The sequence below is a fragment of the Nycticebus coucang genome, chromosome 18 (genome assembly GCF_027406575.1).
Source record: "Nycticebus coucang isolate mNycCou1 chromosome 18, mNycCou1.pri, whole genome shotgun sequence".
In the NCBI taxonomy this organism is placed as follows: Eukaryota; Metazoa; Chordata; class Mammalia; order Primates; family Lorisidae; genus Nycticebus; species Nycticebus coucang.
This window is the reverse complement of record NC_069797.1, coordinates 60,070,026-60,341,697: the sequence shown is the minus strand read 5'-3', so window position 1 is coordinate 60,341,697 and position 271,672 is coordinate 60,070,026. Positions and strand designations below refer to the sequence as shown.

Below are 271,672 nucleotides of genomic sequence, written 5' to 3'. Positions count from 1 at the left end.
AATGGAAAACTGGAATGAGAAGGGTGGGCCCAGGTGCTCAGAAGGGAGCTCTCTGCCTCACTGCTCCAGGCCCTGCTCTGCTGGCCTGGTGAAAAAGTCTTTTCTTTCATCAATCTAGGAGATTAAGGAAACCTATCTTCCTACTCATCTGGCCATCCAGGAGGCCGGCCAGACCCAAACTGATGGCGTAGCACTTTCCATGCCCAACCTCCACAAGAACTCAGACCCTAAAGGAAGATTCCTCAAATAGGGGAACATTTAATCATCTGTTGATTAAATGTCCATTTATTGGTTTGGGGCTATAAATTTTTTTTTGGACAGTCTCTCTGTTGCCCTGTGTAGAGTGCGTGGTATCATAGCTCACAGCAACTCAAAGTCTTGAGCTCAAGCAATCCTCTTGCCTCAGCCTCTCAAGTAGCTAGGACTACAGGTTCCCCCCATAATGCCTGGCTAGTTTTTCTATTTTTAGTAGAGACAGGGTCTCACTCTTTCTCAAGCTGAGCTCAAGAAATCCACACACCTCGGCCTCCTGAAGTGCTAGGATTATAGGCATGAGCCACTGAGCCTAACCTATAAATATTCTTGTTAAGAGTTGTGGAAGCCTGGCATAGTGGCTCCCACCTGTAATCCCCAGTACTGTGGAAGGCAGAGGCCAGGAGTTCAAGACTACCCTGGGCAACATAGTAAGACCCCATCTCTACAAAATAATAATAAAAAAAAAACATTTAGGTATGGTGGTGCGTGCCTATAGTCTCAGCTACTTGGCAGGCTGAGGCAGGAGGATCACTTGAGCCCAGGTCTTTTTGGGCTATGACATGCCACTGTATTCTAGCTTGGGTAACAGGGTAAGACCATGTCTCAGAAAAAAAAAAAAAAGAAAAAGAAAAAAGAGCTATGGAGATCAGTGTTTATTTACCAAGGAAGATGAAAGATTTTGTTCTTTCTTTGCTTCCCAAGTGGAGACTGTAACTGGTGTAGCCAGCATTTGGTTGGGCACACATCCATTTCACAGGGCCAGTGGGCTAGAGGCTTGGTGGACTCTAGGATTGAGAAATAAAATGGCTTTCAGCTTCCTGGGCCCTTGACTGTGCTGTGGATCCACATAGTTTAAAATACTGAGACACTGAGGAGAAGTGGGGAAGGCTCAATTTCTCCTTTTGCTCTGAAAATTCTAAGGTGAGAAGGGAATTAAGTGTGGGTTTCTCCTTATGGTCCTGCAAAATCCCCAAGACCACAACTAAAAAAAAAATGTCTCCAATGACCACTGGGGTCTCTCAGGGTAGCTGGTCCTATCAATCGACCTGGTATAGCCATAGCAACTCCTGCAAGAGGCTCTCCTTCTCCTGGGCCCCTGCAGACTGCTCCTCTAGACTCTGCTCCTCCTGGATCGGCCCCTCCTTCATGGCCTGCAGCTTCTGAAACAAGTCTCTGCAGCTCTGTCTTTCTGCCTGGCTCAGTAGGCTCAGGTTCAGGGTGAAGCGCCCGGTGCTGGCCAGGCTGTTCAGGATCTCCAGCACTGCTGCCCAGTGGGCTGGCCTCACGTGATCGGCCAGTGCCACCAGGAGCTCCCCCAGAAGCCCAAATCCCACATCTGTCTGGAAGAGGTGGCCCAGCTTGGGACCTCCAAGCTGCAGCAGGGCCTGGTAGCGCTCTGGCCCACTCTGCAAGTGTCGCCGCCAATCTCGGTAGAACTCTGCTGAGGTCTCAGGCTCGCAGTGTGTTTCCTCCTGGATCACAAAGGAGAGGAAAAGAGTCCTGAGCTCTTACAGCAGTCTGTGACAGTGAGAGTGAGGGGAGCCTGTAGGTTTTCATCTTAGCTCTGGTACTACTCTCTGAGCACTAGGAAGGCTATGGTACTTGGGGGCCTCATTTTCAGGTGAGGGAAATGGGGATGGGAGAGGGAGGGAGGGCAAGGGCAAGGAATCAGGCCATGATTTGAAATTCTCATTTATGCTGGGATTTTCCTACTAATGAGTGGGGACACAGCTCTGGTCTTTAAGAGTAAGTTAAAGTTTACTCTGGGGGAAGGATTGATTGCCAATCTTAGGAAGAAAGAAGGAGCTAAACATTGAGTGTCAAGAATCTGACAGGCTGGGTCTCTTTTTCAACAGTCACAGATCATTATACTATAAATTATATAACCCAGAAGCAGAGCAATCAGAATAAAAGTCAAAGTACTGATTGAAGGGGACCTGCCTTGCCCACCCTTTTGACTCATTCTGCCCAGCTCAGCTCAGCCTCATCATTTGCTGCTTGCCTTTTTTATCTAGGATTGGAGGCAGAAATCTTTCCTGGTTGGCTCAACAGAGGTATATGTTATGAGAAGACAGGATTGGAGCTTTAGGGCAGAGAATCCTGCTGGGCTAAAGAGGCTGGGCCTCAACTACCTGGGAGATTTCACAGGCCACATCCTGGAAAGTCCTTTCCTGAGTACTGTGGCAGTTCCAGGACACGCTTCTCTTCCCTCCCATCTTGTCTTTCTGCTCCAGTGGCTTCAGATGAGATGCAAGGACAATACCCCTGTGAACAAAGGACAAAGATTAGGGGATGGACTTAACACTGTGTCTGTGGGTGTGAGGCAGCTGGTATTTGCATGACATAGGCTGAACCTGTTGACAAGCTCATACAATAACAGCAATGATAGCTGACCACTTTCAAGTATTTCACATGTGCCAGACACTGCTCAGAATCTTATGTGCAGTAGCTCATATAATTATAACAAGTTACTCTCTTTTACAGATGAGGAATTGGGGCTCAGAGACACTAAAGAATTGCGCAAGATCCCCCAAATAGCCCGGGAGTGATGCCCAGAATGGTTTGATTCCAGATCATTTGCTGTTAACCACTATAGTCTATCAAACAGGAGGGCCTGAAAAAAATGCCAGTGAGCCAACCTGAACTCCTCATAGGAAGCCACCCTCTGTTCCACTGCCCTCAACTTGGCAGCATTCTCCTGTTTGTACTTCTCATCAGCAGCGAGTGCAGCCTGAAGCTCTTTCTCCAGAGCCTTGAAATCGATGGTGTCATTCTTTTCCATGGCCTGGGAAGACAAAAGGAATACACATCAGTGGAGGGTCAAGATCAGAGGAAAGAGGGTCCCTCTGGATTCTTTGCCGGAATGCAAAATGACCCTAAAGCACTCAGGAAAGCATGCCACTTATCTTGGTGTGTGTGTGGGATGTACTTTATAGAGACAGGCTGAATTGCACAGTGAAGACTTAAAAAAGACTTATCACTGAAAATAGAATAAAGTCCAGACATTCAGTTTGGAGCCTTGTCTTAATTTTGTTCTCTTCTTCTAATAATTTTAATTTTTAATTTTTTGAGAGTCTCACTCTTGCCCAGGCTAGAATGCCGTGGCATCAGCCTCGCTCACAGCAACCTCAAACGCCTGGGTTTAAGTGCCTCACCCTCCCAAGTAGCTGAGACTACAGGCCCCTGCCCCAATGCCCAGCTAATTTCTCTATTTTTAGTAGAGACAGGATCTCCCTCTTACTCAAGCTGGTCTCAAACTCCTGAGCTCAAAGAGTCCTCCCTCCTGAACCTCCCAGAGTGCTAGGATTACAGACCCAACCCCCACCAATCCTTTTCATATTGATGCTCCAGCAGAGGAGGCATTTGGATCCCAGAATTCAGCCCCTTTGCTCTTTCACATAGGATAGCTCTATAGCAAGTGATTGCGATAGGACCTCACACAAAAGCAGAACTCTTCAACCTGAAAAAGCTAATTAAAAAAAAAAAAGCAGAACTCTAAGCCGGGTTGGGGGGGGGGAGGAAAGTTTCATCCTTCATTAAATGTCTTTATTGAAGAAGGAAACTTTTTTTTAAAACCAACCAGATGCAAGCAATGACTGTGCAGGAAATCTAATAGAAGTGGCAGAGAAAGGAGCTTAATGGTTTTCACCACTTAAATCACTCTGCCCAGCTCAGGGCTGGAGCACAGGTTCCCAGGTATCTGGGAAATGCCTTTAGTTTTAATGCTGTATGTTTGCAGCCTCTGCGTATCCGAAGCTGATTGACCATTTCTACAGAGAGATTATCCATACAAGTTCAAGTCTTGGTTCTAGCATTTACTTGTGACACCTCTCTGAACCTCAGACTGGTGGTGAGTAGATTTTGTGGCAGAGTCATCATAAACGGTCCTAGAGCAGGGAAGCAGGAGGTGTGCAACCAACCCCATAGCCACTCCACCCCAACGTGGGAAGCTGCACACCAAGAAGGGGGATGAACTGACCAGTAACTCAGGTTCCCTGGCTCCTGACCAGGTCTCAGCCCTCCCCAGTCACTGAGTAACTAGAACTAATCTTCACCCAGACCTCAGCAGCCCCGGCCTTGTTCCCCTGGCTTTCTTTGGGAATCCCGCGATATGCCTGAATAGGAGCGAAAGGTAGCGCAGACCTTACACCGCAGCTGTGGTTGCCTAGCAACTGTTCCAACAGTCTACCCACGTGATCGGCCCGAAGGCCCCCCCCACAGGGTGGTTCCGAGGCGCCTGATCAGATTCATGTGTTCTCAGGCCTCACTCTCTTTGCAGTAGCACAAACTTTGGTTTTGAGACCTACAACTCCACCTCGCCTTTTCCTATTTTCGCGGCCGGCACTCCTTGGATCCTCAGGCAGAGGGCTGTCCTCCGGGGCAGAAACGCGACTTTGTCGTCTGCGGGGTCCTTCCCAGCGCTCTGCGCAGGCGTTGCTGCGGCGTGGGGCGGAAACGCGGTCTCTGGCGGCGGCCTGGGCGCTTCTGGTTGAGCTAACGGGAGGTGAGCTGGCCTGGGTCAACTACAGGGGAAGGTTGCCCCGGGTGAGGTGGGAAATTAAAGAACGTCAGATCTAGAAGGTTTCTGTGTTGTCTGCTACTTTCGCTTTATAGATGGGTACATTGAGGCCTGAAACAGGAAAGATTTACCTGGCCTCCCCCGGGACAGACGCGCACCCTGATTCTGGGGTTCCCTTGTTATTATCCCGCGCAAAATCCCGCTCTGGATCAGGGGTCGTGCCCTAACTGTCCATCTCCTCTCTCTCTCAATCTTCGATCTGTGCCTCTTTTATTCCTTTCTCTGCCAAGCTACCTCTATCTTTGTTATTCCTTTGCAGATCTGCGTTGTAGCAGGAAGCTGCAGTGAAGTTTGGTATCAAGAGTTACTAGTGTTGTGCAACTGTGGGCAAGTCAGCTATCTTGTCCGTGCCTTGTTGGAGTCATTCCTTCATTCATTCATTCATTCATTCAACAAGTATTTATTGAGGGCTTGTTTTATGCCAGGCACTATTCTAAGTGAACAAAACAAAGTTGGGAAAATGAACAGTTAAACAAATGACTAGGTATACGTCAACTAGTGATAAATGTTAAGAATAACAAAACAGGCCGGGGGCTGTGGCTCACGCCTGTAACCCCAGCACTCTGGGAGCCCGAGGCGGGCAGATCGCCTGAGCTCAGGAATTTGAGACCAACCTGAGCAAGAGCGAGACCCCGTCTCTAAAAATAGCCGGACGTTGTGGTGGGTTCCTGTAGTCCCAGCTACTTGGAAGGCTGAGGCAAAAGGATCTCTTGAACCCAAGAGTTTGAGGTTGCTGTGAGCCTTGACGCCACAGCACTCTACCCAGGGTGACCAAGTGAGACTCTGTCTCAAAAGAAAAAAACAAACAGGGAAAGTAGGGGTTGGAGAGTGTGTATGGAGGTGTATGTATGTGTGTATATATATGAATATGTGTATATATATATATATATATGTATATATGAAACATTTTAAAATAGAAACAGCGCAATGTCCCTGAGGCAGAAATGAACTTGGCTTGTTCCTTGAACAGCCTCTATAAAAATTTTTGCAGTTGATGAAAGTCTTAAGAGAATGAAATAAGCACAGATATGATAGCACTTTGGAAATGAAAAGTATCTATACATATGAAAATTCCGTATAATAATTTACATTTAATTTCCAGTCCTTAGAGCGCTCTTATTCTCTATTTTATCTACATTCAGCACCCAGTGGGTGGCATTGAGAGAGGTAGAGGTAGCCTAATATAAAAGATTCTGTTGTGGCTCAAGCGGCTAAGGCACCAGCCACATGAGCTGGGGGGTTCAAATCCAGCCCATCCAGCCTGAGTGGCCAAACAAAAATGACGGCTGCAACCAAAAAAAAAAAAGTAGCTGGGCATTGTGGCGGGCGCCTATAGTCCCAGCTACTTCGGAGGCAGAGGCAGGAGAATCCCCCAGGAGTTGGAGGTTGCTGTGAGCAATGATGCCACGGCACTCTACCCAGGGCCACAGCTTGAGGCTCTATGTATATAAAAAAAAATTATGTTGTGATATTTGAATAGTTTTATATTGAAGTTGCTGTAAGCTATAATGACACAGAACTCTACCCAGGGCATCAGAGTGAGACTGTCTCAAAAAAAAATAGAGAGAGAGAGAATGAGAAATTGAGGATCTAGAAAGGTTTCTGAAGGAGGTGGTGTTTGAGCTGTTTCTTTGACAGAATTTCAATAATTGACTTGGTCCCAGCTACTCGGGAGGCTGAGGCAACAGAATCGCTTAAGCCCAGGAGTTGGAGGTTGCTGTGAGCTGTGTGAGGCCACGACACTCTACCAAGGGCCATAAAGTGAAACTCTGTTTCTAAAAAAAAAAAAAAAAAATTGACTTGGAGAAAAACCCATGAAGTACTACGTAGTTACAGTGGGGAAATGAATAACCTTACAACAGAAAAGCCCTTATCGCTTGAATCAAGTGATCAAAGTTAACATCAGTGGTACAAATTGAAATCATGTGTGCCCTGATAGGAACTGCACTGAGAACACAGCATCACTTCTGTGATATTCCTGCCCAAAATGCATAACCTGAAAATCATCATGAGGAAATACCAGACAGACCCAAATTAAGGGATATCCTACAAAATCACGGGTTTATAAACTTCATCGTCAAGTCATGACAGTCAAGGAAAGACTTTGGAACTGTTCTAGATTGAAAGAGACTAAAGATATGACAACTAAATACAAGCGTGATCCTGGACTGGATCCTTGAGTATGCAGGATATTATTGGAAAAATTTGTGAAACTTAACAGAATGAGGTGGTAGTAATGTATCAACATTAATTTTCTGATTTTGATGGTTATCTAGGAGAATGTCTTTTTTTTTTTTTTTTGAGATAGTTTCACTTTGTCATCCTTTGGTAGAGTGCTGTAGCATCATAGCTCACAGCAACTTCAAACTCTTGATTAAGCGATTCTCTTGCCTCAAGTTCCTAAGTAGCTGGGACTATAGGCACCTGCCACAATGCCCAGTTATTTATTTTATTTTTATTTATTTATTTATTTTTCTTTTTTTGGCCAGGGCCAGGTATGAACCTACCACATGTGGTATATAGGGCCTGCGCCCTACTCCTTTGAGCCACAGGCGCTGCCGTATTTTTTTATTTTTTTGAGATAGCCTCAAGCTGTTGCCCTGGGTAGAGTGCTGTAGCATCACAGCTCACAGCAACCTCCAACTCTTGGGCTTAAGCGATTCTCTTGCCTCAGCCTCCCAAGTATCTGGGACTACAGGAACCCGCCACAGTGCCTGGCTATTTTTTTTGGTTGTAGTTGTCATTGTTGTTTGGCAGTCCAGGGCTGGATTTGAACCCGCCAGCTCTGGTGTATGTGGCTGGCGCCTTAACCACTTGAGCTACAGGCGCCGAGCCCCAGCTATTTTTTTTAGAGATGAGGAGGTCTTGCTCTTGCTCAGGCTGGTCTTGAACTCCTGAGTCTTGGCCTCCCCAGAGTGCTAGGATTACAGGCGTGAGCCACTTGCGCCTAGCCAGCGAGAATGTCTTTGTTTGTAGGAATCACACATGCTGAAGCAGGGGTTGGCAAACTTTATATTAAGGAACAGATAATAAATATTTTAGGCTTTTTAAGCCATATGTTCTCAGTCCTAACTCTTGAACTCTGCTGTTATAGTGTGAAAACAACTAAAGAGAATATAAATGAATGCATGGCTGTGTGAAATGAAACTTTTTTTTATAAACACTGACATTTGAATTCTGTGTAATTAATTTTCATGTATCATGAAATATTTTTCTTTGACTCTTTTCCCATCTATTTAAAAATGTAAAAAGCATTCTTAGCTTGAGGGACATATAAAAACAGCTCTAGAAGAGCCAGATTTGGCCACAGGGCAGAGTTTGCAAATTTCTACACTAAAATGTTACCAGATGTGGCTCAGTGCCCATAGCACAGTGGTTACGACGCCGGCCACATACACCGCGGCTGGTGGGTTTGAACCCAGCCGCGCCTGCTAAGCAACAGTGACAACTGCAACAACAACAACAAAAATAGCCAGGTGTTGTGCCTGTAGTCCCAGCTTCTTGGGAGGCTGAGGCAAGAGAATTCCTTAAGCCTAAGAGTTGGAGGTTGCCGTGAGCTGTGACACAACAGCACTCTACTAAGGGCGACATAGTGAGACTGTCTCAAATATTACCAGGTGATAAGGCATTGTGTTGGTACCTTACTCTCAGATGATTTAAGAAAGGTATTTGTGCTATTCTTGCCACTTTTGGTATTGAATTATGTTAAAATTAGGTTTAGTATTAAAAAACAGTGGCAGGAACAGCATGTGAATGAATAGAGACAGTAATTAGGTAAAGAGAAGAAAGTACTGGGCTTTCTGGGGAGCATTCAGTAGGTTGACATAATTGGAGAGGAGGTAGTGAGGGGATGTATTCAGCCATAAGACTGCAAAGATGGGGCCATGTCATGGAGGCTTGATTACCTAGCCAGAATCTTAACCCCTTTCCTCTCTTTGAATTTTAGCATCATGGATACTGACTTGTATGATGAGTTTGGGAATTACATTGGACCAGAACTTGATTCTGATGAAGATGATGATGAATTGGGCAGAGAGACTAAAGATCTTGATGAGGTAAAACAAATGTATTATTCTTTTCATAGTTGTTTTTTAAAAAATGCAATGAAGGGGTGCCACCTGTGGCTCAAAGGAGTAGGGCGTTGGCCCCATATGCTGGAGGTGGGTTCAAACCCAGCCCCAGCCAAAAACTGCAAAAACCCCCAAATGCAATGAAGTACTGAATCCTCTGTGTTCTCATCATACCCTGTGTACATCTCTAACATTGCCCTTTTCATAACATGATCTAGTGGGTTCTTACACTGCCCCCAAGAAAGATTAGCTACTAAGGTTCCAAAAGGTAATATATAGTTTCATTGAAGAGGTCTTTTATAACGTGATCTCTAGTTCATATGGTAGTAGTTCTTCTTCCATTTGCCAGAAGTATCTTTTGAAATCATGAAAAATTCCAACTTAGAAAAGTTATTCAATGAGTCCAGGTGCAGCTGTGCTGGTGTGTTTCTCACAAGTTACAGTTTTTTGGGCTGGGCACTGTGGCTCATGCCTGTAATCTTAGCACTCTGGGAGGCTGAGAGCAGTGGATCACTTAAGCTTACGAGTTTGAGACCAGCCTGAGCAAGAGTGAGACTCCATGTCTACTAAAAATGAAAAACTAAGGCAAGAGGATCTCTTGAACCCAAGAGTTTGAGGTTGCTGTGAGCTATGACACCATGGCACTCTACCAAGGGTAACGAAGTGAGACTCTGTCTCAAAAAACAAAATACAAACAAAAAAGAAAAACCAAGTTGGAGTTTTTTGGGTTTTTGAGTTTGAGGGATTTGTTTATTTTTGAGATGGAGTCTCATTGTATCACCCTGGGTTGAGTGCCATGGCATCATCATAGTTCACAGCAACCTCAAACTCTTTTCTTTTTCTTTTTTTTTTTTGAGACAGAGCCTCAAGCTGTCACCCTGGGTAGAGTGCCATGCATCACAGCTCACAGCAACCTCCAACTCCTGGGCTCAGCGATTCTCCTGCCTTTGCCTCCCAAGTAGCTGGAACTACAGGCGCCTGCCACAACGCCCTGCTATTTTTTGGTTACACCCATCATTATTGTTTGGCAGGCCCAGGCTGGATTCAAATCCACCAGCTCAGGTGTTTGTGGCTGCACCTTGGCTGCTTGAGCCATCAAGCTCTTTGGCTCAAGAGATCCTCTTACCTCAGCCTCCTGAGTTGCTGGGACTACAAGTGTGTCCCACCACACCTGGCTAGTGTTTTCTGTTTTTATTTATTTATTTTTTGCAGTTGCAGTTTTTGGCCAGGGCCAGGTTTGAACCCACTGCCTCTGGTATATGGAGCTGGCGCCCTACTCCTTTGAGCCACAGGCACCACTTGTATTTTCTGTTTTCAGTAGAGACCAGGTCTTCCTCTTGTTTAGGCTGGTCCTGGACTCCTGAGCTCAAGCAGTCTACCTGCCTCGGCCTCCCAGAGTACTAAGATTACAGGTGTGATGTCTTGGCGCCTGTGGCTCAAGTGGCCAAGGCATCAGCTACATACACCTGAGCTGGTGGGTTTGAATCCAGCCCAGGCCTGCCAAACAACAATGATGGCTGCAACCAAAAAATAGCCAGGTGTTGTGGCAGGTGCCTGTACTACTTGGGAAGCAGAGGCAGGAGAATCGCTTGAGCCCAGGAGTTGGAGGTTGCTATGGCTATGATGCCACGGCACTCTAGCCAGGGCAACAGCTTGAGGCTCTGTCTCAAAAAAAAAAAAAAAAGATTACAGGTGTGAGACACAGAGCTCAGCCATTTTGGGGGGTGGGGGGATTCTTCTGGACACAGAGTCTCACTCTTGTCACCCTGGCTAGAGTGTAGTGTTCCATCATCATAGATCACTGTAATCTCAAACTCCTGGGTTCAAGCTATGCTCCTGCCTCAGACTCCCAAGTGTCTAGGACTATAGGCATGTACCATGGTGCCCAGCTAATTTTTTCTATTTTTAGTAGAGATGGGGATCTTGCCTTTGTTCAAACTGGTCTCAAACTCCTGAGTTCAAGCGATCCTGTAGCTTCAGCCTCCCAGGGTGCTAAGATTACAAGCATGAGCTACCACGCCACCCAGCTAGAAGTTCAAGTTTTTAAAGATGCATAAAAACGTAGGAAGAGTACAGAGTCTGGTGACTCTGTTCAGAAGGGCAGTGGAAAGTGAAGTCCAGAATAATCAGTGGTTTGTAAAAAGGTAGCTTTTATGTTTAGCATTGTTAAGCAAAAGAAGCAGATAGTTCCACTGCTTAGTGGTGGATTAGACTGTGGATTAGTGATGCTTAGTGATGGAGGTGGGACATTCATAGGACAGCTAGAAAGCAGAACAGAAGTCCTGATTGCCATCTATCTTTTCCAACCATTGGTGTGTAAGGCTCTGTTCTTGTTTAATTAATTTGTCATTTCCCATTTATCTCATTCCTATACCTGCCACAATAGTAATCTTTCTAATTTATGTGTGTTTCTTTTTGTTTGTATGAGTTACAAAATGTGTATAGTTGCATTGTGGGGGAATATTTTAAATTTAAGTCAGTAGTGTGTAGTAGTATCCTGTTATCTGCATCATTTTGTTTCTTACTTTTCCCACTCAGCATTGTGGTGAGTGGGGCAGGCTCCATCCCTTTTGCTCTGTGTATATCTAACCTGTGACATCTGGCTGCTACTCAGTTCTCCCTCGTGGCAGCCCTTTCTAAGTGATGACACCCACGTTACCAGTCCCCAGCCTTCTCTTGCCACAGACAATACTGTGATGAACTTTCTGAGATATGTCCCTTGATGCACCAGAAGAAAATTTCTCTGTGTTACATTCCTAAGAGCAGAGTTGCTGATTTTAGGATCACGTATATATGTGTGTATGTCTGTATACACACACACACTCTCTGTGTTTGTACTTAACACTAAGTACTTTCAGACAGCTGAGTGAAAGTTCTGTATCCTCCTAGTCTACGTGAGTTGCATAGATTTACTTTTAAGTGTTTTAATGCATTATATAACAGTAAAGAGATGGATAGGTTTTAATAATGGTGACAAGAAAGAAGGATGTCCATGTCACAGAGGAGGAATACAGTGAGCAAGACCCAGAGGTTGTGTGTTAAGGAGAGTGATTTTTCCTCCAGATCATCCAGTTCCCTAGAGGACAGCTGTGGGTGTAAAGCAGCGGAGATGGGGCCACACATTAGAATGGATTGCGCAGAGATCTGTGAATAAGGGTGATGTGATCAAAACAAAATCCTGGGACCTTAGGGAGCTGGGTGTCCAGGGGAATGCTGGTTATTAACACAACAAGCAGTGATCAGGGATGCTTGTTTAGTTTTATTTTAGACTTATTGAATTTGAGCTACTGTAGGATGCTTAGGAGAGATCATTTCAGGCAGTCAGAAATTATTATGTAAAATTCTGTAATTAGGTTCACAATGTATTCATCAGTATGGGGTGGAGACAACTGGCTTGACAGCTATTTTGGAGCCACCACCAGTAGGATATATGTGACTGCCAAAAGAGCTAATGTAATCTTAGGCCACTTCACTAGAAGTAGGGTGTAGAGATGGTAGGAGGCAGCCAGTCTCACCACTGGAGGGTTCTGTGTTTTTTTTTGTTTTTGTTTTTATTTTTTTCAGTTTTTGGCCGGGGCCAGGTTTGAACCCGCCACCTCCGTTATATGGGGCTGGTGCCCTACTCCTTTGAGCCACAGGTGCTGCCCTGTTCTGTGTTCTTTTTTTTTTTTTTTTTTTTGAGGCAGAGCCTCAAGCTGTCACCCTGGGTAGAGTGCTGTGGCATCACAGCTCACAGCAACCTCCAACTTCTGGGCTCAAGCGATTCTCCTGCCTCTGCCTCCCAAGTAGCTTGGATTACAGGTGCCCACCACAATGCCTGGCTGTTTTTTGTTGCAGCCGTCATTGTTGTTTGGCGGGCCCAGGCTGGATTCAAACCCGCCGGCTCAGATATATGTGGCTGGTGCCTTAGCCGCTTGAGCCACAGGCGCCGAGCCAGTTCTGTGTTCTTTTTAAGGAAGAGGTTGGCATGCTGGAATTTGTGTGAAAGAAAACAAGTGCCCACTACTGCATCTACCCACCTGCCCGCATCTGTACCCATATAAATGCCTTCCCTTCTGTTCTTATGGGTGATTTGTTAATTTTTCTATTTACTAGAAATCAGATCCCATCTCTTCTCACTACTCAAAATCTTTACTGGGCAGTTCCCCCCTCTCTCTCCTGCCTCGTCAGTTTTTCCCTGTCCGCTGGGCTGGATCAACTGCATCAGTGCCCAGCCATGCTGTTATTTTGTCTTTAACCCTTTGTTGACCCCATATCCCCTTTCAGTTACCTCTCTGTTTTCCCCACTTCCCAGTACAGCACATTACAGAACAGTTATTAACATTCACCCTCTCAAAATCCTCTCTTCCTGTTTTCTCTCAAACTCACTTCCATCCTTTTGCCTCTCCACTCCACACAGCCTGCTCTTGTCAACATCACCAGCAACCACTGCCCTGCCAGATCCAAAGGTCAGTTCCCAGCTGTTACCTCACTTGACCTACCTGTGGCATCTGAACCAACTGAGCATTACCCCTTCTTTAAAATACTGTCTTCCTCAGGTTTCGGAGAACTCCCTGCTTTCTACTTCCTGGCCATCCTTTCTTAGTCTTTGCTGCTGTTTCCTCCTCATCTCCCTGCCCTCCAAATGTCAACAGGCCCCAGGGCTCCCTTCCTTATACCTCTTCTCCATCTACTCTCATTCCTCTAATGAGCTCATCGATTCTATCATGAGGACTCTCAGATTAACTATCTTCAACCTGGGCCTTTCTCTCAAACCTCAGGTTTGTATGTCCAATTTCTTACATGACATCTTGCTTGATGTCTAATAAGAAATCTCAAACCGGGCAGCGCCTGTGGCTCAGTCGGTAAGGCGCCGGCCCCATATACCGAGGGTGGCGGGTTCAAACCCGGCCCCGGCTGAACTGCAACCAAAAAATAGCTGGGCGTTGTGGCGGGCGCCTGTAGTCCCAGCTACTCGGGAGGCTGAGGCAAGAGACTCGCTTAAGCCCAGGAGTTGGAGGTTGCTGTGAGCTGTGTGATGCCATGGCACTCTACCGAGGGCCATAAAGTGAGACTCTGTCTCTACAAAAAAAAGAAATCTCAAACCTAACCTAACCACCGAGCTTCTCTTCGCTACCACCTGCTCTTACAGTCTTCCTCGTCTCAGTGAAGACAGTGTCATTCTCCAGTTGCTCAGGTCAGACACCTTGCCTCTTTCTTCTTACACCTTCTTTCAGTTCATTAGAAAATAGAATTTGTGGCTGGACATGGTGGCTCACGCCTGTAATCCTAGCACTTGGGAAGCCGAGGCAGGTGGATTCCCTGAGCTCACGGGTTCGAGACCAGTCTGAGCAAGACTGAGACCTCATCTCTAAAAATAGCTGGGTGTTGTGGGTGCTTCTAGTCCCAGCTACTCAGGAGACTGAGGCAAGAGAATCGCTTGAGCCCAAGAGTTTGAGGTTGCTATGAGCTATGATGTCACGGCATTCTACCAAGGGCAACATAGTGAAACTCTGTCTCAAAAAAAAAAAAAATGAATTTAAGGGTATTATTCTACCTTTGAAATATTTTCTGGAATTCACAGACAGGTATCCTGCATGTAATCCTAGCACTCTGGAAAGCCAAGGCTGGAGGATCCCTTGGGCTTAGGAGTTTGAGACCAATTTGAATGAGTCTTATCTCTACTAAAATGGAAAAATTAGCCAGGCATGGTGGCGGGTACCAGTAGTCCTAGATACTCAGGAGGCTGAGGCAGGAGGATCACTTAAGGCCAAGAGTTTAAGGTCACAGTGAGCTATGTATTCTAGTCCAGGTGAAGATCAACACATTGTTTCCAAAAAAATAAAGTGCCAGGCATGGTGGCTCACACCTATAATCCTAGCACTTTGGGAGGCCAAGGCAGGTGGTGGATTGCCTGAGTCCAGGAGTTCGAGACCAGCCTGAGCAAAAGTTAGACCTATCTCTGTGTTGTGGCAGGCCCCGTAGTCCCAGCTACTTGGGCGGTTGAAGCAAGAGGATCGCTTGAGGTTGCTGTGAACTGTGATGCCACAGCACTCCACCGAGGTCAACAAAATGAGACTCTACCTATGAATAAATAAATAAAGTCAGATTACTTAGCATTATCCAGAAGGTCCTATATCAGGGGTCCTCAAACTGTGGCCCATGGGCCACATGAGGCCGTATGATTGTATTTGTTCCCATTTTGTTTTTTTACTTCAAAATAAGATATGTGCAGTGTGCATAGGAATTTGTTGATAGGTTTTTTTTTAACTATAGTCTGGTCCTCCAACGGTCTGAGGGACAGTGAACTGGCCCCCGTTTAAAAAGTTTGAGGACTCCTGTATATGTTTACCTCCTATGTAATCTCAGCTCACTGTTTCCCCTTCATTTGCTCCGTTTTCACCATGTTGACTTTCGGGCTAATCCTCAAAGTTGCCACATGCTCTTGGCTCTGGATTTAATGTTTTCACCAACTAGAATGCTTTCCCCCAGGTACTGTAGAGCTTTTTCTCTTCCTTCACATTTTTTTCAAATATCATTGCCTCTTTTTTTTTCGTTGCTGCATTACTAACACCTAGAACAGTGCCTGGCACATGTTAAGTGCCATTTTCATGATCCCAGAAAGAAACCTCACACCCATGAACCATTGTCCTCCTACTGCCCCAGCCCTAGGCAGCTATTTTCTGTCTCTTACAGATTTGCCTGTTTTGGACATTTTCTTTTAAATCATATAGTAAGCAGCCTTTTGTGTCCAGCTTCTTTCACTTAGCATCATGTTTTCAAGTTCATCTGTGTTGTAGCATGTGTATACATACAGCATGTGTATGTATTTAATTTGTTTTTATTACCAAATATTCTGTTATATAGATACACCACATTTCATTTATCCATCCAGTTGATCAACATTTGGGTTGTTTCTACTTTGGGGCCATTATGGGTTATGGTGCTAATAACATTAATTCACACATTTTTGTATGGCTGTTTTTGTTTATCTTGGGTATGTACTTAGGAGTGGACTTGCTGTGTCATGCGCAACTCTGACATTTTGAGAAACTGCCAAACTGTTTTCTGAAGAAGCTACAACATTTTCCCATCATCAATGTTCCAATTTCTCTACATCCTCACCAACACACTGTATAATCTTCTCTATCATACAATTATTTTTCAAAATCAGTTCTGTGAATCTAAGTGAAAATTTTAAAAATGTGAGCTTTGTCTCAGTTTCTACTTCTGGCTCCTGGTTTTGCCCTGGGAAAAAGTTGTTTTTTTCCCCCAAAGAGTGTATTGTGATGAGCCACTTGTTTTCCCCAATCTTAATCCACTAGTAACTAGTGGCCCACACCCAGGAAGGGGCAAGGTCGACTCAAGAGAGCTGTCTGTAGCTTCGGCTTATAGTCTTCTGTTTGTAAAGGATCTCACAGGAGCAAAACCTGCCCCACTGGTGTAAAATTAAAAATAAGAAGCTGTCCAGCACATGAAGTCAGTGCTCTTATTCATGTAAGGTTATCTGTCATTGAGCAAGAAAAGCATGTGCCTCTTCCATCCTCCTTTTTTGCTCTTGCTTTCAGATGGATGATGATGATGACGATGATGACATAGGTGATCATGATGATGATCACCCTGGGATGGAGGTGGTGCTGCATGAGGACAAGAAGTACTACCCAACAGCTGAGGAGGTGTACGGTCCTGAGGTGGAGACCATAGTTCAGGAGGAAGACACACAGCCTCTTACAGGTAAGTCAGGATGAGCAGAGTTGTGAGAGGTGAATTGGAAACCTGAAAACTTCATTCATAGCCATCAACAGATCTTAAAAGTTCAGGGAAGCCAGGCACAGTGGTACATACCTATAGTCCCAGCTACTTAAGGAGGCTGGTTGGAGGGATCGCTTGAACCCAGGAGTTTGAGATTACATTGAGCTATGATCAACCCACCACACTCCAGCCTGGGTGACAGAGCGAGATCTTGTCTCTTTAAAAAAAAAAAAAATGCTTACTTGAGCAGCACATATACTAAAATTGGAATGATGCAGAGAAGATTAGCATGGTCCCTGCACAAGGATGACACACAAACTCATGAAGCAGTCTATATTTTTTTAGAACACATTCTTCTTAGTAAAGTATCACAAGAATGGAGAAGCAAGACTCCAATGTGCTCAATTCTAACATGAAGCCAGTAGACGATCTAATACACACCCACACAAGAGAAAAACTCAATTCAAGGGGTGGGGGGGGCAGAAGAATGAGGGAGCAGGAATGAAGGAGTAGGGAGAGGGGAGGAGGGAAGGGGGATGGGGTGCTCCCACTAATGGGCACAAGGTTAAGGTGTATGGCACAACTCTTGGGGGAGGGACACAATTATAAGAGGGACTCTACCTAACAAATGCAAACATTGTAACCCAATTCTTTTTACCCTTAATTAACCTGAAACAATTAAAAAAAAAAAAAAGAAAAAAAACAGTAGTTGGGTGCAGTGGGTCATACCCCTAATCCTAGCATTCTGGGAGGCTGAGGTGGAAGGATTGCTTGAGCTCAGGAGTTCAAGACCAGCCTGAGCAAGAGCAAGACCCCGTCTCTACTAAAAATAGAAAAATTATCTGGGAATTATGGTGGGCACCTGTAGTCCCAGCTACTTGGGAAGCTGAGGCAGGAGGACTGCTTTCTGAACCCAAGAGTTTGAGGTTGCTGTGAGCTAGGCTGATGCCAGCATGGGCAACAAAGTGAGACTGTCTCAAAAAAAAAAAAACCCAAAAAAAGAATTTTAGTGAATGAATTGATCAGTTTTTCTTTACTATTTTCATATACTGTTGCTAGATTATGACTTAATTCTGTTTTGATATTCAGTAAAACTGTCAACTAAGCAAATAAGTTATTTCTTTTTTGTTGTTGTTTGTTTGAGAGACAGTCTCACTATGTCGCCCTTAGTAGAGTGCTGTGGCATCACAGCTCACAGCAACCTCAAACTCCTGAGCTTAAGTGATTGATTCTCTTGCCTCAGCATCCCAGGTAGCTGGGATTATGGGCTCCTGCCACAACGTACGGCTATTTTTTTGTTGTAGTTGCCATTGTTATTTGGCAGGCCCAGGCTGGGTTTGAACCTGCCAGACACAGTGTATATGGCCGGAATGTAACCACTGTGCTATGGGCACCAAGCCAGTTATTTCTTTTTCTGATATCTGTCTAGGTGCATGAGACTTTTAGTAAGTTTTCCCTGTGGTCTGATAGTTTTTTTCTGTCCAAATAATTCTAACCCTTTAGCCAGTTCTTTCATAATGCTTATTGTCTATTTCTTAATGGTTTTCATCGATTTTCTGAAAAGTATTTGCATTTTATAAATGCAAAGAGAGATTTTGAACTGACATTGACCTCAGTCTACATCCATTCTCCCTCCCTTCTTCTCACCCTTTCATGATATGAAGTTTAAACATCTTGGTCCACAATTCAAGATCCTTCACTGTCTTACGCTAAATGTTATTTCCAGTACTTTCTCAATATGACTGTGATCTTTAAGGATAAAATTAATTGACAATATACATCGTACATTGTGAAAGCTCAGTCTAATGGAATAGGGAGGGCTCTGTGTTTTTATGTTTTATACTTACCTACATGTAACTTTTTCTTTTTCTTTCAGAACCCATTATTAAGCCGGTAAAAACCAAGAAATTCACTCTGATGGAGCAAACATTACCTGTCACAGTATATGAAATGGAGTAAGTTATAAAGTTTCTCAGCTTCTCTGCAGAGATAGTGTGGGTTCATCTTTTCGTGGAGGTAGGAGATGGCTTGTAGTTGAGCTAGCCAGTGGACTGTGGCAGCAGAAATCTCTCCAAAATTCTCCTTCATCTTATATGTCTTTTGGGATATTTAGGCTCAGTGTTAACTTTTCTCCTGGTGCTCATCCAGGTCTTAGCTGTTTCCACTTCTTCCAGCTCTTCAAGTTGGTGGTGGAAGCCAGCCTTTGACATAGAGCTGGGTATTATGATTATCAGTGTTGGGTTCACCTGAGACTGTTTGGACTCAGGAGGACAGCTGAGTACTTTCAAGAATGTATCGGCTCTTTATTTTGAAAAGGAGAGTGCAAGCAGGTAGATATATATATATATAGGATTATTTACGCTCTTCCTACTGCAAACTGCTGTTTTTGAAAATATTTTTACTGGCAAAATGCACTTGTGAGGCCTTCACATATTGAAGTGCTTATAACTTGTGATTAGATAACGAAACTTGTTTGTTTCTAAAACATGTTGATCTCTTGTATGTCTAAAAGAGCAGGATTCCTTCTGAAATGTTTGGCTCATCTGCCATCATCCAGACATTTTTGTGTTTTTTTTTTTTTTTTTGAGACAGAGTCTCAAGCTGTCCCCCTGGATAGAGTGCTATGGTATCACAGCTCACAGCAACCTCAAACTCTTGGGCTTAAGCAGTTATCTTGCCTCAGCCTCCCAAGTAGCTACAGGCACCCGCCACAATGCCCGGCTATTTTTTTTTTTTTTTTTTTTTGGTTGTAGTTGTCTTGTCGTTTGGCAGCCCCGGGCTGGATTCGAACCTTCTGGTGTATGTGGCTGGCGCCCTAGCCGCTTGAGCTACAGGCGCCGAGCCCATCCAGACATTTTTGAAACAACTTTTCACTTGGCTGTAGAATTTGCTTCGTATTCCTTTGCATTCTCAATGGTGACTTTTAAAATCTATAGTCTTTGAGAGACGACTTGATTTTTTTTTAATTTCAGATTTATATGAGGGTACAGACAATTAGGTTACATTATTTGCATTTGTTGAGTATAGTCCAAGTTGTAGTTGCACCCCTCACAGGTCTCGATTTTTTTGAAGAGCCTAGTCATCCAAGGGCTACTTACCATAAGTAATGCGGATGATGAGCAAGAAGGACAGTGCTGGTTTTGATCAAGGTAGAAGTCCTCTAGGCTTAGCATCATTAATGAGATGGGGTTTTCTTTTTCTTTTTCTTTTTTTTGAGACAGAGTCTCACTATGTTGCCCTCACAGCAATCTCAAACTCTTAGGCTTAAGCGATTCTCTTGCCTCAACCTCCCAAGCTGGGACTACAGGCACCCACCACAATGCCTGGCTATTTTTTTGTTGTAGTTTTCACTGTAGTTTGGCAGGCCTGGGCTGGATTCGAACCCGCCAGCTCCAGTGTATGTGGCTGGTGCCCTGGCCTCTGAGCTATAGGCTCTGAGCCGAGATGGGGTTTTCTTGAATGCATTGTTCACTGACTCCCAATAGCAATTTTAAGAGAAGCTTCCAATTAGCAGTCAGGCATGATGGCTTCTGTATGTCATCCCAGCACTCTGGGAGGGCAGATAGGTTAAGACCAGCCTGACCAAGAGAGAGACCCCCATCTCTACTAAAAATAGACAAACTAACTGGGCATAGCGATGTACTCCTGTAGTCTCAACTACTCAGGAGGTTAAGGCAAGAAGATTACTTTAGCTCAAGAGTTTGAGGTTGCTGTGAACTATGATGATGCCACAGCACTCTACCCAGGGTGACAGAATAAGACTCTGTCTCAAAAAAAAAAAAAAAAACAACCCTTGGCATCAATGGAATATAAGTATAGCCTGAAGATTTTTTTTTTTAATTGAGACAGAGTCTGAGTTTGTCACCCTGGGTAGAGTGCCGTGGTCATAGCTCACAGCAACCTCAAACTCTTGGACTCAAGCGATTCTCTTGCCTCAGCCTCTCTAGTAGCTGGGACTGTAGGCACCTGCCACAACACCTGCCTGGGCTGAGTTCAAACCCACCAGCCCTGGAGCATGTGGCCAGCACCCTAACCACTTAGCACAGGCACCCAAGCCTGAAGATTTTTTAAGGGATGGTACTTGTGTATATGTGTTAATTCAGGTATTTTGTTTTTCTTTCTTTTTAACTCATTACTTTATTGTTGAAGCCCCCATGACATTGCATTCACAGATCATGTTACCTCATGCATAAGTCTGTTCCATTCCCACAGCCAGCACTCTCTGTAGGTACAGACATGTATGTCTGCCCCTGAGCAGTCTCTAGTTGGTCTAAAAGTTGTTCCTCATTAAAAATACTTGAAACACTTTTGGTCCACTCCCATTTGAAAGCTTTCACCAAAGTCCCTTTTGTCTTTTCTCCTTACAGTTTCTTGGCAGATCTGATGGATAACTCGGAGCTCATCAGAAATGTGACCCTTTGTGGTCATCTCCACCATGGCAAGGTGAGAGAATTTTCAGCTACTTGGAACAGGATTTCTCTTCATGCTTTGAGCCCTGCATCACAGAGGTTTAGGTTTGAGGTCATAAGACTAAACCTCCTGATTTTGGGGTGGGAGGGAGCCTCTGGGCCCATTATGAAACCATGCTGTGAAATTCTAGATTTCCTGAGTGGCGCATGGAGCCTGTCCCTAAAACCTTGTATGCCTGAGCTTTGTGTCTACATCTGGACAGAAGAAGAGAAATTAAGCCTCGCTCTGATTTTTATAAGTTTTCATTTCCTGAGGGATGCTTGTCCAAAAAAGATTTCATCTTTCATTTGAAAATAATCCTGTGGGGGTGGCGCCTATGGCTCAAGGAGTAGGGTGCAGGCCCCATATACCAGGGGTGGTGGGTTCAAACCAGCCCCGGCCAAAACTGCAAAAAAAAAGAAAGAAAGAAAATAATCCTGTGGCTTCATTGTCAATCTATTGGTGTTCCATCATCCTCCTTGCTCTTCTCTTCCTCTCTTTATTCCTAAATTATGTGATGTACTGGGAGCTGGGGGGCAGGTACAGTAAATTTTTCTCTGTGGTTGGCAGGTCTTAACTGTCTCTTCTCTTTCAGACGTGTTTTGTAGATTGTTTAATCGAGCAGACACACCCAGAAATCAGAAAGCGCTATGACCAAGATGTGAGTAAAACTATGCTGAGGGTTCAGGAGGAGCCATTCAGAATGTATACAGATGGCTCGCTCTTTCCCTTTCCTTCACCATTCACACTCTGTTTATGGATAACGACACAGAGTGAAGCTTTATGATTGTAATCTCTGTTAATAGTCTGTAAGAAAAGTAATTTAACTTTCTCAGAAGCATAAAGAATATTAACCTGCAGTATTTTGGGCTGATGTATCCATTTTGGGATCCCTCCTCTGTTGTAATATATCCTGACTTTTATTGTCTATGCTTTCCTGTGAGGGTATTAATAGCCTGCTCTATAAAGATAATATAGTTGTACCTGTTTTCATGGTAAATTCAAATGCCCGTGAATGAGGCCAATAGTGGCTATATGTCCCAGTGCAATAAATGCTCAACCTCTGTCAGATTGACTGTTTAGAAACCTTGGCATGAAGGCCTTTGTGTATCTCCCCTTACTACTCATAAGAATTCAGTGCATTTGATAGGATTTAGCTCTTTACCTATATACTTGGTCTTTACTGACCTTCTCTTCCCCACTCCCACCCCCCCAAAAAAACCTAAACTCCACACATTCAGGAGTGTTTCCAGCTGTGAGGGTACTGGTCTCATTGTCTGGAATTGCTGTGGGGACACCCTGCTGTCTTTAATCTCTTCTCCCCAGCAGAAACCCTTCAGCAGGGAGGTGGTAAGGGAAAATGATTGATGGTTTGTATGTAGAACAGTCTGAATTCAGGTGGTAATGACAGTTAATTTTTTTTCAGCTGTGCTATACTGACATCCTCTTTACAGAGCAAGAGGTAAGTGTGCCTTGAGAAATCAGATCGTTGAGTTTTATAGGGAACGTAGGGGAGCCTTTTATGATAGTGCTTTGGTCCAACCCCTACTTCTCTTTCTCCCTATCCCACATGCCTTATCTCCATGCTGCTTTGAGTCATCCCAGGATTGTAAACTGCAAAGAGATCTAGGTAGGCAAGCTGTAGGGTAGGAGGGGGCCCTCCTGTTCTTGACTGGACTTAATCTGGCCAAATAGGGCAAATAGTAAGAGGAGAGTCCTGCATTCATGCTGTAAGTTACATAGAAACTCAATATGGTTTTTTAAATGACATCATCCTTGAAGTCTGTAAGATGATTCTGTCCATATGATGATCTCTTTCTAAGAACAGCTTCTTTTTGAGAATGGGTTCATATGTCTTTGTGCTTCTCTTTGTCTTTGCCTCTAGAACTTTAGCACTTTGCCTCTGACCCCTATTTTTCCTTTATTTCTTTTTTGAGACAGGATTTAGCTCTGGTGCCTGGACTAGAGAGCAGTGGCATCATCACAGCTCAATGTAGCCTCAAACTCCTGGGCTCAAGGGATCTTCCTGCCTCATCCTCCTGAGTAGCTGGGACCATAGGGGCACACAACCATGCCTGGCTAATTTTACTGTCTTTCTGTAGAGACAGGTCTCGCTATGTTGCTCAAGCTGGTGTCAAACTCCTGGGCTCAAGCAACTCTAGCCTTGGCCTTCCCAAGTGCTAGAATTATACAAGTGTGAGCCACCATACCCCGCCTCTCTTCTTTATTTCTGTCCTTTTTTCCTAAATGACTACATGAAATGCTCAAGTACATAAGTTTGGTTAACAGAAAGAATTTGGAATAGTGCTGGCATGTGATAGGCAATGGGTGAATGTTAGCTATCATTGTTTTGTAATATATTTCTATAATTCTTTGGGGAGTTTTTTTGTTTGTTGTTTTGGTTTTGGTTTTTGTTTTTGTTTGTTTGCTTTTTGTTTTTGAGACAGTCTGACTATGTTGCCCTGGGTAGAGTGCTGTAGCATCACAACTTACAACAACCTCAAACTCTTGGGCTTAAGTGATTTTTTTGCCTCAGCCTCCCGAGTAGCTGGGACTACAGGCACCTACCACAATGCCTGGCTATTTTTTTTTGGTTGCAGTTGTCATTGTTGTTTAGCAGGCCTGAGCTGAGCTTGAACCCACCAGCCTCAGTGTGTGTGGCTGGCGGCCTACTCACTGAGCTACGGGCACTAAGCCTGTCTGGAGTGTTTTTAATATTCATTTTCTATTACAGCTTTTGTAATTTTTTTTTAATTTAAGAAAAACCGTAAAATGTCCCAGATTGTTTCTTTTTACTTTTAAGAAGCTCAGCAGTTACTTCTGTTTCCAATGTATGAGGAGGCTAAGATTTTAGGACTCTAAATAAATTCTCTGTTAAGGTTTAATACCGCTTTGCTTGTTGATTCGTTTTAGTATTTTTACATTTGAACTAACCGCCTCACCACCACCACCATAAATACTGTCTGGCTCCAAGATATTTTATCTTCCAGGTCATGATGGTTGAGACCTAGATAAAAATCACACCCATGGCTTGGCGCCTGTGGCTCAAGCAGCTAAGGCGCCAGCCACATACACCCGAGCTGGCGGGTTTAAATCCAGCCCGAGCCCACCAAACAGCAATGACGGCTGCAACCAAAAAATAGCCAGGCGTTGGGGTGGGCACCTGTAGTCCCAGCTACTTGGGAGGCAGAGGCAGGAGAATCGCTTGAGCCCAGGAGTTGGAGGTTGCTGTGAGCTGTGACGCCACAGCACTCTACCCAGGGGGACAGCTTGAGGCTCTGTCTCAAAAAAAAAAAAAAAAATCACACCCACTGAGAGAGACTCTGGTATAATTTACTAGCAATTGGCAAGCCCTAAAAGCAGAAGGAGCCTCTTATGTAGGAAGAAGTCTTGACCCTTGTCTTGTTGTGCCTTTCAGAGAGGTGTTGGCATCAAAAGCACTCCTGTGACGGTGGTCTTGCCAGATACCAAAGGAAAATCTTACCTCTTCAATATCATGGACACTCCAGGTAGGTAATTCCTTGACTTTTTACTAGTGGAAACTTATCCTATTGGGTATTTGTACTCCCACTTTCCAGAGCAGAACAGAGCAGGACTTCTTTGTTTTACATTTCCCTCACCTTCATTGACATAGTTTTCTTTTTTTTTTCTGAGACAGAGTTTCACTTTGTCACCCTCAGTAGAATGCTGTGGTATCACAGCTCACATCAACCTTCAGCTCTTGGCCTTAGGCGATTATTTTGTCTCTGCCTCCTGAGTAGCTAGGACTACAAGCACCCACCACAGCACCTGGCTATTTTTTTGTTGTAGTTAGCCCGGGGTCGGGTTTGAACCTGCTACCCTCGGAATATGGGCCAGCGCCCTACTCACTGAGCCACAGGTGGCACCTTGTTTTTTTGTTGTTTTTTTTTTTAATTGAGACAGAGTCAAACTGTTGTCCGGGGTAGAGTGCCGTGGCGTCACAGCTCACCGCAACCTCAAACTCTTGGGCTTAAGTGATTCTCTCGCCTCAGCCTCCCAAGTTGCTAGGACTATAGGCACCCGCCACAACACCTGGCTATTTTTTGTTGTTGTTGTAGTTGTCATTGTTTTAGCTGGCCTGGGCCGTGTTCAAACCCCTCAGTCTTGGTGTATGTGGCCGGCGCCCTACCCACTGATAGAGGCACCACTGACACAGTTTTCATTTTTAACTCTCTCCTTTGGTTAATTAGCAAGCACCATGCTCCAGGCCTCCTATTTACTTCTCTCTTTACTTTTCTCTAGAATATTTAAATTTTATAGAATCTTAATTCATTTATTCATTTCTTGCCTGTGCCAGGCTCTGTGCTAGCTGCTGGGCAGATAAAGGTGAGTGAGATCTGGTCCCTGGCCTTGGCACTCTCAGGCTTTTGAAGAAGACTAGTGGACATACAGATTACCATGGGAGTAGCACCTCTTGCCCTGTGGATGACTCTTTCTTTTATGGAGAGGATGTTTGACTGATTGGCCTTCATCACACCCAGTGCCCTGATACCTCTCCACACCTGTCCCCCACCGGCACCTTGCCAGGAGCCATCTCCTTTGAGTGGCACACCATGCTGCGGGCCTGCCCTTGCCCTTTGTTGTGTTCCCAGATTGGCTTACGGGGTTGATTAGATTAAGCTGGTGTGAGAGTATGAGCTCCTTACACCCTTTGGGAGAAGTACTTCTCTGTTTTTTATGTATGGAGGTCTCCTATATAAAAGCATAATGGGTTGTGCTCTGAGGCGCCAAGGTGGGTGGATTGTCTGAGCTCAAGACTTGGAGACCAGACTGATCAAGAGCAAGACTCTGAGACCCCATATTTACTAAAAAAAAAAAAAAACTAGCCGGGCATCATGGCAAGTGCCTATAGTCCCAGCTACTCAGGAGGTTGTGGCAAGAGGATCACCTGAGCCCAAGAGTTTGAGGTTGCTGTGAGCTATGATGCTACAGCACTCTACCCAGGCCACAGAGTGAGACTCTATCTCCAAAAAAAACAAAGGCTCAGTGCCTGTTGCTCAGCAGTTAGGGCACCAGCCACATGCACTGGGACTGGTGGGTTCAAACCCGGCCTGAGCCTGCTAAACAAACAACAACAAAAAAAGCCAGGCGTCATATTAGGTACCCCTACTCCCAGGTACAAGGGAGGCTGAGGCAAGAGAATCACTTAAGCCCAAGAGTTGGAGGTTGCTGTGAGCTGTGGCACTACAGCACACTACCGCAGGTGACATAAGACCCTGTTTCAAAAATAAATAAATAAATAAATAAATAAATAAGAAAGTAATGGGAGAATGTGACTCTAATGAGAGGAGTTTACACGCTGCAGGGAGCTTGGCAGGGGGTAAGGATATTTGGGGGTTCACAAGCTTTCTAATACCCTTCCAGTTACCCTTCAAATCAGTTGTGCCTCTTCCTGTACCAAATGGCAACTTTGCGTCTACTTTTCAGGACACGTGAATTTTTCTGATGAAGTCACAGCTGGCTTACGCATCTCAGATGGAGTGGTCCTTTTCATTGATGCTGCTGAGGGGGTGAGTCAGACTCAGCTGTCTTAGAACCTCTTCCACTGTTAGGTTCCACACACACGTACACACTGCCCAGAGCACGTAGGAGAGCTGAAAGCCAGAGAACATGAAAGTCTATGGGATTAAGACTCAGATTTGCGGGCGGCGCCTGTGGCTCAGTCGGTAGGGCGCCGGCCCCATATACCGAGGGTGGCGGGTTCAAACCCGGCCCCGGCCAAACTGCAACAAAAAAATAGCCGGGCGTTGTGGCGGGCGCCTGTAGTCCCAGCTACTCGGGAGGCTGAGGCAAGAGAATCGCTTAAGCCCAGGAGTTGGAGGTTGCTGTGAGCTGTGTGAGGCCACGGCACTCTACCGAGGGCCATAAAGTGAGACTCTGTCTCTACAAAAAAAAAAAAAGACTCAGATTTGCTCTGAAATTAGGACAGTAAATGAAGTTCAAGTGTATTTTCATTATGGGTTCCCTTGCTCCCTGCCCAGTGAAGCTCAAAATGATGAGACCCATTGTCATTCAGGAAACACAAAGATAAAAATGACAAATGTAAATAAAGGGAAGGAGGAGAGTATATTCATATAAATGGATTTTAAATGTTAATAAGTTTTTCTAAGAGATTGAAGTTAAAAGGGTATCTTTTGTTTCTAAATAGAGAGATTAAGTTGGCTAACTTCATTCATGTTGTCATTGGTGAAATAGCCAGCAGAGGGAGCCAAAATTATTATTATTTTTTTTATTGATGTCATTTTGGAATAATTTTAAAAAGTTACAAGAATAGATAAAGAATTTGCCCTCATTTGCTTTGTAATTCTCTTTCTGTACACATGTGTGTGTTTTCTCCTTGAACTGTTTCGCAATAAGATATTTTAGGGTGATGAAAATGTGTCAAACGGTCTATAAAACCAGTGCATGGTGCCCCATGATCGCATTAATGTACACAGCTATGATTTAATTAAAAAAAAAATCAATGAAAAGGGAAAAAGAGGAAATGATTGAAAAAAAGACTAAAGTATATGAAACACTGTCATAAAAATTATACATAAAATAATAGAAAAAGATTTTTAAAAAATATTTTAGGATGAATTTTTGCTTTTTTTTTTAGAATGCATTTTGTAAAAATGACATTCACTTGTAAGTACAGTTACCAAAAATCAGGAAATTTAACATTAATACAATACTGTTGTAGAGAGTTTTTCTACAGATCTCATTGAGTCTCTTTAATGGTACCAGTAATGTCCTTTATAGAATTTTCTACCTGGAATCCAGAGTAATACATAGAAGTTAGTTTTTCAGTGTGGCGCCTGTGGCTCAGTGAGTAGGGCGCCGGCCCCATATACCAAGGGTGGCGGGTTCAAACCCAGCCCAGGCCAAACTGCAACAAAAAAATAGCCGGGCGTTGTGGCGGGCGCCTATAGTCCCAGCTGCTCAGGAGGCTGAGGCAGGAGAATCACGGAAGCCCAAGAGCTGGAGGTTACTGTGAGTCTTGTGATGTCACAGCACTCTACCAAGGGCGATAAAGTGAGACTCTGTCTCTACAAAAAAAAAACACAGAAGTTAGTTTTCATGGCTCCGTAATATTCTCTTTGAACTGAAGCTATTCTTTAGGCTTTTGTAGTCTTTTATGACATTGGCACTTTTAAAGACTATGGGGTGTTTATTTTGTAGAATGTTTTTCAATTTGGGTTTGTCTAGTATTCCCTCATGATTAGGTTCACGTTATTTTGGGCAGGAATAATACATAACTAAGATTGTGTTCTTAAATCCATCATATCAGGAGATAATATGATGTCACCTTATCCCATAATTGGTGATAGTAACTTTGATTACTTGTTTAATGTGGGCTGGCCAGGTTTCTCCAGTATAAAGTTCCCATTTTCTTTTTCTTTTTTTCTTTTTTAATTTTTTTTGGAAACAGGGTCTCACTTTGTTGCCCAGGCTAGAGTGCTGTGATATATTAGCTCACAGCAACCTCAAACTTCTGAGCTCAAGCTATCCTTTTGCCTCAGCCTCCCAAGTAGCTAGGGCTACAGGCACCCACCACAATCCGCAGTGCTAGTTTTTTATTTTTAGTAGAGATGGGGTCTCACTCAACCTCTGAGCTCAAGTGATAAGCCTCCCAGAGTGTGCTAAAGTCCACAGGCATGAGCCACCACACCAGCCTGCCTTCTTTGCTGTTATCACCACCTTCTGAGCCTTGTGTTTCTCAGGTGATGCTGAATACAGAGCGGCTGATCAAGCACGCGGTGCAGGAGAGGCTAGCAGTCACTGTGTGCATCAACAAGATTGACCGGCTGATCCTGGAGCTGAAGCTACCACCAACCGATGCTTATTACAAGCTGCGCCACATTGTGGATGAGGTCAATGGATTAATAAGGTATAAGACTGGGAATAGATTTCCTGTCTGCAGAGACTCTGGTTTTTATAAATCTTTTTTTTTTTTTTTTTTTTTTTTTGTAGAGACAGAGTCTCACTTTATGGCCCTCGGTAGAGTGCCGTGGCCTCACACAGCTCACAGCAACCTCCAACTCCTGGGCTTAAGCGGTTCTCTTGCCTCAGCCTCCCGAGTAGCTGGGACTACAGGCGCCCGCCACAACGCCCGGCTATTTTTTGGTTGCAGTTTGGCTGGGGCAGGGTCTGAACCCGTCACCCTCGGTATATGGGGCCGGCGCCCTACCGACTGAGCCACAGGCGCCGCCCGTTTTTATAAATCTTAATTTTAACCCTGAAAATCTCTGGGAGTAACTGGTTATTTCTTGGTACCTGTTGATAAGCTGATTGGGCAAAGCTAGAGGAACGTTCTGGGTCACAAAAGGGTTTGACTCCACAGACTTGACCTTATTAACTCAGCATTTTGACTATTGGTGCAGCTTAACACAGCTTTAGTTTAGTATTGTGGTGAATACCCTGGGTTCTAGAATAGGTCTCATTTTCACCACAAACCAACCATGTAAAGTTGTACAGTTACTTAAGCTCAGTTTCTGCTTCTGTTAAAAAAAGGAAGGCTTGGCGTTCGTAGCTCAGTGAGTAGGGTGCCAGCCACGTACACCGAGGCTGGCAGGTTTAAGCCTGGCCCAGGCCTGCTAAACAACAATGACAACTGCAACCAAAAAATAGCCAGATGTTGTGATGGGCACCTGTAGTCCCAGGTACTTGGGAGGCTGAGGCAAGAGAATTGCCTAAGCCCAGGAGTTTGAGGTTGCTATGAGCTGTGACACTACGGCATTCTACCGAGGGCAACATAATCAGACTCTGTCTTAAAAAAAAGGAGGTGGGGAGGCTTGGTGCCTGTGGCTCAAGCGGCTAAGGCACCAGCCACATATACCAGAGCTGGCAGGTTCAAATCCAGTCCGGACCTGCCAAACAACAATGATGGCTGCAACCAAAAAAAAATAGCCGGGCATTGTGTTGGGTGCCTGTAGTCCCAGCTACTTGAGAGGCAAAGGCAGAAGAATTGCTTGAGCCCAGAAGTTGGAGGTTGCTGTGAGCTGTGATGCCACAGCACTCTACCCAGGGTGACAGCTTGAGGCTCTGTCTCAAAGAAAAGGGGGGGGGATTGTAATAGTACTTGCCTAATGAGATGTTAGAATAAATTAAATAGAGATTTGATGTTAACACACTTGGCACAGTACCTACTGAAAGGCAACTGATCACTGAAGAATGTTGCTGTTTTAACAGCTTACTTTTAAAAGTAAGCTGTTAAACCAGTAAGGAAGTAAGGAATTTAGAACTATTTACTGTGTTTCTGTGGATATACCTGCTTCTCAACAAGATATTAGGGCTCATGTTAGTAAGAGTGTGGCTGGGTGCAGTGGCTCATGAATATAATCCTGGCATTCTGGGAGGCTAAGGCAGAGATGATCACCTGAGCTCATGAGTTCGAGACCAGCCTGAGCAAGAGCAAGACCCCCATCTCTACTGAAAAATAGAAAAACTTGGGCGGCGCCTGTGGCTCAAGGAGTAGGGCGCTGGTCCCATATGCTGGAGGTGGCGGGTTCAAACCCAGTCCCAGCCAAAAACCACAAAAAAAAAAAAAAGAAAAACTTGGTGGGTGCTAGGAGTCCCGACTACTTGGGAGGCTGAGGAAAGAGGATCACTTGAGCCTAAGAGTTTGGGGTTGCTGTGAGCTATGATGATGCCACAGCACTCTAGCCTGGGCAACAGAGTGAAACTGTCTCAAAAAAAAAAAAAAAAAAAAAGACACCCTAGAATATAGTATCAAAGTGGCTTTGAGGGTGGCACCTGTAGCTTAGTGGGTAGGGCGCGGACCCCATATACCAAAGGTGGCGGGATCCAATCGGTCCTGGCCAGCTAAAACAGCAGTGGCAACTGTAACAAAAATAGCTGGTGTTGTGGAGGGTAACAAAAATAGCCGGTGTTGTGGTGGGCGGTATTGTGGTGGGCGTCTGTAGTCCCAGCTACTTGGGAGGCTGAAGCAAGAGAATCACTTAAGCCTAAGAGTTGGAGGTTGCTGTGAGCTGTGCGCCACAGCACTCTACTGAGGCGACAAAGTGAGACTCTCTCAAAAAAATAAAAAGTGGCTTTGAAACAAAGGTGCCATAAAATTTTTTTTGGTTTTTGTTTTTTGTTTTTTTTTTTTTTTTTGAGACAGTCTCACTATGTCATCCTCGGTAGAGTGCCATGGTGTCATAGCTTACAGCAACCTCAAACTCCTGAGCTTAAGTGACTCTCTTGCCTCATCCTCCCAAGCAGCTGGACTATAGGCGCCCGCCACATGCCCAGCTATTTTTATGTTGCAGTTGTCATTGTTTTCTAGCAGGCCCGAAACTGCTGGGCTCGAACCCGCCAGCCTCAGTGCATGTGGCCTGCACTGTAACCATTGTGCTATCGGTGCTCAGCCAAAAATTTTTTTTAATTAGCTGGGTATAGTGGCACATGCTTATAGTTTCAGCTATCTGGAAGACTGAGATAGGAGAATTGCTTGAGCCCAGGATTTTGAGACTGCTGTGAGCTATGATCATGCCACTATACTGTAGCCTAGGCAACAGAACGAGACTCTGTCTCTCTCTCTCTTTTTTAAAGGCTTATCTGCAGGCTGAAGGATGTACTGGATGACATCTTGAAGCCCTCATATGGGCCTCATCTTGAGAGGCTGAGGCAGGAGGACTGTTTCACTTGAACTCAGGAATTTGAGACTGCAGTGAGTTATGATCATGTCACTGCACTTTTGCTTGGGCAATAGACCAGACCCAGTCTCTTAAAAAAGAAAAAGCAACATAAACATATTATTTAGAAATCCGGAGGCAAATATTAAGGCAGCTTTTTTTGTTTTGTTTTGTTTTTGAGACAGAGTCTCACTTAGTCACCCTGGGGTTGAGTGCCGTGGCATCATCACTCACAGCAACCTCAAACCCTTGGCCTCAAGCAATTCCCTTGCCTCAGCCTTCCAAGTAGCTGTGACTACAGGAGCTCACCACAATGCCTGACTATATATTTTTTTTGGAAACAGGGTCTCACTTTTGCTGAGCCTGGTCTAGAACTCCTGAGCTCAGGCTATCCACCCACCTCAGGCCTACCAGAGTGCTAGGATTACAGGTGTGAGCCACTGTGCCTGGCATTAATACAGCTTTAAAAGAGTTGAAAGCAGTTCCCTTTGGGAGAGTATAATGTGGGGGTCCAGTGGGATAGAGGACTATTCCTTATAAGCCAATGCTTTTCTTTCTAAATTGAAAAGTTCCATAAAATAATATACCAGTAAGGCTAGGGTTGTGGATTCTCTGATTCTTGTGTACAACTGGTTTTCTTATAAATGTTAGTGACCTAAGGCCATCCATAGCTTCTGGATGGCTTTTTTTTTTATATAGAGGCAGAGTCTCACTTTACCACCCTCAGTAGAGTGCCATGACGTCACACGGCTCATAGCAATCTCCAGCTCTTGGGCTTAGGCGATTCTCTTGACTCAGCCTCCCAAGCAGCTGAGACTACAGGCGCCCGCCACAATGCCCTGCTATTTTTATGGTTGCAGTTTGGCCAGGGCCGGGTTTGAACCCGCTACCCTCAGTATATGGGGTCGGTGCCCTACTCACTGAGCCATAAGCACCGCCCCTGGATGGCTTTTTACAATTTTTTTTGGAGACAGTGTCTCACTGTTGCCCAGAGCGGAGTGTAGTAGTAGCATCATGGCTCACTGCAGCATCAAATTCCTGGACTCAAGCAATCCTTCTGCCTCAGCCTCCTGACTAGGTGGGACTGCAGGCACAGTCTACTATGCCTGGCTTATTTTTTCTATTTTTAGTAGCAAGGAGGCCTCCCTCATGTTCATGCTGGTCTCAGCCTGAGCTCAAGCAGTCTTCTCACTGCCTCATCCTTTCTCAAAGTACCAGGATTATGACATATAGGCATGAACCAGTGCACCCAGCCTTTTTTTTTTTTTTAAGACAGGGTCATGCTCTATTGCCTGGGCTAGAGTGAAGGGGTATCATTATAACTCAAACTCCTACCCTCAAATGATCCTCTTGCTTCAGCCCCCTAAGTAGCTGGGACTGCCGGTGCCCACCACCACACCTGGCTAATTTTTTCTATTTTTAGTAGAGATGCATCTCTCTCTGGGTCAGACTGGTCTCAAAGAATCGTCTCTGTCCTGGCCTCCCAAACCTGCATGGCTGTTTTTTGTTTTTTTTTTTTTTGAGACAGAACCTCAAGCTGTCGCCCTGGCATCACAGCTCACAGCAACTTCCAATTCCTGGGCTCAAGCGATTCTCCTGCCTCTGCCTCCCAACTAGCTGGGACTACAGGTGCCTGCCACAACGCCCAGCTATTATTTGGTTGCAGCCATCATTGTTGTTTTGGTGGGCCCGGGCTGGATTCGAACCTGCCAGCTCAGGTGTATGTGGCTGGCACCTTAGCCACGTGAGCCACAGGCACTGAGCCAGCTTTTAAGATTCAAAGTTTTAACGTGAATTTGTGAAACAAACCAACTAAAACAGAATAAGAACAAAACAGTGAGATGGGAGCAGATTTGCTTTTCTTCTTTTTCCTCTCTTTTTTTCTTTTTAGTGGTGTTCATGTCTGTTTATGTTTGTGAAAAATGAGATTTCTCTCAAATGTATTTCTGTCTTCCCACATTAGATTCATTTCCTGTGTTCCGGGGACTTTGTCTCTATCCTCCAGGTTTCCTCTTATCTGTCTGGTGTGGTTAACTTTTCCAGGATTGTGCAGAATGTTCCCAGCTCTGGGAAGTCAACTTGTTAGTGGTAATTAGGGAACAACTCCATCATGTCACTTTCTTGGACCGTGTTGACAAAACTGAGTGTCTTACGCAAGCCCCTCCAGAGGGCTAGAGAATGGCTATGACACTGAGTCCCCACCCTTCCCCCTTGGCTGTGTGTCAGGGCTGCTGCCCAGCCTGGCACTGTGCTCACCATGGTCTCTGTTTCAGCATGTATTCCACCGATGAGAACCTGATCCTTTCCCCACTCCTGGGCAACGTCTGCTTCTCCAGCTCCCAGTACAGCATCTGCTTCACGCTTGGCTCCTTTGCCAAGATCTACGCCGACACCTTTGGTGAGCACTGGCTGGCGGTCTGTCTCGCCAGCTTCCCCAGAGTCGTGTGTGCCTTTCCGGCTGAATAGCTTGGAAATTGGCTTCAAGTCAGAGTACCCTGCTGCAGGAGCGTTTTATCACCTGTTATTATCACATTCGTGGCTCCTTTTGGCCTGTAGACCCTTTCTTCAGGCTAAGTGGTTTCTTTTTTTTTTTTTTTTTGTAGAGATAGAGTCTCACGTTGTGGCCCTCGGTAGAGTGCCATGGCATTACACAGCTCACAGCAACCTCCAACTCCTGGGCTTAAGTGATTCTCTTGCCTCAGCCTCCCAAGTAGCTGGGACTACAGGCGCCCGCCAGCTATTTTTTTGTTGCAGTTCAGCTGGGGCTGGGTTTGAACCCGCCACCCTCAGTATATGGGGCCGGCACCTTACTCACTGAGCCACAGGCGCCGCCCCTCCATCTCTTTATCTCCCCAGTTATGTCAGATTCCGATAGGAATTAATGTACTGAGAGTCTTGTGTGTGTCAAGGGCTACACTTAGAGGGAGGTCGCTGTTACCCCCATTTTTGGAACTGAATAGACAGGCTCTGTGAGAGGTCTCACAACTGGCAGGCGCTGAAACTCTAGTGTTTCTGTTCTTGCCAGTCAATTGTCCTGCCATACTCTTGGTGTGGCTCCCTTTGCTCTTGTGGAAAAATGGGAATTAAAACTCATTCTTTTTTATACAAAAAGAAGTTGATATGTGCTCATTATAGAAATTAGAAAATACATTAAGGGAGGCGCCTGTGGCTCAGTGAGTAGGGCACCGGCCCCATATGCCAAGGGTGGCGAGTTCAAACCCAGCCCCGGCCAAACTGCAACAGAAAAATAGCCGGGCGTTGTGGCGGGCGCCTGTAGTCCCAGCTGCTCGGGAGGCTGAGGCAAGAGAATCGCGTAAGCCCAAGAGTTAGAGGTTGCTGTGAGCCGTGTGATGCCATGGCACTCTACCCGAGGGTGGTACAGTGAGACTCTGTCTCTACAAAAAAAGAAAAAAAGAAAAGAAATTAGAAAATACATTAAAATCTAGTCAAGAAATAAAAATTTAGGCTCGGCGCCTATAGCTCAGTGGCTGGGGCACCAGCCACATGCCCTGGAGCTGGAGGGTTTGAACTTGGCTCAGGCCTGCCAAACAATAATGATAACAACTACAACTAAAAAATGGCCAGGCATTGTGGCGGGCACCTGTGGTCCCAGCTACTTGGGAGGCTGAGGCAAGAGAATCCCTTGGGCCCAAGAGTTTGAAGTTGCTGTGAGCTGTGAGGCCACAGCACTCTGCCTAGGGTGACATGGTGAGACTCTGTCTCAAAAAAAAAAGGGAAATAAAAGTTTACCCATAGGGCAATGCCTGTGGCTCAAAGGAGTAGGGCACTGGCCCCATATATCGGAGGTGGCAGGTTCAAAGCCGACCCCAGCCAAAAAAAACTGCAAAAAAAAAAATTGGGCAGCGCCTGTAGCTCAGTGAGTAGGGCGCCAGCCCCATATGCTGAGGGTGGCGGGTTCAAACCCAGCCCTGGCCAAACTGCAACCAAAAAATAGCCGGGCGTTGTGGCGAGGCCTGTAGTCCCAGCTGCTCGGGAGGCTGAGGCAAGAGAATCGCATAAGCCCAAGAGTTAGCGGTTGCTGTGAGCCGTGTGACATCATGGCACTCTGCCGAGGGCGGTACAATAAAACTCTGTCTCTACAAAAAAAAAAAAATTTACCCATAACTTCAGTACCATAACCACTGTAAATATATATATATATATTTTTTTTTTTTTTGTAGAGACAGAGTTACACTTTTATGGCCCTCGGTAGAGTGCCGTGGCGTCACACAGCTCACAGCAACCTCCAACTCTGGGCTTAGGCGATTCTCTTGCCTCAGCCTCCCAAGTAGCTGGGACACCAGGCGCCGGCCACAACGCCTGGCTATTTTTTTGTTGCAGTTTGGCCGGGGCTGGGTTTGAACCCGCCACCCTCGGCGTATGGGACCGGCGCCCTACTCACTGAGCCACAGTGATTCCCTCTTTTTCTGTTTATTATATTACATAAATGAGATCATATTACATACTCATATACATATGCACATATACAACTGACCCTTGAATAATGTGGGGATTGGGGCGCTAACTTCCCTTCACAGTTGAAAATCCACATATAACTTTAGTCTGCAGCTACTAATAGCCTATTATTGACAGAAGCCATACTGATAACAGTCAATTAACATATTTTATATGTATCATATATTATATTCTTATAATAAAGTAAGCTACAGAAAAGAAAATGTTGCTAAGAAAATCATAAAGAATGGCTTGGTGTTCATAGCTCAGTGAGTAGGGTGCCTGCTACATACCCCGAGGCTGGTGGGTTCGAGCCCAGCGTGGGCCTGCTAAACAATGACAACTGCAACCAAAAAAATAGCCAGGCGTTGTGGTGGGCGCCTGTAGTCCCAGCTACTTTGGAGGCTGAGGCAAGAAAATCGCTTAAGCCCAAGAGTTTGAGGTTGCTGTGAGCTGTGAAGCCACAGCACTCTACTGAGGGCAACATAATGAGACTGTCTCAAAAAAAAAAAAAAAAGTATTTAACCTTTATCCAATAGGCAACAGTTAAGAGCAGTTTTAAATTGGGGCAGGTGAAATCTGCAAACTAATGAAAGATAGATGAAGGGGAAGATGGCATGCAGGATGGGCCACCTATTCCAGCGTTTTTACCAATACTTAGATATGTCATTGTGAGTATTGGATTAGTGTTACTGTGAGATTGAAAAGAAGAGATGGATTTGAGAGATACATTCTTTCAGTAAGCATTTATCAAACCTTTAAAATGTGCTAGTGCCCCATTCTTTTTTTTTTTTTTTTTTGTAGAGACAGAGTCTCACTTTATGGCCCTTGGTAGAGGGCCGTGGCCTCACACAGCTCACAGCAACCTCCAACTCCTGGGCTTAAGCGATTCTCTTGCCTCAGCCTCCCGAGTAGCTGGGACTACAGGCACCCGCCACAACATCCGGCTATTTTTTTTTGTTGCAGTTTGGCCGGGGCTGGGTTTGAACCCGCCACCCTTGGCATATGGGGCCGGCGCCCTACTCACTGAGCCACAGGCACCGCCTCCCCCATTCTTTTTTTTTTTTTTTTTAATTTGAGACAGAGTCTCACTTTGTTATCCTTAGCAGAGTTCTGTGGTGTCATAGCTCACAGCAACCTCAAACTCTTGGGCTCACATAATTCTCTTGCCTCAGCCTCCCAAGTAGCTGGGAATACAGGTGCCCTCCTCAATGCCTAGCTATTTTTAGAAACGGGGTCTCGCTCTTGCTCAGGCTGGTCTCGAACCCGTGAGCCCCAGCAATCTACCCTCCTTGGCCTCCCCAAGCACTAGGATTACAGGCTTGAACCACTGACCTGGCCTAGAGCCCGATTCTTGTGAGTATTCAAAAAGTTCATTCCCATGATTATAAGTTCAGTGATTAAACTGTGTGGAAAGTGTGGCAATGGAGGGGGTAAAAGGTACAATGGTTCACAAAGAAATTAAAGTTTCAAGAACGAATAATATGGGGAGGAGGGGGAGATTTGGTAATTTTAAAAAGTGAGGAAGAGTAAGATTTTCAGCTTGGATGAAATGCCAGTGGTAGCCTTACAAATAAATGGAGATAGACAAGTCTGAGGATGAATGTATGTTCCCTTTATGCCATCTGAGACGAGACTTCTGGGTAGAAACGTCCAGGAGATAGTTGGTGATGTTAGTTTTCTAGTTAAATGTTCTTGTAGGAGCTCTTGACTTGGAACATGTCATGTTTTAAAATCCTGATCGATTGGTGCAGTCTGACTAGGATTAACAGTTACAGTAAACCTGAGTTCTCCTTCTGGCTCCATCCAGAACAGCCTCGCCAGCTTTGGGCTAGCACTGTCTTTTGTGCCTCAGTGTCTCTGCCTGCCTTGCTAGAAGGAAATGTCTGGCAGGAACATGGTGCTAGAATTCCTCAGCTATGAATGAACCCCTTGTGGCATCTGAAACAGAATTTTGAACAAACGCTTTGCTAGGTAGATTATAATTATGTGGCTTCTCCATAGGTGACATTAATTACCAGGAATTTGCCAAAAGACTCTGGGGTGACATCTACTTCAACCCTAAGACGTAAGTGGACTGTGAGACATGACTTTGGAGGTGTGATCCTTTTTCCCCTAGTAAGCATGAACAAATAGAGAAAGAGTTCCTAAGATTAAAACTTAACTTTTTTCTTACACATAAACTACCATCTTTCCTCCCTAATAGGGCTGACATCGTAAGTTCTAATCGGGTAAGAGGCTGTTTCTCCTGAGGTCCCACAGTGCAGCTCAGGCACACAGGAGAGTCATAACCATGTTTCTTCTCAGGAATCTCTTTGGAAACTTTACAGTCATGCTCACATTCCTCCCCCAGGCTCTTGCTTAGATTCAGAACTGAAATAACAGTCCCTTGGGGTCAGTGACACTGCTTTTTCCTTCCTGAGTCATTCAGAATTCTTTTCCTCTTTAGGCGAAAGTTCACAAAAAAGGCCCCTACCAGCAGCTCTCAAAGAAGCTTTGTGGAGTTTATCTTGGAGCCCCTTTATAAGATCCTTGCTCAGGTGAGTGTCAGGCCACTGGGTTCACATCTGCTGTTCTAAGCACAACATAGAAAAGACTTCCCTCTGCCCCTAAGCTGCTCAGGTTTATATTCCTAAGTACGAGCGAGGTTGGTTACCAATTGTTTATTAAGTAATCATCTTCTAGATCTCGAACACTACACTACTTCAAGTGTTGTTGAAATCTGAGGAAAGGGAGAAGGCACAAAAGACAGAAAGAAAGAAAAGGTATATAACCTAGGGAAAGTTTGGGACAGATATTAACTGTTCAGAATGTAGCACCTTCGAGGCCGGGTGCAGTGGCTCATGCCTATCTAGCACTCTGGGAGGCTGAAGAGGGTGGATTGCTTGAGCTCACGAGTTCGAGACCAGCCTGAGCAAAAGCGAGACCCTGTCTCTACTAAAAATAGAAAAACTGAGGCAAAAGGATTGAGCTAGAGTTGGAGGTTGCTGTGACCTATGATGCCACGGCACTATACCCAGGGCAATAGCTTGAGACTCTTAACAGAAAAAAAAAAAAAAAAAATGTAGCACCTAATCACATCAGTTATGGGAATTTAACTTACAGATAAAATTGTGAAAGTCTTCCAGGTTATTTATATAAATAAAGATGTTTATGTGGCAATGTTTATGAAATAGGAAAAGAAAAAAAATTGGATTAAATTAAATGTTTATCAATCATGTTCATCAATCTGATTAGATCAATTCTAGTACAGCCTATAGAATGAAGTATTTTGCAGCCATGAAAAGAATATGTTTTTTTTTTTCATGACTGTTCTGGTATGTGTGTACTCAATGTGATGTTTGTCAGATTGAAAAGATGTATCAGGAAGTGGTAAGGATATAGTTAAACTTGTGGAATACTGTGAAGAAAAGAATTTAACGTTACGTTTATATGGATTTGTGCTACCTAAAAAACAGGACTAGGACCAAAAGGGTAAGTAAAAATGTTGTCTGGGAATTTTCAGACTTTTCTCCCAAGACAGTAATAAAATATTCAGGTGTTTAATAAGCATTGTGTATAGTGGACACACATACACAAAATATGTGTGGCCATTCCAGCTGGCCATTCCACACAAAACAGCAATAGCAACAAGACAAAGTAATGAGCTGATTTATTAGTGCTGAAAAATACTTAGTATCTCATGGCAGACAGGAATGGATTAATAAAAGTAATTTATGGAACATGCCTCAGTAGAGACCTTGAATCTGCTGAGGATGATTTAGCTTGGCCTTATCCCCACAAGATGGTCTGCTAGGTGACCTTTTTTGGTTCCTTCCAGTGATCGTCCAAATCTGAGAAGTCTAAATACAGAGAAGTGAGGGATTTCCTCAGTGGGGTGAGAGGCTACTTTTCAGCCGCTAGGGGGGGCAGCACTGACAGTGATCAATTTGAGTGCTTGGATTATTGGCTGGTGTGTGGGGATTTAACCAATTCAGCTTCACCCAGGTTTGATTTGAAGAGTAGGTATCAAAGATCCACTGAAACTAAACTGTTGTCCTTGCCAAGATCTCTCTGTAGAAAAGAAACTGGTGCAGGAGCTCTTCAAATTGCCCTTTGCCCTTCCTTTGTCTTCTGTAGCACCACACTGGGGCTGTCTCTGCCCAGCTGAGTGATATCTGGTATCTTCACAGGTTGTGGGTGATGTGGACACCAGCCTCCCAAGGACCCTAGATGAGCTTGGCATCCACCTCACCAAGGAAGAGCTAAAGCTGAATATCCGTCCCCTGCTCAGGCTGGTCTGCAAAAAGTTCTTTGGTGAATTCACAGGTAATAAAAAGCTCACGGCCCCTTAGCACTGCCACCTTCATGTCCTGCCATTTGTGTCACGGCAACTCTTCCATACCCTGCACTGATGATCAGAAAGCTGGGACTCTTAAACAAACTACAGGTTGGAATGTAGAATGCCTGTATTTTTTTCTAGCTTGCTTAGGAAAGCAAGTGGATGGTACCAAAAATGCTATATATTAGGAACTAAAGGAAGGCTGGGTGCAGTGGCTCACATCTGTAATCCTAGCACTCTGGAGGCTGAGGTGGGAGGATCCCTTGAACTCAGAAGTTTGAAACCAGCCTGAACAAGAGCAAGACCCCATCTCTACCAAAAATAAAAAAAATTAGCTGCGCATACGAGTACACACTGTAGTTCTAGCTACTTAGGAGGTGGAGGCATGAGGATTGCTTTCCCCAAGAATTCGAGGTTGCTATTCTAGGCTGATGACACTGTACTCTAGCCTGAGCAACAGAGCAAGACTCTGTTCCCCTCCTCCCCCAAAAAAAGAAAAGGAAAGGAAAAAAAAAACAGGAGCAGTGAAGTGAAGAAGAGGGGGAGGTAGACTCTGAGGTTCTGGCTTACTTGCCAGGAGGCTGTCAGGAAGGTGGATGTTTGGGTCATGTGAAATGTTGGAAAACACTAGGCAAAAACTAGAGAGACTTGGGTGAGTTACACAGAAGGCAGGTGAAATAGTAAAAAGAGCGTTGGAACTGAGTCTTTTTTTTTTTTTTTGCAATTTGGCTGGGGCCAGGTTTGAACCCACCACCCTCAGTATATGGGGCTGGTGCCCTACTCACTGAGCCACAGGCTCCCCCACTTGAGACAGAGTCTTAAGCTGTCGCCATGGGTAGAGTACCGTTGCATCATAGGTCACAGCAACCTCCAACTTTTGGTTCTCAAGCTATCCTCTTGCCTCATTTTTTTGTTTTTTTTTTTTTTAATAGAGACAGGGTCTCACTTTTTGCTCAGGCTGGTCTTGAACTTGCGAGCTCAAGCAATCCACACAACACAGCCTCCCAGAGTGCCAGTATTATAGGCATGAGCCACCACGCCTGGCCTTGGACTCGAGTCTTGAGCCTGTCCTGGCCTTGGCCATGCCATGGGCCAACCCTGGTCTAGCCTACTAATATTTCTGAGACTCATTTCTCATCTATAAAATAAGATCGATAGAAAAGGTGATGGTGGGCGGCGCCTGTGGCTCAGTGAGTAGGGCGCCGGCCCCATATGCCGAGGGTGGTGGGTTCAAGCCCAGCCCCGGCCAAACTGCAATAAAAAATTAGCCGGGCGTTGTGGCGGGCACCTATAGTCCTAGCTGCTCGGGAGGCTGAGGCAGGAGAATCACGTAAGCCCAAGAGCTGGAGGTTGCTGTGAGCTGTGTGACGTCATGGCACTCTACCAAGGGTGGTACAGTGAGACTCTGTCTCTACAAAAAAAAAAAAAGAAAAGGTGATGGCTAAGGATCCTCTCAGCAATCTCTGGTTCTAAGTCTAATGGGTATTTGGTGTCTGAACCTCCAAATTGCGTAGTTTTAATAGCTCATTCTGGCCTTCTCACCATGAGATACCAGTTAAAGGCACACATGCCTATCCCAGTGTGCCAATGCAGGTTTTCTCTTGTATGGCTTATTAATCTATTATGTAAACCAGGTAACTTATTGAATAGAAACGTGGTGTTTCTCAAAGAAGAGTCAACTTGGGGATTGTTGTAAGTAGATCTAGAAAGAAGAGATGGGTTTCTTATTTAGCTCAATGATGAATAGTAAATGCTTATATTCAGTAAAAGTTCCTGGATTAGGCTTGGCGCCTGTAGCTCAAGCGGCTAGGGCACCAGCCACATACACCAAAGCTGGTGGGTTCAAATCCAGCCCAGGCCTGCCAAACAACAATGACAACTACAACCAAAAACCAAAAAATAGCTAGGCGTTGTGGTGAGTGCCTGTAGTCCCAGCTACTTGGGAGGCTGAGACAAAAGAATCACTTAAGCCCAAGAGTTGGAGGTTGCTGTGAGCTGTGACACTATGGTACTCTACCCAGGGCAACAGCTTAAGACTCTGTCAAAAAAAAAAAAAAGTTCACGGATTAATGTATTTTAAACTTTTTGTCAACTAAGTTCCAAGGAATCTTATACCACCGAGACCTGCTTCTTGCTGTTCTCTGAGATCAGTGTGACTCCAAGTCTTTTAGCAGCATATTCCTAGAAAACAGGCTTGTCACTTCTTCCTAGAATCATAATGCTATAGCTTTTAGAGTCCCCTCACTTTTAGCTTTCTGATGATATATCAAGAGTGGATCAGTAACTCAGCTCACTTCTCTCTGTGAGCATAAAGTAATGGCTTTCTCTTCTCTCTCCACAGGCTTTGTGGACATGTGTGTGCAGCATATCCCTTCTCCAAAGGTGGGCGCCAAGCCCAAGATTGAACACACCTACACTGGCGGAGTAGACTCTGACCTTGGCGAGGCCATGAGTGACTGTGACCCTGATGTAAGAAAATGTGACCTGCTGGTTCTGTGACTTTTGTCCACTCCTGTGAAAGGATATTGATTTCTGGTCACAGGAATGATGCCTTCTTCCCATCCACGTGAGCCCCTCCACACAAGTGTGCAGGGGCAGATCTGAATTCAAAGCCTGGTATTGCCACTGTTTAGTGGTATGACCTTGGGAGCATTACTCATGCCCTCTGAATCTCAAGGTCTTGGTCTATAATATGAGGACAATAATATGTGAGTGGAGGTGAGTGGTTGTTATGAGAGTAAAAGAAAGTTGGGGAGGTGTGGTGGCTCACACCTGTAATCCTAGCACTCGAGAAGCCTGAGGCAGGTGGATTGCTTGAAAAAAATAAATAAATAAAAATAAAGAAGATTGAGGAAATGTTATGGTTGTATTTAGCATGTTGCCTGGCAGATAGTAAAGATTCAACAAAGATAGCTAATCTCATCAGTCCTGGCTTTTAAAAACATCTTTCCCAGCCATTTCTGAGGCAATCTGGTTTCTTGTCATAAACATACAGCCAGATGAAAATTATGAGTTACATCTTCAGAGGAAATTTGGAGCAAATAATCTTGTCAGCAGTGCCAATCTGCCATCCTTAACCTCTCTTCCCCAATGTCCTCACCCTCCCAGAAAAAGGAAGAGAATTGTCTTGCCATGTCTATGTCACCTATTAACCCTCCTTAGAGGGAAGAGGTAGAGCATGGTTTAGAAATTTCTCGGGAGATTGCCTTATCTTCCTCTAGCTCTCATAGAGCTCGTATCATTCTGTTAAAGGAGGCAGGGACAGTGGTACTTCCCCAAAGGGTAGATGTGATTGAAGGTGTATTCTGTCCTGCTCTCTAGGGTCCCCTGATGTGCCACACTACCAAGATGTACAGCACAGATGATGGAGTTCAATTTCATGCCTTTGGCCGGGTGCTGAGTGGTACCATCCATGCTGGGCAGCCTGTGAAGGTACTAGGAGAGAACTATACCCTGGAGGATGAGGAAGACTCCCAGATATGCACCGTGGGCCGCCTTTGGATCTCTGTGGCCAGGTACCGCTAATCAGAGCCTGTAGCAACATGCGTTGCCCTCTATCCTGGGTCTCCCCTCAAGGAGCTGGAAGGGGTGGTCCTCCTTGAAGGCATAGTAGCTTCCTGGCCCTGTACAACAGGAGATAAAATGACCTTTCCTTGGCTTGGCACCTTTAGCTCAGCGGCTAGGGCACTGGCCACATACACTGGAGCTGGTGGGTTCAAACCCAGCCCGGGCCTGCCAAACAACAATAACTACAAAAAATAGCTGGGCGTTATGGTGGGTACCTGTAGTCCCAGTTACTTGGGAGGCTAAGGCAAGAGAATCACTCACAGCAACCTCAAACTCTTAGTAAGGTTCTCAACCTGTGGGTCACAACCCCTTTGTAACAATGAAAATACATCGCAACATTAAGAAGGTTGATAACCTTCCTAAGAGTTTGAGGTTGCTGTGAGCTGTGATGCTACAGCACTCTACAGAGGGTGACACAGTGAGACTCTGTCTCAAAAAAAAAAAAAAGACCTTTCCTCTAGTTCTTACTACTCAAGGTTGCTAGGGCCAAAAGGCAGCTACTGTTGTGATAATGCCAAAAACCATGCCTTTGCATTTTAGATAGCTCATGTGAACTTATACTCCACTTTTCATTTCCTAGTCTGTATTCTGTAAGTCATAACATTCATGTTTCTTTCCCCAAGACATTTCCCAATCTCCACTATCTATTCTTTAACTTAGAAGGCCTCACCAAATCCTTTGCAGCATCCCATTCTGCAGAGTCACACTTAACATGGGCCTCCGGGCATTTCAGTAGGCAAGTCAAATTGAGGCAGTCCTGTTCCCTAATGTGGCTTCTCTGCCCCAACGATGGCTCCTTGTCCTTCTTCCACATCCACCCTATTTGCTAAAAGGAAGAAGAATATTGAAGAGCTGGGGGAGTTGAAGTGTTTTCTGTGATGCTTTTGCTCTGCCTAAGTTCCACTGCTGCTTATTGGATGTTGCTGCAGGTACCACATTGAGGTGAACCGTGTTCCTGCTGGCAACTGGGTTCTGATTGAAGGTGTTGATCAACCAATTGTGAAGACAGCGACCATAACTGAACCCCGTGGCAATGAGGAGGTAGTTTTTGAAGAGGCCAACTAGTTTGAGTAGTTAAGCTAACGGGTCACAGGGACACCCATGAGCATCAGAACCCAGAGGACTAATCCAGCCACCACCACCTCCTGGTTCCAGGCCCCAGCCTTCTAGATCTGACCCAGCTGGATCGCTCTGTACTCAGTTCAGATGCTAGGAATTAGGAGGAGTGCCTTTTTTTTTTCTTCTTTATGTTCTTCTGAAATACATGGGAATAAATGGCCCTTTAGGCTGCCCCAACGCAGCATCAGGGGAATACAGTAGTCTGATCCTCATCAGGTTTCTCAGCTCCCCTCGCCCCTCTGCCCTTCTGTGCCTGCTCATGTCAGATGCCTCACTTCTGTGCATTTTGGATCTTAGGCTCAGATTTTCCGGCCCTTGAAGTTCAATACCACATCTGTTATCAAGATTGCTGTGGAGCCAGTCAACCCCTCAGAGCTGCCCAAGATGCTTGATGGCCTGCGCAAGGTCAACAAGAGCTATCCATCCCTGACCACCAAGGTATGCCCATGACTTGAAGAAGCTGCTAGGCTCTCTTTGCCCCTGATAACTGGGCTATGCTGCATGCCACCTCATGACCATAGGGCGTCTCTGATTTGCTGCTTCCAGCAAGCTATATCAATAGCAGTTTCAGCCTCTTGTTAGCCTATGATGGCAGGACAAGACCTGTGTGTGTGTGTGTGTGTTTTCTCAAATACAAGGGCTATCCGGAAAGTATCTAGCAGTTGTTAATACTATTTTTCATATTACATGGTTGGATGTAATATTACATGGTTGGCTTGGCGCCTGGAGCTCAGCAGTTAGGGTTCCGGCCACATACACTGATGCTGGCAGGTTCCAATCCAGCCCAGGCCTGCCAAACAACAGTGACAACTACAACCAAAAAATAGCCAGTCGTTGTGGGTCCCAGCTACTTGGGAGGCTGAAGCAAGAGTATTGCTTAAGCCCAAGAGCTTGAAGTTGCTGTGAGCTGTGACGCCACGGTACTCTACCAAGGGCAACATAGTAAGACTCTGTCTCAAAAAAGAAAAAAAAAATTACATGGTTGGATACTTTCCAGGCAGCCCTCATATGTTTAGCTTTCTTGGAGAGTACACTTTGGATTGATTTTCCAGAAAAGACAGAAGGAGAAGTGAGTTACTCTGATCTTGTATACTCGTAAGCCTGCTAGCATACCTTTCTGAGTAGCTGACCAGGAGGACTGAAGGGCTAGCTCATGTCCATAGACACAGGGTTGGGTTTTCCTCATAAATGGCCGAGATGGGAATTAAATCCTTGACCTCACACCCAGTGGCCCTGTGCTAAGTGGCCCCAGTCTCTTGAGGACTGACTCATAAGTAGATGCTCCCCACAGAACCTTCCTAAAGAAGCTAGAACAGATACTAAGCAGTAGCCGTTTCTCATAGGCCCCTTCTCTTGGGTCCTAACCTTGATTTTGTTTGTATCTGCTCCTGTGTTTCAGGTGGAAGAGTCTGGCGAGCATGTGATCCTGGGTACTGGGGAGCTTTACCTGGACTGTGTGATGCATGATTTGCGGAAGATGTACTCAGAGATAGACATCAAGGTAGAGCAGGACCTGGCCAGGAGCTGGGCGCTCAGCTCTAGACTGATTTTTACATGAAGCCAAGCCTTGATACCCCTGGAAGCTCTAAGGGAGGAGAGGGTACACAAGAGGAAATCTGTTTGTATTAAGCACGATCTGTCACTCTTTGTATGGGAAGGTTTTTGAGAACTGGTTTGTTATATGTTTAAATTCAAAGCTCCCAAGGCAAAATTATTCTTGATCCTTTTTTAGGAAAATAATTGTCCAATTAACTCTACTGTGCCTAATTAGAGCTCAGAGTAGATGGTGTCAAAGAGAGAGTTCAAGGCTGGGCGTGGTGGCTCACTTCTGTTATCTTAGCACTTGGGAAGCTGAGGCAGGAGGATCACTTGATCTCAGGAGTTTCAAGACCCTCCTGAGCAAGAGTGAGACTCTACCTCTACAAAAATATAAAAAGCTGGGCATTGTGGTGGGTGCCTATAGTTCCAACTACTTGGGAGGCTGAGGCAAGAGAATCGCTTGAGCCCAAGAGTTTGAGGTTGCTGTGAGCTGTTTCGCCATGGCACTCTACCGAGGGTAACAAACTGAGATTCTGTTCAAAAAAAAAGGAAAAATAACCTGGCATGGTAGCATGCACCTATTATCCTAGTACTTGGAGACTCAGGCCGGAGGATTGCTGGAACTCAGGAGTTTGGGGTTGTAGTGAGCTATGATGATGCCATCACACTTTAGCTGAGGCAAGACAGAGCAAAACTCTGTCTCAAAAAAAAAAAAAAAAGAGAGAGAGATTGGGGACTGGCTATCCTGGATTCATTGTCATGCCTTGATATAGCCCCTCAGTTAAACCATGCATTGCTTGGCCTCCATCTCATAGTTGAAACATACATTTTCTCCAAAGCCTTGTGGCACTGGGCACAAGAACCTTCAATTCTCTCCTCCTAGACTTTCCTACTGATGTGCCAAGGACTGGTGCTGAATAAAACACTGGGTTTCCCTGGCAGCAGGCCGTGCGTGGTGGCATCAGGGAAGAGCTGCACACCCAAGTGTTATGGGATGAGAATTGAACGAGTGCTCTCCATAGCCGTGGTGCCGGCTCTGTCAGAGCCACAGGAGTTGTTCTAGGAATGGTGGTAGACAGTCCAACATATGTTGAAGGCTACCTTGAAGACTGTAATTAAGGCCTTAATTTGATACCCAACTGACCCTTGGCTCAGGAATATAATTTCTTTACCACACTAAGTTTTCTGAGGCTTTTTTTTTTTTTTTGAGACAGAGTCTCAAGCTGTCTCCCTGGGTAGAGTGCCCATGGTGTCACAGCTCACAGCAACCTCCAACTCTTGGGCTTAAGTGATTCTCTTGTCTCAGCCTCCCAAGTAGCCGGGACTACAGGCGCCCACCACGATGCCCGGCTTTCTTTCTTTTTTTTTTTTTGGTTGTAGTTGTCATCATTGTTTGGCGGGCCCTGGCTGGATTCGAACCCACTAGCTCCTGTGTATGTGGCTGGCGCCCTAGCTGCTTAAGCTACAGGCGTGAGGCTTTTTAGTAACAGTATGGACAGCTCTTTTAACCTGCTGCTGTACTTGTCACTTCTGCTGATTAAGGCAGATGGGGTTTTCACAGAGATAGTATCAAGGGAGCTTCAGAATTCCCTTAGGTAGAAGGTTGTCCTTCCAACAAAATTAGACCTCGCTTCAACAATTTATTTTCTGTTTCCCAGGTGGCTGACCCAGTTGTCACGTTTTGTGAGACGGTGGTGGAAACATCCTCTCTCAAGTGCTTTGCTGAGACACCCAATAAGAAGTAAGCTGGGGGCACAGTGTCCCTGAGGCTGACAGCCTCAAGGACACTCCCCCCGCCCCCAACTAACTCCACCCCAACCACAGCACTGTGGGAAAAGAGACTTCTAGATACAAACTTTACTTTTTTAATGACCGGTTGATTCAAATGAAAGAAGACAGAAGATGACCCCTTTATTTCTGTACCCTGCCCCCGTGGCTTTCCCTGCTGTCACTGGCTCAGCTGTCTACTGTGTTACCCTTTTCTTAGGAATGTCCCTTCTACTAGTACTGTTAACCCTTGTCATTACATTCCATTACATTTCCATTACATTCCATTCTAACTAGGAACAAGATCACCATGATTGCTGAGCCTCTTGAGAAGGGCCTTGCTGAGGACATAGAGAACGAGGTGGTCCAGATCACATGGAACAGGTGAGAACATGGTTCTGATGCCAGGGCTGAAGGGAGGTGGTGATGGCAAGGTTTACCTGCCAGCTGTCTAATACCACACATCCTTTGAGAAGCATCTGTGTCTCCTACTTTGCTCTACTGGGTACAGTGTGGTTAGGATGAGATGACTCTCCTCTAGAAAGGGAGTGTCTGTGGGCTCCAGGAGCCAGCAATCACAGGGCAGTCTTATACCTCCATTTTCCCCTCCTTTCCCCAGGAAGAAGCTGGGAGAGTTCTTCCAGACCAAGTATGACTGGGATCTGCTGGCTGCCCGTTCCATTTGGGCTTTTGGCCCGGATGCCACTGGCCCCAACATCCTGGTGGATGATACTCTGCCCTCTGAGGTATAGTGAAACTGGCAGGAACCATATGGCAGCCTCTTAGCTCTCAAGTGGAAGAAACTGCAAAATGTTCTTTTCCCAAAAGCATTTTTTGCCCTCTGGTTAAGGAGAGTATCCCCTTACAGCTGTTGTATCTTCTCCTTCCTCTAAACTCTTCAGCTATTGCCAGAGTGACTGCTAAGGAGGTCTCATGTTTCTATGCAGGTGGACAAGGCCCTTCTTGGCTCAGTGAAGGACAGCATCGTTCAAGGTTTCCAGTGGGGAACTAGGGAGGGGCCCCTCTGTGATGAGTGTAAGTCCACTGGCCCCTCCCCCAGCCCAGTCCACAAGAGTCTGTACCTGAGAGTGTGAGGTGGGGTTGGCTCACCGTCCTTTGGACCTGGCAGAAGAATCAACTAAGGGGACACTGGGCCATCCCATATCTGTCCTGGGACCTCTGTTTAGTACATTTTGGAAAATTAAGTCATTTCTAGGCTAGCATTTGCTCCTCACTCCTGAGAAGGATTTAGCTTTGTGTTTGGGAAAAGATACCAAGAGGACGATAAGATTGGAATAGTTTATAGACCCTTATTGGAGTTCATGGGAGTAACTGCAATTCCCAGAACTCTGCTACACCAAAAAAATTAAATTACCTGCAGAAGTTGCACATAGTCTTCTAGGAAAGCTCTATATGAGTGTGGTCTGAAACAAACACTAAACATATGTGTAACTTCTGGCCTCTTTCCAGGCCTTACTCGATTAGAAGAGCCACTGCCAGTGTAATTTTGTACTTTAGCTCTTGTGGCTATAAGATAGCTGTGACTCTGCTCTGCCATTGCCCCATGACAAGCCCCAGCACTTTTCCTCAGCTAGCTGCCTTATCTCCTTTGCAGTGATCCGGAACGTCAAGTTTAAGATACTGGATGCAGTGGTTGCCCAGGAGCCCTTGCATCGGGGTGGGGGCCAAATCATTCCCACAGCCAGGAGAGTTGTCTACTCTGCCTTCCTCATGGTAAGAGAGTGGGGCTATAGGGGACTGTCTGCCTCCTCGGACAGGGAGCTGAATGGAAGACCAAGGTCTTGGGGCCTCGAGACTAGTCCCTTGACCTTCCTTTTATGGAGGGTCTCCTCAGCCTTCCCCCAGCTAAGTAGCCCTTTCTTCCTGCTCTGTTGCAGGCCACTCCTCGTCTGATGGAGCCTTACTACTTTGTAGAGGTCCAGGCCCCTGCAGATTGTGTCTCTGCGGTTTATACTGTCCTGGCCAGGCGCAGGTGAGAGCCTCAGGCGTGTTAAAGAGGGTAAAGCTGAAAGAAAAGCAGAGCCTGCAGGAGAGATTGGCCTCCCTACACGCTCCACACTAGAAACTCTGGTTTTCCAGAAGGAAGTAGGAAAGGAATGAGACAATCCCTGGCTTTTAACACAGATTAAAATTTGAGATTTCATCCTGGATGCTCTCCTCAGAGAACTGCTCGGGGAAGTGTTGAGGCAAGTCATTAGTGGGAATGTCTATAAGTTATGTCCCATGACTGTTTACACTCCTGTCACCTGCCCAAGGTGTCTCTTGACTTCATGGGAAATTGTGCTGAGAGTCCGAAGACTTTCCTGTTGTCTATAGGACATTCTTGGTTATTCTTTGTGTGTGTGTGTGTGTGTGTGTAGAGACAGAGTCGCACTTTATGGCCCTGGTTAGAGTGCCGTGGCATCACACAGCTCACAGCAACCTCCAACTCCTGGGTTTAAGTGATTCTCTTGCCTCAGTCTCCCAAGTAACTGGGACTACAGGCGCCCGCCACAACGCCTGGCTATTTTTTTGGTTGCAATTTGGCCGGGGCCAGGTTTGAACCCACCACCCTCCGTATATGGGGCCGGCGCCCTACCGACTGAGCCACAGGCGCCGCCCCGTTATTCTTTCTTTGTTGGTATGTAGTAACTCCAGGCTGGGATGCATTTGAGGCAACAGAAGCCAGATTGCTACTTGGCTTTTAGTCTCTGTATGACTCAGCCTTTGTTTTCTGTCTCAGGGGGCATGTGACTCAGGATGCACCTATCCCAGGCTCCCCTCTCTACACCATCAAAGCTTTCATTCCAGCCATTGACTCTTTTGGCTTTGAGACTGATCTCCGGACTCATACCCAGGGACAAGCCTTTTCCTTGTCTGTCTTCCACCATTGGCAGGTAAGGAAACAGTACAGGCTTGCCAGCCTGGCCCCCAACCTCTAGCAGGCTAATCCCCTTCTGCCCTGCCCACTTCCTAAGCCCTGAGTGAGGGATGCAGCATATTCCTAGAGAAGCAGCCTGCCCCTGGACCTGAGTCCTCTTGCAAATCTGCCTTGGCGATCTGCCTTTCAGATTGTACCTGGTGATCCCCTGGACAAGAGCATTGTCATCCGCCCCTTGGAGCCACAGCCTGCTCCTCACCTGGCCCGGGAATTCATGATCAAGACCCGTCGTAGGAAGGTATGTCCCTCAGGTCCTTTGCCATTCCTCAACCCTAGGGTTCCCAGCAGGGCCTGGAGCTTTTTTTTTTTTGGCAGTTTTTGGCCGGGACTGGGTTTGAACCTGCCACCTCCAGCATATGGGGCCGGCGCCCTACCCCTTTGAGCCACAGGCACCACCCTGGAGCTCTTTTTATTTCTTCCTAAGAGACCCTTTTCCAATGTAGAGATTGTCTCTACACTCTTTGAGCAACCAGACCTGGGCCCAGTCTGGCGGGGGAAGGAAAGCCTTCTCCTCCAATGTGATGATACCCTAGAGGCAGGGCTACTGAAGGAGCGCCACAGAAGCTCCAGCCACCACCAGCCTGCCCCATGAGCACAGTTTTTGGATGCCCTGCCACCCCTCAGCCCAGTCACTACATAGGCCTCACTTTTCATGCACCCCCACTCTCTGTAGGGCCTCAGTGAAGATGTGAGCATCAGTAAGTTCTTCGACGATCCTATGTTGCTGGAGCTCGCCAAACAGGACGTTGTGCTCAATTACCCCATGTGAGCATGAGGACTCCAGGCAACTCCTGCTCCCTACAGTGGGCTACAGTTCTTGAACTTGAAGCTGAGACCTAGTGTGACTTGGCCTTCATGTTGTCAGAGTGTGTCTGGGAGCTGCTGTTGCCGTCGTGAACAAACCATAAATCTCCAGCCCAGACCTCCAGTGATGGAGGAGCATTTGGTCTTCTGAGTCCTTCTGTGGCCTCTGCCTGGCTCCATTCCCAGGGAACAGAGTGGAGCTTGGGCTCAGGCTAAGAGAAAGGGGTGAAACCCCAAGAGGCCCTGTCTTCAGGATTTACGTGGAATTTTATTTTTTACGTTTGACCTTAGCTGTGGTTTGTAAGTGAACAGAACATTCTGACTTCTGCCTTGCTTTGCTCCTTTCATCCCCCTCACCCCATCTAGTCCTGGTGCTTACATTTTGAATATATGTCACTTCCCAAGAGGCTTCACTGCTGCTGCTCCCAGCTGTAGCCTCCTTCCAGCCTAGGTTCCCAGGGAAGCAGCCTGTGGTGGGAGGAATGCTGGGAGTGTTCCCATGACCATCAAGGCCCTTTACCGCCGCAACCCTCCCACTCTGGCTGCTCTGTGGGACCTGAGGTGGCTTGCGCATTGTGGGGTTCTGGGATTAGAGGCCTACCATACCACCTCCTTGGAAGATGTTGCCCTTAAGAATCTCCCTTGCAGACTCGACACCTGTAGCTCAGCATCTAGGGCACCAGCCACATACACCAGAGCTGACAGGTTTGAATCCAGCTTGGGCCTGCCAAACAACAATGACAACTATAACAAATAGTCGGGCGTTGTGGTGGGCGCCTGTAATCCTAGCTACTCAGGAGCTCAGGCAAGAGGATTGCTTGAACCCAGGAGTTTGAGGTTGCTTTGAGTTATTATGCCAGGGCACTCTACCAAGGGTGACAAAGTGAGACTCTGTCTCAAAAAAAATAAAAAATGTCCCTTGCCCTGGAGTTGATGACCAAAGCACTCATTTCCAGCCAATCTCTCCAAGTCTTCTCCCCAGCCACCACCAGTCCCTTACTCCGTTCTCTCCTCATGAAGAAGAGCTGTTGGTTTTCCTAAAAACTACTTTATTAGGAGCATTCCAGGGTCTGATTTAAGGGGATCTGACTGCCCCAGATCCTATAGAAGACCTACTTCTCTCCAGCATCCTGTGCTGTCCTCTTGACATAATCTTTGTACATTGTGTACACAGCACCTGTGTGAAGAAGGAGGAAAAACACCCCTTGGCATTGAAGCCTTCACCCATCTCTGGCTCTCCCAGGTGTCTACCTCCAGCTGTTCCCTGCTCATCTTTCTGCCTCAGGTCCCAACAGCTGCTCCACACATCTGACCACAGAGCCTGTGGAACACCCCATCTTGACAGTTGGCAAAGCATGTTCATATATATTATATATGTGTGAGAAAACTCACAGCAACCTGTGAAGTAGGCCAGCCAGGGGTGGTTATCATCATGTTACACAAGGAAACCGAGGCTTAGTGAGAGGGATTTGTCCACTGTCACACAGCATGTGGCTATCTGCCTTTTGATCCAGAGAGAAGAAAAATTCAGCATATGTTCTGCTACTTGATTTTTCTCACCTCTAGAGCAAACCATCATGAAACACTAGGCACCATCCCCATGGGCCTGGGGCAAGAGATGAAACGGGGAGCCCTAGGGCGGTGCCTGTGGCTCATGGGTAGAGCGCCAGCCCTATATACCGAGGGTGGTAGGTTCAAGCCTGGCCCCAGCCAAATTGCAACAAAAAAATAGCTGGGTGTTGTGGCTGGTGCCTGTAGTCCCAGCTACTTGGGAGGCTGAGGCAAGAGAATTGCCTAAGCCCAAGAGCTGGAGGTTGCTGTGAGCTATGACATTACAGCACTCTACCGAGGACAACAAAACGATACTATGTCTCAAAAGGAAAAAAAAAAGTCTCAGTATAGTGGCTTCCCCAAGGACTTTATGCGGACCCTAGTATGGGGAACAGGGACTTAAGTCTTGGTCATTTTAACTGTCAGGAGTCAAAGCTGGACTTACTTTGCCATATCAGATTTGTCCTCATTCTCCTCTGACCCCACCAAGCTACTCACCTAGCATGATTGCGCCCACAGCACAGGCCTGCGCTGCCACGCGGGTGTGAATCAGATGTATGGACATCTTGGTGGAACCGCGGGCTTTTAGCCGGTAGATCCTGTATGCTGCTACCACCAAGCAGCCTCCTAAACCTATGGTGGGAGAACATGACACCTGGGACTATAGCCACCAGGTACAGTGCTCCCCTGATGAGCGATACCTCACCAGGCAGGCAGGGCACCTGGATCAACAGCTGCTTTCCTGCAGCTTTGTGGGACAGTGCTGAGGAGGGGATCCTTTGAATATTGAGTGGTTTCCCCTCAATGGCATTTTTTAAATGACTGCCTCCCTCCAATGGCACCCCTCCTCCATATACAAATAGCCCATCATTGCAACAGCCCCTCCTCAGCTCTGCTCTAAGCCCTTTCCCAGCTGCTGTTGGTTCCCACATCCTACTTTCCCAGGGTGTGGTGGAAGGAGGCCCTAGAGAACCCCAAATTGGTCCTCTGACCCTTCCTATCCTGGTGCTGGTGTTGGTGCCCCAAGTGTCCCCATATCCCAGGTACTCAGTTGGCCACCATGTCCACCCATCCAAACTCATTGCATTGTAAGGGTTTGTCACCTTGACTATTGGTTCCTTTGTTCAGTGGGTAGGGCCACTTGAGTTCTCTGACCTCTGCTTCATTCTCCTTTGAAAGCACCAGAAGACATGATGTCTCAAAGAGCCCCACCTCCACCCCCGGTTCGATTCTCCACTCACCTATAGGCACCAGTGGAGATTCCCGCGTCTTCCTTAGGAATTTTTCAGACACACTGTCCTCACCCTCAGGTGTCTCCCCCCAGCCTTTGTTAGCAGACATAATCCTGGGCACAAATGTTAATAGCTAAGGCTCCTCTTCTTTCCTCCCAGTCCTAGGAGGCAGCCTGCAATTAAGAACTGCAATTCTCAGTCTAGAGTGGAAGGTGGGGCTGGGGGGGGGGGGGAGGGTTACCTGCTAAGACCCTCCCCTACCATGCCCAACATAGCCTCTACTTGAAAAGATGTCCTTCTCGGGTATCCTATCCTGTCTTGGGGCTGGACCACTAGTACCATTTCTTCATCTCCCTAACATCTGCTTCCTCCCCAGCTTATTTCAACTCCACTGTCTCCTTTCCTTTCTCCATCGGCATCCCTGTGGGTGTAATCCTTGAGCCAAGAAAAACAGCTGGAAAAATCCACAGGAGGGTGAAAGAAACAGTCCTTGAGCCTTGTGGCCTTGAGTCTGTGATGGTTGCACCCGAGGGAGCCAGAACTATCCCAGACAATGTTACAGTACTGGCTACCAAGTTGCCAGAGACAGATTCAAATGATCTGACATGGATTTGTGTATAACTTAGCCTTCATTTTACACATTAATATTAAAGGAACAAATTCTATTTCCTGAGCTGCTCCCCTGTTTCTAGGTCTTCCTCTTTCCAAGTTCTTGACAATTAGCGACCTGCTACCTCCATCCCTGGGCTGGAAACCCCTACCTATCACTCCTCTTCCTAACCCCTGTAAGTGTCTGCTCTGATTATAAACTGGACGGAGTCCCAGATACCTGGGCCTCAGACCAGGGGTTCTGCCGGTGGGATGCCTTCTAAGTCTTAGACAAACACTCCCTGCTTGAGTCAGCTTCTATTCCTACTTGCCCCTCCTCTGTTGGAAGAGCAAGGATGGGTAGCCCCACCAGTTCATAGCATGCTTACCCTACCAGATGGCTAGAAGGTTGAGCAGCTGGGCCAAGGCTCAGCATCTGCTGTTTTGGACCAGCTAAGAGCTGATGATGGAGTTGCCACTATGGGGTCAGAGAAGCAGTGACTTGAGCTTTATGGAGACTTTGAAGTGAGGCATGGAGAGGGGAGGAGATAGGACAGGGCATCAGTCTTAACCCCCCATCTGCTGAGTTCCAGGCCAGATCTCCAGGCTCTGGAAAGTAATGAAAGACCGGATGGGGGGAAGCCCCTAACTAAATTCGGTCTTCCAGTTCCCATGGACATAAGTGGCTGGATCAGACGCAGGCTTGATGTGGAGAATTGAGAAAGAGAAGCAAAGATGGGCAGAGACCCTGGGTTCTCCCTCAAGTTATGCTGCCTTGGTTAAAAACTTTTTATTTTTAGGAGACAGGGTCTCTGTTGCCCAGGCTGTGGTGTAGTGGCCCAATCAGAGTTCATTATGGAGGTCTTGCTAGTCTTTCTTTTTTTTTTTTTTTTTGAGACAGATTCTTACTCTGTTGCCCAGGCTAGAGAGCCATGGCCTCAGCCTAGCTCACAACCTCAAACTCCTGCCTCAGTCTCCCAAATAGCTGGGTCTACAGGCACCTGCCACAATGCCTGATTAGTTTTTCTATTTTTAGTAGAGATGAGATCTCACTCTTGCTCAAGCTGATCTCAAACTCCTGAGCTCAAGCAATCCACCCGCCTCAGCCTCCCAGAGTGCAAGGATTAAACTCTGGTATCCTTACTAATTTTTTTTTTTTTTTTTTTTGTAGAGACAGAGTCTCACTTTATGGCCCTCGGTAGAGTGCTGTGGCCTCACACAGCTCACAGCAACCTCCAACTCCCGGGCTTAAGCGATTCTCTTGCCTCAGCCTCCCGAGTAGCTGGGACTACAGGCGCCCGCCACAACACCTGGCTATTCTTTGGTTGCAGTTTGGCCGGGGCTGGGTTTGAACCCGCCACCCTCGGTATATGGGGCCGGCGCCCTACCGACTGAGCCACAGGCGCCGCCCTAATTTTTTATTTTTAATAGAAACGGAGTTTTACTCTTGCTCAGGCTGGTCTCGAACTCCTGAGCTCAAGTGATCCTCCCACCTTCACCTCCAAAGTAATAGGATTACAGATGTGAGCCACCATGCCCAGCCTGCCCAGGCTAGTCTTAAACTCCTAGCCTCAAGTGATCCTCCCACCTTGGCCTCCCAAAGTGCTGGGTTTACAGGTGAGAGCCACTGTGCCTGGCCCAGATACTCTTTTTTTTTTTTTGGCCAGGGCTGGGTTTGAACCTGCCACCTCTGGCATATGGGGCCAGCACCCTACTCCTTTGAGCCACAGGCCGCCCTGGCCCAGATACTCTCTTTTTTTTTTTTGGCTGGGGCCAGGTTTGAATCTGCCACCTCTGGTATATGGGGCCAGCGCCCTACTCCTTTGAGCCACAGGCACCACCCGGCCCAGATACTCTTAAGAACAATACGGGATATAAATAAAATACCCTAGTTGTAAGAGACAGGCTCCCTGGTCTTGGTCTTTTCTTTCTTTTTTTTTTTTTTGAGACAGAGCCTCAAGCTATCGCCCTGGGTAGAGTGCCATGGCATCACAGCAACCTCAAACTCCTGGGCTCAAGCGATTCTCCTGCCTCTGCCTCCCAAGTAGCTGGGACTACAGGCACCCGCCACAATGCCTGGCTATTTTTTTTGGTTGCAGCCGGGGCTGGATTCGAACCCGCCAGCTCAGGTGTATGTGGCTGGCGCCTTAGCTGCTTGAGCCACAGGTGCTGAGCCCCTGGTCTTGGTCTTGATCCCCTCAAGGATGTTTTCTGGACCAAGCAGATTTATCCAGTAATTTGAAATAAAACTAGACTTTCCTCATGTCTCCAGACTTCTATCTACTGCCCACACAGTGATGCTCACTCAGGTTGCAGGGATGACAATGACCAATATTAGCACTATTCTGTACTCAAGATTTATATTTCAGGGCAGCGCCTGTGGCTCAGTCGGTAAGGCACCGGCCCCATATACAGAGGGTGACAGGTTCAAACCTGGGCCCCGGCCAAACTGCAACCAAAAAATAGCCAGGTGCTGTGGCAGGCGCCTGTAGTCTCAGCTACTCAGGAGGCTGAGGCAAGAGAATCGCTTAAGCCCAGGAGTTGGAGGTTGCTGTGAGCTGTGTGAGGCCACTGCACGCTACCGAGGGCCATAAAGTGAGACCCTGTCTCTACAAAAAGAAAAAAAAGATCAATTAAAAAAAAAAAGATTTATATTTCAGACCTCTCAACTCTTCTATGTGGTACGTAGCAGTTTAATCACAAAGGAACTGAGCTTCAGAGAGGTTAACTGGCTTGCCTAAGGGTACACAGCTACTAAATGGCAGTTTCATGTTCTAAACCCAGGTCTGGCTGGCTTTAAAGTTTGCACTCCTGTCTTCAGTACTCCAGGGAGCCAGCCAAATTTCTTCTCTGAATTAGTAGAAGAAAAAGTACTTGTTAAGCAAATGGAAAAAGATAGGGTGCACTAGTGAGAGTCCCAAGCCATTGTTCCTTCCCTCAGGGACCCGCCCTGTGTATCTGTCCTAGAGGGACTTTTTCAGCCCTGGAAATCTGTCCAGCAGCGGATGTCTCTCTTCTCTCCCCAACACTGACTGCTCCAGGAAGAAACCCAGGGTCACAGCAATTCCCCAGGGCCTTCCCACATCCCCAGCGTCCATGGGAACTCTCCTCCCAGTCTTTCACATGCACCCTCTGTGCTGCCTCTCCAGGTCCCAACAGTGGCCTGAATTCTCAAGAGATGAATTGTATATGCCCTTACTGGTCCAGGCTAAAGATGGGTGGGGGATGAAAATGTCTGGGTAAGACAGCAGGAATCAGGGTTAACTCCAAGTCCTTTGTAGAACAGGGCCCAAGCTATGGAGAGTGACATTCTCTCTACTGAGATTATGCTGATACTCCCATAGCACTGCAGGACAAAACTAAAGAAATAATTGCTATGGTTTACTGAGTACTTTCTATGGGGTAAGCAGTAGGCTAATTGCTTTATGTAAGTTAATACTTACTGTGACGTAGGTAATATTATCCCCATCTCACAGACAAAAAACTGAGGCTCCATTTAATGTCCTGGCCAAGATTAGCAACAGAAAAAAGTCCAGAATTCTAACCATTCCTAAAATCAAAATCTCACTGCTCTGGACTATACTAGGATAAGTTACATAAAATGGAAGGGAAGTCTTAAAATAGAGAAAATACAAAGCAGGGTCAGGCACTGTGGCTCACGCCTGTAATCCTAGCGCTCCGGGAGGCTGAGGTGGGAGGATTGCCTGAGCTCAGGAGTTCAGAAACCAGTCCGAGCAAAAGCAAGACCTCTGTCTCTACTAAAAATAGAAAAACTAGCTGGGTGTCAATGGTGGGTGCCCGTGGTTCCAGCTACTCCAGAGGCGGAGGCAAGAGGAGCTCTTGAGCCCAAGAGTTTGAGGTTGCTGTGAGCTATGATGACACCACCACGACATTCTACCCACAGCAGTGAAATGAGACTCTGTCTCAAAAAAAAAAAGAAAGAAGAAAAAAAACACAAGTGGGGGCTGAGTGCCTGTGGCTCAAGCAGCTAAGGTGCCAGCCACATACACCTGAGCTGGTGAGTTCGAATCCAGCCTGGGCCTGCCAAAACAACGATGGCTGCAACCAAAAAAAAAAATAAATAACCGGGCGTTGTGGCAGACGTCTGAAATCCCAGCTACTTGGGAGGCGGAGGCAGGAGAATTGCTTGAGCCCAGGAGTTTGAGGTTGCTGTGAGCTATGATGCCACAGCACTCTACTCAGGGCAACAGCTTGAGGCTTTGTCTCAAAAAAAAGTGGGTCCATTGGTTCCCACCTGTAATCCCTGCTACTCAGGAGGGTTGCTTGAGCCCAGGAATTCCAGGCTGTAGTGAGCTATGACCAGTGGTCTCACTGCTGCACATCAGCCTGGGTGACAGTGGGACCCTATCACTAAGAAAAAGGAAAGTTTATTTTTCTTAATTTCAGGAACTTCTGAGAACACTGAGGCGAATTGATTGCCTGAGCTCACAGGTTTGAGACCAGCCTGAGCCAGAGCAAGACCCCATCTCTAAAAATAGCCAGGCATTGTGGTGGACACCGTAGTCCCAGCTGCTCCGGAGGCTGAGGCAAGAGAATCACTTGAATCAAAGAGTTTGAGGTTGCTGTGAGCTCTGATGCCAGGACACTCTACCGAGGGCAACAAAATGAGACTCAGATAAAAAAAAAAAATTTGAGAACATACACTAACTAAAACTTCAAGGACCAGATTTTTGTGGCGTTCTGCTTTAGTAAACAGAAAAGATAAAATTAAGATAGCATCATTTTTGTTAATATGCCAAGTCTTTAATAATTGTTTTCTATTTAAACATTTCTGCATTAGTAATTTGTTTAGTAAACCTCCTTTTCTTCCAAATCAGGTCACATCAATAGCAATTATGATTTGGAGGGGTCTAAATTAATGATGCAGACAGACAGTGTAGGTTAGCTGCGGGATCAATTAGCCCATACACCGACCACTCTAAATATTTGGTTATGCCACTCAATCTCTTTGAGTGTATGACGTTGGCTATAAAATAAAGGTAGCAGATATACATAGGATTATTTTAAGGGTTTAATAGGATGACTGTTAGAATTCCCCCTGGATACTTCTGCTCCTCTTCCTCCATAAGGAGCAAATGGCAGGGAATGGGCGGCAGGCCAGGGAAGGAATGGAGAGTCCCTGACAACAGATGGCTGGGCTGCCATATTCTGGGTGGTCCCTTTTTCCTCCCCTCCCTTGATGCCCCCATCCTGTTGGGTTTCCTAACTCTGTGTTGGAGGGGAAGGGATGGGGGCAGAGGAAGCTAAGTCTTGGAAGCTCTCCACACACTCTAAGACTATATATAGCCCAAGAGAGCTGAGTGACCAGGCAGGGGAGGGGAGAGACATGGAGCTTTTGTCTTGAGCTAATGAGAGCTATGAGTGGAAGGGATGAAGAAGAATGAACTAGACAAGGAACAGAGGATGCTTCCAGTTGGGGATGAAATAGGAAAAATCTGGGTTGAAGGGCTTGGGGAATCACCATGGGGAAGAAAACATTAGGCCATATAGCAGTGTCTGGGAGATTTGCCAGGTTAGGAGTGGGGTAACAGGAGCAGAAAGTGGAAGGTTCCACATAATGTGGCTAGGCTGAGGTAACATCCTGAGAGTAAGGTAATATCCCCTCTCCTTTTGAAAACAGGTGGTAGTTTCTTGCCTAATGGTCAAAAAAATAAGTAAAAAATTAAATAAGAACAAGTGATGGGTTCCAAGGACCATATAACATTTGTCCAAGGACAGCCCCAAGAGCCATAGGCCTGGGGGGCCAGGAAAATGTCTTTGATACCAACTAATCTTTCTGGGGAGATTGTTCGTATAGTTAAAAAGATTTTAAGAGAGTGTGAATAATAGTGATTGGAAGGCTGAGTCAGACTGTAGTAATGCTGACATTATAGAAAAATGTCATTTTTTTTTGAGACAAGAGTCTCACTTTGTCACCCTCCCTAGAATGCCATGGTGTCATAGCTCACAACAACCTCCAACTCTTGAGCTTAAGCAATTCTCTTGCCTCAGCCTCCCAAGTAGCTGGGACTACAGGCGCCTACCCCAATGTCTGGCTATTTTTAGAGATGCGGTCTTACGCTCAGTCTGTTCTCGAACTTGTGAGCTCAGGCAATCCACCCACCTTGGCCTCCCAGAGTGCTAGGATTACAGGCGTGAGCCACCTGTCATTTGTTGCTTCAAATGACAGCAGAGTAATGTCATTTGAAGCAACAATTCTGAGAACACCAGTAGGGACCCTGTCTCAGATGACAAAAGATTTAAATCCAGAGATTTAAAATGTTTTGCTAAGGTTCTTTTTTTTTTTGGCCAGGGCTGGGTTTGAACCTGCCACCTCTGGCATATGGGACCGGCGCCCTACTCACTGAGCCACGGGCTCCGCCCTGCTAAGGTTCTTATGTTGTGTGCTTTTGAATACCCAAACTACCCAGCTTCTTCTAAAACACATTAAAGGGAGCCAGGCACTGCACTGGTTTTTACACCTGTAATCTCAACACTTTGAGAGGCTGGCATGGGAGGATCACTTGAGGCCAGGAATTCAGAACTTCTTTTTTTTTTTTTTTTGCAGTTTTTGGCTGGGGCTGGGTTTGAACCCACAACCTCTGGTATATGGGGCTGGTGCCCTACTCCTTTGAGCCACAGGTGCCACCCAGGAATTCAAAACTTCAAGACCACTCTGAGCAACATAGCACCCCACCCCACCCCCCCACACTCTATCTCTAGCAAAATAATACAAAAAATATACCATGGAGGCCAGACACTGTGGCTCATGCCTTGTAACCCTAGTACTCTGCGAGGCCAACATGGGTGGATCACCTGACCTGAGGAAGTTGGAGACCAGCCTGAGCAAGAGCAAGACCCCATCTCTACTAAAAATAGAAAAACTAGCCCGGCATAGGGGTGGGCGCCTGAAGTCCCAGCTACTCGGGAGGCTGAAGCAAGAAGATCACATGAACCCAAGAATTTGAGGTTGCTGTGAGCTATGATGCCATAGCACTCTACCCAGGGTGATAGTGAGACTCTGCCTCAAAAAAACCCAACCCCCCCCCCAAAAAAAAACCAACAACACCATGGAAAGGACTAATGTTTGATTTGTTTGTTCGTTTGTTTGTTTTTTTTTTGTTTTTTTTTTTTTGTGGTTTTTGGCCGGGGCTGGATTTGAACCCGCCACCTCCAGCGTATGGGACCGGCGCCCTACTCCTTGAGCCACAGGCGCCGCCCTGTTTGTTTGTTTTTTGGTAGAGACAGAGTCTCACTGTACTGCCCTCGGGTAGAGTGCCATGACATCACACGGCTCACAGCAACCTCTAACTCTTGGGCTTACGCCATTTTCCTGCCTCAGCCTCCAGAGCAGCTGGGACTACAGGCGCCTGCCACAACGCCCGGCTATTTTTTTGTTGCAGTTTGGCGGGGGCTGGGTTTGAACCCGCTACCCTCGGCATATGGGGCTGGCACCCTACTCACTGAGCCACAGGCGCCGCCCTGTTCGTTTGTTTTGAGACAGAGTCTCACTCTGGTGCCCTAGTAGAGTGTGGTGGCATTCTACCTCACAGCAACCTCAAGCTCTTGGGCTCAAATCTTTTTGCCTCGGTTTTTCTCACCTGAGCTTCCCAGAGTGCTAGGATTATAGGTGTGAGCCATAGCACCCAGCATTTTGATATTTCACTTAATCTTTACAAACACCCCATCAGGTAGATGTCATATTTTACAGATAAGTAAACCAAGGCTCAGAGAGTTTAAGTAACTTACCCAGATTACACAGCAAGTAAATGGCTAAGACTTAAGCTATCCAACCCAGATTGATAACCACTACAAATCACTTTACAATGGAAAATTAGCATATAACATTTCTTTCTTTCTTTTTCTTTTTTTTTTTTTTTTTTTGAGACAGAATCTCAAGCTGTCGCCCTGGGTAGAGTTCTATAGCCTCATAGCTCACAGCAACCTCAAACTTGGGCTCAAGCGATCCTCTTGCCTCAGTTTTTCTATTTTTAGTAGAGATGGGGGTCTCGCTTTTGCTCAGGCTGGTCTCGAACTGCTGAGCTCAAGCAATCCGTGCCTTGGCCTCCCAGAGTGCTAGGATTACATGCGTGAGGCACTGTAATCAACCTAGCATATGACATTTCATCATCTCATTCTCACAACCATCTTAAAAATACAAGTACACATGGCATTTGCTTTCTTCTGGAGGGAAAAATAAAAATAAACAAGAGTGCAAACAGCTGGGCAGAGTATACTTTTGAACCCGGGGTTTCCAGACATTCAAGGACTTCGCACCTCTCACTAATACAGGGTCAGTCCTGGGCCAATACATTGTGTTCTGGGCTTGTTCAGAAGTCATTGCCTGGTGGGTGGTACCAAATCAGGTTTCCTTAACTCTCCCCACCCTCCACCTCTATATCCTGAACATACTATGTCTACCCCTTCCTCTCCTTCAGGGAAATTGACCTTAATTTAAAATCCAGTATTAATACGCACAAAAATGCTAACAGGGCCCTGGGAGATACCTGGTGGGTGGCTGTCTTACTGTTCATTCTATACTACTTGTATTACCTATTTAAACTTTTTTTTTTTTTTTGCAGTCTTTCGCCAGGGCTGGGTTTGAACCCGCCACCTCCAGCATATGGGGCCAGCGCCCTATTCCTTTGAGCCACAGGCACTGCCCCCTATTTAAACATTTTTTTAACAACAAAAATCTACTTCAGCCAACATCCCTGTGGGCAAGGGTGGGGAGAAGCAGTGTAAGGTTTCCTACAGGTGAAGGAAACTGCTAGGGATTAGTGGAGAGGGAGGGCAGTTTGTGCTACCAATACCTCTCTTCCATTAGCAGCAGTCTTCAAGAATTTGTTTAAACAATTCTTCCTTACTATCCAGCCAATGTGGGACAGGCAGGACTCCCTCTTGTTAACAGGGAACATTCTTAAAACTTACCTCTTTGGGCCTCTGTTTCTATCCTCTTCAAATGGAGGGATCTACTCTGAGTTTCCCAGACAAGTGGGGTCTCTGGAAAATGTATAATGGAAATAGTGACACACTGTAGCTTTCAAGCCGACCTTACTATTCCCAAACCACAGATTCCCAGGGCGACTCTCAAGTTCCCAAATGGGGTTTTGATCCTTTCCTGCCTGGGACCCCTGTGAATTCAAAGTGACTGGTTCTCAGATACCTGGCTCCACCATTCCCTGCCAGAGCTGGAAGCAGACCCATTTCCCTGCTGGAAACTTGGGGATCCCCCCCACCTTTCCTCCAGTAGCCTGTGTTTTTTTTTTTTTTGTTCTGGGAATGGTGATCCTTCATTCACTCAGTATATACTTCCTAAATACCTACTACATATGAGGTTATTCTGGGAGTTGGCACCCAGTGTCCCTGCCTTCAGTGAACTTACATTCTATTGGACAACCTGGTTTGTTCCAGATCTTGGTTGAGTGTCTGGACCCGAGTTTCTCTGGCCTAGGTTTCCGCCCTAAATTTTGTCACTAGCTGAGGTGATAGAAGAAAAAAATAGTCACAACGAAGAGAAAATAGCCTTAGGTTATCTTTCTGATTTTTAAATCATTACAGATAGAACTAGAACAACATAGCTTCTTTGGGTCTAATTTTTACTTTTCTTTTCTTTCTTTCTTCTTTTTTTTTTTTGAGGCAGAGTCTTACTCTGTTGCCCAGACTAGAGTGCCGTGGCCATGGCCTCAGCTTAGCTCACAGCAACCTCAAACTTCTGGGTTCAGGTGATTCTTCAGGCTCAGCCTCCTGAATAGGTTGGACCAAAGGAACCCACCACAATGCCAGGCTAATTTTTCTATTTTTAGTAGAGACGGGGGTCTTGTTCCTGCTCAAGCTGGTCTCAAATAAACTCCTGAGCTCAAGGGACCCTCCTTACTGAGCCTCCCAAAGTGCTAGGATTACAGGAGTGAACTCTTACACCTGGCCTAATGGAAATGTTTGTGTGATTCATCTGTCTTATGTGAAATTGCAGATTGTTAATTCTCACTGCTGCATAATGAATGATCTAATGATAACAGACTTAGCAGGGGAACCCAGCAAGGCCTGTGAGTTTAGATTCTCCATGTATTCTCTACATAGCATTTCTTCCACTCAGGCATGGGGAATGGCTCTTCTGGAATGATGTTTTTTTTTTTTTTTTTTTTTTTTTGTAGAGACAAAGTCTCACTTTATGGCCCTCGGTAGAGGGCCACGGCCTCACACAGTTCACAGCAACCTCCAACTCCTGGGCTTAAGCGATTCTCCTGCCTCAGCCTCCCAAGTAGCTGGGACTACAGGCGCCCGCCACAACGCCCAGCTATTTTTTGGTTGCAGTTTGGCCAGGGCCGGGTTTGAACCCGCCACCCTCGGTATATGGGGCCGGCACCTTACCGACTGAGCCACAGGCGCCGCCCTTTTTTGTTGTTTTTTTTTTGAGACAGGAGTCTCACTGTGTCACCCTTGATAGAGTGCTGTGCTGTTATAGCTCACAGCAACCTCAAACTCTTGGACTCAAGCGATTCTCTTGCCTCAGCCTTCTAAGTAGCTGGGACTATAGGCACCCACCACAACGTCCAGCTATTTTTAGAGACGAGGTCTCCCTCTAGCTCTGGCTCAGGCTGATCTCAAACCTGTGAACTCAGGCAATCCACCTACCTCGGCCTCCCAGAGTGTTAGGATTATAGATGTGAGCCATCGTGCTCGGCCACTGGAATGACCGTCTTCAAAAGAGAAGGGAGAAAGAGGAGTGGCTTCTCTACATTTTTTGGCTTTTTTGGCTTACTTTGGAGATGGGGGTTCTAGTTTTTATGACCAGCCTTTGAGAAGAGACATTTTTGCCTCTGTGATTGTAAGGGGAGAGAGACATGGGAAAACTTCTGAGGCCTTCCAGTCTCCTTTACTTTAAAGAACTCATCATGCCAAAGTGCCCTATTTGGGAGTATAGTTTTCTGAGACTTGACAGTAAATATTGCCGAACAGTTATCCCAAGTGATTTTTAGGGCAGCGCCCGTGGCTCAGTGAGTAGGGCACTGGCCCCATATACTGAGGGTGGCGGGTTCAAACCCAGCCCTGGCCGAACTGCAACAACAACAAAAACAAAAAATAGCCGGGCTTTGTGGCCGGCGCCTGTAGTCCTAGCTACTTCGGAGGCTGAAGCAAGAGAATCACCTAAGCCCAGGAAGTGGAGGTTGCAGTGAGCTGTGTGACGCCACAGCACTCTACCGAGGGTGATAAAGTGAGACTCTGTCTCTATCAAAAAAAAAAAAAAGGTACCAAAGTGATTTTTACCAATTTACACTTGTACTCACTAGTAGGCTGTCAGAGAGTTTTCATATTTTAGTCAACACCTACAACGTTGTTGCCTCCTGCATTATTTTAGTTAACATGTTCTTTATTAACATTTCCATGTATTTTCAGGGTCTTCACACTCATTTTAAATACATCTGCAGAGAGGCAAAGTGATGGGGGATGAGGGGCAAGTGAGAAGTACTTAAATATTCAGAGGCCAAGCAGGTAATTAAGGATTCAAGTAGCTGAGTGGCACAGTGCCTGCCTTGGATAAGGAAGTTCCTCAAAAGTCATTGCCTCCTAAAAATAGAGGCTCAAAGTGAGCACATTTTTTTATTTTTTAGAGAGAACCCAGGAATGTGGATTTTATTTGTTTTGACACAGGAGTCTACAGGCGCCTGCCACAACACCTGGCTATTTTATTTTGTTTTGCAGTTTCTGGCCAGGGCTGGGTTTGAACCTGCCACCTCTGGCATATGGGGCTGGCACCCTACTCCTTTGAGCCACAGGCGCCACCCAGGAATGTGGATTTTAAAATGTTGGCAATTAATTTATATTTTTGGAAAACATCATCTGGCCAAACAAAATCTGTCAGTGGGTCTGATGATGCCTAGCCCTCAAGTTTTCAACCTTAGAACTAGCCTTGAGCATTTGGGTGGGAGTGTTTGACCTGCAGCAAGTAACCTCACTTGTTAGAGATTAATTTCCTCTCTGTTTAAAAGGGCTAAAAGTCTATCCATTTGTATCGAGAAGTTCGAATGAGGTAATTCTGGAATACAGGAGCTGTTAAGAAACTATACACAGTAAAGTACTCTTCATCTCTTCAGTAAGCCTTTCTTTGTTACCCAAGGTCTTACTTTACTTGAAGCAGTTGGGGAATTTTCAGTTGTTAGGCAGTTTAAAATACAAGATTACTACGCCTCCAACTTTTTAGAATGTTCCTTGAATCGGATCCTACTGAGATGCAAGGGGTTAAGAGGAAATGGTTTAGGGTCTTGTTAATCCAGTTCAGGACCTGAAAAGTATCTAGAATGCTTCTAAAAGCGACGACTAAAGAAGCCAGGATGACTGACCCACCGAGGGCCCGTGGGATACTAGAGTAACTGTAGAGCATCAGCATCCCGTGTTACACCGAACTAAGGCCTCAGCCCAGCGCACCCAGGACAACTCCAGGGCCAGTGGAGCCGAACCAGGATACCCAGGTAAGTCCTAACGACGCCTTTAGTAGCCCGCTCAAACTGAGGCTCTGCTGGGGAGGAACTTCTGTACCCGGAATCCAGCTGGAGGAATGAATCTCCCGGAGCGCGAAGTCTGCGCCCACCTAGAGTCCGAAGTGCAGACTCCACGCGGATGGGTCTCACCGGGTCCCACCCTCGCCGCGCCTCCGCCGCGTCCGTGAGCCCGCGCGGACCCAAGCGCCCAAAGTTGGCGTTCGCGCCGTCGCCCGCGCGCTCCGGGGCACCCCCTTCCACCCGAGCGCCACGTGCCGCGCGCCCCCCGGCTCCCTGGCCATGGCGGGACGCCCCCGCCCCCACCGCGGCGCGTAGTGCGCAGGCGCCTCCCCGCGGGTCCCGGCGGCGGGAGCGGGAGGAGGCGGTGGTGGCGGCTGCAGCGGCGGGAGCGGCTTCAGCCTCACCCAGACATTGAGGCGAAGGCGACGGCGGTGAAGGAGGTGAAGGAGAGGCGAGTGTGGCGGCGAAGGCGATGGCGACGCGGGGCACATGAGGCGGCGGCCGGCGGGACGGGCCGAGGCCCGGCGGAGGAGGCGGCTCCGGGGGAACCCGCCGCCGGGTGAGGGGCGGCCGCTGGGCCGGGTGAGGAGAAGCGGGCCACGGGCGGGACCCCGGGGTGAGACGGGAGGAGAACTTATAGGGAGCCCGAAGAGGGGCCGAGGAGAGTCAGGGTCCGGGAAGGAGCGCGGCCGGGGCTGGGAGAAGAGGGGCGCCTCCGAGGGGTTCCCGCCGAGTCCGGAGGGGCGTCGCCGTCCGCGTCCTGCCGTGCCCCTAGCGCACCCTCCCTCTTTGTCCCCAGGCGGTTTCCAAATTGGGAGGGAAACGGCGCAGGGGGTGGGCCCGGGCCTAGGAGGCTGCAGCGGGGCCGGGGGCCGGTCAAGGAGCTCGGGGCAGCGTCGGCGTGGACTTGGCGGCGCCCCGGAGGCGCTCCCAACTCCTCCGGGCGGTTAGGGGCGCACAGTGCGCTGGGGCGGCCCCTCGCCGCCCGGCCGCTTCGCGGGCTGGTCTTTGTCTCGGCGACCTCGGCCCCTGCTGTCTCTCCGTGCGGCGTGCGGGTTCGTTTGACTTTTTTTCTGACATCTGCCCTCGGGGAGTCCTTCTTAGAGAAGGTTTAGTTCGAGGGCTGGAAGCGGGAAAGGGGGTCGGAAGGACTGAGCTAGTCACCTCTTGATTAACTCGTTTTCGTTACTTAAAATGACTTTTATTTCACTTCGTGAAACTTTGGAGGACTTTTTCTTTTCTTTTTTTTCCTCGAGTCTCCAGCTTCAAAATTAGAAGTCGCTAACGCTGATTGTGGGCAGTTGTGTGATGGGCGTCTGCATTTGGACCTTTGAGTTGAAAAGATTTACATGAATCTGTGGTTTAGATTTCTTTTCTTTTATTGCAATTGATTGAGATTACTTTTGCGAAGTGGACAAGTTTCGTTTTATCATTTGAAGGCATTCTGTTCATTGAGAACTGGCGGTGGTACAGATTTCCTTGTGCTCACGCTTTATTTTGTTAGCCTCAAGACTGTGAAATGTAGGTAAATCAAATCGAAGTTCCGGATAAGGGTTATCTTGTATGCCTGATAAGTCTAAAATTATTGTATGTGTTCTGTACATGTTCCAGTGAATACGTGTGAAAGCGTTATATAAAAGTCAAAACTGCATACATGAAAAGGACTTTAATTCATTGGTGAGCAAAAAGCAGCGTATCTCAAGTAAATTATCTTCAGACAAAGGGATTAATAATGTCATTTAGGAATAGAGGGTTCAAGGATTATTCAGAATAAGAATACAGACCCTCCCTAAACTTCAAACCTTTAATTCCAGAGACTAAAAATACTGTGAATTGTGTGTGTTTGCTTATTATTTTTTAAACTTAGTATAGAGTTGTATCTTTGAATTACACTTGCTTTGAATTTCTTAAGAGCTATGTAATGGCAGAATTTATGAAACACAAATTGACTCTTCTGGGTAAAAGTTAAAAAGCTCCGGTAAACAAATGTGCCTTAGTTTTCACTGTACCCAGAGTGCTGTTGGCAAAGAGCATTTTGAAGTTAATTCATATAAGTTAAATGAAAGTTCTGTTAATGTTTGTGCTGATTTGTAATGGTTTGATATTATTTACTACTTGTCTTAAACTGTTGTGCATTTTTTCCCACGCATTTCAAACATCCTTTATTTTATTTTATTTTTTTTTGGTTCTTGGCTGGGGCTGGGTTTGAACCCGCCACCTCTGGCATATGGGACCGGTGCCCTACTCCTTAAGCCACAGGCGCCGCCCCAAACATCCTTTCAAAGGTCGGTACTTTTAACTTCTTTTTAGGTTGTGTGACTTCAAAATTGGTTTTCTGTTTGCTCTAAGTGGCTAACATGGTTATCTTTAAAAGGAGCAAAGTACCATTTTCTTAAACAGTTCATGAAGGTAAAATTGAGTTTTAACCTTTAATCAAAAGGAGTGAAGAAATTAGCCAGGCACAGTGGTGGGTGCCTATAGTCCAGTTATGTCTGTAGTCTCAGCTATTTCGGAGGTTGAGGTAGGATTACTTGAGCCAAGGAGTTTGAGATTTCTGTGAGCTAGGCTGACACCATGGCACTCTAGCCTGGGTAACAGAGTGAGACTCTTTCTGAACAAAAAAAAGGAAGGAGGGACTTTAACATAACTCCAACGTAAGAATTTTACTTATAAGTTCTGTTATCCTTGGTAATTAATTTTTCTTTTTATATTTGTATAAATCAGCCAAAGAGAAGGAATGGAATGCAGGGTTCTGTGTCTCATTATCCCCCTACCTGCCAGCTCTAGGCTTGCTTATCGATTTAATAATTGATGTCTTAGAATATAAGATATATAATTAATACTAGAATATCATTCTCCCCCCCTTTTTTTTTAAAGACAGAGTCTCATTCCACTGTCTTGGGTCTACTGTTGCTTCACTACAGTTCACAGCAGTCTCAAACTCTTGGACTCCAGAGATCCTCTTGCTTCAGCCTCCCATAGCTGGGACTACAGTCATGTATCACTACACCTAGCTGGATTTCTGTTTTTAGTAGAGACAGAGTCTCACTTTTTGTTGCTTAGGCTGATCTTGAACTCAAGCAATCATCCAATCACCTGCCTCAGCCTCCCGGAGTGCTAGGATTAGAATATTATTCTCTTAACAAATGTACAGTGTTTGTTATGTTCTTAATTGAGGGCAAAGTGATGAGTTCCAAAAAAAGATTTATTTGAAGTTTGTTCACATTTCAAGATTGATGAAATATGTTCCCTTTGATAGATAAATGCAACTGGGATATAATTACTTATTTCTGAACTCCTGCTTTTCTTGTACTGTAGAAACGTGTGTTTCCTATTCAAAATATTTGATAAAAATTTAGGTAGAGAAAGGGTAGGATTACCTTATTTTTGTAAGACTGTTCCTTTGAGAATGGGTTTGAGACAGTAGGTTTTGGGTGGTAACATTAACTTGAGATTTAGACATAGAAGAGAATTCTGAACTGTTAATATCAGCTACGTGCCAATTTTAAAACATGCTACTACAGCTGATGAGTTTGGCTTGTGTGGAAATAAAGACCTATTAAAATGTATTATTTATTTAAGTCACAGCATTGTTGTTTTCTTTTCTTTTTTTTAGACAGAGTCTCACTTTGTCACCGTTGGTAGAGTGCTGTGGCATCACAGCTCACAGCAACCTCCAGCTCTTGGGCTTAGGCAATTCTCTTGCGTTAGCGTCCCAAGTAGCTGGCAGTATGGGTGCCCGGCTATTTTTTTGTTGCAGTTTGGCGGGGCTGGGTTTGAACCTGCCACACTCGGTATATGGGACCGATGCCCTACTCACTGAGCCACAGGCGCTGCCCAAGCATTGGTTGTTTTCTGAAGCTTTCAGAATGAATGACTGGCTCAGTTCCTGTAGCTCAGCCTTTAGGGGGCGGCCACATACATGTGGGTTTGAACCTGGCCTGGGCCTGCCAAACAATGACAACTACAACAAAAAAATAGGTGGGCATTGTGGCGGACGCCTATAGTCCTAACTCAGGAGGCTGAGGCAATCACTTCAGAATCACTGAAGCCCACAAGCTGCAGGGTAACAAAGTGAGACTCTGTCTCAAAAAAAAGAATGAATGACTAGAGAGTCATTATTGGCTGGCACGTGGTGGTAACATTCTTGAATTTTTGGAAGGACTGCAGTTGGCTGACAGCACTTTGACAATAAAGATTTATATTATCTTCCAGACCTGTGGAATGTGTTGCCAAAAGGTTTTCCTAAAATAAGGATGAGATGATCTTTCTGCAGATAGCATTTTACTTCTGGAGAATAGAAGTGCTTTTGGTTTGAGGAATGAATGAGTGAAGAGCGAATTAGCTCTCCGTTAAATTTGTTCTTTTTTTAAAATTTGTTCTTTGTGGCTGTATTGTAGCACCGACATAGTTTGGACAAAAGTGTTCTGGTGCCTATTCATTTATTCAGTGACTTATTTTTTTTTTCATCAAGCACTTAATGTCTGGCACTGAGCTAGATGCTGAAGATACAAAGATGAACACTTACATGTTTTTTGCTCTCAAAATGCATTTGAACATGCTAAAAAGGCATAGCCATATGGAAGTTATCTAAAATCTTTGAAACATAACGAATCAGTAGGGTTTCAGAGTAACATTTGATGTTTTTCCTCTACAGAAATGAGAGAAACTTCATATACCCCATTCTTTTTTTTTTTTTTTTTTTTCTGCTCAACCAACTTTTATTTTTAATTAGCCAAGTGTATGCTGACCTTTATTGGGACAGAATGGAAGATACCAAAGGAAAAAGACAAGATCCTTACCCTAAAAAAATTAAAATCAACTTGATACACACTGCACAAGATAGTAAGACTTAAAGATATTTACTGGGTAACATTTGAATAGTGCAAGACAGCACAGAACAGAGTAAACCCACACAAGGGGACACCATTAGCAACTATGACAGGGAGTTAAGGAGAGCAAGTCGGGAGTACATCCTGTAAGGTGGAAAAGCACTGGATGTGTTCTCATCCCCCAGATACCAGTGGCTTCTTATGGCCCTTGAGCAATTGAGCTCCACCTCTATAAACTTCAGTTTGCTCAGCGCTAAAACAGAAGGTGAGGATTAGGTGAGGAGACTCTAAGGTCTTCCAATTATAACAAAACACGATTCTAAAAGCAAATGCAAAAAACCAGGGAAGGTGAGGATATTACAGGAAAGAGAAAGTACAAGCACAGAGCCACAGAGGGAGGAAAAAACTAGTTGTGCATGGACAAGGTATAATGTGTGGCAGCACACAAGCCTGTTTAACTATTCTAAAGGTTCTGAGGACAATAACCTTAGAAATTGGTGAAATACAGTGCTAAGCCAGGTAAGGGACCCTAACCTTTAATGGAGAGAGATAAAGCAGTCAGAGCCGAACTTCTCTTCATGCTCCCTATATACCCCATTCTTATCCTTTAATCTCTAAACTATATTTAACTCTCAAATTATTTTTATTTATTTTTTTTATTTTTTGGCTGGGGCCAGGTTTGAACCTGCCACCTCTGGTATATAGGGCTGGCACCCACAGGCGTCGCCCAAATTATTTTTATTTTTGTTTCTTTATTTATTTACTTATTTTTTTGAGACAGTCTCACTCAGTCACCCTGGGTAGAGTGCTCACAGCAACCTCAAACTCTTGGGCTCAAGTGATTCTCTTGAGCCCAAGTAGGTGGGACTATAGGCACGCGCCACAATGCCTGGCTATTTTTAGAGAGGAGGTCTCTCTCTTGCTCAGGCTGGTCTCAAACTTGTGAGGTCAGGCAGACCACCCACCTGGGCCTTCCAGAGTGCTGAGACAGGGGCGTGAACCACCTCGCCTAGCCTCTGTCAAAGAATTTTTTTTTGTGTGTGTGTGACTCTTGAGTGGATTTTATTTTTGTAGGCAAGAATGCAAGCAAAGATGACGCAAATTCATCTTTAAACTGAGGGCTCTCAGTGCCGGGGTGATGTTCGTCCTGACGAGGGCTGAGGCATCCTGAATTTGGAGAAGTCCAGGTTGAGGTCCAAGAAGGTGTATGTGGTATAGTCATGATGCTAGAGGTTCTTATAGGTGGTGGAGTCTGATGGCTCAGGAGGCTCCCAGGCGGGCTTTTTTGGTGGACTCTGCTTCTTGGAATTTGGTGGCAGTCCCTTTTCACACTTCCCTGATTCCATAGAGAGAGGAACTGTAGAAGCAAATCCTCGAAACACCCTTGCTTCCAGGAGCATAGTCTCCTTTACCTTCACCGCCCCAACTCGTCCTTGCCGCAGCAAAAGCAGAGAAGCCATGGTGGCAACAGCCGGATGCACCTAGCCTGTCAAATAATTTTAAAGATTATTTTCTTCCATATCTTTATAGGATTTATCAGTTTTGACTGGATCTATTGTTGCTTAACTAATAACTTGTAATGTTTCTTTTGGGATATTCAGAGTAAATTGGAGTTGGACACTATTTTCAGGGAATTCTCTTTGACTCTTAGACCTAGGATTCTTTTTTTTTTTTTTGAGACAGAATCTATGTTGCCAGCCAGCTGGGGCTGGGTTTGAACCCGCCAGCCTCGTTGTATGTGGCTGGTGCCATAACCACTGTGCTATAGGCACCGAACTGGACCTAGGATTCTTTTTTTTGTTGTTGTTGTTGCAGTTTTTGGCTGGGGCTGGGCTTGAACCTGCCACCTCCAGCATATGGGGCCGGCGCCCTACCCCTTTGAGCCACAGGCACTGCCCTGGACCTGGGATTCTTAATTGCCTGTCCAGAGTAAGTGTTCATTTAGATTCAAAATTTTCTTTCCTGAAATTACCTCTCTTCTCTTGGGTTCTGTTACCTCCTTCCTTTCTTCCCACCAGCATCTTCTACCAGATCTTTAATTTATGTTCTTTCGCAAGTCTTGGGTCTCAGTCTCTTTCTTCCTCTTTTCTCACTCTAATCTTGTCTACTCTGTGGCTTCAGTTACCATATGTATTTTGAATATTGTCGAATTTTTGTCTGTACCCCAGACCCCTTTTTTGATCCTAGCTGGGTTTTTTTTTTTTTTTTTGAGACCAAGTCTCGCTTCGTTGCTTTTACTACACACACATACACACACACACACACACACACACACATATATACATACATACATATTAGATCCTCTGTAAGTTGACCACTCAAGGAACTGTAACAAACTGGTCCCCCAACATATGGGTATGGCCAAGGAACAGGCTTACTGTATTGATATGCACATGTGCGTGTATGAAAATTAGGTCAGGTTCAGCAGCTTGGCTCTTGCCTATAAACCTAGTACTCTGGGAGGCCAAGGTGGGTGGATTGCTTGAGCTCAGGAGTTCATGACCAGCCTAAGGAAGAAAGAGTGAGACCTCCATCTCTACTAAAAATAGAAAAACTAGCTAGGTTTCATGGCAGGTGTCTGTAGTCCTAGCTACTAGGGAGGCTGAGGCAAGAGGATCTCTTGAGTCCAAGAGTTTGAAGTTGCTGTGGTGTATGATGATGCCTCTGCACTCTACCCAGAATGACAGAGTAAGATTCTATCTCAAAAAAAAAAAAAAAAGAAAGAAAGAAAAAGGAAAAAAAGAAAATAGGTCAACTTACAGAGGTGGTCAACTATGGAGATTCTTTTGTGTGTATGTATATTCCTAAGCAATATACTCGCATCTACTCTTCTCATAGCAGAAAATTTCTGTTATTTTCTCTTTAATGCCTTGAATCTTTATTTTTTTTTATTTTTTTTTATTTTTTTGTGGTTTTCGGCCGGGGCTGAGTTTGAACCCACCACCTCCAGCATATGGGACTGGCGCCTTACTCCTTGAGCCACAGGCACCACCCTTTATTTTTTTTTTTTTTCTCAAGAGATGGGTATTGCCATGGCTGGCCTCAAACTCCTAGGCTCAAGTGGTCTTCCAGATAGCTGAGATTACAGGCATGAAGTATGTGCTGCTGTACCTGTCTTTGTATCTTTATTTAACAAGGTATGATCTGGCCCTGCTTACTTCCGCAGTGTCATTTGTTTTCCCATGCTTTCTTATTCTTTCTGATCTAGCCATACTGATCTTTGTGTATTTGTAGTCTCTGAAAATTCAAAGCTCACTCATCCTTCCTTGGCCTCCCAGAGTGCTAGGATTATAGGCACGAGCCTTCTTGTTTGGTGAGGTAGAATATTTTCGTATTATTAAAAGTCATTTATATTTTCCTAGGAACTTTCTCTTCATATTCACTGTTTATTTTTGTTGAGTGTTCTTTTCTTTCTTTTTTTTTTTTAAATATGGACCGCTTCACGAATTTGCGTGTCATCCTTGCGCTCTTTCTTTCTTTTCTTAGACAGTCTCAAGCTGTCATCCTGGGTAGAGTACAATGGTGTCGCAGCTCACAGCAACCTCAAACTCTTGGGCTTAAGCGATTCTCTTGCCTTAACCTCCCAAGTAGCTGGGACTACAAGCGCCCACCACAACACCTGGCTGGTTTTTTTTTTTTTTTTTGGTTGCAGTTGTCGTTGTTTTGGCTGGCCCTGTCATTGTTGTTTTAGCTGGCCCGGGCTAGATACCCGCCAGCCTCTGTATATGTGGCTGGCGCCTTACCTACTGAGCTCCAGGCGCTGCTTGGTCTTAATTCCTTTTTACTGACCTGGCGGCGCTTTAATGTGTTAAAGATCCTTTTGTGAGAAATTAGTCTTTTATTCTAAGAATTGCAAATAACTTTAAAGGATTTAGTATCTTTTGATTTGCTTATGGTGTCTTTTTTGTTGCTATTGTGATTTTTGTTATTGTTGAGATAGGGTTTCACTCTATCACCTGAGTAGAGTATTGTGGAATCATCATAGCTCACAGCAACCTCAGACTCTTGGGTTCAAGTGATCTTCTTCCCTCAGCCTCCGAAGTAGCTGGAACTACAGGCATGCACTGCCATGCCCAGCTAGTTTTTCTGTTATTTATTTATTTATTTATTTGTTTAGGAGACAGAGTCTCACTGTGTCACCTTAGGTAGAATACCATGGTATCACAGCTCACAGCAACCTCCAACTCTTGAGCTTAAGTGATTCTCTTGCCTCAGTCTCCCAAGTAGCTGGGACTACAGGCACCCACCACAATGCCTGACTATCTTTTTATTGTAGTTGTCATCACTGTTTAGCTGGCCCAAGGCGGGATTCAAACCTGCCAGCCTTAGTGCATGTGGCTAGCACTGTAACCACTGTCTTACAAGTGCCAAGCCAATTTATTTATTTATTTTTGAGACAGAATCTCACTTTGTCATCCTTGGTAGAGTGCCATGGCATCATAGCTCACAGCAACCTCAAACTCTTGGGCTCAAGTGATTCTCTTGCCTCAGCCTCCCGAGTACCTAGGACTACAGGTGCCCGCCACAACGCATGGCTATTTTTAGAGACAGGGTCTGGCTGTGGCTCAGGCTGGTCTTGAACCTGTGAGCTGAGACAATCCACCAGCCATGGCCTCCCAAGTTCTGGGATTATAGGCATGAACCACTGCGCCAAGCACCCCCCTCCCCCCTTTTTTTCCATTAGAGATGGGATTTCATTCTTGCTCAGGCTTTTTTATGGTGTTTTTTGATACCCAGAAACTTTTTTTTTTTTCTTGAGACAGAGTCTCAAGCCGTCACCCTGCGTAGATTGCTATGGCATTACAGCTCACAGCAACCTTAAACTCTTGGGCTTGATGATCCTCTTGCTTCAACCTCCCAAGTCGCTGGGACTACAGACACCCACCATAACACCCAGCTATATTTTGGTTGTAGGTGTCATTATAGTTTGGCAGGCCCGGGCTGGATTCGAACCTGCCAGCTCCAGTGTATGTGGCTGGCGCCCTAGCCGCTGAGCTATAGGCGCTGAGCCCAGAAATATTTTTTGTAACTGAATTTGTTATTTCTTTCATTTGACCGCTAGATTTTATGTCATTTTAGAAAGGCTTTCTCTACTCAGATTAAGGAAGAAATTCCCATGTTTTTTTTAACCTTTTTTTTAACTTTTTTTTTTTTTTTGTAGAGACAGAGTCTCACTGTACCGCCCTCGGGTAGAGTGCCGTGGCGTCACACGGCTCACAGCAACCTCTAACTCTTGGGCTTACGCAATTCTCTTGCCTCAGCCTCCCAAGCAGCTGGGACTACAGGCACCCGCCACAACGCCCGGCTATTTTTTGTTGCAGTTTGGCCGGGGCCGGGTTTGAACCTGCCACCCTCGGCATATGGGGCCGGCGCCCTACTCACTGAGCCACAGGCGCCGCCCTTAACTTTTGTTTTTAATTTTGATTTTTTTTTTTTTTTTTAATTTGGCCGGGGCTGGGTTTGAACCCGCCACCTCCGGCATATGGGACCAGCGCCCTACCCGCTGAGCCACAGGCGCCGCCCTGTTTTTAATTTTGAATCTAATTCACCTGAAATTTAAAGATCCAACTTTATTTTATTTAACATTTTATTTTATTTTATTTATTATTTTTTTAGAGGCAGAGTCTCATTTTGTCGTCCTCCGTACAGTGCTGTGGCATCACACAGCTCACAGCAGCCTCCAGCTCCTGGGCTTAGGCGATTCTCTTGCCTCAGCCTTCCGAGTAGCTGGGACTACAGGTGCCTGCCACAACGCCCGGCTATTTTTTGTTGCAGTTTGGCCAGGGCTGGGTTTGAACCTGCCACCCTCGGTATATGGGGCTAGCACCCTACTCACTGAGCCACAAGCGCCCCCTAAGATCCAACTTTATTTTTTCCAGATGGCTACCCATAGTAGTTCAGTATCATTTGTTGACTATTTCATTTTTTCCTTATTGATTTGAAATGCTACCATCATCATACATTAAATTTTCAGATATTTGGATCTTTTGTAATTTTTTTTTTTTTTGGTAGAGACAGGGTCTCACTTTATGGCCCTCGGTAGAGTGCCGTGGCCTCACACAGCTCACAGCAACCTCCAACTCCTGGGCTTAAGCGACTCTCTTGCCTCAGCCTCCCGAGTAGCTGGGACTACAGGCACCCGCCACAATGCCCGGCTATTTTTTGGTTGCAGTTCAGCTGGGGCCGGGCTTGAACCCGTCACCTTTGGCACATGGGGCCGGCGCCCTACCGACTGAGCCACAGGCACCACCCTGTAATTTTTTTCTTAAGAGACAGGGTCTCAGTGAGTTGCAGTTACTCATGCCTGTAATCCTAGTACCCTGAGAGTTGAGGACTGCTTGAGCCTAGGAATCTGAGGTTGCTGTCAGCTAGGCTGAGGCCAAGCCATTCTATCATCCATTCCAGGTGATAGAATGAGACTTTGTCTCAAAAAGAAAAAGAAAAAAGAGAGAGGGAGAGGGGGTGACAGGGTCTCTGTTGCCTAGGCTACAGTGCAGTGAATTTGTTGCCCTCAGTAGAGTGCTCGGAAATCATAGCTCACAGCAACTGCAAACTCTTGGGCTCAAGCAGTTCTCTTGCCTCAGCCTCCGAAGTAGCTGAGACTACAGGTGCCTGCCACAATGCCTGACTTTTTTTTTTTTTTTTGAGACAGAGTCTCAAGATGTCGCCTTGGGTATAGTGCTGTGGCATTATAGCTCACAGCAACCTTTAACTCTTGGGCTTAAGAATTCTCTTGCCTCAGCTTCCCAAGTAGCTAAGACCACAGGTACCTGCCACATCGCCTGGCTGTTTATTGTTGTTGTTGTTGTTGTTGCAGTTGTTGTCGTTTTTTAGCTGGCCCGGGCCTGGTTTGAACCCATCAGCCTGGGTGTATGTGGCTGGCACCCTACCCGCTGAGCTATGGGAACCGCCTCTGGCTATTATTATTATTTTTTGAGACAGAGTCTCACTCCGCCATCCTCGGTAGAGTGCTATGGCGTCACAGCTCACAGCAACTTCTAACTCTTGGGTTTAAGCGATTCTCTTGCCTCAGTCTCCCAAGTAGCTGGGACTACAGGCGCCTGCAACAATGCCTGGATATTTTTTTGTTGTAGTTGTTGTTTAGCAGGCCTGGGCCGGGTTTGAACCCTCCAGCCTTGGTGTACATAGCCGGCGCTCTACCCACTGAGCTCTGGGCGCCACTGCCTGGCTATTTTTTTAGAGACAGGATCTTGCTCTTGCTTAGGCTGGTCTCGAACCCGTGAGCTCAGGCAATTCACCTGCCTTGGCCTCCCAGAGTGCTAGGATTACAGGCGTGAGCCACCACACCTAGCACTAACTAACTTTTCATTTAAATTTTTGCTTATGTATACATAATAGGTGTATGTACACGCATTTATAGGCTACATGTGATGTTTTGGTGTTTTGATATGGCATACTAAATGGATTAGTCAAATCAGGGTAATTGGGATAGCCATCATCTTAGGCATTTATCATTTCTTTGGTTAGGAACATGCCAGTTCCACTCTTTTTTTTTTTTTTTTGCAGTTTTGGCCAGGGCTGGGCTTGAACCCACCACCCCTGAGCCACAGGTGCTGCCCCAGTTTTACTCTTAGTAATTTTAATTCTTTTCTCTTCTTTTTTTTCTTTTTCTTTTTAGAGCCAGAGTCTCACTCTCGCCCTTGGTAGAGTGCCGTGGCATCACAGCTCATAGCAACCTCAAACTCTTGGGCTTAAGCGATTCTCTTGCCTCAGCCTCCCAAGTAGCTGGTACTACAGCCGCTCGCCACAAGGTCTGTCAATTTTTTGTTGCAGTTGTCGTTGTTTAGCTGGCCCAGGCTGGGTTTGAACCTCAGTGTATGTGGCTAACGCTGTAACCACTGTGCTGTGGGTGCTGAGCCTATAAGTGCTTTTTATTTATTTTGCCTAAGAAAACTTTTTTGCCTTCTTGGTTTTAAATGACATGATTATCAACTTAGTGTCTTGAGATAGATAAGAAAATTGAATTAAGAAATCAGTGCTCTGGGGTAGCGCCTGTGGCTCAGTTGGTAAGGCGCCGGCCCCATATACCGAGGGTGGCGGGTTCAAACCCGGCCCTGGCCAAACTGCAACCAAAAAATAGCTGGGTCTTGTGGCGGGCGCCTGTAGTCCCAGCTACTGGGGAGGCTGAGGCAAGAGAATCGCTTAAGCCCAGGAGTTGGAGGTTGCTGTGAGCTGTGTGAGGCCACAGCACTCTACTGAGGGCCATAAAGTGAGACTCTGTCTCTACAAAAAAAAAAAAAAAAGAAATCAGTGCTCTGGCTTGATGCCTGTAGCTCAAGTGGCTAAGGCGCCAGCCACATACACCAGAGCTGGCAGGTTCAAATCCAGCCCAGGCCTGCCAAACAATGACAACTACAACCAAAAAGTAACCGGGCGTTGTGGCAGGTGCTGTAGTCTCAGGTACTTGGGAGGCTGAGGCAAGAGAATTGCTTAAGCCTAGGAGCTGGAGGTTGCTGTGAGCTGTGATGCCATGGCACTCTACCCACGGTAACAGCTTGAAGCTCTGTCTCAAAAAAGAAAAAGGAAGAAATCAGTGCTTTGGCTCGGTGCCCATAGCTTAGCAGTTAGGGCGTTGGCCACATACACGGGGCTGGCATGTTCGAACCCAGCCCAGGCCTGCTAAACAATGACAACTACAACTAAAAAAAAGAAAAAAAGAAAAGAAAAAAAAATAGCAGGGCATTGTGGTGGGTGCCTGTAATCCCAGCTACTTGGGAGGCAGAAGCAAGAGAATCGCTTACGCCCAAGAGTTTGAGGTTGCTGTGAGCTATGATTCTGTGGCACTGTACTGAGGGCAACATAGTGAGACTATGTCTAAAAAAAAAAGTGGCGCTTGTAGCTCAGCAAGTAGGGCTGGCCCTATATACCAAGGGTGGCTGGTTCAAACCCAGCCCTGGCTGAACTGCAAAACAAAACAAAAATAGCCTAGGGTTGTGGCAGGTGCCTGTAGGCCCAGCTACTCAGGAGGCTGAGGCTAAGAGAATTGCCTAAGCCTAAGAGCTGGAGGTTGCTGTGAGCTGTGTGACACCACAGCACTCTATTCAGGGCGATAAAGTGAGACTCTGTCTCTACAAAAAAAGAAAAAAAAAGAAATCAGTGCCCAGAGCTGGGCATGGTGGCTCATGCTTGTGAAAAGCCAAGGCAGGTGGACTGCTAGAGCTCAGAAGTTTAGGAGACCAGCCTGAACAAAAGCAGGACCCTCTCTACTAAAAATAAGAAAACAACTAGCAGGGTATCATGATGGGCTCCTGGAGTTCCAGCTAAGTGGGAGGCTGAGGCCAGAGGATGGCTTGAGCCCAAGAGTTTGAGGTTGCCGTGAGGTATTACGATTCCACAGTAGTACTCTACCCAGGGCGACAGAGTGAGACTGTCTCAAAAAAAATTAAAAAATAGGGGAAATAGGGCTTGGCGCCTATAGTTAAGCGGTTAGGGCTCCAGCCATATACCAGGGCTGGCGGGTTTGAACCCGCCCTGAACCTGGCCTGGGCCTGCCAAACAACAATGACAACTACAACAACAACCAAAAAATAGCCGGATGTTGTGGTAGACGCTTGTAGTCCCAGCTCCTTGGGAGTCTGAGGCAAGAGAATTGCTTAAGCCCAACAGTTTGAAGTTGCTGGGAGCTGTGATGCCACGGCACTCTACTGAGGGCAACATAGTGAGTCTCTCTCTAAATAAATAAATAAAATAAAGTTTAAAAGAATGTTAAATTGGGCAGCACCTGTGGCTCAAAGAAGTAGGGTGCTGGCCCCATGTACCGGAGGTGGCGGGTTCAAACCCGGCCACGGCCAAAAACTGCAAAAAAAGAAAAGGAAAAAGAATGTTAAATTAGTGGCTTTCAGTCATGGGCAATATTTTATCCTAAATGGGCATTTGGCAGTATCTCGAGATATTTTTGGTTGTCACAACTTGTAAAGGCCTGCAAAATACCCTATAATATACAGTCAGCCTCCCCACAACAGATATCCAAAATATTGATAGAGCCAAGATTGGCCCCAGATTAAACTAATTTATGTTGTTAGAAGTCAGGGTGGTAATTTCTCTTAAGGGACATAGTAGTTTGGGTGGCTGATAATATTTTGTTCTTAATTTCCATGCTGGGTACGTGAGTGTGTTACAGTTTGTGAAAATTCATTGAGCAGTCACAATTGTACAACTTTCTGTAGGTGTTTTATACTTGAATTTAAAATTTATCAAGAATTAGATTTCAAGTAAAAAGCCAGGTGGAAGTGTTGTTCTGAAAGATATACCAGTCTCCTAATTCACACAGCTGATAAGATAATAAATAATAGCCCTCTTCAGATGGCGCCTGTGTTCTCCATTTGTCCCAGGTTGTTTCCCTATTTCAGTTACTTGAATAACTTTACTGGTATGTAGACTTTAAAATTCTTTGTAAAACAGCTTTATTGAGGTATAATTCACACACCATGTAGTTTACCATGTAAAGTGCACACCACAATTTTACTGTTTTTAGTATATTCTTTTTTTTTTTTTTATAGAGACAGAGTCTCACTTTATGGCCCTCGGTAGAGTGCCGTGGCCTCACACAGCTCACAGCAACCTCCAACTCCTGGACTTAGGCGATTCTCTTGCCTCAGCCTCCCGAGTAGCTGGGACTACAGGCGCCTGCCACAACGTCCAGCTATTTTTTTTGTGTGTGTGTGTAATTTTTTTTTGGCCAAGGCTGGGTTTGAACCCGCCACCTCCAGCATATGGGACTGACGCCCTACCCCTCGAGCCACAGGCGCCGCCCTGTTTTTGGTATATTCTTATGGTTATGTAGCCATTACCCTAATCTCTCCCCCACCCCCAAAGCAACTTCTATACCCATTACCAGTTACTTCCCATTCCTCCCAATCCTGTACAACTACTAATCTGTTTTCTGTGAGTATGATTATAGACATTTATATTTGTCTGTATAATTGTAAACATTTGAATTTTTGATCTCTGTTCTTGTGAGTGTTTTTTTTTTTTTTTTTGCAGTTTTTGGCCGGGGCTGGGTTTGAACCCACCACTTCCGGTATATGGGGCCTGTGCCCTACTCCTTTAAGCCACAGGCACCACCTGGTTTGTTTGTGTTTTTAAGAGACCGAATTTTACTCTCTCTCCTAGGCTGAAGTGCAGTGGTATGACAATAGATTTCTGTAGCCTTGAACTCCTGGGCGCAGTGATCCTGCTGTGTGAGGCTTCCTAGAAGTTGGCACTATAGGTGCAGACCACTACACGGGACTCATAATCTCTATTCTAAAACAAAATTTGTGTTGACTGTCTAATATTCATTATAGAGGTTACACCATAAATTATATAAAATTCTTATAATGTTCATCATTGCTGGACGTGGTAGCTCATGCCTGTAATCCCAGCACTTTGAAAGGAAGCCAAAGCAGGTGGATTGCCTGAGCTTTCGAGACTAGTCTGAGCCAGAGTGAGACCCCACCTCTAAAAATAGCCAGGCATGGGCGGCGCCTGTGGCTCAGTGAGCAGGGCACCGGCCCCATATACCAAGGGTGGTGGGTTCAAACCCGGCCCCGGCCAAACTGCAACAACAACAACAACAAAAAAAATAGCCAGGGTTGTGGCAGGCGCCTGTAGTCCCAGCTACTCGGGAGGCTGAGGCAGGAGAATCGCCTAAGCCCAGGAGTTGGAGGTTACTGTGAGCTGTGTGATGCCACAGCACTCTACCAAGGGTGATAAAGTGAAACTCTGTCTCTACAAAAAAAAAAAAAAAAAAAAATAGCCAGGTGTTGTGGCAGGCACCTGTAGTCCTAGCTACTTGGGAGGCTGAGGCAAGAGAATCGCTTAAGCCCAAGAGTTAGAGGTTGCTGTGAGCTGTGATGTCACAGCAATCTACTGAGGGCGACAAAATGAGACTCTGTCTTGGGTGGCGCCTGTGGCTTAGTGAGTAGGGCGCCAGCCCCATATACTGAGGGTGGCGGGTTCAAACCCAGCCCTGGCCAAACTGCAACCAAAAAATAGCCGGGCGTTGTTGGCAGGCGCCTGTAGTCCCAGCTGCTCGGGAGGCTAAGGCAAGAGAATAGCGTAAGCCCAAGAGCTAGAGGTTGCTGTGAGTCCTGTGATGTCATGGCACTCTACCGAGGGCGGTAAAGCGATACTCTGTCTCTACAAAAAAAAAAAAAAGAGACTCTGTCTCAAAAAATAAATAAAATAAATGTTCATCATTTATTTAGGGTAAATTACTAAAGATGGAATTATTATTATTATTTTTTTTTTTTGCAGTTTCTGGCCTGGGCTGGGTTTGAACCCACCACCTCCGGCATATGGGACTGGTGCCCTACCCCTTTGAGCCACAGGTGCCGCCCACTAAAGGTGGAATTATTGACAAAAGGATATAAGCATTACAATTCTGGATAAATATTGCTAAGATGTTTTCCAGAAAGGTTGTACCAGACTACACTTACCATCGGTTTACAATGATGTTTAATAGAAATTTTTTATTGTAAACCTGTTCTTGGAAATATCATACATTTATTTTTATTTTGTCTTAGATATGTTCATTTTCTTAGACTGAACAACATTCAAAACCTAAGCTTAGGCTGCTTTGGACAAATATACCAATCTTGTCCTTTTTTATTTTTTATTTTTTTTTGTGGTTTTTGGCCAGGGCTGGGTTTGAACCCACCACCTCCGGCATATGGGACCGGCGCCTTACTCTTTGAGCCACAGGCGCCGCCCAATCTCGTCCTTTTTTTATATGAAGCCAGTTCTACTGATGTAGTGTGAACGGGTGCATTATCACTATCCCAGGTTCCCCATACTTCTCCAGCTGGTTCCTGAAGGTTCTTACATTCAAGTAGAATGGCTTTTTGCCAGTGAAAATTGGTACTTCAACCCACAATAGTGCATTTTATTTTTTCGTTTCTTGGTGGAGCCAAAATTTCAAACTATTCCATGTTGATTCACAACAAATTATATATTGTTTTTCAAATACTGTCTGTAGCCAGGAGCTTTTTTGAAAACAAATTGTTTTCATGTTTGTAATACATAGATTACTGTTTGCTGGTTAGCTGCCATAATGCTTTTGCTTAGAAATTGTCACTAGCTAGTTATTAGACATCTATTATCACTCATGTGGAATTAACTTCCACTTAAAACGTTCCAGTTAAACAAAACTTCATTGTAAACTCTTTAATTGATTCTTTGTCCCTGAAATAAAGCCGTCTTATTTAGGGATATGAGTCACTAGCATAATTCTTAGTGGATTGCTCAGCTCATGATTTGGGATACCCAAATGGTTAATAATTTGAAATCATGATGAGTCAGTATTAAAATTTTTTAGTTTAGTCTAACCACAGATTTTCTGGGATGATAGTTTGGGAAATCCCTTTTTGAATGTTTGACATCTTGGCAGTTGTTAAATTTCTTTGCTGTTACTTTTTTTTCCTGTCCCTAGAATCCTGAATTCCACAGTTTGTTGATTGTTTTATGTATTTTACTCTGCCTGAAAAAGTGTTAATGTTCAAATATTAATGAAAGGGACCTTAGAAATCATCTAATTTGATTTGTCTATTTATTTTACAAATGAAAAAGTGGGAAGAGGGTGGCGCCTGTGGCTCAAAGAAGTAGGCACCAGCCCCATATGCCAGAGGTGGCAGGTTCAAACCCAGCCCTGGCCAAAAACTGTAAAAAAAAAAAAAGAAAAAGTGGGAAGAACTTTTTCCTGAAGTGCCTGGATCACATTCCATGATTATAATCTTGGCTTCTAGTTCAGTGCTTGCTTTCTTTCACTTTCATAAAATTCAAGGTTAAGAATCTTTAATCCGGTGGCGCCTGTAGCTCAAAGGAGTAGGGCGCTGGCCCCATATGCCGGAGGTGGCAGGTAAGCCTAGCGCCAGCCACAAACTGCAAAAAAAAAAAAAAAAACCCACAAAGCATGGGCGGCGCCTGTGGCTCAATGGAGTAGAGCACCAGCCTCATATGCTGGAGATGGCGGGTTCAAACCCAGCCCTGGCCAAAAACTAAAAAAAAAAGAATCTTTAATCCAGGATAGTGCCTGTGGCTCAGTGGATAGGGTGCTGGCCCCATATGCTGAGGGTGGCAGGTTCCAACCCAGCTCCGGCCAAACTGCAACAAAAAATAGCCGGGTGTTGTGTCAGGCGCCTGTAGTCCCAGCTACTCAAGAGGCTGAGGCAAGAGAATCGCCTAAGCCCAGAAGTTGTAGGTTGCTGTGAGCTGTGACACCATGGCACTCCACCGAGGGCGATAAAGTGAGACTGTCTCTAACAAAAAAAAAAAAAAATCTTTAATCCAGAATTTTGTTTTTGTTTAGAAAAGAATTTAAGATTTGAAAATATATTGGGGGGCGGCACCTGTGGCTCAGTCGGTAAGGTGCCGGCCCCATATACCGAGGGTGGAGGGTTCAAACCTGGCCCCGGCCGAACTGCAACAAAAAAATAGCCGGGTGTTGTGGTGGGCACCTGTAGTCCCAGCTACTTGGGAGGCTGAGGCAAGAGAATCGCTTAAGCCCAGGAGTTGGAGGTTGCTGTGAGCTATGTGATGCCATGGCACTCTACCTAGGGCCATAAAGTGAAACTCTGTCTCTACAAAAAAAAAAAAAAAAAAAGAAAATATATTGGGTGGTGCCTGTGGCTCAAAGGGGTAGGGCACCGGCCCCTTATACCAGAGGTGGTGGGTTCAAACCGAACCCTGGCCAAAAACTGCAAAAAAAAAAAAAAGGTTTGAAAATATAGGCTACCTGTTCTGGGTGAGTTTTTCTTTTCTTTTCTTTTTTTTTTTTTTTAAGGAGATTAAAACTTGGATTCATTTTTATTTGGTTGGTGCATTTATAAAATATTTAGAATAGGGCTGCGCCTGTGGCTCAGTCAGTAAGGCGCCGACCCCATATACCAAGGGTGGCGGGTTCAAACCCGTCCCCGGCTGAACTGCAACCAAAAAATAGCTGGGTGTTGTGGCGGGTGCCTGTAGTCCCAGCTACTCAGGAGGCTGAGGTAAGAGAATCGCTTAAGCCCAGGAGTTGGAGGTTGCTGTGAGCTGTGTGATGCCATGGCACTCTACTGAGGGCGATAAAGTGAGACTCTGTCTCCACAAAAAAAAAAAAAAAATTTAGAATAGTACTACTTATTTTAAAATTTTGACTGGGCTCAGGTGTGGTGGCTCATGCCTGTAATACTAGCACTCTGGGAGCCTGAGGTGGGGGAGTCCTTTGAGTTCAGGAGTTTGACACCAGCCTGAGCAAAGTGAGACCCTATCTCTACTAAAAATAGAAAAAATTAGCTGGGTGTTAAGGCAGGTGCCTATAGTCCCAGCTACTTGAGAAGCTGAGGCAAGGAATTCCTTGAACCCAGGAGTTTGAGGTTGTTGTGAGCTAGGTATGGCACTTTACCCAGGGTAACAGTAAGATTCTGTCTATTAAAAAAAAAAAAAGTCTGGGGCTTAGTGGGTCGGGCGCCAGCCCCATATACCTAGGGTGGTGGGTTCAAACCTTGCCCCGCCAAACTGCAACAAAAAAATAGCCGGACGTTCTGGCGGGCGCCTGTGGTCCCAGCTACTCGGGAGGCCAAGGCAAGAGAATCGCCTAAGCCCAAGAGCTGAAGGTTGCTGTGAGCTGTGACGCCATGACACTCTATCAAGGGCGATAAAGTGAGACTCTGTCTACAAAAAAAAAAAAGCCTAGGACATTCAGAAAGAGCTGCATATACAGGGAAAATTAGAAAGTGACCTTGCATGCCTAGGGAAAGGGTGCAGGTTTAGAAAAGATCTCAGAGACTTTCAATAAAGTATACTTCAGGCTGATTTTTGGTAGAGACGTTCTATAACATTTTTTTTTAAGCTCACCAGTAAATAAGAACAATAACAAAACCTCTCGGGTGGCGCCTGTGGCTCAGTGAGCAGGGCGCCGGCCCCATATACCGAGGGTGGGGGGTTCAAACCCGGCCCTGGCCAACCTGCAACAAAAAAATAGCCGGGCATTGTGGCGGGCGCCTGTTGTCCCAGCTGCTCGGGAGGCTGAGGCAGGAGAATCGCCTAGGCCCAGGAGTTGGAGGTTGCTGTGAGCTATGTGATGCCACGGCACTCTACCGAGGGCCATAAAGTGAAACTCTGTCTCTACAAAAACAAAACAAAACAAAACAAAACCTCTCCGCAAACTCTGGGGAAAGGAGAGAATTTGATTTCCAGAGTTTATTAGATTAAAATGTCCAGTTTTTCAGCAACAGCAAAAAAAAAAAAAAATCATAAACTGTACAAAGAAACAGAAACTCAGAACCCCCTCCCCCAAACACATACACAAATAAACCTTAAGAGCTTTTTAAAAAAATGAGCATATTAGAGGGACCTTCCCAAATACATACATGAAAGTGATGTTTTAGATTAATGGTGGTTTTGTGTAAGAGATTGTAATGGAAAAAATGAATCAGATAATTGGAGAGTAAGGTGCTTCCTAGTGGAGTCACTACACTATAAAATATATTTTAAAAACAATTTGTTTTTGGTGAGACAGTCTCAAGCTGTCGCCCTGGGTAGGGTGCTGTGGCATCACAGCTCACAGCAACCTCCAACTCCTAGGCTCAAGCGATTCTCCTGCCTCAGCCTCTCAAGTAGCTGGGATTACAGGCGCCTACCACAACGCCCAGCTATTTTTTGGTTGCAGCTGTCATTGTTGTTTGTGGCAGGCCCAGGCTGGATTCAAACCCGCCAGCTCAGGTGTATGTGGCTGGCACCTTAGCCGCTTGAGTTTGTCTGTTTAGTTTGTCTGTTTTTAGTAGAGACGGGGGTCTTGCTTTTGCTCAGGCTGGTCTTGAGCTCCTGAGCTCAAGCAGTCCATCCACCTCCGCCACCCAGAATGCTAGGGTTACAGGTGTGAGCCACTGTGTCCAGCCAAATATATTTAAACTTTTTTTTTTTTGCAGTTTTTGGCTGGGTCTGGGTTTGAACCTGCCACCTCCGGCATATGGGGCCGGTGCCCCAAATATATTTAAACTTAACAGATGATTGTAGTTAACCTTCCTCTACTCCTTTTTTTTTGTATAGCACATGTAACTACATTAAAGATCTCATGAATATAACTATAGTCTTTAAAAAGTGTTTGTAAATTTACTATAAAGTGATAAGTTGCAAGCTTATTAGTAGGTAAATACTATTGCATGGATGAATTTTAGTCTAAAACTTTTTGGGTTTTTACATTTTTATTATGAATATATCTATAATATCTATTTATATCTACTTAAAAAAAAAATAGGGTCCTGCTCTGCTATCCAGGTGGTGCAATGGCTCACACCAGTAATCCTAGCACTCTGGGAGGCAGAGGCAGGTATATTGCCTGCACTCACAAGTTCAAGACCAGCCTGAGCAAGTGTGAGATCTCGTCTCTAAAAAAAAAAAATAGCTGGGCATTGTCTTGGGCACCTGTAGTCCCAGCTACTTGGGAGGCTGAGATAAGAGAATTGAGGGTGGCGCCTGTGGCTCAGTTGGTAAGGCGCCGGCCCCATATACCGAGGGTGGCGGGTTCAAACCCAGCCCCGGCTGAACTGCAACCAAAAAATAGCCGGGCGTTGTGGCGGGCGCCTGTAGTCCCAGCTACTGGGGAGGCTGAGGCAAGAGAATCGCTTAAGCCCAAGAGCTAGAGGTTGCTGTAAGCTGTGTGATGCCGTGGCACTCTACTGAGGGCCATAAAGTGAGACTGTCTCTACAAAAAAAAAAAAAAAGAGAGAATTGCTTGAACCCAAGAGGTTACTCTGAGTCAGAACACCATGGCACTCTGCCATAGGCGACAAAGCCAGACTCTGTCTCAAAAAAAAAAAAAATAATAATAATAATACAGTAAGAGTTCTCTGCAGCCTCGAACTCCTCAGCTCAGGCAATCTCCCATCTCAGCTCCTCAAGTAGCTCTCACTAAAAGCATGTACCACCTTGCCTGGCTAAATTTTTTAATTGTTTATAGGGGTCGGACAGGGTCTCCTTATGTTGCCTAGGCTGCTCTTAAACTCTTGGCCTCAAGCAGTTCTCTCACCTTGGCCTCACAAAGTTCTGGAATTATGGATGTGAGCTACTATACCCAGCCATAAGTAATTTTTGGGGGGTGGGCTATTATACCCGGCCATAAGTAATTTTTTGGGGGTGGGGCAGTTGCCCCAGGCTGGAGTGCTGTCGTGTCATAGCTCAAAAAACCCTCAAATTCCTGGGCTCTAGGGATCTTGCTGCAGCCTCTCAAGTAGTTGGGACTACAGGCACCTGCCACAATGCCTGGCGATTTTTAGAGATGAGGTCTCACTCTGGCTCAGGCTGGTCTCAAGTTCCTGAGCTCAAGCACTCCTCCTGGTTTTCAGTTTCTCAGAGTGCTAGGATTACAGACGTGAGCCACTAGGCTCCGGCCCATAACTATTTTGTAAGTGTGTAGTTCTGTGGCATTCACATTTTTGTGTAGCCTCTACCAACAATCCAACTTCAGAACTCTTTTATCTTCCATTTTACTTTCTGTCTCTATGAATTTGACTACTCTAGATACATTATATAAGTCAGGGGTCCTCAAACTTTTTTTTTTTTTGTAGAGACAGAGTCTCACTTTACGGCCCTCGGCAGAGTGCCATGGCCTCACACAGCTCACAGCAACCTCCAACTCCTGGGCTTAAGCGATTCTCTTGCCTCAACCTCGCGAGTAGCTGGGACTACAGGCACCCGCCACAACGCCCGGCTATTTTTTGGTTGCAGTTTGGCCGGGGCCGGGTTTGAACCCGTCACCCTCGGTATATGGGGCCGGTGCCTTCCCGACTGAGCCACAGGCGCCGCCCCAAGGTCCTCAAACTTTTTAAACAGGGGGCCAATTCACTGTCCCTCAGACCGTTGGAGGGCCGGACTATGGTTAAAAAAAAAAACAACTATGGGGGTGGCGCCTGTGGCTCAGTCGGTAAGGCGCCGGCCCCATATACCAAGGGTGGCGGGTTCAAACTCGGCCCCAGCCAAACTGCAACCAAAAAATAGCCGGGTGTTGTGGCGGGCACCTGTAGTCCCAGCTACTCGGGAGGCTGAGGCAAGAGAATCGCTTAAGCCCAGGAGTTGGAGGTTGCTTTGAGCTGTGTGAGGCCACAGCACTCTACCAAGGGCCATAAAGTGAGACTCTGTCTCTGCAAAAAAAAAACTATGAACAAATTCCTATGCACACTGTACATATTTTATTTTGAAGTAAAAAAACAAAATGGGAACAAATATAATCACACCGTCGCATGTGGCCCGTGGGCCGTAGTTTGAGGACCCCAATATTTATCCTTTTTGTGACTGGGTTATTTCACTTACCACATTCATTTGTAGCATCAGAATTTCCTTTTCAAGCTGAATAATATTCCAATGTATGTATGTAACACAATTTATTCATTTCTCAATGGACATTTGGGTCGCTTCTAGCTATTGTGAATAGTGCTGTTATGAACATGAGTGTACACAGGTCTGCTGAAGTCCATGCCTTCATTTCTTTTTTTCTTTTTTTAAATAAATATTTATTTATTTATTTGCAGGGTTTTTTGTTTGTTGTTTTTTTTTTTGGCCGGGGCTGGGTTTGAACCTGCCACCTCTGGCGTATTGTGCTGGTGCTCTACTCCTTTGAGCCACAGGCACCTCCCCCATGCCTTCATTTCTTTGTCTTTTTTTTTTTTTTGAGACAGAGTCTCAAGCTGTCGCCCTTGGTAGAGTGCCATGGTATCACAGCTTACAGCAACCTCCAACTCCTGGGTTTAGGTGATTCTCTTGCCTCAGCCTCACGAGTAGCTGGGACTACAGGTGCCCACCACAATGCCCAGCTATTTTTTTGTTGCAGTTTGGCCGGGGCCGGGTTTGAACCCACTACCCTCAGTATATGGGGCCGGCGCCCTACTCACTGAGCCAGAGACGCTGCCCTTCTGTTTTTTTTTTTTTAATATTAGCAATCCAGTTTGGTATAAAATGGTATTTCTTTTCTTTTCCTTTTTTTCTTTTTCTTTTCTTTTTTTTTGAGACAAGATCTTGCTCTGCTACCCAGGCTGGAGTGTAGTGGTATAGTCATAGCTCTTTGTAAGCTGGAACTCCTAGGCTCAGGTGATCCTCCTGCCTCAGTCTCCCAAGTATCTAGTACTACAAGTACCCACCACCATGCCCAGCTACTTTTTAAACGTTTTTTTTTGAGACAGAGTCTTACTTTGTTGCCCTTGGTAGAGTGCCATGTTGTCATACCTCGCAGCAACCTCAAACTCTTGGACTCAAGTGATCCTTCTGCCTCAGCCTCCAGAGTAGCTGGGACCACAGGCACCTGCCACAATGCCTGGCTATTTTTTTTGTAGATGAGGTCTTGCTCTGGCTCAGGCTGGTCTCGAACCATGAGGTCAGGCAATCTACCTGCCTCCGCCTCCCAGAGTGCTAGGATTACAGGCATGAGCCACCATGCCTGGCCTAGTTTTTCTATTTTCAGTAGAGATAGGGTCTCACTTTACTCAGGCTAGTCTTCCAACTTCTGACTTTGAGCATTCCACCTGCCTTGGTCTCCCAAGGGTGCTAGGATTACAGGTGTGAGGCACTGCACCCGGGCAACCTATTCTTATACACAAAAAATTTTTTACAATTCGCACAACTGTTGATTCAACAGCTCTTTTAGGAATTTATATCTGTAATTGGGAATGTGTACAAAGATATAACTATAATAAACTTGTTGTAGACAACTTAAATGTCTAACCATAGAAGATTAGTTAAATTCTGATTTTGTAGGCTGGGAGTAAGAATTGGGAACTGTGACCTGGGAATCCGCATTTTCTTTAGGCACTCTGGATAGTCCCTGATGACAGTGCTCCATGGGCAACATTTGAGGGACATTAATTTACCATTACTTTCATTAATTTCAGGTTCCACAGTGTGCTAAGGTCCTCTGCAAACTGGTCTTTAACTTCTCTGTCCAGCCTTCTCTCCAGCTACTTCCCAAACATCCTCCATCGTGTTCCAGTCCAAGAGACTTCTCGGGCAACTTTTCCCTCACACCATTTTCTCCATCTGCCTGGCTGGCCTTTACTTCTCACCCCAGCTCCGCCTGGTGAAACCATAATCATCCTTCAAAGACCCACTTGCTTTTTGCAGTAAGCCTATACTTTTTAATTCATAGGACTTAGTCCCTTCTTTTCTCTGTATATCTTTGTTTTATACCAGTCCATTCATTGTATTCTTTTTTGTAATACTACTATATTAATAAACATTTTTGTTTTCTACTTCTTGCAAACATATTCAGATCTTAGATTCAATATAGGACATATTTACTGAATGCCTTTTATGTCCTGCATTTAGGTGCTAAGGGCTCACAGAATTAAAAACAAGGACTGTATCCTCAAAAAACTCACTCTAGCAGAAGAAACCACTACCACTAAAATTGATTTAATAGAGTAAGCATTGATTATTAGTGAAATGGAAAAATTATGGGCTTTCTGGGAGAGGAGATTAATTGAGGACATCAAGCAAATCTGAAGTGACCTTTCAGCTAGATAGTAAAGGATAAAAATTTTTACCGGTAGGAAATTGTAGAAAGGCAATTTTAAAATAGAAGAAAAAACTATGAGTAAAGACTCAAATTTGTTAAATCTCTCAGTGAATAGTTATTGAACACCTATGGATGTGCTCATTGTTTAGGTGCCAGGGATGCAAGAAAAAAGTATTTGCTTTTAAACTCTGTTGGGGATAACAGATAATGAATAAATTAAGAGATAAAAGACATATGGCCAGGCATAGGGGCTTACATCTATATTTCCAGAACTTGGGAGATATAGGCAGGAGCATCACTTGAGGCAGGAGTTCAAGACCAGCCTGGGCAATATAGCAAGACCCTGTCTCTATAAAAAATTTTAGAAATTAGCCTAGAATGGTGATGTGGGCTGTATTCCCAGCTACTAGGGAGGCTGAGACAGGAGGATCCCTTGAGCCCAGAAATTGGAGCCTGCAGTGAACTATGATCAGGCCACTGCACTCCAGCCTGGGTAACAGAGTGAGACTCTGTCTCAAAAAAACAAAACAAAAAACAAAAGGAATAGGCTGGGCACAATGGCTTACACCTGTAATCCTAGCACTTTGGGAGGATGAGGTGGGAGAATTGCTTGAGGCTTGGAGTGGGAGATTAGCCTGAGCAAGGTAGAGAGACTCTCAATGAAAAATAGGAAATCCCTATAATCCCAACACTCTGGGAGTCCAAGGCCGGCGGGTTGCCAGAGGTCACTAGTTTGAGACCAGTCTGATATAGAGCGAGACCCCCTTTCTAAAAATAGCTGGGCATTGTGGCGGGCACCTGTAGTCCCAGCTACTTGGGAAGCTGAGGCAAGGGGATTGCTCAAGCCCAAGAGAATGAGGTTGCTGTGAGCTATGATTCCATGGCACTGTACCGGGAGCAAGAAAGTGAGACTGTCTCAAAAAAGAAAAAGAAAAATTTGTCTTGGCACCTGTATCTCTGTGGTCGGGGCATCAGCTGCATATATCGGGGCTACAGGTTCAAACCGGGCTGGGCCTGCTAAACAACAATTACAAGGGCGGCGCCTGTGGCTCAAGGAGTAGGGCGCCGGTCCCATATGCCGGAGGTGGTGGGTTCAAACCCAGCCCCGGCCAAAAAAAAAAAAAAAAAACACAAAAAATAAAAAATACAACTATAACAAAAAGATAGCTACTTGGGAGGCTGAGGCAGGAAAATTGCTTGAGCCCAAGAGTTTGAGGTTGCTGTGAGCTGTGATGCCAAGCACTCTACCTAGGGTGACAAAGTGAGACTCTATCTCAAAACAAAACAAAACAAAATAGAAAAATTAGTCGGGCGTGATGGTGGGTGCTTGCAGTCACAGCTACTTGGGAGGTTGAGGCAGGAGGATTACTCAATCCCAGGCTAGCAGTTTGAGGCTACAATGAGCTATGATAATGCCAGTGCACTCTAGCCAGGTGATGGAGCAAGACCCTGTAAAAGATACAATTCGACAGTGAGATGAAGGAAAAACTCAAAGTGAAGGCAGGGCATAGAGAGTGATAGAGTGGGTGGGTAGTCAGGGAAGGCCTCACCAAGGGAGATAATATAAATGAAGTGGGAGCAAACCGAGAGGATGTCCAGGGGGAAAGGGTTTCAAAATGCTTATGTGAAAATGTGTGATTTTTTAAAAAATTTGAAGTAGAGCAAATTAAGATGATACTTCTTATAAAGTATTAAGAATTGTAAGTTTTTAGGGCGGCGCCTGTGGCTCAAGGAGTAGGGTGCCGGTCCCATATGCCAGAGGTGGCAGGTTCAAACCCAGCCCCGGCCAAAAAAAAAATAATAATTTTAAGTTTTTAAAAATACCAACATATTTTTGGGCGGCACCTGTGGCTCAGTGAGTAGGGTGCCGGCCCCATATACCAAGGGTGGTAGGTTCAAACCTGGCCCCGGGCAAACTGCAACAAAAAAATAGCCGGGCATTGTGGCGAGCGCCTTTAGTCCCAGCTACTCGGGAGGCTGAGGCAAGAGAATCGCCTAAGCCTGAGAACTGGAGGTTGCTGTGAGCTGTGGTGTCACAGTACTCTATTGAGGGCAACAAAGTGAGACTCTATTAAAAAACAAACTAACAAAAAGAACCACCAACAGATTTTAAATGTTCAACAAACTTTTTTCTCTAGGGTAGTGGAATTTTGGAAAAATGCCTTTAGGGTATTTTTTGTTTGTTTTGTTTTGTTTGTTTTGAGGCAGAATCTCACTGTGTTGCCCAGGCTAGAGTGCCATGGTGTCAGCCTAGCTCATAGCAACCTTAAACTCCTAGGTTCAGGCGATCCTCCTGCCTCAGCCTTCTGAGTAGCTCGGATTCAGGCACCCACCACAATACCTGGGTAATTGTTCTATTTTTGGTAGAGACCGGATCTCACTTTTGCTCAGGCTGGTCTTGTGAACTCCTGAGCTCAAGGGGTCCTCCCACCTCACTCTCCCAGAGTGCAAGGATTGCAGGCATGAGCCACTGTGCCTGGCCTTGGATGTCTTTCTGTACAGTAAGAGTATTCCTTATTTTTTATTTTATTTTATTTTATTTTTTTTTGACAGAGTTTCACTATGTCACCCTTGGTAGAGTGCTATGGTTTCATAGCTCACTGCAACCTCAAACTCTTGGGCTTAAGCGATTCTCTTGCCTCAGCCTCCCAAGTAGCTGGGACTACAGGCGCCCACCACAATGCCCAGCTATTTTGTTGTTGTTGTTGTAGTTGTTGTTGTTTAGCAGGCCTGGGCTGGGTTTGAACCTGCCACCTCCCTCACCCCCTCACCACCACCACCCCGCCCCTTGTCTGTGTGGCTGGCGCCCTAACCACTGAGCTATGGGCGCTGAGCCATTATTATTATTTTTGTGTGTGTGTGTGAGCCATTATTTTTGAAAGCCACATGATACTCTATTACAGAGATATGCCATAGTACATTTAATTGTTCTCTTGTCAGTGGGCATTATCATTGTTTCTTTAAAAAAAATGCTTGTACTTAGGTAGATATTTATTGATGCAATTTCCAAAGGTGAGATTACAAAATTAAAGGATAGATGCACCTGTAATTTTGTTAAATATTGGCAAATTGTAATAGAGTTATATCGCTTCTCTCAACAATGTATAAGATTCTTCTTCTATATAGCTTCCCCAATTTTTGGATTTTTGCCAATATGAGAAGAAAAAAATTGTACCTCAGAGTAGGTTTTTAAATATTGAGGCATAATTCACATGCCTTAATATCCACCCTTTAAGTGGATTGCCTGAGCTCAGGAATTCCAGACTAGTGTGAGCAAGAGCCAGACACCATCTCTAAAAGTGGCTGGGCATTTTGGTGGACGCCTGTAGTCCCAGCTACTCAGGAGACTGAGGCAAGAGTATCTCTTGAGCCCAGGAGTTTGAGGTTGCTGTGAGCTGTGACGCCATGGCATTCTACCACGGGCTACAAAGGGTGTGTCTGTCACACACACACACACACATATAAATCCAACCTTTAAAGTGTACAATTCGTTAATTTTTAATATATTTACAAGGTATGTTACTATTACCTCTAATTTCAGAATATTTTCCCTTTATTGTTGTTGTTTTTTTGAGACAGAGTCTCACTCTGTCACCCCAGGTAGAGTGCTGTGGTGTTCCACCTCACAGCAACCTCAAACTCTTGGGCTTAAGCAGTCCCTCTTGCCTCAGCCTCCCAAGTAGCTGGGACTACAGCCTCCCAACTAGCTGGGTCCACCACCACGCCCAGCTAGTTTTTCTATATTTAGTAGAGACAGGGTCTCTTGCTCAGACTGGTCTCAAACCCCTGAGCTCAAGCAATCCAACCTCCTGGGCCTCCCAGAGTGCTAGGATTACAGGCATGAGCCACCACGTCCTTCCAGATTTCAGAGTATTTTCATCACCGTCAAAAGAAACCCCATACCCATTAGTAATCACTCTCCATTCCCTCCAGCTCCTGACAACTGTCCATCTATTTTCTGTCTATATGGATTTGCCTATTCTGGACATTTCATATAAATGAAATCATACAATATGTGAGTATTTTATATCTGGCTTCTTTCACTTACCATTATAGTTTGAAGTTTCATCCATGTTGTACATTATATATTTAAGGGAAATTTGTTTGGGGGGGGGCAATGTCTGTTCATGTCCCTTGACCATACATAACCATTTTGTATTGTTTTGTTGGCTGTTTTTGTAGTTTTCCTTGTAGATTTGTTGGAGCTTTTAATATATTAGGGAGATCAGCTCTTTACCTATAAAGGAGTTATGAAGCCTTCCCCCCCAAGTATTATTTGTTATGGTGTGTTTTTTAAAACCATGGAGACTTCATTTTTTTGTACTCATTTATCAAAATGTTTTTGGGCAGGGGTCTCTTCCATTTCCCAGAATTATGACAAATATCAGCCATGTTTTTTCTATTACTTTTTATGGTTTCTATTTTTATATTTAAATACTTTAATTGGTGGTTATCCAAATGTCTGATGTTAGGTGTGAATTCTCCTTTTATCTTTTTTTGTAGGTGATTATCCTGTTGCCCAAACACCATTAATTAAAAATTCCATCTTTGCTTCCACTGATGTGAGGAGCCACCTTCATTAGTAGCTTTTCTGCAGAGGAGGAACACATCCATTTTAGAGAGAGAATTCTGGTGGAGATGTAGAAGACAGGCTGGAGAAGAGAGAAAGTAGAGCAGGTATTGATTGGTTTATAGCCTTCCAGGACTGTTTTTTCTTGGCATAAATTTTGTTTTCAGAAAATTGGGATAATTCTATAAGTACTCGCATTTACTAATCAGATATTTAATGAGAATCCACTACCATTTGCCAGGCCCTGGGGTTTTGGATAACTGGTGATAAAAAAAACAGAGTCCCTGCCATTAGGTAGCTTACATTCAAGTGGAGGAACTAGGCAATAAAATTACAAAATAAAAAAATTTAGGGTGGTGCCCATAGCTCAGTGGGTAGGGCACCGGCCACATACATTGAGGGTGGAGGGTTCAAGCCTGGCCTGGGCCTGCTAAACAACAATGACAACTGCAACAAAAAAATAGCTAGGTGTTGTGGGTGCCTGTAATCCCAGCTACTTGAGAGGCTGAGGCAAGAGAATCACTTAAGCCCAAGAGTTTGAGATTGCTGTGAGCTGTGATGCTGTGGCACTCTACCAAAGGTGACATAGTGAGACTCTGTCTCAAAAAGTAAATAAATAAAAGAATATATAATTACATACATATATGTAAATGTGTGGATTAAGTGCTATGAAGAAATTTACAACTAAGAAAAAAGGCTGGAGAATCACAGGAGCTGTTAGAAGTTGTCTAGGGGCCAGGCATGGTGGCTCACGCCTGTAATCCTAGCACTCTGGGAAACTGAGGCAGACAGATAGCCTGAGCTCAGGAATTCGAGACCAGCCTGAGAAGAGGGAGACTCCATCTCTACTAAAAATAGAAAAACTAGCTGGGTGTTGTTCCAGGCGTCCATAGTCTTAGCGACTTGGGAGCCTGAGGTAAGAGGATTGTTCAAGCCCAAGAATTTGAGGTTGTTGTGAGCCATGATGCCATGGCACTCTAGCCAAGATGATGGAGTAAGACTCTGTCTCAAAAAAAAAAAAAAAAATTGGAAGGTGACATGTGAGCAAAACTTCAATGAAGTAAGAGAGAGTCCTGTTAGTATCTGTAAAGAGTTACTCTAAGCAGTGAAAATAATAAGGGCAAAGATTCTTTTTTTTTTTTTTGTGGTTTTTGGCCGGGGCTGGGTTTGAACCCACCACCTCTGGCATATGGGACCGGCATCCTACTCCTTGAGCCACAGGCGCCACCCAAGGGGAAAGATTCTAAGGCAAAAGCATAGCATTTTCTTATGATGGGAGGAACAAAGAGGATGTAAGTGTATGTTAATAAAGCAGAATGAGCAAGAGAGAAAAGGAATTGGGTAAGATCAGAAAGTGAACTGATAAAGGACATTGTAAACTGTGGAAAGAAAGATTTTGGATTTTATTCCAAGTGTGATGGGAAGCTACTACTAGAGAGATTTTTTTCTTTATTATTTATTTATTTTTTTTTTAGAGATGGGCTCTCACTGTGTTGCCCAGGCTGGAGTGCAGTGGCTATTCACAGGTGCAGTCCCACTACTGATCAGCATGGGAGCTTTGACCTGCCCCGTTTCCCACCTGGGCCAGTTCACCCCTCCTTAGACAACCGGGTGGCCCCTGGCTCCTGAGAGGTCACCACATTGACGCAAAACTTAGTGCAAACACTCGATCGACATAGCGCATGATAGCCCATAAGTCTTGGACTTAAGCAATCCTCCTGTCTCAGCCTCCTGAGTAGCTGGGACTACAGGCACGTGCCACCGCGCCTGGCTATTAGAGGTTTTTTGAGACAGAATCACACTTTGGCTACCTGGGCAGAGTGCTGTGGCATCATAACTCATAGCAACCTTAAACTCTTGGGCTCAAGCGATTCTCTTGCCTCAGCCTCTGGAGTAGCTGGGACTATAGGTGTTTGCCACAATGCCCAGCTAATTTTTAGAGACTAAGTCTCCCTCTTGCTTGGACTGGTCTTGAACTCTGTGAGCTCCAGTAATCCACCCGCTTCAACTTCACACAGTGGTAGGAGTACAGACTACTAGAGAGTTTTGAGCAGAAGAGAAGAAAATGGTCTAATAACCTACTTCTGATGTGTTTTGTTTTTTTGGGGGGGCAGTCTCATTCTGTTGCTACAGCTAGAGTGCTTGTGGCCTCAGTCTTGCTCACGACAACCTCAAACTCCTGTGTTCAAATGATCCTTCTGCCTCAGCCTCATAAGTGGCTGGAATATTGGTGCCTGCCACAAAGCCAACTATTTTTTTCTATTTTTAGTAGAGATGGGGTCTCACTCTTGCTTAGACTGGTCTCAGGAGAACTCTTGAACTCAAGGGATCCTCCTGTCTCAGCCTCCCAGAGTGCTGGGATTATAGGCATGAGCCACAGCACCTGGCCCTAATGTACCTTGTAAAATCTTTATTCTTGTTGCTTTCGGGAGAGAGCTAGGGCACAGGCTAAGGACCAGTTAGAGCAGCGGTTCTCAACCTGTGGGTCATGACCCCTTTCGGGGTCTCCTGCATATCAGATATTTACATTATGATTTCATAACAGTAGCAAAATTACAGTTACGAAGTAGCAACAAAAATAATTTTATGGTTGGGGTTCACCACAACATGAGGAACTGTATTAAAGGGTCGCGGCATTAAGTAGGTTGAGAACCACTGAGTTAGAGGCTTTGTTTTTACAGTAGTCTTGGTGACAGATGAAAGGGGCTTAAAATCAGTGATAGGCATGGAGGTGGTTCAGTGTTAAATTGTAGATATAGTTTGAAGATAGAACTGATAGTATTTTCTGATAGTTTGGTGGTAGAGAGAGAGAAAAGTAGCAAGATTGACTTTTCTTACTCCACTTTGCACTCTGCCTCTAACCTATCAATAGATAACTACTTACCTGCTTTATATCATCAAAGATTAGTTTGTATTTTCTAGAACGTTACAAAAAATGTATAAATGGAATCATCTGTATGTATTCTTTTTTACTTCTTTCATTCAACCTGGTTATCTTGAGATTCATCCATGCTGAATGTATCAATAGTTTATTCTTTTTTTATTTTATTTTATTTTATTTTATTATTATTATTTTTTTTTGTGGTTTTTGGCCGGGGCTGGGTTTGAACCCGCCACCTCCAGCATATGGGACCGGCGCCCTACTCCTTGAGCCACAGGCGCCGCCCCTTTTTTATTTTATTTTATTATTTTTTGACACAGTCTTACTGTGTCACCATTGGTAGAATGCCGTGGCGTCACAGCTCACAGCAACCTCACACTTTTGGCCTTAAGAGATTCTCTTACCTCAGCCTCCCAGGTAGCTGAGACTACAGGCACCCACCACAACACCCGGCTATTTTTTTGTTGCAGTTGTCATTGTTGTTTAGCAGGCTCTGGCCGGGTTCAAACCCGCTACCCTTGGTGCATGTGGCTGGCACCGTAACTCCTGTGCTACGGGCGCCGAGCCTTTTAATAGTTTATTCTTATTCCTGAGTAGTATTCCATTGTGTGGATTATATAACAGTTTTTTTTTTTCAGGGTTTTGATTTGATTTTTATTTATTTATTTATTTATTTTTAAATGAGACAGTCTTACTTTGTCACCCTTGGTAGAGTGCTGTGGTATCACAGCTTACAGCAACCTCAAACTCTTGGGCTTAAGTGATTGTCTTGCCTCAGCTTCCCGAGTAGCTGGGACTATAGGCACCCACCACAGCGCCCAGCTATTTAGTTTTTTGTTGTTGCAGTTGTTTGGCTGGCCCAGGCCGGGTTTGAACCTCCCACCCTCAGTGTATGTGGCTGGTGCCGTAACCACTGTGCTACGGGCACTGAGTCTATTTAATTTTTTTTTTTTTTAAGTAAATTTATTTCAGGGTAATGTGAGGGTACAAGCAACCAGGTCAAAATATTTGATTTCGTTAGGTAGAGTTTGTCTTGTTATGTCCCACAGCAGTTTGTTCATTTTACATTCATGTACAAGTGTTTTCTATAGAGATAGAGTTTCACATTTGTTTATTTATTTTAGACAGTCTTACTCTGTGACCCTGGACAGAGTGCTGTGGAATGATCACAGCTCACAGCAACCTCAGAGTCTTGGGCTTGAGCAGTTCTTTTGCCTCAGCCTCCTGAGTAGCTGAGACTACAGGTGTGTGCCACTGTGCCTGGCTAGTTTTTCTAGTTTTAGTAGAGACAAAGTCTACTCTTGCTCAGGCTGGTCTCAAACTTTTTTTTTTTTTTTTTTTTTGTAGAGACAGAGTCTTACTTTATGGCCCTCGGTAGAGTGCCGTGGCCTCACACAGCTCACAGCAACCTCCAACTCCTGGGCTTAAGTGATTCTCTTGCCTCAGCCTCCCGAGTAGCTGGGACTACAGGCACCCGCCACAACGCCCGGCTATTTTTTGGTTTTAGTTTGGCCGGGGCTGGGTTTGAACCCGCCACCCTCGGCATATGGGGCCGGCGCCTTACTGACTGAGCCACAGGCGCCGCCTGGTCTCAGACTCTTGAGCGCAAACAATCTACCTGCCTCAGCCTCCCAGATTGCTAGGATTACAGGTGTGAGCCACTGTGCCCGGCCTATAACGTAATTCTTTACTAGTGGTTAAAATCTCAAACTCTAGGCTGGGTGCAGTGGATCACTCCCGTAATCCTAGTACTCTGGGAGGCCAAGGCAGGTAGATTGCCTGAGCTCAACGGGTTCGAGACCAACCTGAGCAAGAGCAAGAGCAAGACCCTGTCTCTAAAAAATAGCCTGGAGTTGTGGCAGGTACCTGTAGTCCCAGTTACTTGGGAGGCTGAGGCCAAGGAATTGCTTGAGCCCCCAAGAGTTGCTATGAGCTATGATGCCATGGCACTCTATGGAGGTGACAAAGTGAGACTCTGTCTCAAAAAAAAAAAAAAAAGAGCCTTAACTCTAGAGCAAGACTGGCTAACTATAAATTCTGGCTTTGCTATTTGATGTCACAAACTAGATCTTGGGCAAATTTTATAAACTTTTGGGCCTCATCTCATCTTTAAAATGAGTCTAATAATAGACTCTACCTCCTGAGATAATTCAAATAATGTGCTTTACGTGTAATCTTCAAAACTTCTGTGAGCTCTGTTTTACAGAAAAATGCCTCAGTTGATATGTTCCTGTTAGGCTATAACTGATAGCCTTGAAATAAAAAGAATTTGGGGACAAAAAAAAAAGAATTTGGGAGGGAATTACATAAGTTATTACCATGTAAATCCCAACTGGTTTTTAAAATTCTTTTTTTTTTTTTTTTTTTTTGCTGTTTTTTTTTGTTTGTTTTATTTTTTGCCGGAGCTGGGTTTGAACTCACCACCTCCGGCATATGGGGCCAGTGCCCTACTCCGTTGAGCCACAGACGCCACCCTGGTTTTTAAAATTCTATATTCCAATGCAAGACAAGGTAGATTTGTTATTTGGGAAATAGAATAAAAATAGCACGTTTGGTTTCTGTCCAATAAATATTATGTAAGCAAACATAATTTTCTTCAGTACATGGGTCTTTTTGTGTGTGTGAATCTTTTGAATTATGGGTTACCATGAATTGCAGCATCCTTTTTATTTTTAAAGTAAAAGACAGTCTGAGGCAAAACAATCGCTTAAGCCCAAGAGTTTGAGGTTGCTGTGAGCTATGACACTACGGCACTCAAGCCCAGGGCGACTGAGTGAGACTCTGTCTCTAAATAAATAAATAAATAAATAAATAAAGTAAAAGCCATTCTATAAAAATAACTTTTTCTCACCTTTTATTTAAGAAATTGACTGGGACTCAGGTAGCTCACACCTATAATCCTAACACTCTAGGAGACAGAGGCGGGAGGATTGCTTGAGCTCAGGAATTCAAGACCAGCCAGAGCAAGTGTGAGACCCTATCTCTAGAAAAAATAGAAAAAAAAAATTAGCCAGGCATTGTGACAGGCGCTCACATTTTCAGCTATTCAGGAGGCTGAGGCAGGAGGACCCCTTGAATCTAGAAGTTTGCAATTGCTGTGAGCTAGGCCAATGCCATAGCACTCTAACCTAGGCAACAAGAGTGAGACTCTATCTCCAAAAAAAGAAAAGAAATTCAGTGTGGTTCTATAAAAATAATAAAATTTGAAGGAAGACAATAGACTGAGACAGTGTTTGCATTAAACGTCAAATGGTTAATATCTGTACTATTACCAAGAATGCATTCTACAGGGGGCAGCGCCTGTGGCTCAGTGGGTAGGACGCCGGCCCCATATGTGGACGGTGGTGGGCTCGAAACCAGCCCCGGCCAAACTGCAAAAAGAAAATAGCTGGGCGTTGTGGCCGGCACCTGTAGTCCCAGCTACTCGGGAGGCTGAGGCAAGAGAATCACCTAAGCCCTGGAGTTGGAGGTTGCTGTGAGCTGTGATGCCACAGCGCTCTACCGAGGGCGATAAAGTGAGACTCTGTCTCTAAAAGAAAAACAAAAAGAGTACATTCTACTATGGGCAAAAGAATGGGAATAGCCCACAAAGGAGGTGGACTTATTGGGGGGAGTGTGTCCTGTTGTATCACCAAATATGCAGATTGGCATAATTTTGAAATACCATTTTGCATTTAGTAAAGGCTAAGTTAACATATAAATTACTTGGGGCTTTGCTAATTAGCAAAAGTCATTGAGGTGTTTGGCTTCCTCTATGTCATTTTCCATTTATAGATAGAGTATAGAAATGATTTTTTTGGGGGCGGTGCCTATGGCTCAATGAGTAGGGCGCCGGCCCCATATACTGAGGGTGGTGGGTTCAAACCCAGCCCCGGCCAAACTGCAACAAAAAGTAAGCCGGGCGTTGTGTCGGGCGCCTGTAGTCCCAGCTACTTGGGAGGCTGAGGTAAGAGAATCGCTTAAACCCAGGAGTTGGAAGTTGCTGTGAGCTGTGACGCCATGGGACTCTACCAAGGGTGACAAAGTGAGACTCTCTCTCTAAAAAAAAAAAAAAAGAAATGATTTTTTTTTTTTTTTTTTTGGAGACAGCCTTAAGCTATTGCCCTGGGTAGAGTGCTGTGGCATCATAGCTTACAGCAACCTCAAACTCCTGGGCTTAAGCAAGTCTCTTGCCTCAGCCTCCCGAGTAGCTGAGACTACAGGCACCCTCCACAACGCCCGGCTATTTTTTTGGTTGTAGTTGTCATTGTTTTGGCAGGCCCAGGCCAGATTTGAACCCGCTAGCACTGGTGTATGTGGCTGGCGCCTTAGCCGCTTGAACTACAGGTGCCACCCTTTTTTTTTTTTTTTTCTTTTAATTTCTTTATGTAAGCCATTCACAGGTGAATTGCACACTCTCACCTCCTACACTGTATCTGTTTTCAGAAGCAGGGAAATCAGCAAAGGAGACTGTGTCCTAAATCTTAGGCACCTGAGAACTGAGGTAAATAATAGAGGAAAAGGAGGTTTAGTGGAACAAGAGCACACTTTGCTTCACAGTGAGACCACACTTGGCAGTGACACATTCTGCTTAGAAATGTTAATTCCAGAACCTGCCATTCAACTCATTCTTTTTTCCTTTTGAAATGATTTTATTTTTTCTCTCTCCAGTGGGATAGTGTACTCTGTAACACTGTAAGCCATTCTCTTAATGTTTTGTTAATGCATGTTAATACATAGCTATGGGGAAATGGGGCTTGCCTAGAGAATGAGTGACCAGTTACAGAAATGACTTAACTACTTCCTCCCCCTCCTTCCGCCTTGGTTTTCTTCCTCTTCCTCCGTCCTCCCCCTTCTCCCTCCCCCCTCCTCTACTCCTCCTCCTCCTTCTCCCCCTATTCCTTGCTCCTCTCCCCTCCTTCTCCCTCTTTCTTTCCCCCTCCTCCTCTTCCTTCCTCCCCCTCCTCTTTCCCCCCTCATCCCCTCTCCTTTCCTGCCTTCTTCCTCCCCCTCCTCCCCCTCCACTCTCTTCCTCCCGTCCTTTTTTATTTTTGAGACAGTCTCTTGCCTGAGTTAGAGTGGAGTGGCATCACCTTAGCTCACTGCAACTTCAAGTTCCTAGGCTCAAGTGATTCTCCTGTCTTAGCCTCCTGATTAGCTGGGACTGCAGGTGCTGCTTGCCAGCACACTGGCTAAAGGACTAACATTTTCAAAACATTTCCCAGACTATACTTTCATTACCCAGGGATTATTTGACATTCCACCTAAAGCAAGAAATGGGCACTTGGAAAGAGAGGAAAAGGACTTGGAAAGAGAAAAGAACCAAAGAAAAATGTACTGTAGATCAAAACAATGGTGATGCTTCCATTCACTTTAAGAAGCCCACGGTTCTTTGTTTTAGAAAGAAAATACCCATTACTCATTTTATGAGGTGCTGGAGTTAAGATAGCAGGCACATTATTTATACAAAAAGAAATGTGAATAATAAATAAGTACAATTTATGTAGGGCAGGACACAGTGGCTCACACCTGTAATCCTAGCACTCTGGGAAGCCAAGGCAGGAGAATCATTTGAGCTCAGGCGTTCCAGACTAGCTAGAGTAAAGCAACACCCCCATCTCTACTAAAAATAGAAAAATTAGCTAAGGGTAGAGGCCGGTACCTGTAATCCCAACTACTTGGGAGGCTGAAGTAGGATTGCTTGAACCCAGGAGTTTGATGTTGCTCTGTGGTGGTAGGCTGAGGCCCTGGCACTCTAGTGACAGAACAAGACTCTGTCTCTCATAATAATAACAACAACAAACAACAACAATTTATATCAAGACAAGTTTGTTTGTACTACTAGATCTCTTTGCAAATTAGAACTTTGTAAATTAATGCCATTTATAGTTGGCACAGGATTTCATATGGACAAAGACCAGAAGTATGGAAAACCAAAACATTTTTAAGTAGCTGCGATTGTGGTTTTTGTGTGTTTGTTTTCATGTTATGTTTTATTATTTCTTTCCCCACTGTAGAATTATATTAAGAGAAAGAAAGTGAATTAATCTATGTATATCTACTATACTGAAGACTGAGTATTCAGATCCCCCACCCCCTCATTGACATTTTGTGGTGAAGAGCATAAACTATAGGGATACCCATTCCAAAGACTTTTCAGGATATAGGTATAGAATGCTATGGCTTTTATGAATGCGCATGGAATACCAACTCTAAGGCAGTGTTTTTCAACCTTTTTTATCTCACAGCACACTTGAATCTATAGTTAAACTTCTACAGTGCACTTAAATTATGTTGATCCAAAACAAAAAGAATATCCTTTGCTTTTACCCGCTTTCGAAAATAATTTAATTAGGCTGGGTGTGGTGGCTTTTAATTTAATAATAAAAATTATTATTATTAATCCTAGTACTCTGGGAGGCCAGGGCAGGTGGATAGCTTGAGCTCACAGGTTTGAGACTAGCCTGAGCAAAAAGTGAGACCTCGTCTCTACTAAAAATAGAAAAATTGAGGCAAGAGGATCATGTAAGCCCAAGAGTTTGAGGTTGCTATGAGCTGTGACATCATGGCACTCTACCCAGGGTGACAGCTTGAGACTCTTGTCTCGAAAAAAAGAAAATTACTGCTTTAATTTACATAAGCTTCAAAGGGGTGATCACCAATTCCTTCCACCAAAAAAAGTTATTGCATGAGATGCTGAATTGTTGAGAAATTCTTTAATAGCAGTAATTTTTTTTTTGGTAGAGACAGTCTTACTTTATCACCCTCAGTAGAGTGCCATGGCATCACACAGCTCACAGCAACCTCCAACTCCTGGCTTAGGCGATTCTCTTGCCTCAACTTCTCGAGTAGCTGGGACTACAGGCGCCCACCACAATGCACAGCTATTTTTTTGTCGCAGTTTGGCCTGGGCCGGGTTTGAACCTGCCACCCTCCGTAGATGGGGCCAGTGCCCTACCCACTGAGCCACAGGCACTGCCCCATAGCAATAATTATTTAAAAGAGCCCCATTAGGCTGGGCATGGTGGCTCCCACCTGTACATTCTGGCACTCTGGGAGGCTGAGACAGGGTGGATTGCTGGAGGTCAGGAGTTCAGAGACCAGCGTGAGCAAGAGCAAGACTCATCCCTAAAAACTAGCCGGGTGTGTGCTCGCTTTGGCAGCACATACACTAAAATTGGAATGATACAGAGAAGATTAGCATGGTCCTTGCGCAAAGATAACACGCAAATTCGTGAAGCGTTCCATGTTTTTTTGAATAAAGAAAATAAGAAGAAGAAGGAAAAAAAAAACTAGTTGGGTGTTGTGGCAGGTGCCTGTAGTTCCTGCTACTTGGGAGGCTGAGACAAGAGGATCATTTGAGGCCAGGAGTTGGAGGTTGCTGTTGAGCTATGATGCCATGCATGGCACTCTACCGAGGGCAATCTAGTGAGACTCTGTCTCAAAAAAAAAAAAAAGGGGGCGGCGCATGTGAATCAAGGAGTAGGGCACCGGCCCCATATACCAGAGGTGGTGGGTTCAAACCCGGCCCCAGCCAAAAACTGAAAAAAAAAAAGGGGGGGGGCGCCTGTGGCTCAGTCGGTAAGGCGCCGGTCCCATATACCAAGGGTGGCGGGTTCAAGCCCGGCCCTTGCTGAACTGCAACCAAAAAATAGCGGGGCGTTGTGGCGGGCGCCTGTAGTCCCAGCTACTCGGGAGGCTGAGGCAAGAGAATCGCTTAAGCCCAGGAGTTGGAGGTTGCTGTGAGCTGTGTCATGCCATGGCACTCTACCGTGGGCCATAAAGTGAGACTCTGTCTCTAGAAAACAAACAAACAAACAAAAAACCTATTTATCTTCGATAAGGATAGAGGTATAGAGGGTGAGTTTTCTGACTAATTAACAATTGTATTTTCATGACTATGGCTTATTGGACCAAGTAGAATTTCAGGGATTGGGGAAAATGCTTAGATGTGGTGTTTGGGGAAAATCTGAGCCTACAGGGAACTCTGTTATGAAGTTTACTTCTTGTTTTGTGGTTTTATAACTTACGTATTTAGTGAGAGCAGGAAAAGGAGAAGTGAGCTTAGTTGGAAAACAGGGCTAGAAATAGAAGTTGTACTTGGTCTTGCGGTGAGATCTTTATATATAAATCTTGATGCCTGCATGCTATGTAGATGCCTACACTTTTTTTTTGCTTCTTCATTAGTCTTTTGGAAATTGTTCCAGTTTTTTTTACCTGTATGTAAAGAAAAAGAAAGCAAAACCTTTTAAATTAAGTTACTATGAATGCATAATGCTCAGGGATTGTTGTGTTAAATTAAATGATAGTAATGAACAGTGTTGCACCTTATGGATGGTTTTTGGCTATTACTATTCAGGGTTGGCAGAACTTGATAATGAGCAATAATTTGTCTTGGAATTTGTTTTGAATTTTACTCCAGTACAGATTGCAGGTGTTCTCTTTCTGTGACTATTTGTGAGCAGTTGAATCTGTAAATCACCTGCTGTGAGCTGGGAGTCCCAGTGGCAGAGAGCCAGCTGTTGGGGTGTTTTAGCTAAACAGCTTGCTCTTAGTTGGCTGTTCAAATCCCAGTGAGAGGGTTTTGGCTACTATAGGGAATAGAGCAAGCAGGGTGAAGATTTTTGCAGAGCTTTTAGTGACCTGCTTGGGGGTTCTTCTGCTTTGGATTTCCACAAATGACTCTTCTTCCTGTCATATTTTCTTAGAATACAATGACTTAAGAATCTTTGGGTCACTGTCAGCTAGTTTCTTCCCTATATACATAATGGGGAGAAGGAAAGATTCGTATTCGAACTCAGGCCTATTTCCATCTCCTTCTGATTGATTCCTTTGGTACATAGAAAACTTTGTTTCTTCCTGAAAATGGCATTTTAGTGATTCATTGTTTTCTGTAGGAGAAAGCTTATGACCTGCTCTTTTCTTTTTTTCTTCCAGAGGGAATCTGGAAAAGTTACAAGCAAAAACATCATTTCTCTAAGAACAGTTTGGGTAACAGAAGTTCTGGATAACAGGTAAAGTATATTTAAATTTCTTTGGTATTGTGACAGATGTCCTCTAATCTGCAGAAATAAAGTGGGACAATTTAAAAAGCTAAGTGTACTTTGTTCCAGGGGCTGTGTTAGAGATTTTGCATATATTATCTCATTTGAGTGGTTTTTACCTGGATCCTGGACATAGATCTAAAAATCCTGGACATAGATCTAAAAATCTCAGAATAAAATTATCCTTGAAAATGCTGTTTTATGGCCAGGATCGGTGACTCATGCCTGTAATCCTAGCACTCTGGGAGGCCGAGGCACATGGATCACTCGAGCTCAGGAGTTTGAGACCAGCCTGAGCAAGAACAAGATCCTCTCTCTACTAAAAACGCAAAACTAGCCACACATTGTGGTGGGTGCCTATAGTCCCAACTGTTTTTGAGGTGGAGGCAAGAGGATTGCTTGAGCCCTGGAGTTTGAGGTTGCTGTGATCTATGATACCACAGTACTCTACCCAGGGCAACAGTGAAACTATAAAAAAATAAAACACTGTTTTATCATCTACCATAAATAAGATGCAGAAATATAATTTATAAATTCTGTTATATAGTAAAAGGCTATGATATTTGTTGCAAGATCATTTACTGTGGGCTTCTAAGTAAAACCAGAATCTGCTATGCTATGCAGCCTGACCAGGGAGTGTCTTCCTAGTTCCTTTCTGTCTTTTGTTTTAGTTCTTAATCATTGCTAGTAGTTTGTAGCTGTAACATCTCCTTAATTCCTTTTAATACTTCGTCTCCTGGTCCACAGTTTTATTTCCTAATAAGCTACCTCTTCACAGTGGAATAAAAACCAAGTGTCCTCTTTATGTTCTCAGTGGTGGTTTTTCTGCAGCTGGACTTGAATGACTACACCTGGGTGTTGTTTCTTTATCTCACAGGGAAAGTTCTGAAGGTCTCACGAAATAATAGTATATGTAAAAAAACCAATATACTACATCTAAGACATATATCTCAATAAATGATAGCTGTAATTTTATTTTTTTAAGAGACAGGGTCATACTCTGTCACCCAGTCTAGAGTGCAGTGATGTGATCATAGTTCACTGCAACCTCAAACTCCTGAGCTCAGCTGTGTGAGGTAATCACGCCTGTAATCCTAGCACTTTGGGAGGCTGAGGTGGGTGGATCATTTGAGCTCAGGAGTTCAAGACCAGTCTGAGCAAAAGAGTGACACCCCATCTCTACTGAAAATGGAAACACTAGTTGAGCGTAGTGGCAGGTACCTGTAGACTCGGCTATTTGGGAGGCTGAGGCAAAGGGATTACTTAAGCCCAAGAGTTTGAGGTTGCTTTGAGATATGACGCATGGCATTCTACCCAGGGCAACATGTGAGACTCTGTCTCAAAAATAAAGAATCTTCCTGAGTACAAGGGATTCTTCTGCCTCAGCCTCCTGAGTACTTAGGACTATAAGTGTCTATAGGTGTATGCTGCCACACCTGGCTGATTTTTTTTTTTTCTTTAAAGGCAGAGCCTCACTTTGATGCCCTGGCCTCATAGGTCACAGCAACCTCAAACTCTTGGGCTCAAGAGATTCTCTTGCTTCAGCCTCCCAAGTAGCTGGGACTATAGGTGCTCACCACAATGCCTGGCTATTTTTAGAGGCGGGGTCTCACTGTAGCTCAGGCTGGTCTCGAATTTCTGAGCTCAAGAAATCCACCCGCCTTGGCCTTCCAAAAGCATTAGGATTATAGATGTGAGCCACCGCGCATGGCATCTGGCTGATTTTTTTTGTTTGTTTGTTTTTTTGAGATAGAGTCTCACTATGTTGCCCTCAGTAGAGTGGCATACAGCTTACAACAACCTCCAACTCTTGGGCTTAAGTGATTCTCTTGCCTCCGCCTCCCAAATACCTGTGCCTACAGGTGCCTGCCATAACCCCTGGCTATTTTTTTATTGCAGTTGTCATTGTTTTTTTTTTTTTTTTTTTGGTTTTTGGTTTTTGGCCGGGGCTAGGTTTGAACCCGCCACCTCTGGCATATGGGACTGGCGCCCTACTCCTTGAGCCACAGGCGCCACCCTTGTCATTGTTTTTTTAGCTGGCCCAGGCTGGGTTCGAACCTGCCACCGTTGGTGTATGTGGCTGGCGCTGTAATCACTGTGCTACGGGCGCCAAGCCCTGGCTGATTAAAAAAAAAATTTTTTTTAAGAGTCAGTGCTGGTAGCTCAGTGAGTAGGGCGCCAGCCACATACACTGAGGTTGGTAGGTTCGAGCCCAGCCTGGGCCTGCTAAACAACAATGACAGTGCAACCAAAAAATAGCTGGGCATTGTGGTAGGCGCCTGTAGTCCCAGCTACTTGGGAGGCTGAGGCAAGAGTATCGCGTAAGCCCAAAAGTTTGAGGTTGTTGTGAGCTGTGACAACACAGCACTCTACCGAGGGTGACATAATGCGACTCTGTCAAAAGAAAAAAAAAAATTAAGAGATGGGATCTTGATATGTTGCCCAGGCTGGTATTGAACTTCTGGCCTCAAGGGATCTTCCCACCTCAGCTTTCCGAAGTGCTGAGATTATAGTTGTGATCAACCACACCTGCCACAATTCTACTTTTTAAACCAGGGAGGATATTAAAGCAAACCAAACTTTCCAGGAGCCTATCGGCCCAAACAAGTGCTCATAGACTGATGTGAATAGTCGTACCTAAGGGTAGGAGAGAGTGAGATGCTACTCAGTCTAACATTTGTCCCAGTATGAGACTTGAAGGGATTTCAGTATGTAAAAAGTAGTTCCTAGAGCTACCACAGATTAAATTGAGATTTTAACATTTGTTGGTTTTCCTTTGGTATTTTTCCACTTTTATCAGGGCAAACCAATTCAGTCACCATGAGTTGGAGCTTCCTGACTCGCCTGCTGGAGGAAATTCACAACCATTCTACATTTGTGGGGAAGATCTGGCTCACTGTTTTGATCGTCTTCCGGATTGTTCTTACAGCTGTAGGAGGAGAGTCCATCTATTATGATGAACAAAGCAAATTTGTGTGCAACACAGAGCAGCCGGGCTGTGAGAATGTCTGCTATGATGCCTTTGCACCCCTCTCCCATGTGCGCTTCTGGGTTTTCCAGATCATCCTGGTGGCCACTCCTTCAGTGATGTACCTGGGCTACGCCATTCATAAGATTGCCAAAATGGAGCACGGTGAAGCAGACAAGAAGGCAGCTCGGAGCAAACCCTATGCAATGCGTTGGAAACAACACCGGGCTCTGGAAGAAACAGAAGAGGACCATGAAGAGGATCCCATGATGTATCCAGAAATGGAATTAGAAAGTGAAAAGGAAAATAAAGAGCAGACCCAACCTAAACCCAAGCATGATGGTAGACGACGGATTCGGGAGGATGGACTCATGAAAATCTATGTGCTGCAGCTGCTCGCAAGGACTGTGTTTGAGGTGGGTTTTCTGATAGGGCAATATTTTCTGTATGGCTTCCAAGTCCACCCATTATATGTGTGCAACAGACGTCCTTGCCCTCATAAGATAGACTGCTTTATTTCCAGACCTACTGAAAAGACCATCTTCCTTCTGATAATGTATGGTGTTACAGGCCTTTGCCTGTTGCTTAACATTTGGGAGATGCTTCATTTAGGGTTTGGGACCATTCGAGACTCACTAAACAGTAAAAGGAGAGAACTTGAAGATCCGGGTGCTTATAATTATCCTTTCACTTGGAATACACCATCTGCTCCTCCTGGCTATAACATTGCTGTCAAGCCAGATCAAATCCAGTACACTGAATTGTCCAATGCTAAGATTGCCTACAAGCAAAACAAAGCCAACATTGCCCAGGAACAACAGTATGGCAGCCATGAGGAGAACCTCCCAGCTGACCTGGAGACTCTGCAGCGGGAGATCAGAATGGCTCAAGAACGCTTGGATCTAGCAATACAGGCCTATAGTCACCAAAACAATCCCCATGGTCCCCGGGGAAAAAAGGCCAAAGTAGGCTCCAAAGCTGGGTCCAACAAAAGCAGCGCTAGTAGCAAATCAGGGGATGGGAAAACCTCTGTTTGGATTTAATCTTGGCTGGGCTTAAAACATGCTTTTCATAGTTTATGGTAAACAACAGCTCACTGAATAATGACTTCCATTGAGTAAACATTTGGCTCTGGTTATCTTCAGGGATGCTCTTGGCTCATGGTCCAAGCTCAGGGGACTCTGAAGGTAGGGCTGGGATGAGGGTGGAAAGAGGGAAAAACACGGTGTTCCTGGGCACAGGTTCTCAGCAATAATACAGTTTCAGAACTTCACATTTGTGTCTTCCAGATCTGGAGAAGAATAGATATATTTAAATCATTCTCGTTGAACAGTTTTTGTATGTAAAGTATTATGGTACTTTTTTTTTAGTATGAGAACTTTTTTGTATTTGTACATTGAACTGCTGTAGTTACTATACTTTTATATTAAAGGAAAGAAGTCCTTATAAGTAATGCCTACTAGGCTAGTGTTATTACTTTTTCCAGCAAATTCTACCCTGGCTTTTGAATTTTAATAGATGCTACACCTAATAAAAGTGCCTTTCATGTCGCAGGAAAGATTTCAGATATGGAAGGAGACTGAGGAGGAAGTATCATTTTTTAGTCTTGGGAAGAAAGTCTAGCCAAAGTAGAAGGAGGTTGAGATCTTTCTTTTACTTGAGTAATCTTTGAATCTCATTTATGTGACCAGAGTTGTAGCCAATCTTTGTAACCTATTCATATTTTCAGAGGAGGTAAATGAGTCACTGCAGGATTCCTTTAAATATCAAGCATTGCCAGTATATGCTTGATAGTGTATATATAATTTAAATTCTTTAAGAAAACTAATAAAGGTATCCCCAATCCAGTAGCAGTGTAGAGAACATGGCTAGAGTTGATGCTAAGCTGTGTCTCTCTGAAAGCAAAGTCGTGCCTGGAAAATGGGCCCTACTGGGATGTTTAGTTGTAACTTGTTTGACTTGACTTAAGCCTCTATCCAGAAACCTCCCTCTCTCTGTGGTTTCTGAAGAAGCTTGTGGTGGATATTTTCTTTGTTACTTACCACTAGGAATGCAAAGGTTTCCTTATAGTCTAAGAATACTCAAAGATACTTGTACTGCAAATGGCTAGAGGCCAAAACCCAAATTCCTTATTTTTTATAATTTACCATGGAGCTTCTGTGATTTACTTCTGTCAGGGTAGGTTTCTTCCTGAAAGGTCATTCAGACCAGGGATTCTGTCTATAAATGATAGACCTAAAGAGAAAGTTCAGTATTTATTCCCTGTAGTCTTATATATTTGTGAATGACAAGCATTAATTTTCATCACACTGATTTTAATTTGCAGTATTTTATTCCCATTTTCAACCTATGTTAGACAGCTTTTGCTCTGTCGTGTTCACATTGTCTTAAGGTTTGTGAGCGTCTAAGTAAGAGTTTGATAAAGATTTAAAGGGGCCTTTGCTCCATCAGGGAGCATTTTGAGTATCTCATTTCTAATAAAAGCTATTACAAGCCATCTCTTTGAAATTCCAAAAGTATTATTTTTTATGTCTTATATTTAAAATGCCAGTTCTCCATGATTTAGAAATATAGTAGAATAGTACCCTTTGAGCAGTTTTTTCTTTTGTTATTTCTCTATTATATTTCTTCTTTCCCTGTCACAAAGAAATTTAGTAGAAATTATAACCTTACCATCTAGCCATTCATTTACTTTTATTTTATTTATTTATTTATTTTTTTAATCTCTAAATTTTAACCTAGAGAAGCTCCTCAGGATCTCTAAACATCTTAAACAAAAAGTAAACTCAGCTGAGACTGAAGGGGAAATTTCAGAAAATGATTATACATGTATATATATATATATATATATTTTTTTTTTTTTTTTTTTTTTTTCTGTAGAGACAGAGTCTCACTGTACCGCCCTCGGGTAGAGTGCCGTGGCGTCACACGGCTCACAGCAACCTCTAACTCCTGGGCTTCCGCGATTCTCTTGCCTCAGCCTCCCTAGTAGCTGGGACTACAGGCGCCCGCCACAACGCCCGGCTATTTTTTTTTGTTGTTGCAGTTTGACCGGGGCTGGGTTTGAACCCGCCACCCTCGGCATGTGGGGCCGGCGCCCTACTCGCTGAGCCACAGGCGCTGCCCTATACATGTATATATTATCATGGATAATTGACACGCACAGTTTCCTTCAAACCAAATGTTTAATGAAGAAATCCATATAATCCTAAGAAAACAGGCAAGATTGTAAATACCTAAGCCTAGCTAGGACAAAGAACTACCAATTTATTCTTATGTTGCTGGAGCTTCAAGCAGGTTTCTTAATTGAAGGGACAGAAAATGCTGATACAAGCATGTACATCCATTCAGAGACTGAAGGAGAATAGTGGCTTCACCAGCAGAAAGGTTGGGGATTTGAGAGTGATGGACAGGGAAGGAATCAAGCAGAAATGCCAGCAAGAACCAGGCAAAGACATTTGGCTCCAGAAGCGTCCACTCAGTTTCTATAGACCGTACCCCTGGTGCTTCATCTTGGCCTATTCTGGTGAGAATGTTATCTTTTGTGTCAGGATAACTCTTCAGCTTCTTAAAGTATGTGGAAAGATACTCTATCACCTCCCCACGTGCATACACTTTTTAAAATCTATTTTTATTCTCTTGCTGAAGTTTTAATTATGACAAGAATTTCCCAACTTTACTGCCTTCTTAGTACATTTCTTTGAGCCTTTGACCTTATGAGTTTTTCAAAGCCATTTTCTCCTAATGACATGTTACGGATTTACATTAAGAAAATGGCACTATTGGCGGCGCCTGTGGCTCAAGGAGTAGGGCACCGGTCCCATATGCCAGAGGTGGTGGGTTCAAACCCAGCCCTGGCCAAAAACCACAAAAAAAAAAAAAAAAAGAAAATGGCACTATCCATGTCTAGCTTGGCTCATTTGTTGGGCATTGAACCTGTAAAAATACTGTTCTGAAATGTGCAGTTATTTGTATTTAAAAGCTCGTCATGTTTTTCCTTTTCTTATGAAAATCATACTGTTTTGAATTGTTATGTAAGACATGCTCTATTGTGACATTTGCTTCTCAAAATAGAAGTTAACTGTTTAGTCCTTCACATGCTAAAATCAGAATATGATTGACATGTTCATGCTCCTTTGCATACTGTTGGATTTATTCAAACATGGTGTGTCCTTTGCTCTCCTTTGTTAAAATCCATTCAGAAGAGATTTGTAAAAGGAACAGGCTTGCTTTCTTAACTCAAATTGGAGGGGAGAATTAGATAAGATTTTCCCCTAAAGAAATGCTTAATGTTCATTTTGTGGCCTTGTCTTTGCTTATGACTCAGTTTTGCCTATTTGTTCATTTCAAAACCACAAATATGTTACATCCTTTGAAGTCAGTTTTCTGGGGATTTTCCTTTAGTAATGTCTATAGAATTATTTACTCTTTAAAAATGAGCTTTACCATCTGAAATGGTTCTCACAGTATAGGGGTCCTACATGTCTTTCTTTTTAGAAGGCTACTTATATCTTTAAAGGAGTAAAAGTCACTTAGTTACCTTAACTCTTGTCACCTCTTCATGGTATGAAATCAGGAAGATCACTTTACTTTTCCAAGTTCCTGGAGTTGCTGAGAGGTGTGTTAGAAAGTAGTTAGAACCTCCGGTAAGAGATGTTAAAAGACCAGCTATTATTATTGGTCACTTGTCTGAGCTTGGAGCTTCAAAAAAAAAAAAAAAAGTTAGGGCGGCGCCTGTGGCTCAAAGGGGTAGGAGGTGGAACCCACCACCTCATATGCTGGAGGTGGTGGGTTCAAACCCAGCCCTGGCCAAAAACCACAAAAAAAAAAAAAAAAAGTTAAACTAGTGGTGGTAGTAAGATGTACTTCAGTGGCTTACCGCAGGCATCAGTGATGGTTTGAAACATGTACTTTAGGCAGTTTATACCAAGAATTGACTTAAATGTTATTTTTAGTAGTCATACATATGATTTACCCATTCAGCTTCTAGTTGTCCATGCTTTATGCTTTCTGTCTCATTTAAGAGACAGTTCACTTCTAAAAATAACACTATAGTTGATAATTTTTTGGCCAGCCAGCTTGCTGTAAGAGGCAAGTATATTATACTTGAACCTACTTCAAGAAATAGCTGTTTATAAATCTAAAAGTCTTTTCCAGCTGTGACGAAAATATCTGAAGTCAAACACGGTTGCTGGTCATTTTGATTGGAAGGTTCTAGAATTAGATTAATTTTATCTTTATAAAATCATGTAATCTCAAAGAGTCACCACCTAAAAGTAATAAAGCCCTTACACCCATACAATGCAGTTTGGAAACAAAATTTTGACTCACCTATGTATTATAAATATGTAATAATTCACAGTCACCATCAAATGTTAGAATCATTACGTTGAATTGCATACTTGTATTCATTCTGGCCACACATCATGGAGAACTTAAAGAATTTTATTTGCTGTTGTCCCTCATGTAATTCTGTTATTTTCTTGTTTTCAATAATGATATTAAGTGTGTTTGGTTTATGCACATTCCACATTAACAATCATACTTTTTAAAGAAGCAATCCATAGTTTTCCAAAAATCCAGGAGTCCAAATAAAGTTCTACTCCAGTGCAAAAATCTCTACAGAAATAAGAGTTCTGCATTTCAGAGTTGGCTTGTTGAACCAGGTGAAGACGTTTGGCTATATGCTTTCAAGATTGAAAATGATTTTCTTTATTGTATTCTTAATTGTGTATTTTTAAAATAAATATAAAGAAGTCACTACCTCAGGCACTTAGTGTTAGGATAAGGTTAGCATATTGATACCGAAAAAGTTAGCTAGGACTTCCAACTTTTTTAGATAATTTAAATGTAAAATTCAACTATTATCTAGCGATCTAATGTAATGTGGTGTGCAGTTTGGATATTGCATGAACGTCTAAGGAATTACCTGTTCTAGTGCCAAAGATCACTCTGATTTTGTTCTGTACAGTTTTTGTAAAACTTTCATGGTAGAGACAGACTCTGTGCTCAGGGCCTTGTCTCTAGGAAGATTTTGTCATTGCCAAACATTTTATCAGTTCCAAATACAGTTTAGAAGATTCATTTGTGGTCTGTGCATCTTTTCCCAAAACTCAAAACCCATTGAAAACTGAACTGCCAGGAAATATTATATTGGGGATTTTACCCTATTCTTCATATAAAATAGTACCCAAGATCTTACTGGTTTACACAGGAAACCTTATATGAAAATCTGTTTTTCATACATTGACCTGAAAGTCTATCTTGGAGGGAATACATGAACAGAGAAATTTCCAACTAAAGATTTTGGCTCAAAAGATGCTGTTTTCCATAACTGGGTTGGAGCTCTTCTGGACTGCTGTAGCTCAATGGATCACTTATTTGTGGGGTCAAAATCTGGGAAGTACAGGTAGCTTGGTGTGGGGGAGGTTGGGGTCTAGGCTTGAAAGCTGAGAACATACCCTTGGTTCTCTTTGGTTCTTGAGGCCTTTCCTGTAGGAGTGCCTTCCTCTGAAAGGCACCCTCCACAACAGCAGAGACAGCATTGTCTCTGGAATGCTTAATCCACTTCCTGAGAAAGGAAGGGTGTGGAGAGGGTGGATGAAAGGGGAGCATTTATTGCAACAATGCCCTCTGTTGCCACGGACTTGGGTGAGATGAGAGTGGTAGGACATGCAGAGTCTACCCTTAGCAGCACAGATTGTACACTGGTCAGCCAGCCATATTTGGTAATAAACTTGTGAGCTATTTCAAAGCTGTTAGAGCGGTTAAATCACTTCAGTTCTGCTAAAGAGTTTTTTGTTTTGTTTTTTGAGATAGGGTCTCCCTCTGTTGCCTGGGCTAGAGTGCAGTGGTATCATCATAGCTCACTGTAACCTCACACTCTCGCGCTCAAGCAGTCCTCCTGCCTCAGCCTCCCAAGTAGCTGGGACTACAGGCACCTACTAAACTACACAACAGCTAATTTTTCTATTTGTAGAGATGGGGGTCTCAAACTCCTGGCCTCAAGCAATGCTCCTGCCTCAGCCTTCCAAAGTGCTAGGATTACTGGATTGAGCTACCACGCCTGGCCTATTTGTTTTGAAAAGATATTCTTTGGCTCAGCGCCTGTAGCACAGCGGTTACGGCACCAGCCACATATAGCAAAGTTGGTGGGTTCAAACCTGGCCAGGCCAGCTAAACAACAATGACAACTGCAACAACAAAAAAAGCTGGGCATTGTGGTGGGCGCCTGTAGTCCCTGCTTCTTGGAAGGCGGAGGCATGAGAATTGCTTAAGCCCAAGAGTTTGAGGTTGCTGTGAGCTGTGATGCCATAGCACTCTACTAAGTGTGACATAGACTGTATCAAAAAAACATATTCTTCGGCAGATTTGTTGTAGTCTGGCAGATTGTTCCAGACTAATACTTGGAAAGGGTACTGTGGCATCACAGTGTTAAAACTTTTCTTAGCTACATAGAATTTAAAAACTTTTTTGAGACAGTCTCACTCCGTCACCTTGGGTAGAGTGATGTGGCATCATAGCTCACAGCAACCTCAAACTCTTGGACTCAAGTGATCCTCTTGCCTCAGCCTCTCGAGTAGCTGGTGCTACAGGCGCCTGCCACAGTGCCTGGCTGTTTTTTTCTTTTTAAGAGATGGGGTCCCACTCTTGCTTAGGCTGGTCTTGAACTCCTGAGCTCAAGTGATCTGCCCACCTCAGCCTCCCAGAGTTAAAAACTATTTTTAAAGTTTTAAGAACTTGTATTACTATGTAGTAAGGGTTTGCCTTTTTTAGATAGGGCACATTGGAAACAGGCTACACAGAGCGCAAAGAATAGAGGTGGAGGGGAAGCTGAAAAGGAATCCCGGTCTGCATGATCCCATAAAGCAGCTGCTAGTGGGACTTTTTTCATGTATAGGTTACAAATATATGCGCTTAAGTAAACACCACTAGAAGATACAGAATAAGTTGCATTGCCCAAATTTCTCTTTAGATGGTTCTTACGTATGTTATAGTTTGAAAACTCACCTTGGTAAACAATTTTTCAAAATGGCCTGAATAAAAGAGAAATGGAAGTTGTTTTGACTTACCTCCTCTGTTAAGAAGGTTTAGACCTGGCATAGTATGTGAGTTTCATCTCATCTGCCAGCTCAGAATGACTGGCGGCTGCTGGGAGGAAGGACTGTAGAGAGGGTCCAGAGGCTCTGGGTTCAGCTGAATAATCTATAAGTGATTAAAGGATGGGGCAGTGGTGCTGGCAAAGAGTATGCTGTCCCTAAATGGATGTTTAAGCATGACTTTTTAAACATCATGAAATAGGGATTCAGGACTTCTGGCTCATGGCTATGACTAGACGTGAGACTAACCATCCCAGCTGGGTGTGGTGGCTCTCACCTGTAATCCCAGCACTCTGTGAGGTTGGGGTGGATTGCTTGAGCTCAGGAATTTGAGATCAGCCTGAACAAAGAGCAAGACCCCGTCTCTACTAAAAATAATAAAACTAGCCCAGCGTGGGGTGGTGCCTGTGGCTCAGTGAGTAGGGCACCAGCCCCATATACCGAGGGTAGCGGGTTCAAACCCAGCCTTGGCCAAACTGCAACCAAAAAATAGCTGGGCGTTGTGGCGGGCGCCTGTAGTCCCAGCTGCTTGGGAGGCTGAGGCAAGAGAATTGCTTAAGCCCAAGAGTTTGAGGTTGCTGTGAGCCGTGTGAAGTCATGGCACTCTACCGAGGGCGGTAAAGTGAGACTGTCTCTACCAAAAAAAAAAAAAAAAAACAAACTAGCCCAGCATGATGGTGAGTACCTGTAGTCCCAGCTACTTAGGAGGCTGAGACAAGAGGATTGCTCAAGAGCAAAAAGTTGAGGTTTCTGTGAGCTACAGCACTCTACCCAGGGCAACAGAGTGAGACTCTGTCTCAAAAAAAAAAGAAAGAAAAGAACCATCTCATCTTGTATGTAAATGAGAGTTGGTGTCCTTATCAAGAAATTAGGAATTACTTAGAAATCTCTCCACCCTACATTTAATGACATTTTTGAGGAAATTAGAAATACAAAGTGACTTACTGGAAAACACCTTAGGGTGCTTGTCACATAGTGACAAGGATTCTTTGTCAGTTGAGTTTCTCTCCTGCTCCCTCAATCCTCAGGAAATGGCACAGCAATTCCTTGCCCTGTCCTTGACACACTATGCCTACTCTAAACTAGATTAGGGAGTTGTGAAAGAAAACCTAAGGAAGCCCACTGTTAGTGCCTGGAGGAGAAAACTGATGACCCCCTCTTCACCCTAGGCCAAAACTCCCACTAGTATCCTTGTCTGCATGGCTCTCCTGAGGCTGTCACAGAGGGACGGGAGGCTGACAGCCTTAAACTCCAGGCAAGGCAGAACCAAGCAACTGTTCATAACCGATTTCAGTGAATGGCCAGTGACCTGAATGGGACCTGATCATGGGGAAAAATGATACAGAACTAGATAGCTTTTTTAAAATTTTATTTTTAGTTTGTGTACTCCTGTGAAAGTGTAATTTTATCTTTGCACTGAGAACATTAAAAAACACTGACAGGGAGCTCCTTTGGCCTGGCCCATTTTTTCTGAAAGCAGTTGCAGCTGTGGCTTCTGCCCAGCAGGCAGAGAGTGATGTTACATCTTGTACCCAGCTGCTGCTGGGAGCAGTCACAGCCTCAGTCAGTCTCCAACTGCAGAGTGATTTGCAGGATTGGGGCGTCTTAAGACATTTTTAACCACAAAAGCCCTAGAGCAGGAAGTACAAGTTGTTGATAGATTGTTCATTTCTCATTTACATTGGAAAATAATCAAAACTTACAAAATATTGACCAAGAAGGATATGCAAGTCAGGTTATAGACCAGTTTGTAATTATGCTGTTGGTTCTAGTGGTCTCCTCTTGGGAGTTTTGACCTAGAAGAGACATTATGTGGAGTGAGGAATTTTGTTTATTTATTGAAACAGTCTCACGCTGTCATCCCTGGGTAGAGTTCCCAGGCATCTATCATAGCTCACAGCAACCTTAAATTCCTGGGCTCAAGTGATCTTCCTGCCTTAGCCTCCCAAGTAGCTGGGACTACAGGTGCCCACCACACCTGGCTAGTTTTTCTGTCTTTAGTAGAGACAGGGTCTCGCTCTTCCTCAGGCTGGTCTCGAACTCCTTGAGCTCAGGCGATCCATCTATCTTAGCCTTTCCCAGAGTGCTAGGATTACAGGTGTAAGTCACCATGCCTGATCATGGGTGACGATTTTTACACTCCTGCAGTGCTTAACATCAAAAAGGGATATATTCTGAGAAACGCGTCATTGGGCACTTCAGTTGTTGTACCTTGTGCTTGCACAAACCTGAATGGTATAGCCCATTGTTCCTAAGTTACAAACCTGTACAGCATGTTCTAGTACTGAATACTGAAGGCAACTGTAAATCAATGGTAAGTATTTGTGCACCTAAACATATCTAAACAGAAAAGATAGCAGCAGAAATGCAGAATGAAAGATAAAAAAGGTACGCCTGTGTAGGGCTCTTAACACAAACAGCTTGCAGAACTGGAAGATTCTGGGCGAAGGCAGGAGTGGTGCGTGTGTGTGAAGGCCCAGGTGTCACAGTACACTACTGCGGATTTTGTAAACACTGTACACTTAGGCGTCACTGTACATATTTAAAATTTTTTTTCTTTAATAATAAATTAACCTCCTAGCACTCTGGAAGGCCGAGGCATGTGGATTGCCTGAGTTCACTGGTTTGAGACCAGCCTGAGGCAGAGTGAGACCGCATCTCTAAAAACTAGCCAGGTGTTGTGTCAGACGCCTATAGTGCTGGTTACTGGGGAAACTGAGGCAAGATAATCACTAAAGCCCAAACATTTGAAGTTGCTGTGAACTATGATGCCACGGCACTCTACCGAGGGCAACAAAATAAGACTCTGTCTCCAAAAAGTAATAATAAAAAATAATATTAATAAATTAACCTGAGCTCAGTAACTTTTTTACTTTATAAACTTAGAAAGCTTTTTTCTATTTTTAAAGAGTCTTTTTTTTTTTTTTTTGTAGAGACAAGAGTCTTACTTTATGGCCCTCGGTACAGTGCCATGGCCTCACACAGCTCACAGCAACCTCCAACTCCTGGGCTTAAGCGATTCTCTTGCCTCAGCCTCCCGAGTAGCTGGGACTACAGGCACCCGCCACAACGCCCGGCTATTTTTTGGTTGCAGTTTGGCCGGGGCCAGGTTTGAACCCTCCACCTCAGCATATGGGGCTGGCACCCTACCGACTGAGCCACAGGCGCCGCCCAAAGATTCTTATTTTTTATTTTTAAACTTTTGTTTAAAACTAAGACACAGGGTAGCGCCTGTGGCTCAGTGAGTAGGGCGCTGGTCCCATATACCAGGGGTGGCAGGCTTGAACCCAGCCCCAGCCTAACTGCAACAAAAAAATAGCCAGGCGTTGTGGCAAGCGCCTGTAGTCCCAGCTACTCGGGAGGCTGAGGCAAGAGAATCACCTAAGCCCAAGAGCTGGAGGTTGCTGTGAGCTGTGACGCCACAGCACTCTACCGAGAGTGACAAAGTGAGACACTGTCTCAAAAAAACTAAGACACAAACACAGCCTACATCCACACAAGGTCAGGATCGTCACTGTCTTCTGCCTCACATCTGGTGCCACTGGAAGGTCTTCAGAGGTTACTGTCTCCTGTGATGATAATGCCTTCTTGTGGAATATGTCCTAGAGGCTGTTTTTACAGTTAACCTTTTTTTTTTTTTTTTTTTTTTTTTTTGAGACAGAGTCTCAAGCTGTTGCCCTGGGTAGAGCGCTATGGTGTCATGGCTCACAGCAACCTCCAAACTCTTGGGCTTAAGCAACTCTCTTGCCTCAGCCTCCCAAGTAGCTGGGACTACAGGCGCCCACCACAACGCCCAGCTATTCTTTGGTTGTAGTTGTCATTGTTGTTTGGTAGGCCAGGCTGGATTTGAACCTGCCAGCTCTGGTGTATGTGGCTGGTGCCATAGCCACTGAGCTACAGGCACTTGAGCTACAGGCCCCGAATAACTTTTTTTTTTATAAGTAAGCATACACTATAACATGATAAAAAGTAGTATAGTGTAGGGTGGCACCTGTGGCTCAAGGAGTAGGGCACCAGCCCCATATACTGGAGATGGCGGGTTCAAACCTGACCCCAGCCAAAAACTGCAAAAAAAAAAGAAAAAAAATAGTGTAGTAAATTCTAGAACATAGTTGCTTATCAAGTCTTATGTACTGTGTATAATTATATGTGCTAGATAGTATACAACTAGCAAAGCAGTAGGGTTACACTAGCACCACAAACAAGTAATGCTTGTGTGCTAAGACATAGTGATAGTGTGCTAGGACATAGTGATAGGAAATGTTTCAGCTCCCTTATGGGCCCACCATCATATCATTGACTGAAATGTGGTTCATGCCTTTAATCCTAGCACTCTGGGGAGGCCCAGGTGGGTGAGTTGCTTGAGCTCAGAAGTTCAAGAACAGCCTGAGCAAGAAAGTGAAACCCCATCTCTACTAAAAATAGAAAATCTAGGTGGGTGTTGTGGCAGGCATCTGTAATCCCAGCTACTTGGGAGGCTGAAACAAGAGGATCCCTTGAGCCCAAGAGTTCGAGGTTGTAAGCTATGATGCCATAGCACTCTACCCAGGGTGATGGAGTGAGACTCTGTCTCAAAAAATAAATAAATAAATGTTTTTTTTTTTATCTGAAATTCAAACTTAACTGGCTGTCCTATATTATTGGCTAAAACTAGCAACCCGACCTTCACTTAACTGAGACATGCATTCTGCCGCCTGATAACAAAGGATTAAAAAAGCTTTAGTCAAATGTTAGAAAACCAATGAGGTAGTTCTCTATAAGAATACCTTAGAGAAGTATTCTAGAGAAGAATACCTGTCGCGAACCTTAGGAACTGTATTAAAGGGTCACGGCATTAGGAAAGTTGAGAACCACTGCCTTAGAGGAAAAGAAAAAAGTCATGCTACCTGCGGAGCCTGTGGCTCAGTCTAGGTAAGGTCCTGGCCCCATATGCCGAGAGTGGTGGGTTCAAACCCGGCCCCGGCTGAACTGCAACAAAAAAATAGCCGGGTGTTGTGGTGGGTGCCTGTAGTCCCAGCTACTCTGGAGGAGTTGGAGGTTGCTGTGAGCTACGCCACGGCACTCTACCAAGGAAAAAAAAAGAAGTCACGCTACCAGTGAGGAATGCCAGTCTTCCCTGTTTATGGCAGTTCTCCTTTGATGGAAAACATGTTTGGTTCTATGATGTTTTATTTATTATTGCTAGAGACAGGGTCTCACTCTCACCCAGACTAGAGTGCAGTGGTGCAATCATGGCTCACCACAGCTTTAAACTCCTGCGCTCAATGAATCATTCTGCCTCAGCCTCCTGAGTAGCAGGGACTACAGGTGCCCATCACAATGCCCAGCTAATTTTTCTATTTTTTAGTAGAGACAGGGTCTCACTCTTGCCCAGGCTGGTGTCAACCTGCTTTTTATTTTTTGTATTTACTTTTTTTTGTTTTTGGAGACAGAGTCTCACTGTATCACTCTCAGTAAAGTGCTGTGGCATCACAGCTCACAGCAACCTCAAACTCTTGGGCTGAAGCGATTCTCTTGCCTCAGCCTCCCGAGTAGCTGGGACTACAGGCATCTGCCACAATGCCCAGCTATTTTTTGGTTGTAGTTGTCATTGTTGTTCAGCAAGCCCGGGCTGGGCTCGAACCTGGCAGCTTCGGTGTTATGTGGGTTGGCGCCCTACTCACTCAGCTACTGGCGCCAATCATATTTACTTTTTTTTGACATAGAGTTTCATTCTGTTGCCCTAGGTAGAGTACCATGGTGTCATCATAGCAACCTCAGGCTCTTGGGCTCAGGTGACCCTCTTGCCTCAGCCTCTCCAGTAGGTGGAACAACACAGCTAGTCGCTCGCCACAACCCCAGGCTAGTTTTATTTTTAGGAAAGATGAGGGTCTTGTTCTTTCTTGCTCAGGCTGGTCTTGAATTTCTGAGCTCAAGCAGTCCACCTCTTAGCCTCCCAGTGTGCTAGTATTATAGGCATGAGCCACCAGGCCCAGCCCTCAACTGCTTTTTAAAAAACTAAATCCAGCAATCCTCAATATATGTGGGTCACTATGAAAGTTTTGAGACAGATTGTATTATTGTCCATATTTTACTTCCAAGAAACACACACACAGTCAATAACGTCCTTTCTGATTCACTCGTACAAGTTTCAACTTGCTTGGCTTATCAGTGTTGCTCAGAATGCCTCACTTATTTTGGTCTGTGCAGATTTTACATGTCCTGATTTTTAAGTATCTCAGAACTTTTATTTTTATTTTATTTTATTTTATTTGCAGTTTTTGGCCAGGGCTGGGTTTGAACCCACCACCTCCGGCATATGGGTCCGGCACCCTACCCCTTTGAGCCACAGGCGCTGCCCTATCTCAGAACTTTTATAATGACCTATGTCTATGTCTGTAAGAATTGAAAGCAACATCTCAAAGAGATATTTACACATCCACATTGATTCCAGCATTATTCACAATAGCCAAGAGGTGGAAGCCAGCCCAAAAGTCCATAGAGGGATAAAGGGATAAAGAAAATGTGTGTGGCTCAGCACCTGTAGCTCAAGTGGCTAAAGCACCAGCCACATACACCAGAGGTGGCATGTTGAAATCCAGCCTGGGCCTGCCAAACAACCATGACAACTACAACCAAAAAATAGCCGAGCATTGTGGTGGGCACCTGTAGTCCCAGCTACTTGGGAGGCTGAGGCAAGAGAATCACCTAAGCCCAAGAGCTGGAGGTTGCTGTGAGCTGTGACTTCATAGCACTCTACAGAGGGCAACAAAGTAAGGCTCTGTCTCTAAAAAAAAAAAAAAAAGAAAAGAAAATGTGATATAGCCATACAATATTATTGAATGAATATTATTCATTCTTAAAGGAAGGAAATCCTGTCACATGCTACAATATGAATGAGCCTTGAGGACATTATGCTGAGTAAATTAAACCAGTCACAAAAAGACAAATGGTGAAAGATTCCACTCATATGAGATATTTAGAATAATCAAAATCATGTAAACAGAAATTAGAACGTTGCTTGCTGGGGCAGAAGGGGTAGAAGGGAATGGAAAGGTGTTTGATGGATTAGGTTTCACTTTTGTAAGATGAAAAAGTTCTAGAGCTCTGTCACACAACAGTGTGAACGTAGTTAACACTATAGAACTGTAAACTTAAGGGTAAATTTTAGATTTTTTTTTACCACAATTAGAAATTTATTTTAATTTAATTTAATTTTATTTTTTGAGACTGAGTTGCACTTGGTCACCCTCAGCAGAGTGCCATGGCATCTTAGGTCACAGCAACCCCAAACTCTTGGGCTCAGGCAATCCTCTTACCTCAGCCTCCCTGGAGCTGGGTCTTCCACTGCAATGCTCAGCTATTTTTAGAGGTGGTGTCTCACTCTTGCTCAGATTGGTTTCAAACTCCTGAGCTCAAGCAATCCACTTGGCTCGGCCTCCCAAAGTGCTAGGATTACATGTGTGAACCACTCTGCCAAGCCACACAATTAGAATTTTTTTTTTTTTGAGACAGAGTCTCACTTTGTTTCCCTCTGTAGAGTACTATGGTGTCACAGCTCACAGCAACCTACTCTTGGGCTTAAGTGATTCTCTTGCCTCAGCCTCCCAAGTAGCAGGGACTACAGGCGCCCGGCTATTTTTTTGTTGTTGTTGCAGCTGTCGTTGTTTAGCCCAGGCCAGGCTTGAACCTGCCACCCTTGGTGCATATGGCTGGCACCATAACCACTGTGCTATGGATGCCGAGCCAGCAATCTAAAACTTTTGGGCTCAAGCGATTCTCTTGCCTCAGCCTCCCAAGTAGCTGGGACTAGATGCCCGCCACAACGCCCAACTATTTTTAGAGATGAGGTCTTGCTCTTGCTCAGGCTGGTCTCGAACTTGTAAACTCAAGCAATCCACGTGGCTTGGCCTCCCAGAGTGCTAGGATTACAGGCATGAGCCACTGCGCCCAGCCTAACAATTAGAAATTTTAAAAAACATAATTCAAAGTAATAATAAAAGAACTTTGATCAATACTAAGGACGTAAGAAAGTAAAATTCCCCCCATAATTTCTAGTATTCCTACTCCTCAGAGGTGACCACTCTTCATTCTACCAGTTTACCCCAGAAATATTTATGCACATATAAGCATATACGTATGTCCATTCTTTGTTTAGCAAACCATTTATTCAACAGAATTACAATTGTTGTCTTTAGTAATAGCAGCATACAGGACCCCAAATCCAAAATTGATGGTACCAAAATAAAAGAACTTACTTTGTCTTGAAAGAGAACACTTAGAAATTGAACAGGGGGGTGGTGGGTAGAGGGAGGGGGATGGGTGGGATCACACCTGTGGTGCATCTTACAGGGGTATTTGCGAAACTTGGTAAATGTAGAATGTAAATGTTTTGGCACAGTAACTGTGATAACGCCGGAAAGGCTATGTTAACCATTGTGATAAAAATGTGTGTCAAATGGTCTATGAAGCGAGTGTATGATGCCCCATGATCATATCAATGTATACAGTTATGATTTAATAAAAAAAAAAGAAAGAAATTGAACAGGGACCTCTAAGGCTAGAGTATGTGATTAATTTTCCATAAAGATCATAACTTTTTCTTTTGGCCGGGGCTGGGTTTGAACCCGCCACCTCTGGCATATGGGACCAGCGCCCTACTCCTTGAGCCACAGGCGCCACCCAAGATCATAACTTTTTCACATTTATAGACTTTAAAATGAAATGTAAGGCAGAATGACAGAGTGAGACTCTGTCTCAAAAAAAAAAAATATATATATATATAAGCAACCTAAAGGCTTTTTACCTTTTTAACATTAAACTTTAATGGGGGCATAATTTAATAAGAGTACCTATTATTTTATTTTATTTTTTTGAAACAGAGTCTCACTTTGTCAACCCTGGTAGAGTGCTTTGGCATCATAGCTCACAGCAATCTCAAACTGTTGGGCTCAAGAATCTAACTCTGCCTCAGCCTTCCAAGTAGCTGGGACTACAGGCACCCACCATAACACCTAGCTATCTTTAGAGATGGAGTCTCACTCTTCCTCAGGCTGGTCTTGAACCTCTGAGCTCAGGGCAGTCCACCTGCTTCAGCCTCCCAGAGTGTTAGGATTACAGGCGTGAGCCACTGTGCCTGGCCTAAGAGTACCTGTTTTTAATATATTTACTTCAAAGACTTTTATGCCTTTTTTTTTTTGAGACAGAATCTTAAGCTGTCACCTTCAGTAGAGTGCTATGGCATCACAGCTCACAGCAACCTCAAACTCTTGGGCTTAAGCAGTTCTCTTGCCTCAACCTCCCAAGTAGCTGGGACTACAGGCTCCTGCCACAATGCCCAGCTATTTTTTGTTTTAGGTTTTTGCTTTTTTTTTTGAGACAGAGTCTCACTATGTTGCCCTTGGTGGAGTGCTGTGGTATCACAGCTCACAGCAACCTTGAACTCTTGGGCTTAAGTGATTCTCTTGCCTCAGCCTCCCAAGAATCTGGGACTACAGGTGCCTGCCACAATGCCCGGCTATTTTTGTTGTTGTTGTGGTTGTTTAGTTGGCCCGGGCAAGGTTCAAACTCACCACCCTTGGTGTACGTGGCTGGCGCCATAACTACTGTGCTAGGGGCACCCAGCCCCGGCTTTTTTTTTATTGCAATTGTCATTGTTGCTTTTAGCAGGCCCAGGCTGGGCTGAAACCTGACAGCCTCAGTGTATGTGGCTGGTGCCCTACTCACTGAGCTATGGGTGCCGAGTCAACTTTTATGCCTTTTTAACTATAAACACCATTGTTTTCTTTTGGGAGATTATTCTCAGTCTTTTTTTTGTTCATTTGTTTTGTTTTTTAGAGACAGAGTCTCACTTTGTCACCCTCGATAGAGTGCTGTGGCATCACAGCTCATAGCAACCTCCAACCCATGGGCTTAGGTGATTCTCCTGCCTCAGCCTCCGGAGTAGCTGGGACTACAGGTGCCCGCCACAACGCCTGGCTATTTTTTTGTTGCAGTTTGGCCGGGGCTGGGTTTGAACCCACCACCCTTGGTATATGGGGCCGGCGCCCTGCTCACTAAGCCCAGGTGTCACCCTATTCTCAGTTTTAATGACTTTTATTTTTTTCTGGTTATGAAGATATTCCATGTTATTTATTTATTTATTTTCTTTCTTTCTTTTTTTTTTTTTATAAAGACAGAGTCTCACTTTATCACCCTTGGTAGAGTGTTGTGGCATCACTGCTCACAGCAACCTCCAACTCCTGGGCTCAGGCGATTCTCCTGCCTCAGCCTACCGAGTAGCTGGGACTACAGGCGCCCGCCACAACGCCCGGCTATTTTTTAGTTGCAGTTTGGCCAGGGCTGTGTTTGAACCCGCCACCCTCGGAATATGGGGCCGGCGCCCTACCCCCTGAGTCACAGGTGCCGCACTATTTTTTATTTTTTGAGACAGAGTCTCATTGTGTCATCCTTGGCAGAGTGCCATGGTGTCACAGCTCACAGCAACTTCAAACTCTTGGGCTTAAGTGATTCTCTGGCCTCAGCCTCCCAGGAGCTGGGACTACAAGTGTCCGCCACAATGCCCGGCTATTTTTTTGTTACTGTTATCATTGTTTTAGCAGCCCCTGGCCGGGTTTGAACCCACCAGCCCCAGTGCATGTGGCCGGTGCCCTAACCACTGAGCTATGGGAGCCGCGCCTCATGCTCCTTATTTAAAAGTTTGGATAATTCAGAAAAGAATAAAGAGAAAACAAATGACATCATTAATTGCCCAGTCTGGCCTGGTGCCCATAGCACAGTGGTTATAGCACTGGCCACATGCACGAGGGTGGTGGGTTGGAACCCGGCCCAGGCCAGCTAAACAACAATGACAACTGCAACAAAAAAATAGCTGGACGTTGTGGCAGGTGCCTTTAGTCCCAGCTACTTAGGAGGCTGAGGCAAGAGAATCATTTAAGCACAAGAGTTTGAGGTTGCTGTGAGCTGTGATGTCATAGCACTCTACCGAGGGCAACATAGTGAGAGACTGTCTCAAAAAATAAAATAATTGCCCATTTGCTCAAAAAATCATTTTTAGGTCTGGTGCAGTGATTCATGCTTGTAATCCCAGCACTTGGGAGGCCAAGGCAGGTGGATTGCCTGAGCTCACAGGTTTGAGACCATCCTGAGCCAGAGCAAGACCTCATTTCTAAAAATAGCTGGGTATTGTGGTAGGTGCCTGTAGTTCTAGCTACTTGGGAGGCTGAGACAAGAGAATCACTTAAGCCCAGGGGTTTGAGGTTGCTGTGAGCTAAGACACCAGGCACTCTACCAAGGGCAACAAAATGAGACTTTGTCTCAAAAAAAAAAAAAAAAAAATCATGGGGCGGCACCTATGGCTCAAAGGAGTAGGGTGCTGGCCCCATATGCCGGAGGTGGTGGGTTCAAACCCAACCCTGGCCAAAAACTGCAAAAAAAAAAAAAAACAAAAAAACAATCTTTTTTAGTATTAGTAGCCTTGCCTTTTGGGGGGGAGGGGTTTAGAGTGTCACTCTGTCGCCCAGTCTAGAGTGTAGTGACACCATCATACCATCATAGTTCACTGAAACCTTCAATTTCTGGCCTCAAACAATCCTGCCTCGGCCTCCTAAGTAGCTGGGTCTCCAGGCACTTACCACCACACCTGGCTAATATTTCTATTTTTGTAGAGACAGAGTTTCACTTTTGCTCAGGTTGGTCACAAACTCCTGGCCTCAAGCACTCCTCCCAACTCAGCCTCCCAATACCACCCATCTCTCTCTTTTTTTTTTTTTTTTGGAGACAGAGTCTTACTCTGTAACCCAGGCTTGTATGCCATGGCATCAGCCTAGCTCACAGCAATCTCAAACTCCTGGGCTCAAGTGATCTTCAGTCTCCCAATTAGCTGAGACAACAGGTGCCTGCCATAATGCCCAGCTAATTTTTCTAATTAGGAGAGATGGGGTCTTGCTCTTGTGCAGGCTGGTCTCGAACTCCTGAGCTCAAGCAATTCTCTCTACTTAGCCTCCCAGAGTGTTAGGCTTATAGGCATGAGCCACCACACCAAGCCAGCCTTGTCTTTTTAAAAGCACACATAGGCAGGAAGGGATTGTGCTCTGGTTCCGCTGAGTAGAACACACTAGATTTTGCTTTTTATTTCTGCTCAACATGCTTTCGAAGGAATAAGGGTAGGTTGGGACATGTCTAGAGGGGAGGGACAGGGTTGGGTTGGGTCCTTGGCCTGTGAGGAGCAGCTAAGGGATCTGAAAGGATTTTTAGCCTGATGAAGAGCAGACTTGCACAGGGGACATAGCAGTCTTATATACATAAAGGAATGTCTTAGGAAGAAGTCACCAGTGGGTAGAAATTGGAGGGAGGCCAAATGTGATTACGATTTAAGTTCTCTGATAAAGAATCCTTGGTTTTTTGAGCAAGTGCACTTCCCAGCATTTTAGAGATTTATACAAAGGCCAAGTGTAGAATACTTAGTTCCCTTTCATCTTCAGATTCTGCAATTAAACAGTATTTTAATCTATCCCCTTTCAACAACATTGATTATTAGGATTTTTGTTTTTTACATTGTCATTCTTTCCCCCTTAAATGCCCAGAAATACTGGGCAAGTGTTTCCGGAGGTAAACACTATAAATCTTTGACATTTATGAAATTCTCAGAAAAGCGAAGAACCCATAAAAGTCCTTGGAGGAGCAGGCCTTTCCAACCTCCGTGCTCTGTTTTTACGTCAGTGTCCTCACCAACAAAAACATGTTAGATGGCTCTGGGGAAGATGCAGAGATATAAAATGAGACCCTTTTGGTGGCTTCATAAGAGTCACAGAAAATAGGACCTTTACAATAAAAGTAACAGTGCCATGCAAGTGTTACAGCCAGGGTAAAGGGTGAGTTCAATGGGCTGCGTCCTTCAAGGCTGGTTTCATCTCTGTGAAGTGGGGACAGTAATAGCCCGCCATGTGCCCACCACATACAGTGATTGTGAGGGCCACCCGAGATGCTGTGTGGGCCCAATCCGCAGTAGGCACTGGACAACTAGGGGCCTGAGTTGTAAGTCTTCTGATGGGGTACCTGGAACTGGGAAGGATGATGTCTCCACTGATAAATCTAGAAAGGCTAAGAGGGAAGCTATTTGGGGAAGAACAACATATCGGTTATTCTTCCTATTGTGCAATCGGAAAGAAATTTCCACAGTGAGCACATGCTGTGGCGTATGTCTCCAGGGAAGTTGTTTTGGTTCCATATCCCAAAGATCACTCAGATTCCAGATTAAACTCCAGGTAAACAGAGCAGTTGTGAGTCTGGATTTTCAGGTCTTTTTTTGTTTCCTCTTTGTTCTATCCCGAAATACAACCATCTAGCCTGCTTTAGTCTTTGGGTGGCACTGATTGTTTGCTCCACAAGCATTTATTCAGCACTGCCAATGTTGCAGGCCCCAGATTCCATCCTGACACTGTAAAAGTGTCATATGGGAAGGAGTAAAAGAGACCCTGTTAAAGGATGGATGGGCCCACCCTCTGACCAAGACCGACATTGCCCAGGGGAGCAGACAGGCTATTAAGATTCTGGGTGCCGGGCGGTGCCTGTGGCTCAAGGAGTAGGGCGCCGGTCCCATATGCCGGAGGTGGCGGGTTGAAACCCAGCCCCGGCCAAACTGCAACAAAAAAAATAGCCGGGCGTTGTGGCAGGCGCCTGTAGTCCCAGCTGCTCGGGAGGCTGAGGCAGGAGAATCGCGTAAGCCCAAGAGTTGGAGGTTGCTGTGAGCTGTGTGATGCCACGGCACTCTACCCGAGGGCGGTACAGTGAGACTCTGTCTCTACAAAAAAAAAAAAAAAAAAGATTCTGGGTGCTGTGAGCTCAGATCCAGGAGGTGGGACAGGAAAGTGCTCCAAGAGCACAGGGCAAAGGCATCACACCCATCCTGGCTTTCTGGAGCATTATATGAAAATTAACTGTGAGACCTAATGGATGAGTAGGAGTCAGATAAAGTGGGGGGAGTCATAAATAAGAGAAGGTTCCGGAGTTAGAACTTTCTAGGAACTGAAGAAATTTCTACACTGGAATCTAGAAGGGAAGATGGACTAGAATGGGCTAGAGAAGCCAGTAGGGAAGAGACAGGTCAGTCAGAGCTCCAAGGGTAGAGAAGGAGGAAGAGGATGAGGAGGATTGTGGCAGCCCAAGATGAGCCCATATGGCCCTGAGCCCGATGGTGGATAAAGCAGGAGGTGGGTTTGGAGTCGGCAGCCCCAGTGTTTGCTCCAAGGACTGGGCAGGGGGTGGGGACTATGGCAGGCCTAAGGTGCAGGGTGGTTTGGGTGGGGTGTTTTGTTTTAACAGACTCCTGTTAAAGGATGGATGGGGCCAGTTGTGGTGGCTCATGCCTGTGCCTGTAATCCTAGCATTCCGGGAGACCGAGGCAGGGAAGGAAAATCCCTTGGGCTCAGTTCAAGATCAGCCTGAGCAAGAGTGAGACCCCTATCTCTACTAAAAATAGAAAAACTAGCTGGGCATTGTGGCAGGTGCCCAAAGTCCCAGCTATTCAGGAGACTGAAGAAGGAGAGTTGCTGGAGCCCAGAAACTTGAGGTTGCTGTGAGCTATTATGATGCCACTGCACTCTAGCCAGGGTGACAGAACGAGACTCTGTCTCAAAAAAAAAAAAAAAAGGATGGAACAGGCTTGGGTTATGGGAAGGAGTAGAAGAGATGGGGGGAGGGTTGGTAAATGGCAGAATAATGCCCATTGGTGGTAGAAGGGTCTTTGGGCCTGGGATCAGACGGGAGAGGTTTACTGGGTGAGATGAGGTGAGTTCTGTAGGGAGAAAGGAAGTGAAATTAAATGGTAGGAAGAAGGAAGGAGCCCTCCTGGGCCCTGCAGGTATGAGGACCACAGCCCAGGTGCCCAGCTGACACTGGGGCTAGTTGTATAATGCCACCCATCTGAGCCATTCTGGAGTCTCTTTCCCTTAAATGCAACCTTACCTCCTGCCACTCCACTCCTCTCCTGCACTTACATATCTTCTACCCAGTGTGACCCTCCGGTTAGAGAAATGACAGGTGCCCCGCAACAACACAGGGTTTCCTGGGACAAGCTTAATATGGTCTGTCCTCAGTGAGACGTGGGGACATATTCCTCATAGTGGCCTCTGAAATGAGAGTGACACCTCACGTTTGGAGGCACCTGGAATCAGGCTTGAGATGGAAGAAGTTGCTGGGATTGGGCTAGACTCTAGCCTTTCCTCGAGCCGCTAGAGGAAAGGCAGATAGCGAGTTTATTTTTAAACCCAAGTGGGCACTACAGCTGCCAGCAAGAAGCAGACGGCTCTGGGAGAAAATGGAGATTGGCAGCCGGTCAGACACTTGTCAGGAAGACTGGAGGCTGCCAAGTGGGCAGGGGTTCAAGTGGCTAAAGGCCAGGACAGAACGTGAGGGTCGGCAGGGGGGTGACAGGGACAGCAGTTAACTCTTCGGAGCCCGATGCCAGTGGGGCTCAAGGACTGAACACAGCAGATGGGCAGGTCTTGACCAGGCTGGGCTGGCCCCTGGAGCGACAGAAGCTAGTGAGGATGGTAACTCTCCTGTCGCCTCACCCCAGGTAGGTCAGGCTTGGTTTCCATCTGTGGTCCAAAGGACCATGTGAGTAGCTTTGTGCAAGAGGAAAGGGCAGACGGGACTCTGTTAGGAGCCCTTGCAGCTCTCCATCCCCTGAAATCCCCTTGCATTCAGGGGTTTTGTCAGCATTCGGAGAGCGGCTGCCAGGGCATGTTTCAGGAGCTATCACCAGGGTTTTAACAGTTCAAGAGGACACAGCAGCAATAGTTTGAGTCATGGTACTCACTGATCGGTGTTTATCTCTCTCCTTTACTCTCAACACCAGAAGGGCTGAGGAACCCAGGCCAGCAAGCATGGAGTTTCTGTTGTGGCTGGAGACTTTCCGGAGTTTTCCTCAGCGCCAAGCCTCCAGGCTGGGGCTGCTTCTTTATCCACTGACATTCTGGAAAAGTTGATAGAAATCATGTTTTACCTACAGCAAGTTTCCAGGGGCCAGAGAACCTTTCAGGGCAAGACAAATCTACGTCTCTCACTCTAGATAAAGTTAAAATTCCCCAAACCTGTCAACATCATCCTGACTCCTCTCTTGCCTTGTAGAAAAGACTAGAGACACAGGTTCCCTCCTGCCTTCAACAAAGCAGCACTGGCTCTGCTCCCTGTCCTTCTGGTTATAGTTGTCTGTTCTGTTCCCTCTTCTGTCCTTGATGTGATTCAAAGCTTCCTGGGTTTAAATATTTCTAGCTAATAGCATCAGTTATACCCTGGCGCGGTGGCTCAGGCCCGTAATCCCAGCACTCTGGGCAGCCGAGGTAAGTGGATTGCCTGAACTCACAGGTTCTAAGAATAGGTGGGCATTGTGGCAGGCGCCTGGAGACCCAGCTACTTGGGAGGCTGAGGAGCCCAAGAGTTTGAGGTCGCTGTGAGTTGTGATGCCACAGCACTCTGCTGAGGGTGACAAAGTGAAACTCTGTCTCAAAAAAAAAAAAAAAGCAACAGTTATAGCCACACATAGCTCTGTGGAGCGCTTGAAATGCAGCTAGTCCACACCAAAGTGTGCTTTATTTTTTTTTTGTTGTTGTTTCTTTTTATTTTTTGAGACAGAGCCTCAAGCTGTTGCCTTGGGTAGAGTGCCATGGTGTCTCAGCTCACAGCAACCTCAAACTCTTGGGCTTAAGCAATTCTCTTGCCTCAGCCTCCCAAGTAGCTGGGACTACAGGCACCCGCCACAATGCCTGGCTATTTTTTGGTTGCAGACATCATTATTGTTTGGTGGGCCCGGGCTGGATTCGAACCTGCCAGCTCAGGTGTATGAGGCTGGTGCCTTAACTGCTTCAGCCACAGGCGCTGAGCCCAAAGTGTGTTTTAAGTGTAAGCTTCAGCCCTGATCCCAAATACTTGGTGTAAAAATAAGGTAACCCTGGTGGCACCTGTGGCTCAAAGGAGTAGGGCGCCAGCCCCATATGCCAGAGGTGGCGGGTTCAAGCCCAGCCCCAGCCAAAAACTGCAAATAAAAAAAAAAAAATAAGGTAACCCTTAGATTATTATTTTATGTTGATTATACGGGAGAATACTTTGAATATATTAGATTTAATGAGATATAACCTAGGGCGGCACCTGTGGCTCAATGGAGTAGGGCGCCAGCTCCATATGCCGGAGGCAGCGAGTTCAAACCCAGTCCTGGCCAAAAACTGCAAAAAAATAAAAAAAAGAAGATATAACCTAGTTCTTCTGTTGTTGTTGTTGTTTGTTTGGTTTTGGGGTTTTTTGAGATAGAGTCTCACTCTGTTGCCCTGGGTAGAGTGCCATGGCACCATAGCTCACAACAAGCTCAAACTCTTAGGCTCGAGTGATCTTCTTGCCTCAGCTTCCTGAGTAGCTGGAACTATGGGCACTTGTCACAATGCCCAGCTAGTTTTTCTATTTTTATTTATTTATTTATTTTTTTAGTTTTTCTACTTTTAGTAGAGACCAGCTCTCACTCTTGCTCAGGCTGGTCCTAAACTCCTGAGCTCAAGCAATCTATCTGTCTCAGCCTCCCAGAGTGCTAGGATTACAGGCGTGAGCCACTGTGCCCACCTGTACCTGTTTTTTTATCTTACTATATTTTATTTTTTGGCAGTTTTTGGCCGGGGCTGGGTTTGAACCCCCCACCTCTAGCATATAGGGCCAATGCTCCACTACGTTGAGCCACAGGCACCATCCAAGTACCTGTTTTTTGTTTTTTGTAGAGACAGAGTCTCACTGTACCGCCTCGGGTAGAGTGCCATGACGTCACACGGCTCACAGCCACCTCTAATTCCTGGGCTTACGCGATTCTCTTGCCTCAGCCTCCCGAGCAGCTGGGACTACAAGCGCCCGCCACAACACCTGGCTATTTTTTTGTTGCAGTTTGGCCTGGGCTGGGTTTGAACCCGCCACCCTCGGCATATGGGGCCGGTGCCCTACTCACTGAGCCACAGGCGCCGCCCAAGTACCTGGTTTTTTAATAGGGCTACTAGAAAGTTTAAAAATATGTGTGTAGCTTTTGTGGCCTGCATTCTACTCCATCAGGTAGTACCAGTCTAGACACTGGGTGGGCCATAATGAACTTCTCATCATTCCTTCAACTCAGCAAGCAGACAGCAGACTGTGAGCACCCACAAGGTGCAGAGGGCTAAGTGACTCCACCTCTCCATCTGGACCACCTTCAACTTGTGAGGGAGAGCACCACAGGGGGCCATACATCAGCCTGACAAACATGATCGGGAATTGAAATCGGTAGTCACGATCCCCCCAGAAATCCTCGCCAGGTGAACTCTGGTTTAAGGAGGGGGAAGTCAGAGGTAGCCTAGAGTGCTGATCTAATCAAAGGATTTTCTACTTTTGAAAAAATAATATACCTGGGAATTCCTTGCAATAGGTGGGTAGCCTCACAGCAGATCTCAAATTCCTGGTTCTACTCTGCACTGTGGGGCGGCGCCTGTGGCTCAAGGGGTAGGGCGGCAGCCCTATATACTAGAGGTGTAGGGTTTAAACCCAGCCCCAGCCAAAAACTGCAAATCCCCCCCCCCCCAAAAAAAACCACTCTGCACTGTTCAGGAGCTATTCTGCTTGCCAGAACTGCCTGCATGGTGTTCCAAAGCCAAATCTAATCCTTCCATTTGTTCTGTTTGGGCCAGATCTGATGCTGGGCTTCAGACCGTGGAGGTTTATCTCCTTCCTGGCCAGTTGGGAGGAGGTGTGCTGGCATCACCAGGCAGGCAAGATAGGGGCAGAGGGCTCGGCCCCTCCCTGGCATCTCCTTGTTCTGCTCATACAGGTACCACCTGGAGCTCTAGGGGCCAGCCTGAGGCTGAGTGCTGTCCAGTGACCCCATGGACCTTTAAGAGCCTCACCTGTGCCCCCTGCGCCTGCCCCTCTGCCATTAATCTCCTTAAAGAGCCAGCTGAAGGCCACATCAGTGTGGGACAGACTGGGAACTGGGGACCGAGAAGGGTTAAGCATCAGGAGGGAGTAGATGAGAGGCAGAAGCAATGGAGAAAGTTAAAAATAGTGTTATTCAGCCCAGAGCAAGGAAGACAAGGGCACGGCTAGACTTCACTTCATGACTGATTGGTTTGAGAATGATTCTTGCTTTTCACCCTGCACTGTGAATGGGAAGAGGCTGACCTTCTGCCAGGAGAGACTGGAGTTAGATGTCACCCCGTGTCCTGAGGGGATGGAGATGTCAGAGTAGGGTGGGGACTGGAAATCGAAGCTGAATATGGCCCTGTGTTGTCTTCTCTTTGCTTGTGAGTCCAGATTGTCCTGGGGGTTCTGACTCTCTGGCGAAGGGGCTGTGAGCCTGGAGCTTCTAGCTGCCAATGCCCCCAGCCCAGCTTGGTGCTGCCATTTCTTGTTCTGATCTGCGGTCCTTTCTTCCTTTCACTTCCCTGCCCCCACCTCCTTCCTTTTCTCTTTCCCTGAACAAGCAGGGGTTCCAGAGCCAGATCGAGCCTCCAATGGTCTTCCCTGCAGGCCCAAGGCATGGTAGAGGGGAATAACAAAGTTTCCTGGCTCAAACTCGGGCCTCCGCTGGGGAAAGGCCAACGTAGGAGAGGAACAGATTCCCAGCTGGCTGCCTGCCCGGTGCACTGGGTCAGGGCAGGATAGTGGTTTTGTCCAGTGTTTTGGAATCTCTTGGAAGGTGAGGAGAGGCTTCTCTGCTTCATCCATAAAAGGGAAGTTGGGTTTCCTGCCTTTGACAAAATGCTTTCCAACTCACATTCTGCTTTGCTGAAGGCAGAGGAGGGGCACAGTTGTCTGTGTTGGGAGAGCCTAGCGGAAGTGCTGGGCCTTCGCCCAGCAGGGCCTGTTTCCTCACTGTGAGTGGAAACGACGCCTCTTCCTCCCAGAGCCGTCCTGGATGCTTCCTTCTTGCTCAGTAGTAATGTTCCCTCCCTCCAGGACAGACGGGACAGGCAGGGGACATGAAACACACTCATCATTCACAAAGAAGACACAAGGCTGGTGTGAGCTCCGTGGAAGCCCCAGAATGTGATCTTTAATTGATGCTCCTGGACCTGCCTCCCTGTCCCCCCAGCCCAGATAACATATGTACAGGATGTGGTGTGGCACCAGGTCCAGGCCCAGGCGATGCAGCCTCCACTCCTCCCCAGGCGCCACCAGGGTGGGCACTTGCCAGGGTGAGGCAGGAGGATGCAGACAGCTGGGAGCCATGGTGGTCTGGTCACACTAAGTCTTATGTCCTTCACACCCCCATCCCCCTGTATGCAGGCACACACAGACACATCCACCTGTGCACAGGTGTCCACTGTGCAGAAATGTGGATTCAAATGCTTGTCCGCAGATGCACTGCCGCCTGTGCGCACACATTTGACACCAAAGGAAGGGTGCCTTAAGGTAGTGCAGCAATAGTGCAAAACCCAGCAGCTGCTCCTCTCAGCTGGTGGGACTGGTCCAGCAGGGCTGGCCCCACTTAGCCCTCACGTGGGCAGTACCAGCTGGAGCTCAAGGAGAGGGCCCACTGCCTAGGTGAGTCTAGCCACCCAGAAGAACCAGTGGGTCCTAGGTCCCAGCCTAACCCTGAGGGTGATGCAGATAAACAGGGAGCCTTTAGCCATTTCCTCCATAACCTCCTCAAAGATGCCCCAGAAACAAAGGGACTCAAAACAGACAGCTCAAAGGCCCCCAGAATGTTCAGAACCCCCTGCCAACTCTGGGCGGGGTATCCCTGGGGACAGGGACTCCATCCATTTGTGGCTTTCATCCACAAAGTAGCTGGTCCCCCATCTTGCTCCTGCCAGCTAGCTTTTAGAGTCAAGGAACCAGAGCTCCCCCATCCCAAGCAAAGGTCGTGAGGGAAGGCCATGGGCAGGACTTTTGGGGGAGGACTGAGGAATTCCGCCTGGCTTGGCCTGTCTCTCAAGCTCAGTCAGCTGCAGCAAGGATGAGAGGACACAATGTGGAAAACATCTGTAAACTTACTACTCAGTCCTAGAACGGGGTTAGGGAGTGGAATGGGTTTGATGGGGCCTTGAGAACTTTTCTAGAAGCCTAGGAGACTGCCCCTTCCTACTTCCTCTTGTACATCCCAGGCAGAGTCCCTAACCCTCCAGGCACTGGGCCACCTCTGGCTTTCCCTACCTGGGAGAGTCCTCCCTGGAAAGATGGCCCAGCCTGGGACTTCTAGGCCACACCAGGGGCACCTAAACCCTGAGTCAGCCCCAGAATCACCCTTCTTAAAAGGGGAAAGGTGCCATTATATTTCAGGGACTATATTTTCTAGACCCCCCCATCCCAAATACATGGGTCCTGGTAAGGACAACAGGACAGATGTTTTGGAATTGAAGACAATCTGGGACGTGTGGTTGCTGTGCCCATAACCTAGGTCTTGGGCACGGCACAGGCAGCTTTGGTTTGAATCAGCACTCCGTACTTCCTCTGGGCTCAGCAGGGCTGGGTGGAAGGGGCATATAGGGATACCCAGCCCCTGCCTGTGTTCAGTGATAGGACTCCAGGTGTGGTCATCCCGGGGTGGGGGCACCCAGGGGATGGCCACATCTCAGCTCCTCTGGCCCTCCTGCAAATGTCAAAACATGCCCATAATTTCCCTGGCCCCAGCACCCCCAAGGTTACATTCATCAGTAAAGATTCAGTTTTAAAAAATGTAGATGTCAGCCCCTTCCCCCAAAGTCCCAGAGAGTTAGGACCCTGGTCCCAGCTGCTTGGTTTTAAGGAGGGGCCATCCCAGGCGTGTCCACTGGTGGCTGCCTGGGGGCATCCCTCCGGGCCCCCCTGAACTTGAACTGTGGCAATTTGTGATGATGGAAGCTACATTCACACAGGGAGAATAAGTGTGCAAGGCCAAAGCCTCATGAGGTGGGTGGGGGACCAGGGAGGAAGTGCCCTCCAGGCTTGGTCCACTCTGGTAGTTTGACGGGCAGGGCTACAGCCCCCACCCAAACCCCTGTGGAGCCAGGAGTTGAAGGGTTTGGACCTGGAAGACATTTGCTTGGTGCCTCCCTCCGTGGCTGGATGGGGGCGGCCTCCTGGATCAGGGCCGAGACGGTGGGTGCCAGGCTTGGAGGGAGGGGGTGGCACTTAAGCCCCTCCGGACCTGGAACGAAGAGGGGGCATCAGGGGAGGACAAGAGATGGGGCCCAGAGGGACAGTCCTCTAACTAGGCCCAGGTTGGTGGGGGGTCAGTGTTGGGCCCTGGAGACAGCAAGTCACAGGCTAGCCAGGGAGGGGATCTGGCAGAAGGTCAGACAGTGGTGACATGGAAGACAAAACAGATGGGACGCAGAAGGAGCCTCCCTTCCCAGGGGATGGGGACTTCAGGGTTACAGCTCCAGGGGCCACCTGGCCAGGGCAGGTAGGCTGTAGGAAGGGTGGCATAGATGGAGCATGGCCTGAGAGGAGGGCAAGTGCTGGCTGAGGGGTGGAGGACTTCCTTCCCAGAGTGAGGTTCCCCAACCCTTGGTCTGAAGGAGGCAGCAGGGCTGGGGGATCAGCCCCCAGCTCCCCATCAACAGATTGCAGGGTGACGAATGAGATGGAGGAGACAAGGACAGCGGGAGGGATGACGTGGCCGGCGTCACACTGCCCCCTGCTGGGTCGGATCGTACCTTCCTCGGCGGATGTTTCTTCAGGAGCCAAAGAGAGGCCAGGCAGAGAGAGAGAGGAAAAGGAGCTGTTTGATTTTCCCCTCTGTTTGGGGGGCCTTCCAACTCCTATAAGACCCCCTACTCCACAGTGGGGCAAGGGTCTCCAGGGCCTAGACAGTAATGACAGGACCAGGAAAAGATATCAAGTACCCCATCTACCAAAAATGGGTCAGGGATTCAAATACAGGCTCTGCCACTAACATACCGTATGACCCTGGGCCTCAGGTTCCTCTTTTGCACATTGAGGGGGTCAGACAAGCTCAAGGACACTAAATTTAGATGCCCACGGAACATCACAGGCTGTGAGGGAACTGGAGGACATATGCCTGTGTTGGGCAATCCCTGCCCAGCTCTACTCTGTGGCCAAGTGGGCCTATGTAGGACCCACTGGGACCCAACTTCTCAATTTTCAAGGGAACCTGGAAATCACAATTGTTAATGTAAAATCTCTTGATTTTTCTTTTTTTGAGACAGAGTCTTAAGCTGTCGTAGAGTGCTGTGGCATCACAGCTGACAGCAACCTCAAATTCTTGGCCTTAAGTGATTCTCTTGCCTCAGCACCTGGCTAATTTTTGGTGTTGTTGCAGTTGTCATTGCTGGTTTTGCTGGCCCAGGCAGGGTTCGAACCCACCAGCCTGGGTATATGTGGCCAGCACCCTACCCACTGAGTTATAGGCACTGCCCAAATCTCCTGATTTTTAAATGTTAATTCAGGACCCTGTGCGTGGTCCTGGGCCTGTGACATGTGAGCGCTGGCTTAGCTAACCTCTCAGGCAGGCCCCTCAGCTCTAGCAGTTAGGGTTTTTGATCCCCTGAGGGCCCAGGAATGGAGGATATATATACGTGTGTGTGTGTGTTTGTGTGTGTGTGTGTTTCTTACTTAAATCCCCAGCCCGTGCCTCCCAGGACGATGGCTGCAACCAGGACAGCCCCAGCGATGGAGCCAATGATGATGTTGGTGCCACTGGGACCTGGGGAGGAGGGCAGGGCTTGGTTGGCAGGGACAGTCATGGAGAATGGGAAAGACAGACCCACCCTGGCCAGCTCCAGCCTCACCCTTATATCTCTCCGTCTCCCCTGTGGGCGGGGACGTGGGCAGGGGGTTGTGGATGCTGCAATCTTTGCCTGTCCAGTCTGGTTGGCAGATGCACTTCCCTTCATTGCTGCAGACCTAGAGGTAGGGCAGTGCCAGCAGCAGTGAGCAGGGGTCTATGCCCTCTCATAAGCCTCTTCTGCTGTCCCTGGCCTCTAGGCACCCACCCCGTGGTAGGAACATATCCGGTGCTCCCCGCTGCCAGGGCAGGTGCTGAAGTTGAAGGCAGAGGCTGGCAGGCAGCGGTGGTCCAGGCACAGCATGTTGGGCCCACAGGCTGTGCCATCCTCCACATAGCTCAGGTCAGAGCCGTCGGCCAGTTGCACATGGCCTCCCCTGCGGAATAGTACAGCCCACCTCAGCCCCAGCCCCTAACTCCCATCATGTCAGCAACATCCCACCCCCAGCCATGGTTCCAGTCAACACCTGCAGTCCAGCTCTTTGCCCTGGTGGTAGAAGGTGACACTGCTGATGTCTCCCCCTAGGTCGCCCAGCCGAGGAGCTCCAGAGATGTTGACACAGAGAAGAAAGCCACAGAGCACGTCCCTGTTGTGGTATGTGGAGACAGTGAGCCCCAAGTCTGACCTCAGATTCAACTACTGAGCTCTAATCTGCCCTCACCCTGCCATCCGATTTGTCACATACTCTCTCACTGGGACTCACAGGCTCCTCCTAGGAGAACCTGCTGCCCCAAAGCTGGTGAGGTCCCATGGGAGCTTTGGCTACTCACTGCTTATTGCACTGGACCCAGCCTGATCCTTTGCGCCCACAGTTTCCACGCTCTGTCCCTTCCACATTGAGCTTCTCATAGCAAAAGCGATCAGCAGCCTCTGTGGGGAGATGGTGCTTGTCACCCTACCAACCCTAGAACCTCAGGCCTGCACTTCCAATATTCTGGTCTGGGTGCTTGAGATCCTAAGGAGCCACAATTTGATGGTGGGGGGGAACCTGTCCCTCCCCAGCCTCTTGATTCTGGGTCCTCCAGAGTCCCCTCCCCCATCCCTAGCCAGACTCACGGTGGCCCCAAAGGGCCTGGCACTGCCGGTCCCTGGTTTTACAGCGGCCTCCATAGCAACGGCCCTGAAAGACCGACAAACAGGAGACAAGAAACAGAGACATTTAGGGGTCAAAGTGGAGACAAGAGACTGCACTGAGCCCAGAGAGGGGAGGCCCTCCAGCCATCATACCTGTTCGTGATCACAGTAGTAACCGTCCAGCTTGTGCAGATTAGGAGGACACTGTGGAGAGAAGGGTATGGTTGAGCTGAGCGGTCCTGGGATTGGGAGCTGAAGCCTGCCTTAGGGAGGTGCCAAATGCCTCCATGTAGGGGTACACATTACAGGGCTCTTCCACATCAGGGACAAGGGCACTCAGATTCCCACACCCAAAGCTGTGCCTGCCTCCCTCAGTTTCCTGCACCTTCCTGGAAGGGCTGGGAGAACTAAATGCCTGGCACATAATAGTTGTTAACTAGTTTTATTATCTGCTTTGATTCCTGGCACATGTCTGGTGCTGCAGTGGGTGCTGGGGATACTAGAACTATGGGGATACTATGAATACTGGCTTAATGATTGAAGGAACAAAGCCAGGGGGCATAAAGAACCCCTTTCTCAGATAAGGAAACTGAGTCCAGTCAGTGGAGACGATGCCAGCTGAGTGGAGGGGCGAGGGGAGTCGTCGCGGAGCAGTGTGAAACCAACAGGGGCAGGGCGCCTGGCCCAGGCCCGCAGGACGGCCCGGCCGGGCGAACCTGGCTCGAGTCCCCAGTGCAGGTCTCTGCGATGTCGCACTCGTTCACGGCCTCTCGGCAGGACACACCCCGTGGCTCATACTAGGGAAGGGATACGTTCCTTGGCTTAGGTAGGATAGATGATTTGGCCTCGAGCTCCCCTGGGATCCCGCGCACTCCAAGGATGGGTCCCTAGGCTAGTGCTCCCTTCTGGGGTCCCCACCACCACCTCTGGGCTGCTTCCTGCTCCTCTCCGCTCCCACCCGATTCCTGAAAGGCCCTCCCAGGTTTACGCCCCACTTGTCATTTCTTGGCAAGCTACCCACCTGCTCCTCATAGCCCCGCCTCCAACATCCCACGTGCACCTCAGCCCCACCCCTACATCCCATTGGCTCGTTCTCATTGTTCCGCCTCCGTGGCTCCTCCTTCCGCCCTAACTCCCGCCCCTTTGCTGCTGGTTTCCAATCTGCGCTCCTTTGTCTGGGCCCCGCCGCCTCCTGGTCTCCCGGAGGGTCCTCCTCACCTTGCAGCGGCGACAACAGAGCCCATCGCTGCACATGGCGTCGTGTGTCAGGGTGCATTTCTTGCAGCAGTTGCCACCCGCGCGGCTGCACTCCTGAAGGATGCAGAAGAAGGGGAGAGAGGCAGGCGAGTCCTTATCCTCCGGTTCCTCCCTCGTGCGCATTTCGCGTCCCGGCTCCGCACCTGGTGCCCACACTAGCGGCTCACCTGCACTGAGCCGCAGTCGCACTCCTCTCCCGCCTCCACGAAGCCATTCCCGCACTCAGGGGGATCCAGGAGCTGGACCGGGGGGGCATGTTGGGAGTCTGGCCAGGACACTGCCCAAGCCCCGCTCCCATGTTCCCCGCCCTGGGCTGGTACCTTGAGGGGTTTGTTGAAGAGGCAGCTCCCGCCGCCCTCCTGCAGAAACTGGTTGTACTCGTCGATGCTGCAGCGCGAAAACTTGCGGGGAAGGTAGAACCTAGGCAGGGACGAGGGGACCGTGCCGCTGGGTCCTCTCCTCTCGCCTTCTCAAGATTGGGGAGGGAGCGCACTGGGGACTTGGTCACCACCGTGAGGAGGCTGAGGGTCTGCCTCGGGACTACAGGAGAATCCTCCCACTTGCCCATCAAGGAATGGGCAGAGGAGGGCGCTAGCGTCTGGAACCTCAGGACTCCGAGAGGGCCGGAAAGCCCAAGAGGGAAGGTGCCTCCAAACGAGTCTTGGGCGGCGCCCAGTGGCGACAGTGAGCATTACAGTCTGACCAGTTTGGGCGTCCCTGCAGGAGAATCTGGGTCTCCCTGGGCTCCTTGAGGCCGCTGGGTCCAGACTGCCATCTAGTGCTTGCTCTAGGACTCCCCTCGCCCAACACCCTTCCCCCAGTTTGTCCCCAAGAACTCACCCAGTGTCCTCCATGATGCAACCCAGCCAAATGTCCGGACACTTGCAGTCCCCTGAAGGGTGAGCCAGGTGGCTATAAGGGAGGGCCAAGGACCACTGCCCCATACTTACACTCTCTTCATTCTAGAGATGCTGGGTGTGGGTCTGGGCTGGTTGTGGGGCCCCACTGGGGTCCCCAAGGATCAATACCTGCCGAACTCCGATGTTTGTTCCACATCATGCCCAGGTTCTGCCCCAGCGTCTGGGCCAGGGTCACTGCCATGGCCCCCATATTGCCATACTGAGAATGAGGAAGAGGGAAGACAAAGGTGTTCACATCCTTCCAACAGGCACTTTGTGCCTCACCAGGCCCTCTCTCTCAGCCCCTGCCCAGCCACTCCCCTTACTGCTCACCTCATTCACACCACCACCCCGAGAGAGTGAGCAGATGCCCCCCACATAGGCTGCTCCACTGCTGGTGCTCTGGAAAGTCCTGCCCCTGGAAAGGAGAGGGTTGTCAGGATAACTTTCTGCCCTTCCTCCCCATGGTGGCTCCCTTGGGCTGAAAGGGGGTTTTGGGGGAACCCCTGATACTACAGTCTTTCCTTGGGGAGTAAGACTCGCCCTGCCCTTTACAGCAGCCTGTATGACCTCAGGCAATCCCTTCCCCCATTTTGAGTTCTTTTGCCCATAAGCCAACAGAGGTTCCTATGAGATAATCTCTAGTTGCAAGGCCCTTTTATTCGATTTTTCCCCCTATTAGGGCACTGGGTCCCTGAGGAAGGGATATTGGGACAGTGTGAAAGGGGAAAGATAGAAGAGGAGGTGAGGAGCAGAAGAGGACCATCGGGGCCAAGGCAAAGGGCATCAGCCTAAGGTGCAGGGGAGGGTGCATGTGACTGGCAGCAGGTAGCAGGTACCTGCTGGTGCAAGGTGAGCCCAGTCCCCAGACTGAGAAGAGCACCTGGCACAGGGCATGGGCTAAGTAACCCCAAGCACTGAAGCAACCAGTAAAAGCTGGCACGGTGTGTGGTGTGGGGGACTTACGAGAAGAGGTGGGTGGCATCACTGGGCTCAGGCAGACCCTCCCGCCGGTAGACCATGAGCCGGGCCAGGGTCTCCAGGAGGTCATCCTGCACCTGGATCTTGTCCCCGTCTGCCCATGTTTCCATGGCAACCAGCACAATGCGGGTGTTGAGCTGCTCCTTGTACATCTGGGCACAGGGGAGAGATGAGGGGACTGGAGGGTGGGAGTGGGTGTGAGGGGACAGGGCTGCAGGAGGGCCTTCCAAGAAGTAGGGGCCAGGGGCTGATAGTGCTCTTACATGTGTGTGGTGGGGTGGGTCACATGAAGGAGAGGGAAGGGAGAGAGGGCTGCTTACCACATCTGCCAGGTTCACTACAGACTTGGCAAAGTTGCTGGTGAGGACCACTGACTGTCGCATCTGCTCAAACTGGGAGCAAGAAGAGTGAGATGAAGATGATGATATTTTTGCGTCCCTTCTCCCAGTGTCCCCCCCAGCCTGGGAACTCACCAGCTGGTGGTCATTGATCACGATCAGCTCCACATACTTGGTCTCACTGTGCACCGTAGGGTGGCCCCTGCGGACCTGGGAGGTGGGTGGGCACTTGGAATCAGTCCCCTCCATGTCTGACCTCATGGTCAAATCAGGGACAGACTCCAGGAAAGATTGGGGAGATCTCAGCTCTATCCAGGAGCAGTGCCAGCCCCCCACTGGCAGAGGGTCCCCTTCATCTCCAGCTCTGGAATGAGGGTAGGCAGCCTCGGTTTGCTATGATGGGGACCTGTGTAGATACCAGTGGGGAGCTCTTCCTAGATGTAGCTCCCAGACACAACAGTCTGAGCCCTCCTTTGCCCCAGCCATGGATGGGGGTGTCCTGCTCTGGACCATGACACAAAGTCTGCGCAGCTCGAGGTCTGTGCGGGCCCGGGCCCCCGTACCTGCCTTTTCCTTCTCAGCTTTGGCCGGTTTGGAGGAGCAGACTGGGCAGGGGCAGTGAAGAGGCAGCCTGTGGGGAGGGGGCAGGTGAGGAGGGCACAGCCTCCCCCCCCCCCCAGTCCCGCTTTCCCTCCCTTACCTGGTTCCCTGCATCCAAGGGGGGCTGGGAGGAGAGGGGTCCGGTAAATGAGGTGGGGAAGGGGTCCCTGCAATGAGGGGGAATTAGTTCTTGGGGGGCCAACCAGGTCTGTTCTGGGCCCAGGTAGGGGGACAGCTCCAGCCCTTCCTCCCGCCCCACCCTAGGGTGACCCAGAACTGGCCAGAGCTCCCATGTCGGATCTGATCTCCCAGATGCTCAGATTCCGGGGTCAAGGCCTGGGGGCGCCCTGAGAGACAGGGGCAAAGGACATTGGAGCCCAATGAGAGGTCACTTGGGGGACAGAGGGGACATTGGAGCTGTGGGCACAGAGAAGGCAACCAGAGCTGGGGTCACTGAGGAGGGCAGTGAGGCTGGGATTACTAAGGGAGGAAGAGGAGAAGTTGGCAGCAGTAGCTGTTGGGACAAGCATGACAAGGCTTTGGAGGGATAGGCAGGGACTGTGCAGGGCTCACCTGGGGGGGTCCCCAAGGCCCAGCCATCTCTTGGGGCTCCACGATGTAAGTCAAGTTCCCATCAGAGAAGACCCCACTGTGGAGAGAGAGGTGTTAGAATAGAGAGAGTGGCTCTCTGCTGTTCCCAGGCCCGTGTGGGAGCATGTCCCTGCTGCCTAGCCCTCCCCATACTCACTGCAGCCCCTGGCAGGTGGAGAGGGCGGCAAAGGAGTGCGGGTTTCCTCGGAGCTTGCCTTGGTAGTAGCAGTGGTCTCCAGCTCCCTGGAGGAGAGAACAGTGAGGAGGGCATGCTCCTGGCCCGGCAGGAGGCAGGAAGACAGCCAGAGCCGCTGAGCTGTCCTTTGGGTAGGTGGCCACAGTTGCAGGGGCACCTGGGGCTCTGGAGCCTGCTTCTACACTGGTGGTGCTCCTAATTTCCTGTGTCACCTGGGCAAATTCCAAGCCCTCTTTGGGCTTCCTTCACCTCACCATAAAGTGAGGACATGGGACTACAGCAGCAGTTCTTAGCCACTTGCTGGGGCTGGTAAAGAGATCACAGACTCCTTGGAGAGTAACAGCTAACACTTAACACCTACTATGTGCCAGGCACTGCTCTGAGCAGTTACCACATACTAGCTCATTTAATTGGATAATTGCTGTGGACTCACTCCTGACACACAGTCTCACATGCTGTCTCCCGGCCACCCCTGAATTAGTGATCTATGGCTGAGAAGTCTGAACAGTTTGTGTCCTCCTGGCTGAGCTCATAGGTCAGAGGGCACCAGCAGTGCCCTCCTTCCCCAACTCTGCTTCCTGCAGAATTACTTGTGCTCCAGTTACTGAACAGGCTGGTGGTGGGGGGTGCTATTTATAGACACTCATTCATCTTCTTTCAGGCTCCAGCCTCTAGGGGCTGGACCCTGGTGTCCCAGGCAGCTGGGAATTCTGGGGTCTTGGTATTGAACAAGAGGGCGCATTTCCTCGACTGCCTCTCCCAGAAGAGTCTTTGGAGGGGGTTGTTCTGGTATAGTGGACATGGAACAATGAGGGTCCTTGTATGCTCTCTCCAAAGCAGGATAGCTGACTGGGAATGAGACTTCCAGGGCGGGCAGGGAGCTCAGGGCCCCACACTATTCAGCCAGACACTCTGACACTCCCAGGTAGGGAGAGATGGGAGGTCTCGAGGGGCCAGGCCCATGCTGAGTAGAACCCCGATCCTGTCTCCACTGTCACCTGTCCCTACATCACTGACCACAGAAACAGCATCTCCATCCCACTTTGCCCCCTTCCAAAGGCACTCACAGTACTGTGTTGTGTTGGCCCCTCCCGGCTGAAGTGACGCTCCACGTATTGTGAGGAGAGCAGGTGACTGAAACCAAATGGGAACGAAAAAGGAGGGGGTCATGGAGGCTAGGTCAGGCTTGGGTCCTGCTCCAGCTCAGAATCCAGGTTCCCCTGGCCTGGCCATCCTCCCCAGCCCTCTTCCCGTACAAGCCATGCTCTGCCCACCCCACCTGCTGCCCTTCTTCCTGGGCTCAAGCCCACACTCACTGGTTCAGCTCCAGGTCCAGGGTGAAGTTTGAGTTGAAGGCTGGGATGACGAAGCTCACCTGGGCCAGATGGACAGGCTGGCATGGAGGAGGGCAGAGTGGGGGGTCAATAGTGGGAGTCAGGGGAACCCCAGAACAGGGAGTGGCCCCAGCGAGGGGATGACCTAGCCCCAGAAGCTTAGGAGACCATTGATTTGGGGGCAAAACACTCTGCACAAGCTCTTCTTCCTCCAGATCCTGCTCTTTCACTGGGTAGCAGGGGCAGGAGGCTCATCCCTGGGCACAGCCCATGCTCTGGGCCAGCTCAGCCTGCCCTTGCCACATCATACCCAGCCACCCTCAGGTAGGATAAAGGGAGGCCTAGAAGTGTTAATGGGAAGGGGACAAGGGTCTGTGGGGTTGCAAATAGGAGCTGGGAAGCACACCCTTACCCTGGCCCCAGCATCAAATGATGTAGGAGGTCCCAGATCTCACAGATAGGACTGGGGCCCTGGAAGCTGGGGTGATGGGCAGCTGCCATCCTGTCAGGAGCAAAGGGCTTGGCTCCTCTACCCCCAAATCCATTGCCCTCTGCCTCACACAAAGCAGCTCATCTTTAATATTTCAATCCCATGGTTAATTTTTAAACATGGAAGTTTTCCTGATAAATTTTTCAGAGGGGCCTGTGCAGTGGGGCTGGGAGGCTCCAGGTCACCATGGCAACGCACCAGGCCTGAGCAGGATGGCTGCCCTCCCAGGCCTGGTGCTCCTGTGGGGGACAGAACTTCAGCATCGAGGGGACCTGCGTCACAACAGCCCTAGGGCTTCCACACCTGGAGGCTCCCGCATCCCATCCCAAAATGGAGTACCTGGCCTCAGACCTCACAAAAGATCTGGAGGCTTGGGAAAGGCAGAGAATGGAGAGCTGGCACCTTCTTCACCCCCCTTGTTTGTATAAGAATACTGACCTCCTGACACCCAGATGAGAGTCACCTCACTCTGCCCTGCAGACAGACTTTTGTTCACTGTCTTGCTTTTGGGGGGTGTGGGGAGGAAGGAAGCTCCATGTCCATGTTACGGAATCCCGAAGCCTGATGATGTCAGGTCAGCTTGCTTACCCACCACTTAATCCTTACTAATCTTTACTGAGCGCTTCTTATGGGCCAGGCACTGGTCTAAACTCTGTGCAAGTATTATCATATTTGATTTTCACAACATCCCTATGGGAGAGATGCTACTGTTATTCCTGCCTGACAGATGGGAAAACTGAGGCACAGGGAAGGCTAACTAAATTGCCCAAGGTCACATAGCTAAAAAGTGGTGAAAATGGGATTCAAACTAGGGAATCTGCCTCCAGGGTCCTCTTACCCCCAAGATGAGGCAAGACGGAAATGGAAATGGGCCCAGTGTCCATGGGAGAGGGGCAAGGTGGGGCAAAGGGTCAGAGCTCAGGCAGGCAGACCTCTAAGGCCCAAGGACACTAACTCACCCCATCCCAGGCTGACCAAGGCTCCCAGATCCATCCTGAGCCCCTACAGCATCGATCAGACTCGAAATAGAAAGTCAAGGACAAGGAGTCACTGCTTCCTTCTCCCTAGCCCTTGGCCTGGACCATCTGTGCCCTCTCCCTACTCTGGGCCCGCATAGCTCTGCTTCCACCTCTACCCCTCCACACCTGGGCCACCCTTGTCCTCCCCTCCCCTCAGGGCCCTTCCTGCTCTGTACACCCCCACCCACAAGGCCCTCTCCCAGCCTGCCCAGACCCCTCACCCTGGCTCAGCTCTCACTGTGTAGCCTCAGGGGTGACCCAGCAACCTCTCTAAGCCTTAGATTTTCCCACTGGAAACCGTAAGATGAGTCCAGATGAGAGGCTGGGAGGTTGGCTGGTGTGGTAAGGACTTGTTCTGGGCCTGGAGGATTCCAGGAGTCTGCTCTGGCACCAACAGACTCTCCTGACTTGGGAATTCAGTGAGTAACCCTCAGGCCTCTTCTCCAAAACCTGGGGAAAACTCAGACTGCTGGAAGAGCACTGTCAGATGCCCTAGGATGCACATTGCAACCCAGCAAGCCCTTAGTAACCTGGTCCCCAGAAGACACAGGCCTCAGGCCTGATAAGACCCTGGGGGGCAGTGCAAAGGCAGCTGCAGGTTTGGGGGGCTTAGAGGAGGCAGAGAGGGGGATGGCCATGGAGCCCTCCAAAAGGTAGTGAGGGAAGGAGAGAGAAGCCACACACTGAGGTACATTGCTTGTCCTGGCCTGAAGGGGAGACACAGCCCTGTCCCTTCTGAGGGAGAAGGGGTCAGACAAAGTTATCTTGGTCCCCAGGACCTCTGCATCCTAGGTACCTGTGGAGGGGCTCCTGCTGGCACAGAGTGCCCAGACCCCCAGCCAAGCTTTAGGCCAATGTTCTGTCAAAGCCGAGCTGCTCTCTTTGCCTGGCCCTGCCCTGCCCTCACCCTATTATCCCTCTGTCCCTCTGTCCTGCCAGTCCTCCAGCCGACCCTGTGCCTGGCACTGGCCTCTTGCTTCCCTGCTCCAGGGCTCCCACATGCTCCAGCTCATTTAATCTCAACCTGGCCGGGCCGTCTGCTCCTCATTTTACAAATGCCATGCTGAAGCTCAGAGAGAGACACCTGGAAGCGACTGGCCCGGGGTCATGGCTGGACACTGGAGAGGAATGGGGCTGAGTCTCACCCTCAGGCTGGAGTTTGTGTTGCCATGGCAGCTATGGCCTCCTGGCGGGGTGACCACCCCTCTAAGGAGGCTCCTCTATCACTAGCTTGGCCAGCCTCCCAGGCACCTGGTTCAGGAAGACCATGCCTCACCCTCTCTGAACCCCATTCAAGCCTGACCAGACACAGGGTGCAAAGAGGAGGCAAAGATTCTGCTGAAGTCTCAGAATCACAAATGCAGATGCCAAGCCTCTGCCCTGCACCTACAGAGTCACAGTCTTGGGAAGAGGAGACTAAAGATCTTTAGGATTCCCAAGTGCCCCATAAAATTCAAGCATGTGGAACATTATTCCCCAGAACCTCTAGGCCCCACTCCTCAAATACTACCCCTGAATCTCTGTTCCTGGACCTCCATCAACCCTTGTCTATGAAGGCTGCACTTGCCAATCCATACAGACCTTTCACCCACCTCTACCTCTGGGCCTTTTAATTGCGCAGGTCTTGACATATATCTTTGATCACTGATTCATCTTTTCATGTAGGTGACCTCTAGTCTCTTGGGACAAGGGCTATGCCTGACTTTTTCTTTGCCCTTGCCATGTTGAATGGGAAAGGCATCACAAGGCCTGAGTAACTCTTTCAGCCTCAGTTTCTCCATTGGTAAAATGGCGTTGTCATAAGGATTAGATAAAAGCCCCCTTTTTTTGAGATAGTGTCTTGCTCACTAGAATGCAGTGGCATCACCATAGCTCACAGCCACCTCAAACTCCTGGGCTTAAGCCATCCTCCTGCCTCAGCCTCACAAGTAGCTGGGGCTACAGGAGCCTACCACCATGTCAGCCTAATTTTTCTATTTTTAGTAGAGACAGGGTCTTGCTCTTGCTCAGGCTGGTCTCTAACTCCTGACCTCAAGCAATCATCCCACCTCAGCCTCCCAGAGTACTAAGATTACAGGTGTGAGCCACTGTGCCAGGCCTCAAAGCCATTTTTAGTGTGTTATTATGAGTGTCAGTAATGATAATAATAAATGAAGAAGTAAATATTCTGGCCAAACTGGGCTTTGAGCAACTGGATAAAAGACCCTCCTGGCTGGGCGCCATGGCTCACACCTATAATCCTAGCATTCTGGGAGGCCAAGGTGGGTGGATTGCCTGAGCTCAGGAGTTCAAGACCAGCCTGAACAAGAATGAGACCCCATCTCTAAAACTAGCTGGATGTTATGGTGGGCGCCTGTAGTCCCAGCTAGATGGGAGGCTGAGGGCAAAAGGATCACTAGAGCCAAAGATTTTGAGGTTGTTGTAAGCTATGACACCAGGGCACTCTACTGAGGGCAACAAGTGAGACTGTCTCAGAAAAAGAAAAAAAAAATCCCTTTGAATCACCTACTATGACAGAGACATGCCAGAAAGGTGGCTTTATGTTCCGGATCTGGGTGGACTAGGGCAGTTTACCTGTGAGATGTCTCACCGGAGGACATCTTTCTGAAATCCCTCGCTTACCATCACCTCATGGGAAGCTGCAGACAGGGAAGGGCCCCACCTAGGAGTATGACCTGGCTAGGAGAAATCCCCCATGCTTGCTGACTCCCCCATGTCCCCCAGAAATGCACAGGTGCTTCACCTATAAACAGGGCAGCGGGATTCCCAATGGGAACAGTTGGACCAATTTCTGATGATGGGATTTGACCTAAATTTCTGAGGACAGAGTCACCTCTTATAGGGTCATCAGTCCCTCTGGGGACAGACTCTAGACAGGTGGTTCCTCTAGGCAGCCAGGAGGGTGTCAGTTGAGACCACACCCACAGGTCCATCTAGCTGAGGAAGATGGGAGACACTGTTCTCCCATGTTGTTCTTCCCCTGAACCCCGCCCTGAGTCTGACAGGTAACTCCCAAATGTCCTGGCTCCTGCTTCTGGCACAGAGCCTTCATGAAGCACCAGGTGCCTCGGGGATGTCGGGGATGTTGAACATCGGCTCCGGCCAGGTCCCAGGCTGGACACCTGACACACATCATCTCCTCGAGTACTTCGAAGCAGCCTGAAAGTGGAGACTATTATTATCCTCACTTTATGAATGAGGAAGGTGGGCTTCAGAAGGCTGCAATGGCCTGCTCAGGTCACACAGTCGGAAGCAGGGCAACAGGACCTATGCTAAGGCTATCCCACCCCAAAGCCACAGAGTGCAGCCTCTCAGACTGAAGTTTAACCTGAGTGAATTCCCCCTCATCCCAGGGCTCAGTGTGTGTCCCCCGCATCCCCGGGAGCTGGCTGGGCCCAGCATAAACCGTAGCCCTGGCTTCCAGCCAACAGCCCCTCCCAGGAACCCCTCTTTCCTGCAATCTCAGGACAAAGCTGTGACTTTGACCTCTTAGACCACAGCATGACCTTGGCTTTAGTGTGGTACAGGGCCCCAGGCATAGCCCCTGTTACCCCACTGTTCCCTGCCCTTCTTGCAAGGGCTGTGAGCTGACCCTTACTCACCTGTCCCCTACCCTCCTGCAACAAGAAAACAAGGCTGCAGCGCATGCCCTTGGGGGTTCTGGGGTAATGTTTCCAGTAAATGCTGGTCTGGGCAGCTCTATAAGAGCTGAGCTCCCCTCCCCCAGCTGGCTCAGATGAGTGTCTGTCTCTGGGGCCTGGGACCCTCTTACCCCAAACCCTGCTCACTTCCCCACATCCTGCCCTCTCCTTGGTTCCCAAGGAGTCTGGGGCCAGCACAGCCAACACAGCAGCTTGGTGTGAGTTAGTAAAAGATGCCCTCTCAGAACATATGCAGCCGCGTTAGCCCGTGGGTTTCATTTAGCTCATTCACCCCTGGCCCAGGTGCCCTAGTACAGTGAACAACCGGCCCAGCTGCACACTGTGGCCGTTTGTCCTCCTGCCTCGCTCCCCTCAGCTGTAGGCTCCCTATGACCATAGGTTTCTGCACTTCTAGAAGCTTCTATACTTCTCTTGCCCTCAAGCTGGAGCTACTTCCAAACTGGACAGATGTGAGGTGCTGAGAGCAGTGGCAAAGAGAAGGCAAAGGGTCCCCTATGTTCCTTTTCACTGGACCCTTGGTCAAGAAGCAAGGAGTGCACTGGTTAGGGGTCCTGCTCTGGGTACCAATCTGGCCTCTGCCACTGAAGTGCTGTGTCACCAGGGTAGTTACTTCACTTCACCTCTCTGTGCCTGTTTCCCCACCTATGAAATGGAAGCCCCACTCTGGGAGGTGTGATGAAGGTTAAATAAATTCATATGTGTAAAGGCAGACATGTGGCTGGCTTATCCAGCACCTAGTAAATTGGACTTTTCTTCCACAACCAGCCCCCACCAAGCCAGAGGAGCTCAGCACACAAAGCCCTTTTCCAGGTGGCAGGTGGGGTGGAGATAGGTTATCACCATCCTGACTCTAGGGATCAGAAAGGTAAAGTGACCAGCCCAAAGCCAGAGCAGGTCAGCACCCGAGGCCCCAACACCCCAGCCCTGCCAAGTGCATGTGACCTTGCACTTGCCACACAGCCCAAGAGTTGCTGCTGATTCAGCTGCTTGACCTGAAGTTCCAAACCTGCAATAACTTTGAGACAAGACCCAAGCAGTGCCCAGCAAGGGTACTTCTGCTAGGACACAGACTCAAGGCTGAGCTGGCTCCACCACCAGCCCCAAGCTTCTAAGACCAGAAGTGCTTGAACTTAGGGAAGAAACACTGAGCAGGAGGTTGAGGGTTCAGTGTCTCCTTTCGTAAGGGGGATGCAATCTGGGTGTGTCTTTTTGTTTCCTTTGGCCTCAGTTGGGGGCGGAGGGTGCTCCCTGGACCCAAATCCAGGAGCACTGGAGGTAGAACAGTGTAGTAGGAAGTGCTCTGGTCTTAGAGAAAACTACTCCCAGCTCCATTGCTTAAGATCCGATTGATTTTAGGAAAGTTATTTAACTTCTGTGAGTCTTAGTTTGCTCATCTGCAAAATGGGGCAGAGAAAAGCTACAGGCCTTACAGAGTTGTGAGAATTAAGTGACATAAATGCACATGAAGCTTAGCAGAGTGACTGGCCCAGAGAAGTCCATACCCTTGGCAGCCCTCTCCTTCACCCCCGAGGCAGATCAGTTTCATTTCAGGGGAAATTGAGGCACAAATAAGGCAGGGCTCTGAGAAAGTGCCTTGGGGAGGCTGCCATGAGGTTCCTGGGAAGTCTCAGCCTCCTGGTAGAGGTGGCCACTGCCCCACAGATCTGCAGAACTCTCCACTCCCAACCCACACCCTCAGACACCACCTTAGGTGTATTTGGACTCAGTCACTCACATGCACACCACATACACACATGCACCACCCACTTACCCAGGAGAACAACATCCAAAGTGACCCCCAACACATCCAGTCCAATCATACCCATCCTGATCTCCCCAGAGTCCAGCACCCTCCACTCTCTCTCTTCTTCTGGGCTGAAGAAGCGACCAGCCTGGCTGGAACACCCCATATTTCGTACCTCCCGGGCCCCCATGCTTTCCCTCATCTCTGACTCCTGACCCTGATGTGGCATCATTCCATCCCCCAGTCTGCACGTCCCCTAAAGCACAAGCCAGAGGCCCAGCAGACAGACAGGTCATAAACTCCTGCCCAGGGCAGCCACGGGGTACAGTTTGCAGGTGGGGAGTAACATCAGGGAAGAAAGCAGACTAAGCACCTGGGGTACCCCATCCCTGGCCCCTGGGACCATCCCCCTACCCACCCAATCCTTTCCAGGGAGCCTGGGCAGACGCTGAAGCCAGCCTCCTCACCCGCCACTGCCCACCAACCCAGGACCATCAGCCCTCCACACCCCCTCCCGCTTGCTTGGCCCTGCCCTGAGTGATGGTCCATCTATTATGCATGCTGCCTTCCTGCTCCTTTCCATTTCACGAGTATTCCCCACCCCTGCACTACCCCACATCCCCCTCCACCACCCCCCCTTAAGGGCTTTTAACCAAGTACATTAGGCAGGGCCAGATGCCAGTCTGACAGATGTCCATAATGGCAGCCTCCGGTTCCCTCCTTCCTCCCTCTGCCCAGCCCAATCCACCTCCCACCACTCTCAGCTGCCAAAACTTCCCAGACCTCAGTTGTACCCCTCCTCTGAGTCTCTCCTCTACACCTCCCATTTCTGCTAAGCCTTCGCCATGCAGCCCTCCGCTGCCCTGTTGCCCTGGCTAACTTTCAGATTCAAGCTCCTGGAGAGCCCAGGCATGCTGAATGACTATTCCATCTGGGTGATTATTATTCACATGATATTAATTAATTATTAATTGCAATTAATCTCCTTCATTCCCAACCTTCCTATGGGAGGCAAGAGGGACCTGGCAGCTGAAAGGGACAGTGGGCAGGTAGAACTGGCACTTGTGGGTGAGCTTGGGGCCTCAAACCGTTTTTCAAGGCCCCACCTTCGTCTAGGACAAGAAGGAGAACAAGCCTGTTTGTGCCCTGTGGGAAACTGAGGCAGGAGCAAGCACTAAGCTGTTCCAGCAAAGCCTGCCTAGGGTAGCTACAGTGAGAAGTTGGGAACCGTGGTCCCAGACTGGGCTCTCAGCTGATTCTCCCTTCCCTGACTACCCTGCCCAAGTCCCATTTTGAGCAGAAACATTAGTTTTGGCTAGAGGGAAGTGGGCACTGGTGGAAGGCTAACCCAAAGCTGGGCACAGACCTGGGCATTATAGGGTCCCTGAACCCTGAGAACAGGGGATCCCATGATGATGGGAGGGGGCCCAAAGCTGGGCAGGTCCAGTGTTCCCCCATAGCGGGCATCAGCACCCACCTGACAGCCCATTGTACAGAAGGGAAAGCTGCTTCACATGGATGCCAGCTGCTGAGGGGGTGTCCAAACCTTGCCTACCCGGGGTTCTCCCTTGGGCTCTGAGATCTGCTTCAACCCCGTGGCCTCACCACTCAGTCCCACTCACCGGACCCCCTGGTGGCTCCTGGCGGACCCTGGTGTCCAGCTGCTGCTTCCGGACCTCTCCCCCAGAGCTCTCCCTTATCAGACGGCTGGGTTCTGTGACCTCGGGGGCTTCTGGACCCCCCACCTGGGGTGAGCCCCTCCATTGCAGAGCTCCAGCAGGACCCCGGGCCCCAAGACCTGGAGAGACAAGGCCATAGCTGCAGGCAGATGCCCACCATGAGGCAGGAGACTTGGGAGAAGGGTGGGCACGCCTAGTCCCCCACTCTGGTGTGGCCCCGGAGCCCTGGGGCGATCTGGGTGGGAAGATCTGGCTGCCCTGAAGAGGGAACCACCTCACGGGGAGGGGGCCAGAGCTTCACTCCTGCCCGACAGTCACGACTGCCCCCCCCCAAACCCGCAGAGACCTGCAGAGTCCGCCGGCAGGCGACAGGGGGATGGACGCGGTGGGTGGCCGGCTAGAAGGGGACAGGTGGGTGGACGCTCCTTCCCTCCTCCCCCGCACCCCCACCCTCCCGCGCTCTGGACCGGCTGTCACCCGGAACACTGCAGGAAAATGTGGCTGCAGCAGAAACCGCCGCAAAACCCGGGGAGGGGCAGGGTGGGGGCGCCAGGGGCAGGGGCCGGGCCGGGCGGGGGTCACTCACCGGGCGGGGGCAGCAGCGGCAGTAGCAGCGGCAGAGCCGCGAACGCCCAACGCCTCAGCAGCCTCATGGCTCGCTCATATCCTCCCGGTCCGGGGGCTGCGGCTATGAGCGGCGCGGCGGAGGGCGGGAGCGGAGACGGGGGCGGGGAGGCGCCGGCTGCGGAGCCGGGGCGGGGGCGCTGGGCCGGCAGGGGTCGCGGACGGGTGGGGGCCGCGGGCACCAAGCAGGGGCTCAGAGCGCTCCGGCCGCGGCCATCCCGGCGGGGCGGCGGGGCCGGGTTAAGAGCAGCGCGGCGAGCACGTGAGCCCAGGGCCCGCCCCCCGCCCCCCCTCGCGCCCCCCGCGGGCCACCCCCCCGAGCCCCGCGGGGCTGGGGCTGCGGCGACAAGAGGACAAAAGAGGCGCCGCCCGAGCCCCCACTGCCCGGCACCCCCTCGGGTACCCCCTCTGCAGGTGTAGGGAAAAGGCGCTACACTTCCCCATCTCGCGGCCCCTGAGGACCCATAGATTTTTTGGGGGGCGGGTAGGATTTAGAGGGACCCCGGGCTCTGCCCCGCTGACTGCGGACCTGGAGAGGGGGTGTGGCCGCTAAGCGCTGACCCAAGAGGGGCTTGCCCCAGCCCCAGGCCGGAGCGCCGATGACCCAAGGCTGTGCGAGCTAGGAGGAGGGGGGGCAGAGGATCTTTTGCCCAACGCTCTTGCTCCTCGCCTCCAGGACTTCTTGCCCATTAGCAGCAGAGCTTGTCACTGCGGAGTTCTCCCACACCCGCACCCAGACCCTTTCCCACCTGCAAGGGTCCAGGCCTCCAGGGGGGCTGCAGGGATTGTTGTCACTGCAACCCACAGATGGGTTAGACACTACCTCTGCTCTCCCTAGTCCCTCGCTCAGGGCACCCTAATCCTTACCCCAAATTAAATATTAACCAGGTCATTTACACGCTGTTAGAACGCCCCATTTCTGCCACCTCCTTGCTAGTCCAAATCTTTGAGGAGCAAAAGACACCTCTGGAGCCCCCTTTCCAATCTCCCCTCTCTGGTCAGACTAGGATATCCTGTCTGTAAAATATTCCACCTCCCAGGATGTGCCCTCAGCCAAGTTCCTGGGCTCCTGGGCAAGATGGGTCCCAATGCCAAGGCTGGAATCCCTGACTTCTGCTAGGGATGCCAAGAGCCAGATACCTGAGATGGGGTTGGGTATGGGAGGATGTGGGTAGACAGGCTGCTGATGAGGCCTCACCATGACTTTTGTACCCACACTGGGGGACCACAGATCACTGAAAAACAGGACTGGAGGCAGGGAACCCCTTCCTTGGTCCTCTGCTTCTCCAGGGCCTCTGCTGGGGATAAGGGAGCAGCCTCTGGCTGTGACAGCAATTCCCCCCCCACCCCCCACCCCACTCTATTTTAGGCTCAGGAAGAGGTGAGAAGGCGATTTCCCAGGAGGCACTGACATCAATGCTGGGAATGAGGTGACTCCCCCACCCCCAACCACCTGCCACTCCAGACCCAGATGCTCAGCAAGCCTGAGCCAATTCCCTTCTCACTCTGGAGACATCTTGAAAACCTCCAAGATGTAGGATGAGGAGGCTTCTGGGGAATGAGGGCCCACTGTGTGGTGTTCCCTGGAAACAATTACCCCAGAGGGAGAATTATGTTTCACATTTTATAGATGAGGAAACTGAGGCTCTAAGAGGCCTTGTGAAATGTCCCAAAGTCCACACAGCTAATCAGTGAGAGGCACGTCCCACACTTCAGGGCCCTACTCCTCTCTGGCCACCTCAGCCTATTTCTGCCTTCTATCTGGGATCAGAGGGGACTAGTACATCTGGCCCCTCACCTCCTCAGACTCCAGGGTGACTCCATCTTGCCCACCTGCTGGAACCATGTTCCTGATCCACATGAGTAAGCCCTGATCAAGTGTGCCTCCCAAAAGGCCCGGTGGGGGTTGTCATTTCACAGTGGAGGGCCCTGAAGCTGCACTCTGGGTCCCCTCCATGAGTCCAAGACTATAGAGTGAGCCCAATCTGTGGTCTAGGCCTCTTTAGCTGAGGCACATTCTAACCACATCTGTGGCCCTGGTACATTGGACTCTCTGTTGGGGAGACCTGACTGGTCTCCAGAGTGAGTGTTCCCTGGGCCAGTTCCAGTGGGTGCTCAGTTGTATTGCTTCTTGGCCTCCATAGCCACTTATCTTCCCTAGTTCCAAGCAGACTTGGCTAAACACCTCACCTCTCCCTTGACTATGTCCCACTCAGTAGCCCCTGAGGTCCCATCTACCTGCATCTTGTGCTATCTCAGCTGTGCTACCCAAACAGTATGCTTGTTTCATTTTCCCTCACCCACTTTCCCTCCTGAAGTCATGGGTTATCTCTTTCCTCAAAGTGGTGGCCCCTCAGAAGACAGGGACTTCACAAGAATAGGGACCATCTCATTCATCAGCCCTGTCCCCTGATAGCAAGGGCTGTAGACTGGGGCAGGCCTGCATCTCCCCTTCAAACAGAAGATTCTCTAGGGGGTTCCCAACCTCAACTCCATGGCTATGGTTGGCCCCTTTGGTCTCTCTGTCCACCCCTGGAGACTGGTGGCCCCAGTTTCTGCTTTTTTTTTGAGACAGAGTCTCACTATGTTGCCCTCAGTAGAGTGCCGTGGCATGGCAGCGCACAGCAACCTTAAACTTTTGGGCTCAAGCAATTCTTTTGCCTCACCCTCCCAAGTAGCTGGGACTATAGGCGCCAGCCACAATGCCCAGCTATTTTTTTGTTGTAGTTGTCATTGTTGTTTGGCAGGCCCGGGACAGGTTCAAACCCACCAGCTCCAGTGTATGTGGCTGGAACCCTAGCTGGGAACAACAGGTGTCAAGCCAGTTTCTGCTGTCTTGATGTCACCTTTGCTGAGAGAGCTGTGTGAGCCTGCTTAGGGGTTGGGCCCTGGCCTCCACCTACAGCTCTCCCTCAGGGACCCACCACTTGGAGGCCTGGGAAGCCTCATAACCGGCTGAGGCCTCTTTCCTACTCAGCTCTTCCTGCCCTTCAGCCAATTCTTCCCTCAAATTTTCCTGCACAAGGGCCAAGCTGGGCTGAGGCAGGGCCAAGGCATTGTCTCGGCAACCTCAGGTAAGGGCGGCCCCCAGTCCTGGAGCGGCAGAATGAGCAGTGATTCCTGCCAGTGGAGGCCACCCAGGCCCTGTGCCCAGCCTGAGGCACAGACCATGCCAGTCAGGAGGGCACCATGAGGGAGTGGAGAAAAAGCTCCAGACTGGGGTCCCAATCCTGGCTTCCTTCCTTATTAGTTGGGTGACCTTAAGCAAGTCCCCCAGCCTCTCTGAGCCTTGGTTTCCTCATGTGTGAAAGCCCCCCTCACAGGGCTGCTGAGGGGTGAATGAGTGGCTGAGCTCCCATGCCCTGCGTGGTGTCTGTGCACAGACGGGGCTTGGTTGACCTGGATTTGCACAGTGAAAGGTGCTGAGGAGACAGCTAGCTTCTGCCCTTGTCCAGGACACAAGTCTCTTTTATGGCTTAGGGGCCTCAGGGCCCCTCTATGCCCAAAGCAGAGAGGGAGAGAGACTGTGCCTGATGACATAATGCTGAGGGGTGGGGAGTGGGGGAAATGCTACAGCATTTGGACAGGAAACTCATCCTGCTTCCTCTCAGAGGCTCTTGTCATCTGCATATCCCCAAGGGAAACCTCATGCTCCTTCCAGTGGGTGGCCCCCTCCTTTAATTTCTGTAGCTCACAGACCTAGACTGGGGTGGAATTGGAGGAACCTGGGGTGCCAACAGCCCAGGCTTAGAACACAAATTTAGTCACTCCCACAAGAACCCAATTACTCCTTCCCTCCCACACTAGGGATCCTCCTGGATCTCTGAAGAATCAGCACTTAGCAAGGGGGGCCTGGGGATGGAGTGTCCCAGTATCCCTTAGCAGTTCCATCCACAAATTTACACTGGAGATGAGGATGCAGGTCACACAGGGACATCACAAGACAGAACCGTGTAAATAATCTTTGTTTAAGTGTCTAGGAGGGAGACCTAACAGATGTGTGTGAGTTTGGGGTAATATAAGTTTGTTGAGACAGTGTGCCAGGCTCTGTGCCAAGTACTTCACAAACATACCAAATTTTTGTGACTTTTTTTTTTTAAGAGACGGAGTCTCACTTTGTTACCCTCAGTAGAGTTCGTGGCATCACAGCTCACAGCAACCTTCAGCTCTTTGGCTTAGGCAATTCTCTTGCCTCAGCCTCCCGAGTAGCTGGGACTACAGGCGCCCGTCATGACGCCCAGCTATTTTTTTGTTGCAGTTTGGCTGGGGCTGGGTTTAAACCCGCCACCCTCGGTATATGGGGCTGGCGCTCTACTCACTGAGCCACAGGTGCTGCCTTTTTTTTTTTTTTTTTGCAGTTTTTGGCCGGGGCTGGGTTTGAACCCACCACCTCCAGCTTATTAGGCCTGCGCCCTACTCCTTTGAGCCACAGGTGCCGCCCCTTTTTTGACTTCTTAATATAACAGCAACTATTATGTCCACTTTTTTAGATGAAGAAAACTGAATTTCAGTTTGGCAAAGGTCAGAATTAAGTGACAGGTCCTGGATCTGAACTTAGACCTGTGTGGCTATAAAACTCATGCCCTGAAAAATTACACTCAAGAGTGCTTGGAGAATATGAAACTTGTGCCTTGAATGTGGCATTCTTGCTGTCACTGAGGGACTTTCCAGGATAGGAACAAAACTGGGAGGTGGAACTGCCCCTGGCAGGTTAGTCTGGTTTGCTGGGGTACTTGGTGGAGGGAGGTGGCACCTGAACGTGTGAAGGGGAGGATCCTCATGGGGTCAGGGACTAGGACTCTAACTGGTGGGATTTGGCTCTGGGAGCAGTGAGAGAGGTAGGAGTTAAGAGAATGCTGGGGGAAGCACTATGACAAAGCGGGAGCCAGAGTCTCAGAAGGAAGAGGTGTTCTCAGGATGCTGTGTGTGGTGGTGGCTCGGTGGGGAAGGGCATGGAATTAATCGCAGGTCACGGTATTTTATTAACAGAACGGCCTTTGAGGGCAGTACCTGTGGCTCAAAGGAGTAGGGCGCCAGCCCCATATACCGGAGGTGGAGGGTTCAAACCTGGTCCTGGCCAGAAACTGCAGAAAAAAAAAAAAAAAAAGAATAGCCTTTGAAATCTTTTTTTTTTTTTTTTGAGACAGAGTCTCATTTTGTCACTCTCGGTAGAGTGCTGTGACGTCACAGCTCTTGGGCTTAGGCGATTCTCTTGCCTCAGCCTCCTGAGTAGCTGGGACTACAGACTCCTGCCACAACGCCCAGCCACTTTTTAGAGATGGGGTCTTGCTCTTGCTCAGGCTGCCTTTGGAATCATCTTATTTAAGCTGCTCACTTAAAGCTGAGAGAACTGGGCGGCACCTGTGGCTTGGTGAGTAGGGCGCTGGCCCCATATACCAAGGGTGGCGGGTTTGAACCCGGCTCTGGCCAAACTGCAACAAAAAATAGCTGGGCATTGTGGCAAGTGCCTGTAGTCCCAGCTACTTGGGAGGCTTAGGCAAGAGAATCGCCTAAGCCCAAGAGCTGGAGGTTGCTGTGAGCTGTGATGCCACAGCACTCTATTGAGAGTGACAAAGTAAGACTCCATCTCTTAAAATAGTAATAATAAAGATGAGGGAACTGAGGCCCAGAGTAGTAAGGGGGCTTACCCAAAGTCAAATGTGACCTTTGCTGATGTTGAAGGGGGATGGTAGCTAGATCCTGCCTTTCACCCAGCAGAATCCAAACCCTACTTCCGTGAGATTAGAATTCAGAAGGGGCTGTGCACAGTGGCTCATGCCTGTAATCCTAGCACTTTAGGAGGCAGAGGCAGGAAGATCCCTTGAGCTCAGAAGTTTGAAACCAGGCTGAGCAAGGGCAAAACCCCATCTCTACTAAAAATAGAAAAATTAGCCAGGTGTTGTGGGTACTTTTAGTGCCAGCAACTAGGGAGGCTGAGGTTAGGAGGATCACTTGAACCCAGGAGTCTGAGGTTGCTGTCAGCTAGGCTGACACCAGAGTACTCTGGCCTGGGCGAGTGACTCTATCTCCAAAAAAAGAAGAAAAAGAAAGAAGGGGCTCGGTGCTTGTAGCACAATGGTTACTGCGCCAGCCACATACACCAAGGGAGCCAGGTTCGAACCCAGCCCCGGACAGCTAAGCGACAAAGACAACTGCAACAAAAAATAGCTGAGTTTTGTGGCGGGTGCCTGTAGTCCCAGCTACCTGGGAGGCTGAGGCAAGAGAATCGCTTAAGCCAAGAGTTTGAGGTTGCTGTGAGTTGTGACAGCACTCCACCAAGGGGGACATAGTGAGACTCTGTCTCAAAAAAAAAAAAAAAAAGAAAAAGAAAAAGAAAGAAAGGAATTGGAGCTCATATTCAGGTCAGATCTGCAGAGAAGTGAAAGATCCAGTGAGAAGAGCAAAGGTCCCAGGACCTCGTTTGGGGAAAGCAGGTAGGCCTGGGAGCTGATTCAAGGTGGACATGTAAGGTTGTGCTTAGTGAATGGAAGGGAGTGAGCCAGGGATGCTAAGGAAGTGAGAGGGGAGGCAGGAGAAGCAGGCCAACATGTGGTGCTAGGCCTGAGGGAGCCAGGTTCCAAGAAGGGAGGAAAGGAGGAAAGGAACTTGATTTTGGAGATCAGCAGGCTGTCTGATGGCCCTGGAATAGACAATCCAGTGGAATGCTCAGGCAGAGCCACTGCAGAAGTTTGGAAGGTGAAGACACACAGGCAGCAGGTAGAGACTACAGGAAGTGGCCAGAGGACAGAAGGAAGAGCCTTTTCCAAGCTGGGGCACCAAGCTTTTGGGCAGAGAGGAGAGGTGGTGAGTCTGAGAAGGAAAGTGACAAGGTGACTGGCTGGGCCGGAGAACACAGGGGCAGCGTGACTTGCAGAGGAGGAAAACAAAGAGTAAGATGATGTTGAAGAGGAACAGACAGTGGGATGAAGCAGTGCTTTGAGTCTGGGTCAAGGTCAGAGGGGGTTTGAATAGTCCTCGTGTCAAGGAGCCACCAAGAGGTCTAGTTCAGTGGTTCTCAACCTTCCTAATGCTGTAGGCCTTTAATATAGTTCCTGTGGGTCGCAACCCACAGGTCGAGAACCACTGGTCTAGTTCATGTCAAGAGCCACCTGTCTGTCCTGGGTAAGCACTCTGGTGTTCTGGGTTCCCCTCTACCTGGAATCCACAGCCTGGAAGTTACAACAGAGAAATGGCTGAGGAGTGTTGTAGCCTTAGAGTTAAGCCTGGCAGATCAAGGTCACAATTGCTGAGATGGGAGGAGGTAGCCATGGCAGCTGACGCAAGGTCGGAGGAATGGGTCCTGGGCAATTGGTGACAAGGGCATCAGAACCTGATCCCACAGGCTTTGTATGAGCAGCAGATGAAGGTATTAGAGAAGTCTGAGAAAGGGGGTGAAGGGAAACTTTTCCTCACCCAGAGGGATGGTATCACAGGGAAGGCAATGGGAACGAGGCATCCCCACATGTCATAAAAGGAAAGAATGTACCCAGGAGGGCCCATAGGAAGGTGAGAGCCCTTAGCACGAATGCCTGCTGGGCAGAGGAGTTTTCTTGGGTGTGGTGACCCTCTGCAGTTGACCATTCAATAGGCAGCAGAGCTGAATGAGTGACCAGACAAGACTGGGAAGGGGAAGCTAGGCAGGGACAGATGTCACCCCCTTCCCCTCAGGTAAGGCCAGCAGGAGGCTAGTGGCATTCACATATCCCTTCCTCCTATGCAGTTATTCTGTCTTTAACTGCTGGGCCCTTGTGCCTGCTTTGGGTCACTGGAGGGCAGCTCAAGGGCCAACACAATGTACCCCAGCCTCATCTCTGGTATTTGTTATTAACACATTTATTTACATTTCTTGAACAAGATTAATTGTAAAACCTAACAGAAATGGGATAAAAAGGCCAAACATGACTGACTTCTTAGGAGACATGTACACACAGTCCCTCTATTTCCAAACTAACAACTTGGGTCCTCACCCACAACTAGGACCCCCTTCCTTCCTCTGAAAGGAGATGCAGGACAGCACCAGGCTTCCAGTAGCTTCGACATTTAAAGAGACAAACACAGAGGCAGAGAAGGGTGAGAAGAACCACAGAACAAATTGTAATAAAAAAAAAAAAAGTGGCCAAAGAATCGATAGCAAACCCATTTCTGTCTTTAGATTAATGGCTTCGCTGCAAGAAATGGGGGGAGGTCCTTGGGGAAGAAAAGAAGGAAGGAGAGAGGGGAGAGGGTGATGTGGAAGTTGGCAGGTGAGGTACTGGCCCTGGAATAGCAAACTCCGGTGGGCAGCTCAAGCTGAGGAAGCAGAAAAGAGCCAAGAGGGGTCCCTAGAGGAGTCTCTGGCCACATCCTGGGCTCAGGTGGAAGGTCAGAGCTGGGCCCCAACTAAGTGCATGGGGGAGGGAGCTCTGTAAGTGCTGCAGCCGGAGCCCCTCCTCTGCTTCATATGTTCCTGAGGATCTGCACGCAGGAGCGTGGGGGGCTGGGGGAAGGGATACAAATACAGGCATTTGGGAAAGCAGGAGACCACATGCTTGTGGGGAAGGAGGCTGGGGGTGGGGAGTACCAGCAACTAGCCCTCCGCTCTACAGAGGCAAGTGCCTGCCTGAGGCTAGGAAGCTGGGCCAGGACTCCTGGTGCTCTAGCTGCTCGAGGCAGAGGCAAACCTCTGCCTTCTGGTGTGGGCAGCTGGCCATAGCTGGACAGGCCCTTTGTAGACTGCTGCCTGGGTGGGAACATGGCTAGAGGTAGTGGGAAGACAGGGGAGCCCCCAGACCAGACTTTCCTGGCCCTGCCCACAGACCTGTTGGCAGGAGAACTGGCTCCAAGTACTCCACAGAGCTTAGCATGACAGCTGCTCACTTGGACCTCACAGGCCTGGCCCAGGCCTCCTTCTGGTTTGTTTGGGGGAAGCCCTGAGGCTCTACTCCTCCTTGAGTCCTGGTCTGCCCTGGCCACATGTGCACATTGAGCAGGGTATGACTTGTTTTTCTGGCCCTTCAGTCTGGAGCTGTCCAGCCCCATGAAGAGCTGAGTACCTTGGGGACTCACAGGAACAGCTCTCTGCCAGTACAGAGCTGGGGCTGGGACTGGGGCTGAGACAGGGAGGCAGGGCACTTGGAGAGGTTGGGGGACCCAGAGCCACTGGGAGCAGCAGGCTCCCCTTACTGGCTGGCAGAGGGCAGGAGAGGCAGACATGCCCACTGGGAGTTGTACACTAGCAGCTGAGTGCAAGTGGGCTGATGGCTGGCCTCGGGCTGTGGGGTGGGGCAGCTGTAGAGCCAGCCAGCCTGCTAAGATATAGGGCCAGGGGGACTGTGTGGCCCAGAACTCTGCTGGTCTGTCTGTGGGCTGCCAGGGGAAAGAGTCTGGGAGGGAGAGGCCAGTTGGTAGGTGGCACAAAGGTAGGAAGGAAGCCAGGGGCCTGGACTCATGGCTTGGAAGGGAAAGAGACAGAAGATGCCCATCACTGGTTGTCCTGATGGTGCAGGCACTGGGGGCTCTTGGGACAAAAAATGAGGCCTGTGGCCAGGAGGCCCCTGGTCTCTTCTCAGCATTGCCACTGGGGAACTCAACCTTTCGCTTGTGGCCAACAAGTGCCATGTCTGGGCCAGAAGAGAAGTCTGTAAAACTGGAGCTGGTTGAGAGGTGCTGGCAAACAGGGCTCCCACGCCCTGGTATCCTTGGGGGGGTCTATGAACACAGTAACTGATCCTCCCAGCTCCTGGCAGCTTGCTGCTTATCTGGGCACCTCGCCAGTAGCTGCAGGTTCAGCTGGTGTCTTCATGCTGCCCACTGTCCCATCCTGCTCTGGGGTGCCTGGAGCCTGGCAGTTATCTTCTTTCTTCATCCTGGGAGATGCTGCCTTGGGATGGGAGGGCTGGCTGGGGGGCACAGTCTCAGGACAAAGAGTCATAATCAAAAGCTGGGGAATCTGACCACCTGTTGGGATAGAAACACCTAGTGGGCTGCAGGGCTCAACTCTAGAGCAGGCAGCAAGCTTGACCCCTCCTGGGTTGGGGCTAAGGGCAGAGAGAGAGCTGCCCATTCTGGGACCCTGTGAAAGGTCTCCTCATGGGTCTGACCCTATGGGAGCAGCCTGACTTGTGGTCAGGACTGGCCAGGGGAACCGGTTAGAGGCTGTTTCACTTAAAGACTTCACAGAGAAGGATGTGCCCTTTGGCAACTAGAGAAAGCAGCACAAAGCCTGGTGCTCCAAGATGAGTCTAGAGGTGAGGATGTGGGGAGAGATATGAAGCTGCAGCACTAGGCAGGAGAGGCTCTGCCCCTGCTGGGCACCAGGGCAAGTTGGGCTCAGAGGGCCCTTGAATTTCTACCCAACTGCACACAATCCTTCCTTCTGACTTGTAGACAGGGAGAAAGACCTTGATATTCACTCATCAGGGAGGGACCCAGGAAGGACTCCTAGCTGGTCAGAACCGCTGGCACCTACTACATCAATATTCGAATGGTGAAGGGAGTCACCCTCTAGCTGGGTCCAGTCCTGATCAGCTGAAACCACAAATGGAGGTTTTTTTTTTTTGGGGGGGGGTACTATTCCCAAGACAAATAGGACAGAGGATGGTGGGGGAAACAGGTGAGAAAAGAGGAAATAGTTACAGCCTGGTCCCAACAGGTGCCAACCTGAGGGTTCCTTCCCACCTAAAGAGGGCAACAGGAGGAGAGTGAGAACGCAATCTTGCCTACTAGTGTGGTGCTCACCTGGGGAGGCTGGACTGGAAGGGGATGTCTGCAAGGCTGTGGCTGAGCTGGGCGATGATCCGGTCAACTTCTGCATATGGATGGGCTTTGAGGGCAAAACCCTGGTGCTGGGTGCTCTGAAGATGCTAGCTGGGTGTGAGAGGAGGTACAAGGCATTAGATAGGGCAGGGGTGGGAGACAAGCAGACCTCCCAGCCTGTCTCCTAGTGTTGGAGGACGTGGCAGTAACAGGGTGGAGATGAGGCAGGAAAGGCTCATCTGTGGTGGTGCAGGCTCTCTCAGAACACTCTGGGGAGTAGCTGCTTATTGGGGAAGGTTCTCATCACATGGAGCTCCTCAAAGGCCTCTTGGCAACACTCGCAGTACCCCTTCTTCCTCCTGGGCCTGGTGCGGGTAGCTGATTGCAGGCTTGGCTCTTGGTCCTTAGGTTCTCTGGGGGAGGGCACAGGGTAAAGGAAAGTGGTCACTGCTGGGGCCCTCAGAGGAGGTGTTGCTGCTCAGGGACTGGAACCCAGGCAGGGAGGGGACAGACCAGGAGGGCTAAGGAGCAGGGCAGGCACAGGCAGGGCTGCTCTATCCTGTACCTCCCAACTAAGGGCAGCAGGAGAGACAAAAAGGAAACTGAGCCTTCCCTGAGGACAGCTTGTCCTGCCTTTGTCCTTTCCACACCCATATATCTTAAACCACAGGTAAGGACAGAGTCTTGGAAAATTAGCTGAGTGTGGTGGTGTGTGACTGTTTTCCTAGCTACTCAGAAGGCTAAGGTGGAGAGGATCACTTCAGCTCAGGAGTTTGAGGTTATAGTGAGCTATGATTGTGCCACTGCACTTTAACCTGGGTAACAGAGTGAGTGAGACTCTGTCTCAACAATAACAACAAAATTCAAACACATGCAAACATGCTCAACCTCATTTATAATAAGAAAAAAGTGAAAATTATAATTATATTGAGATACAGTTTTTAATTTATCAGATTAGCAGAGGTGAAGTCTGACAGTCACCATATTAGGCAGGGGGATAGAGAAACACGCTCTCTCTGTGGGTGAGAGTGTAAATTGGTATCCCCTCCATGAAAAGCAATTTGGTTGCATTTATCAAATTATAAATGAAGGCTAGGCACGGTAGCTCACACCTATAATCCCAGAACTTTGGGAGAATTGGAGGGGCCAGCAATTGAAGGTGACACAGATCCTGTTTCTAAACAAAATAATACAAAAAAATTATAAAGGTAACCTTTCTTTGACCCAGAATACCCTGCAGACTGGAAGGGAATAAGGATGCTCTTTAGTAATGATAGCAAGTTGAGATAAGAAAAAGCAAGATCCAGCACAATGAATACTATATTCTTCTTCTTCTTTTTTATTGAGACAGAATCTTATTTTGTCACCCTCGTTAGAGTGCCGTGACATCACAGCTCATAGCAACCTCTAACTCTCAGGTAATATCTCCGTCACCAGAGGTGGGTATATGATTTGTGGGCTTCACTACAATGAGACAGGAAAGGCTGAGGAGGGTTACCAATCCTGATAAAGTGAACTCTCTCTGCCACATCTTTTACATCAGCAGTTCTCAACCTGTGGGTTATGACCCACAGGAACTGTATTAAAGGCTCACAGCATTAGGAAGGTTGAGAACCACTGTTTTACATTCTCAAACAAAATTCTTATAAGCCTTCCTAGGTTAAATTAATACTTATGCTCTTCCTGCCTACTTATCAAATGCATTGGGCAGTGCCTGTGAGTAGGGTGCTGGCCCCATATACCGAGGGTGGCGGGTTGGAACCCAGCCCTGGCCAAACTGCAACAACAACTACAACTACAACAACAACAACAAATGCATGGGCAGTGCCTGTGGCTCAGTGAGTAAGGCGCCGGCCCCATATACCGAGGGTGGTGGGTTCAAACCTGGCCCCGGCCAAACCGCAACAAAAAAATAGCTGGGTGTTGTGGTGGGTGCCTGTAGTCCCAGCTACTCGGGAGGCTGAGGCAAGAGAATCACCTAAGCCCAGGAGCTGGAGGTTGCCGTGAGCTGTGATGCCACGGCACTCTACCAAGGGTGACAAAGTAAGACTCTGTCTCTAAAAAACAAAAAAAATGCATTTACACTCCCACAACCTTGGAGGCTCAAGTGATTCTCTTGCTTCAGCCTCCCAAGTAGCTGGGACTACAGGTGCCCGCCAGCCTGGCTATTTTTTTTTTTTTTAATTTATTGTTGGGGATTCATTGAGGGTACAAGAAAGCAGGTTACACTGATTTTTTTTTTTTTTTTTTAAGAGACAGGTCTTGTTCAGCTGGAGGGCAGTGGCTGATATCATCATAGCTCACTGCAACCTTGAACTCCTGGGCTCAAGCAATCCTCTTGCCTCAGGCTCCGAAGTTGCAAGGACCACTGGCACATGCCCCCACACTCACTAATTTTTTTATTTTGTAAAGACCAGTTTTTGCTGTCTTGCCCAGGCTAGACTTGAACTCCTGGCTTCAAGTGATCCTTTTGCCTCAGCTTCCTAAAGTGATAGGAATACAGGTATGAGGCACCACACCTGGCTTACATTTCCTTTCTTTTTTCCCCTCCTGTTTGCACTATTTTTTTTTTTTTGAGACAGTTTCACTATGTTGCCCTTGGTAGAGTGCCTTGGTAGAGAGCTGTCACAGCTCACAGCAACCTCAAACTCTTCGGCTTAGGCAATTCTCTTGCCTCAGCCTCCCAAGTAGCTGGGACTACAGGTGTCTGCCACAATGCCTGGCTATTTTTTATTGCAGTTGTCATTGTTGTTTTTTAACTGGCCTGGGCTGGGTTCGAACCCGCCAGCCTCAGTGTATGTGGCTGGCACTGTAACCACTGTGCTATGGGCGCCGAGCCTATTTTTTTTTTTTTTTTTTAAGACAGAGTCGTCCTAGGGTTGAGTGCTGTGGTGTCACAGCTCACAGCAACCGCAAACTCTTGGGCTCAAGTGATCCTCTTGTCTCAGCCTCCCAAGTAGCTAGGACTACACGCACTTGCCACAACATCTGGCTAGTTTTTCTATTTTTAGTAGAGATGAAGTCTCACTTTACTCAGGCTGGTCCCTAACTCCTAAGCTCAGGCAATCCATACACCTTGGCATCCCAGAGTGCTAGGATTACAGGCATGAGGCACCACACCCCACCTGTTTGCATTATTTTCTGATTCATGGTCCTTCATCTGATGATGAAACCTAGGCCCTAGGAACTCTTTGGCTGAGAGTCTGCCCCGTTCTACTCTCCTGGTCTGTGAACTAACCTTGTGGTTCAGAAGTTACAAAGGGTCTGAGAAGGTACCTAGTCCACCTGAGCTGAATTCCTTCTCTAATTTGCTTAAGTGAAGGTTCAAATTCTCAGAAGTCTGCAGAGTAGTAACTAACAAGTCAACAAGCCGCCATAGGCCACACAGTGCAGCAAGTCCCCTGGACCCCTGCCCCTTAGTTATTCCTGATGTTTAGCCTAACAGTTCTCACACTTTGACGTACATTCAGATCACCTGTTAGCTTGTGAGAATGCAACTTTCAGGACTCCATCATCAGAGATTCTGATTCTATAGCTGGAGTCCAGAAACCAGCATTTTTTACACAACTCCGGCGACTCTGACAATGGTGGTCTATAGATCCAAGTTTAAGAAACCAGCCTTTGCCCTCTGGACACTCAATTTAAATTCTTCAATAGGGATGAAGAACACCAAATTTTAAAAAAAAAAGGGATGAGTACTCCTAGTGTCCCCCTTCTCTGGGCTAAGTTCCCAGAATAGACTTCGCCTAAGGAGCAAACACATGGCCATTCCCAAATCTGACTAGCAGGCCCCGAGGGGAAGGATGTTGGCCCATAACCAGCTCTTGGTACTCAGGAACCAGAAAGACCTACCTGATGTGATGCGAGCTGCCTGGGTCCTCGAAGGGACTTACATCTTTGGGTCCCAGAAAAGAAATTTCAGGAAAGGATTTAAACTGATGATGGAAAGGACGAAACTTCCTGAAACACAGAAAACTTCCACTTTGACTACAATGAGACAGGAAAGGCTGAGGAGGGTTACCAATCCAGATAAAGTGAACTCTCACCGACACATCTTTTATATTCTCAAACAAAATTCTTATCAGCCTTTCTAGATTAAATTAATACTTATGCTCTTCCTACATATGAAATGCATTTACACTTGCTGCCTCATTGGAATCCTACAAGCACCCTCTGGGCTGAGTGGAGTAAGTGATGTTATCCAATTTTGTAGGTGAGGAAGGAAGCTGAGTGGTTTCTGCGACTTGCTCAAGGGCTCACGACTAGTAAGTGGCCAAGACCAGACCAACTCCTGATGTGGTTTTCCCCACTTTCTCATTTTGTTTCTTAAACCTACAACAACCTTTGAGGACTCTAGCCTGGAAGATTCTAAATGGAAGAATGTTTAAACCAGAACAGAGATCTTCCTGACCCATGAAAGGAAGCATTTTTGCTCTAGACTGGTCCTTGTTGCTATTCTGAATGGAGGGGAGAGGCATAGTGAAGGTTCTGGATAGTCAGACCTATACCAAGTCGTTTTGGCAGTTTGCCTCAAGTTGCAAATATTCGAGAGACTTTGTAGTCATTGTATAGTCAGAAAACCTTGCTGACTGAAGTAACTGCTGGGCACACCATGTTGGGCTACAGTGGTCCATGCTCTGGGGAAGAGAGTGCAGGGCATGGGTTCTGAGGGAAGGATGAGAGCCCTGTGGCCTTAGCCACAGAGTCTTCTTGGACACTGTTTTTTTATTTTAGAGGCAGCATGTCACTCTATTGCCTGGGCTAGAGTGTCATGGCCTCAGCCTAGCTCCCAGCAACCTCAAATTCCTGAGCTCAAGCAATCTCCCTGCCTCAGCCTCCTGGGTAACAGCTGGGACTACAGGCATGTGCTACAATGCCCAGCTAATTTTTCTATTTTTAGTAGAGATGGGGTCTCTATTTGCTTAGGCTGGTCTTGAACTCCTAATCTCAAGCGATCCTCCTGGCTTGGCCTCCCAGAGGTGCTAGTATTACAGGTGTGAGCCACCTTGCCAGGCCATCTTCCTGGAGAAGGGGGTGGGCTTCACAATCCTGGCACTTCCCTTTCTTCCTCTTCAGTGATGTTTTGTTTCTGCTTAGGAGGCTTGGAACTTGAGGTTGGTCAAGCAAATGGGCTCACTTGCTTTAAGACAGCACATGAAAAAAATTACAAGAAACCTCAGCTCCACTTGTATCTTCCTTCTGGCCTATGATACCAGAAGCACACAAATCATATACCCACCTCTGGTGACAGAGATATTACCTGCACCAGCCATGTGCAGTGAAGATACTGAGGCTGTGACAGTGTTTTTCAACTACTTCATGTATGTCATCATCACCTGTGTTAAACTAGTTGCAAAGGGGTTGAGGGCTGAAGGACATGTACTCCATCCTAGTGGAACCTCTGTATGACTTCTTTGTCCTTTCCACATGGCTTTGCACCACCAAAACCAACAAACTCTGCATGGTTTGCAGGCACTGAGAAGTGAACCTAGGCCTGTCAGGACGATGGGCAGGCATGCCAGGCTCCTGGGGCTGGGTCTTCAACTATCCTGATGAAGAAAATTCTGGCTCCAGTAGTCTCTGTTGGTTAAGTATGGGCTTCTTTCTTTCTTTTTTGTAGAGACAGAGTCTCACTTTACCGCCCTCAGTAGAGTGCCATGATGTCACAGGACTCATAGCAACCTCCAGCTCTTGGGCTTCCACGATTCTCTTGCCTCAGCCTCCCGACTACAGGCGCCCGCCATAACGCCTGGCTATTTTTTGGTTGCAGTTCAGCCGGGGCTGGGTTTGAACCCGTCACCCTCGGTATATGGGGCCGGCGCCCTACTCACTGAGCCACAGGCGCCACCCTCTTTTTTAAATAATTTATTCTGATGGCTTACACCTATAATCCTAGCACTCTCGGAGGTTAAGCCTGGCATAGCACTTGAGCTCAGGAGTTTGAGACTAGCCTGAGCAAGAGTGAGACCCCCATCTCTACTAAAAATAGAAAAACTAGCTAGGCATGGTGGCAGGCACCTGTAGTCTCAGCTACTGGGAAGGCTGAGGCAGAAGGATCGCTTAAGCCAAGCAGTTTGAGGTTGCTGTGAAGTAGGATAATGTTGTGGCACTCAAGCCCAGGGCAACAGAATAAGATTTTGTCTAAAAAAAAAACTCTTATTTTGAGATGTAGATTACAGATTCACATGGACTTCTGATTAATACTTATTAAAGATTTAGTGATAACCAAGGTGGCTGATAATAGCTCATCAGGTTAACATCATCAATGGGCACCTCTTCCTTTAGATAAGAGGCCACAGTAGTAGACAGAGACAGCACCAGGCAGGGCAGTCAGGACATTTGGATTCTGGCCTTGGTTTGAAATTTATTAACACAGCAGTTGTACACAGGTCCTTACTTCCTCTGACCTCAGTTTTCCTCACTAACAAGAGATGAACTGTTATCACATTTTTTTCATCCAGGGCTGTCACAAGATCACACACTTTGCTCACAAAGCAAGACAGAAAGGCTTCATCAGGTACAGGGTGGTCTGACAAGGGAATCCCCAATACCAGCTCCAGCATCCTCACTTCAGCCATGATGATGTCTTGGACTGTACTAGCACTGTCAGAGCGTACCCAGAGAGAAATGAGCAGCAGTAACAAGCCTGGATTGAGACATTACAGCTCACAGAAGCAGAGCATTAAATGGAGGTGATTCACACACAGAACCATTAACCTCTGACTCAGCTCCAGGAGCAGCAACAACTGTACATGTCACCCTCACAGGCTGACCCTGGTCTACATGCAACTCCTCCGTGACAGTGGGAGAAAGTGGCTTCTTCTTTTTTTTTTTTTAAGACAGAGTCTCACTCTGTCACCCTGGGTAGAGTACCATGGCGTCATAGCTCACAGCAACCTCCAACTCTTAGGCTCAAGCAATCCTCCTGCCTCAGCCTCCTGAGTAGCTGGGACTACGGGCACCCACTGCAACACCCGGCTATTTTTTAGACGGGGTCTCACTATTGCTTAGGTTGGTCTCAAACTCCTCAGCTCAGGCAATTCACCTGCTTTGGCCTCCCAGAGTGCTAGAATTAAGAGAAAGCGGCTTCTAAGGAAGTTGAAGGTGCAGGGATGAGGGGCTCAATGTCCCCATGTCAGCTTGGGCCCCCTAAGCACCTCTCCCTTCTACGCACAGGGAGAGAGGAGTTCTTACTCACCTGCTCTCATCTTCAATTTTGAGGAATGGTGCCTTTAGTCTGGCCACTGCAAGGGAAAGAATGAACACATTAGCTCGTCTGCCCCAAAGACACGCAGGAAATGCTCAGGGAGGTAAGGTGCTGCCAAAGCCTAAGAGCCTTGTAAGACTGGAAATCACGCTATCCCAAGCTGTGTCCTTCCCCTTGGCAGAGGTTAGGCACCTCTCCAATCTCCTCCAGTAGTAGGGGAGAGGCTGCAAGGTAACTAAACGTGCCCTCCCTCAATGCTCTGTGTGAGTCCTGGAGAATATCAGCCAATCCAGGATGCCACCACTGTGAGAAACCCAGACCCTGCAGGACTGAGGTGGTCAGTTCCACAAAGTCCTAGGTTCTCCCTAGGCCTCTGCTCCTGGTGCCTCAGAATCCTGAGAAGCTGAGAACATTCCTCAGACAGAATTCTCCAGGAGGACCCTGAGATTTTTGGTGGAGAGCAGAGAAGAAGAGGGAAAAAGAATGTTAAGCAATCTCAGTAAGCAGATGGGATGGCAGACAAATATAAGTAAAATCTGGTTCCTGAAAAAAATAGGGCAAAGAAGTGCTGAGAAGACAAATTTGGATTCAATTAATCAAGAGTTTCACCCCCTACCAGCTAGTTATTTGCATAGTTTACAAAATCTCTTAACCACTTTTTTTTTTTTGCAGTTTTTGGCAGGGGCTGGGTTTGAACCCGCCACCTCCGGCATATGGGGCCGGCGCCCTACCCCTTTGAGCCACAGGCGCTACCCCCAAGAACCACTTCTACCTTCTCACAGTGACCAGGAGTCCTGTCAAAGGGGTAGCCAAGGCTCAGCACCCGTAGCTCACTGGTTAGGGTGCTGGCCACATACTCTGGGGCTGGCGGGTTTGAACCCGGCCCAGGCTTGTTAAACAATAATGACAACAACAACAACAAAAATAGCTGGGCATTGTGGCAGCTACTTGGGAGGCTGAGGCAAGAGAATCACTTGAGCCCAAGAGTTTGAGGTTGCTGTGAGCTGTGACGCCACAGCACTTTACTGAGGGTGACATAGTGAGACTTTGTCTCAAAAAAAAAAAAAAAAAAAAAAGGAATAGCCTAAACAGGCTGGAAGCCTGGGCAGACCTGATAGCCACAAATTACCCAAAGAAGTTGGCACATCACAACTCCTAAATGTACTTGAGGTACTGCTAGCATCTAAGCAGAAAGCAGCATTTTCTCCTTGAGCAGCAGCTCCCATTAATTACTTCTTCGGGACAATTTCTTGTCTTTCTAATTAACTGAGACAGTGATTAAAATCAATTCCCCCATAGACTTTCCTGAATTTTGAACACGAGAGAGAAGCCAAGTGACTTTTCTTAGTTCCTGCTTGTGCGCTAATAAATGCCACTTAAAGAGCATCTTTGGGAGAAACATCTAGGGGGAGAAAGTCTCCTGCTGTCCAACAGAAGCCAGGAGACGGAGTCCATCAATCTGCCTGTTTGTCAGTTTTAGGGAGTTTGGCAGTTCTGAAAGCGGTAGACAGCTGTCAAACTGCCCACCCCCAAAACTGCCACTGAATCAGAAGGAAAAGGATGCTGAACTTCAATTGATGCCCAGGAACTGCCAGAGGACATAGGAGCCAAAGTGTCTGCATGGGGTCTTGGCTCTAAAAGAGAAGAACCCCAGCTCAGCAGCTCTGGACTTGCTCTTGGATGCACCTCTCTCACCCCAGAAACCTGAGGCCAAGGCCCTGGCAACCTGAGGGGGCAATGCAACCTGGACTCGCTTCCTGCCACAGAAAAGCGAGCAGATGCTGCCACAGAGGGAGTCGTGGGGAAGTGTTTAGGGAGGGAGGGATTGCAATTAGATGAGGAAAAGCAACGACACTGACCTTTCTGCGTTCTTGACTCTGCTGCTGGACGTGTTCCCTAAATGGAAAGGGAAAATAGGTTAAGGATGTGAGGGAGCCACGGGGGTCGAGGAAATGGGTCTGAGAAGCTGTGGCTGCCAGTCTGTCCCACTTTGCTTCCTGCTGTTTAGAGACATGCAGAACCAGACTTGCAGGCCCTGAGCTAGAATGGACCTGGGCACAATGGCTCCCTCTGCCTCCACAGCAATGATGAACACAAGAACTCGGTGTGAATCGCCATGGCAGCTGACTGTGGAGGGACACAGGACAGTGCAAAGACAAGAGCTCTGAAGTCCACAGCCCTGGATGGGAACTGGAGCTATGCCTCCCATACAGGATGTGGCATGAATTAGATCAAAGCATGGGAAAGACCTGATACAGAGTAGGTGCTCTCTAAATGGCAGCTTTATTTTCTAGGCACTGCTGCCATTCCAGGTCACCTTACAGGAAAAGATGAAAAACAACAGCCACTTGCTTTCCTGTGCCCTATCTTGTGACCCTGACCCTGTGTGTCAAAACCAATGTTTAAGCCAAGGTCGGACAAAGCTGATATTAAAAACTAAATGGATCTTCTGGTAATGTATACCTGAAAAAAATTAAATAAGAACTAAATGGAATAAAATAAAAACATCAGCTAAAGAGCTGGGGGACCAGGATGAGAGATCCAGTGGATCTATGACTTCTCGTGCCTCTGGACCCAAGGAGGTTTCCAATTCTCCTCTAGGTAAATATAACCCAAAGAAGCCTTCCACATTCCTTCGCATATCAGCAGATGATACACAAAACTCACCCCAAAAGACTAACAATCTACAAAACAGATCACTAAATGAAAGCAAAGTAAAAATGCAGGGGGCAATGTCTGACGTATTTGCATGTGTATAGAGTCCTAGAAGATACCTGAGAAGCCATCTACATTGTCTGTGTCAGGGAGAGAGGTCAGAACGTGGGGAACAGAAGCTGGAATGAGGAGAGACTTTTCATAGCCTTTTGAATTTTGAATAACACAAATCTATTAGACAGCAAACCCCCCAAATTCCTAGAGCACAGGGTACGCAGAGAGGGGTGTCAGCAGCTCAGCACTCCATCCACATTGGACGTGGTTTGCTGCTACTGTCAGTCTTGCTCCTGGATGCCAGGTTTTACTTCTTCAGAGTGAGTTAGGAATGGGTGAAGACGGTATGGCTTTAAATCAGCCTGGGAGCTCTTTTTTTTGAGACAGAGTCTCACTCTGTTACCCTGGGCATAGCTCACAGCAACCTCAAACTCTTTGGGCTTGAGCAATCCTCTTGCCTTAGCCTCCTGAATACTGGGACTACAGGTGCCCACCACCACACCCGGCTAGATTTTCTATTTTTAGTAGAGATGGCATCTTGAACTCTTGCTCAGGCTGTTCTTGAACTCCTGAGCTCAAGCAATCCACCCACTTTGGCCTCCCAGAGTGCCAGGATTATAGGCGTGAGCCACTGCACCCAGCCCAGCCTAGGCTCTCTTGATGTGATATATACAGTTCTAACCCCAGCAAATAAATGAAAAAACAAATGAGAAGATGGCAGCTATTCTACCCCACCTCAACATCAACCTTTAGGTTTAGTCCCACGCCAAGAGCTATCCCCAGAATGGCAGGCTAGCCAGTGGGCTATGAGCATGTATGAACTTCAGCCAGACCAGGACTACCATAGGCAGCCCACAGCCCAGGCCATGGTGACGCCTTAGCAGGGTAAGTGTGCCACGGAAGTGTTACAGATACCAAAGGGAAGAGAAGAAGAGCAGTGCAAAGCTGTGGACCCCAGGAATGAGGTAACTGAGAGGCTGTACTCCTCTTTCATCTTGCAGAATGGCCAGGAAGAGATGGCTTGGAAAGGCCATGGGTTGTCACAGACTTCACTGAAAACCATCCATCTGCCCCTCAGTTTAGCAGGATGACCTACCTCTGATTTCTCTGGCTCTTTGTTTCTTCACACATAAAGGACCAAGAGATAGCGGCTGCACGTGCATCGGCATTTCTATGGAGAAGATAGAAGGCTGTGGCCAAAGGCTTCCATACCCCATTTACCCAGTGCGCCCCTTTCAGGGCTGCAGGACTAAATTTTCTCCCCAGCCCAGCCCATTGGATCATGCCAGCCTTGCCTGCCACCTTCTGGCTACATGTCACCTCTGCATCTCCTGACAAGTAAGGGGTAGGCCCTTTATCACCAGAGAAGCACCTAAGCTGGCTTCATGCTCTTTTGTAGCATCAATTACTCATGATGCTGCAAAACTCATGGGTGGCACCTGTGGCTCAAGGAGTAGGGTGCTGGCCTCATATACTGGGGGTGGCGGGTTCAAGCCTGGCCCCCGGCCAAACTCCAAAACAACAACAACAAACAAACTCATCACTGAACAGGAGGTGCTTTATGGCTCCCTAAGTTCCTTAAGGTACTATTGAAGAGCTGCTTTTATAGGGGAGGCAATGCCATATGAGCTACTCAGACATAGCCTTAGGTGGAAGACCCAGCAGGGCTAAGCAGGCTGGAGCTTCTCCAACACAAAGGAGGCCAGGAAATGAGATCAAGTCAGAAATGGCTGATTTTTCAGTGAGATGGAGCCTTCTACCTCCCAGACCAGGAACTTCTCCTATACAGCCCCTAACCCCTCCTAGAAATCTCAGTACCAAAGGGTGAGGCAGCACTGTGGTCAGCACGTAGGATCAGTCTCATCTGCAGCAACCCCCTAAAATCAATCAAAAAAACCTTAGACTGAGAGGTAAGCTGGGTACGAGATCAGTCACTGCCAGTCAATGCAGGGCAACTATTCCTTTTTTTTTTTTTTTTTGAGACAGAGTCTCACTTTATTGCCAGCGGTAGAGTGTTGTGGCATCACAGCTCATAGCAACCTCCAGCTCCTGGGCTTAGGCAATTCTCTTGCCTCAGCCTCCCAAGTAGCTGGGACTACAGGAACCTGCCACAACTCCCAGCTATTTTTTTGTTGCAGTCTGGCTGCAGGTTCGAACCCGCCACCCTTGGTACATGGGGCTGGCGCCCTACTCAATGAGCCACAGTCGCTGCCCCCCACCTCCCCTTTTTTGAGACGGTTTAACTTTGTCACCATGGATAGAGTACAGTGGCATCATCATAGCTCAAACTTCCGGGCTTAAGTGATCCTCCCGCCTCAGCCCCCGAGTAGCTTGGACTACAGGTACACGCCCCTATACACGGCTAATTTTTTCTAATTTTTCTTTTTCTTTTTGAGACAGAGTCTCACTCTGTTTCCCAGGCTAGAGTGCTGTGGCATCAGCCTAGCTCACAGCAACCTCAAACTCCTGGACTCAAGCAATCATCCTGCCTCAGCCTCCCCAGTAGCTGGGACTACAGGTGCCCACTACCACCACACCCAGCTAATTTTTCTATTTTTAATAGAGATGGAGTCTTACTCTTGTTGAGGCTCATCTCAAACTCCTGAGCTCAAGTGATCCACTTTGGCCTACCAAAATGCTAGGATTACAGGTATGAGTCACTGCACCTGGCCCATCAGGGCAACCATTCTAGTGTAAATTTATTAGAGCCCATGAACAGGTTGTTCAGAGTTTGAGGCAACCGTACAGAAAAGAAAAGAATACAAAATTTACAGTTGGGTCAAACTGGGTTGGAACATGGGCCACACTATTCACTGTGGTAGGACCATGGACAATTTACCTTATCCCTCTGAGGCTCAGCTTCCTCATCTGCACAACATGAGCAGGACTGCAGAGAGGATTAAAGGAGGTAATTCCTAGCACAGAGTAAACACCTGACGAGAGGCCATGAATATTAGAGTCATTTCCTTATTTGTAAAGAAATAAGCTTGGGGGCGGCGCCTGTGGCTCAGTGAGTAGGGCGCCGGCCCCATATGCCGAGGGTGGCGGGTTCAAACCCAGCCCCGGCCAAACTGCAACAAAAAAAAAATAGCCGGGTGTTGTGGCAGGCGCCTGTAGTCCCAGCTACTCAGGAGGCTGAGGCAAGAGAATCGCGTAAGCCCAAAAGTTAGAGGTTGCTGTGAGCCATGTGACGCCACGGCACTCTACCCGAGGGTGGTACGGTGAGACTCTGTCTCTACAAAAAAAAAAAAAAAAAAAAGAAATAAGCTTGGAGAGAGCCATAGTGGGTTTAGCCGAATAGCATGTTCCAGGTACCTGCACAATGCTAAGGCCACAGCCTACATTCAGCTATTGTTATTGCTTTTCTCTTTCCCCACACCCTCTTATCTTTGTGAATCAACACAGTAACTGAGTATTTCTGGCTTCCTGCTACACAACAATGATCCCTCTAAAAGCAGACATTACCAATCAAGTCACCAATTCTCCCCTCTGCAGGAGCCCAGAGCAGGAACAGTATCGTCCACATGCAGAATCCTCACTCTCCAGGAGCAGGCGTTGGTCAGGAGGCTGCTGCTCCCACTGCTTTCTCCACTGCTGCTCCCCTAAAATGACAAGGCAGAGGATTTCCAAGGCCTGCACATGACGGGGACAGGCTGAAAGTCCTTCTAGAAGCCCTGACCCATCCATGGGGGATGGGGGAGGTTGGGTTGAAGACAGGCCCAGAGAGTCCATCCCGAGCCCCAGGAAGGCACCATGTCCTCCCTCTGGGCTGGTCACGTCAGGGGAGGGCCTAGAGGGGATGGACTGCTAATCTGCCTATATATTCTGCTCCAGCCACCTTGTGACTAGGAAGGAACATACACCTGTAAGAGAGTTGTTCTTGGGAAAGCCTCTGTGATGAAAACTCTTAACACAAAGTACATGATAAATAGCAGTGGCCATCATGATAGAACAGGACACTGTGGTGGCTGCAGACCTTTCCTACTCTCCTGGCTCAGTCCAGTAGCACCCCCTTCACCCCCTCATCATAGCCAGTGTATCCTTTAAAAAAAAAAAGAGAGAGAGAGAGAGAGAGAGAGAGATAAGGTCTTGTTCTATACATCAGGCTAGAGTGCAGTGGCCTGATGACAGTCACTGTAGCCTCCAACTTCTGGCCTTGAGTAATCCTTCTCACTCACCCTCTATAAAGTAGCTAAGACTACAGATGTATGCTACCATGTCTGGCTAATTTTTAAATTTCTGTAGAGGCAGCATCTCACTATGTGCCCAGGGTAGTTTTGAACTCCTGGCCTCAAGTGATCCTCTTGCTTTGGTCTCCTAAAGTGCTGGGACTAAGTGCAGGTGTAAGCCATTGTGCCTGGCCTCTATGTACCCACTTCTTAGTATTATCTGCACAACCCTTCTTATAATATCACCTTTAGTTCTTTCCTGCCACTTGGCTGGATTCTCACAAAAGGGACAAATGAATGCTTGTAAAAATGTACAAAGTCTGGCTTCTGTGCAGAGTAGACCTCTCCTGCCACATCCCTCCAAGGTTCTCTTGGTGGATTCTGGAGTTGGAGTTGGTGCTGGCTCTGGCTTGAATACTTACTCCCTAGGTGACTCTAGACAAATTATTTGACTTCTCTGAACCTCCAACCCCTAAATCATGAGAAGAAAATCATGACAACATCACACACCTCACAGAGTGTGCATGTTGTTTGGGTACTTTAGAAAAGCCTGGAAAGAAAGGCCAAATTTTCTTGGCCTATGGCTCATGCCTGTAATCCTAGCACTCTAGGAAGCTAAGGCAGGTGGGTCATTTGAGCTTAGGAGTTGGAGACTAGCGTGAACAAGAGCAAGACCCTGTTTCTACTAAAAAAAAAAATAGAAAAACTACCCAGCATGGTGGCACATACCTGTAGTCTCAGCTACTTGGGAGGCTGAAGCTGAAGGATTGCTCAAGTCCAAGAATTTGAGGTTTCTGTCAGCTATTTGCCACCACAGCACTCTATCCAAGGTGACAGAGTGAGAATGTCTCAAAAAACAAACCCCCCCCCCACCAAACAACCAAATCCCTCCCTGAGCCAGAGAACACTTGCCTCCATCCTGTCTTGCCCCAGCTCACCTGGTTCCTGATGGCCTTCCTTCTGCTGATTGGCAGCTGAGAGAAGAGGAATGAGGTCTGTGTGTAGACCTCCTGTGTACTGAAAGATGTTTACACATGAGCTAGTGAGGATGTATTAGGGCAGTGGTTCTCAACCTTCCTAATGCTGCGACTCTTTAATACAGTTCCTGTGGGTGGTGACCAACAGGTTGAGAACCGCTGTATTAGGGGTCATGTCCCTCAGAAAGCTAGGACCAGCGACAGCTGAGGATTGGCAGAAATGAGAGCCTGAAAACCTTCAAGAGGTAAAAGTAAAGTCACATGTAGGTTCAGGTTACCCAGAGGTAGCAGCAGCCTGGGCAGCCTGAATCCTGGTGGATAAGGGCACTCTGAATCCACTTGAGGTCAAATTGTTCCAGATGTTCCTAGACTTCTCTCTTTTTCTTTTTTATTGTTGGGGATTCATTGAGGGTACAATAAGCCAGGCTACACTGACTGCAATTGTTAGGTAAAGTCCCTCTTTGCAATCATGTCTTGCCCCCATCTTTTTCTTTTTTTTTTTTTTTCCCCCTTGAGACAGTCTCACTCTGTTGCCCAGGCTAGAGTGCCATGGTATCAGCCTTGCTCACAGCAACCTCAAACTCCTGGGTTCAAGCGATTTTCTTGCCTCAGCCTCCCAAGTAGTGGGGACTACAAGCGAGGACTCTGACACCCAGCTAATTTTTTTTTTCTTTTCTTTCTTTCTATTTATTTATTTTCCTTCCACCCCAGCCTCCCAGAGTGCTAGGATTGTAAGTGTGAGCTACTACACTGGCCCACTTCTTTTTTTTTCATCTAGGTGGGCTTGTCAGGAGTGAGATTCAAACCCATGCTTTCAAGAGAGACTGCAACCTGATCGCATTGCTTTAGTCTCTGCACTCTCCAGAAGACAATGACAACAAATTTTTCACTTTAAAAAAATCTAGTTTTTGTTCCTTGGAAGTATTCTCTCTCATCATGGCACCAACAGTATGTGTTCATAGACATTTTAATATTAGCCTAAGTTAACAGAAAATAAGAATGTAAACCTAGGGGTAAAAAAAGCCATGCTGCATTCCAAGTCTAAGACATGATACACATGTTGTCCAGACTGTTGGACCTTCACATGTGAGAGAAAGGGAGAAGGAAATTGCCACCTCCCTAGGGTACAACTGGTCCACGCCTAAGCCAATTTCAACAAGTCTTCTCTGGTTTACAGAGGATTCTCATTTCTGAACCTCTGACTTTGAAGTTCCATAAAAAGTGACATATAGTAGCCAGGCATGGTGGCTCATGCCTATAATCCCAACACTTTGGGAGGCTGAAGCAGGAAGACTGCTTAAGGCCGGGAGTTCAAGACCAGCCTGGGCAACATAGCAAGATCCCCATCTCCACAAAAAATAATTTAAAAAATTAGCCAGCCATGGTGATAGGTGGTTGTAGTCCCAGCTAGTTGGGAGGTTGAGGCAGAAGGATCACTTGGGCCCAGGAGTTCTGAGTTGCAGTGAGCTATGTTAGTGCCACTGCACCCCAGTCTGGGCAACAGACCCACATCCTGTCTCAAAAAAAAAAAAAAGAAAGAAAGAAAAAAGAGACATATAGCATAGAAAGAATAGCATGTTGCTGAGGTGTTCAGATCCAGAGCTATGATAAAAATATTCTCAGCCCCTGAATTCAAATGAGAAATTAAATTAAGCCATATGAGATTAAAACCAGAGACTGTCTAAAAGGTCTCACCAAAGCCCTTTGTTTACTGAACACACCTTTCCCACTCCATGAGGTTCTTACCGAGTCTACATGTTTCTGTGAAGGCCTCATGTGGCTGCCTTTTGGATCAACCATGGTAGATGTTTCCACTCTGATCTTGCTGGGGCTGGGGCAGCCTCCCTGGCTTGTCCCACCATCCTCTGCCTTTGCTTCTCTGCGGCTGGACACAATGTAACTTACTTCTTTGCTCAGGAAACCCTCAATAACCTGAAACCAGATCATAGATGTGGCTGAAAGCCAAAAAGCAAATGTAGAGTTGTCGATATCAAGAGGTTAGGCAAGGAAATCTTGGCTGCCAGAAGTTCCAGAATCAATGCCTTTAAATAGACTAAATTCAGTTCTGTACCAAGCCCCCCAAAAAGGCATCATCTTGAACTATTATGGAGTTTATATATATAATGCAGGTTTGTCTCCAGAACTGCTGCTCCTGACCTAGCAGCAAAAGGCCACAGGCTTTGAGTTATATGACCAGTTGGAATTTGCAGCAAGAATACATTGAAGAGGCTGTCAGGGTTACGAGTAGCTCAGTTAAACCACAGTGGGACATCTAAGCAATGCATCTGTAATTTTAATCACAATACAAAAAGAGACTAAAAAATGAAGCAAAATGGATTTTAGCTAATACTTAGCTGCTCATCCTACCAGACTCTAAGTCAGTGGTTCTCAACCTGTGGGTCTTGACCCACAGGAACTGTACTAAAGGGTTACGGCATTAGGAAGGTTGAGAACCACTGCTCTAAGCCCTTCATGGGCAGTGAGGCAAGAGAATCACTTGAGCCCCCACACTCTACCAAGGGTGACAAAGTAAGATGTCTGACTCATCTTTGTATTCTAAGAACCCAGCACCGTACCTGAAACATAATAACACTTAACTCACATTTGGGGTTAGAAGAAAAGATGGAAATAAGCAGTGATAACTTGGCAAATGTTTAATGTTTGCCAAGAAAAAAAGCCCATTTCATACATTTGCTGGTTTCTAAGGAATAAATGCATGACGTCACCCAATAAGGAGCTGGAAAGAGATGCTAACAATTGTGAGCCAGCTCCAGCACACGACTGAAAATAAAATGGGTGATGCCTGAAAAGTGTGACTGAAAGAGAAACTTGGCACTTAAAGTAAAAATGAAATGTTTTAAGTTCCTCAGAAAGCCAAACATAGAACCACCATATGACCCAGCAACTCTACTCCGAGGTACACACCCAAAAGAATTAAAAATGGACTTGAACAGATATCTGAATGCTAATGTTCATTGAAGCATTATTCACAAGAGCCAAAAAGTGGAAGCAACCTACATAACCATCAGCAGATGACTGAATAAACAAAATGTGGTTAGCCAGACAATGGGATGTTATTCAGACATAAAAAGAAATAAAGTTCTGACGTGTGCTATAACATGAACAAATCTTAAAAATATTATATTAAATGAAATAAGCCAGACACAAAAGGAAAAACACCAGTGATTCCACTGATATGTGTATGAGGTATGTAGAATAGATAAATTCACAGAGTTGAAAAATAGATTAGACATCACTAGGGCTGGGGAGAGGAGAAATGGGGGTATTGCATAATGAATAGTAGAGTTTCTGTTTGGGTGATGAAAATGTTTTGGAAACAGGTGATGGTTATATAATTGTGTGAAAACAATTAATGCCAATGAACTGAATATTTAAAAATAACCATAAAAATGATTAAAATGGTACCATTCTGTTTTATACATTTTACCACAATTTCAAAAAATCTTTAAAGTTATGGATTAAAGGATTATATCTACTTTCTTTACTACGGCAAAAACAAATGCTAAAGGGTAGGAGTGGGGCAATGATTATCCTCTATAAATATGGTAGAATGCTTAATGACCACGCATTCCTTCTATTCCTTTGAATCCGACTAGTTTTGACCAATAGAATGTGGTAAAAATAATACATGGAAGTTCTACAGTGCAGGCCTTAAAGAGACCTTACAGCTTCCTCCTTTACCTTTTGGGAAGGCTGCCTTCAGAGACCACAGTATAACTCAGCTGGCCTAGCCTACCATATAATATCATAGGCATATACAATGTGCAAGGAGCCGCAGGGCCAGCTGTGTAGGTGTGGTCATCTTGGTCCTTCCAGCCCAGCTGACCCTCCAGCTGGATGCAGTCCTAGCCAAATCACAGGAAGTAAGAAGTAATACATAGTTGTTTTAAGCCCAAGCTCTGGATGGTGTTTTATACAGCAAAGGATAAATGATAAATGACACAATAGACTAAAAGAGCCTCTGAATTCCAAACTTATTCATTCAGTTTCCCCAGTTTACCAGTCCCTTTTGGGTCAAGAATTAACATATTATTTTCTAAACATAAGAGATACCCATGTCAACCCTTATTAAAGTTGCCATATAACAATATGCTTTAAAAATATTTTAATGACCTTACTTTTTACTCTGAAGTTGCTCAAGATAGTGTTAGTTGTAAGAGCTAAAAATTAAAAATAATCTAAATACCATAGGGTGGCTTGGCGCCCGTAGCACAGTAGTTATGGTGCCAGCCATATACACTGAGGATGGTGGGTTCAAACCCGGCCCGGGACAGCTAAACAAGGGCAACTGCAAAAAAAAAATAGCCGAGTGTTGTGGCAGGCGCCTGCAGTCCCAGATACTTGGGAAGCTGAGGCAAGAGAATTGCTTAAGCCCAAGAGTTTGAGGTTGCTGTGAGCTGTGATTCCATAGCACTCTACCAAGGGCGACATAGTGAGACTATCTCAAAAAAAGAATGCCATAGGGCAACCACACAGGAGAAGCAGGATACATACCCCACCCAGCTGCTGAATGGCCCCAGGCAAAAACTGGAGATTTCTGCCAGCAGGCAGATCCAAGTAAAAGGACTTTCCAGAAAAGGGCTGCCTCCCAGCATCCCATGAGCTCTTGTGGCATTTTTCCAGACAATGGGAAACTCTTAGCCGAGCCCCTAGAAAACAACAAAGAGAAGCAAAGAAAGAAGCCTGAATTAGATAAGAGTCTTTGCAAGCCTGGGCCAAGTCTGTGTGCCAAGGGCCACGCTAGGCTCCCAGCACGAGCTAGAGTAGAGTTCCTATCCTCATGCAGCTCAGAGGTGGAGAAACTGAGGCCTTCACACACCCCTGGTATGGGATGTAAAATGGTACAACCGCTGTGGAAAACAGTTCGATAATTTCTCAAAATGTTAAAATATAGAGTTAACATATGACCTAGCAATTCTACTCCTAGCCATATACCCAGGAAAAATGAAAACATATGTTTAGACAAAAGCTTGTATCCGGCTGGATGCAGTGGCACACGCCTGTAGTCCTAACTACTCAGCATGCTGAGGTGAGAGAATAGCTTGAGCCCAGGAGTTTGAGGTCAGCCTGGGCAATATGGCAAGACTATTTCTAAAAAAAATTTGAAAAACTTTGTACACAAATGTTTGTAAAAGTCAAAAAGTGGAAACAATTCAAATGCAAATAAATTAGTAAAGTGTGGTATATCCGTATAAAACAGTGGTTCTCAACCTTCCTAATGCCACAATCCTTTAATACAGTTCCTGTGGGTTGTGACCTACAGGTTGAGAACCACTGATATAAAACTATTCGGCAATAAAAAGGAATGAAGTAGTGATAGATGCTATATCCATGAATCTGAGAAACATGTTAAGTGAGAGAAGCTGGACACAAAAGATCATGGATCAGCTCGGCATCTGTAGCTCAAGCGGCTAAGGCACCAGTCACATACACCAGAGCTGACAGGTTCAAATCCAGCCCGGACCTGCCAAACAACAGTGACAACTACAAACAAAAAATAGCTGGGCATTGTGGCGGGCACCTGTAGTCCCAGCTACTTGGGAGGCTAAGGCAAGAGAATTGCTTAAGCTCAGGAGTTATGCTGTGATGCTACAGCATTCTACACAGGGTAACAGCTTGAGGCTCTGTCTCAAAAAAAAAAAAAAGATTATGGATCATCTGATTCCAATTACATAAAACATTCACAAAAGGCAAACGCATAGAGATAAAAAGTAGATTAGTGGTTGCTTAGGGTGGAGGTGGGACTGAGGAATGATTGCAAATGGTATGAGATTATTTTTGGGGTGATGAAAATGTTACTGTTAGAAAATTTAGATTTAAGTATTAGTTGCACAACTTTGCAAACTAAAAAAGCACTGAAAGTACACACTTAAAACAGATGAATTTTATGATATACTTCATTCAACAAAGCAAACAATTGTTATAATGAATTGCGATTATGCTACTGCACTCCAGCCTGGGTGAGAGAGCAAGACCCTGTCTCTGAAAAATAACGACAAAAAAAAAAAAAAAAAAAAACTTCAGTGAATGTACCCTTAAGAATTGTGGATTTGGGGCGGTGCCTGTGGCTCAGAGAGTAGGGCGCCGGCCCCATATACTGAGGGTGGCGGGTTCAAACCCAGCCCCGGCCAAACTGCAACCAAAAAATAGCCGGGCGTTATGGCGGGCACCTGTAGCCCCAGCTGCTCTGGAGGCTAAGGCAAGAGAATAGCATAAACCCAAGAGCTAGAGGTTGCTGTGAGTCCTGTGATGTCATGGCACTCTACTGAGGGTGGTAAAGTGAGACTCTGTCTCTAAAAAAAAAAAAAAAAAAAAAAATTGTGGATTTTAGGCTGAGCATGGTGCCTCACGCCTATAATCCCAGCACTTGGGAGGCCAAGGTGAATGGATTGCCTGAGCTCACAGGTTCAAGACCAGCCTGATCAAGAGCAAGACCCAGTCTCTAAAAATAGTCAGGTGTTGTGGTGGGCGCCTGTAGTCCCAGCTACTTGGGAGGCTGAGGCAAAAGGATTGCTTGAACCCAAGAGTTTGAGGTTGCTGTGAGCTAAGATACCATAGCACTCTACTGAGGGTGACAAAATGAGACTCTGACTCAAAAAAAAAAAAAAAAAAAGAATTGTGAATTTTGTGCCCATCAATTCATGAGTAGATTAACAAAATGTGTTATATGTATGTATACATGGAGTACTACTCAGCCACAAAAAGGATGAATTAATACCTTTTGCAACAATGTGGATGGAATTAGAGACCATTGTCCTAATGAAGCATCTAAAAAAAGGAAAAACTAACATCACATGTAATTCCTATTAAATTGGAACTAACCAATGAGCACACATGAGCATAGAAGGAAATGAAACTCAGAGGAACTCAAACAAGGTGGGGGAGGAGCAAAAACCTACCTAACAGGTACAATGAATACTATTTGGTGATAGGCAAACTTTTCCCCCTAACTTATAGCTGTACTCAAGCACTACAAAATCAATCCATATAACCAAAACATTTGTAACCTCTTAACATTTTGAAATAAAAAATAATTTAAAAATTGTGCATTTCATTATACATGAATTGTAATCAAAAGTAAAAAGAACTATAAGCAAATATGGAATTCTAGTCAATAAAATGCATGCTGAACCATTTAGAGGAACTTGTACTAATGTCTACAAATTACTTCAAATGCATTAAAAAAACTGGATGGAGGGAAGGGATAAATATGTGATAAAACACGTATGGTGGGTGGCGCCCATGGCTCAGTGGGTAGGGCGCCGGCCCCATATACCGAGGGTGATGGGTTCAAACCTGGCCCCGGCCAGCTAAAAAAAAAAGCAGTGGCAACTGCAACAAAAATAGCCAGGTTTTGTGGCGGGCGCCTGTAGTCCCAGCTACTCGGGAGGCTGAGACAAGAGAATCGCCTAAGCCCAGCAGTTGGAGGTTGCTGTGAGCTGTGTGATGCCATGGCACTCCACCGAGGGCGATAAAGTGAGACTCTATCTTTACAAAAAAAAGAAAAAAGAAATAATCTTCAGAATTTGTACTAAAATATTGAAACTTAGAGATTTGTATTTCAAATAAAATCATACTTAAAAAAAAAATAAACAAGTATGTTAAAATGTTAATGACAGGGCGGTACCCGTGCTCAGTGGGTAGGGTGCCAGCCACATAACACTGAAGCTAGTGAGTTTGAGCCCGGCCAGGGCCTGCTAAACAACAATGACAACTACAACCAAAAAATAGCCGGGCATTGTGGCAGGTGCCTGTAGTCCCAGCTAACAGGAGGCTGAGGCAAGAGAGTTGCTTAAGCCCAGGAGTTTGAGCTTGCTGTGTGCTGTGATGCCATGGCACTCTACCAAGGGCAACATAGTGAGATTCTGTCTCAAAAAGAAAAAAAAAAAAAAGGATCTTAGGTCCGAGCACAGTGGCTAAAGCAGGAGGACTGCTTGAGGTCAGAGTTTGAGACCAGCCTAGGCAACACAGTGAAACTCCATCTCTGTAAGAAATACAAAAATTACTTAGGCATAGTGGCATATACATGTAGTCCTAGCTACTGGGAAGGCTGAGGCAGGAAAATTGCTTGAGCCCAGGAGTTTGAGGCTGCAGTGACCTATGATCAGGCAACTCACTTTAATCTAGGTGACAGTGAGATCCTGTCTCAAAAAAACAAGAACAAGGGCAGGCATGGTGGCTCACACCTATAATCCTAGCACTGTGGGAGGACAAGGCAGGAGGATCACTTGAGCTCAGAGTTCAAGACCAGCCTGAGCAAGAGTGAGACCCTTGTCTCTACTAAAAATAGAAAAATTAGCCAGGCATTGTGGCAGGTATTTGGGAGACTGAGGAAGAGAACTACCTGAACCCAGGAGTTTGAGGTTGCTGAGCTATGATGATGCCATGGCAATCTAGCCCAGGCAACAGAGACTTTGTCTTAAAAAAAAGAAAGAGAGAGAGAGAAAGATATACAAATGGCCAATGAGCACATGATAAGATCATTAGCCATCAGGAAAACGTAAATCAAAGAGATATCACTTGACACCTGCTAGGATGGCTATAATTAAAAAAATGAATTATAACAAGTGTTGGTGAGGATTTAGACAAATTGGAGCACTCATACACTGCTGAGGGGAACATAAAATGGTACAGTCACCATTAGAAAAACCAGGTGGTAGTTTTCAAAAGGTTAAAGTTACTGTAAAACCCAACAATTCTACTCTTAGGTACTCAAGAAACCTAATACTCAACAAAACAAAAACAGGTCCACATGAAAACTTGCAAATAAACGTTCACAGCAATATTATTCATAATAGCCAAAAAGTAGGAAAAACTCATTATGTCCACAGATTGATGAATGGACAAATAAAATGTAGCATATCCATACAATGGAGTATTATTCATTGTTATATCCTAATACATGGTACAACATGGATAAACCCTGAGAGCATTATGCTAAGTTAAAAAAGTCAGTCACAAAAGACTAAGTATTATACAATTCCATTTATATAAAATGTCCTGAAGAAGCAAATTTATGGAGATAGGCTCAGTGCCCGTAGCATAGTGGTATGGTGTCAGCCACGTACACTGAGGCTGGTGGGTTTGAGCCCAGCCTGGGTCAGCTAAACAAATGACAATTAGAACAAAAAATAGCCAGGCATTGTGGTGGGCACCTATAGTCCCAGCTACTCGGGAGGCTGAGGCAAGAGAATAGCTTAAGCCCAAGAGTTTGAGGTTGCTGTGAGCTGTGATGCCACAGCACTCTACTGAGGATGACATAGTGAGATTCTGTCTCAAAAAAAAAAAAATTTATAGAGATAGAAAACTGATTAGTAGATGCCTATGCCTGGGGGAGGGTCACTGGAAAATTGGGAATGAGTACTAATACATATGCGGTTCAATTTGGGGGTAAGAGAAGTGTTCTTCTTTTTTTAGAGACAGTGTCTCACTCTATCACCCTAGGTGGGACTACAGGCGCCTGCCACAACACCCGTCTACTTTTTTTGTTGCAGTTTGGCCGGGGCTGGGCTTGAACCCACCACCATGGGTATATGGGGCAGGCGCCCCGCTCACTGAGCCACAGGTGCCGCCCTTCTTTTTTTTTTTTTTGCGACACAGTCTCACTCGGTCACCGTGGGTGGAGTGCCATTGTGTCATAGCTCACAGCAATCTCCAACTCTTGGGCTCAAGCTATCCTCTTGCCTCAGTTTTTCTATTTTTAGTAGAGGTGAGGTCTTGCTCTCATTCAGGCTGGTCTCGAACTTGTGAGCTCAGGCAATTCACCTGCCTCGGCCTCCCAGAGTGCTAGGATTACAGGCGTGAGCCACCATGCCCAGACAAGAGAAGTGTTCTAAAATTGATGTGGTAATGGTTGCACAACTCTATGATCATACTAAAAGCCACTGAATTGTATACTTTACATGGGTGAATTGTGTGGCACATGAACTAATTTCAATAATGGCGCTATGAAAAAAATGTATATACATATTTGGTGGGGGAGGAAAAGGGTCTCACTTTGTCACTCAGGCTAGGGTGCACTGGCTTCATAATTATCATATTCACTGCAACCTCAAACTCCTGTGTTCAAACAATTCTCCTGCCTCAACCTCCTGAGTAGCTGAGACTACAAGCATGTGCTATCATACTTGGCTAATTTTTCTATTTTTTTTAGAAACAGGATCTTGCTCTTGCTCAAGCTGATCTCAAACTTCTGGCCTCAAGCAATTCTCCTGCTTTGGCCTGTTGGCCTCCTAAAGTGCTTAGATTATAGGCTTGAACCATTATGCCTGGCGAAAATGTTTTTTAAAATAATACTTGCACAGTCTCAAAGTATCTTCCCATAAAGATAGTTATTAATTACAAAAGCCGAAATAACATTACACCAGAGAAACGTGACAAAGACTTAAATCAAATGATCAACATTAATATGACTAGCAATGAGGATTACTGTCATCATGTGCTTTCTGACACTGTGTCCTGGAAAAGGGCACAACATTCACTTCTGTGCCAAATATGCATAACTTGAATTTAATCATGAGGACATATCAAACAAACCCAAATTTAAGGACATTCTGTTCTTTAAAAGTACTGAGGTCATGAAAGGCAAAAAAGAAAGAATAAAGACTTCCTCTGAGGAGAAGACAACTAAAGGAATGTGTGGTCTTGGATTGAATCCCAAACCGGAAAAAGGACACCGGGGGACAAGTGGTAAAATCTGAATAAGATCTACAGATTACTTAATAATATCTTATCAATATTAATGTCCTGGGTTTTCTACTTGTACTATGGTTACATAGATGTTAATATATGGGGGAAGCTGAGTAAAAAACTTTTTGGCCACCTCTGAAATTTTTTTCTAAGTCTGAAATTATCTTAAAAAGGAAAAGGAAAAAAAACAACATGGCGATAGATGAGTTGAATATCATAAGATAGTGTGAGCTGGTTGAGTAACTCTTCAGAAAGTATCACAAAGAAATAAAGAAACAAAAAACAGAGAATTTAGAAAATGCAGAGGACAGGAACAAAAGTTCTAACAAAGCAAAGGAGTCGCAAAGGGGGAAAAATAATGGAGAAAAGAAAGTATTTGAGGAAATAATGACCCAGACTTCTGAATAACTGTGGAAGACAGGAATAGAAGAATTGTTCTTTGCCTAAATCTCATTAAAAGGACAGAAAAAAGAAAGCTGGACAAAGATAGTGGCAAGACGATGGCAACAGCAAGAGATGCTATGAAATTTTGGAAGCTGGAAAGTAGATGAGTGAGTGAAAGTAGACAGGAGACCAGAGAAAGCAGAATTCTAAGCCAACTAACTAGAAACAAACTGAATAGGAAAACAGAGCTGGACGGCTCTGAACAGAGGAACCAGACACAGGAGAATGCTATGGTGTAACAGTGGCCTAAGAGGAAGATTATTCGAAAGTCTTTATAGTAGTGATTTTCAACAGGTATGCTATGAGAGAATACATAGCATAGGTGTGCCATGAAAATTTTTAAAGATCATTAATTAAATTATTTTTGAAAGAAGTTCAAAGCACAGTAAGTTTATTCTTTAACTCTTTTTTTTTTTTTTTTGCCGGGGCCGGGTTTGAACCCACCACCTCTGGTATACGGGGCCGGTGCCTTACTCACTGAGCCACAGGCGCCACCCTAACTCTTTTTTTTGATCAACATAATTTAAGTGTGCCGTGGAAGTTTAACTACAAGTTCAAATGTGCTATGAGATAAAAAAGGTTGAAAAACACTGCTTTACAGTGACATACCATCTCCCACCCAGCAACAGACTACAGCAGTGGTTCTTAACTGTGGGAGATTTTGCTCTCCAGGAAAAATTTGGCAATGTCTAGAATTTTTGTTTTTTTATGCATTGGGATCTTGCTCTGTTGCCCAGGCTGGAGTGTAATGGCATGACCATAGCAGCCTCAAACTCTTGGGCTCAACCAATCCTCCCTTCTCATTCCCAAACAGCTAGGACTACAGGTGTGCACCACCATGCCTGGCTAATCTTTTATTTTTGGTAGAGATAGGGTCTTGCTATCTTCCCCGGGCTGGTCTTGAACACCCGGTCTAAAGTGATCCTCTCACCTCAGCCTCCAAAAGTGCTAGGATTATAGGCATGAACCACTGCGTCCAACCTAGAAACAGTTTTGGCTATTCCTAGAGTTGGCGGGTTCAAGTCCAACCTGGGCTTGCCAAACAACGATGACAACTACAACCAAAAAATAGCCGGGTATTGTGGTGGGCGCCTGTAGTCTCAGCTACTTGGGAGGCTGAGGTGAGAGAATCGCTTAAGCCCAAGAGTTTGAGATTGCTGTGAGCTGTGATGCCATGGCACCATACCCAGGGAGACAGCTTGAGACTGTCTAAAAAAAAAAAAAAAAAAATAGTTTTGGCTGTTACAATTGGGAAGGAGGTGTGCTACTGGCATCTACCAGGTAAAGGCTAGGGATGCTGCTTAGTATCTTACAAAAAACAATTCCCACAACAAAGAATTACTTGACTCAAAATATCAATAGTGTCATGTTTGAAAAATCTCTGGACTAGAGGAACATTAAGCACAGGTGAAAGCAGGGATAAAGTCCCCGTGAAAACATAGGAGGTTAAATGAATGTCTGTAAACAGAACAGTAAGCCTTGGAGATCTCTTCCCTCAATGAGCTCCCAGAATGCTGACAATCAAACTTACACTTACCAGGCAGAGGACTGAAGGACTCCTTTTCTAGGAAAGTGAGACAAAACATATAAATTAGTGACACTGGAGGTTCCTCTTCCAAAATTGTCAGGTCCCAGAATACAACGAAATCTACCAGCTGACAATCTGCTTTCATTCTTTTTTTTTTTTTTAATTTTTTTTGAGACAGAGTCTCAAGCTGTCAACGTAGGTAGAGTGCTGTGGCATCATAGTTCATGGCAACCTCCAACTCTGGGGCTCATGTGATCCTCTTGTCTCAGTTTTTCTATTTTTAGTAGAGATGGGGTCTCGCTTTTTGGTCAGGCTGCTCTCAAACTCATGAGCTCAAACAATCCACCCACCTTGGCCTCCCAGAGTGCTAGGATTACAGACGTGAGCCACCACGCCTGGCCTTCCTCTCCTCACTCTTTTTTTTTTTGAGACAGAGCCTCAAGCTGTCGCCCTGGGTAGAGTGCCATGGCTTCACAGCTTACAGCAACCTCCAACTCTTGGGCTCAAGTGATTCTCCTGCCTCTGCCTCCCAAGTAGCTGGGACTACAGGCACCCGCCACAATGCCCGGCTATTTTTTGGTTGCGCCGTCATTGTTGTTTGGCAGGCCCAGGCTGGATTTGAACCCGCCAGCTCAGGTGTATGTGGCTGGTGCCTTAGCTGCTTGAGCCACAGGCGCCGAGCCATCCTCTTCTCACTCTTAAATATGAATGGGTAACAACCAAAAATCATTAGATATTTAAAGAAAGTGTCTAATATGAAATTAGGCTAACACACAGAAAAAAGAAGAGGAAACAGAGACGATGTAGGAAGCAGAAGAAAACTAAAAAGAAACAAAAACAATACTACTAATATCCTGGGAAAGATAAGGGAATACCACTACACTCCATTAAACAAAACAGGATACTATAATAAAAGAAACAGAGAGAAGATAAACTCTTAGAAGCGTGTTATAGAAATAAAAAATTCAACAAGAAAATTGGAGATTAAATTGTAGAAATTTTCCAGCAAATAGAATGAAAGACAAATAGAAGGAAAATGAGAAAGAAAAACAAAAAGAAATAGGCTTGGCGCTTATAGCATAGTGGTTACGGCACTGGCCACATATACCGAGGCTGATGGGCTCAAACCCGGCCCAAGCCAGCTAAACAACAACGATGACAACCTCAACAAAAAATAGCTGGGCGTTGTGGGGGATGCCTGTAGTCCCAGCTACTTGGGAGGCTAAGGCAAGACAATCACTTAGGCCCAAGAGTTTAAGGTTGCTGTGAGCTATGACGCCATAGTACTCAACGGAGGGCAACATAGTGAGACTGTCTCAAAATAAATAAATGAAAACAAAAAAAAATAAAAGGAGGAATCTATGAGATCCAATATCCAATATAAAAGTTCTAGAAACAGAAAAGATAAAAAAATGAAGAGACAAATACTATAGAAATAATTCTAAGAACTTCCCAGAACTAAAGAAAACGAGTTTCCAGATTGAAAGCTTCCACTAAAGCTGGACTTAGTGGTGTGTTCTAGTAGTTCATGTTACTCAGGAGGCTGAAGAGGGAGGATTAGTTGAAGAGGAGTTCGAAGATGTATTGAGCTATGATCCTGCCCCACTACATGCTAGCCTGAGGCACACAGAGAGATCCCTTCTCTTAAAAAACCAATAGCAAAAAACAAAACAAACAAAAAAGAAAGAAAAAGAAAAGACGGCTTCTACCAAGTGCCAGCTCCATAAATTCAAAAAGTCTCACATCAAGAAACATTGTCATGGAATTTCAGAACATTAAACAGAAAGAAAGGATATGACTTTCATCACAGGGAATCTTGGAGATGAGGTAAAGGAGAAGCCTTCCTAAGACATAGTTAACTAAAGATACCAGCTAAAATATAAACAATTCCCATCTAACTGCTAAGCCCACAAAATAAATAAATAAGAGGACTTCATAAGTATCAAAAATGACAAGAAAACCAATAACTGCAGTGGTGAGAGCAAATGCTGACTTCCCTGTGGGAATATGCAGGTTTAACAAAAGAAAGGGTGTTGGACTGAACAGCCAGATGGACTGAAGAACTAGATGAGCCAGACGTCTTATGCCAGCCTAAAGTTGGAATTGAGAACCTCTATGTGAAATAAGGAGAACAGTTAAACCAAAAAATAATCCATTCACTAGAAGAGACAAGAAAGAATATTATCTTTTTCAAAGCAGGCTCTGCATCAAAGAAATGTCTTCCCTGAGAATTCATAACCACAATCCTCCCAAAAGTTTGGAATTTATTCTTCCTAAGTGGTGCTCTACCAGGAGAAGGCCATGTTCAGTTTAAGTGCCAAGATCTTGAAGCCCAATGGCAAGAAGCTGGAGTTCAAGTCTGGCCTTTCCCATGCACTTCTGGAGCTGGAGATGAACTTAGACCTCAAAGCTCAGCTCAGGGAGCTGAATACAATGGCAGCCGAGGAAATCGAAGTTGGTAGTGGTTGGAAAGCTATCATAATCTTTGTTCCTGTCCCTCAACTTCAAATCTTTCTATAAAATTCAAGTCCAGCTAGTACGTGAATTGGAGAAAAAATTCAGTGGGAACCATGTTGTCTTTATCACTCAGAGGAGAATTCTACCTAAGCCAACTTGAAAAAGCCATAAAATAAATAAGCAAAAGCATCCCAAGAGTCATATTCTGATGGCCATGTATGATGTGATCCTCAAGGACTTGGTCTTCCCAAGTGAAACTGGGGGCAAGAGAATCATGTGAAGCTGGATGGCAGCTGGCTCATAAAGGTGCATTTGGACAAAGCACAGCAGAATAACGTGGAACACAGGTCAAAACTTTTTCTGGTGTCTATAACAAGCTCACAGGCAAGGATGTTCATTTTGAATTCTCAGAATTTTAGCTGTAAACAAAAATGACTAAATAAAGTATATTTACAGTTAAAAAAAAGAGTTTGGAATTCAAATTCAACTACTCTAAGAACCTACCATCACTACAACATAACAGAGAAATTAATGCAAAAATGTAGTCCCAGCTAGGAACACCCTTGGCACAGAATCAAATCCAAAACAAATCTAGAAGGACATAGCTCAGTCCAGGGTTCTCAGAATTTCCTGAGATAAAGCATCAACAAGAATTAGCTGGCCAGGCGTGGTGGCTCCCACCTGTAATCCTAGCACTCTGGGAGGCCAAGGTGGGTGGATTGCCCTGAGCTCAGAGGCAGAGGTTTGTGCCCAGAGGTTCATGACCAGCCTGAGCCAGAGTGAGACCCTGTCTCAACAACAACAACAACAACAACAACAACAACAACAACAACAAAGCTGGGCATTGTGGCAGGCTCCTGTAGTCCTAACTACTTGGGAGGCTGAGGCAAGAAAATCGCTTAAGCCTAAGAGTTGGAGGTTACTGTGAGCTATGATGCCACAGTACTCTACCAAGGGCCACAAAGTGAAACTCTGTATCAATAAAATAAATAAAAAATAAAAAGAATTAGCCCACACTCCAACATTGCAAAATACATAAAGCAAACAAAATGACCATGGGTAAGAGTCAGCAAAAACAGGAGCAAAATTAGATCCCCAACAGTATCAATTAGAATTAGCAGATACATACTATAAAATAATTGCTTAAAATTATTTAAGAAATAAAAATAAAATACACAGAACCACAAAAAAGGGGGGAGAATGATAAAAATAAAAAGGCCAGTGGACACACTGTACAGCAGAGTAGATGCAATCGAAGAAAGAATTGGCAAATTGGAAGACAGATCTGAGGTAATTACCCAGAATGCAACTATTAGAGAGAAAAAAAATTAGAAAATATGAAAGAACGGTTAAGAGTCTTGGAAAACAAATTGAGAAGGTTCAATATGCAATTAATTGGAATTTTGGAAGAGAATGCAATGAACATGATATTCAGAGAGAACTGCTAAAATTTTATAGAATTAATGATACGAATCTTTGGTGTCAGAAATCAAAATGAGTTGAAAAAAAGGAGAAATAAAACTGAATCCACAAGTAGACACATCAAAGTGAGTGTGTACAACACCAAAGACAAAGAGATGATTTTATGTGTGTGTGTGTGTGTTTTTTTTTTTTTTTTTGGCTGGGGCTGGGTTTGAACCCACCACCTCCAGCATATGGGACCAGCGCCCTACTCCTTGAGCCACAGGTGCTGCCCCAAAGAGATGATTTTAAAAACAATCAGAAGAGGACGGGAATGGTGGCTTATGCCTGTAATCCTAGCACTTTGGTAGGCTAAGGGAGGATTGCTTGAGGCCAGGAATTTGAAACCAGCCTGATGAATGGTAAAATCCTGCCTCTACCAAAAAAAAAAAAAAAAAAAAAAGAAAGAAAAATTAGCCATGTGGTGTGGTTTGCTCACTCATATAGTCCCAGCTACTCATAAAAAACAAAGCAAATTTCCTAGTTTACTATATGGTTCAGATGTGAATAATTTTTTTTTTTAAGAGACAGAGTCTCACTTTATCACCCTTGGTAGAGTGCCGTGGCATCACAGCTCACAGCAACCTCCAACACCTGGGCTTAGGCGATACTCTAACCTCAGCCTCCCAAGTAGCTGGGACTACAGGTGCCTGCCACCAACACCCGGTTATTTTTTTGTTGCAGTTTGGCCAGGGCCATGTTCGAACCTGCCACCCTCAGTATATGGGGCCAGTGCCACACCCACTGAGCCACAGGCGCTGCCCTAGATGTGAATAATTTTTTTTTTTTTTTTGCAATTTTTGGCCGGGGCTGGATCTGAACAGACCACCTCCAGCATATGGGGCCGGCATCCTACTCCTTTGAGCCACAGGCACCACCTGGTGTGAATAATTTTTATATCTGTGGTTACAGATCCAGTGGGCTGGGCTACAACCCCTGGGCTACAGATCCAATGCATGGCCTGCTAGGAACTGGGCTGCACAAGAGTGGGAGAGAGGTAGTGTGATGAGTGAAGATTATGTGTATTATAGCCACTTCCCATCGATTGCATCACCACCTGAGCTCCACCTCCTGTCAGACTAGGGGTGGCATTAGATTCCCAAAGGAGTGTGAACCTTACAGTAAACTGTGCAAGCAAGGGATCTATTGTTGCCCACCTCCTTCTGAGAATCTAATGGGCATATCCCTCACTCTCCCCTTGTCCATGGAAAAATTATCTTCCATAAAACCAGTTCCTGGTACCAAAAATGTTGGGGACCACCTCTTTACATAACTAAAATAGTGTAAATATAAAATTACTGAACAAAAACTACTATATATATGCTGAGGGGGTGACAGGAAAGGAAGGGAATGTGTGTATGTAGTGCAGAGGAGTGGGTGAGGGCTGGAAAAAATCTTTACCTTCCATATTGGACAATCAATAGATTTTAAAATTGAAAACCACCCATGCATAGTGGCTTATGCCTGTAATCCCAGCACTCTGAGAGGCTGAGGTGGGAGGATTGTTTGAGGCCAAGAGTTCAAGACCAGTCTGGACAAAATAACAAAACCCCATCTCCACAAAAATAAATATATACATAAAAATTATCTTTAAGATAAATAAAAGCCAGGCGTGGTGGCTGTAATCCTAGTACTTTGGGAGTCTGAGGTGGATAGAACACTTGAGGTCAGGTGTTGAAGACCAGCCTGAGCAAAAGTGAGACCCTGTCTCTACTGAGGAAAACTAGTCAGACATTATGGTGGGTACCTATAGTCCCTGCTACTTGGGAGGCTGAGGCAAGAGGATCACCTGAGGCCAAGAGTTTGAGGTTGCTGTGAGCTATGATGCCACAGCACTGTACCCAGGGTAACAAAGTGAGACTGTCTCAAAAAAAAAGAATAAAACTGAAAACAAAAGCAATATGAACATACTATTACAGAAATAAGACAGTAACTACCAGAAGAAATAGCTAAAAGAGCTGTAAAATGCTCACATCCTAGGGTGTGGGAATCAGGAGGGATGAAAGAAGAAGCAAATCCCATGCCTGTTTTCTTGTGATAGACTTTGGCCTTTTTAAATTTTAATTTTAAGGGGGAGGAGGGCACTGGGAAGGGGGCACAGGCCAAGGGAGGAGAAAGTAGAAGGGTACATGCAGGAGAAAGTGGGGAAGTAGATGAGAAGGAGTGGACCTGGACTTTTAAACTAAGAATAAAACTGTAATAAAAATGAAAATAAAAACCCTTTAAAATCCATAAAATCAGGCTAGGCACAAGTTGGCTCATGCATGTAATCCTAGCACTCTGGGGATTCCTTGAGCTCAGGAGTTTGAAACCAGTCTGAGCAAAAGTGACATCACATCTCTACTAAAAATAGAAAAATTAGTAGGGGGTGGTGGTACATACATGTAGTCCCAGGTACTTGGGAGGCTGAGGCAGGAGGATCACCTGAGCCCCAGAGTTTCAAGTTGCTGTGTGCTATGATGACACCACATCACTCTACCCAGGGTAACAGAGTGAGACTGTCTCAATCTATCAATAAAAATTAAAAAAATAAAATAAAAACAACAACAAAACCCATAAAATGTGTAATCTAAAATCTTCTAAAGACAAAAGTTAAGTCACTTACTAAGGAACACGAACTAGACTGACATCAATTCTCAACAGCATCTACTTTTTGCAAGAAGAAAATACTGTAATTTTTCAATGTGTTTTTCTCTTTTCTCCCCCTGCCCCCCCCCACCGCCCGCCTTTTTTTACCTTTTTCTTTTTGAGACATAATCTCACTCAGTTCCTCTGGGTAGAATGCCATGGCATCATCATAGCTCACAACACCTCAAACTCCTGGGCTCAGATAATCCTCTTGCCTCACTCTCCAGAGAAGCTGGGACTACAGGCTCCTGCCACAATGCCTAGCTAGTTTTTCTATTTTTAGAAGAGAAGGAGTCTCTCACACTCTTGCTCAGACTGGTGGGGAACTCCTGAACTCAGGATATCCACCTGCCTGGGCCTCCCAGAGTGCTAGGATTACAGGGGTGAGCCACTGTGCCATACATTTTTCAATATGTTGAAGGAAAAAAACCTTGATTCAAGAATTTTAATAAAAAGAAAAATGAAGACATTCTCAGGCACACAAGTCTCAGGAAGTTTACCATACAAAGTCCCCTTTGAAAACACTTTTGGAGAAAGTTCTCTAGCAAAAAGTGAAATCCAAAAGAAAGCAACAACATATGGAAAGGACACATAAATAACTAGTAAAGTGTATTACTGTTCAAAAGAAGACAACCAAATGGCTTATCTGTAACTGCCTAAAACTAAAACTAGATGATACTAAGAAGGGGGAGGACTGAGGGAAATGCCCATGTGCTAAAATACTTATCTAATGGGTAGCAATGTTTATTGATAAACTTAAGGATTTTGTGGTAAACATAATGATGGATATAAGGGATTTTAAATAACTTAGATGTTTAACAAACTACACTACCCTGACTCTGCATTTCAGCTAATCTTGTCCATAATACCTTTTTTTTTTTTTAAGACAGAGTCTCCAGCTGTTGCCCTGGGTATAGTGCCCTGGTATCATAGCTCCCAGCAAACTCTAAATCTTGGGCTCAAGCTATCCCCTTGTCTCAGTTTTTCTATTTTCAGTAGACTAGGGTTTCACTTTTGCTCAGGCTGGTCTTGAACTTGTGAGCTCAAGCAATCTACCCTGCCTCAGCCTCCCAGAGTGCTAGGGTTACTGACATGAGCCACCGCACCCGGCCATAATATCTCACTCTTGTTTGATCTTTACCATGAATTCCTTTTCTTTTTCTTTTGAGACAGAGTCTCAAATTGTCACCTTGGTTGGAGTGCCGTAGTGTCACAACTCACAGCAACCTCTAACTCTTGGGCTTAAGCGAGAATCGCCTCAGCCTCCCAAGTAGCTGGGACTACAGGCGCCTGCCACAAGGCCCGTCTATTTTGTTGTTTTGTCACATGCCTGCTGGCAGGCCTGAGCTGGATTCGAACCCGGTGGTGTATGTGGCTAGCGCCCTAGCCGCAGAGCTACATGAATTCCTGTAATCTATGACATCCCGTACACACATGCGTGTACACACAAAAAACCACTAAGAGATTACAAAATTCCAATAGCGATAAAAATTTTCAGTCCTTAGCCGGGCATTGTGGCGGGCGCCTGTAGTCTCAGCTACTGGGAGACTGAGGCAAAAGAATCGCTTAAGCCCAGGAGTTTGAGGTTGCTGTGAGTTATGACACCACAGCACTCTACCGAGGGCGACATAGTTTTTTTGTTTTTTTTTTTTTCAGTCTTTCCCTTCTAACAGACCCTGGGGCAAGAGTAGCAAGTTTGACCTTACATCCCTAGTTCTGACCCATTACCCACCTACGTCCGGAGCCCGGAGCCTACTCTCAGCTGTGGAACCCTCCAGTTCAAGGTAATCGTCTCCTGAGAAAGGAGGACAAAACCATCTTCAGCAACCTTAGACCTCATCGCCCCCTCGTCCTACTGCCTGTCCAGTCTCCTAAGCCCCCAACGCGGCTCCCATAAAACAGGGAGCCTCAATTCCACCCCGACCTGTATCCCAAGTCAACCCCCGCGCCGCCTCCCAGGCGCTGGGCCCCTAGTCCCTCCGCCCCTTCTCAGACTCAGCTAGCTCAGCTTCAAGACCTCTGGGTTTTCCCTTGTATATGTCATTTCCGTACCTCCTTTCAGGCTCTTGTCCCGAGTCCCTCAGTCTCCTTTAGAGAGACCCCTCAACTCCTGAGACCCCATTCTGGTCCCTTATACCCTCATGTTCCGCACCTCGCGCCCACTGCGTAACCCTACATTTCCTCGGACCCCTTCCGCTTTCCTTATTACCCTTCTCTCCCCTTCCAGGCATCCGTACCCTTTCTTGGCTCACTCGTCATAGTCCAGGCTCCTTCTCGGCCTCCGTACTCCTTCCTCAAGACCTCCGTATTACATTTCTGAGCTCCATAAATTCTCTCAGATTCCCGAGTCCTAGTTATCCCTGTGCAACTACAGCATCATTCTCTAGGCATCTTCGGCCGCTGCAACGGTTTAAATTTCCTGCCGACTCCGCCCCGAAAACAAAGTAGCAGCTGCGAGACAGGTCCTACGGCATCCTTGGAAGGACAATATTAATTCAGCCTTTTTTTCTTTCCTCTATCCGTTAGCCCTTAGCTGTGCCTCCTTAATCTGGCTCTGCATTTCTCGGCTTTTCATTGGTTGGCGGGCTTTGCTCCTTGTCGCGTAGAAACTGAGGACTCGTAGCAGCATCTTAGAGATTCTTCACACAGAACTAGTTTGAAATTCCTAGGAATTTGAATAGCAAATAACAAAGTAAGCCTCAGTATTTGTAGTTCACATAAAGATTTTACTGACACATCATTTTATCTTTGCCCTCCTTTTTCTCCACTTACCTACCAACAAAAACGTCTCAAAAGAGGTGTCTGCATTCCACATCTTTTTTTTTTTTTTTTTTTTGTAGAGACAGAGTCTCACGGTACCGCCCTCGGGTAGAGTGCCGTGGCGTCACACGGCTCACAGCAACCTCTAACTCTTGGGCTTACGCGATTCTCCTACCTCAGCCTCCCGAGCAGCTGGGACTACAGGTGCCCGCCACAACACCCGGCTATTTTTCTGTTGCAGTTTGGCCGCGGCTGGGTTTGAACCCACCACCCTCGGCATATGGGGCCGGCGCCCTACTCACTGAGCCACAGGCGCCGCCCCACATTCCACATCTTTTTAAAAAAGACTCATTTAATTAGACATTGATCTTCAACTTTCCGCTAAAACCGTACATGTTCAGATCAGCTGTTACTTCTACTTTCCCAAATACTATCTTCATCTACCCAATTTTTACACTTGGAATAGATTACCTCCTTGAAACACTTGTCTTCTCTTTGCTTTCATAACTCAGCACTCTACCGGTTTTCAGTTTACCTCAGTCTCCTTTGCTGAATCCAAAGCCTCCATTCACCTATAAATGTAGGGGCATGCCAAGGCTTTAACACTTAACCCCCTAGGATATCTCATGCGTTCAGAATTTCTAGCTGTAGCTCCGACCCCCACTTCCTGAACTACAGATTTACATATTCAAGTGCCTACTGAACATCTAATAAGCAACCCAAGCTTAGCATGTTCCAAACAGAATGTTTGTTCCATACTCCCACCTGTTCTCTCAGTCTTCCTTCTCTCAGTAAATGTTATGGTTATCAGGCTGGCATGGTGGCTCACGCCTCTAATCCTTAGCACTCTGGGAGGCCCAGGTGGGTGGATGGCCTGAGCTCACCATTCCAGACCTGAGACAGAGCAAGACCCTGTCTCCAAAAATAGCCAGGCGACTTTTCTTAAACTGATAGAGGCCATCTACAACAAACCCATAGCCAATATCGTATTGAATGGAGTCTAATTGAAAACATTTCCACTCAGATCAGGAACCAGGCAAGGTTGCCCATTGTGTCCACTGTTCTGTAACATTGTAATGGAAGTCTTAGCCATCACAATCAGGCAAGAGAAGGTGATCAAGGGTATCCAAATAGGGTCAGAGGAGATCGAACTTTCACTCTTTGCTGATGATATGATTTTATACCTGGAAAACCCCAGGGACTCAACTACAAAACTCTTAGAAGTGATCAAGGAATACAATAGCACCTCAGGATACAAAATCAATACTCACAAATCAGTAGCTTTTATATATACCAATAACAGTCAAGCTGAAAAAACAGTCAAGGACTCTATTCCTTTTACGGTAGTGCCAAAAAAGATGAAATATTTGGGAATTTACCTAATAAAGGACGTGAAAGATCTCTATAAAGAGAATTATAAAACTCTGAGAAAAGAAATAGCTGAAGATGTTAGCAAACGGAAAAACATACCATGCTCATGGCTAGGAAGAATCAACATTATTAAAATGTCCTTATTACCCAAAGCACTATACAAATTTAGTGTAATCCCTATGCAAGCACCACTGTCATACTTTAAAGATCTGGAAAAAATAGTACTTCGTTTTATATGGAACCAGAAAAAACCTCGAATAGCCAAGACGTTACTCAGAAATAAAAACAAATCAGGAGGAATCACGCTCGTTACCAGACTTCAATCTATACTATAAATCTATAGTGATCAAAACAGCATGGTACTGGCACAAAAATATAGAGGTAGATGTATGGAACAGAATTGAGAATCAAGAGATGATCCCAGACACTTATTGTCACTTGATCTTTGATAAGCCTATCAAAAATATAAATTGGGAGAAAGATTCCTTAACGAATGGTCCTGGGAGAACTGGCTAGCGACTTGTTGAACACTAAAACTGGACCCACACCTTTCACCATTAACAAAAATTGACTCACTAAAAGATTTAAACTTAATACATGAAACTATAAAGATTCTTGGAGAGAGTGCAGGGGAAACACTTGAAGAAATTGGCCTGGGAGAATACTTTATGAGGAGGACCCCCAGGGCAATTGAAGCAACACCAAAAATACATTACTGGGATCTGATCAAACTAAAAAGCTTCTGCACAGCCAAGAACACGGTTAAGTTAAGCAGGAGGACAGCCCTCAGAATGGGAGAGGATATTTGCCGGTTATGTTTCTGACAAAGGTTTGATAACCAGAGAACTCAAACTTATTAATAAGAAAAGAACAAGTAATCCCATTTCATTGTGGGCAAGGGACTTGAACAGAAGCTTCTCTGAAGAAGATAGGCGCATGGCCTACAGACACATGAAAAAATGCTCATCATCTTTAATCATCAGAGAAATGCAAATCAAAACCACTTTGAGATATCATCTAACTCCAGTAAGAGCGGCTCACATAACAAAATCCCAAAACTACAGATGTTGGCATGGATGTGAAGAAAAGGGAACACTTCTGTACTGCTGGTGGGAATGCAAGCTAATACATCCCTTTTGTTTTCTAAAATTTATTTTTATTATTTTTTATTAAATCATAACTTTGTACATTGATGCATTTATGGGTTCAGGGTATTGCTAATACATCCCTTTTGGAAAGAAGTATGGAATACTCAGGGATCTAAAAGTAAACCTGCCATTCAATCTTGCAATTCCTTTACTAGGAATATATCCAAAAGACCAAAAATCACTTTATAACAAAGATATTTGCACCAGATTGTTCATTGCACCTCAATTCATAATAGCCAAGTCATGGAAGAAGCCCAAGTGCCCGTCAACCCATGAATGGATTAAGAAATTGTGGTATATGTATACCATGGAATTTTTTTTTTTTTTTTTGTAGAGACAGAGTCTCACTTTATGGCCCTCTGTAGAGTGCCGTGGCCTCACACAGCTCACAGCAACCTCCAACTCCTGGGCTTAAGCGATTCTCTTGCCTCAGCCTCCCGAGCAGCTGGGACTACAGGCACCCGCCACAACGCCCGACTATTTTTTGGTTGCAGTTTGGTCGGGGCCGGGTTTGAACCCGCCACCCTCGGTATATGGGGCCGGCGCCTTACCAACTGAGCCATAGGCGCCGCCCTATACCATGGAATATTATGCAGCCTTAAAAAAGATGGAGACTTTACCTCTTTGATGTTTATATGGATGGAGCTGAAACATATCCTGCTTAGTAAAGTATCTCAAGAATGGAGGAAAAAGTATCCAATGTACTCAGTACTATTCTGAAATCAATTTACAGTCACTCACACTTTCATATGAAGAATAGATTTCAACCATGGCCCAAGATGAAGGAGGGGGCATGGGAGGGGATGGAGGTCAGATGGAGGGATGGTGAATGGTGGGATCACACCTATGGTGCACACTGCAAGGGTACATGTCAGATCTATTAAGTATAAAGTATAAATGTCTTAACACAATAATTAAGTAAATGAGGTGAGGGATATATTAACCAGTATGATGTAAGCATTCCAAATTGTATATGAAATCAGCACATTGTAGCCCAAAAATGCATTAATGTATACATGATCTATCTCTTTATCATTTAATAAAAATAAATAAATAAATAAATAGCTGGGCATTGTGGCAGGCCCCTGTAGTCCCAACTACTTCAGAGGCTGAGGCAAGAGAATTACTTGAGCCCAAGAGTTAGAGGTTACTGTGAGCTATGATGCTACAGCACTCTACCGAGGGCGACAAAGTGAGACTCTTTTTCAAAAATAAAAAAAAAAAAAACCCAGCATCGTAAAGGTATATATAGCACATATACTTGGTATTCCTTCCAGTGGGGCCTCTCCCTGCAGTAAGATTATACTTTCCATCCCTGATGAACTAAGGTTGGGATAAATGACTTGCTTTGGCTTATGAAAAAAGAAAAAAGTAAGACATACCACTTTCAAGCAGAAGCCTGAAGAGCCACGATGATGCACTATGTTCTCTTTTCCCATCACAGTGACTAGCATTGTCTCAACTAGAGGATACTATGTCAGCTTGGGTTTCTCAGCGAAGATGACATGAAATGGAACCATGTAAACCTATAATGGATCTGCAGCATGGATAAGAAATAAACCTTTAAAAAAATTTTATTATCTGGGCGGCGCCTGTGGCTCAAGGAGTAGGGCGCCGGTCCCATATGCTGGAGGTGGCGGGTTCAAACCCAGCCCCGGCCAAAAAAAAAAAAAATTTTATTATTGGGCGGCGCCTGTGGCTCAGTCGGTAGGGTGCCAGCCCCATATACCGGGGGTGGCGGGTTCGGACCCGGCCCCTGCCAAACTGCAACCAAAAAATAGCCGGGCGTTGTGGCGGGCGCCTGTAGTCCCAGCTGCTTGGGAGGCTGAGGCACGAGAATCGCTTGAGCCCAGGAGCTGGAGGTTGCTGTGAGCTGTGTGAGGCCACAGCCACTCTACCAAGGGCCATAGAGTGAGACTCTGTCTCTACAAAAAAAAAAAAAAAAATTTTATTATCACTAATATTCTTTATTCTATATATTTAAAGTATACAACATGATCTTTTGGCATACAAAGAAATGAAATGATTATATATAAAGAAATGATTACTATAGTCAGAGCAATATAGCCATCATCTTTCACAGTTATCCTTTATTTTGTGGTAACAGCACCTAAAATCAACTCATTTAGCAAATTTTCAGTATACAAAACAATATTTTTAGCTATACTCCTCATACAGTACATTAGATCACTAGACTTAATCATTATAATTGCTAAAGTGTACTCTTTGACCTATTTCTCTCCATTTCCTTTCCCTCTTTTCCCCTGATAACCGCCATTTTACTCTATTTGTATTTATTTGACTTGGTCTTTTTTTTTAGATTCCACATATAAGTTGAAAATATATTCTTTTTTGTGTGTGTCTGGCTTATTTCACTAGTATTAAGTCCTTCAGATTCATCCATATTTTGGTATCCTTTTTTAAATGGATCGAAGAGTATTTCATTTTTAATATTTTAATATATACTACATTTTTTATCCACTTATCTGTTGATGAACATCTAGGTTAACTTCATATCTTGACTATTATAAATGATAATAGTTATAAGGAAAAAATAGGACTAGAAATTCAGTACCACCACAAAATTTTAGAATTTATTAATTTAACAAAAGATATTATAGTGCCAAATTGATTAAGACATAAAAATCAAAGCATTAACATAGCTACAATGAGAAAGACAAATACACCAGCTGATATTTGCTGGGAAATTTTGAACACATTTCTTTTCTTTCTTTTTATTGAGATAGAGTCTCACTTTGTCATTGGGTATAGTGCCGTGGCCTCATAGCTCACAGCAACCTCAAATTCTTGGGCTCAAGGGATTCTCTTGCCTCAGTCTCCCTACTAGCTGGGACTACAATGCCCAGCTATTTTTTTGTTTGTTTGTTTAGCAGGCCCTGGCTGGCTTCAAACCCACCAGCCCCAGAGCATGTGGCTGGCACCCTAACCACTGAGCTATGGGTGCCCTTGAACATATTTCTTTTGGTAAATTGATAGATGAAACAAAGTAATCAGTAAGTACACAGAGGACTTGAAAAAGTCTGCCTATAAAAGTCACAGTCTATTATATCCTGAATAATCAGAAAGTAACAATTATTTTCATGTACATATAGAATATATAAAAACAGTGACTAGGGTGGCGCCTGTGGCTCAACGGGTAGGGCGCCGGTCCCATATGCCAGAGGTGGCGGGTTCAAGCCCAGCCCCGGCCAAAAAAAATAAAAAATAAAAAAAAAAAAACAGTGACTAAATATCAGGCCGTAAGAAGCATGAGAAATAATTATAAAGAAGCAGAACCATTAGTACTTCTTTTTTTTTTTTTTTTTTTTTTGTGGTTTTTGGCCAGGGCTGGGTTTGAACCCACCACCTCTGGCATATGGGACCAGCGCCCTAGCCCTTTGAGCCACAGGCGCTGCCCAGTACTTCTTTATAATTACCAAATAATTATAAAGAAGCAGTACCAATAATACCAGCAGTATTACTGAGCATAATATTTTGCAATAAAATGGAAATTGATAATCAATGATAGTTATCCTCCATATATTTTGAAAAATAAAGTATGAAGTAAGTCCTATGTCAAAGAAGAACCATAAAAGAAATTTAATTTTAAAAGAATGTTTAAAATATGTGAGAATGGGCTTGGCGCCTGTAGCTCAAGCAGCCATATACACTGGAGCTGGTGGGTTCAAATCCAGCCCAGGTCTGCCAAACAACAATGACAACTACAACCAAAAAATAGCCGGGTATTGTGGCGGGTCCCTGTAGTCCCAGCTACTTGGGAGGCTGATGCAAGAGAATTGCTTAAGCCCAAGAGTTTGAAGTTACTGTGAGCTGTGATGCTATAGCAGTCTAGCCAGGGTGACAGGTAAGACTGTCTCAAAAAAAAAAAGAAAGAAAGAAAAACTAGCACTCCACCCAGGGGCAACAGCTTGAAACTCTGTCTCAAAAAAAAAAAAAAAAAGTGAGAATGTCAGTACTGAGTACCTATTATGTGTCAGATAATGTTCTAGGACAGTTGAACAAAATGGATACATTCCTTGCTCTCATGAAAATTTATATTATTCTGAGGACAGGAAGACAATAAATAACATGGCAGAAGATGGTCAGTGTGAAGGAGATGAATGAAATATGGAAGGTGGAGAGGGAGTTCTAAGGGCCAGTGGGCAATGAATGGTTCACTGAAGCAAGACTTCAGGAGATTAAGGAACAAGCCATGCTGAAGTGTGTGAGGGAACATCCAGTGTTGTTTGTTTTTTTGAGACAGAGTCTCACTATGCTGCCCTCAGTAGAGTGCCATGGTGTCACAACTCACAGCAACCTTAAACTTTTGGGCTTAAGCGATTCTCTTGCCTCAGCCTCCCAAGTAGCTGGGACTACAGGCGCCCACCACAACGCCCGGCTAGTTTTGTTGTTGTTGTTGCAGTTGTCATTGTTGTTTAGCTGGCCTGGGCTGTGTTCAAACCCGCCAGCCTCAGTGTATGAGGCAAGCGCCGTACCTACTGTGCTACAGGCGCCAAGACTTTTTTTTTTTTAAGACAGTGTCTCACCTTGTCACCCAGGCTAGAGTGCCATGGTGTCATCATAGCTCACAGCAATCTCACTCAGTCTCTTGGTTTCTTTCCTTCCACCTTATGAACCAACCTCTGTTACCTTCAAACTTTTCCTCTGCAGTTTTCTCATCTCTCTTAGCCTTCATAGAATTGATTAGGCTTTGGCTTAAGGCAATATATAAACATTGTGGCTGGTTGATCTTCTATCCAGACTGCTTAAACTTTCTCCATATCATGAATAAGGCTGTCTTGCTTTCTTATTGTTTGTGTATTCACCAGCCTAGCACTTTTAACTTCCTTCAAGAACTTTTCCTTTGCAATCAAAAATTGGTTAACTTTGGCTTAAGAGGCCTAGCTTTTGAACTATCTCAGCTTTCAAACTTCCTTCCTAATTAAGCTTAATCATATCTGGCTTCTTAAAAAAATTGACAGGTTTTCACTCTATCACCCAGGCTAGAGTGCAGTGGCATTGTCACAGCTCACTGTAGCCTCAAACTTCTCCTGCTTCAGCCTACTGAGTACCTGGAACTATAGGTACATGCCACCGCACTTGGCAAAAAAAAATTTTTTAGGGGCAGCATCTGACTATGTTGCCTAGGCTGATCCCAAACTTCTAACCTCAAGTGGTCCTCTTGCTTCAGCCTCCCAAAGTGCAAGGATTATAGATATGAGCCACTGTGCCTGGCCATAGCTTATGATTTAAAGCTAGAGATATACATTTCTTCCTTTTACTTGAAAATTTAAGAGGCCACTTTTGGGTTATTAATTGGCCTAATTTCAATATTTTTGTTTCTCAGGGAATTGGGAAGCCCAATGAGAGGAAAAGAGAAGGTGGAACATCCAGTCAGTGGAGCAGTCAGAACATACACATAGGGTGGCGCCTGTGGCTCAGAGGAGTAGGGCGCCGGCCTCATGTGCTGGAGGTGGTGGGTTCAAACCCAGGCCCAGCCAGAAACTGAAAAAAAAAAAAGAACATACACATATATCAATTAAGTTCATCATGCCCCCAAATAATTACAATAGTGACATAAAGATCACTGATCACAGATTACCATAAAAGATATAACAATAATGAAAACGTTTAAAATATTCTGAAAATTACAAAAATGTGACATAGAGACACATAGTAAGCATATATTGTTGGAAAATGGTACAAATACACTTGCTACACAGGGTTGTCACAAACCTTCCGTCTGTAAAAACACAAATCTGGGAAGCCCAATAAAAAGAGGTATGTCTGTATTAGGGATATAGGTGTCCTGCTTGATGATGAAAGAAACAATTCACCAGGAACTATAATAACATAGTATTTATATGAATTTAACAACATAGCCTCAACATATTTAAGGCAGAAACTGATAGATATAGGAGGTAAAAATATACAAATATAGTGGGACATTTTAACATACTTTTTCCTAAAACTTATAGATTAAAAAACCCAAATTAGCAACATAAAGATTAAAAAGTATAATAAATCACATCTAATATACATACATAAAATCTTAGAGCCAACAATTAAAAAAATAAATATTATTTCAAATATACATGGAACGTTACAAAAATTCACTTATATTAGGTCATTAAAGTGTTGACCAATGCCAAAAATCAACATCATACAGAACATATGCTATGAGCATAATATAACAAAGTTAGAAATCGATAACAAAAAGACAATTTTATTTTAAGAAGTAAAACAGGACTAGGTGTGGTGGCTCATATCTATGATTCTGGCACTTTGACAGGCCAATGCAGGAAGACTGCTTGAGGTCAGTTTTATTTTATTTTTTATTTTTTTTTTTTGGCCGGGGCTGGGTTTGAACCCGCCACCTCCAGCATATGGGACCGGCGCCCTACCCGCTGAGCCACAGGCGCCGCCCTTGAGGTCAGTTTTAGACCAGCCTGAGCAACACAGCAACACCTCATTTCTATATACAAAAAAAAAAAAAAAAATTAGAAAAATTAGCTGAGCATGAAAATTAGCCAGGTAAGGTAGTGTGTTCCTGTAATCTCAGCTACTCCAGAGCTGAGGCAGGAGGATTGCTTGAGCCCAGGAGTTTGAGATTGCAGCAAATCATAATGATGCCTTATACTCTCTAGCCCAGCAGCACAGGCAACAGACCAAGACCTGTCTCCAAAAAAGAAAAAAAAAAAAAAGAGTAAACCAGATTAAACAAAATGCATACCTGTGGAAATTTAAAATCACACTTCTAAATAGTTCAATCATGACAGGAGAATAAAACAATAAAAATTGTTAATATATTGAAAACTGCACCATGTATATGTAAATCCACGTATCAAAAGCTGAGATTCAGGCTTGGCGCCTGTAGCACAGTGGTTACGGCACCAGCCACATACCCCAAAGTTGGTGGGTTAGAACCTGGCCTGGGCCTGCTAAACAACAATGACAACTGCAACAAAGAATAGCTGAGCTTTGAGGTGGGTGCCTGTGGTCCCAGCTACTTGGAAGGCTGAGGCAACAGAATCATTTAAGCCCAAGAGTTTGAGGTTGCTTTGAGATGTGACGCCACAGCTCCCTACTGAGGGTGATATAGTGAAACTCTGTCTCAAAAAAAAAAAAGCTGAGATTCATTTTGTGAAATTTAGCTAAGGTACTATATGAAAATGTGTTAACTAAAAAAGTAAAAAAAAAAAAAATGTATAACTTAAATTAGAAAATAAGAAAGATTGAAATGAATCAGTGTTCAACTTGAGAAGAAAATGAACAAAAGATTAAACCCAAAGCCTGTAGATGGTCAGATATAACAAAGAGGAAGAATTAATGAAATAGAAAAGAATGTGTAGATATCTACAAATCAATGTGGAAACAACAAAGGCAAATAACCCAATAGAAAAATCCACAAGGAGGCTAGGTGCAGTGGCTCAAGTCCAATCCCAGTACACTGGGAGGCTGAGGCAGAAGGATTACTAGAGGCCAGGAGTTCAAGACCAGCTTGGGCAAAATAGAGAGATCCGATTCCTGTCTCTACAAAAAAATTTAAAAAGTTGGGTGGCGCCTGTGGCTTAGCGGGTAGGGCGCCGGGCCCATATGCCAGAGGTTGCGGGTTCAAACCCAGCCCCAGCCAAAAAAAAAAAATTTAAAAAGTTAGCCAGGTGTGGTGATACGTACCTGTAGTCCTGGCTACTCAAGGAAGGTGAGGCAGGAGGATCACTTTAGCTCAGGAGTTTAAAGTTGCAGGGAGCTATGATCACACCACTGCACTCCAGCATGGGCAACAGAGTAAGACCCTGTCTCTCCCCCCAAAAAAAGTTTATATATATATATATATATATATATATATATATATATATATATATATCCAATAACTTCTCATTAGTTTGCAAGAACTGATAAACATCAAGGAAGATGGAAATTAGTTCAGTTTCAATGTCAATAAAAGACTTGGAAGATGGGAATTAAAAATGGCTATCTGGTTGTGTTAAGTGCAGTGATGCAGATTTTTAAAAAACAGAATAAGAAATTATTTGGCCGGGCACTGTGGCTCACACCTGTAATCCTAGCACTCTGTGAGGCCGAGGCAGGTGGATTGCTGGAGTTCACAAATTTGAGATTAGGCTGAGAAAAAGTGAGACCCCATCTCTACTAAAAATAGAAAAGCCGAGGCAAGAGGATCACTTGAGTCTGAGATGGAAGTTGCTGTAAGCTATGACATCATAGTACTCTACCCAGGGCAACAGATGAAGACTCTGTCTCAAACAAAAAAAAAAAGAAAAGAAAGAAAGAAATATTCATACAAATCGTCCAGGCATGGTGGCTCATGCCTATAATCCTAGCACTCTGGGAGGCTGAGGCATGTGGATGGCTTGAGTTCAGGAGTTTTGAGACCAGTCTGAGCAAGAGCAAGACCCCATCTCTACTAAAAATAGAAAAAATAGCTGGGCATTGTGGTGGGTGCCTAAACTCCCAGCTACTGGGGAGGCTGAGGCAAGAGGATTGCTCAAGCCCAAGAGTTTGAGGTTGCTGTGAGCTATGATACCGCGGCACTCTACCCAGAGTGACAGAGTGAGACTCTGTCTCAAAAAAATTTAAAAAAGGAAATATTCATGAAGTAGACAGACTATTATAATAAATCCATGTTGTTCAACATCCTTCCCCATTCTTACCTTTGTTCACTGAATAATCATCTGTAGTCAAGATAGTCAAGAAATAAACAGAACTTAAAACCAGACCTTTGAATGGACGTTATAGTGTTGAAAATTTAAAAAGTAATGACTACTACTAAACTGTACATTTAATGGTTACAATGGTAAATTTTATATTTTATGACAATTGAAAATATGTCAACGGGGGAGGAGTAATGAAGCATCTTCAACTACATTATTTATTCACTTTTTAGAGATAGGGTCTCACTCTTTCATCCAGGCTGGAGTGCAGTGATGTATTTGGGGCTCTCTGTAGCCATGAAGTCCTCCTGAGTTGACCTCCCAAAGTGTTGTCATTACAGGTGAGAGCCACCTCATCCAGGCAACCACAGTTTTTACAGAGGACTTCTGGTACCACAAATAAGTAAATAAATATTTGTGTACATACCATTTTAATGTATATCTTATGAGAGACATATCAATTTGGCACATTTCATATAAATAATTCTTAAGCAATTACATATCTTATATTAGGAGTGCATGCTGAAAATATTTTTACTGCTATGAGTATGTGGCAAAAATATGTTTGACATTTACAATTCTAGAGAAACTTTCCTATAAGTGGGCAAGGAGATTATATAAAAATGTGAACTGAAGCTCTGTTTGGAAAACTGGGAAACAATCCAAATGTCCATCAACAGAGGAATGGGTCAGTTGAGGTATACTCGAGCAATGGCATTTATACAGTGGTTTAAATAAATGGATAACAGCTATATGGGTAAATATTTGAAACAATCTTAAGTAAAAAAGAAGCACATTGCAGAATGAAAAGTACAACATGCAAAATGATGTGATACATTGTTGATGATTACATACGTATGTTGTAACATGTATTACATATGTAGTAATATGTACTGTGTTTAAAAACATTCAAGAGGAAGATAAACACCGAATTCAGGAATAGTGGTTACCTCTGGGGAGGGAGGGAAGGAAATGGGATTGAAGGAAAGGCTGCAGATAGGCTTTTTTTTTTTTTTTTTTTGAGAAAGAGTCATTTTGTCACCCTGAGTAGAGTGTGGTGGCATCATAGCTCACAGCAACCTCAAACTCTTGGGCTCAAGCGATTCTCTTGCTTCAGCCTCCTGAGTAGCTAGGCCTATAGGCACTGGCCACAATGCCCAGGTGTTTTTTAGAGATGGGGTCTCACTCCTTTTTTTTTGAGACAGAGTCTTACTATGTTGCCCTCGGTGGAGTGCCCTGGTGTCACAGCTCACAGCAACCTCAAACTCTTGGGCTTAAGTGATTCTCTTGCCTCAGCCTCCCAAGTACTTGGGACTACAGGCGCCTGCCACAGTGCCCAAATATTTTTTGTTGCAGCTGTCATTGTCATTTAGCTGGCCCACACTGGGTTCGAACCTGCCAGCCTCAGTGAGTGGCTGGCGCCATCACCACTGTGCTACGGGTGCCGAGCCTGGGGTCTTGCTCTTGTTCACACTGGGTCTCGAAATCTTGAGCTCAAGCAACCCACTTGCCTCAGTTTCTCAGAGTGCAAGGATTACAGGCATGAGCCACTGTGCCCAGCCTTAGGCTTTATTTCTTTAACATACAAAAAAATAACAGGCCAGGCATGGTGGCTCATGCCTGTAATTCTAGTACTCTGGGAGGCCAAAGTCAGAGTGTCCTTTGAGCTCAGGAGTTTGAGACCACCTTGACCAAGAGTGACACCCTGTCTCTACTAAAAGTAGGAACAAGGTATGATGATGGGGCGCTTGTAGTACCAATTACTCGGAAGGCTGAGGCAAGAGGATCACTCATACCCAAGAATTTGAAGTTGCTGTGAGCTATGATGATGCCATAGCACTGTACCCAGGTTGACAGAGTGAGACTGTCTCAAAAAGAAAAAAAAAAAAGAGAGAGATGCAAGTAAATAAATATGACAAAAAGCTCAAAACTAGTTTCCCTGAGTTCTCCACAACCATTTTCACATCCCTTCCGTATCTTCCAGAGATGTAAACAACCAGGTCAAAATATTTAAATGTTTGGTAGAGTACCTCTTGTACTGATGTCCCGCACTCAAAAGGTACCTCACCTTTTTAAATACTAATGGTAACAAACATTACACTCTTCTGAGTTTCACTTTTTTAACAATATTAACTCGAATTTAGTTACGTGTCAGTACATAAAGACCTTCTTTGTTTTTTTTACAGCTGTACAGTACTTCTTTGTGTGGATACACAAGACTTTTTTGAGCCAGTCTCCTATATATGGAAGGTAGACCATTTCTTTCCTTTTACTAGAAAAAGCTTCAGTGCTATGAATACCCTTATAAATATGTCATTCTGCACACAGGTATGGACTATAATAAATATAAGTAGAAATGCTGGATCTTTTCAAACAGCCTTCCAACTAGATTATGTCAATTTACTTCCTTCTCCAATACTTTCCTATACTTACTACCTAAGCAGAGGTCAATACAGTATATTATCAGACTTTTTGTTTGTAGAGACAGAGTCTCACTTTACTGCTTTCAGTAGAGTGCCATGATGTCACAGGACTCACAGCAACCTCTAGCTCTTGGGCTTCAGTGATTCTCCCGCCTCAGCCTCCCGAGCAGCTGGGACTACAGGCGCCCACCACAATGCCTGGATTGGACTTTTTTAATTTTTATTTTATATTTTGACTTTTTTTATTCTTGAGACAGCATATCACTGTTGCCTAGGCTGGAGTACTGTGGCCTAGCTCACAGGAACCTCAAACTCCAGGGTTCAAGCCATCCTCCCGCCTCAGCCTCCTCAGTAGCTGGGACTACAGACAGTTGCCATAATGCCTAGCTAATTTTTCTATTTTTAAGTAGAGACAGGGTCTGGCTCTTCTTCAGACTGGTCTTGAACTTCTGGGTTCAAACGATTCTCTTACCTCAGCCTCTCAGAGTCCTAGAATTACAGGTATGAGCCCCTGTGCCTGGCCTATTATCAGACTTTTTGATTTGGTAAGTAGATAGGGTATTTCACTGCAATTTTAATTTGCATAATTTCCTTTTTTTAATTATCTCATTTATTATTATTATTATTGAGGAAAAGTCTCACTATGTTGCCCTCGGTAAAGTGCTGTGACGTCACAGCTCACAGTAACCTCAAACTCTTGGGCTTAAGCGATTCTCTTGCCTCAGCCTCCCTTGTGGCTGCTGGTACTACACGTGCCCACCACAGCCTGGCTATTTTTTTGTTGTAGTTGTCATTGTTGTTTAGCAGGCCCTGGCTGGGTTTGAACCCGCCAGCCCTAGTATATGTGGCTGGCGCCCTAACCACTGAGCTACGAGCGCTGAGCCTACCCCATTTATTATTGGCTTGTGTTGCCTGAAAAGGTTGAGCTTCTGTTGGTCTTTCAATTCCTTCAGTCTTCTGATGGCAGACTTTACTGTAACAGCAGAAGTGGTGTTGTAGGTCCAGGCACCACCAGCTACTGTTTTCATGCAGGAACCACAGTGCCAGATCCCCACAGCTAGGATTAACAGCTCATTTCTTCATCTTGGTTTTGTCACAGAAGGAGCAAGTGTACTTGGCCTGCTGGCTGATTTCAATTTTCTTCATTTTCCGGAGGGAGGCATCATAGCACGTCCCATATTTACTAAGGATCCCAACCTGCTTGGTGAGTTTAGCACAGAGAGGTGCATATTTTAATTTCTGTAATCTGTTTGCCATTTGTCCATTTGTATGATTTTTTAAATCAATCGTTACTTTTGTAATAAAATAGCCAATGAGGATATTCTTTTTTTGTTGTTTTTTTGAGACAGTCACACTCTGTTGCCCTTTGTAGAGTGCCATGGCATTATAGCTCACAGCAACCTCAAACGCCTGGGTTCAAGTTATCCTCTTGCTTCAGCTTCCCAAGTAGCTGCTACTACTGGCAACTGCCACAATGCCTGGCTATTTTTTTTTTTTTTAAAGAGACTCTTTATCTGTATCTTTACATTTAAAATGGGACAACAGCCAGACAGAGTGGCTCTGGCCGTTAATCCTAGCATCTTGGGAGGCTCAGCTGGGTGGATTGCTTGAGTTTAGGAGTTCAAGATCAGCCTTAGCAAGAGCAAGACCCTCCTCTCTACTAAAAATAGAAAAACTGGGCCGTGCCCATAGCACAGTGGTTGCAGCGCTGACCACATGCACGGAGGGTGGTGGGTTCGAACCCAGCCGGGGCCAGCTGAACATCAATGACAACTGCAACAAAAAAATAGCCGGGCGTTCTGGCGGGCGCCTGTAGTCCCAGCTACTTGGGAGGCTGAGGCAAGATAATCGCTTAAGCCCAAAGAGTTGCTGTGAGCTGTGATGCGACAGCAGTCTACTGAGGGCGACAGGTGAGACTGTCTCCAAAAAAAAAAGAAAGAAAGAAAAAGAAAAGAAAAACTAGCTGTGCCTGTAGTCCCAGATACTCAGGAGGGTGAGGCAAGAGAATAACTTGAGCCCAAGAGCTTGAGGTTGCTGGGAGGTAAGACTTGCCCGGGCAAGAGTGAGACGCTGTTTCAATAAATAAATAAATAAATAAATAAATAAAATAGACAATAAAAGCATCTCCTCACAGGTCTGTAGGGAGGATTACAAGGTATAATGCATGAAAAGCTCAACACAGTTCCTGGCAGAGGGTAAAGTAGGCATTGAATCCAGGACTGAATAAAAGAAATGATTTGAGGTTGCCTGTCATTTATTGAGCGCCTCCCATGTGTTCTGTACTGCGGTTAAGTACAAAACAGTTAAGTGCAGAGAAGCAACCACAGCACGCTGGAGTGTACTTAACATAGATCGCGGGGACTTCGGTAAAGTTTTCCGGAACTTGAGTTTTGACGGGGAAGGATTTGGCAAAGCGAAGGTGGCAGCAGTCTGCAGCGATGATGGATATTCCGGGCATAGTCAGCAGGCTCCTGCAGGAAAGCTGTGCGGGAGTGGATGGTGTAGCACCCCACCAGTGGGTCTCGTGGACCCACGCGCTGAACCGAAGTTGAGGTCCAGTCCAGTCTAGTTATTAGCCGCGTGACTTTGGCTAAATTATTGAACCTCTCTCAACTTCCCCAACTGTAAAAAAGTGTCTGTTAAGAATACTCACCAAGCAACCCGTGAGAGCACGTGATCGCGCTTACGCGAAAACGATTTAATTACAAGATATAACACGCCTAAGCTAGGTGCCACTGACTGATCGCCACAGGTCGCCTGGGCTCTACGCCTAGCACACAGGGGCGTGGGCTCCTTCGGGCATGCGCGAAGCGGAGCGGCCCGTCAGGCACTGCGGTAAGCGTCCCAGGGGCTAGTAGGACCCTGACCCCAAGATGGCGGCGCCCAGCGAAGTGGCCGCGGCCACCTCTGGCGAAGGCGATGGCGATGGCGGGAGCGGCGGCTTTGGGTTATGGCTGGACGGACGATTGGAGGCGCTGGGGGTGGACCGAGCCGTTTATGGCGCCTACATCTTGGGTGTCCTGCAGGAAGAAGAGGAAGAAGAAAAGCTGGACGCTCTGCAGGGTATCCTCTCTGCTTTCCTGGTGAGTACCCTGGACACATTCCTTCAACATCAGGCCGGCGTCTGAGGACCCATCGGTATTTAGGACCCTTCCTTATCCTACCTGCTGTTTCAGAGGCTCACTGTCTCATCTGGGAGAGGTGTAAAGTTATCTAAGCACTGGATGGTGGGGGAAGGAGTTGCTCCCCAACCAGGTTTTGGGAAGCTTGAAGGTATATAATAAACACAGAGAGGAAGAATGGCTTTTTCTTATTGCTGAGAACCAGGCCCACTGATGCTTGTGGGTGAGCTGAGGAGTGTTCTTCTGACGGCATAGTAATGTCAAAATGGGAGTTTTATCATAAATATCTAACGACCACTTCCACTGTTATCCTTTTTCAATGTTTAGAGCCGGCAATAAAAAGCTCTTGGGATGTCTGTCCCCATCAGGAGGCAGTTCCCATCACGGTCCCATGGCAAAAGCCTGCAGGAAATACTCTTTTGATTCCTGTTTTGGAGGTAGGGATCCAAAAAAGCTAAGCTGGCGGTATAGGTCTTTTCTTGCCTAAGCGGAACTGAAGCAAATGTGCTTGATCCATTACGGCATTGGAAATGCGGTAATCACTGGTGTGTCTGGTGGGGGGAGGAAGTGTAGATGAGAAAGTGGAGCTTTAATGGAGAGTGATAAACTTGGCACTTAGATTCTCAGAAACATATTCACGAATTCAGAAATGTGTACTTTAAGCTGTGTTTCCGTAGTTAGTCACCCAAATGTCCACTTTTTCAACCTGAACCTGATCATTTCTGCTGCCATCATCTCGCCTTTTCCACCCAAGTACACACACTTACTAGATTGGTGGTTATAGAGTTAAATTGGTAACAAATGTTGCCTGTGCTGTCCAATAAATTGTTCTCTTTTAAATACAAGCTCATGAGTACAATTTACTGGCATCATCACTAAATACTGTAGAAGGCCAGTTGCAGTGGCTCATGCCTATAACTTAGCACTCTGGGATGCTGAGCCAGGTGGATCGCCTGATCTCAGGAGTTTGAGACCAGCTTGAGCAAGAGGGAAGACCCGTCTCTACTAAAAATAGAAAATGTAGCTGGGTGTTGTGGCCAGTGCCTTTATTGGGAGGCTGAGGCAAGGGGATTGGTTGAGCCCAAGAATTTGAGGTTGCTGTGAGCAATGATGCCATGGCACTCTACCAAGGGTGGCAGAGTGAGACTGTGTCAAAACAAAAAAACCCACTAACTACTGTAGAAGCTAGAATTGTCTCTGCATTCATGGTTTAGAGGAGATCCTGGAAACCAGACTGCTCCTGTGTCCATTGAAGGCTTTATCCTCTGGCATCTATCATAATGAGCAGGTTTGGAAAATGGACTCATTTGTTAATCTCAAAACCAATGTTTAGGGACTATAAAGAAGATCAAAAGGTATTATGGACCATGGGACAGGAAAGGTGGCTCACACCTGTAATCCAGCAGTTTAGGAGGCTGAGGTGGGAGGATCACTTGAGAACAGGAGTTTGAGGGCAACATAGCAAGACTTTGTCTCTACAAAAAAAAAAAAAAAAAATTAGCCAGTTGTGGAGGCACACTCCTGTAGTCCCAGCTACTCAGGAGACTGAAGTGGGTGGATCCGTTGAGCCCAGGAGTTTGAGGTTACAGTGAGCTATCATCATGCCACTGGGTGACAGAGCAAGACCTTATCTCTAAAGATACTATGAATATATCTAGATATAAATATACATGCTTTGTTTTTTTAAAGGGTAGAGAAGGGTAGAAGGCAGAAAATACTTTTTCAAATCCAACAGTATTTTGAGAAGGCAGAATGGGTGCTAGGAAAAAGTCACTTACACTTGGGGGAAGTGCAGTTCATTGATTGGGCACATGGTTGTAATGTAATACTAGTGCAGCTGTCCCAGATCCTCCTGGCAAAAACCCTTTAAGTTCCAGAGCCCGCTGTGGAGAAATTGGCCTATAAATGAGAAAACTTTAACACAGCTTGTAAGGCAGCTCAGAAGTTCAGTGGAAGTACATACGGTGGAATAAATTCTTTTCTTGGACTCTGACTTTACAGATTGTAAGGGGAAAGAGTAGGAGGCAAACAATTTAAGTCAGTTTTTACATAGTATTTCCAGCTGGAAGGTTTGTAAAAACTCCATGAAAAAGCTGTTATAGTAACTTCAGAACTTTATAGTACCAGCTCACTGACCAGTCCTTTTCTTGGTGTTTTTATTTGGAGCTGTGTACCTGTTGATAGAGGCAGACGTAAGTTTGGCATACAGTGTTAACAGTCTCTTGGTAGATAGGAGAGGCAAAGTTCTAGAAATAGATTTGGTGCTTGTCTATCTCTCATTAAGTAAATTGCAGAAGACAAAATTATCTTTAATGTTGGCTTTCCCCCTTCTGCCCAATTCATATACCATGTTTAATTTTTGTATAGTTTTCCCAACTTCTTCTGTATAGAAACAGACTTTGGGAAGTATTGGCCAGGAATTATATGGCAAAGCAAGAGTCCTGTCCATGAAAAATTGAGGAGTATCTTGTAGAGTGAGAACAGCCAATGAAATGTGGTATATATTAAATACATAGTTCAGTGTGCTGCTTCCTTGGTTAGTCTGGCTACAAAGAGTTTCAGCAGCTCCTGACTGTTGTACCAAATCACTTTCTAGGAAAAACAAAAGCACAGCCAAATCGGTTACCACCTTAGGCTAGGTCTAGGATTCAGTATGAAGACTTTTGATAGGAATAATTGAGGTAAGATTCAAGAATACTGGTATATAGTCAGGAGCAAATAACAGTAAGCAAAACCTTTCTACCATCCTTCTCTTTATTCCTTTCAATAGTACTTGCATTGGTTGGTCGACTGATTCATCAGATTTTTTTTTTGATTCGTCAAATTTTTATTCATGGATTAATGTATACCAGGCATTGCTCTAAGTGCTTGGAGTACCTCAAAGAACAAAACAGGCAGAAACTCTTGTCCTCTTGGGGTTACATTCTAGCAAGGAAAAACATTGTCAGTAAATTACATAGTATGTTACAAAGTCATAAATGCTAGGGGAAAAGAGCATTGTAAAATGATCAGGAGTGGAGTAGAGGGTAGCTTGCAATAGGGTATTATATTTTATGCAGGTGTTAATATGCTAGCCTTCTAAATTGTGTCATGAAGCCGTTTTTCATTTCATGTCTGAGCTGTCATCTTAATGCCTTGAATATATATATCAGGTACCTTCTGAATAAATAAATGAAGAAATAGATAAATGAATTTAGTTTGGTTTGTGTAAGGAGACTGGAGAAATAAATTATTTTGTCCTTCAAGAGCACCTTTTCTCTTTCGCCTCCATTCCTTGTTCTTTTTTTCCCCTGTCTGTGGTGGGGGGCATTTTCCAGTTGTTACTGGAAACCTGCTAGACAAATTCTAAAGAAGCTGTAACACTTTCTTTTTCTTTTCTTTTCTTTTTTTTTTGAGACAGTCTCACTATGTTGCCTTCAGTAGAGTGCCGTGGCACCACAGCTCACAGCAACCTCTAACTCTTGCGCTTAAGTGATTCTCTTGCCTCAGCTTCCCACGTAGCTGGGATTACAGGTGCCCGCCACAAGGCCGGGCTATTTTTTGATTGCAGTTGTTGTTGTTTAGCAGGCCTGGGCCAGGCTCAAACCCACCGGCACCCTACTCCCTGTGTATGTGGCCGGCACCCTACTCCCTGAGCTACAGATGCTGAGCCATGTAACACTTTCTTGTTCTTTCCCCACCTCTCTTCCTTTGTTTTCCCAGCTAGGGATTTGAGTGGGGAATCCATGAACTATTAGAACTCTGAACCAAAGAAGTTCTGTGTGTTTAGCACATGCTACGAGGATGCAGGGTATAATAAGGACTTCTTTGTTTGGTGCAAAAAGGATAGCTACAATAAGTCTGTGTTCTGACTCTCCATTTTTTTTTTTCTTTGGGAGATGGTATCATAGAATGGTTAAGAACATGAGTTCTGAGCTGGAGTGCTTGGGTAGAAATCCTATTTAATCCATTATTACTTACATGACTTTGGACTTGTTAACTAACCTCTGTGTTTTGGTTTCCTCAAAAAAAAATTTTTTTTAATCTCATAGTAGGTTTTATTTCAGTGATCAAAATAATGCAGTAAATAGAATCTATACTGCTTTAACATTAGACATGCACCTCTAGCTGAAACTCCTATTAATTTTTGACTGGCCTAAATCTTTACAACTTATTTAGGCACATCTTTAAATTATCTGTGCCCTGATATACAGGGTAAAGTTAACTCCTTCCTTGTGGCTGTCAGTAATGAGAATTACGTTCACAAGATAGATTTCTTTGCAGTTAAAGGCCTCTAGATTCTGACTTCCTGTAATAGCTTGAGACCATACTTTAATATAAATCACAGAATAGGGAGGGAAATAATCTAGAAAGCTGAAGTGCACTGTATGAACACTCTATGGATCTTTTTTTCCAACAATGATAATTGACCACTAGATAAGGAGGCTCATAGTTAAGTGCCAAATTATACTTCCTCCACTGCCATACTTTCTGAAAGACACACTGCTCTCCCCAAAAATCTGAAATGAATACACATAAGTGAGAGATTTTACCTATGTAGTCCCTCTATCAAATTACAGAAAGCAGTTCCACTATCAAAATTACAGGAAGCAGTTAAGGGGACTTTAAGAAAAGCATAGTTTCACACACAGTAATACACATCTAATAGTTTTCCATTCATCTGTCAATTATTTTCACAAGATTGGCATTAAAAAACACAACCAAATACAGATATAACCCTCAAGTCCCCACACACAAAAATTGGTCTTTGTTCATTCTTAGATGATATGATGTCCCAAGAGTGACAGAAGGTGGGAGCCAATCTCCCCATAGCCATTTCTTAAATCATCTCATAAACAGCTCTTCATTTCTTGAACTACCTTCCTCTTCCAAAGAGGTAAAGCTGAGATCAGTCAGAAAGGCTTTCTGAGAAGACTGGCTTGGATTTCTGGATCTGTTCCAGTTGGTTCAAGATGAATTGGCTTGTATCAATGAAGCACTCAACGCAGTTCACAAAACAGGCTTCAGCCCACTGTCCAACTTTGGCCCAGGCTTGTCCACACACTTCTCCCAACAAATTCGGTCATCTGGTGCACCAGCTGCTGGAAGCGCTGTTTCTGAGTCTCTACCTCAATGAAATGCTGCAACTGCGGGTCCACGGCGCCCAAACCGCCGCGGAGGAAGAAGAGGAATCCATCCCAGCGAGACCACGAGTGTGGAGACCAACTCCGCCGCAACTCACCGACCTTCACGTGTCTCCGCGACACAACCGGAGCCACAGCCCCTCCTCACCTATAAATTGAGAGTAATAATAGTACTTACTTAATGAGATTATTTTAAAAATTGGGAGTTTTCACGTATAGCTTTTAGCCTGGCACGTAGTAATCACTTAGAAAATGTGAACTGTGACAGCTTGCCTCGAGGGTAGAACATGAAGGTGATGAAAACGGCTATAATGAAGATGGAAGGAAATGGCCATATTTGTTGAATGCCTATTTTTTGTCAAGTAGGGTAGGCACTTATACACATTTTCATTTATCCTAACTAAAATCACGGGAAAGTGTGACGATCAGAAAGTTAAGAAACTTGCTTACACATCTGGGATTTGAACTTAAGTATGTCTGATACCAAAGACAACATTTTCATTATACCATGTTGAAGATGAAGATTGTTTGGAATGTAGAACGTGTATGCATCCTTAGATAAAATGGATTAGAGGGATGGTTGGATAGGTGGCCATCTAGTCACGTATCTCCTCCCCTCCACCCCCCAGTTAGAGTCTTGCTCTGTTGCCAGGTTAGAGTGTAGTGGCATTATCATAGCTCCCTGCAACCTCAAACTCCTGGGCTAGAGCAGTGCTTCTGCCTCAACCTCTAGAGTAGCTGGGACTATAGGCATGAACCACCATGCCTGGTTGATTTTTCTTTATTTTTAGTAGAGACAAGGTCTCGCTCTTGCTCAGGCTGATCTCCAACTCTTGGCCTCAAGCTATTCTCCCACCTCAGCCTCCCAGAGCACAAGAATTATAGGCATGAGCCACTGCACCCCACCAGTGTATCTCATACTTATGATGTGTCAGCAAGGTCATGATATGTTCCAAGATGAATGTTGATTAACCTTAGAGAACATTCTGAACGTATCAGCCAAGGAAGATTTCACAGAGCAGAATATTAGGCAACACGTTTTTGTTCCAAAAGCATGGGGTTGTGTTGGGGAAAAGGGAAATTTTGTTTGTTTGTTTGTTTTTGGAGATAGAGTCTCACTTTGTCGCCCTTAGTAGATTGCTGTGGCATCATAGTCCACAGCAACCTCAAACTCCTGGGCTCAAGCACTCCACTCGCCTCAGCCTCCCCAGTAGCTAGGACTATAGGTGCCGGACACAATGCCTGGCTATTTTTTAGAGATGGGGTCTCACTCTTGCTTAGATCTCAAATTCGTGAGCTCAAGCAATCCACCTGCCTCAGCCTCCCAGAGTGCTAGGATTACGTGCATGAGCCACTGTGTCCAACCTGGAAAAGGAGATGTTGACCAAAGGGTACAGAATTTTAAGCTGGAGGAATATGCTATAGTGAAGTGTTGTGTGGAATGGTGACTATAATAAATAATTCCAGCTTTCAGAAGCCAAGGTGAAAGGATTGCTTGAAACCAAGAGTTCCACACCAGCCTGGGCAACATAGCGAGACCCACCTCCCATCTCTACAAAAAAAATTAGCTGGCCACGGTAGCATATGCCTATAGTCCTTACTACTTGGGGTCCTGTCATGGGAGGATCACTTGAGCCCAGGAGTTCAAGGCTGAATGAGCTGTGATTGGGGCTACTGTACTCCAGCCTGGGCAACAGAATCCATTGTATATTTCAAAATTGCTAGAAGACTCCCCACTCCAACCCCTAGCAAGGAAAGCAAAGGAAGAGAAGAGAAAAGGACAGGGAAGTGTTGCAGCTCCTTTAGAATTTGTCCAGCAGATTTCTAGTAACAACTGGACTAGATAGCCACAAAATGTTTCATGACGAAAATATGATGTAACTATGTGAGATGATGGTTTTGCTAACTAGTTTATCCTACAGTGTAAAAATATATCAAACATCACAGAGTAACATATATATAATATATACAATTTTTTTGTCAATTAAAAATAAAATGAGTAAAATATTATAAGAGGGAATAAGGAGGATTACTTTTTTTTCTCACCAAAAGATTGGTGAGAATCTTTTTCCCCTGGAGTGTACCAAAAGGAGCAGGTGCTTTTGACCTAGTATGGCTTCTGGGACACACAAACAAGATAACTTCTCTGGTCAGAGCCTCAGAAGAGAAACATACTCTGTTCTGTGACTCCCAGACCCTTCCCATGATTGCAACTGTGCCCTCTGCATAGGCTTTTTTTTTTTTTTTTTTGAGACAGAGTCTTATTATGTCACCCTACTGTGGCATCACAGCTCATAGCACCCTCAAACTCTTGGGCTTAAGTGATTCTCTTGCCTCAGCCTCCCGAGTAGCTGGGACTACAGGTGCCTGCCACAATGTCTAGCTGTTTTTTGTTGCAGTTGTCTTTGTTGTTTAGCAAGCCTGGGCTGGGTTTGAACCATGGGGATGACACCCCTTTGTACCTGGCAGCCAGTCACGGACACCATGATATTGTATAGAAGCTATTAAAGTAAAAGCTGACGTTAATGTAGCGAATGAGCATAGGAATGCTCTATGCCTGCACTATGTCTGTTTAGCGCCATAACCACTGTGCTACAGGTGCCTGCGTAGGCTTTTTTATAGTTGTTTTTGAGGCCTCTCTCATGAAATTAACTATTCTACTTTTTTAACTAGGAAGAAGATTCCCTCCTTAATATCTGCAAGGAGATTGTGGAGCGATGGTCGGAGACTCAGAATGTTGTCACCAAAGTGAAAAAAGAAGGTAGAGTTGGAATTTCTGTATCTCACCTCCAGGGCCTTTTCCAGCAGCTTTGAGGGGAAAAGATTTTTTCATTTTCCCCTTTGGATGCTCATTTTCCCTAAGATAATTTACATCGGCAAACACATAGCAGCCTACTTTAACATTTTATTGAACATTAGTTTCTTTTTCTCTTTTTGGATTTTTCCATTTTAGCTGACCACAGTTATCTTCATTGTGTTTTTACCTTTTTTCCCCCATCTTCTTTTCACTACATTGCAAATATGAGGTCAACTATATTTTTCCCACCTTTGTCTGTGAGTTTTGTCCACAGGCATCTCTCCATCCTTTTTGCAGATGCTGACAAAGGCTCCATTTGCCACTAGATCCTCTGCCACCTGGTTTTAGGTCCCAAAACAGGCATAGTGCAGGCATAGAGCATTCCTATGCTCATTCGCTACATTAACGTCAGCTTTTACTTTAATAGCTTCTATACAATATCATGGTGTCCGTGACTGGCTGCCAGGTACAAAGGGGTGTCATCCCCATGGTTCATTACATTGATACATACCCCCACTATGATCAGCATCTCAATCACAGCAGAGTGGCCCTGTTGGTAGGCCCCGTGCCAAGGGAGGAAGCCATGATCATCCCCCCTGGTTGAGGTCATTTTCCAGTGTTGCATAGCAACAGTGTTGCCCTCCAGCTCTGAGTGAAAATGTTGTCCCCCTGAGTCCCACTCTGAGTCTCCAGGATTGAGGGAGCCTGGGGACTATAGAGGGTGAGAAGGAGGATGAGCCCCAAGCTTTGCCCTATATGGGAGAGAAGTGTTGGGGGTGGGAGTCTGTGAAGGAGTTTGAGATACCAGGTAGATTCCTGACTTCTGGGTTGCCTGAATTTATTTTAAAATATGGCAAAATATTCTTTTTTTTTTTTTTTTTAGAGACAGAGTCTCACCATGTCACTCTCAGTAGAGTGCTATGGTGCCACACCTCACAGCAAATTCAAACTTTTGGGCTTAAGCGATTCCCTTGCCTCAGCCTCCCAAGCTACAGGCGCCTGCCACAACGCCTGTCTATTTTTTGCTTTCAGTTGTCATTGCTGTTTAGCAGACCCAGGCTGAGCCTGAACCCGCCAACTTTGATGTATGTGGCTGGCGCCCTACTCACTGAGCTACGGGTGCCAAGCCAGCAAAACATTCTTTTTTTTTTTTTGGCAGTGACTTTTTTTTTTTGTAGAGACATAGTTTCACTTTATGGCCATTGGTAGAGTGCCGTGGCCTCACACAGCTCACAGCAACCTCCAACTCCTGGGCTTAAGCGATTCTCTTGCCTCAGCCTCCCAAGTAGCTGGGACTACAGGCGCCCACCACAACGCCCAGCTATTTTTTTGGTTGCAGTTTGGCCGGGGCCGGGTTTGAACCCGCCACCCTCGGTATATGGGGCCGGCGCCTTACTGACTGAGCCACAGGCGCCGCCCAGCAAAACATTCTTAATCTAACAATTTAACTGCCTTAAGCATAAACATGAAAGGAACCAGTTTAAGTTGATTCCGTATTCTTTCTTAGGTTTCCGGGATGAGAGGGAAGAAAGTTGAATGTTTGGAAGAACTTAATTTTCTATAGTTCAAATGCAGTGCTTTTTACCCACCCCCACCCTTTTTTTTTTTTTTTGCAGTTTTTGGCCTGGGCTGGGTTTGAACCCACCACCTCCGGCATATGGGGCCGGCACCCTACTTCATGAGCCACAGGCACCGCCCTTCACCCCTTTTTTAAAAGCAGCTGAATATATAAAACAAAACGAGAGCTTCTCTGATTAAAGGCAGATACAAAGCCTGGCCCGTATGGCCTTTCCTTGCCTTTCTCACTGGCCTCTAAGTCACACAGGGGCTTTTAGGAGGCAGCAGATTCCAATGTCTTATAGTACAAGTGCTCGCTGGGTGGATAGTGGTTCAGTGAGTTTGTTTTCTCTCATGTAATCTTCTTGTTCTTCCTTCCACTATCTCTCAGATGAGGTTCAGGCCATTGCGACTCTAATTGAGAAGCAGGCACAGATTGTGGTAAAACCCAGGATGGTGTCAGAAGAAGAGAAGCAGAGAAAAGCTGCCCTCCTGGCCCAGTATGCTGATGTGACAGATGAAGAGGAATATCCTTTCTGGGGTCTTGGCACCATTCCCTGAGGCTCAAGCCCGAATGTTTACTGGTTTACAGTGACCTTTGGAAAGTTGCCCGATTTTCTCTATAGCTTAACTTCCCCCCTCTAAAGTGGCAGTGATTTGTGGCCCTTTTGGCTATGAGGAATGATATTGGAATAGTTGATACTAGACTTGTGTTTTTCTTTTTTTTTTTTTCAATTTTTTTTTTTTTTTCTTTGTAGAGACAGAGTTTCACTTTATGGCCCTTGGTAGAGTGCTGTAGCGTCACACAGCTCACAGCAACCTCCAACTCCTGGACCTAGGCGATTCTCCTGCCTCAGCCTCCCGAGTAGCTGGGACTACAGGCGCCCGCCACAACGCCTGGCTATTTTTTTGTTGCAGTTTGGCCGGGGCCGGGTTTGAACCCGCCACCCTTGGTATATGGGGCTGGCGCCCTGCTCACTGAGCCACAGGGGCTGCCCTAGACTTGTGTTTTTCAACACATCAGAATATTCCTAAAAACTTCAGTGTAAAACAAATGATGCGTTAATGGGCCAATTATATTGTGCTTTCAGAAAAGAAGATATATCTATGATTCCTAATATTGTATAACACTTTCTCCTTTTTTTAGAGAAAGGGTTTCACTCTGCCCACTTGTGTGCAGTGGCATAATCATAGCTTATTACAGCTTCAAACTGCTGGGCTCAGGCAATCCTCCTGCTTCAACTTCTTGAGTAGCTGGGACTACAAGTATGTGCCACAGTGCTGGGCTAATATAGATATAGATATAGATTTTTTTTTGGTGGCGGTGGGATCTCCCCATGTTGTCCAGCCTCATCATAAACTACTGGCCTCAACTGATCCTTTTGCCTCAGTCTCTAGGAGTCTCAATCCTGTTGGGATTACAGGTGTAAGCCACTGTACCCAGCCTACATAACATGTCTATATAACATGTTTTTTTTTTTTTTTGGCTGGGGCTGGGTTTGAACTCGCCACCTCTGGCATATGGGGCCGGCGCCCTACCCCTTTGAGCCACAGGCGCCGCCCTATAACATGTTTTTAGACAGTGTGCTATCACATATACAACCCATCTTATGTTCTTTCCCTGTCAATGAGGAAACCAGGGCACTTAAGAGGTGATTGTGTGATCAGAGGCATTCAGAATTAGTGGTGAAACCAGGACTAGAACCTGGTTATTTTTGGATGAAGGATTCTCAAAATTTGGAGCAGTTTCATTTGAATCTTCTTTTTTTATGTGAACACATAGTTAAAAGTAAGCCTGAAACTCCAAGTAGCGCCCAAGTAGAACTGAGATGTGAGTGGGAACTATGCAAAAAGGAAATGTTGCTATGAGGGGCTGGTTAGTTCAAACTTCAGATTTATTTAGGAAATGCTTCACTTACAGAGCCTATTTGAACAAAGTATGAGCCACAGTATGCAGTGGACATCATACCGGAAATGTCACCTGTTAATCACTAGTGTAGGAAAGAATTTTTGACACTTTGAGGCTGGTTTCTCTTCTGGTTCTTTTCCTCATGACTTCTCGCCAGGGTTGGCAAAGTTATGGTTCAAATAATAAAATTTCAGTTCTTGGGCTAGAAAATAACTTTCAAAGCAGTGGTTCTCCTGGAGGACTTGTTAAAACAGATTGCTGGGCTTTATGGCACCAGAGTTTCTGATTTAGTCAGTTTGGGGTAGGGCATAAGAATGTGCATTCCTAACAAGTTCCCTGGGGGGTCTGGGACACAAACTTTTCAGCCTCTAAGAAAAGGATCTGACAAAAGGTCTGAACAATCTTCCCTAAGTTGAGATTTCCAAAGATCAGTCTCTTGGGTTTATTGTCATGTCCCGACAGTGTTCTTTCTCCATTCAGTGTGCTTTACCTAGCCACAGTCTATTGCATGTTTTCTACTGTTAGGTTGGAATGTGCCAAATTTTGTTTTCCATACAACTTTCCTTAACATCACTCACTGAAGCAGATGAGAAGGATGATTCAGGTGCCACCACAATGAACATTGGTTCTGACAAATGTATCCTTCTGTGTCCATCCTCGTGTGTTTCTCCATAGAATCCTCTGGAGGGTCAGTTTTATTTTACTGTCATTGCCAGGGCCTTTCTTTACTTCCAAGAAATCATAGCATGCCAGCCCTGGAAGCCCCATTCCTAGGACAGCCCCAGATAGATTAGCTTGAAGGAGGAATTTCTAAGGGAAAATAAGAATCTACACTCTCTGTATGTAGCTCTGGGTTGTCTAGCACTATGGAAACAATTTTATTTTTATTCTCAAAAACCTAATAATTTTTGGGAAAGAAAATACAAACATACTTTAAGCTTAAAATATGGACATATTGAAACATATGTGCTGAGGAAGTTCTGTACCAACAGAATAATTTATGAGATCCTTCCTAAGAAGGCAGATTTAGAAATCCACCTAAAGGCGAGGAGTATGGTGGATTATCAGAGGCAGGAAGATTATTTCAGGGAGACTCATTTGAAAGCAGTAAAGTACAAAAGTCATTATAGAGAGGCCCTTGTCTGTATTAACAGATTTTATTTTTAAAGTCATAAAAAATGAGGGGTAAATTTTTTGGCTAGGTATTTTGTAACTAAATTGTTAAACTCTTCCTATTGCCTGCATAATCAGTGTTTATATTTTTCACTTAAGCTTTAGTTCTAGGGAAAACAAATTGATAAAGTTTAGTAAGGTTAAACATCTTAACTCTTTTAAAGTGTTTTAATAGTGCCAAATACGTAAACATTTAGTCAGTTAAATTGATACTCTATTGGCTAAAATTAGCCTAGATTTTCCAATAATATTCTGCCATTGAATAATGTTAAGTACTTATTCTAGGAAGAAATATTCTAATATTTTAACACATCGTTGACTGGTCATGAGTTAACTTGTGTTTTTATGCCTAAACATTGTTGATTAATCACCTGTTAACTCATATTTGTACTTGCATTAGCTATTGCAATTTTTAAAAACCACAGGGTACTGTAGGAGATTGTAAAAGCTTTCTTGACTGTGTTGACTCTGTTCACTTTATTATAAAAAATTATTTTTATAGATATTCAGTTTTGTTTTGTTTGCAGTTTTTGGCCGGGGCTGGGTTTGAACCTGTCACCTGTCCAGTATATGGGGGCCGGCCGCCCTACTCCTTGAGCCACAGGCACTGCCTGATATTCAGGTTTTTATTACAATTCTAGTATTGTCATAATTTCAACCATGATGGATTGTGATGGTAAAGAATTTTTCAGTGAATTATATGCAGATGCTTTATCTGTCCAAGTGCTTTTGAAATATTTTGTGGTGATCTGGAAAATGATAGCTTATCAGAAGACAGTTCTGATAAATAAAATCTGATATTAGACAACCAAAACAGCAAAAAAGATATGTAAGGGTCGGGCGAAGTGGCTCATTCTAGGAAGCACTCTGGGAGGCCGAGGCCAGTGGAGTGCCTGAGTTCATGAGTTTGAGACCAGCCTGAGCTAGAGCGAGATCCCATCTCTAAAATAGCTGGGTGTTGTGGCGGGCGCCTGCAGTCCCAGCTACTTGGGAGGCTGAGGCAAGAGAATCACTTGAGCCTAAGAGTTTGAGGTTGCTGTGAGCTATGACGCCATAGCACTCTACCCAGGGTGACAAAGTAAGACTCTGTCTCAAAAAAAAAAAAAAAAAGAAATGTAGTAGAATCTCATAGTGAAAGTGATTTTGATGAAGAATGGACTGAAAATGATATCACATCAACCTTGGAAGATTATACAAATATTTCTGGTCCACAGAGTATCAGTGAAGAGATGGATATACTTTTTTTTTTTTTGAGACAGAGCCTCAAATTGTCACCCTGGGTAGAGTGCTGTGGCATCACAGCTCACAGCAACCTCCAACTCCTGGGCTCAAGCGATTCTCCTGCCTCTGCCTCCCAAGTAGCTGGGACTACAGGTGCCGCTGCAACTCCCGGCTATTTTTTGGTTGCAGCCATCATTGTTGTTTGGCGGGCTCGGGCTGGATTCGAACCCAGCAGCTCAGGTGTATGTGGCTGGCACCTTAGCCGCTTGAGCCACAGGCGCCGAGCTGGATTTACTTTTTGATAATGATTTTTTTGATTTAGTTACTCCTTAAACCAATTTATACTCCCACCAAATGGAACAATTTTAGAAAAACTCTGCTAAAACTTACCATATATGGAAGTTACCACTAGTGATACAACGAAGTTACTCAGTTTATGGATATTGGACAAACAACAATAACAAAAACACATTGCAGAGATTACTGGTCAACAGACCCTTTGGTTAAAATGCCAATATTTCCTAAAACTATACCCAGAATGAGGTCAAGCAAATCCTTACTTTTTTTCATTTTAGTGATAATTCACAAGCTACTCTAGTGAAGACAGATTTTAGAAAATTAGGCCCTTTTTGGATTACAAAATTTTAGTCTTTGTGTATACTGACAGGAGTTATTCCTAGGTGAAGCAATGGTACTATACAGAGGACACATCAGCTTCAGAACATATACAATCCAGCAGATAACAAAATGTGGGATTTTAGTGAGAATGCTTTGTAAAAGTGAGACTGGCTACATATGCAACTTTAAGATAGGTAAAAAGGGCTTCATGCCTGTAGCTCAGCAACTAGGGTGCCAGCCACATGCACTGGAGGTGATGGGTTGGAATCCAACCCCAGCCTGCCAAACAGCAATGACAACTACAGCCAAAAAATAGCCGGGTGTTGTGGTGGGCGCCTGTAGTCCCACTACTTGGGAGGCTGAGGCAAGAGAATTGCTTCAGCTCAAGAATTAAAGGTTGCTGTGAGCTGTGATGCCATGGCACACTCTACCCAGGGTGACAAAAAAAAAAAAAGGTAAAAAGTTACAAGAAATTATATTACCCATCTTAGAGCCATATTTGATTCTTGGCATCATGTATATACCAAGATAATGATTACAGCTGAAATATTATTGGAAAACACTAGTCTGTGGTACTACAAGAGAGAACCGTGGCTTGCCAGAAGTCCTAAAGAAAAGTCAAAAAATTTTCAGAGAGGGGAAGTGACTTTTGCAGAAAGGACCCATTGTTCTTATCACATGGAAAGATAAAGGGCTAGTGGTATAATACCAGTGACATGGGATAGCTCTGCATAAAAAAATTGCCTGTCTGGGCGGCACCTGTGGCTCAGTGAGTAGGGCATCGGCCCCATATACCAAGGGTGGCAGGTTTGAACCCAGCCCCGGCCAAACTGCAACACAAAAATAGCCGTGCATTGTGGTGGGTGCCCGTAGTCCCAGCTACTCGGGACGCTGAGGCAAGAGAATCGCCTAAGCCCAAGAGCTGGAGGTTGCTGTGAGCTGTGATGCCATAGCACTCTACTGAGGGTGACAAAGTGAGACTCTGTCTCTAAAAACAAAAAACAATTGCCTGTCAACAATGTTTAAATTTTAGGTTAAGATAAGCCTGAATGTGATTCTTACTCCAAGGGATATTTTTAAGATTTGGTAATGGTAGCTATAGGATTTTCAATTAGACCAAAGATAAACATAGGAACTTTTTTTTAGGCTAGCAATAGGTAGAGACTATTCAGGACTCAGCATGTGGAGAGAAGTCAGTCAGAATGAGGAAAGAGAGCAGTAGTTGTGATCTGTGTGACTCGTTCTCTAATCCCTTCCTTAACTCACCTGTAGCCCTTTTCCGAAACACCAATGTGGAAGATGTCCTCAATGCCCGAAAACTGGAGCGAGACTCACTTAGGGATGAGTCCCAAAGGAAGAAGGAACAGGACAAGCTGCAGAGGGAAAGAGACAAACTGGCCAAACAGGAGCGCAAGGAAAAGGAAAAGAAAAGGACACAGAGAGGGGAACGAAAGCGATAACCTTCGCCTAGTCTATTTCCCCCATCCATGAACTTCATCACACAGCAACTGGTTGTGCACATGTATATTTAAGGGAAATGAGAAAACATTGCAAAGTGGTTTCCCAAGGCATTTCCCCTTTTGTTTACATGGTCAAAAGGAAAATCACAATCACTTTTAATTACAAAATGTGCCAGTTTTGGTGGTGTGGGCAGTCAGATTATTACAGTTGATGTCTATACCAAAGATCTGGAATGGGGGCAACCTTTATATTTTAATACTAAAGTCCTATGCTCCTTTGGCCACTTTATAAGTCTTCCCTCACCTTCTGTAAATAGCAAAAGGATTCAGAAAGCTAACAGCTACAGTTTTCATCCTGAAGTGGAAACATGATCCCTCCTTCCCTCAGATGAAATGTGGGAGGTTCATGCGTTGGAGGCAGTATTCACTCTTAAATGTAACGTTGTTTTATGGTTGAAATAGCTAATGAAGAGCCCTCCCTGGCTCCCAGATTTTATGTTACATGGCAGCAAAGTAGGAAAATGTGAAGAAATTAATAGAGGCTGTCCTGGAGCTGAGAATGATTTTTAAAAACATTTTAGCCAATGGGAGGAAAAGAAGTAACTTAAAATAGAGATAGTTACATGTTTTTCCTCATCTAGGCTATTTTTTTTTTTTTGGTAGGGATGTGTCACTGTTGGATGCAAGAATATCATTGTTAACTAAATTCATTTTTTTACAATCATGAATCCTCTTGAGTGCTAGTAGAGATTTTAGTACTGATTTTCCCTAAAACCTGAGTATTAATACGTAATAATTCCTGGGTTAGGGAAGCTGAGGGAATTGCCCTTTTAAGGAAGAAACACTGGAAATCTCTGCTAACATGAAGATATTTGTGTGTACATAGTAGGCACTGAACAAATTTATTGAATAACTGAATGTAAAAACTGCTTGGGAAAGTCAAAAATGAGTAGGAACTCTCCATTTCTACTCCTGTCACAAGCCACATTTAATTATAAATAAGGCTCTGCTCTGCTTCAGGTAGCAGACTGTCTAGAAGTCTAAAGAGAACAATTTCTCTGACAAGACAGAAAATAGATATTTTATACCAGGGGCTGGCAAACTACTCCCAAATTTGGCCCAGTCTGGTTTTGTATGGTGCAAACCAAAAATGGTTTTTAGATTTTTAAAGGGTTAGGAAAAATACGTGACAGAGACCATATGTGGTCTGTAAAACTTAAAATATTTATTATCTGGCCCTTTGTAGGAAAGGTTTGCCAGCCTCTGTTTTATGCCATTAACTATGAGATTAACAAAAACTTTTACCTTTTTTATGCAGAAAGTAAAAAAAAGAGCATGGTTAAGGAAAAGGAGATGTGTTGCCTCTTCATATACTCCTATAACCGTGGCATTTCAGAAAACAAATGAAAAAACACCTTTTAAAAAATAAATTTTATTTAAATCACTGTCTTCCTTTGATTTCTTTCATCTACCCATGGGAATAAAATGTGTTTGAGTAGTCAATTAGGAATGTGTTGATTTATATTTCAGGTGTGGTTTTTATTAGCTCTATAAACTTATATTCCACAGTGGAACATCTTCCTGGAATCCATAAATTCTCAGTTTTCTTTGCTGTAAAGTAGAGGTTAGATCAAGAAGATTTATCATGTTTTTTTGAAACATCAGTAAATCGGCTTTGAAATACTATTGGAGTCTTAGTTCTTCATGTGGTAGTTAGCAACAGGCTATGGCTATGGAATTTGGTAACGCTTATATTAATAACCCTTATTTTGGGATTTGGTCTGTTCTCACTTTGACTTTTGTCTCTGAAGGAGTCAGGTTAGATAAATGGACCTTTGAAGGATACTTGTTTCCATCTGTTAGTAGTTGATGTCACAGTTAAGTATGCAGTCAAACTAATGCTTATAACCAAAAAAAAAAAGAATCACCTCATTAGGCTTTGAATAAGGGTATCCACTTAACTCAGGTGCTAATGCTATAGGTCTAAAATGTCTAGTATTGCAATGGACAAAACCACATCTTAATTGGTAGCATTGAGTTATAGGCTAAATTTGAGATTTTAGTCATAATAGTAATTCCCAACCCTCTAAAACTTTACAGTAGCAAATTATTCAAGTGGGAAAGGATATCGACATAATTTTTAAGTACCTTTGTATAAATTGCTTTTTCCATTAAAAAAAAACAAATAAGTATGTCAAATTCTTTTGGATAAAAAATGGGAGCATCAAGACTGGGTGTGGTGGCTTGCGCCTATAATCCTAGCACTCTTGAGAGGCTGAGGCAGGTGGATTGCCTGAGCTCAGGAGTGAAAGAGTGAGACCTCTTCTCTAAAAATAGCCAGGCGTGGGCGGCACCTGTGGCTCAAGGAGTAGGGTGCCGGTCCCATATGCCAGAGTTGGCGGGTTCAAACCCAGCCCTGGCCAAAAACCACAAAAAAAAAAAAAAAATAGCCAGGCGTTGTGGCAGGCATCTGTAGTCCCAGCTACTCAGGAAGCTGAGGCAAGAGAATCGCTTGAGCCCAAAAGTTTGAGGTTGCTGTGAGCTATGACACCATGCACTCTACCAAGGGTGACAAAGTGAGACTCTGTCTCCAAAAAAAAAAAAAGAAATGGAACATCACTTTTATCAGTTTCACTGCAAACTTTTGTAATGATTTTGTTTTTGTAGGTTATAATTCAGAAGTACAATACAGGCTAGGTGCAGCAGCACAAACCTGTAATCCTAGCACTCTGGGAGGCTGAGGTGGGAAGATTGCTTGAGCTCAGGAGGTTGCGACCAGCCTAAGCAAGAGTGAGACCCCATCTCTACTAAACAAAAATTAGCCAGATGTGGTGGCATGTACCTGTAATCTTAGCTACTTGGGAGGCTGAGGCAGGAGGAATGCTTGAGCCCAGGAATTTGAGGTTACAGTGTGCTGTGATGATACCACTGCACTTTGGTCTGGAGTAACAGAATGAGACTCTGTCCCACTCCAAAGGAAAAAAAAAAGTATAATACGTAAGAACCACTAGATGGTTCAATAGGTAGGTATACTATTGAAAGGGACAATCAACTAATTTTAAAATAATCTGGTTACATGTGATTAATAAATTTTCAAAAAACTTTTTTAAGTCTTTAAACTTCAAAATATTAAGGGGGTATAAATGTTTTAGGTTACATTTATACCTAAAATGGATGGTTTTCGTAATGCTTGAGTCCCAGCTTTTGGTGTGCCTATCACTCAAATAGGATTCATTGTACCCATTAGGTAGATTTGTCCCCCTCCCCTGCTCCCCTCACTTGATTTCCACTGAGTTTTTCTCATCTCTATGCATATCTGTATTTATTGGTTAGTTCCAATTTAATAATACATGTGGTGTTTGTTTTTCCATTCTTAAGATACTTCACTTCCAGTTCCATGTAGATTGTTACAAAAGGTCATTAATTCATCTTTTTTTGCTTTTTTTTTTTTTTAATTTGGCCGGGGCTGGGTTTGAACCCGCCACCTCCGGCACATGGGACCGGCGCCCTACCCGCTGAGCCACAGGCGCCGCCCTAATTCATCTTTTTTATCTTGAACTCATGACCTCAAGTGATCCTACTATCTCAGCCTCTCAAAATTGCTAGGATTACTGGCGTGAGCCACTTTGCCCAGTTGAATCTTTTTTTCATAAGTGTTTGGAATTTATTAATGGACTGGTATTTCTTTCTGACCGCTGTCATATAAAAGCTTTTTTTTTGAGACAGAGTCTCACTATGTCACCCTTGGTAGAGTGCCGTGGCGTCACATCTTACAGCAACCTCAAACTCTTGGGCTTAAGCATTTCTCTTGCCTCTGCCTCCCAATTAGCTGGGACCACAGATACCCACCACAACACCAAGCTATTTTTTTGTTGTAATTGTCGTCGTTTGGCAGGCTCCAGCTGGGTTTGAACCCGCCAGCTCAGGTGTATGTGGCTGGTGCCCTAGCCTTCGAGCTACAGGCGCCAAGACATACATAAAAGCTTTAGAATTTTTATTCTGCTTTGCTTGGATTAGCATAAAGGCAAAGCAAAAATTTCATTTTTGAAGATTAGGTTAGATCCAAGGATATCTGGCAATTTATCTACTGACATTATTACTTAATGTGTTAATAATGAAATTTAAACTTAGCACCAGTTCTTATCAATTAAATGAAATTCAACTATTCAACTGATTTTCTGACAGGTTATGACTCTTTAATGTTAAAAACTAATATAGTCATAAAAAAGTGAAACCAAATATTTTCACCAAAGTAATTTATTTTTTCCTGAGAGACTAAATTCAGTACAATATTTGCTTTCATAACATCCAACAAGTCTTATGTTAAACTTAACCACTTTCTATGCAGTGACTGTGGTGAGGTGATCTATTTTATTTGACTACCCTCAATGTAATTCATCTGGGTAGTTCTAAGGCATATCAGTGATCAAAATGTTTCTCCCTACAGTTACTCCTGCATTCTCAATCAGTTTCTTCTGCACATCATCTAAAGAAAATTTATCTGGTGTGATTACACTTTTTTTTTTTAATACCAGGATTTCTAAAACTAAGAAAAACACCAACATTTAAAATATCAGTGTTTCTAGTCAAGGATATTTCAATTAAATTTCATCAGTACATTATATTATAGTTTAACTCATGCTAGAAATGTTAAAACCCAAGATCTTCTGAGTCACATAATACCAACATTTCATATCAATGAATAAATTACTTGGGTTCCATACAAAGATATTAAGTGATGATAAACAGAAAAAAGCCAAGCTTTCAAGAGCTCTTTTTAAAAAAATACAGAAGCAAACTAATGAACACAACTACACAAAATATACACTAACCAATTACAAACTAAACTAGTTAAATATTAACCTTAAAAAAATACATTTTAGAACTTCGTGATACCCTCATAAAAGGCAGCAAACTAAGGGTATTAAAACAATAGTCATTATTTTAGTTACTGTGCATCAAGTCTAAAAGATCAAGATAAAGGAAATATTTTGATTCAATTTAAATACTTTAAAATTGGAAATATTTAATAATTGATAGTATAATTAAATTTTAAAGAATATACACAAATGATTTGAACAGGTTTTATATTCAGTAACTTGCATGGTTACACTGGTACTTCTATCACTAATTTAGGAGAATCAGATGCATTTCCCTCCATATACTTAGGCACTAAGATTTCAAATTTATAAATATGGTAGTATTTTAAATATTAAATTTTTACATGAATATTGGGTTTATCCTTATTTTCCTTTGTTTCCTAGGTATTATCCAGTTTTATAAGGAAAACACTTTGATATCACAATCAAAACTTGGCTTGGTTACTAGACTGTAGCCATAATTGGGTTACAGTCACTTAGATTCATTATTTGGAATTCTACTTACTAAGGCAGACCTAAATGAAACTGATCTCCTAGAAGAACTTCACATTTGCATTTACCTGCACTGCAGAATGGGTCTAAAGCAATATTTTAGCTGTTAGGAAATATTTAATTTACTTCAACAAACTTGTTATCTTTAACTACTCAGAACTCCTAGAGTAGTCAACTTCACCACTGAGTTCACTTTAAACTATATCTGATTCATTTCGAATAGAAGATTTTTAAATAGAAGTTAGACTTCATTAAGCTATTAACTTTAAATCTGAAAGAAAATTAAGATACTGAAAGTTTGACAAGTTCATTAAAAATTTTTAGCATGTCTTGATATATTTACTTATCAGCTTTTTATTCTTCTTTCTGCTGCCATTTCCTTAATGTTTATTTGTTTCAGCTTTCTGGTTCATTGGATTGCTACTATTTATGCTTTCTTGGACTTTATCTTCACAGTTTACTATATCCTGTAATGCCTTTTCCACATCAGCTTGGCCAGTCATAGTGGCCGTTTTTGGCAAGGTCATCTGTAGTGCACACCACAGGGTAGTCCGTGCTTTCCGAGTTGCCACACACATCTCTTTAATTGCTGAAGCAAGGGCAAAAACATCTGTAAAAAAAAATTGAGGGAATCAGTGTAACCTGGCTTATTGTACCCTCAATGAATCCCCGACAATAAAAAATAAAAAATATAAAATAAAAAAAAAAATTGAGGGTCATTTCATATTAGATGCCATTTGATATCCTTTAACTCTTACAAAGACTATTGCTGTTGCTACTAGATAATAAAACATTATTATTATTATTATTATTATTTAGACAGGGTCTCAATCTGCCATCCAAACTGGAGTGCCACAGTGGCATGGTCATAGGTCACTGCAGCCACAAATTAGGCTCAAGTGATCATCCTGAGCCTTCTAAGTAGCAGGGAAGACAGGCATATGCCATCATGTCTGGCTAAATTTTAAATTTTGTTTTGTAGAGTCAAGGTTTTCCTGTATTGCCCAGGCTTAAAACATTATTTTTTGAGATAGTGTCTCATTTTGTTACCCTTGGTAGAGTGCCCTGGCGTCAGAGCTCACAGCAACCTCAAACTCCTGGGCTCAAGCGATTCTCTCACCTCAGCTTCCCAAGTAGCTAGGGCTACAGGCACCCACCACAATGCCCGGCTATTTTTAGAGACAGGGTCTTGCTCTTGTTCTTGCTCAGGTTGGTCTCGAACCCATGAGCTCAGACAATCCACCTGCCTCGGCCTCCCAGAGTGCTAGAATTACAGGTATGAGTTACCATGCCTGGCCCCCAAAGTACTTTATTTTTAAAATAATTGGAAGTATTGATACTTCATTTCTGACTTATATGACAATGACTATGCTTTGGGTAGAACACACACGGTGTTTCATTAAGACACATTTTACTCATTATAATTAAATAGGTAAAATTAACAAAATAGATCAAAGTAATTTTGGAGTGAAAAATGTAGAGATCACTTACCAATTTATTTTTTAGATAAGTATTAATTTTAGAAATACAACTATTAACCTCAGAATCTGATTTTTATTATTCAAATTATCACATTGCCTTATCAAAAGAATATGCATTAATATTTGTACCTCTGTCATCTTGGCATCTAGGAACTCCTTGCCTTTGCCGATTTGAAGCATTAACAATTTCATCCTTTCTACGTGACTGTACAATGTGAATGGACTCCAGGTGTCTATCAAGAGCAGTAGAGATATTGGCATGAAGGGGAGAGCTTCGAAGACGTTCCATTTTGCCCAGTAAAGTCACAACCTGTGGGAAATATTTTAAATTTTGAAAGGCATGTAACTATACACATTGTGCTGACATAAACTTCTTTTTTTTTTTTTTTTGAGACAGTCTCACTCTGTCGCCCGGATAGAGTGCCATGGCATCATCATAGCTCACAGTAACCTCCAACTCCTGGGCTCAAGCAATCCACCCACCTCGGCCTCCCAGAGTGCTAGGATTACAGGTGTGAGTCACTGTGCCTGGCCGAAAGTATAACTTAAGTAAAAACAAATCTTCAGTGAAATAGAATAGAGATGAGAGCAATAATATTCATTCAATAAATAAACAAATGCTTACTGTGTCCTGACAAACAAAAATGGAAACAAAAATGGAAAGTTGGTCTTTTATACCTACTCAAACATGTTCATTCTGAAAATTTTCAGTAGTTGACTACTGAGAGCAAGCAACAATAAAGATGTTAATCATCCAAATATTTCCGTGTTACTGACAGTACAAATATAAGATCTGATATCTGACCCTGTTTCTGGCAAATAAGACACTAGCATGCAATAGAGCATTGTTAGGAGGTACCTTAATCTAAAGGAAAATATTTGGTGTGAGCTCTGACACCAGGGCACCTAAAAAGGAAAAGTATTAGGTTGATTAATCCTGACCTCAATAAGTCCTTAATTTTTCTAGGCCTCTGATGTTTTCCTTTTGGAAATCAGAAATATTCAGATAAAAGTATTGACTAGTGATAGTTTTAATAAAGAATCCATAATACAGAAAATATTCATTTAAATGTACATTGAAATAATATGAAATGAATCCTGTCAAAACTGCTAAGGAAAATTAGGAAATGTCTAATTTTTTTTTCTTTTTTTTTGAGACAGAGTCTCACTATGTCACCCTGGGTAGAGTACTATAGTATCACAGCTTACAACAACCTTCAACTCTCAGGCTTAAGCGATTCTTTTGCCTCAGCCCCCCAAGTAGCTGGGACTACAGGCGCCTGCCACAACACCCAGCTATTTTTTTTTGAATCGATATTCCTAATTTAATGTATATAACACTCACAAAATTTACATAGCTTATGTCACACCATACCAAATGCACATTATACACACATTTAGCAATCTACTTACAATGTTATAACCTCTCATAAAAGGACATTTTTACACATAGTCTGTACTGAAGTCATAAGCTTTATCCTCTTGAATCACTTTATCAAAGATAAAAGATCTTGGAGACTGTTTGCCTGCTATAGACTCCTCAGGCAGTTCTTCCCATGTCTCTTCTGCAGGGGATGTATCTGAGGTCTTTTCTTCAGCTTTAAACAATTCTTGATCAACAATTTCCTGGTCACTGTAAACATCTTCATCATTCTCTCTCTCCTCCTGCTTCCTCTCTTTCTGTTTTGGCAATTCTTCACATATGTCCTTTTCTTTTATTATTCCATTTGTCATACCCAAAGACTGGAAAAGGATACTATTGGCCAAAGGAGGGCCCCTGATAGCTTTTATGGTATGTGTATTGTTTCCAGTTCTTCCAGATTTAAACCACATTTCATGTCTGCCACAATACTCTCATTAAAATGCGGAGGAGTCCAGAATGTAGGAGTATGGCAATAGTAACCTAATGAGGCACCTGTCCACTCAGACCACAGTACTTTGGCAGCACCTTCAATATTTGGGCTTCTACCTTTCTGGTACAGACCTCTTCTTTGAGCAAACTTAGCAAAAAATTCCAGAGGATTCTTAAAGTCAGGGACAGTACATTTCAGTACTACCTGTCGAGTATCAGCCTAGGACAGGATGGCACTAGCAGCCTCCATTGGTTTTATCACTTCAATACTTGCTGGGCTTCGCAGAGCAAGTGCAGTGGAGGAGTTAAGTGGCGATACAAAGAAGCATTGGCTGTCCATGATTGTGATATGCTTGTCCCAGGGAACAACTTGCATGCTCCTTGTAAGTCCCATGGATAAGCCGACATTACATATCTGTTCTTGTTTTAAACTATTGATGATGCTGCTTTTCCCCACATTTGGGAAGCCAATTACTCCAACCTGAATGGCTTTGCCGTAAGTTTCCTGAAAACCTCCACGAAGTTTCCAAAGCACCTTTTTCCCAAAGCAGACTTTACTTTGGAATGGAGCAGCTTTCTTCTTTACCTTGGTTATCTTTCCTTTGTCCCTCAGATGTGTTGAGGCTCTGAACACCACTGTTGGCAATTCTTTCTTCAAATAATTTAGCCAGCTCTCCAAATTTTCCTTTGGTACTAGACCTGATTTATTTAATACAAGTACCAGCTTTTACTGTCCGCTCTAAACAATGGGCTCTTCTACCGGAGGACACCTGCAACCAAGAGGATCTCTGGCATCCAACACCTCTAACACAACATCTGAGGCTTCAATCACCTAATGTACACAATGTGAGGGTGTTCAATACACTCCTCTGGGTGAAGGGCTCAACTACAACTTGAACTTTACCTTTTTAAGTTCTTGACAATACAACTTCTTTGAATTCTGTTTACCCAAATTAGCTTTGTTCTTAGTTTTGCAATGTCCAGATTCCTCTTTCACGGGTTCCACATTAGATGGCTTAACATCAGGATTATTTTCAAGTTTTCTTTTCTTGTTCTTTTTGCTGTCAAGTTTCTGCTGCTGTTTCAGTTCTTCAAGCTACTGTTTCTTTAGCTCAGCTTCATGGAGAAGTGCCTCCTTAAAGGGAGCACTGTTTGGAACTCTTGGGTCTTTCCTAGGCTTCTTGTGACCCCGTTTTTTAGCCTCCTTTCTCAATTTTCGATGATGCTCTCGAACCTTTTTTTGGATTTTATACCACTTGTGGCAGATCATGTGTTTACTTGCTTTCTTTAACTTTGGTCTCTTCGTGCTGGCTGTGCAAACAACAGCAGACAGAAAAGCAACAGCAGCAAGATACCTCAGCAGGCGCCACGTGAGAATTACGCCCAGCTATTTTTTTGCTGTAATTGTCATTGCTGTTTTAGCAGGCCCAGGCCGGGTTCGAACCCGCCAGACTCGGTGTATGTGGCCAGCACCCTAATTGCTGAGCTATGGGTTCCAAGCCAGGAAATGTCTAAATCTTCTGGTTAATGAAGTTTTAAAAAAAGGGCACTAGATAAATTAGTCCAGTAGGGGAAATATGTTTCATATGCCTGACTTGTTTCAAAATCTAAACTTGGAAACTGTATGGAAAGAGAACTTTTTGAATAACTAGGATTTAAAAATCAAGTACTACAATAACTACATTTTGAAGCAAAATGATTTAACATTAGAACTTGGTGTTTGGTGATGGGAGAATGTAGGGACAAAACCTCTCAACTAAGAAACTAAAGCCAATGAAATGAATGCCTCTCTAACCTCACACTCACATCAAGTTTCTTTGGAATAAGTCTATTCCAGGCGTTAAATATTTTCCTTTCAGCTGCACACCAGCCAGACCCTTGAGGGGAAAATAAAACACTTACAAAACCTCCAAGAAAATACTAATTATGTTTTTTTTAAATAAGACAATCATTTTGAGTAAATAAGAGTAAACAAATTTGCACAGATGATTTTTAATAAACATTTTTTTGAAGTTTTTCATAATTCTACAAAACTAGCAAACTTGAAAATAGTAAATATTTTTATTCTCTATATTATTGAAATAATATTGCTAAATGTACATAAAATGATTAAACAACTATACACATATCCTTCTAAATGTAAAACATAAGCAAAACTTGAGAAAATATAGGATATCTCAAACATTGTCCCTAAAGTCACCAACATAGGGAAAATGGGAAATCTGTAGCTAAATACACCTTTATTTACAAATATTCATTACAAAATTTTACAAAGGGTGCCCAACACGTAGGGAATATTTTGTAAATATTTTGGAAAATTTTGTAAATGTACATTTAGTTACATTTTCCCAATATATGGTGGTTTTAGGGACAACTTTTAGGACACTGTATATTAATATCCACAGTATGTGATCCCTGCATTTAATAGTAATGTATTACTTAAATAAAGGTATTTTAAGTTTTTTTGTTGTTTTTTTTTTTTTTTTGTAGAGACAGAGTCTCACTTTATGGCCCTCGGTAGAGTGCCGTGGCCTCACACAGCTCACAGCAACCTCCAACTCATGGGCTTAAGCGATTCTCTTGCCTCAGCCTCCCAAGTAGCTGGGACTACAGGAGCCCGCCACAACGCCCGGCTATTTTTTGTTTTTTTTTGCAGTTTGGCCAGGCCGGGTTTGAACCCGCCACCCTCGGTATGCCGGGTTTGAACCCGCCACCCTCGGTACATGGGGCCGGCGCCTTACCGACTGAGCCACAGGCGCCGCCCGGAATTTTAAGTTTTTTAAAAATAATAAGACTAAAGTTTTTATTAACATAACATCTAGGTGTACCCATGTTAGTATCTAACTATACCATGGATAAATTCCATTGTATAAATTTACAAATTTGATAGTAGAATTTCAACTGACCAAAGCTGAAAACTAGGTAAAATCAATCTTTTTTCATGGAAGTAGTTCATATGTATATTTTAAAGATAACATTGAAAAGAAAGAAATGGATGTTCAATAAAGCAGACTCAATTGTTATACTGATTTTTCTATTTTCTAAATGGCTTTTATCCAGTCATAGAGGTAATGTTGTGCTGCATGCTTTTTTCCAAGAATCTTTATCAAATTTTATTTGGAAAACAGTGTAAGTTTTTATTTATTTTTATTTTTTATTTATTTATTTATTTATTTTTTAGAGACAGAGTCTCACTTTGTCGCCCTCAGTAGAGTGCGGTGTCATCACAGCTCACAGCAACCTCCAGCTCTTGGGCTTAGGCGATTCTCTTGCCTCAGCTTCCTGAGTAGCTGGGACTACAGGCGCCTGCCACAACACCTGGCTATTTTTTTGTTGCGGTTTAGCAGGGGCTGGGTTCGAACCCACCACCCTTGGTATATTGGACTGGCGCCCTACTCATTGAACTGCAGGCGCCACCCAAAGTTTTTAAAAGACGAATTTCAAAAAAGAAAAAGAGTACCCACTCTATTTAAAAATTAATTAGAAAATTCTGAAATTACAGAGGAGATAACAGGAATACTATTCATTAAATTACATAATGGCTTAACTTCAGGATTCTTTACAACATTTGATTTGAAGTGATATACTACGTCTCCAAAATAAAGGTGTTTTATAAAATTACCATACCTACCCCCTTCAGTTTATCAATATTTAATGTGTAGATATACTTCGTTTATTGAATAACTCAAAAATAGAGGTAAGAAAATTAAATATAGCAATTCCTTTTTAATTTATCAGCTTATATAAAACCACAGCTTGTTCATCAAGCTAGAAAACAAATGTTTGTGACTAAGAAACGGGACTTTCCCTATAAATAAAATGGTTTTTGCTTTTAAAAATATTCTTTCAGTTGAGGATTAGCTCCATTGCCGATTTCGGTTTGAAAAGGAACCACTTAAATTACTAAAAATACTTTTTAAATGATGAGTGGGGCTATTTTCCCTTTCTTAAATTTTTTTTTTAGATAGTCTCACTTTGTTGCCCTCTGTAGAGTGTGTGGAATCACAGCTCACAAAACCTCAAACTCTTGGCTCAAGTGATTCTCTTGCCTCAGCCTCCTAAGTAGCTGGGATTGTAGGCACCCACAACGCCCAGCTTCTTTTAGAGACGGGGTCTTGCTCTTGCTCAGGCTGGTCTGGAACTTGTGAGTTCAGGCAATCCACCCATCTCAGCTAGGATTACAGGCATGAGCCACCTCGCCCGGCCCTTTCCTAAATATTAATTATAGTTTTAGGACCAAACATGGGAAAGAATGTATTTCAGAGAATTACACATAAATGTGATCATAAAATCCTTCAGAGCTCTAACTTGTTGAAATGTTTAAAAATGTTATCAAGAAATTAAAAAATCCTCTATGGGATATTTTTATAGCTTACTCTGGCTTGTTCTCGAAGTTCATCCACAATTAAGCGATCAACTCTAGATGGGTTGGAGGTCAGCCTTGGAATTGGAGTGTTGTTAGTACTAGATACTTTTTTTCCTGGATAATTCTTGGCGAGGGCTAATTCAGTCTGTAAAAAAAAAAAATATATATATATATATATACACACATACATATATATATAACTCTTAGATGCTGAATTTTCTAAATATGATTTAAACATGAATAATAGTTTTCATAAGCCTAAGAAATAAATAGAAAATTGCCCCTTTAATAAAAATTCTGTTTTGGTATTAAAAGGCAACAAATGTAAACCCCAGTACCACAGTATTTTTCTATCATACTTAATAAATATAAAATACCTGAGTCCTCCAACAATTTAATACTAAAGAAATTCAAAGAAATAAATTTTTAACCATTAAGCGGGAAAAAATCTACTTTATATATAAAACAAACTTTAAAAATTAGAATATTCTTTTGTTGTTTTTTTTTTGGAGACAGAGTCTCAAGCTGTCACCCTGGGTAGAGTGCCATGATGTCACAGCTCACAGCAACCTCAAACTCTTGAGCTTAAGCGATTCTCTTCCCTCAGCCTCTCAAGTAGCTGGGACTACAGACACCCGCCTCAACACCCATCTATTTTTTGTTGCTGTTGTTGCAGTTGTTATTGGTGTTTAGCAGGGTCGGGCCAGGTTTGAACCCGCCAGACTTGATGTATGTGGTCAGCGCCCTACCCACTGAGTTATGGGAGCTGCCACCGACCCAGGAATGGATTAACAAGCTGTAGTAAATGTATACCATGGAATACTATTCAGGCACTAAAAAATATGGAGACTTTACATCTTTTGTATTAACCTGGATGGAGATGGAACATATTCTTCTCGGTCAAGCATTACAAGAATGGAGAAGCAAGAATCCAGTGTACTCAAATCTAATATGAATGCAGTAGATGAGCTAATACAAAGGGTGAGGTGGGGAATGAGGTAGCAGGGAGAGGGGAAGAGGGTGGGAGATGGAGGGTCACAGCGTATGGCACACCTTTTGGGAGTGGAACATAACAAATGCAATCAGTGTGACCTAATTCTTTGTACTCTCAATGAATCCCAAACAATAATAATAAAATAATATTCCTGACTCAAACTATATAAAAGTAATGCATGTAACCAAAACATTTGTACCCTTGTAACATTCTGAAATAAGCAAAATTTTAAAAATTAAAATATAAGTAACAATTCTTTTAAAATCTTAAGCATTTTAGTCTTTAAGTAACCTGCTTAATTCCTTATAGTAAAGAATTTGACAAATACTCTTACAGAGTTCAGCTTGAAATTAGGCAAGTATTCTTAAACTATACTAAAGTAAACAAAATGAAGACAGGCGGAAGGAACATACTAAATTACTCCTAAATGGTTAACTTTGTATTACCTTTTTTCTCTCCTTTTCTAATGCTCGCCATTGTTCATAGCACTCTTCTAGACGAATATGAAGTTCACTGGCTGGTCCACTACGGGTTTTAATTGGTCTTTGAAATCCAAAAGTTGGCACGAAACCAGAAAAGGAATTATCACCATACATCATATCATTAAAATAAGGGTATAAATGGCTCAAGTCATCATAAGAAAACAAATCGTAGGAATCCAACAGTGGAACAACTGAATGGCCAAATGGGTGGGTGGATCTTAGGGGAAACCCATTTGAACCAAGTTGTTGAAAACCTTGATTATGCCTTAAATCTCCCATCATAAAATTATTAGAAAAGCATGACGCCTGTGTGCGATTCACACGGCTATTAATATTGTTGTCTCCACTTCCCTGTCTGTGGCTATTAAAATGACCCTGTGACTCCAACAGATCTTGATATGTATTTTGAGATAAGCCATCTAAATGCTTTGGACCTTCCTCAGGATCATAATGTCCACTCTGGGGCTTGGCTTGAAAATTATGTTTGTTTACATTTTCAATGATCCCATACTGCTGAGCTGAATAGTTATCACAAAATCCATTTGGCTGCTTTATTTTTTTATCAGTAACCGATTCAAAGAGATTTTCTTCTCCAGTTTTTGTCAGTCCTTCCATGTGATTGACAGATTGAATTCTTTCTGCACCATTGTAACTAAAATCGAAACTAGAAAATGCTGAAGGGTTTTCTTGGCAATATTTCTGAAATAAATTGCTATTTGGGGTTAAACTTGGGGATGATAGTTGGGGGAAATCTGAAGAGTGGTTAGAACCTTTTGAAGCTGCACTTAAATGACTGTTTAATTTCATCAAGTTACCTTGATTTCGATAAGGAATAGGAGTGTTATTTTTTGTTTGAACATTCATCCAAGTTGGTCTGTTTAAATTAATACCTCCTGAAGATGTTGCTGAGTTGGATAATAAATTCACTGATTTAAAATACTCAGAATTTGGGGGATCAGGCTTAGCAAACTGTTGCTTTTCTGTGACATTAGCAAAATCATTATTAGCTGGACAAGCTGTGTGAGGTTTTAGTCCATATTCTGATTTTAAGCCAAAATCAGCAGTGAATGCTGCTTCCTTTGCAAACTGTTTTTCTGTCAGATGTGGCATAGTTTTTGGAAATGTGAAGTTCTGCTGGTCCGGGATTGTCTCCTCCATTTTTTTCTGATTTGCTGGTTTAACCTGAAATAACTTTGTGTAGGTGTCTGCTTCTACAGTTGGTGTTTCAGGTATGCCATTGGCTAATTTTTTACTATCTTGGACACTAAAATTTGAACATTTATTAAGCTTAGCCTTACTAGGATGAGCGTATTCTGGGTACCTACAATAATCTGCATTTTCATTGTATCTATTAAACTGGGAAAGAAATATCTCTGCCCTTTTTTGCTGTAATGGTGCTTCAAGACCTTTAGCACATACTTTCTCTCTTCCGTAAGAGTAATTATCAACTCCTGATTCTTTTATAATGTCAGACAGACCAGTTTGTGGTGTAAAACAGTTTTTGATAAATGGATATTCTTGGAATGTTGTCTTAGCTGTATCATTTGTCTGAATATTGTAACAGTTAGAATGATCACTTCGTGAGGGGTACATCCATTGTTCTTCAAGGTCTAAACCAGTAAATCCATGATAAAGTTCATCTACTTTTTGTTGTGGTGTGAGATTACTATTATGCAGGTATTGCTTTTCCACTGCTGACACAGGTTCACCACTATAAAAAGCTTGCTGAGAGATGGTTGTATCTATTGGCCTTTTGGTTTCTGTTAAAAGGTCATGGTGATCTGCAAATCTGCTTGTGTTCACTGGCCAAACTGACTTTAAATTGGAGGAGCAGGTCCTAAAACAAGTAAATATATTTAATTACAACTTGGGTTTTAAAAAGACTATTTACTCAGTGGAGAAGGTAGGAAACATTTTTGAAAAACATTTAGTTGCCCCAACTAGGTCTTCTCTAATCTTTTTCAACCCTGCTTTATAAGCTACCATTACCTCTAAATAATTCTCTAGCATATGAAATGTGATATATACTATACAAATATGCATTTTAATCTTAATATGTCTTCATTGTACTTTCCCAAGAGGCATTAACTAAGGTGTGAGGCTGGTGACTTCATGATCTTAGATGAATTATTATTTATCTACAAGTTTTTCCTTTGACTAGGTTATTGCATAAAAGCATCATAGCTAACAGCAACCTCAGTCTCTTGGACTCAAACAATACTCTTGCCTCAGCCTCCCAAGTAGCTGCTACTAAGGTGCCTACTATGATGCCTGGCCAGTTTTTGTATTTTTAGTAGAGATGGGGTCTCACTCTTGCTCAGGCTGGTCTTGAACTTGTGAGCTCAAGCAATCCACTATCTCAGCCTTCATAAGTGCTAGGATTATAGGTGTGAACCACTGCGCTTGGCCATTTAAACTATTTTTTTTGTTTTTTTGTAGAGACAGAGTCTTGCTTTACTGCCCTCGGTAGAGTGCCATGATGTCACATGGCTCACAGCAACCTCCAAATCTTGGGCTTACGCGATTCTCTTGCCTCAGCCTCCCGAGCAGCTGGGACTACAGGCACCTGCCACAACGCCCAGATATTTCTTTGTTGCAGTTTGGCCGGGGCTGGGCTTAAACCCAGCCTCGGGCTTAAACCCTCGGCATATGGGGCCAGCGCCCTACTCAATGAGCTACAGGCGCCGCCCCATTTAAACTATTTTTGAAATTAAAATATTTTAATTGGTTACATGTATGCTGCATACTTCCATATTTATGAAATTGGGCATTTGGATAATATGGCTTCCACATTCAAATAAAACATTAAAAAAAATTCTACCACATGAATAAAATTCATATGTATTAATGCATAGCAGTAATTTTACTTTTTGTGATCTATGTATAAAAGCTACTTGGAAGTTATATTCTTTTTTTTTTTTTTGTAGAGACAGAGTCTCACCTTATTGCCCTTGGTAGAGTGCCGTGGCGTCACACAGCTCAGAGCAACCTCCAAATCCTTGGGCTTAGGCGATTCTCTTGACTCAGCCTCCCAAGTAGCTGGGACTACAGACGCCCGCCACAACGCCCGGCTATTTTTTGTTGTTGTTGCAGTTTGGCCGAGGCTGGTTTTGAACCCGCTACCCTCGGCATATGGGGCCGGCGCCCTACCCACTGAGCCACAGGCGCCGCCCTGGAAGCTATATTCTTTAAGCTAAACTTTAGCTCATGAACTCAAGGGAAATAGTTCTGAATTCTGTAAGAGTAATTTTTTCTTTTTTTGAGATGTAGTCTTGCTCTATTGCCCAAAATAGAGTGCCATGGCCTCAGCCTGGCTCACAGCAACCTCAAACTCCTAGGTTCAAGCAAGCCTCCTGCCTCAGCCTCCCAAGTAGTTGGGACTACAGGGACCTTCCAGTATGCCCAGCTAATTTTTCTGTTTTTAGTAGAGATAGGGGTCACTCTTGCTCAGGCTGGTCTTGAACTCCTGACCTCAAGGGACCCTCTGGCCTTAGCCTCCCAGAGTGCAAGGATTATAAGCGTGAGCCACTAGACCCAGCCAAGAGTAATTTTTCAAATTAAAGTTCTTAAGTAAATAAAACCTTAGATTGAATCTTCAATTGTATGGCAAATACTTCATCAAATCAAGACTCCTAGACACAAATATTTGAATTAAGATGTCTACCGTCAGACAATCCACTACTAAGTGAAAACAAAAGTTAATAGGGTATTCTAACATATAAATTTAAAAATTTATAATATGCTATATAGCTTACATAATATACTAACCCTTCAGCAAAATATGGCTGTGACTTATCTTGTTCTTCCAAAATGTTAGACACTAGTCCATATAAGTCTGTTTCACTGCCATAGTCATTTCTTTCAGTTTGAATCCTAAAAATAAATGAGTATCACATGTAAACTATTTCATTCATGCTGAAGTATAATATATTGATTTATCTTTCTAGACTTATTCTACTATTTTTTTCTACAAAATATTTGGACTGAATCTTGTTTTCAAAACAGTTACAAAAATAAAAATTAAAAAAAATTTGAAATGATGAATCTACACCATCATTTCAAATAAAGAGGGGACAAGAACTCAAGAATATTTTCTACTTTAGCATGATGTGTATCTGACATAAAATGTTTCTCCCTCATTTAAAATCCTATGTCTGATGCACAATATATGTTTACCTCTTACTTCTCTACAATATATGCTATTCATTTTAAGTGACCAACATATAAATTCTCACTTATGATATCAGACATATATCTGATATATGTCTGCTCCTGAAAGCATGCCTAATCCACCAATACTTGCTCAGTTTATTTGTAATTTGAAAACCATATGAACCCGATGCTCTATTTTTTGTGACTCTTTATTCTAAATACTGAATAAAAAAAGCAAAATGTGATATTGTCATCATAGAAACCACAGTAATTTTCCAGTTATCCCTTAACTATAACAGACTTCGGGCTATTCCTAAATCCTTTCTAAGGCAGTGACTAGATAGAGTTCCATGTACCCCAAAATCCATCTAATTACCGATACCGTCTAAATACAAAATGTAAAATCCATAAGCACGTGCAATTTCTTCCTAGAAGTAATACAGGTTGAAATCTTGGGACCAGAAGAGTTTTGGATTTTGGATTTTTTAGATTTTAGAATATATGTGTTATATACTCATTGGCTGAGCATTCCTATTCCAAAATCTGTAATCCTCCGATGTTCCAATGAGCATTGTCTTTTTTTTTGGAGACAGAGTCTCGCTTTCACCATGGTGTCATAGCTCACAGCAACCTCAAACTCTTGGGCTCAAGTGATCCTCTTGCCTCAGCCTCCCAAGCAGCTGGGACTACAGGCACAAGCCACAATGCCCAGCTATTTTTAGAGATGGAGTCTCACTCTGGCTCAGGCTGGTCTTGAACCTGTAAGCTCAGGCAATCCATCTGCCTCGGCCTCCCAAAGTCCTAGGATTACAGGCATGAGCTACTGTGCCCGGCCAATAGGCATTGTCTTTGAGCATCATATCAGCACTCAAAAAGTTTCAGATTTTAGCATTTTAGATTTCAGGTTTTCAGATGTGGGATGTTTATTTGTACGCTGTTCTGAATTATAACTTCCTTGTTTTTTCATATTCTATTTCCAACATTTCATAGTATTAGGAGTATTTTAGAGAAAAAGTCCTTATATTTGCATAACACTCAAATATTTAATTGATTATCATAACATTGCAAGAGTAAACATTAATAATTATGGTTATTAGCTGTGGGATAAACAAATGATCTCTTGAGACATTAAGAAAATTGTATTTAATAAGGATATATGGGCCAGCCCCATATACCGAGGGTGGCAGGTTCAAACCAGGCCCCGGCTGAACTGCAACCAAAAAAAAAGTAGCTGGGCGTTGTGGCGGGCGCCTGTAGTCCCAGCTACTTGGGAGGCTGAGGCAAGAGAATCGCGTAAGCCCAGGAGTTGGAGGTTGCTGTGAGCTGTGTGATGCCATAGCACTCTACCGAGGGCCATAAAGTGAAACTCTGTCTCTACAAAAAAAAATAAATAAAAAAAAATAAGGATATATGACTTGCCCAATTACTATACACTTGCCAAACTGCCTATAAGTCCAGTACTTTTTTGCCTATATCATGTTACTTCATAAAGATTCAATATAAAAAAAAAGTTTCAATATAAAAGCTTTTTTAGGCTCAGCGCCTGTAGCTCAGTGGTTAGGATGCTGGCCACATACACTGAGGCTGGTGAGTTCGAATCCAGCCCAGGCCTGCTAAACAATAATGACAACTGCAACAAAAAATGGGAGGCTGAGCAAGAGAATTGCTTAAGCCCAAGTGTTTGAGGTTACTGTGAGCTGTGATGCCATAGCACTCTACCGAAGGTGACAGACATAGTGAGACTCTGTCTCAAAAAAAAAAAGATAAAAATAAAATAAAATAAAAGCTTTTTTGTCTAATAAGGTATTTATATCTAGAACAATATTCATGTATATGTAACAAACTGTTCACAGTTGTTTTGGGGGAGTATGAAAACAGGGTTAAAGTTGACTCTTCTTGATATATATTTCTATAAAGTTTGAGCATGTATCAATTTTAAAAAATATTTGTTTTTCATAGAATTATGTATTATATAGTCAAAAAATCATTATTTTAGAGAATTTTCCAAGAATTTAAAATTTTTAACATTTTTTTTTTTTTTTTATAGAGACAGAGTCTCACTTTATGGCCCTCGGTAGAGTGCCGTGGCCTCACACAGCTCACAGCAACCTCCAACTCCTGGGCCTAGGCGATTCGCCTGCCTCAGGCTCCCAAGTAGCTGGGACTACAGGCGCCTGCCACAACGCCCGGCTATTTTTTGGTTGCAGTTTGGCCGGGGCCGGGTTTGAACCTGCCACCCTCGGTATATGGGGCCAGCGCCTTACCAACTGAGCCACAGGCGCCGCCCAATTTTTAACATTTTTTAATCAACACGATTCAGCTGGTCATGGGTGGTTCACACTTGTAATCTCAGCACTTTAGGAGGCTGAGGTGGGAGGATTGCTTAAGGCTAGTTCAACACTAGCTTGGGCAACATAATGAGACTCTGTCTCTATGAAAAATAAAAATTAACTGGGCCTGGTGGAGTGCACCGATAGACCCAGCTACTCCAGAAGCTAAGGCAGGAAGATAGCTTGAGTCCAAGAGATCCAGCCTGCAGTGAGCTATGGTTGAGCACTCCAGCCTGGGCAATAGAGTAAGACTCTGTCTCTTAAAAAAAAAAATTAACAAATAACTCTATATTTTTTTGAGACAGAGTCTCACTGTGTCACCTGGGTAGAGTACTGTGGCGTCACAGCCACAGCAACCTCAAACTCTTGGGCTTAAGTGATTCTCTTGCCTCAGCCTCCCAAGTAGCTGGGACTACAGGCTCCCACCACAACGCCTGGCTATTTTTTTTTTTTTTGCAGTTTTTGACCGAGGCTGGGTTTGAACCTGTCACCTCCAGTATATGGGGCCGCGCCCTAGTCCTTTGAGCCACAGGCGCCGCCCCTGGCTTTTTTTTTGTTGTGGTTGTCATTGCTGTTTAGCTGGCCCAGGCCAGGTTCGAACCCACCAGCCTTGGTATATGTGGCTGGTGCTGTAATCACTATGTAAGGGCATCGAGCCCAAATAACTCTTATTTGCTACTTAAACTAAAGATGCATCAGCTTCTATCAATAGCTCCTTTATATGTAATTATGAAAAAGGTAGATGTCACCCTCTTAGGCTTCTCTTTGCAATGGGCTCCAATAATATTCCATATTTCCTTTTGTAACCTTCACTATACTTGCAGTGCATGTTGTCGTCATCATCATCATCTTCCTCATCATTTTAAAAATATAAAGGCAAGGATAATATTTGTCTCATTAATTCTGGTATTTCCCAATAGGAAAGCATCTGACATAGAGTAGATTATTATTTGTGGAAATGAATGGAAAAATAATTTAAAATATCTTAGGTTTGATAAAACCCTGTTTGTTATGTAGTTGTGAAGGAAAATATTTCTGAAAACTTAGAGTTGTATGAAAAATAGATCTAAAAATTGTAACTCAACATAAAATATCTTCAGAAAGAGAAACTAAAGATTTATGCACTTAAGTTTCCCTGTAATGAATTTTTTAAAAGTAATAACCTAAAAATTATGTTCAAATAACTTCCCAGTTTAGCCTAAACATTTGATAAACATGAAATTATAATGCCACAAAAGGTGAATCTAGGGAACAGAGAGCTAATGAACTTCAGTTCTTATGTAATTAATTTAAAAATACCTCATTTAGCCTGAGAAATCTAATTTATTAATTTACCTGTTTTTTACATTGATCTGAGAATTAGAAGGTTGTTTAATATCATCTCCATAAGTAGACCATGGTGCATAGAAAAGTGACGAATCTACGGAACTTGAATATTCTGTTGATGAAGAAAGTGGAGTATAGGTCTGCCTTAGGTCTACATTGTCTTCACTCTGAAATTTTTAAGAAATGTTTGTATATCAGACATATTAAAATTTTAATTTATTATAGAATATTAGGGAAATAATAAGAAATCAGAGGAAATTACACAGGTGTAAGAGTTGAGAGGATTACATTCAAATCTAGAGTTATCGATTTAAGCTTACTTTATGCCAGGGATTAGCAAACGTTTTCCAGAAAAGGCCAGCAAGTAAACATTTTAGACTTTGCTGGCTGTTAAGGTTTGTGTTGAAACTACTCTATGCTGTTTTAGTACCTAAGTAACCATATGCAGTATATAAACATATGGGCATGGCTGTGTTGCAATAAAACTAATTTTACAAAAACAAGCACTAGGCAGATCTAGCTCCTTGTTGCTGACCCCTGGTATATAATTACATAAATATTGTAGTTTAAATTTTTTGCATAGATGAACACTATGTGGATACTAACAATGTTATTTTAAATAAATTGTGTACAAAATTATCTTAGTGCCACCAGTCTGTGAAAAAAGTTAATGTACATTTATACAGAATTTTACAATTTTCAAAGAAATTCCACATATCATTCAGTTAACCTTGTGATATAGGTATTATCTCTTGTTTTAAAAACAAGGAAATTGAGGCTACAAGTTACTCAGGCAATATGTGCCAAAACTAAAACCAAAACTCAAAGTCGTCTTATTCTTACTCAAAGGCCTTTTTCGTAGTATCTGTTAGTTAGGAGTCTAGTCTCTATTTCCAATAGATATTGCAAGAATGCATAATATATAAACTGTTATGAGCTCTTCAGAAATTTTGGAGACATTACTACAATTAGAAGAAAAATATTCTACATATTTTTCTTTTTTCCCACTTTTTTGGTGAATGCTTCTATAATGAAGATTGAGTAAATAAAAAGTTTGGATTTTTAGATTTTAATGAATTCTTTAAAACCCTACCTTTTCCAAAAGGGGTTGAGGTATAGCTAAAATAATTTAAAATAGCATGAATTTAACAACAAAAATTAAACTAAGTAGAAATTGTTTATTCTAGAAAATGCTTCCTTAAAGAAGTCTGAAACTGGGCGGCGCCTGTGGCTCAAAGGAGTAGGGCGCCAGCTCCATATACCAGAGGTGCAGGTTCAAATCCAAGTCAGACTAAAAACTGAAAAAAAAAAAAAAAGGAACTCTGAAAGTGGACAGGCAGGTGGCCCAGGTCTGTAATCCTAGCACTCTGGGAGGCCAAGGCCAGCAGATTGCTTGAGCTCAGGAGTTCCAGACACGTGAGACCCTGTCTCTAAAAACAGCAGGATGTTGTGGCAGGTGCCTGTAGTCCCAGCTACTTGTGAGGCTGAGGTAACAGAATCAGTTGAGCCTAAGAGTTTGAGGTTGCTGTGAGCTATGATGTCATAGCACTCTACTGAGGGCAACAAAGTGAGACTCAGTCTCAAAAAAAAAAAAAAAGGCTGAAAGTATAGATTCATAATTTTTAAGTCTCCAAATAAGGAATTGTTAAAACCTGTGATGCATGGGGCGGCACCTGTGGTTCAAAGGAGTAGGGCGCCAGCCCCATATGCTCGAGGTGGTAGGTTCAAACCCAGCCCTGACCAAAAACTGCAAAAAAAAATAACACCTGTAATGCAATAACTATAAATATCTAGATAAAAACCCAATGGAAACAGTATTTTATTATACTAAATACAGAAGAGATATAATTCTGGCTAAAAATATTTTCTAATTGCTTTCATTCTCTTAATCAAAATTTACTTAAGACTTTACTCAAGGTATATCTAAATTTTTGTTTCTCAGACATGATCACTGAAAAACATTTAAAATATTCAACACATAGCTCAGTGCCTGTAGCACAGTGGTTATGGCACCAACCACATGCACTGAGTGTGGTGGGTTTGAACCAGGCCCAGGCCAGCTAAACAACAATGACAATTGCAATTAAAAAAAATAGCGTCGTGAGGGCGGCACCTGTGGCTCAAAGGGATAGGGTGCCGGCCCCATATACCAGAGGTGGCGGGTTCAAACCCAGCCCCGGCCAAGAAATGCAAAAAAAAAAAAAAAAATAGCATTGTGGCGGGTGCCTGTAGTCCCAGCTACTTGGGAGGCTGAGGGAAGAGAAACCCTTAAGTCCAAGAGTTTGAGGCTGCTGTGAACTGTGACACCACAGCACTCTACCGAGGGTGACATAGTAAGACTATATCTCTCTCTCAAAAAAAAAAAAAATATATATATATATATATTCAACACTGATTTTCTAGGATACCAAAAAATGTGAAAATTTAAAAATACCTTCCAGGGTGGGGCCTATCACTCAGTGGGTAGGGTACCGGCCCCCCCCCATACTGAGGGTGGCAGGTTCAAACCTGGCCCCCAGTCAAACAGCGCCTGTGGCTCAAAGGGGTAGGGCACCGGCTGCATATGCCGGAGGTGGTGGGTTCAAACCCAGCCCTGGCCAAAAACTGCAAAAAAAAAAAAAAAAGAAAGAAATAGTGGGCATGGTGGGGGCACCTGTAGTCCCAGCTACTCGGGAAGCTGAAGCAAGAGAATCACCTAAGCCCAGGAGTTGGAGGTTGCTGTGATCTGTGATGCCATGGTACTCTACTAAGAGTGATAAAGTGAGACTCTTGTCTCTAAAAAAATAAATAATAAAAATAAAAATAAAATACCTTCCAAACGTCCATTTCAAGAATCCTAAAATATTTTACCACCATTTGTTTAAATTCTGGTTAAAACCTATACATTATAATTTTTGATTACAACTTGTATTATGGTGACTTCTCAAGTTGAGGAAACTGAGGCACAGAGAGGATTGTGGTGAGAGTGCCAATAAAAACTACCTTTCTGTTGCCACACTCAGTGCAGCAACTTTTACAAAGGCTTTTATCTTTTCATTATAGGTCAATTTTAACTCTTTGTGTATGAAGTATCCAAAGTGACATAAATTATTCATCTCTTTGAAATAGTTGCTTAAACAAAAGGAGCACTGTCAGATTATGTAATAAACAGTATTTGAAAGTAAATGCATTTGGGGAGTAATCTTTCAAGTATATTTTACATTTTAAAATAAGCTGAGTATTAGAAATCAAATCCTTTTTTTTTTTACTTATTTTATTTTATTTTTTGAGACAGTCTTACTATGTCCTCGGTAGAGTACTGTGGCATCACAGCTCACAGCAACAAGCAATTCTCTTGCCTCAGCCTCCCAAGTAGCTGGTACTATAGGCGCCCACCACAACACTAGCTATTTTTTTGTTGCAGTTGTCATTGTTGCTTAGCAAGCCCAGGCTGGGTTTGAACCCACCAGCCCCAGTGTACATGGCCAGCACCCTAAACACTGAGCTGTGAGCATCAAGCCAACTTATTTATTTACAAGAAAGAGTCTCACTCTGTCGCCCTGGGTAGAGTGCTGTGGCATCATAGCTCACAGCAGGCTCAAATTCTTGGGCTCAAGCAATTCTCTTGCCTCAGCCTCCTGAGTAGCTGGGACTGTAGGCACCCACTATAACACTGGGCTGATTTTTCTATTTTTAGTAGAGATGGGAGTTCACTCTTGCTCAGGCGGTCTTAAACTCCTGAGGTCAGGCAATGCACCTGCCTCAGTCTCCTGGAGTGCTAGAATTATAGAAATCAAATCCTTTTAAATGATTGATGTAACTTGTATTCTTAAATAAAACTAGCAATTACTGAAGTAATGTAGTGAAGTCAAACATAATTACACTTGAAATAGCTGCATCTTTTTTAGTTAAACATTTATGGAAGCCTGAAAATATGCAAATATTTAGGGCATATTAATTAGGATAACTGCAAAATGTATCACTTATATCCTGGATAGACTTAAAACAACCAGCTGAAATTAAATCCAAATAAATTTTAGTAGGGATATAAACATTGTAGACAGCAGTGGAACTCTGGTCTTAGTAGTGGAAAGATGTGGGTTCCACTTGGGCTTTGTCATTTAGGACACAAATCAAGATTCCTGTGCCTCAATTTCTCAATCTTGGCTGGGTGCAGTGGCTCAAACCTGTAATCCTAGTATTCTGGGAGGCCGAGGTGGGAGGATCACCTAGGCTCAGGAGTTCAAGAGCAGCCTAAGAAGGGTGAGACCCTCCATCTCTACTAAAAATAGGAAAATTAGCTGGGCCTTTGTGTCTATAGTCCCAGCTATTCAGGTGCCTGAAGCAGGAGGATCATTTGAACCCAGGAGTCGGAGGTTGCTGTGAGCTAAGCTCAGGCCATGGCACTTAAACCTAAGCAATAGAAACTCTGTCTCAGAAAAAAGGGGGGGGTGTGTGTGTGAAGCACAATGGCTCACACCTATAATCCTAACACTCTGGGAGGCCAAGGCTGAAATGGGTGGATCCTCTGAGCTCAGGAGTTCGAGACCACCCCATGAAAAAAGTGAGACCCCTGTCTCTACTACAAATGAAAAAGTACCTGGGCAGTTGTGGCAGGTGCCTGACATCCCAGCTACATGGGAGGCTGAGGCAAGGGGCTCCCTTGGGCCCAGAAGTTTGAGATTACTGTGAGCTAGGACACCACAGCAATCTACCCAGGGCACAGAGAGAGACTCTGCCTCAAAAAAAAAAAAATCTCAATTGTAGAGTGGGCATAATACTATACAAGGTTAGTGTAGATTAAATAATTTATTTAAAGATATTGTTATAATTCAAAGTATAACAATATCAATATTGATGTCCTGATTAAATAATGTCAAATGAAAATTACTTATACTGACCTAAACCTAATTGAATATGATTAACAAAGCTAAAAGTCTTAGGTGAGGAAAATGGTAGCATATAATTTAAGACATTGTTAAAGCCAGAGAATAAAGGAGTAAAGAAAATTTCACCTTTAAATTGTCAAAAGTATATTTGTGCCAACAAACCTGCAATAAATGCTTGAAAGAAAAAAAATTACTTTTTCCTTTTTTGGAGATAGGGTCTTACTTTGTTGCCTGGGCATCATGAGGGCAGTGGTGTGATCATAGCTCAAAGCAACTCAAACTCCTAGCTGGGCTCCAGAAATCCTCCTGCCTCAGGCTCTCCTGCAGCTGAGACTACAGGCATGTGCCACTGCCTGCCTGATTTTTTCTAAAAACATTTTTTTTTGGTCTTACTAAATAAAAATGTATTTTCTTATGTTTCTAGAGTCATGTGAGGACAAAGTAGAAATAAGAGTCAATGAAAAATTCTTTGATTTATTTTTCTTTAACTTATTATTAATTTTTTTCTTTCTTTCTTTCTTTTTTTTTTTTTTTTTTTTGAGACAGAGTCTCACTATGTCGCCCTGGGTAGAGTGCCGCAGAGTCACAGCTCTTGGGCTCAAGCAATTCTCTTGCCTCAGCCGCGCAAGTAGCTGGGACTACAGGCGCCCGCCACAATGCCCAGCTATTTTCTGTTGCAGTTGTCATTGTTGCTTAGCTGGCCCAAGCTGGGTTCGAACCCACCAGCCTTAGTGTATGTGGCTGGCGCCTTAACCACTGTGCTACAGGCGCCGAGCCTATTATTACTATTATTATTATTATTATTAGAAATAAAGTATGTATTCTGCAAACTATTTAAAATGTTGTCACGGGGTTTCTGCTAGGATCAGGCCACGGCACTTTAAACAGAGAGCGGTTTAAATTTCTATGAAGCCAATTAGCTCGGGTAAATGAATTTGATTTAGAATAAATCGTCTAACAAAGGGCTGAGTTTATTAATGGACCTGCGATTTGTAGCAGTCGTAGAAGGACGTAGAGCCAGTCAACATCACACTGTTGAAGACGTCTGTTAATCTGCTGCTGGCGTCGGCACTGAGGTTCCAGCAGCGATTCGCACCTCCGCGGAACGCTACTTTAGGCTGCACAAAACGGGAATAGGAAATGGGAGAAAGTCGTCACGCTGTGCAAAGCAGGACCGAAAACGGCCAGAGGGCTGCCACGTCTCGGCGTTCGGCCAGTGACTTGGGTGGCCGCGCTTCGGGCTGGGGATCCCCTTTCTTCCCCCCAGCCACCTGCCGCCCAGCGGCTCCCGGGCCCTGACAGACCCCAGCCGCCTGCCACTGCCTCAGCGCCGCTGCGGCCGGACGTGGAGGCGGCGACCCCAGCCCCAGCCGGCGCGTCTGGGCTCCCCGCGCCGCGCCTCCCGGCCCCGGTCGACCCCGTCGTGGCACCCACCGCCCCCCCCACCTGCCTGCACCGAGGCGCGACTCGGGCGCCCGTCGAGGCCCCACACCCGCGACCCGCCCTCTCCTGCTTGGCCCTGGCCCCCTCAAAGAACCGCGTCTGGGGACTCGCTCGCTTCTCTGCCTCTCTCCCCTGTCGCCATCCTCCAAGCCCAGCCTCCCCCCACCCCTGGACCCTGACCATCCCCACCCGTTACCTCAAGTCCCTCCCTCAGGCCTGGGGGTTGAGGGGGCGGGCAAGTGTCCCCGCCTCTCACCTCCATGGGGACCCCCAGCCCCTCCTGGACTAGGTACAGCTCCTGGGGTACGCGGGTGAGGGGGGCGTCGAGGCCCGGCTCCCTCAGCCCGCACCCCGCCGCTGCCGCCGCCGCCGCCACCGCCCCGGGCGCTGCCTGGAGCGGGTCTGTGGGTAGGGGGGGCCGGAGCGGCGAAGGAGGGGTGGGGGGAGAGGCCGTTACTGTGCCT

The 271,672-nt window shown here is 45.2% G+C and overlaps 8 protein-coding genes, 3 non-coding genes and 6 pseudogenes across 32 annotated transcripts; 7 read left to right on the top strand and 10 right to left on the bottom strand.

Annotated features, from left to right (window-relative positions):
* Window positions 1-1,292: 1,292 nt before the first annotated feature.
* On the bottom strand, window positions 1,293-4,409 carry CCDC103 (coiled-coil domain containing 103). 4 transcript variants are annotated; one of them, XM_053568845.1, is made up of 5 exons: window positions 4,317-4,409; window positions 3,581-3,724; window positions 2,895-3,040; window positions 2,388-2,520; window positions 1,293-1,727 (listed from the first exon to the last, which is right to left on the bottom strand). In XM_053568845.1, the coding sequence occupies exons 3-5, from the start codon at window positions 3,035-3,037 to the stop codon at window positions 1,293-1,295; spliced, it is 711 nt and encodes a 236-aa protein (XP_053424820.1). In that variant the 5' UTR covers window positions 3,038-3,040; window positions 3,581-3,724; window positions 4,317-4,409. The 4 variants fall into 4 exon arrangements, with proteins under 4 accessions (XP_053424820.1, XP_053424818.1, XP_053424819.1 ...); XM_053568843.1 differs by lacking the exon at window positions 3,581-3,724 and having other exon boundaries at window positions 4,317-4,403; XM_053568844.1 differs by lacking the exon at window positions 3,581-3,724 and having other exon boundaries at window positions 4,235-4,371.
* Window positions 4,410-4,613: 204 nt separating this feature from the next.
* EFTUD2 (elongation factor Tu GTP binding domain containing 2) lies at window positions 4,614-52,559 on the top strand. 4 transcript variants are annotated; one of them, XM_053568828.1, is made up of 28 exons: window positions 4,614-4,759; window positions 8,781-8,889; window positions 16,452-16,617; window positions 18,512-18,590; window positions 21,003-21,078; window positions 21,680-21,745; window positions 22,511-22,546; window positions 24,503-24,593; window positions 26,533-26,615; window positions 28,809-28,975; window positions 33,998-34,122; window positions 38,184-38,247; window positions 38,629-38,719; window positions 40,352-40,487; window positions 42,842-42,969; window positions 43,822-44,015; window positions 44,997-45,108; window positions 45,484-45,624; window positions 46,586-46,687; window positions 48,384-48,466; window positions 48,790-48,876; window positions 49,112-49,238; window positions 49,440-49,527; window positions 50,108-50,226; window positions 50,391-50,485; window positions 51,236-51,389; window positions 51,564-51,671; window positions 52,107-52,559. In XM_053568828.1, the coding sequence occupies exons 2-28, from the start codon at window positions 8,785-8,787 to the stop codon at window positions 52,200-52,202; spliced, it is 2,919 nt and encodes a 972-aa protein (XP_053424803.1). In that variant the 5' UTR covers window positions 4,614-4,759; window positions 8,781-8,784; the 3' UTR covers window positions 52,203-52,559. The 4 variants fall into 4 exon arrangements, with proteins under 4 accessions (XP_053424803.1, XP_053424804.1, XP_053424805.1 ...); XM_053568829.1 differs by lacking the exon at window positions 4,614-4,759 and adding an exon at window positions 5,113-5,177; XM_053568830.1 differs by lacking the exon at window positions 4,614-4,759 and adding an exon at window positions 5,118-5,161.
* LOC128571345 (U6 spliceosomal RNA) lies at window positions 16,870-16,976 on the top strand. The gene has a single exon (XR_008375775.1). It is a non-coding gene; the product is annotated as a U6 spliceosomal RNA (small nuclear RNA).
* Window positions 52,560-53,269: 710 nt separating the features above from the next.
* Window positions 53,270-65,011, bottom strand: HIGD1B (HIG1 hypoxia inducible domain family member 1B). 5 transcript variants are annotated; one of them, XM_053568841.1, is made up of 4 exons: window positions 64,994-65,011; window positions 55,030-55,206; window positions 54,287-54,421; window positions 53,270-53,414 (listed from the first exon to the last, which is right to left on the bottom strand). In XM_053568841.1, the coding sequence occupies exons 2-4, from the start codon at window positions 55,127-55,129 to the stop codon at window positions 53,350-53,352; spliced, it is 300 nt and encodes a 99-aa protein (XP_053424816.1). In that variant the 5' UTR covers window positions 55,130-55,206; window positions 64,994-65,011; the 3' UTR covers window positions 53,270-53,349. The 5 variants fall into 5 exon arrangements, with proteins under 5 accessions (XP_053424816.1, XP_053424813.1, XP_053424815.1 ...); XM_053568838.1 differs by lacking the exon at window positions 64,994-65,011 and adding an exon at window positions 55,998-56,957 and having other exon boundaries at window positions 55,030-55,193; XM_053568840.1 differs by lacking the exon at window positions 64,994-65,011 and adding an exon at window positions 55,303-55,969.
* Window positions 65,012-68,447: 3,436 nt separating this feature from the next.
* On the top strand, window positions 68,448-115,312 carry GJC1 (gap junction protein gamma 1). 5 transcript variants are annotated; one of them, XM_053568831.1, is made up of 6 exons: window positions 68,480-68,690; window positions 93,799-94,026; window positions 98,355-98,436; window positions 98,925-99,098; window positions 110,789-110,865; window positions 113,696-115,312. In XM_053568831.1, exon 6 carries the CDS (start codon window positions 113,716-113,718, stop codon window positions 114,904-114,906), a length of 1,191 nt encoding a protein of 396 aa, XP_053424806.1. In that variant the 5' UTR covers window positions 68,480-68,690; window positions 93,799-94,026; window positions 98,355-98,436; window positions 98,925-99,098; window positions 110,789-110,865; window positions 113,696-113,715; the 3' UTR covers window positions 114,907-115,312. The 5 variants fall into 5 exon arrangements, with proteins under 5 accessions (XP_053424807.1, XP_053424806.1, XP_053424809.1 ...); XM_053568835.1 differs by lacking the exon at window positions 68,480-68,690 and adding an exon at window positions 69,027-69,163; XM_053568832.1 differs by lacking the exons at window positions 93,799-94,026; window positions 98,355-98,436; window positions 98,925-99,098 and having other exon boundaries at window positions 68,448-68,667.
* LOC128570004 (NADH dehydrogenase [ubiquinone] flavoprotein 3, mitochondrial-like) lies at window positions 74,006-74,475 on the bottom strand (annotated as a pseudogene).
* LOC128571344 (U6 spliceosomal RNA) lies at window positions 108,999-109,105 on the top strand. Its single transcript, XR_008375774.1, has one exon. It is a non-coding gene; the product is annotated as a U6 spliceosomal RNA (small nuclear RNA).
* Window positions 115,313-141,961: 26,649 nt separating the features above from the next.
* On the bottom strand, window positions 141,962-173,008 carry ADAM11 (ADAM metallopeptidase domain 11). 7 transcript variants are annotated; one of them, XM_053570306.1, is made up of 29 exons: window positions 171,910-172,034; window positions 167,175-167,248; window positions 162,127-163,304; window positions 161,484-161,659; window positions 152,929-153,005; window positions 152,680-152,746; window positions 151,574-151,659; window positions 151,399-151,474; window positions 150,926-150,992; window positions 150,789-150,856; window positions 150,361-150,435; window positions 150,208-150,279; window positions 149,873-150,039; window positions 149,240-149,324; window positions 149,036-149,126; window positions 148,848-148,899; window positions 148,328-148,427; window positions 148,175-148,246; window positions 147,969-148,061; window positions 147,467-147,547; window positions 146,904-146,954; window positions 146,733-146,796; window positions 146,447-146,546; window positions 146,143-146,262; window positions 145,884-146,052; window positions 145,680-145,794; window positions 145,504-145,594; window positions 144,585-144,602; window positions 141,962-144,073 (listed from the first exon to the last, which is right to left on the bottom strand). In XM_053570306.1, the coding sequence occupies exons 3-29, from the start codon at window positions 162,191-162,193 to the stop codon at window positions 144,058-144,060; spliced, it is 2,316 nt and encodes a 771-aa protein (XP_053426281.1). In that variant the 5' UTR covers window positions 162,194-163,304; window positions 167,175-167,248; window positions 171,910-172,034; the 3' UTR covers window positions 141,962-144,057. The 7 variants fall into 7 exon arrangements, with proteins under 7 accessions (XP_053426281.1, XP_053426279.1, XP_053426278.1 ...); XM_053570304.1 differs by having other exon boundaries at window positions 141,973-144,602; window positions 162,127-162,958; window positions 163,198-163,304; XM_053570303.1 differs by lacking the exon at window positions 171,910-172,034 and adding an exon at window positions 172,881-173,008 and having other exon boundaries at window positions 141,973-144,602.
* Window positions 169,691-226,297, bottom strand: DBF4B (DBF4 zinc finger B). Its single transcript, XM_053570311.1, is given in 18 exon segments — window positions 169,691-171,848; window positions 171,850-172,069; window positions 172,071-172,100; window positions 172,881-173,005; window positions 173,206-173,311; window positions 176,751-176,858; window positions 180,097-180,142; window positions 181,965-182,001; window positions 183,240-183,254; window positions 183,927-184,004; window positions 186,327-186,416; window positions 187,922-187,957; window positions 189,707-189,892; window positions 192,476-192,630; window positions 200,652-200,678; window positions 208,921-208,983; window positions 209,426-209,853; window positions 226,216-226,297. Coding segments are annotated over 17 exon segments (2,592 nt in total). The 5' UTR covers window positions 209,448-209,853; window positions 226,216-226,297; the 3' UTR covers window positions 169,691-170,600.
* LOC128570804 (40S ribosomal protein S7-like) lies at window positions 202,716-203,518 on the top strand (annotated as a pseudogene).
* Window positions 222,086-224,841, bottom strand: LOC128571134 (60S ribosomal protein L37a-like; annotated as a pseudogene).
* An 87-nt stretch (window positions 226,298-226,384) lies between the features above and the next one.
* CCDC43 (coiled-coil domain containing 43) lies at window positions 226,385-243,757 on the top strand. Its single transcript, XM_053570309.1, has 5 exons — window positions 226,385-226,645; window positions 234,481-234,568; window positions 236,553-236,688; window positions 238,649-238,707; window positions 242,355-243,757. The coding sequence occupies exons 1-5, from the start codon at window positions 226,436-226,438 to the stop codon at window positions 242,540-242,542; spliced, it is 681 nt and encodes a 226-aa protein (XP_053426284.1). The 5' UTR covers window positions 226,385-226,435; the 3' UTR covers window positions 242,543-243,757.
* LOC128571402 (U7 small nuclear RNA) lies at window positions 229,987-230,049 on the bottom strand. The gene has a single exon (XR_008375821.1). It is a non-coding gene; the product is annotated as a U7 small nuclear RNA (small nuclear RNA).
* LOC128570805 (mitochondrial import inner membrane translocase subunit Tim8 A-like) lies at window positions 231,376-231,860 on the bottom strand (annotated as a pseudogene).
* Window positions 233,594-233,659, top strand: LOC128571406 (uncharacterized; annotated as a pseudogene).
* A 4,260-nt stretch (window positions 243,758-248,017) lies between the features above and the next one.
* Window positions 248,018-271,470, bottom strand: MEIOC (meiosis specific with coiled-coil domain). Its single transcript, XM_053570297.1, has 8 exons — window positions 271,405-271,470; window positions 270,749-270,883; window positions 264,907-265,064; window positions 260,858-260,962; window positions 257,054-258,926; window positions 255,624-255,758; window positions 249,525-249,705; window positions 248,018-248,524 (listed from the first exon to the last, which is right to left on the bottom strand). Exons 1-8 carry the CDS (start codon window positions 271,468-271,470, stop codon window positions 248,295-248,297), a joined length of 2,883 nt encoding a protein of 960 aa, XP_053426272.1. The 3' UTR covers window positions 248,018-248,294.
* Window positions 250,812-252,601, bottom strand: LOC128570797 (guanine nucleotide-binding protein-like 3; annotated as a pseudogene). Its single transcript, XR_008375638.1, has 2 exons — window positions 252,152-252,601; window positions 250,812-252,079 (listed from the first exon to the last, which is right to left on the bottom strand). The product of XR_008375638.1 is annotated as a guanine nucleotide-binding protein-like 3 (transcript).
* Window positions 271,471-271,672: the final 202 nt, after the last annotated feature.

Excerpts from the sequence above, each read along its gene's own strand:
- CCDC103 (XM_053568845.1), bottom strand. The coding sequence starts at position 3,037 with ATGGAAAAGAATGACACCATCGATTTCAAGGCTCTGGAGAAAGAGCTT. Across the intron at positions 2,521-2,894 it reads GCTTCCTATGAGGAGTTCAG|GGGTATTGTCCTTGCATCTC; the intron begins GTTGGCTCACTG and ends CTTTGTTCACAG. Across the intron at positions 1,728-2,387 it reads TGGCCTGTGAAATCTCCCAG|GAGGAAACACACTGCGAGCC; the intron begins GTAGTTGAGGCC and ends TTTGTGATCCAG.
- EFTUD2 (XM_053568827.1), top strand. Across the intron at positions 38,248-38,628 it reads ATCTACTTCAACCCTAAGAC|GCGAAAGTTCACAAAAAAGG; the intron begins GTAAGTGGACTG and ends TTTCCTCTTTAG. Across the intron at positions 48,877-49,111 it reads GTCCAGATCACATGGAACAG|GAAGAAGCTGGGAGAGTTCT; the intron begins GTGAGAACATGG and ends TCCTTTCCCCAG.
- HIGD1B (XM_053568841.1), bottom strand. The coding sequence starts at position 55,129 with ATGTCTGCTAACAAAGGCTGGGGGGAGACACCTGAGGGTGAGGACAGT. Across the intron at positions 54,422-55,029 it reads ATCTCCACTGGTGCCTATAG|GTTTAGGAGGCTGCTTGGTG; the intron begins GTGAGTGGAGAA and ends CTCCCACCATAG. Across the intron at positions 53,415-54,286 it reads TGTGGGCGCAATCATGCTAG|GTGCTGTGTACACAATGTAC; the intron begins GTGAGTAGCTTG and ends TTCTTCACACAG.
- GJC1 (XM_053568832.1), top strand. The coding sequence starts at position 113,716 with ATGAGTTGGAGCTTCCTGACTCGCCTGCTGGAGGAAATTCACAACCAT.
- ADAM11 (XM_053570303.1), bottom strand. The coding sequence starts at position 162,193 with ATGAGGCTGCTGAGGCGTTGGGCGTTCGCGGCTCTGCCGCTGCTACTG. Across the intron at positions 152,747-152,928 it reads CTGGACCTGGAGCTGAACCA|TCACCTGCTCTCCTCACAAT; the intron begins GTGAGTGTGGGC and ends ATTTGGTTTCAG. Across the intron at positions 149,127-149,239 it reads GGGGTGGTGGTGTGAATGAG|TATGGCAATATGGGGGCCAT; the intron begins GTGAGCAGTAAG and ends CCTCATTCTCAG.
- CCDC43 (XM_053570309.1), top strand. The coding sequence starts at position 226,436 with ATGGCGGCGCCCAGCGAAGTGGCCGCGGCCACCTCTGGCGAAGGCGAT. Across the intron at positions 234,569-236,552 it reads CACCAAAGTGAAAAAAGAAG|ATGAGGTTCAGGCCATTGCG; the intron begins GTAGAGTTGGAA and ends ACTATCTCTCAG. Across the intron at positions 238,708-242,354 it reads GAACATTGGTTCTGACAAAT|CCCTTTTCCGAAACACCAAT; the intron begins GTATCCTTCTGT and ends ACTCACCTGTAG.
- MEIOC (XM_053570297.1), bottom strand. The coding sequence starts at position 271,470 with ATGGAGGTGAGAGGCGGGGACACTTGCCCGCCCCCTCAACCCCCAGGC. Across the intron at positions 258,927-260,857 it reads CAGCCATATTTTGCTGAAGG|GACCTGCTCCTCCAATTTAA; the intron begins GTTAGTATATTA and ends TACTTGTTTTAG. Across the intron at positions 255,759-257,053 it reads TAGAAAAGGAGAGAAAAAAG|ACTGAATTAGCCCTCGCCAA; the intron begins GTAATACAAAGT and ends TTTTTTTTACAG.